The sequence below is a fragment of the Lepidochelys kempii genome, chromosome 5, assembly GCF_965140285.1.
Source record: "Lepidochelys kempii isolate rLepKem1 chromosome 5, rLepKem1.hap1, whole genome shotgun sequence".
Taxonomy (NCBI): Eukaryota; Metazoa; Chordata; order Testudines; family Cheloniidae; genus Lepidochelys; species Lepidochelys kempii.
The window spans coordinates 128,821,818-129,110,175 of NC_136384.1; the positions used below are offsets into that span (position 1 = coordinate 128,821,818).

Here is a 288,358-nt window from a genome sequence, read left to right on the forward strand (position 1 = left end):
CCCAGAAGTCCCCTACTACAGGACAGGCCCAACAAGGAAAATAACAGAACACCACTGGCCATCATGTACAGCCCTGAGCTAAAACCTCTCCAGCACATCATCAACAATCTACAACCTATCCTGGAAAATGATCCCCCACTCTCACAGGCCTTGGGAGGCTGGCCAATCCTTGGTTTCAGACTGCCCCTCAACCTGAAGCAAATACTCACCAGCAACTACACACCACAGAAACACTAACCCAGGAACCAATCCCTGTAACAAACCCCGTTGCCTACTCTGTCCCCATATCTACTCTAGCAACACCATCATAGGATCCAGCCACACCATCAGGGGCTCATTCACCTGTACATCTACTAATGTGATACATGCCATCATGTGCCAGCAATGCCCCTCTGCCATGTACATTGGCCAAACTGGACAGTCCCTACGTAAAAGAATAAATGGACACAAATCAGACATCAGGAATGATAACATACAAAAGCCAGTAGGAAAACACTTCAATCTTGCAGGGCATTCAATAACAGTTTTAAAAGTAGCCATCCTTCTCCAAAAAAACTTGAAAAACAGACTTCAAAGAGAAACTGCAGAGCTACAATTTATTTGCAAACTTAACACCATTAATTTGGGCTTGAATAGGGACTGGGAGTGGCTGGCTCACTACAAAAGCAATTTTCCCTCTCTTGGTATTGACACCTCCTCCCCAATTATTGGGAGTGGACCACATCCACCCTGACTGAATTGGCCTTGTTAACACTGGTTCTCCACTTGTAAGGTAATTCCTTTCTCTTCATGTACCAGTATATTTATGCCTGTACCCAGGGTGGATAAAAATCAATGATTTTTTTAAATCAAATTCTTTTATTTAAATTGGAATTTTTTGATGAAGTTTTTGGAGGAAAAAACCTATCTAAAGATAAAGATATATCTTTGAGCTGTAATGTCTCATCATGGAATAGAGATTATACATTTTAATTCTATAGTATGGACAATATATTCATGTAATGTTTTTAAGAAAAGTTTTGTAAATGAGTTCAAATAGTTCATGGATTAGGGACCCAATCTTATGAGGTTAATCTTTCCATCTACCCAATGGGATGCAGTGCTCACTCTAAAAGACACCATCAGAGATGCTTAGGGTATGTCTACACTATGGAATAAGGTCGAATTTATAGAAGTCGGTTTTTTAGAAATCGGTTTTATATATTCGAGTGTGTGTGTCCCCACAGAAAATGCTCTAAGTGCATTAAGTACATTAACTCGGCGGAGCGCTTCCACAGTACAGAGGCTAGAGTCAACTTCCGGAGCGTTGCACTGTGGATAGCTATCCCACAGTTCCCGCAGTCTCTGCTGCCCATTGTAATTCTGGGTTGAGATCCCAATGCCTGATGAGGCTAAAACATTGTCGCGGGTGGTTCTAGGTACATATCGTCAGGCCCCCGTTCCCTCCCTCCCTCCGTGAAAGCAAGGGCAGACAATCGTTTCGCGCCTTTTTTCCTGAGTTACCTGTGCAGACGCCATACCACGGCAAGCATGGAGCCCGCTCAGGTAACCGTCACCCTATGACTCCTGGGTGCTGGCAGATGCGGTACGGCTTTGCTACACAGTAGCAGCAACCTCTTGTCCTGTGGCAGCAGACGGTACAGTACTACTGGTAGCCGTCATCGTCATGTCCGAGGTGCTCCTGGCCACGTCGGCTGGGAGCGCCTGGACAGACATGGGTACAGGGACTAAATTTGGAGTGACTTGACCAGGTCATTCTCTTTAGTCCTGCAGTCAGTCCTATTGAACCGTCTTATGGTGAGCAGGCAGGCGATACGGATTGCTAGCAGTCGTACTGTACCATCTTCTGCCAGGCAGGCAAGAGATGAGGATTGCTAGCAGTCGTACTGTACCATCTTCTGCCGAGCAGCCATGAGATGTGGATGGCATGCAGTCCTTCTGCACCGTCTGCTGCCAGCCAAAGATGTAAAAGATAGATGGAGTGGATCAAAACAAGAAATAGACCAGATTTGTTTTGTACTCATTTGCTTCCCCCCCTCCCCTGTCTAGGGGACTCATTCCTCTAGGTCACACTGCAGTCACTCACTGAGAAGGTGCAGTGAGGTAAATCTAGCCATGTATCAATCAGAGGCCAGGCTAACCTCCTTGTTCCAATAAGAACAATAACTTCGGTGCACCATTTCTTATTGGAACCCTCCGTGAAGTCCTGCCTGAAATACTCCTTGATGTAAAGACACCCCCTTTGTTAATTTTAGCTCCCTGAAGCCAACCCTGTAAGCCGGGTCGTCAGTCGCCCCTCCCTCCGTCAGAGCAACGGCAGACAATCGTTCCGCACCTTTTTTCTGTGCGGATGCCATACCAAGGCAAGCATGGAGGCCGCTCAGCTCACTTTGGCAATTAGGAGCACATTAAACACCACACGCATTATCCAGCATATATGCAGCACCAGAACCTGGCAAAGCGATACCGGGCGACGAGGCGATGTCAGCGCGGTCACGTGAGTGATCAGGACATGGACACAGATTTCTCTGAAAGCATGGGCCCTGCCAATGCATGCATCATGGTGCTAATGGGGCAGGTTCATGCTGTGGAACGCCGATTCTGGGCTCGGGAAACAAGCACAGACTGGTGGGACCGCAAAGTGTTGCAGGTCTGGGACGATTCCCAGTGGCTGCGAAACTTTCACATGCGTAAGGGCACTTTCATGGAACTTTGTGACTTGCTTTCCCCTGCCCTGAAGCGCATGAATACCAAGATGAGAGCAGCCCTCACAGTTGAGAAGCGAGTGGCGATAGCCCTGTGGAAGCTTGCAATGCCAGACAGCTACCGGTCAGTTGGGAATCAATTTGGAATGGGCAAATCTACTGTGGGGGCTGCTGTGATGTAAGTAGCCCACGCAATCAAAGATCTGCTGATATCAAGGGTAGTGACCCTGGGAAATGTGCAGGTCATAGTGGATGGCTTTGCTGCAATGAGATTCCCTAACTGTGGTGGGGCCATAGACGGAACCCATATCCCTATCTTGGCACCGGAGCACCAAGCCGCCGAGTACATAAACCGTAAGGGGTACTTTTCGATAGTGCTGCAAGCTCTGGTGGATCACAAGGGACATTTCACCAACATCAACATGGGATGGCCGGGAAAGGTACATGACGCTCGCATCTTCAGGAACTCTGGTCTGTTTCAAAAGCTGCAGGAAGGGACTTTATTCCCAGACCAGAAAATAACTGTTGGGGATGTTGAAATGCCTATATGTATCCTTGGGGACCCAGCCTACCCCTTAATGCCATGGCTCATGAAGCCGTACACAGGCAGCCTGGACAGTAGTCAGGAGCTGTTCAACTACAGGCTGAGCAAGCGCAGAATGGTGGTAGAATGTGCATTTGGACGTTTAAAGGCACGCTGGCGCAGTTTACTGACTCGCTTAGACCTCAGCGAAACCAATATTCCCACTATTATTACTGCTTGCTGTGTGCTCCACAATATCTGTGAGAGTAAGGGGGAGACGTTTATGGCGGGGTGGGAGGTTGAGGCAAATCGCCTGGCTGCTGGTTACGCGCAGCCAGACACCAGGGCAGTTAGAAGAGCACAGGAGGGCACGGTACGCATCAGAGAAGCTTTGAAAACCAGTTTCATGACTGGCCAGGCTACGGTGTGAAAGTTCTGTTTGTTTCTCCTTGATGAAACCCCCCGCCCCTTGGTTCACTCTACTTCCCTGTAAGCTAACCACCCGCCCCTCCTCCCGTCAATCACCGCTTGCAGAGGCAATAAAGTCATTATTGCTTCACATTCATGCATTCTTTATTCATTTATCACACAAATAGGGGGATGACTACCAAGGTAGCCCAGGAGGGGTGGTGGAGGAGGGAAGGAAAATGCCACACAGCACTTTAAGCACAGCACTTTAAAAGTTTACAACTTTAAAATTTATTGAATGACAGCCTTCTTTTTTTTGGGCAATCCTCTGTGGTGGGGTGGATGGTTGGCCGGAGGCCCACCCACCGTGTTCTTGGGCATCTGGGTGTGGAGGCTATGGAACTTGGGGAGGAGGGTGGTTGGTTACTCAGGGGCTGCAGTGGCAGTCTGTGCTCCAGCTGCCTTTGCTGCAGCTCAACCATACACTGGAGCATACTGGTTTGGTCCGCCAACAGCCTCAGCATTGAATCCTGCCTCCTCTCATCACGCTGCCGCCACATTTGAGCTTCAGCCCTCTCTTCAGACCGCCACTTACTCTCTTCAGCCCGCCACCTCTCCTCCCGGTCATTTTGTGCTTTCCTGCACTCTGACATTATTTGCCTCCATGCATTCGTCTGTGCTCTGTCAGTGTGGGAGGACAGCATGAGCTTGGAGAACATTTCATCGCGAGTGCGGTTTTTTTTCTTTCTAAGCTTCACTAGCCTCTGGGAAGGAGAAGATCCTGTGATCATTGAAACACATGCAGCTGGTGGAGAAAAAAAAGGGACAGCGGTATTTAAAAAGACACATTTTATAAAACAGTGGCTACACTCTTTCAGGGTAATCCTTGCTGTTAACATTACATACATAGCACATGTGCTTTCGTTACAAGGTCGCATTTTGCCTCCCCCCACCGCGTGGCTACCCCCCAACTCTCCCCCCTCTCTGTGGCTAACAGCGGGGAACATTTCTGTTTAGCCACAGGCAAACAGCCCAGCAGGAATGGTCTCCTCTGAGTGTCCCCTGAAGAAAAGCACTCTATTTCAACCAGGTGACCATGAATTATATCTCACTCTCCTGAGGATAACACAGAGAGATAAAGAACGGATGTTGTTTGAATGCCAGCAAACATACACTGCAATGCTTTGTTCTACAATGATTCCCGAGTACGTGTTACTGGCCTGGAGTGGTAAAGTGTCCTACCATTAAGGACACAATAAGGCTGCCCTCCCCAGAAACCTTTTGCAAAGGCTTTAGGAGTACATCTAGGAGAACCGCGAATGCCAGGGCAAAGTAATCCTTTCACATGCTTGCTTTTAAACCATGTATAGTATTTTAAAAGGTACACTCACCAGAGGTCCCTTCTCCGCCTCCTGGGTCCAGGAGGCAGCCTTGGGTGGGTTCGGGGGGTACTGGCTCCAGGTCCAGGGTGAGAAACTGTTCCTGGCTGTCGGGAAAACCGGTTTCTCCGCTTGCTTGCTGTGAGCTATCTACAACCTCATCATCATGTTCTTTGTCCCCAAAACCTGCTTCCGTATTGCCTCCATCTCCATTGAAGGGGTCAAACAACACGGCTGGGGTAGTGGTGGCTGAACCCCCTAAAATGGCATGCAGCTCATCATAGAAGCGGCATGTTTGGGGCTCTGACCCGGAGCGGCCGTTCGTGTCTCTGGTTTTCTGGTAGGCTTGCCTCAGCTCCTTCAGTTTGACGTGGCACTGCTTCGGGTCCCTGTTATGGCCTCTGTCCTTCATGCCCTGGGAGATTTTCACAAAGGTTTTGGCATTTCGAAAACTGGAACGGAATTCTGATAGCATGGATTCCTCTCCCCAAACAGCAATCAGATCCCGTACCTCCCGTTCGGTCCATGCTGGAGCTCTTTTGCGATTCTGGGACTCCATCATGGTCACCTGTGCTGATGAGCTCTGCATGGTCACCTGCAGCTTGCCACGCTGGCCAAACAGGAAATGAGATTTAAAAGTTTGCGGTTCTTTTCCTGTCTACCTGGCCAGTGCATCTGAGTTGAGAGTGCTGTCCAGAGCGGTCAGAATGGAGCACTCTGGGATAGCTCCCGGAGGCCAATACCATCGAATTGTGTCCACAGTACCCCAAATTCGAGCCGGCAAGGTCGATTTAAGCGCTAATCTACTTGTCAGGGGTGGAGTAAGGAAATCGATTTTAAGAGCCCTTTAAGTCGAAATAAAGGGCTTCATTGTGTGAACGGGTGCAGGTTTACATCGATTTAACGCTGCTAAATTCGACCTAAAGTCCTAGTGTAAGTTTTGCAGTTCTCAAACTGTGGATTTGTGTCTGCAGAGATAACATGCTTGTTAACAGCAAAAATGGGTTTTAAATAAATAAAGAAGAGGTGAGAAATAACAGACCTCAACCCTATTGTGTCTCTGCAAATTTGTGTACACAGAGTCAATCCCTTATCTCTCTCTAAAAGTGCAAAGTTTCAAAAAGTTCAATGAATAGAAGATTGTTGGGGGTGGAATAGATCTGGACTAGAAGTCTGGAGATAAATAAATGTTAGAAAGGAGGGACAGGCAGTAGAAACAAAAGTGAAACTGTTTGAGCAGCATATTCCAGAAGTCTTGAGGTCTTTCTGAGTGTAGCCTTCATTGATTGGAGATCTACCATACCATTCTCTCACTAGAAGGGAAAACCTACAATGGCAACAGGCTGTATAAGGGACCCAGTTTGGGAATATTTTAATGAAGTTCCAATATTTTAATGAAGTTGCCTGTGGGTAAGACAGGCAAGTGTGCAAAATGCAAACAGTGCAACAAAGAAATGCAAGGCCTGGTTGCCCCAATGAAACAACATCATGAGAATTGTCCCTTCTCAGGAGGAAGCTGCGTTAAAGATGATGAAAGAAACATGTCTGAATATGCAGGATCTTCAGGTTAGTAAACTTTTTTATTTCATACTTCTTTCTTAAGGACTGCCTGTCTTCCTTCCTTCTGGACTATTCTGGAATTCTCATATTTGAGCAAAAAATATAGTTGTTACTCTATGGTACTATCATTTAGATGCAGTTGTGATTAAAAAATAAATAGCTGAAATAGGCAGATCTTTCTTTTACAATTTCACCTTTAAAGTAGTACTGAGTGTCAGTGAATGCAATGAGTAATACTAAATTAGCAGTATGGCAGTAATAATTAAATAACTGTATTGACTTATTTTGTTTAGGAGAATCCATCCTCAATCCATACAGGATTCTGAAGACTATCCACCTTCAAGATTACCATCACTTTCTATAGTTTTAGAGTTATCTGCCAATGATAGTGTTTCAGTTACATTACGTATGTCACATAATCACATAATGTCAGTATATCACCTGTAGCCAAAAAAAACCAAACAAACTCCATCATCCAAAAACAACCATAGATAAGATAAGAACCAGCAGATTACAAAAAGAGGTAATTGATGGAAAAAATTGCCCGGTTTGTTTATGCAACAAACTCTCCTGTCTGTATGATTGAGAACCTGTATTTCATTAACAAGGTTCAGTCATTAAGACCAGGATACAGTCCACCCAACAGAGCAGATATTGCAGGCAAACTGCTGGATAAAGTGTATGAAAGAGAAATTGAGCAGTGTGCAAAAGGTCTAGAGGGTGAAATTGTTAACCTGAGTCTTGATGGGTGGAGCAATGTCCACAATGATCCTGTTGTTTGTGCTTGTGTGACAACAGTAGAAGGGAATGTCTTCCTTACAGAAACAACTGATACATCAGGAAATGCACACACAGCATAATACTTACAAGAAGTAGCAATAAAAGCTATAACAAACTGTGGGGAAAAAATTCAAATGTCCAGTAGGCAGCTTGGTCACAGACAATGTTGCAAATATATCCAAGATGAGAAGAAATTATTTAGAAGAGAGTCCCGAGCTAACAACATATGGTTGCAATGCTCATTTGATGCACCTCCTAGCCAAAGACTTCAGTGTTCTAGAAATAAAGGCTAATGTTGTTGAAATTGCAAAATACTTCCATAACAAACACTTTGCAGCAGCTGCTCTGAAAAAAGTGGGAGGAACCAAGCCAACTCTCCCACAAGACGTACGATAGAACTCAGTAGTGGACTGTTTTGAGCACTATATCAAGAACTGGCCTAATCTGATGACAGTTTGTGAAGAATCATGATAAAATAGATGGCACTGTCACAGCCAAAGATCTCAACATTGGGCTTAAGAGAAATGTTGAACACATGCTGAGTACCCTGAAGCCTATTTCTATAGCCTTGAACAAAATGCAGGGAAATAGCTGTTTTATTGCTGATGCTGTTGAAATTTGGAAGTAACTGACTAGTGATTTAAATCAAATCCACCCTGCCTGTATCTGTAATTTTCACTCCATGCATCTGAAGTGGGGTTTTTTACCCACGAAAGCTTATGCCCAAATAAATGTTAGTCTTTAAGGTGCCACTGGACTCCTCATTGTTTTTGAAGTATTCTACTTCAAGAAAAAAATTACACAGCATGAGTAAAATTCAATATTGATCAATTTCCAAATCTGCTTTTAAAGTTTACTAATGCACAATGAAATGTCTCCTCAGACAAATTACTATTTTTAATTTATGAATGCCAGCTGTTCCCTTTTAGTTACAAAACAGCATACAAAACAACGTGTTTTGCAAATGAGATTTTCTTCAGAACCAGGAAGTGGTATCCCATTGAAAACAGACATCTTGACTAGTACAGCTTTTTATTTAAGAGCATAACACATTTTTATTATTTCAATTGCTTTTCAGAATCAGACTATATACATTAAGAAATATTTGAACACATGTTTTTATTCTAGCCACAACATTATCCAGATCGTCTCAAAGCAGTTGAGCACTAATGTGAAGGTACATTTTCAGTCCAAGGCATGATATTAATACAATCAAGTAAAAGAGAAATTAAACAACGTTGCACTGAGCAGTTCAGATGATTAGGGATTGTGATCACTTCACTTCAACTAAAGGTTTTATGTGTGTTTTTTTTTTTTCTAGCTTCATAATTGCCTGCATAGACTTGCTTAAAAAGCACCAAGGTTTGAAAGTTAATTGCTTGACAGGGTACAAAAATTAGAATAATTAAGTACATGAAACCTGCAAGTCTGAACTTCATGAAAGAGTTGAGACAGTTCAAAGGCTTGAATATAAATATTTTTTAAAAAAAGGATTATGTTAGCACTCTAGAAAAAACAAATGCTGATCAGTAAAAAAAAAATGAGCCAGTTCAATAAATGAGCCACACCAATAAAGAAAGACAAGTAAATACTTGAATTGTACACTAAGACTTGCAGAAGTTTGGTTGGAGTATTTTAAAGACTCACTAATTCAACATGTTACTTTTAAGTGCTACTTTCTATTTTTATTTTCTAGCTAGGAAATAGAGTTCAAGGTACAGTTGTGGTTCCACACAAATCTTTTCGACTTGCTGCATTTGCCAGAGTTAGTCAAGGCACTAGCATCAAGGATACAGCATAAGTCGTCTTCTCTCCCAAGTCTATGAAAATAGTTAAAAGCGCTCAAGTGCCACAAAGAAATGAGTTATCCCGGCATTTCAGAGAGTGCAGCAGCAGGATCCTTAATATCTGTTCTCATTTACTGTAGAATTGAAAATCCCACTGGTATTGCTAGTTTTCTTTGAAAGATCTTTCTGAAAATATTTAAGAAATTGTAGGAAGATTAAGTAGTAACAAGACAACATTACTATATAATCACAGCACAGTCAGTGGTACACCCACCCAATTAAAGTGATCTAGGTAGGACAACCCCATCTTCCTGCTTTACCATAATTCTCAGTTGTCTTTTGCAAAAGGAAGTCTATGCTTCTTTCAAACTTAGCCTGGCTCACTTCCCTTCACCAATATTTTACTGAATGTATTTTTGCTATTTAAATGAAGTGGGTCCTGCCTGATTTCTCCCCCCACTCCATTTCCCTTGATTTGTGTTTTTATTTAAGAACTTACTCATTTATGTTTTAATACAGCTGTTAAAAATCATATGTTGCTAGCTTAATCCAGTTAGAGTGCCCTCTTTTGATCCTTTCCTTGTTTTTTTCTGACCTGGACTTTTGTCCAACTCTGCAGTTGAGGATGCAGTAATACCATTTGTGATATGGTGACCAATAACACATATTCCCAAGAAGATTTAACAACTGCCTTAAGCAAGTAATGCTGTTGTGTGGTTTCCATCACACTACTAACACAGCCCAGTCTGTTCACTAGAGCTATCCCTCCACCAAACCCTTTTTCTGATTAGTGAGCTTTTTTTGATTGTTGCTGCCTTGCTCCCAGGACTAAATTTCAGTTCATTTTCTGAATTGAAATGCATTTGTTATCCCCTAAATAAGCAAAAACCTTGGAAGTCATTACATTTCCCGCATGCTGCTCAGATTTTAGTTTTCACCAGAAAGACATCTTAACAAAACCCTTGTTTGAGATATGAAGACAGGTAATAAAATAAATCCATAAATCTCCTGCTCCAGAAGTTTCATGCTGTCAAAAAATTCCTATCTATAGCTACCCTTTCTGTCCAGCATCCTGTTACTCCTTGGTTAGTCCTCCATTAGCTGTGGAATCTTGATCCCCATGCTCTCAGTATGTACTGGGTAACCCTGAACTGCTTTTTGAGAGCTCTCTGGACAATATCTTTAAAACAGAATTTGTTAGATTCCTCAGAGTGGCATAGAACTTGAGGATTTAGTTTCCTGTCCCTTGGGTAAATTTAAAATATCTAAGAATGTAGTTTTCTATATGCCCACCACCTAATCTCATCCACATCTAGTCAATTTTCTACTCACCTCTCTAAAATTAGACTATATTTTAAAGTCAGACAAAAATAAGACATACCGTGAAGTCTAAATAGCTGAATTGATTATTTGATTTGCTGGTTTGCTGGTTTTCTTTGCCCTCTTGTAATCGTGCTTGCTGCAGGGAATCTGGTGGTGTGCTTTTAGATGGTGTCTGCAAAATGAATGTCATTATGTCTAGTGAGCTTTTATACTACAGATTATGTACAACCTTGATTAAAAAGTACCAGATCTCTGACCAAGAAGATGTAGAATCATCAGGTGGAGAATCAGCTCAGTTACTTTTTATCATTAAATACACAATAATAATTGGGAGCAAAAATTAGCCTAATTTAAACTTTTGTAACTGGACTTTATGTCACTAATACCTCTATTTTAGAAAACATCCCCATTTTACAGATGACGATCAAGGCAAAGTGATTAAGTAACTTGCCGTAGGTCACAGAAGAAGTCTGAAACAGATCTAGGAATTGAATCCAGGTTGAGACATTTCAGTGTTTTAACCATAAGGCCATCCTTCCTCTCTCCTTTTATATCCATTCATCGTGAACCTTTTAAAACATGCATCTATGAAGTGGCATGGGTGACTCAGATCTTTGGTGTTACTTTCCCTTCTACTGCAGTAAGGGTTTGACTTCTATCAATTCTTACCTAACGAAGGGGCTTTAACCATGCTGCTCCCATTAATACTACTATAGGCAGTAAGTGCTAGAAAGTTCAGTCAGATTATTCAGTCATTGACAACCAACCACTTCAATCTGACCCAAAGCAGCTGCCTGAAAGCCATTAATGTTTAAGATCAAAGCCTGTATTAACGTTAGAATTAAGAGCTAGTTTCCTTATCTGTAATTTTTCTCATAATGGAGGCATTCATTGATCTTGACAGTTAACTTGTAGCATAAAATATGAATTCATATATTTTCCCAGGGACCTTCACAGCAGCTGCTCCACATACTAGAATTTAAGTCATTTGGGACTGACTGTGCTGGCTAAGGATGAGGAACAAACCGGTCAACTTTTAACTCCAAAAAGGAAAAAATAAAGAAGTTTTTACTTTCCAATTAATCTCAACTCATTCATCACAAATATTAGTCTTTTAAAGTCTATATTTTGCCTGTTAAAAGTTGATAATACAGAAAAATTTTCTTAACGTTTATAACCCTGTAAGGAATGCACTTGTATTCTGGCTTTGTGGCCTGAAAGTTTCCATTAGAAGATTTAAGTCCTGCTGGGAAAGTCAAGAAGTTTGGAAGAAACATCCACTTGTCCTGGTCCAAGAATGGATGTGGTTACTTCTACATCCCCAACTTCAATATTTTTATGACCGCAAGTCCCAGAAGACTGGAGAGGGGAATAGAGAACTCTGCTTCCTCTACATGTGCAGACAGTCACACTGATAGCATGCTAGAGCACTGGATGCCAGTTTGATAAGTTAAGGTATTGAAACTAAAAAACTGAACCATTCTATTTGAAGAAGTATTGTCAAGTTTGACCTATTGCTCCCTCACTTGTTGAAAAAAAATGGATGTCACTTATTGCTCCTCCCTTAGAAATTAACATCTATATAAGATATTAAGTCCAACACTCCTATGCAATACTACAATTAGTGTGCTTGGTTGAGGGAAAAGGTTTTCATTTGTACTTTCCAAAGAACTTACAGGTGGAAGATTGATGGTTACGTGCAACAGAATGTACCCTGAATAGGTCCTTGAAATGTGATATGAAGTCACCCATCCAGCAATTAGACAAATGACAACTGACCAGGTTGTTTCTGACACAACTCATATCATGGGACATTTTCCCCTGGAATTATTTCTCCCACTAGACAGAGACTGCTTTTCTTTGACAGCTTGTGTGCAAGTTACAAGACTAAGGAAAGAAAGGGTATAATAAGACAGTAAATGCTGGAACTTCAACAGAAGTCAACTTAAAGGCGAACTGGAGGTTTTCATAACCATTTACCAAACATTTGTAGTCTTTACTTTGACAGAGTGAAAGTTGAGGTTTAACTGAATAGCAATTTGTTTCTAGTATAGCTTTTTAAACACTGAACACTTTTGCCAGAAAAATTACATGGCTGTTAAAGTGGAAAAATAAGTTCAGTCAAACTTTCATAGTTAATATTCAAGTTTTATGTATGTGTACACATACACAAAATTTCAGGGCTTGAGCCCTGCATAAAAATAGGGATAGTATCACTTCTTCTGGGCCCACAAGAAGGGCTTTTATTATTGAGAATAACTACAGTAAAATCAATCCAAGAGCTTTACTCACCTTACAAACTGGAATAGGTGTTCTGGCAACAGCTGCAGGACATGTACCCGTGCTGGTCAGACTGATGCAGCTGGCTGCCCGCAGCACAGTTAAATTTGTGACTCCATGTAACTAAAGATTAAAAATGAGAAGCTTCAGATTTCTAACATTAAATACACAAAAGTTAGGATAGTAAAGGGCATGCTGACCTTTAATTCCAGCAGCATCTATGAGGTGACAAAACATTTCAGACTAGTTTCTGGAAGGTATGCCAAGTTTTGTTTAAATACAGAACTGCTGTACAGCTTTTCTCCAGAGAAGCTATGCCTGATGCCTCATCCATTACTGGCTTCCTGCCATTTCAAACCTAGACTATATTAAGTTTGTGTCGTTTTGCTTCTTTAAACCACCAATCCTGCCAACAACTTGAAGGTCTCCAGTAAATCTGTCCCTTTTCTAGCTCACTCATCCCCAACAATGAACCTCAGTTTCCCATAGCGCTCCAAAGCTGGCATAGCTATCAGAAGAAAACAGTAATATCTACTGGCTCAAAGTTGCTAAGACTGAACTCCAGTTCTCCCCTAGGTATAGGGTCTCAGTTTTACAGAGACTTTTTCAAACTCATTTTTATCTCCTAATGAAGGAGGAGGAATGAATTCTTATGATTTCCTTCCACGAACAATGCAGTCCTACTCACATTTTCAAATACTTTTGCAACTTTTTTAAAATTAAGAATCGATTACGAAGGTATCTATAATTACAACAGAATATACCAATTTTAATAACTAGAAAAAAGTTTGAGCCAGTGTCTTTTTCCTTCATCTTTCAGAATAAGCAAGGAGACAAGTAACAATTGTCTTGGAGAGCACCAGGTGACATAAGGCGATTTGATTCAGAACTGACCTAGAATTTACTTGCATGAATTATTAATGGCAGAAGCCAGGCAGAGGGAAATCCATAATACCCTTTTCCCTATAGATATCTGTCATTGTCTCTATAATGTAGAACCTCAGATTTGACAAGGCAAGGAAACGGTTTAAATTAAGATGGTTAAAAGCAGCATTTTTTTCTGCATAGTAAAGTTTCAAAGCTGTATTAAGTCACTGTTCAGTTGTAAACTTTTAAAAGAACAAACATAAGATTTTATTCAGAGTTACAAACAACCTCCATTCCAGAGTTACGAGCATCTCAGGAATGGAGGTTGTTTGTAACTCTGAATAAAATCTTATGTTTGTTCTTTTAAAAGTTTACAACTGAACAGTGACTTACTACAGCTTTAAAACTTTACTATGCAGAAAAAAAATGCTACTTTTAACCATCTTAATTTAAATGAAACCAGCACAGAAACAGTTTCCTTGCCTTGTCAAATATTTTTTAAACCCCCCCCCACCCTTTTTTTAAAGTAGTTTATGTTTAACACAGTACTGCACTGTATTTGCTTTTTCTGGTCTCTGCTGCTACCTGATTGCGCACTTCTGGTTCCAAATGAGGTACGTGGTTGACTGCTCAGTTCCTAACTCTGGTGTTTGTAACTCTGAGGTTCTACTGTATGTTTTGAAAGACCATATACTTGCCTTCCTTGTCTTAAGGGGAGTTTGAGTGGTTGAGCCAGCATGCCTTTTCATGGGTGTTTTCAGAACTGCAGAATCTTCCTTCTTCGTTAACTGCAACACAAAAGACTTAAATTTTATTTCACTGGTATGCATATTGAAGGAGTGCACTAACTCGCTAAAATTTTCCAATTATGACATGACTATGTCTACACAGTAATGTCAGCACAAGTCTGTGGGGACTTGATCCCACAGGCTCGATGTTTCTAAGCCTGACCTGGAGTACCCACATGGATTACTCACCCTTGGTTTATAATTTCTGAGAATCTGAACACACACGCAGTCACACCCATAATGCACTATGCAGAGTCAAGTCAAACCAGCCTAACTCAGGCTTCCGAGCACCTTCCCCACCTGTAGCTGCTCTAGCCCTTGGTTCATGGTGCACTATGGAAAAAACTTGACTGTCCATCCCATATGGCACTACTAGAAGTTGTTGCAGCCCACTAACACATCCAGCTGAGCATTTTTTGGCTGTGCACACTCTCAGCAACTGGAGCCAGCAACGTGAAAATGAGGCACTATTTGAAAAACTTGTCTTGCTTGCACTTTCACTCCTGACGGGAAGCAGGCAGAGCATCCATGAAATGCTGATGGACATTTTGGTGGCATTTTCAGACCCACCAAATGCACTTGGTAGAGGACGACAATACGAACATGGCAGAATCCAATTGGCTGGTACTGCTTGTGACTCTCAATATAGCTGTTGATGCCCCCTATGTAGACTGGCACTTCTGCATTACAGCCACAGAAACCAACTGTTGGGATCACAGACCAGGAATGACCAGCTGTGGGTGCAGAACTTTCATGTGAAGAAAGTGACGTTTCTAGAGCTTGGAGCAGCTTTCCCTGTCCCTCCATAGTCAGGACACCCATATGAAGGAGGCCACGCTGGTCCAGAAGCAGGTTGCTATAGCTGTTTGGAAGCTGGCTACCCCAGACTGCTACTAGGCACACTGCTAACCAGTTTCATGTTGGCAAATCAGTTGAGGCAATAAGGCATGTGATTGACTTCAATGAGAGAAGAGCTCTTGAAAATCCTACCCTAATTCTTCGCTTAGCCATTGGATCACATTCGTAAATGACTTGAACCCCCTAACAGCAGTTGATTACAAAGCTGCTGCACAGTTAAACAAGGGGCTTTTCAAATAACCTGTTGGTCTGAAGCCAATAGGGGGCAGCAGAAACTCCCTAGGGTCCACATTTCCCATCAAGAGATCTAAATTAAACATTCAAGGGTGCAAGGGCATGCATAATTTGTATTCTAACAGCACCGACAACATGCCATTCACACAGATATTTGCCTGTCACACTATATTTGGCTAGATGTTACCCCACCAAAGCCCCTCCATCATTTATTACTTCATGAAGGCCTTTGGAGATAGCCAGTATGAAGAATTATGTTAAAATTAACTGAAACTACAGTAGAACCTCAGAGTTATGAACACCTCAGGAATGGAGATTGTAACTCGGAACAAAACGTTATGGTTATTCTTTCAAAAGTTTACAATGGAACATTGACTTAATACAGCTTTGAAATTTTACTATGCGGAAGAAAAATGCTGCTTTTAACTCTATTTAAATGAAACAAGCACAGAAACAGGTTCCTTACCTTGTCAAATCTTAAAAAAAATAAAAATAAATCTTTCCCTACATCTTTTTAGTAATTTACACTTATCACAGTACTGTAGTGTACTGGCACTTTTTTAGTCTCTGCTGCTGCCTGATTGCATACTTCTGGTTCCAAATGAGGTGTGTGGTTGACCTGTCAGTTCATAACTCTGGTGTTCGTAATGCTGAGGTTCTACTGTAGTGTAGTACCAATCCCTTGTCTACTTTTAAGAAAAAACAAACTCACTCTCTCTTGTTCCTTTTTAAGTTTGTGCTGTTCCCACTGATTTGCCATGTAGTCCAGGAACCTTTGACCCTCGCTCAGGAAGTTGCAGCCTTGTTCTTTTTCCCAGCTTTCAATGCTCCTTTTCAGTTCTTCTCCCAACTAAGTTTGCAAATGAAAAAAAGGTAGTTTGCATGTATTTCATTATCCATTTGAGCAGCTTAGGACAGTCAGCTTGAGGCCTGGTTAATTTCAGAGAGGTAGAAACAGGTTCCTTCAGGTACTGCACTTGCTTAAAACTGTCAACTGGTAGTTTTACAATCACTACTATTTTAGAAGTATTTTTCTATTCACCTGCTGTGTGGTATATACCTATATAATTATGTGCAACTGCCACACAGCAGTTGGAAAGAGAAATACTTCTAAAATAGTAGTGATTGTAAAACTACAAATTGTCAGAAATTTAAGCAAGCACAGTACTGTTTAGTTTTGTTCAAATGCTTAACAACTGAACAAAACTGAACAGATTTTTCTCAAATATTTTAATTATATTACTGTTAGGTACCGCTTGCAGAACTAGATGCCTTGCATAATGACAGGTTTCAGAGTAGCAGTCGTGTTAGTCTGTATCTGTAAAAAGAAAAGGAGTACTTGTGGCACCTTAGAGACTAACAAATTTATTAGAGCATAAACTTTCGTGAGCTACAGCTCACTTCATCCGATTTGTTAGTCTCTAAGGTGCCACAAGTACTCCTTTTCTTTTTTCTTGTAGAACTAGTAGGTGTAATACTTGAAAACATGCTGAATATATCCTTTTAAAGTATTTCAAGTCTTGCCTCACTGTGAGGCTTAAAGCACAGTTCCAGGCCTTTTCATTTGCCTTATGTTACGCTAGCTAAAAAAAACACCAAGAAATTTGAGGTGGAGAAAGACCTGGAAGCATTCAAGGTAAATGAAGGACTGGACATTGCCAGAGCATGAATTTAGCTGCTGTATATCAGACCAACTGAGGATGAGCATCAGAAATTTCAGTAGCTCAGGACAGATGTTTTACAAAGTGTTACCCAGCAAAGTGACATTTAATTGACACTCATCTTGACTCCTTGAACAGGCATTTAGTATTGTGCAGGCGATTTAACAGGTTGAAGGCTGACACTCCCTTGTAGGCTGCTGAGTGGGGGTTTTTTTTAGCGTCTAAAAAGAGGGACTAAGCATTGTTTTAAAGTTTGTTCACACTTAAGTATGTTTAAGGGTGATCATCACCACAAAAGTGGATCAACATTATTAGAAGGAATTGTATTTAGTTCAGTTTCTATCCCTTAAGCATTAGAATTTCTGGAGTGTTATGGAAATCAGATCTATCACATGGCAAATGAACTGACTCAACATCCAGCCTATTAAGAGAGAACTATAACAATAGCATATTATGTTCCATCAACTCAGACAAGTTTGCCTAGATAGTATTGAAACGACTGAATTTTAACTCGTAATTTCAAGAGTGCATACATGCCAGCTGTGGTAGGGCTTACCTTTGTTAACAGCTTGTGGATCTTTGAGCGTTCTCTCTCTTCTTTCAATAGAGTGCCACCTCTGTTAACTAATCTGTTTGGATTTGTGGATTTTTTCTGAACAAAATAAATTTACTGAAATGTGAACATATACTTCAAGCCTTTTTTCCCCCCTTCCAGAATGGCAAAGGGCCTTCAGGAGCAACACCAAGTAGTAATAGAATTCATTACAGTTCCCACAGAACAGACTATTCTGTACTTAATGCTAGGGAAGTTTCACTTATTCAACCCATTATTTCAGGAATGATCAGCAAAATAACTCCTTTCTCTGAAGAGACCATCAATGATGACTTGTAAGTCATTTATCTGCTACAAAAGAATGAAAGGTATTTCCTCAACACTAAAACACAGTATTTACATGAACATGAGACAAGGATGCTTGGAAATTGTTCGAGCCCAGATGGCTGTAAGTGGCAACAGGCTGCCTCACCGAGTCATAAGATAAAAATTAAAGGAGAAAAGGTCTTTTAATAGCAATATTAATTTACAGCACTTGCCCTCTTTGGAAAAAAAAATTAAAATATATTCAGCGTAATGAAGAAAGATTCTTAAGTGCACCATGAAACAATTAAGATTTATCAGATTAGTTATTTGACAAGAACATGTGCTGACAACACTCCTAAACAGGTCTTGTAAAACTAAAACCCAAAATGCTTTAGATACCAACTTGCACTTGGAACATATGTTGACATTTGTCAAATACTGACATGTCATCCAGCTTCCCTTAAGTTTAGCATGGATAAATAGGACCTACCACTGACATACCACTGGGGTTATTTTGATATTGTGAAGTCAAAAGGTAAATCTCACTAAGGAGAATGCTATCCCTCAAGATTGCCCATCTTTAATGGGAATTCTACTTAGACTCCCTCTGAAAGTTATTATGAACAGTCACTTCTGTAGCTGTTCAGATTTTGTAAATTTACTTGACCCGATTTCCCAACCCCAATAGCCTTTTCCCCAACCCAACAGCCTTTTTCTGCTGATGTTGTTTATCACTAGCCCACTGCTCTTTAGAAATTGTGCCCCATCGATTTAAGTTGCAGTACACAGTTCTTCCACTTAGTGGCAACACTACCCTTGCTCAAGCAAAGCCTTAGAGTAAACTAAATTTCCAGTAACTGGTACCTCCAACTCCATGAACTGTTTCCAGGTAGCTTCCCATTTAGCAATGCCATCATATAAAGCCTTGTTTTTCTCATAAAGGAGTTTCATTTTCATAACTTCCTCATCATGTTGGTTCAACAAATCTTCTGTAAAGTTATCTGGAGTTGAAAAAATTTAGTTTATTCATTATTTGTGGTATAACATATTTCTGCAAAGTTACTCACATACAAAATAGTTGTGATTTGAGCTTTTCAATACTAGTTGCATAGTGGACACCAAACCTCTAGTAATTTAAGAAATAAGTAATTTAGTAATGCATTTAAGTGAACTCTTTAAGGATTTACCTAGCATAACTCTCCTGGTTTTGTTGCTAATCCAAAACCCTGCCAAGGTCTGTGACTCTAGGCTCAGTTCCAAGTACCTCCTCCCTCCCCAATAAATAGGATGTTTTAATTCCAAAAGTCCACTGTTTCAGGGCTATCCTGCTTTGCTGTTTTCCACCTGGTCAATGAGGATACAATCCCTAGCACCGCATTTGCTTGTTATAGTGAGCTCTGGAGTAATGCGGTTTATAAGACTAGAGTATGAAGACACTTATTCTGGTTGGTTTGGAGAAATACACTATTTAATAAATAGCCATCACTGAACATTTCTTTCATGTATAGAAAAAAAAGACGGAGGGACACCAGCTGATAAAATGGCTAATGGTACACAGCCACTATTCTAGGCAAATCTGGAGTAAATGAAATTTACTAGTGCAAGGTCATACATTTAGGGACTAACAACAAGAATTTTTGCCATAAGCCGGGGACAGATCAGTTGGTAATGACAGAGGATGCAGAGAAAGACTTGGATGTATTGATCTATCTATAGGTGCTGGAACTAGGGGTGTTGCCACACCCCCTGGCTTGAAGTGGTTTCCAATATATCCAGGGTTTACAGTTTGGTTCAAGGGCTCTCAGCACCCCCATTATAAAAATTTATCCAGCACTGCTTGGTCTATCACAAGAGAACTACAAGCTCCCAATGTGATGCAACCATGAAAAAGGCTAATGCAATCATAGGATGCATCATGTAAGGTATTTCCAGTAGAGATAGGGGAGTGTATTACCATTGAACAAGGCACTGGTGAGAACTCATCTGGAATACTGTGTGCAATTCTGGTCTCCCACATTTAAGAAAGATTAATTCAAACTGAAACCGGTGCAGAGAAGGGCTACTAGGATGATCCGAGGAATGGAAAAACTTACCTTACAAGTGGAAACTTAAGGAGCTTGGCTTGTTTAGCCTAATAAAACAAAGTCTGAGGGTAAATATGATTGCTTGCTAAAGATGTATCAGAGGGATAAACACCAGATAGGGAAAAAAGAGTTATTTAAGTTAAGGGCCAATGTTGGCACTAGAACAAATGGACATAAACTGGCCATCAACAAGTTTAGGCTTGAAATTAGATGAAGATTCCTAACCATCAGAGGAGGGAAGTCCTGTAAAAGCCTTTCAAGGGAGGTAGTGGGGCAAATAAACCCTAACTTGTTTCAAGATTGAGTTTGATACTTTTATGGAGAAGACGGTATGGAGGAAGTTGCCTACAATGGCATACGGCCCATCTGTGACAGCTATTGGCAAATATCTCCAACAGGCAGAGATGGGATGGTCTCTGAATTAAGTCCCAGGTGTCTGGCTGGTGGGTCTCATCTACATGCTCAGAATCTAACTAATCATCCAACATATGTGGGGTTGAGAAGGAATTTTTCCTCAGGTCAGATTGGCAGCAACCCGCAGGATTTTTCGCCTTCCTCTGCAACATGGGTCACTTGCTTGTTTGAACTAGAGTAAATGGTGGATTCTCTGTAACTTGAAGTCTTTAAATCATGATTTGAGGACTTAAGTAACTTGCCAGAAGTTATGGGGCTATTACAGAAGTGGGTGGGTAAGGTTCTGTGCCCTGCAATATGCAAGAGGTCAGACTAGATGATCATGATAGTCCATTCTGGCCTTCAAGTCTATAGCAATCAATCCTTGCACATGAAATGGAAGAGTGGCAGGTCAGAGTGAATATTTACCATCATAATATGGATGAAAGGCTGATCTCTGTTCTGTGCTATACAAACATTTTTCCCAGTAAAGGTCAAGCTCCTGTCTGACTTTTCCAATCACTCCCTTCAAGCTTTCTTTCTTCAGTTCTTCCAGACGCAGCAGCTCTTCTTCCCACTAGAAAGTTATTTAAAATAATGTAAAACATTGCATTAAGGCCAACAATGCATCTTCATAACATTCCTAGCTCTCTTACTCATAGGATAGCTTCACGCTGTTTATCTTAACATATCCTCAACACAGCCTTTGAGCCTTTAGTGTTCTGGAAACTATTGTAGTATATGGCGAGTATACTGATTAGCAATACACTTATCAAGTTAAAAGGAAAATAAAATAGCCTTATGAAGTCAGTATTGCAGAAAGAACGTGAATGGCTAAAATAGGACAAACTTGAAATAGTAATCAAGTTCAGCCACGTGTCTACACCCAGTCAGTCAAGTGGGAGGCATGGTTTTGTCACATCAACAGGCAGAGGCCATAAAGCTTTGCTGACGTGAGGCACTGATTACTGGAGTGCTTGAAACATACTAAACAAGAATCTCTTAATAGGTACAAAGAAAAGGAGGACTTGTGGCACCTTAGAGACTAACAAATTTATTTGAGCATAAGCTTTCGTGAGCTACAGCTCACTTCATCGGATGCATTCAGTGGAAAATACAGTGGGGAGATTTGTATACATAGAGAACATGAAACCATGGGTGTTACTGTTGGTAACACTGGGCACTACTCTAGGTAACTCAAGAGGGTAAAAAACCACAAGTGTCAATAAAACCCTCTTGCTCTAGGCCCAGGCAAACTGAAGCCCCTCTGCTGCTTGAACTTTCTGTGACCCTGCACAACTATAAGGAAGCTAGCACACAAACAAACAGCTTTGCACACGGCTCGCTAGCCAAGGCCAGCTTCGGCCTAAAAAACATATAAATAAAGCAAAAATATTTAGCAAAAACTAATAACAAATAAACCCAAATAAGGCAAAGCTCAGGCAATGCTACTAAGAAAAAACACAACTGACTGCTTTAGCTGATTGGCTACAGTATTATATGGGGCAACAGGTAATTAATTATATAAGCTTATGTAATAAAATAAGCAAAGGTATAAATTGTATACTGTAATCTGCATTCGGGGCTGCAAGATTTAAGACAGCTCAGTCTCCCTGCGCCCTATTTAAAGCTTCAAATAAATCTCTCTGCTTCTCCACCACGTTGTGGTCATTGGCGCGACGCACACCAGGCAACGAACCCAACTGTTGCTTGCCTTGGGCACTCTGTGCCGGCAACATGAGAGTGATCGCTTAAGGTGAGCTATTACCAGCAGGAGAGCGGGGTGGGGGGGTATCTTTTGTAATGATAATCAAGGTGGGCCATTTCCAGCAGTTGACAAGAACGTCTGAGGAACAGTGCGGGGGTAGGAATAAATAGGGGGAAATAGTTTTACTTTGAGCACAAATGAGGTAAAAGTTACCCTCTCCAATATCTACCTTAACTAAGACTCCTAGAGCAGTATTTGCATTATTACAGGGGGACATGGACTGCAGAGAGTTACCAGGTAAAGGCATTACCAGGTCTAAAATTATCCTGACCCAAGTAGGCTCTTAAGAGGGGAGCCACTGGTTTAGCTGCAACGCTTCCTGCTCTGGTTATTACATCACTCTAGCAGAGTTAAGTACTCTGAATTTATGGCGGGATTAATATTGGAGCCTTGTTGCCATGTCTTTGACAAGTTAGCATTGCCGATAATCTGGTCTTTGTTGGTTCATAGAGCCAGACTTCCTGCTAAAGACATCTAGTTCTCTTGACACACAACTTGTATTGCTTACAATTAACATTTGGTGCTTTTCTGATGTAACAAGAGATTCGTGCAAAGAGTCAATGACCAAGATTTTTGGCCTCTTGAGGTATTTGCACTTTGAATTTGACATTAGAGCAATTTAATTGTCCAGGACCAAGAACTCCATCAACCTCTGCTGCCTACAGATTGTAACAGGGAGTGGCGCACACACTTCTTATTCAGAGCCTTCAGGTTTCCTCCCAGTGTGATTTAGTTTTCGCTGCATTTGCCCTGATGCAGTCTGAATGCTGTTTTAAATATTTCACTGTCCACTAGAATGTGTTCAAGTTTGTGTCCCTAAAGTTAGACTTAAGTGGCCTGATTTCCTGAAGCACTGACACCACAGCTTCCATTTTAATAAGAAGCTTCTATCCAATCAAATGAGTCAATTTGCACAACAGGGTCTTGACCTGGTTGAGGCCCTGGGCTATAACTGAAGTTTAAGCAACCAAAATGAGTAAGATTACTTTCCAGAGACATTTTTCTCCTACCTCGCTTTCTGCCTCCAGAAGAAAGTGATGCCTTCTTTGAATTCAAGATACCCATTGGCCCTATGGGTAGCTACTTAATTTCTATTCAGAGAACACTTACCACCACCAGAAACATTTGTTTAACATTTATGCAACATCCAGGGTTTTGATTAAGAGATCCCCCCCACCAATCAAGGTCTTAATAGCATTAGCTGTTACAAAAACTGACACAAAATTTCAAGATTCAACTAATGGTCAGTACAGCCCAACATATCCTGAATGAGCTATCACACACTAAACTAAACAGCTTGCGATGCCTGGTGAGCACTGTGACAAGGCAAGGCATCACCCGCATTTAGGTACCCAAGGGTGGGATTTTTAAAACCACTTACGTGAGTGAGATTTGTGCTTTAAGTCACTTCAAAGTGATGAGTATAGCGTATTGAAATATATGTCATCTTTTTTTAACTTGGAGAAGTTCAATATATCAGAAAGTGGTGCAGACTATAAATGTAGCATGGGCTTTTATTCCCCTATTTCGTGTTCAAGTTTGCGTTCACACTATGAGCTTGTCTTTTTCAGCATATAAACATTTTGAGTGTGAAACATCTTGGCAGAAATGATCGATGTACAATCTGAAATTCTATCACCAACTAAGAAACCAATAGTACAAGACATATGTTTAGCAATTTAAGCCCATAAAGTGGTAAAATAGTGAAGGAGTACTAACAGGTAAATTAACCTAATTTAAAAAAAAAATCTTGTTTTAAATAATGATTTTTATCCACCCTGTCTGGAAATTGAACCAATAACTGCAAGGAACTCTAAAACTGAAGGGCACCTAAGTCATGCCCAAGTGTTGCTGACTTCAGAAGACAGAGTTTCAACCTCAGATTGAAAGCAACAGTAGTACAGGTTCAATTGCCAGCAAAAATACCACTTTAAGGGGAATCTGAATATACATAAGGGTTTGCCTTCACTCAGAGTGAGTTCTCAGTGTAAGCCTTGCATTTCTTATGTAGTTGGATTTTGTGACAAAGCTTGTCTATTTAAAGAAAAACCTAAAATAGTTTCTGTAAGAAGAAAGGCAGGGGAAGTAGTCTGATGAAAAATATGCAAGGTTTTGTCTTACCATGGTAACTTCTTGAGTAATGGAGCCTTTAATATTCATTTTACATTGTTCCTGCTTCTCTACTGGCCAGTGCAGTCTATTCCACAGAAGTCGTACCTTCTCCTTGAGAGCCTCCCGAGTTGAGATTACTGATTCTTTCTTCAACTGCAACTACAAGGCACATAGTATGATAGCATGAGGTAAACTTACTTCAGAGAGGATAGCACCTTAATGTAGAAGAACGCTGAGAAATTACAGTATAATAGCAAGGTGAACCAACCCACAATGGAAGAGAAATAATGTACACGCTCTAGTAAAGATGTGGAAAAAGGAAGAAAGCTTGTTCTTACAGCATTGCAGTGAGGACACTAAGTTTGTGGGATCTGTACAGTTAAGTATAAGTCACTATTTTGATGCAAGGTTATACTCTTTAACACAAATATTATTGTAATGTCCAAAGGTCTAGTTCATTCCTGATGTAAGCCGATAGAAAAATATCTTTAAATCATTAATACAACCAGAAATCAAGAGTTGCCAGTAACCCTGCAAATTATCATCACTTGACATTACTAATAGCAACTGCCACTCAGAGTTTATGGTACATTGTGGAAACAGTCATAACCCTTCCCTTCTGGCTGATTCTTATCAGGACATGCCTGAAGACTGAATTTTATTATATTAAATGAATTTATTGCTGGTGAAGCGTTAGACATAGCATTGGAAGCTCAAACAAAATTGTTAAAGAGTAGATAGTGGAAGCTCTCAAGCTGGCCTATTATCATGCAACAACAAATAGGAGAATCCATTTCTAAGACTGCATGTATACCAGGGATTTAAAATATTCCCACCAACTCAGCTGCATTAACATTATCAATCCCACCAGCCCTAACAGACAAGGTTCCAGCAGCTTCAAGTGTTTTATGGACCAGCATGAGTTAGCGAACTGTTGCAGAACAGGTTTATTTGATAGAGTACTTAAATTAAGACCTTCTATTTCCAATCTAAAGGCATTGCGCATATACTGCCAATGGCTTATTTATTATCAATTCTGAGGTTAACAGAAGAGAACAAAGAACAAGGAAGTCAAGACACACTGAAAGACTTTAGCATTTAATTGTCTTGAAACATGTGGCTTGTGTGCTCATCATAAAACAGATGCTACCATATATGGTATTTGGATATTAGTTATTCAATATAGCTATCTTTAAGAACGGGCTTTGAGTTCCTGTGTATTTGGTTCTTGGTCTAGAAAAAATTATAATAAGTTCTTGCAGTTTTGTTCAGAATTGAGAGGAGGCAAACTAAACTGAAAAAAGGAAAGCATGGTGCTACCTTTTTCTCCCCTGAATCCCCAGAGCACTCAAAAGAGTGTGAATAGGAGTGCTAGAAAATGCTAGTCCATCTACTCTGCTTCAGCTTCTCAGAAGCCTAATGGCTAAGAAGAAGGGGGAAAAATAGGCACTCTGTCTGCTCCCCTGGCTTTGCTTGAGCCCTAAGGGAGCACCAAGCACAGGATAGCAATCCTGTCCATATAGCCACAAAGAGGAGGAGGGGAGGCATCTAGATCTGGCCACTGCCAGACAAAATACTAGACGCAATGGATTACTACTGCTCTTGCATAGCAATTCCTATGTTCTTAAGGATGTAGGAAGTATTATAATGGCAATGCTTACGCAGCCTAATTATAGGTGTCAGTGTTACATGTGATCGTTAAGAACAGTTCCTATATCTTCTCTTAGTCACTTAAAAATCTAACCTTATTAACAAGTGTTTGAAGAGCTTCAATGTTCTTACTGGCAAGACAAAAAGGTTCCTCATCATCAGAAAGCGCCTCTTTTTCAAGAGTAGAATCAGGTGTATGCCCAATCTCTTCATTATACTGCCTGATTTCATTTCTTAGTTTGAGAAAAACTTCCAGACATTGTTTCTATTGAAAAATTAAAAACAAGCATTTTATATACAATTGGTTAGAATATTGTCTCATACTGAGGCTCTGTAGATTAAGATACCATGTCAAGGCAATAGCGAAAGTAATATGATTTGGCTAGTTCAGGTCACTCCATTTTCTGAGTATGGATTGATAGCTTTGTAACTATACTGTACAAAAACTATCTAAAACTTAAAAGCACTGCACAGAAGCTGAAGTGTACGCCATTATCCAAGCACTATCTGGTAATCACAAAGGGAGAAAAGGGAACTCAGTTCATGGGAACAGCATTTAAAATTTTATTCTTAGACAGTGTGAAGTTGTACTTTAGACAAACATTTTAAAATTTCATCACTATTATTTTCCATAATAACTTTTAAAGAACTCCTTAAACAGGGTGAGATGTCTCAGCTATATAATGCCTTTAAATATATACGGATAATTAGGCCATAATATGATTTAATTAAACTGGATTAAAAATCAGTATTAAACTAAGTAGTATTAGCTACACTCAGCGATCAGAGGACACTGCAACTAGCATTCTTTTCTGGTTAAAATGCAGAGGTGGAAAACACTTTCCTCTATAGCCCCAAATCACACTCTATTTATTGGATTTTTTTTTTTTTTAAACATCACTTACCTTCTCATCTGAACGCATCCTAACATGTTCCTTTAACTCTTCCAGCTGTGAACGACTCGGAATGCTGCCAGTTGGTATATAGTAAGGGGTAGCAAAAAGCTCAGCACAGAGCTTTTCATCTTGCTGCTGAAGTTGCTTTAATTCCTCCAGCCTCTCATTTTTTTCTTTGAGTGTAGCGTCTAGTGCCAGTCGTAGATCTTTCTCCATCTGAAGGATGGATATACCCTCTTCAGCCTGTGAAGTTTTTGAAGCATGTTTTGTAATCGTAAGGATACATAATGCCTTGCAACATTTGGTTGTGACTTGGCATCAAGAAAAGTAGTCAGGTACAATCAATGTGTGATGGACCAAAACTTCAGTGTGTGCAACTAGAAGGGAAAGAGACCTGTACTTCTGTTCGCTGAAGTTACTTACCTTCTCACGTTCTCATTCTTGGGATCTTAGTTGTTTCACCTAAGACTGATAAAATTCCCGTAGCCCAGAAGTTTAATCCTTCGGGCAGCTATAGAGACAGTCCCCTACCCCATTTTCTCCCCTACTTACAGGCCATCACATAGCTAGGCCCATCCCCACAAGTATAAAAGACACCTTCCAAAATTCCAGTCAATTCCTTTGATTGAGCAGGAGACAAATCTCCAAGGATAAGCCAATTTAATATGATCACTACAATATCGTGTCTCAGAGAAGAATGGACAAGGTGCAAGAGGAAACATCTAGAAAAGTGTTAAAAATCCAAACTGAGGAGAAGTAGCAGGTACATGAGAAACCCACAACATATGATCAGAGGGAAATTACAGGCAAGTTTTCAATTCTTTAAGAGAACACCCTGTGTGCAGAATTTGCACTCTTTAGTGCAATAAATCTCAAGGGATATTGCAGAAGAAAACAGCACAATTACAGTGAGGAGCAACAGGGCCAATAGTATAAGCAGGTTTGTTTGGTTTTTTTAAACTAGAGTTAATATATAATGAGTATATGTATACCTGATCCAAACCTTCAAGATCTCTCAATATTCAAGCACAATGAGCCCACTTCTAAGAGTAAACACTCTGTCAAAAGTCAGTCAACTGAGAAGAAGGACCATCCAATTAAACAGGTTCTGGTTACAAGATTTTGGCCATCTAACCCTGGGAACAAGTTCTGGAGCGCAAGGAGTCCTATACAGATAATCAATCCAAGCAACAGCACAGTGTGAATGTGAAAGGAGGGGAGCCTGTAAACTGCTTGGCAAGTCTGTGATAGAAATATTCCTAAAGCAAGCTATGCACTCTTATCTCCAATCTAGCAAGCCTTGATTGACATGGATTTGTAGTTTCGGGCCAAGGAGGTCAAAGGAGTGTGAAACAGACATACACTTTGCCATGGTCTTTTGGTAACTGAATTAACCAGCAAATTGGTATGAAAACCTTATGCACTGGGTGGACTTTAGGGGCTTTAGTGTGCTCTAAGTAGATGTTCAAGGATTTTAACAGAGCATATGGAGGTAAGTCTTCCGGGATGGAGATGTAAGCTGTGACAAGTTGGGGATATATGTCTGTGTCAAATTTTGAAACCCGTTTTGTTTGGTGAACTTCATTTTGTTTCAGGGGGGCTATTTTATGCTGCAATCGCCTTTATGGATTAGAGCATTTTGTAACAGGGATCTGACACCTAGTGAAAAGACAGACACTGTGTCAGAGCCTTAAAGGGCAGTCAACATTCAAAGACTCTCTCCAACTGCAACAAAGGGTTTTCAACTGGTAGAGCCATTGACTTTGACGCTGCACAGAAGCCAATGGGGCGTGGGAGGTAGGCTGAGACTTGGAACTCCCCTACCAAAGCATATGGGCAAAAGGGGGACAAAGACTATTAGAGAAGCACTCCTCTTAAAACAAAGTGGCCAGACAACCAGCATGTGCAAGACGACCAGATTAAGGTAGACAGGCAGTGCTTCCTAGTCCTAACCTAGGATTCACAGGAGTAGCAAGATCAGACAAGGAAGAAAGGGAGGTGGTGGCGGCTATGTTCAAATTTGCGTTTTTCAAAAAATCTAACACTAGCATGCTTTAAAAAGGTCACACAGGAATTTCTTAACCAGATACCTAAGCCTGTGTTTTTTGGCACATTGTCCCTGAAGCCACAGTTGTGGAGCTTGCAAGACTCCAGCGAAAAAGTGTCTAAGCAATTGGTGGCCCAGGAGAGCTGAGGTACTATTTTGGGGTCTAAGGTGGCCAAACTCTGGTGTCCCATTGCCTCAGAAAAATGTCAAACATGGGGTCTGCACCTGGGAGTTGCCTGAAACCCTCAGAGATAGGAAAAGGGACCAAACGTTTGGGTCCAGCAGTTGGGTCCTTGCAGGGAATTTACTGCAAGGTTACACAAGGATTAAGCTCCATGTGTACCAGACAACATGGAATTCTGGAGACTGGTCTTCCTTGGACAAAGTCATGACAGCTCACAATGGTTGCTGAACATAGCAGATAGAGATCATGTTTAAGTTATACTAAGGCAAGAGAAGGAAGTAGTCTAATTTTTTTGTGCAAGACAAGTAAACGGGTTTGAGGTTATGAAACATGTCCCAGTTTCCTCTCCAGCTTTCCCTGCCCCTCATATTCCTTTATTCCCCACAGGGATCCTCTCTACTCCTGAAACAGTAGGGAGGAGCTGCAATCATTCCTGATATCAACGGAGTATCCTTCTCACCGGGAACAATAGGAGGCAGTGGTCATATTTGCCAAAGGCTTCGTAAGCTTCCACATTTTCCTACTGTAGCAAAATGGCAACCATTTTAACTGATGCGGCCTGAGCCCTCAGTCTTCAGATCACAGTAGCAGTCATTTTTCAATAGGCAATTCATGAATTTCTCTGAAGGGAGAGATTTGATGGCCTCTGCAGCTACATTAACTGTTTGTTAATATAAAAAGCAAATTGACCTTTAGTCTAGTATTTTTCTATAAACTACTTGTTTTAGCAGATGTGCTCAGAATTGATCCCTATAGACCCATACTTTTAAAAGCAAATTATAATAGAGGTAGATGTTCTGCTAGAGACCAGCTTTAGATTTCTTATGAAAATTGTATGGTGGGGGCGGGGGGGAGAAAACACCAAAAAGAAAAAGAAAAAACCCAAAACTTGTATAGAAAATTCAAAGAGCATAAATATTAACATTGAAATTTTACATCAAAAGACCACATACATGGGAACATTTAATCCATATTTGAACAGTTTCAAACAGCAACTTTAACCTTGGAGTCAACTAGCAGATTGTGTGTCAGGCATAATAAACCTAGACCCATCTTACCAGGTAGGGATCCAGTGACAGCTCATTTCTCAGAGACGTCAATTCCTTTTTACGGCGTTCAATGCTGCTTTCGATTCTTTCCTTTAACTGGCATTCCTCTGTAATCATTTCGTTCAACAGATCCTGCCCAGGAAAGGGTACAAAATAATTATTAATAACTTGGATAGATCTAACATACTTCACAGTAATCAAGCCCAACACTGGGCCCAGTGCTAAACTATCAATATAATTTGTAAATTGCTGTACAACTTCTGGTTAATGTTATGAGGTTGCCACTATGAAAACTGCAGTATCATGAAATGCCTCTATTTCTGTTTATCCACCATTGCTGACAGGACCTGTATCAGAAACACACCAGACTAAGGGCTTATCTACATTACAGGGACTACAGCAGCATAGCTTTGGCACTATAGCTATGCAACACTAACCCTGTAGCATAGATAAAAACTGTGTCTAACAATGGAAGTTTTTCCTATTGCTGTAGGTAATACACCTCCCTAAGTGGTGGTAGCTATGTCAACTGCATCATTCATCTATCAGCCTAGCCATGTCTACACCAGGGTTAGGTAGGCATAGCTACATCACGCAGAGTGTGAATTTTTTCACACCCCTAAGCAACGTAGCTAGATCAATCTAAATTTTAAGTGTAAACCATGACAATGGAGGATCCCTAACTTTAATGTTTGTACTGTGACTAGCCAATAGCTATATTGATGTTAGCAGGAGCCTAGGAGTAGCTACACTTCTGCCTACTTGTTGGGCAGGCGGGGGGAGCGGAAAATTTCCAAAGAGGACAGATAAAGCAAGGGTTAAAAAGGATTATGGTACACCTACACTGCAGTCAGGGAGGTGCAATTGCAGCACATGTAGACACACCTAAGCTAGCCATGATAGAGCCAGCTGGCTAAAATTAGTGGTGTAGGTGTGGCAGCACATGTTTGCTGCCCTACTACGTACCCATGGTTCCAGGCTAGACTACTTGGGTGGCTAGCCTGTGACCTTGCAGTTACACTACTACTTGTAGTGACTTGACTCAGAGCTAGCTCAGGTATGCCTACATGTGCTTCAATCACACCTCCTGTTTGCAATGTAGATATACTCTCAGTGGGAAGACTGGGAGAGCCACATGGGAGCTTTTGGGCAGGAGAGAGAAGTGTCCATGTTTCAGAACACAAACCATGCAGCAGAAGGACCCTGGATCTGTCCAGACGACTGACCTCAGCCCAAAGAATGCTCTGGAATGGTGAAGAAACTGCAGCAGATAAAGGTATGTAGGTTTTATTTTTGTATGGAACTGTATTTCCTCATGTGAGTAACAGTACGGGCTTTAGAATCCTGTGCAAAGTGCATTTGTGTTACACTATTCATATTCCCCTTGAGAAGGTAAACTATGAACCCAGAACATCCCATAGCAGGAGCTCTGAAAGAGGTTGTGTTTAAGCTATGGGGAGAGTCTGAGTGGCCAGCACTGGTTCTAGGGACTGGGCAGCAGGCCACAGCGTTGCAGCTCTCAGAAGAGAGCAGACACAGTGTCTGTGGCCCAAGTGTGCCTAGAGGATCCAAGAAAACTGCAGTGCCTGAAGTCCAGTCAGATTTTGGAGGCTTAAGGCAGCTGAGGATTCAGCAGCTGGATTCCTGCACAGTATTCTGGTGAATGGCCAAGAGGTGACTTGACTAACGTTATATCAGTTGTTAAATCATGTTTCTTAAGACACATGAAAATAATTTAGTGAAAGTCATTACATCTGCAAAAATGGGCATGCATATTGAAAATCAATGTGCAAAATCTTGGGACATTAAGGGAACACAGGTCTAGATCAGGGGATCCATTTTAACGGGGTCACAAGGGCTGGCTTTAGACTTGCTTGGGCCTGGGGATGAAGCTGAAACCCAAGTCCCAGTCCCCGGGGACAAAGCCGAAGTCCAGTGGCTTCAGCCCTCAGCAGCAGGGCTCAGGTTACATGCCCTCTGCCCAGGGCTGAAGCCCCTGGGGTTGGGCTTTGGCCCCACCTGCCTGAGGTGTTTGGGCTTGGGCTTTGGGCCCCCCAACCCAGGGCAGCAACCTCAGGCTTCAGTCCCCATTCCTGGGGTCATGTTGTCAGAAGTGGGTCATGGTGCAATGAAGTTTGAGAAATGAAGGCCTAGATATAGTCAGAAGCTTCATATGCTTAGAAAATATTCTCAGAGAAAAAAGAAGGTAGCAATCCTTAGAAAATAGTCCCTGAGGATTGTTACCTTGTCTCTCAGGCCCAATTTTCTATGCACATTAAGGTTTGGACTAAACCTAGAGCTATGTTCCCTTAATATCGCTAGATTTTGCACATCAAGTTTCAGTATGCATGTCCACTTTTGCAGATGCTAAAATTACTTTCATCAAATTCACTTCACCTGTTTTCTTATTTTTAACTCGGTGATAATTCTCACCTCCTCTGTAAAAAGAAAAGGAGTACTTGTGGCACCTTAGAGACTAACCAATTTATTTGAGCATGAGCTTTCGTGAGCTACAGCTCACTTCATCAGATGCATACCGTGGAAACTGCAGCAGACTTTATATACACACAGAGAATATGAAACAATACCTCCTCCCACCCCACTGTCCTGCTGGTAATAGCTTATCTAAAGTGATCATCAGGTTGGGCCATTTCCAGCACAAATCCAGGTTTTCTCACCCTCCACCCCCCCACACAAATTCACTCTCCTGCTGGTGATAGCCCATCCAAAGTGACAACTCTTTACACAATGTGCATGATAATCAAGTTGGGCCATTTCCTGCACAAATCCAGGTTCTCTCACCCCCCTCCCAAAAACCACACACACAAACTCACTATCCTGCTGGTAATAGCTCATCCAAAGTGACCGCTCTCCCTACAGTGTGCATGATAATCAAGGTGGGCCATTTCCAGCACAAATCCAGGTTTTCTCAACCCCACCCCCACCCCCATACACACACAAACTCACTCTCCTGCTGGTAATGGCTCATCCAAACTGACCACTCTCCAAGTTTAAATCCAAGTTAAACCAGAACATCTGGGGTGGGGGGGGGTAGGAAAAAACAAGGGGAAATAGGCTACCTTGCATAATGACTTAGCCACTCCCAGTCTCTATTTAAGCCTAAATTATAGTATCCAATTTGCAAATGAATTCCAATTCAGCAGTTTCTCGCTGGAGTCTGGATTTGAAGTTTTTTTGTTTTAAGATAGCGACCTTCATGTCTGTGATTGCGTGACCAGAGAGATTGAAGTGTTCTCCGACTGGTTTATGAATGTTATAATTCTTGACATCTGATTTGTGTCCATTTATTCTTTTACGTAGAGACTGTCCAGTTTGACCAATGTAAATGGCAGAGGGGCATTGCTGGCACATGATGGCATATATCACATTGGTGGATGTGCTCGTTCACCTGCACATCCACCAATGTGATATATGCCATCATGTGCCAGTAAACCAGTCGGAGAACACTTCAATCTCTCTGGTCACGCAATCACAGACATGAAGGTCGCTATCTTAAAACAAAAAAACTTCAAATCCAGACTCCAGCGAGAAACTGCTGAATTGGAATTCATTTGCAAATTGGATACTATTAATTTAGGTTTAAATAGAGACTGGGAGTGGCTAAGTCATTATGCAAGGTAGCCTATTTCCCCTTGTTTTTTCCTACCCCCCCCACCCCAGATGTTCTGGTTTAACTTGGATTTAAACTTGGAGAGTGGTCAGTTTGGATGAGCCATTACCAGCAGGAGAGTGAGTTTGTGTGTGTATGGGGGTGGGGTGGGGTTGAGAAAACCTGGATTTGTGCTGGAAATGGCCCACCTTGATTATCATGCACACTGTAGGGAGAGTGGTCACTTTGGATGAGCTATTACCAGCAGGATAGTGAGTTTGTGTGTGTGGTTTTTGGGAGGGGGGTGAGAGAACCTGGATTTGTGCAGGAAATGGCCCAACTTGATTATCATGCACATTGTGTAAAGAGTTGTCACTTTGGATGGGCTATCACCAGCAGGAGAGTGAATTTGTGTGGGGGGGTGGAGGGTGAGAAAACCTGGATTTGTGCTGAAAATTGCCCAACCTGATGATCACTTTAGATAAGCTATTACCAGCAGGACAGTGGGGTGGGAGGAGGTATTGTTTCATATTCTCTGTGTGTATATAAAGTCTGCTGCAGTTTCCACGGTATGCATCCGATGAAGTGAGCTGTAGCTCACGAAAGCTCATGCTCAAATAAATTGGTTAGTCTCTAAGGTGCCACAAGTACTCCTTTTCTTTTTGCGAATACAGACTAACACGGCTGTTACTCTCTAACTCCTCTGTAAAGCACTTCAATATCAACTGATAAAAAGCTCTCATAAAAGCAAGGAATTAGATATTTCTTTTATACAAAGTGGGAGGAATTTTATTCATGCAACTTAATGACATTTATAGTGATCAACCAACTGCCATTTATGTAGACTGTCACAGCACATGCACCATTTTAGTTAGTTCCCTTTTAAAAGACCTATCTTCAACACTAAGTCCCCCCACTGATCCCAATCTAACAGGCTGACTTCAATAGTAATAGACTTCATTACTAGGACTGGAAGGGACCTCATTTGGTCACCTAGTCCAGTCCACTGCACTCAAGGCAGGACCAAGTAATAACTAGACCATTCCTGACACGTGTTTGTCTAACCTGTTCTCAAAGACCTCCAATATCGGAGATTTCACAATCTCCCTAGGCAATTTATTCCAGTGCTTAACAACCCTAACAGTTAGGAAATTTTTCCTAATATCCAACTTAAACCTCCATTGCTGCAATTTAAGACCTCGGCTTCTTGTCCTATCCTCAGAGGTAAAGGAAAACTATTTTTCCCTCTCCTCCTTGTAACTACCTTTTATGTTCTTGAAAACTGTTATAGCCTCCCTCAGTCTTCTCTTCTCCAGACTAAACAAACCCAACTTTTTCAGTCTTCCCTCATAGGTCATGTTTTCTAGACCTTTAATCATTTTTGTTGGTCTCCTATGGACAAACTGGAGAAAGTCCAGATCTTTCCAAAATGTGGCACCCAAAACTGACAATACTCCAACTGATGCCCAATCAGCATGGAGTAGAGTAAAAGATTTTACATGTCTTGCTTACGACACTCCTGCCAATACATCCCAATGAATGAATTAATGCTCCAGGAGAGGAGTTACATTGAGAAGGTTCTGGAAATGCACAAGAGAACCTGAGAAAATGTCAGTGCAATGATCTGATTAGGTTAAGTGTTTAGGAAAGTGCTGAAGACATGTCAAGGAGAACTCAATGTTTCCATTTTTAACTTAGTTTTCAGTGACTTGTTTTAAGTTGTTCAAATTCAGATCATTCTGATGACTTCCAACAATTTGGAGACCAGGAAGGAAGTGGAACAGGTCGCTAGGAATCTTTCAAAGCTTGCTACCTCAGACAGCCAAACCACTAAGCTGCAAATAGGCTATGTTTTACCATGTTCAAGGAAACAGAAGAATAAATCAGCTCTAGGAGATTCTTCAGGATTCTATTGTACAGCACTTGCTGCCTATATCCATCACCAGCTGATCCAGAAAGTTGGGAGCTACTTTGCATATGATCTGAGGGGCAATATGGGGCTAGCTACTGGAATACAGCTACAACTTGCTGCTGAAGCACAGCTGGAGACTGCAGATGGCTGGATCAATACATGTTGGGTATTTATATGGATGAAGACACTCACAATTACAAGACAGGATTAAAAAGAAAGTGTTAGAAAGCAATAAACCCTCAGATTTAAGGGAATTAGCCATCCTCTGAGGGGTGTAATCAGTTAAGTTGCTACAGGCCACATATTCTATAATTGTCCATTTTGGGATTTCAAACACCTTACTCTGATGCATCTGGCAATAACTGTTGTTAGGCAAGACACTGGTCCTGTGGACCACTGGCCCAACCCAGTATTTAAATCCTTCTTTTTCATGTCTAACATTTAGTTAGGAAACTAGTCTAAGTAGGGGGCATGTTTTTCCATGTCATGTGTGATCCTAAGAACTACAAAGTACCTTAGCAGTGGCAAGAAGGTATGCCTATCAAGCATCTCTATTTTTATTTCACTAGAATTTGGGCAGCTGGCTTTGCCTACCTGAGAGATTTGTTATCCATTTATGAAATCTGACCTAACGCACATTTTGCTAATTCATGCCTAAGAGACCCTTGAAAAAGTCAAATTGTCTTTTCCTAGTTCCTTTGTAAAGATATAAATAGCTTCTTAGGGGGCTACATATGGCATATTTTCACTTGAGAGGCATTTAAGTGGTTTAAATCCAAGACAACTGACTCTCTGATAGGAAAGTCAGTTAAAATTTGGGACTTATCCTGTATGCAGGAGCCCATAATTAATGAGTTAATGAAGTTTCAGAATTTTAGATGTAAATGTAAATGGTCACAGCCTATTACAAGCAACTCTAAGATTAGTACCTCATTTGAGAGATTATTCAACAACCCTCAAATACTTATTGAAATACAAACAGCCCTACAGTATTTTTTTCTGGGTGCATTTGGTTTTGGCTATTGAAGTATGTCATAAAAAACAGACTAAGCACGTTGGATCAAGGATGGCCTTTGCCACACAGTGCCTAGCACAATGGGTTCCTGGTCCAGGACTGTGGCTCCTGCAGTATAGATAATAAATTCCATACAAGCACCCTGTTGGTAACTATGGTTCTTAAGTAGGGTCTCATCTGGGTGAACAAAGGTGGGCATCAGAATTTAGTTTTGTAGCCTGAACTTAAGTTACCATGAGTCACAAGGGAGATGAGTTCACCAACTCAGCATGAATCTCTATGCCTCCCCATCATGATCATGCAACATCACTGTGGTAGTTAGTTACTTAACATGCAGCTTTGGTATTTCTTGACTCCAGGCAGCCTCTACTCAGCTACACAAATGAAGTGTCAATACTCTCCAGCTTCCCCATCTCATTTTCTGATCATTTGGCACAGAGTGTGCAACTTTGCTCCCCTATTCCAGTCTCTCAGAAAGGCAGTTGTAGCAGTGAACTTCTGTCATAGTAAAGACCAAAACCTTCCCCCTATGTGGATGGAGAGCAGGTGATCGCCATCCATTCAGGAAACCTATATGAATTATTTTTCTTCTGGGAGCATCTATAAAACATCATATTGCCCATATGTTAGTTAGCAAGACACAGCTATTCTTAGTATCTCTGCTTAAACACTGTACAACCCCTGCTCCCTCTTCCTGTTACTCCTGAGGGCATTCTGTGGTGGGGTCCAGATGCTGGGGAAGTGGGGCTCAGTGGGGTGGGGATCCAGGTGCAGCTGGTTGGGGCTCAGTAAGGTGGGGATCCAGGTGCAGGTGGCTCAGGGTGGTCCAGGTGCAAGGGAAGTAGCACTGGGTATGAGGGGGATCTGGATGCACCAGGGGTTGGGTGGATGGGGGAGCAGCTCCTTGTACAGTGATCCCTCCCCCTGCAGCTGAGGACCGATGGGTGCAGGAAGCACAGGGGTGGGGGTGGTGAGAGGGAGTTTGCAGAGCTTCCTACAGCCAGGAGAGAAATCCGGGGTAAGTATGACAGCCCCAGAAGCCGTGCAGGGGAAGTCCCATCCTCCCCAGCCCAGCCAGGACTAGCAGCTGAGCCCGGCCCACGGTAGGAGCCACCAGCCGGGTCTTCTGCAGTCCCTCCCCTTGCTCCACAGTGAGTTACCTCTCTGCCTGCTGCCCTGGGCACCCACAACATACTGCTGGGGAGGGTTACATGACTGCTCGTGGCTTCCTTTTGCTTCCCCATCAGAAAGTCATTATTCTGCAGGGAAGCAAAGAAAGCTGTGGAGGATATAAATTCTTCCCATGTGCAGTGGCGCAGAATTCCCCCAGGACTATTCTATTTAGCCTCTAGGTACCTATCAATAGAACAAGTGAAATCATGAAGAGGCACATGAATGTTTAGTGTACCTGGCACAAATACCTTGCCACGCCAGCTACAATAGTGCCATGCAAACACCTGTTCTCACTTTCAGGTAACACTGTAAATAAGAAGTGGGTAGCATTATCTCCCATAATTGTAAACAAACTTGTTTGTCTTAGCAATTGGCTGAACAAGTAGTAAGACGAAGTGGACTTGTAGGCTCTAAAGTTTTACATTGTTTTGTTTTTGAATGCTATTATGTAAAAAAATAATTCTACATGATTCTAATTCTTCATGATTAAGCGATTGCACTACAGTACATGTATGAGGAGTTGAAGTACTATTTATTTTGTTTTTCTTTTACAGTGCAAATATTTGTAATAAAAATAGTATAAAGTGAACACTATAATGTGTATTCTGTGTTGTAATTGAAATCTTATATTTGAAAATGTAGAAAAACATACAAAATATTTATAATCATTTAATTGGTATTCTATTGTTTAACAGTGCAATTAAAACTGATTAATCATGACTTTTTTGTAATCTAGTTCATTTGTTTTGCATTAATCGCTTGCATTAACTGCAATTGGCAGCCCTAATCAGAATCCATTTATATAATGGGATACTTGAGCACTCTTACCAGTTCCTTGTTCATGGTAGCACATGATACTATTCCAAGCTTCTCAGATTCAGTTTCTGTTTGTGTATTCGTGAAAGGAAACTACTTGAAATATAACTCTGCTCTAAAAAATAACTCCAGGAAAATCAGATAAAACAGCATGGTGAGCATGACAGAAGGTGTTTTTGCTTGGGTATTTTCTAAATAGTAGAATACAGAGCAACATTTTATGCAGTTTGAGAGAAGCAGTAGAGGTCTTTAATTCACATGAAAGTTAGGCACATGGCGTTAGTTTTTGGAGCTTCTTCTTAGTTACTGATCCTTGCAGCACGTTTTCACTCCTGCCTCCATACACCTAGACACTAGTTGCAAAATTCAATATTAACTGTTGCAAGGAAAACAAAAACCTGCATGCCTGATGTTCCAGCATTTGTTATGTGACTCATGTATAACCCTTCCAGTTTTGAGTACCACTTCACAAACTCCACAATCTATTTCAGTGTATATATATATATATATATATATGTTTATTCATGCTTAACATCAGTAAACCCCACTCCCAAAGTTTATCAGAGGCATGGTATTTTTGTCTTCTATGAACTGTAAGATTGTGACCCAACAGGTCTGTCTCCATCATCAATGGAACTGTAAGTCAAATCAATAATGCAGAGACTAAGATCAACTACCAATAGCATGAGCCTTCTCCTCCAATATAGGATCCTAATAAGTTTCACTACTACTTTTCAGAAATTGTTGGGACAATGCTGCAGGATCATCTTGCCTGAAAGAAGAGCAACATGAAAGCAGACACCCAATGGAATGTTTGAACGTAAAAGATTTGGAGCAAGTTTAATGTTCTCCTGCTTAACTAGAAGGCAGTCATTTTAATTCACTTTTAAAAGAAAGAAAGAAAGAAATGAATGGATATATGTGCACCTCTCCTTCTACACTGCCCATATGCTCCAAACTAGTTTGTCCCTTCCCTCCAAACTATGCCAGTTACATAGTTGCTCCATATCTGAAGACTAATTGCAACCCAGACAAGGAGACAGTGGCCTCCAGACATCTCTAGATCTTACAAATAGAGAAAGGGAAAGCTTTAGGCTTAAGCTCATCTCCTCAGCTTGCAGGATTGCAAGAGCTATTTACTTCAGCCTGGTCCAGTAACTAACTTCAGACTGTGAATTAAACTGATATCCAGTGAGCTTCTAAGTGAGATACAACTCTCCATCCTGGTTACCAATAGATTGGATAAAATTTCAGTGTAGTCAGATGAGCTCAGAGAACGTCATGAGGCATTTGCTCTGATTATTCTAATCTATGGGGACACAATATAGCTACAACCTGGCAGAACTTCTGCACTCAATGCACTAGAACACTACAGTATTTTAAAAGGGATACTGTTACAAAATGAGGCACTTAAGTTACAGATGTTGAATTCACACATTGACCTTCAGTATTTTCTGGTCCTCAAGCTTTACCATCTGTTCTGTGGATAATCTGTTCAGCCACACTTAGCTAAGAAAATCAATATTAAATCCCATGTTTAAATCAGAGGTATAGAGGCATCCATTGCTTTTTATGAAGGGCTCTCTTAATCTAATCATTAGTGACCTACCCTTTAATTCTAATACTTCCCAATCTCTAAATCAAGCCAGCAGTATCTGGTTTGTTTGCTTTAACATAAAAACTGGGTGGTTTGTCAAGTATTGTAAAACAAATGAATGTTCACAAGTAGCTCCCATATGGCAATAAGCTGTTTCAGTGTTGATTAAGTTACTTTAGTATGCATGTAATCTTACAAGTCAAAACTGCCTGCTGCCGTGCTTCAGGGTAGCTTTGGCACAAGACAGCCTCAGTAATTGTACATGCTACCAATTCCCTAACAAGATATCTAAATCCAATTTACGAGCCCCAGTTCTCAAATGGCATGATCCTGATCTACTTGGTCCATGGTTGACTCAAAATAGACGATACTGTAACATTTGACCCTGCACCTGTCTTGTTACTTATTTAAACTAGTTTGCAGGCCTGGGTCTGTAAGATTTAATCACTTTTCCTAAGCACCTCTCTAGACCTTGCACAGGCCTAAACCTTTCACTTGAGCTGTATTTTAATATATTTTAAAGGTCAATGTCTCTAAGCTCAGGACATGACTAGTATGAACCAAATCTTGCACCAAGATTATACCTAAATTAAGAAACTGAGTAAAGAAAACTGTACATCTGTGTAGTTCATTAGTTCAAACTAGTTAGCCTGGACAAATCTTTTGTTGACTTAAGTATCATCATGATCAGAAAAACTGTAAAAATGATCACTACTCACTCAGCAAAGCAGCTCCCAATGTGTATTTAGATTCAATGTATTGACCACCGATTACTTTATTGCTCTTTCCATCACTGCAGAGCTAGTATACTTATGTAGATTTAGTGAATTCCATGGTACAGATCTGGCTGAATCCTCCTAGGGGGACAATCTGTTGTAACTGGACCCAACTTTTGGATCCCAAATGTTTCTAAAGCTGGGTCTAAGCGTGTGGAAGCTGCCATTTCTCTCTCTAACCTCTATGGTACTTCCGCATGCAGATCTGTCTGGCCCACTTCCTTGGGCTGTAGGTCTCCACAGTCCAACTCCCCTAGCTCCTAAGATCTCTAGCCCATTTTTGATTTGGCACCTGTTGCACTACTTCATACATTTAGAATGGCCATCCATATAGGGTATGCCAAGCTTACATTCCCTTTCCAACAGCTCCTAAGGTTTCATTTTGGAAAGCTAGGATAATCATACAAACATCAGTCTGTTTTGTAGTAAGCTTGGTGTCTGCTCAAATCTCTGTACTAATGTGAGGAGGCAGAAACTTAGGTGCTTAGCACAATTCAGCTTTAGCACATCACTAACTACAATGTACAAGAGTGTAGGAATGAAGGAAAATTTGTGATTTGTAGTTTTAAGTAAAACAAAAGTCAGTTAGCCATTGTGGGAAGTCTGTAAGGAAAAAAAATGTAGCTGGCAAGATAAGTTGTAAAAATGCTGAACTCAATGTAGGTGATGAGAAGAAATTTCTCATTATCAGAGCGGATTCTAAGAAAAGTTGTGATACGATAAACTTATAGTGATCCCTGACACACCTACGTTATCTTGAAGAAAAGGGCTCAGTTGTAACTTGTCTATGCCAAGCGTAAGTGTTCCCAACCCAAAACTAGTTTTTAGCTAAAGTTAGGAATTGGCAATCACTTGTTTGTTAAAGGGTATAAAAAGATGAACTCTTAGGGGTTCATTACTAATAACTGCCTGCCCAAGTTGGAGTAAACTAACATAGGTCTAAGCACCCCTGGATTTAGTCCATTTGTGTCTTTATTAAATGCTTATGAACATCCGTTACTGGTTGGATGTAGTAATCCCTGGTTATATAGGCTTTTTAGACACATTTAGAGCAATTGCATAAATATAATTTGGTCTTTGGATTTAATAAAGGAATTTATGATTGAATTGGTGTCATGGTGGTACCCTGTACCAATAACTATTCCAACAAAAAAAAGTACAGTTTTAAAGATACCTCGAAGTTACTGTTCTAACCACAGTTGCTCAGCTTTCCAAAGCCTTTATCTTTCAATCTGAAGTTTTTCAGGCATAGTCTGAACAAACTTTTTCAGTCACAACACACAAGAAAAAACTTACCAACTTAACTGTTGAAATGCCCAAGCAGAGTTGAAATTTTGCATAGAGTAGAGAGATTGAGTGTGCTGATGAAGATTTGTTTTATTTGACCAAGTTGCAACCCATTTAAAATTACTCTGTGCATGCACAGCTAAGGCAGCTAAATAGGACATGCAGGTGACAAATCATAGAAGATTAGGGTTGGAAGAGACCTCAGGAGGTCACCTAGTCCAACCCCCTGCTCAAAGCAGGGCCAACCCCAACTAAATCACCCCAGCCAGGGCTGTGTCAAGCCAGGCCTTAAAAACCTCTAAGAATGGAGATTCCACCACCTCCCTAGGTAACCCATTCCAGTGCTTCACCAACCTCCTAGTGAAATAGTTTTTCCTAATATCCAACCTAGACCTCCCCCACTGCAACTTGAGACCACTGCTTCTTGTTCTGTCAAATCTTCCTGTGCTGTGAGAATTTGAGAGAAAATATTCCTAATGGGAGAGTCCTGTCTCATTCATTGTTTATTTTCTAAGGCAAGAGCGGCAGTACTAGTGAGGTTTGAAGAGGGGAGAGGAGAGAAGAGTCTAATATGGTAAGAAATGGCTTGCAAGGTGTGTAAGACAGTGCTCTGCTTCTATTAACAGAATCGAAATAATCTATAACGCAAAACTTTATTTTCAAAAAAGTTCATCTAAAAACTACATTGGAAATATTCCAGTTGCAAAGAGAAGCACTCAAAGGTGTGAAAATGATATTTATATGGCCCTCATTACTGTAGTTTTTATAACCTTTGATGTATTTCTTCTCACAGCACCACAGCGGGTTGAGAGTTGAGGCCACATACATAGCTGCAGCTCTGGCATTCTATGGCTTGTGTGCTGGACATATCAGGATGGACTGGGAGTTCCCAGGAAAGTACATCTAGCAGCAGGTGGACACCAGTGCTTAAAGTGGGCCAGGTTGCAACCCAGGAAATAATATTTTTGAGACAAGAGCTAGGTCACTGACAGGCACATGATTTTAGCGCCAGCTAGGAGAAAACCTCCCTCTGAATGGCTGCTTTCCCCACTTCCTGGAGAAGAGAAGCCAGGTAGGAGGCACATCCCCTGCCCTCGGGATGGGACTGCCATTCTCACAGGAAGCAACAGAAAGAGCCCAGCAGCTCAGCTGCCCTGCTACCCTCCCCATTGTGAGCATCTGTCCCTCTGCACCTCCCCACTGCAACTCCCCGTCTGGGAAGGAGGAAAGGGGACCAGCTGCAGCCCCCACAAGCCATGAAGAACCCCAGGAACTGCAGGAGGAATGCACAGGGATGAGGCTGAGCAGAGCCCACCGAGGAGGAAACGAGGAGTGGGCAGGATTGTTGCTGGGCAGAGAAATGGACAGAGGTGCAGGGTGAGGAGACACCCCTCCCACACCCCACTTCACCTCGATGTGCTGCTTGACCGCCTGCATGCGCTCCAGCTGCATCTCCTCCTTGATGCCGATCTGGTGCCAAATGTCCAGCAGCTTCCCCAGGGCGTGGTTGACGCTGCTCACCAAGGAGGAGGCCAGGACCTCACTGAGGAGAAACACCTTGTCAGGCCCCGGGCCGCTCAGCGTCCGACCCCCCCGGCCTGCCAACGCGGAGAAGGGGTGCCGGGGTACGGAGGGAGACACGGGGGGGAGGGGCGGAGGCTGAGCAGGAGGCCCGGGGAGCGGCTGTCGCCCAGGACAGGCAGCCCCGTCCACCCCTCCGCTCACTCACCTCTTGCGCGGGGTCCTCGGCATCCTCGCGGCGAGGGGGGGAGGCTCAGCCTCTCGGGCTCACACTGCGGGCTCGCGGCTGAAGCGGCGCTCTCCCGGCTAACGAACCTAACGGCAGCTACTAGGATTCAAACCGGCCGTACAACACAGAAACGCGTCTCGATTGGCCAAACAAACAGCGACTCACAGCTCGTGTCTTATAGAAATCCTTCCTCACTCGCACGCACGCACGCCCACCCACCCTCCGGGACGCAGCGTGTGACATACAGAGCGGTGCCCGGATGAAAGTCAGCGTTCTATTTTGGCCACGCCTACCATCTGTCACACTGGGGAGCTGTGATGACGTCAGGCAGGAAGGCGGGGCTCTCGGGGCAGGGACCAATAGTAATCGAGATCCTTTGTTTTCCTTCTCGAAAAGAACCACACGGAGGTGGAGTCGTGGGTAGGTCATGTGATCATGGGGGGGGGGGGAAAAATCCCCGAGGCACTGGGGGATTATGTAGGGTCTCTGGGGAGTATAGTCGGTGTATGTAGGGGGATATGCGGTCTCTGGGGCGTATAGTCGGTGTACGAAGGGGGAAATGGGGGTCCCTGGGGCGTATAGTCCGTGTATGTAGGTGGATATGGGGTCTCTGGGGAGTATAGTGGGTGTATGTAGGGGGATATGGGGTCTCTGAGGAGTATAGTCAGTGTACGTAGGGAGATATGGGGTCTCTGGGGCGTACAGTCGGTGTACGTAGGGAGATATGGGGTCTCGGGCGTACAGTCGGTGTACGTAGGGAGATATGGGGTCTCTGGGGCGTACAGTCGGTGTACGTAGGGAGATATGGGGTCTCGGGCGTACAGTCGGTGTACGTAGGGAGATATGGGGTCTCTGGGGCGTACAGTCGGTGTACGTAGGGAGATATGCGGTCTCTGGGGAGTATAGTCGGTGTACGTAGGGAGATATGCGGTCTCTGGGGAGTATAGTCGGTGTACGTAGGGAGATATGCGGTCTCTGGGGAGTATAGTCGGTGTACGTAAGGGGATATGCGGTCTCTGGGGAGTATAGTCGGTGTACTTAGGGGGATATGAGGTCTCTGGGGAATATAGTCAGTGTACTTAGGGGGATATGCGGTCTCTGGGGAGTATAGTCGGTGTACTTAGGGGGATATGCGGTCTCTGGGGAGTATAGTCGGTGTACTTAGGGGGATATGCGGTCTCTGGGGAGTATAGTCGGTGTACTTAGGGGGATATGCGGTCTCTGGGGAGTATAGTCGGTGTACTTAGGGGGATATGCGGTCTCTGGGGAGTATAGTCGGTGTACGTAAGGGGATATGCGGTCTCTGGGGAGTATAGTCGGTGTACGTAAGGGGATATGCGGTCTCTGGGGAGTATAGTCGGTGTACGTAAGGGGATATGAGGTCTCTGGGGAGTATAGTCGGTGTATGTAGGGGGATATGAGGTCTCTGGGGAGTATAGTCGGTGTATGTAGGGGGATATGGGGTCTCTGGGGAGTATAATCAGTGTATGTAGGGGGATATGCGGTCTCTGGGGAGTATAGTGGGTGTATGCGGTCTCTGGGGAGTATAGTCGGTGTATGTAGGGGGATATGGGGTCTCTGGGGAGTATAGTGGGTATACGTAGGGGTATAGGGTCTGGGGGGCATGTACAGGTTATAGGGTGTCTGGGAGCATAATGAGTGTGTATAGGGTCTCTGGTGGGTTTGTAGGGGTTATAGGGTTTCTGGGGGGGCATAGTGGGTGTATTTAGGGGTATATGGTCTCACTGGGGACACACAGAGACCATATAGGGGAGAACTTTTGTGTAGAGTAGACTGGGGTGTGTAGGGAAGGGAGATGTGTACAATGATGTCAACACACCTGGAGTTCCCCTCAAAGCCATTTAACTGCCCATCTGCCCCTCCAGCAAGTATTCATGTACAGGATCTGTCCCAAAATGCTGTCCTGTTTGTTGGGGTAGGAGAGGGGCAAGGACTGCACCTAGAAGGGCTGAGGGTGGAGCGAATTTGAGGCCTGGTGTATTCTAGAAAATTAGGTTGGCATAGCTAACATCAGGAGTGTGAGAAATCACACCTCCGAGTGGCGTAGTTTAGCCAACCTAAGTCCCCGTCCAGACAGTGCTAGCTCTCTTGAAGAATTCTTTGGTCTAACTAGCTGCTGTCTCTTGGGAAAGTGGATTATCTATGCCAACAGGAGAATCCCTCCCATCAGCATAGGTAGTATATACTGAAGTGCTACAGCTGTAGTGTTTTAGGTGAAGATAACCCCTCAGGAATAGTGGATAAAGGTTTCCTCTTTAATAACTGGGGAAACCTGTGATGTGCGTGCCTGGGCTTTGCAGCTTGGAAACTCCTGTTATTTGCCCAATGCCTGGTTCTCATGTACAAGGTGTTACACCACAAAGCACAACACACTGGCATTACAGTCCTACCAAGGCACTACAGTGTTGCTTGAGTGCCTCCGTTCTTTCCTTTCTGACAAAAGCCAGAGAGTAGTACAATACTAGGCAATTGACTATCTGCCCTGAAAGCTCTTTCATGCAGTCTATACGGCCTTGTCCACACTACAGAATTAAGTCAACTAAGTTAGGCTGACGTACAGCCACCACAGTAATTACTATGTTTTTTCACGTCCACACTATGCCCCCTCTGTCGGCAGTGTGCATCCTCTCCAGAAGTGCTTCTACCAATTTAACTGACAGTATTAGGGCATTGTGCTCCAGCAGTGAGCCCTGCGCAGGGCTGATAGCTCAGGCTCTCAAAGGCCATGTAAGTAATGCAGTGTCCACACCTGTGGTTCTCAACCTGTGTACGCATGCAGCCCAGTTAGCACATAGCTGCTCTGGCCTGGCAGGGGGTGGGGTTAGCTGAGGAAAAGACTGCATCTGGCAGCCTTCAGGAGCTCTCCTGCAGGCTTGGGGCTGGTGAGTGCCATAGGATGGCAGGGTGTGGGAGAGTGGGTCTCTGGGCAGGTTTTGGGGTGGGGGGGCTCTGTGAACTAGGGGTTTGCAGGGGTGCTGCAGCACCCTCAGGTTTGAGGTGGGGGTTCCACTCCTGGCCGGGTGCAGGGGGTCCTGGCTGCCCAGCTTGATGCAGCAGGGTCCGGGTCCTGGCTGTCCGGCGGGTCCAGTTGCGGGGTCCACCTGCCACCTAGCCCTGCACGGCAGGGTCCAGGTCCATCTGCTGCCCAGCCTGGCCCTGTGCAGCCGGATCTGGGACGGGGCTGGCTGCTGCCTGGCCCTGCATGGCAGCGAGGTCCCGGGGTCAAACAGCCAGCTGATGCCCAGCCCCGCATGGTGGATGGGTCCCAGGGTCCGGCTGAAGCACAGCAGGGTCCTGGGTCTGGCTGCTGACTTCCGCATGGCCCCGCTCAGTGGGATCCTGGGGTCCAACTGCTGCCTGGCCCACACCCAGGACTCTGCTCCTGGCCCCGCTCTGTGGTAGGATCTCTGCATGGGGGGCACTGGGCATAGGGGACTGTGGGGGTGTTTGAACAGGGCGCTGTGATTCTCCACCTGCAGGCCACATAACACATTGTGGGCTCCATATGCTGCCCACAATGATAAATAGGTTGAGAACCACTGGTCTACACGGACACTGTGTTGACTTAACTACATCAGCCTAATGCTACACCTCTCGTGGAGGTGGAGTTATGATGTCGGTGACTTACATCAGCGGAAGCAATGGTGTAGTGTGGACATTTACAGAGTTAGGTCAACGGAAGCAGTCTTAGTTGATCTAACTCTGTAGTGTAAACCTAAACTGTTCTAGCTTTCTCTTTCCATGTGCTACAGCCCAAATGTAGAACAAACGCCCCAAATGAGTAGAGAAAAAAGTACTGATGGGGCAAAATTGAAGTGCTGTGAGATTCCTTTTCAGTGTAAAAAACCCTACATTTTCAGTTTCATTATTCTTTATTTCCACTAAAAATAGTTTTCAAACAATAGAAGTACAAATACACCAAGTATGTGTAGAATATAGGTAACTGGGATGTGACCAAAATGGGGACATCTGGCAAGAAAGACTCAGGAGGGTAACTATTTTGTAAGTCTGAGGAGTCCTTATGGCACCTAGAGACTAACAAATTTATTTAGTACCCCTCTTGTTTTTGCTGATACAGACTAACATGGCTACCCCTCTGAAACCTATTTTGTAAGTGTTAGTCCCTCACCTTAGGTGAGTTTATTTTCTAGACATGCCTACTGTAATAGAACAGGAAGGAAGTAGAAAGGGGGAAGGGAAGGGGATGACAAAGACAAAACCAGCTTCTAGTACTAGGTAAGTACTAAAACAGAGTCAAGGAAATAGACGACACTGAGAAAGTAAATGAAAAGAAGCAAAGTTAAAATGAAAAGTAAACCAAGCTGTAACAGACAGATTCAAAGAGAAAGCAAAAATTGGAAAACAAAAATGCACTCCCTCCCTCCAAAATGCAACAAAAGGAAGAAAAGACCCACATTTAAAAATGGGAGGCAGGAAGATATAGAAAGACAGATACACTGAAAAGAAAGCCACTATATAAAATTGCTTCAAAGTATTAAAGGAAAAAGGTGTGGTTACACCATACAGCCACTGCAGATTATGTGGGAGCAGAAAACATCTTTATTTCTGCTTTGCTATGAAACCCTAATTCCTCTAACATATAATTTTACAGTATTGCCCCATTTTTACTTTGGGGATAATATTACGTGTTGTTTCATAACTAAAGTTTATATTTAAGAATGGTTTCAGAGTAACAGCCGTGTTAGTCTGTATTCGCAAAAAGAAAAGGAGGACTTGTGGCACCTTAGAGACTAACCAATTTATTAGAGCATAAGCTTTCGTGAGCTACAGCTCACTTCCTCAGATGCATATCGTGGAAAGCAGGAAGTAAGCAGGGGAAACCATTTGTGTAACACGAAGAGGGGTGTACTGTATTTCAAGAGCTACGCTTTGGCTTTCGATGAGCCGCTAAAGGGAGAACCTCTCCCACGCCTGGCCCAAGAGAGGAGCGGACCCACGAGCAGTCGGAGCTTAGCGTAACAACAGAGTCCCCTGTCCAGGCCCCCGCGGAGCGGGAGTTGACAGGGCCGGCTCCAGGCACCAGCGAACCGAGCAGGTGCGCGGGGCGGCCCGGCGTCGGGCTGTGGGGCCGCAATTCGCCGGCGGCGGCGGCGGGAATTCGGCGGGAACGCGACTAGTCTTCGGCGGCCGCCCCACCGCTCCGCCTCCGTGTTCGGCGGCCAGGTTTTGTTCTTGTTTTTTGCCGCTTGGGGAGCTGAGATGCCTGGGGGGACCCCTGGGATGAAGCCTGTTGGGGTGCCTGCTCCAGTGAGAGCTCCGACCCTGGGGCGGCGTTAGTCTAATCCCGGCCCATGGCCCTGGGCCCCATGGGTTCAGTTCGGAGTTGGGAGACCGTGGTAATAATCCTGCACATGCTGCTCCGTGCGGTCTCTGGATCGTACCTGCTACACGTGGATGTTTCGCAGTTTGAAAGACCCCTGAAGCACTTCTGGAAAAGCACTGGCTTCTGGTAAGCGTCCTTTGCTTTCTGAACACTCACAAATCCAACTCGAAAGAAAGATTCCTACTGAAACAGCGAGGAGTCCGGTGGCATCTTAAAGATTAACAGATTTATTTGGGTATAAGCTTTCGTGGGCTATAACCTACTTCTTGAGGTGCCACCAGACTCCTCATTGTTTTTGTGGATACAAACTAACAGGGCTACCCCTCTGATACTTGATTCCTACTGAAGTTCATACCATCTGTAGGAAAGCAAGGATGCTTTCCTTTACATATTGCATTGGTACCACCCATGGGATAGTCAAGGAGGGAGGAAGGTTTTTTTCTTTATGGCCTAAACAGTCCCCACAGGTAAGCTAAACCGGTCTTGTAAGTTTGAGAAGGCAGGTACCCAATTCAGGTAGTCAGATTTTCAGGTTCTGTTTTCCAGACATCAAAGCATCATATCCTGTGCCTTCCCACACTTAGCTACTGATTGCTAGTTTCTTCTAGTGCAGCGGGGTTGCACAGCTGTAGCAGAGAGCAGAATACGGACCAGTATTATATTACTGTAGTCTCGAGCAGCAAAATGGGTCTTAGGACAGGATAGAAGATTCAGCTGAAAGCTCTTTCCCCAGCCCTTTCAGGGGCCTGTGAACATGCAGGGCCTTCTCCCAATACAGTACACCCTGGGTTAATAGTCAGAACTCATCCATCAGTTTGGTGTTTTAATTGTGCCTAAAGCCCCAACAAACCATAGGTGGAACTCACTCCTGAGCTGACTTTCTCTAGGGGCTTTTCCCAGCAAGTGCACCTCTCATCCCCTCACCTTCTTTTTGCCTTAGGGACTCTACATCTGTCTTCCTGCATTGGATAAATAGTCTCCCAGTTTTCAGAGTAACAGCCGTGTTAGTCTGTATTCGCAAAAAGAAAAGGAGTACTTGTGGCACCTTAGAGACTAACCAATTTATTTGAGCATGAGCTTTGTAGCTCACGAAAGCTCATGCTCAAATAAATTGGTTAGTCTCTAAGGTGCCACAAGTACTCCTTTTCTTTTAGTCTCCCAGTCTGAGGCATCAGAACCTGCTCCATCTCGGTGTGGGTCCAGGAACCCAGCATATTGTAATGTAACAGGCTCACACATTTACTCCCCCCTCCATGGATAGGATTGTACTGCTCTGCCTCCTAGGCAGACCCCAAAATAGACCGGTAAACTAATATGTGGCATCTTACATGAGTATCTATCACATGTGCCCATTGCCTGAGAAATGTGTGATTTCTTTTCCAGTCGAGCAGCCTAGGGAGCCAGAGTTCCCAATCCACGCTATTGCCACGTTACTGGTATCAGAGCAGTGCCTTGGTTACTCTGCAGCTGGAAGTCTGTGATAGGTTAAGCTGGAGACAAGGTGGGGGAGGTAATATCTTTTATTGGACCATCTGCTGTTGGTGAGAGAGACGAGCTACACTGAGCTCTTCCTCCTGTGTGGGAAAGATACTCAGAGTGTCGCAGATAAATACAAGGTAGTTGTGACCATGTAACCTTATTACACTATGCTGGGCTCCAGGACCCACAGGGAGATGGAGCAGGGGATGCCTCATCCTGGCAGACTATTTACAAGGTATTTAGTTGTGACACTGTGAGTGCCTTTCCCAGCCCCAAAGAAGAGCTCTGTGTAAGCTCGAAATGTCATCTCTCTCACCAACAGAAGTTGGTCCAATAAAAGATATTGCCTCACACCTTGTCTCCTAATATTGTGGGACCGACAGGGCTACTACACCACTGCATAGGTTAAGGCAGACAGTCATCAGCACAATGAGACAGGATGTGATCCCACTCAGCCAAATGTGAGGTGGGGGTAGTTCTGCATCCCCCAAATAATTGGAATCAGCAGAGTGTGTGTTGGAAAAAGTGAGTGTACCCTTTTCTAAGGGACATCTACAGTCTCTCTTTTGAGTGTGAGGTTCCCACCTTCTCTTTTACATTAGGAAAAACATGGTAGAATTACCTAAATCTCTAGGCACTGCCAGTGTTAGGAGATTGGAAAAACCTTGGAAGTGAAACCTAATAGAAATGGAAATTGGTTTTTACATAGACTGTTCAAATAACTCCTTTTAATTTACATACAGTATTCAACTCACACCAAGGCAACACTTGTAAGAAAGTGTCTTAAAGATTTTACACACTTTCCTCCTTCCCTTTAAATTAATGGCTAAGATCTCACATTTAAGATCTCCAAGACAACAAGTTGCAGTGGGGGAGGTTTAGATTGGATATTAGGAAAAACTTTTTCACTAAGAGGGTGGTGAAACACTGGAATGCGTTACCTAGGGAGGTGGTAGAATCTCCTTCCTTAGAGGTTTTTAAGGTCAGGCTTGACAAAGCCCTGGCTGGGATGATTTAACTGGGAATTGGTCCTGCTTCGAGCAGGGGGTTGGACTAGATGACCTTCTGGGGTCCCTTCCAACCCTGATATTCTATGATTCTATGATTCTAACAAGATGAGGGAAAGCTGGAGTCAACACTTGTGCTTTTAGAAATGCCAGAACATTAGATGGTAGCGTTGATTGTGACTGTCATGTTTCTGGAGTGGACAGTCCATGTTATAGATTGTTTAGACATCGTCAAAGACACTGAATAGTTAGTGCTAAACCCCAACACATTTTTAGAACAGTTTAAGGTTTAACTTCTGAACCACACCATGCTATAAAAAACTTTTATTTCATATTTCTAAGTGTACAGGAAAGGAAAGTTAAAGCCAGCTTTCTTAAACTTTTTCTTAAATGATTGAGGTTATTATTAATATTAGCTGAAAATATCTTGGTTACAATTTACAAACCTCCATTTACAGTTTCTCCAAAAGGAAAGGAAAACAGATTAAAAGGAAGGCAGAAAAGGTACAAACAACGGTTCTGTTACATCAGGCCACAGTTCACATCTAGTCAGACAGGAACCTCAAAAGGGCTTAACTGGAAATCTGAATCAGAAGTAGGTCTAGTTGTTGAATGTAGTTTCCTCTTTCCATGTCATGGGAATATCAGATGATCTGACAGAGACCAGATTTGGGACTTGCTAGAGAACACTGATGAAATCTTCGAAACACCAAGTTCTGAGATTCTATAGACTTGATATATGTAAACTAGAAAGGAAAAGTAAAGGGAAAGGACAGATACTAGGACAACAAGCCACAGAGGACAAAAGCTGCTGCTGAGATAGGATAACCCATGCTAAATCCATTGTAGGTCTTTGCAAAATAAAGGGGTTTAGTAATGTGAAGCGGTGTTTGAGCTAAAGCAGGGGTTCTCAACCTTTTTCTTTCTGAGGCCCCCCTTAACATGCTACAAAAACTCCAGGGCCCAGAGGGGGAGGCAGGACTCAGGGCTCCAGGCCAGGGGTGAGACCCTTGAGCATAGGCATAGTTTAACTTCTATTTTGAGGGGGAGGGCAAGGGCTGGGAGGGCTTGGGCCAGCTCCGCACAGCAGGGTTTAGGGAGGGAGCACCACCTCCTGACTCATCTCAGCGGGCCACTCACCTGTCGCTGTGTGCCAGTGGCTGCTCCCTGAGGGCTCTGCCAGCCCAGGAGCCAGGTCCCCGTCTGGGCAGCTCTGACCAGCTGTGTGAGCAGTCAAATGGGGCTGGGAGCTGAGGAGAAGCCACAACCCCGGGCACCAGCAGCAGACTGGGGAATGCCAGGACTGCCCACTCCATGGTATCACCAGCCAGAGGAGCAGCTGCCCACACTGCCTGGCTCTGGCTTCCCGCCTAGGATCTGGCCAGAGGGTGGGACCTGAGGGGGGCTGAGAGAGGAGGAAGAGATGTCGGGGGGGGGGGGGTAGAGCTGCCCCTAGGACTGCCCCACTCTGGGTAAGGCACTGCAGTTTGCAGGGGCAAGACCCTCATGCCCCCTCAACTGTGCCCATGGGCTCAGGGCTTCTGCCTGTGTCTGGGCTTCAGCCCTGCTGTTCCCAGCTTCATCGTGGAGGTGGGGGGAGCTCAGGATTTCAGTTCCCTGCCGCTCCGACTTTAGGGTGGGTGGGGGGAGGGGAGCTCGGGGATTCAGCTCTGCGCCGCTCCCGGCTTCAGCCCTGCAGTGGGTGGGGGGCCGGCACTGGAGCTTGGAGTTTCAGTGGTGGGGCTCCGTGGCCCCCCTGAAAGGGTTTGCAGATCCCCACGGGGCCACAGACTCCCGGTTGAGAACCACTGAGTCCATTGGCTCGGAAGCAGTGGCAGATTCAAACTTCTATCTGGTCCAGCCACTAGAAGGCGACAGCTACCCACAATGAGTGAGTGTGCATTACAATAGGTTCTTTATGAGTATAGGTTTCAGAGTAACAGCCGTGTTAGTCTGTATTTGCAAAAAAAAAAAAAAAGGAGTACTTGTGGCACCTTAGAGACTAACCAATTTATTTGAGCATAACCTTTTGTGAGCTACAGCTCACTTCATCGGAGGCATACTGTGGAAAGTGTAGAAGATTGTGTGTATATAAAAAGATCTTCTACACTTTCCACAGTATGCCTCCGATGAAGTGAGCTGTAGCTCACGAAAGCTTATGCTCAAATAAATTGGTTAGTCTCTAAGGTGCCACAAGTACTCCTTTTCTTTTTATGAGTATAATGAAGCTATGCTCCCGTAACAAAGTAAACCAGCACAATGTTCAGTTCTATTAAGTTTCATAAGTATATGAAAAGTATGAAGTGTATCAGGATATATTTTACCCAAGTCTTGCAATGATTTAGCATGTTCTCTCTTTTCTGTAAAAACGAAGCTGAATTATGAGAACTAGGGCATTCACAGGAGACCTGTATTTAGGAACATAGGACTGAAAGGCCCTCCTGGGTCACTGCGTCCAGTCCCCCACTGTTGCTGCAACCCCAACAGTTAGCACTTAACCCAACAAACTCAGAGCATATTCTAACTGTTGGAGAAAACATTTTCCCTCCAAATAGTAGCTATTCTTTGTGGGTTCAAAAGTGGGGCAAAGGGCACACGGAGTCTTCCCCCTGTTGTTAATTTCAATGAAATAAGTGGGCCCCAGAGAGTCAGTGTTAACATGAGTGTGTTACTGTACATCAATGAAGAATTAAATATGGCTCAGGGTTTCTCAGCCTGCTTTGTCCCATGGCAAACACCCGTGTGACATGTGCCCAGGGGCGAGGCACAGTATGGCAGTGGAGTGCATACACTGAGAGACTTGCATGGCAGAACGTCCACAGCAGCATGTGCTTTCTTGAGGCCTGAGCCAACTCTGCTGAAGTCAATGGACAGACCAAACCCCTACATGACTTATGGAAGATTTTGGTTGGCTTCAGTAGATGTGGGAGCCAGGCAGGCTGACACTATGCTTAGAACAGTGTTAATTACTCCCAGGGAATTCTCTTGTTGCCTATTTTCCTTATGCGTGTTTGAGTTTAAGTAATCTGAGGCAAAATCTTCCTGCCCTGCTACCCATGGAATGATTCACGGTCCTGTATTCTGATGCTAACTTGTAACAAGAAGATATAAACCCCAAGTCATGTTTCAATTTCCTCACTCCACTTTGCTGAGCTGCACTTACTACTCCAGCAAAAGCAGTGTATCCCCATGGACAGGACCCTGAATTGGGACTGAAGCGGCCTGGATTTTATTCCTGGCCCTTGCACTGATCTGTTCTGTGACCTATTGTTTTTCCCACCTCCAGTCCTCCTCTACCTCACAGCAGAGCGGATTTATTTGACCTCAGTAAAGACCAAGAGCTGAACCTTGCATATGTGTCTTCGGTACCACATGGCGGCATTGAACAAGTTCGAATTCACTGGTTACTGGAACTAATTACCGTGGGGTGAGTGAACATTTCTGACACTCAACAATTAACAATGGAATGTGTTAGAGAAACAAAATCATGTTTCCTTCTCTAGGAGCTCAGATTTGCTTTGACTCATTCACATTGTCCAAAAAGACATGTTAATATCTCTGACAGTGCTTCACCTCGTTAAATACCTCAGCCTATGTATTTTAGGTAAGTTGTATGTTCCTGTGTGCACTTGGTAGGGTTGCTCTTCCCTAGAAGTAATGGAAATGCATCTGTGATGTGAGAGTCCTGGGAGTGCATGAGAAGATGCAGGGGAATTACTGTATTCAGCTGTGAACCCTTATGGCTAGACTGTGCCTTTAAATCCCAGTCATGACTAAATGGTGATGTAGAGCCAAATAGTTTCTCTTGGTGGGAAAAACTGTCCGTTGTGAGACACCACTAATCAGGGGCTGTTTGAAAACATCCCCAGCTTCCAGCCTGCGGCTGTAACCATTCCCTTTCTTCCCCCACACTGTATGGAAGGGCAGCTTTTTTGCTTCCAGACTGAACTAAGGTAGTTTTCTTTCCCCCTTGAGGTTGGGAACCCCTCCCATCCTACTTATCAGTACCTGAAGTTTGTTAAGTATATAGTCCATGCCAAAGACACCATGCTCGAAAAAAATTTTATGCCAGCTACACAAGAAAAAAGAGAGCCTCATTAGGTATCTTATTCTAGTATTACTAAACCCCAAGTCATTGAGAATAGTATAAAACCACAGAGGAATTAAAAGCCCATCACCAGCTGCACACTGAGTCAGTATACCCTGCCCTGACCCCTGACAGTAAGCGAACAGAAATAAAGCAGTTTTTAATCATAGAAAGTGATTTATAGTCCCAAACACAGTAACTTACATATAAGCCGGTTCCCAGAACAAACATTCAAAATGCAAATGGTTCCTGAAGTCTTTTCTGGTTGTTAAAACAACTTTTATCAGAGAGAAAAAAACAAACCTGTCCTCCCCACAAGTACCTTCATGTAGCTCTCCTTCTTCTACTGGGATGCTGCTCTGATAAATACTAAACAACCTGAAGAGCCTACTTTGTAAAGAGCCACCAGACTGCACCCCTTCCCAGCATGCTTTGTTAAAAAAAGATCGACTAACCAGCTTCCCTTCCCTTCTCCCTTTTTTGGAAGATGTGGGAGCATGAGCTAGAACTCTTAACTTTTTTTTTTTTCAGGTAAGGATAAGTCTTAATTTTGTCGTCCCCCCCCCCCCCCCCCGTCTTCTTTCGGAAACCAGATTAGTCTCATAACATTAGGGGAAAGCTTAGCTATATTTCTTCTCAAGGTTCTATCTCTGGGGCCCAAACCAACAGAATGAATAAGACTAGCTTTGTTAAACAGCTTGCTCTTTTCTTCCCCAGGGATTGCTGTTAACTCCCAATTGCAGCCCGCTGTATCATACAGCGAAGTGTATTGGCCCCAGTCGCTTTGTGCTAGGCCTTGTATAGACATATGACAAAGATGGTCCCTGACCAGCAAAGCATACATAGTAAGTGGCTACAACAAACATTTCAGGAGAACACAAGGTAACAATGAGAAGATGACAAGCTGTGGTCATGGTACACCAGCTCTTTAATGGATGATGTTGTTGCACGTTAAATTGACTTTACTGCAGAAAAACACTAGTTCTAAAAATGGTTGGTCAGTTCTGATCTCTTAATGTCAGTCAGGCCTGGCTTTTCCAGAATTATTTTGTTACTGTGCTGTGGACATCATGTGTTGTGATAATGGCACCAAGACATCACATATCTTTTTGAATAAATGAGGCGAGCAGGGGAATTTCAGTACCTAACCACTAATCCTCATTAAAAATGTGTTTGTAAAGGAGCCCCCACAGGGTTTTCTGCCAGAGGGGGAGAGAACCTGACCACACCCAGTTACTTGCACTGGATGGCTCCTGCACAGGCCCCGATTCCTTACTTCTTACCGGGGTCCTACCCCTGGCAGGCCTTCTTAAGTCTCTCCCTGGGAGTTCACTGCACTCCCCACAGGGTTGGGGTAAAGATCTCCTGGATGGGCATTCCCCAAGAGGCTCCAGTAGTCTTCTGCTTAGGGCAGTCTTGCTCCTCCCCCCTCAGCTGACTGCTGTTTTCTCCCTTTTATACATGATTGAAAAGGTCACAAGGGCAGGGCAAGTCCTGTCCCCAGAGCCTCTCTGACACCTCCCTCCTATACACCCCATCCCAGTGTTGCTCTCACTTCTGATAGTCAGTCACCAGAATATCTCTAGTTGGAAATGAGTTGCCCTTCCTTTCTGAAAGGATTATTTGTTGTGGTGTTACTAAATAGGGAAGGGGACACTGGGAAATCTGGAGACCTTTACTTAGAATATCCTTTCCCGTGTTGATCTAGAGAGTGGAAATAAGTGGCATGGTACTGCTGTGTAGTGCTCTTAAACAAAATGTTATGTATCATGGCAAAGGGCTCGCTTTAAAACTAGAATGAGACCAGCAGTCTCTTTAGAGACTACAGAGCACAGTTATAGCATTGAGTATGTTTAAGTGCGTCTCTGTTGGCTTCCCTAGAGTTAGACTAAATATAGCCCTTGAACGCACTCCTCACACCTGCATTTTCCTCACATTTCACTCATGAATGGAAGGAGCGTCTAACTCCAGGGAAAAGGATGGGAGAGGAATGACAGTGAGAGCTACTGAGAAAGGGGAAGGTTCTGCCATTGAAATGGGGTTGGAGGGTCACACAAAATGGCCAAAACAAGAAAGGAAAAAAGCATCCAGGACCAGAAGCTGAGCTTCCTTATCCTGCCCATCACCTGGCCTGTGGGATGGGGTATGAGAAAGGAGAGAGAAGCAGCTGTTGAATGAGCCGAAACTGCCGTGGCCTAGCTCTTCAGCTTGAGCGTTGGAGAAGCCACGCTGCCAAAGCCAAGTGTCAGAACTTCTGGCTGCAATTCAGCGCCACATGTTAAACAGACTTCTGGTCTAGCCCTATCTTGTGTATATTTTTTTACAGATACTGCACAAATAGGTGTGACATATACAAATGTGTCTGATTGACAGTGTGCTGTATTTTAAATCGCCATTTGATATTATGGGGAATAAAAATTCATAGAAATTAATATAAAAATAACATAGCCCAACTCTGCATAATAGCCTAGACATCTATTTGCTGTCATTAGAAACCACAGAGTTACAAATTAAAGTTATGGCCTGAAATGTATACAAATAGCGGGGGTACTCTGACAACATAATGAAATGCATGGTTTTAAGAAGTTCTCCTTCAGCCATTAGACCACATTCTGATCCCAGATACATCAGTGTAAAACTTGCAGATTCAGACCCAGTTCAGAACCATCCCATTTCTTCCACTCCCATCCATATCTCAGGCTTCCCTTCTTGCATCTTTTTCCCTCCTTTGTCTCTTTCCCTCCCATTTCTCCCCCCTGCCCTGCACCCAGTCTGACAGTTATATTACAAACATGATGTGCTTGGCCTGAATTTTAGGGTTTAAGCTTGAGATAGCTAAGTTCCAGAAAGTCAGATTTGCCTCACAGTTAAACTAGTGTAGCTATAAGATTTCTAATGAAAGCACTTCCCTTTTCTTAAATCACTTCAAGTATTTTCACTAGCTACAGCAAATCTGAGTTTAATGGTCACACTTCTTCCTGCATCTTTAAGGGCAGAAATACTAGACTTTTTTTAATATGGATGATTCCGTGATAGCTTTGAGGGAGGTTTTGCTAAGGAATAATGAAACTGAGGGCAACACGTTTGTTATGGCTCATGGGCATGTGGGAAGGAGGTGTTACATCATCCCAGCTGATGCTCATAACAAGTGTGTAGCAAACAGCAGGGTTGCCTAAAAGCCCATTGAAACAAGAGCATGCCTTTAGTAGTGATATGATAAGGAAAAAGGCCTAACAGGCTAGAGTTTAAAAGATAGCACTGTGATGTGGCCAAGGAACCAGACCACAAGTGGTTTCTTGGAGACTGCTATCCTGTACCCATAAACCAGCACATTCCAGGGAGGCAGCTAGCCTTTTCTGCTCAGACTTGCAAATACGCCAGAACAGTGGTACATAAGTTTGATGCATGTAAGTTACTACAGTACAGTGGAGAAGTAACTCACAACCTATTGTACAGTCCAACATCTGCATTTTGAATGGCAGTTCAGGTGGTAACTGGGTGCACTCCTTATCCTTCTCATCTGGTCCTTGGCCACACCCCTGTTTGCGCTGTTTGCAGACGTGATGCGGCGGTCCAGCACTGCACACCTTCTCATGGGAGCATGTCCTGTAGGCAGATGGCTCCTGCGCAGCAAGTGAGGTGTGTGCCTACTTCTAAGTGACTGCACCCTGCTTCCCTTTGTGCAGAGGGAAATACATGGGCCTTTGAAACTAAACAGCAGAGCCATCTGCCGCAAGCTTTCTGTCTCTGGCAAACTGCACGGCACCATGAATGCTATAGAACAGCAATTCGTGCATCTTTTTGCAATCCTTCCCAAAGTAGTCCCCTCTTTTCAGAGAGTCAATCACTAAGGGGTTGCAGCAAGCCAGAAGAACAGTGATTTTTAGCTCGTTGTAATCTTTCAGTATTTCCTTTAATGTGATTATACCAGCTGTGTCCAGAAAAGTGACTGAGGAGCAGTCTATGATGATGGTCTGGAAATCTACTTGTTTAGGAACCAGGTGTAAGGCTGTATCTGCCTGATCCAATCCCTTAACAGTTGTGCCTCTATTTCCCTCTTTCAAATGCTCTTTTTGCTTCTTCTCATTCTTTTTCCTTTTAGCAGCTTCCAGAGTAGGATCTAACCCAGTCATTCTGTAGAGAGACTTCAGAAAAAAGTCTTTATTTGCATAGTAAAGTGGTGCCTCAAAACGGAATATTTTGGCATTTGGAACAGGACAGAGACTTTCATATTCCCAGTCGTCTTCATAGAAGGCAGTGCTCTGGATCTGACCAAGCAGGGCAGTACGGGGTCGCTGCGTACGAACAACAATGCACAGGATGGAAAAGAGGACCCCAATCAAAAGCCCCATTTCTGTGCTGATCAGGGCAGATGAGAACACAGTAACACACCAAACCAGAGTGTCCACCTTGTTCATGTGATATCGCTGGGGCACGTCTCTAAACTTCCGAAGGGCTCCTCGGAGACTGACGATGATGATGCAAGCCAAAACGCATTTTTGCAAAGAATAAAACAGCGGGGCGAGGAAGAGCAGCACCAGCAACACTACCACTGCGCTGATAACACTAGAGACCTGCGTCTGGCAGCCCGTAGAAGATTTCACAAGCGTTTTTGCAAGAGCTGCACTGGTTGCGAAACAATGGAAAAAGGATGGGATAATGTTACAGAATCCTATGGCAAACATTTCCTGATTGGCTCTGACCGTGTAGGCATATTTCTTTGCAAACATTTCTGAGAGGGAGATTGTAAATGCAAAGCCAACTATGGCAAGAGGAACAGCATCTAGCGCCACACGATGCATCAGGTTAAAATTTGGCATCTGAGGGGGAATAAATCCAGTTGGAATTGCCCCCGAAACACTGGATGCATAAACTTCATTCAGTTTCCCATAGTGGGAAACCAGCGTTGCCACAACAATAACCACCAGCTCTGTGGGCAGTGGGATTTTCAGCTTATGCTTGTACCGATCTCCTAGTTCTTTCGCAGTGACTAGCACAGCAATGCAAACCACGCTCGTGATTACATCGCACAGGTTAGCCTGAGAAATGTTTTGAAAAATATTAATCCAGGTCGTTAAGAAGATCCCATGCCCTTGGCTGCGCGGGATTTTTATTCCAATAAGGTACTTAACTTGGGCTGTTAAAATGGTTAAAGAAGCACCAGTTGCAAATCCATCCAGCACAGACTCTGAAAGATACATAGAGACAAAGCCTAAACGAAAGACTCCCATCAGAACCTGAAAGAAAAGCAAGAGGGTGAGAACTAAAGGGTGCTACAAAAAACGGAGCAAGCATCAGTTGCAGACAAATCCTTGAAAGTTATAATTCTTAAAAGGGCTGGTAACTTGTTATTTCAGGCCTGCTTTTACAATTGATGGATTTGTTTTGCTACACCATGAGCTCTAGAGATAAATGAGAGGGCTTTTGAAGTGGACTAACTGGAACAGGTCCCCCTGCATCAATTCAAATTAACTCCATCCACATTGAAGTGAGCTGCCACCTGACTGCATTGATGCTCGTGTAAGTCAGTGGAGAATTTAGTCCAGAGCGCTTTTATTGTACTCAGAGCTGAATTTTCATTTCACCTCCACTAAAGGGAGTAGAAAAACTCGGGGCCCTCCTTGGCATCCCTTTGTCAGCAGAACTCCCAGTGAGGACAATGGAGATTTCTGCTTCAGTATTAAGGGAAAATACGGCTCCTTTTTTGTTTTTTAACTAACAAGCTCATTTCTTGAGTTCAGGCCTGTTTCAGACTGAAGTGGGATTGCTTTACAACCTGGGCACCGTGCCTTACATATTCAGCGGACAGTAATGACTTTGGGTGCCTCAGGGCTTGGGTGGCCATTTTGAGATGCAGTAAAGAAGCCTGACTTGCAAAAAGGGCTGAGCATCTTCCCTTGGCAAATCAAAGCCCTTTAAGGTGACCTGCACGGGGCACCTGAGATAACTTACTATCCATACCCCATCAGCATAGCAGCTGAGCACCTCACACTCTTCAGTGCATTTATCTTCAGCAGGCCACTGAGGTAATGGTGTTAACCTAATTTTGCAGATGGAGGACTGGGATACAGAGAGACGAAGCGACTTGACCAAGGTCTCACACACAGAGTCTGTGGCAGAGGAGGGATTTGAATCCAGGTCTCTCAAGTTCTAGGCTAGTGCCCTAACCCAGTGTTTCCCAAACCAGTGAGTTGCGGGATGGGTCTAGATGGGTTGCCTGTTATTGCTCCCCCGTGCATGCCCATGGGTGGGGAGAAGTTTGCCTTGGGCCCCCCATTTGAGAGGGTCCCCAAACCAAGTGGCATTGTGACCTGGTGCATGGGGCTACACTCTGTCCCACTCAGGTTTGGCCCAGCTGCCCCTCTGTCATGATGAAGGTGCAGCTGGGCCAAACCTGAGTGGCACTGTGACCCTATGCACCAGGACGCAATGTCTGGAGCAGGTAACCAGCTAAGTCCAGCGCCATGGGACAGAAGCCACTGCTGCAGGATGAGGCTCACTCTCCAACTCCTAGCCATCTGGGGCTGCTGGGAGGGGGAAAGGTTGGGACAGCAAGAGCAAGGGGGTTGTGGGGTGCCAAGCAGGGGGCTGGGAATGGGAGCGGGGAGCAGCTCTCCTCACCTTGATGCAGGGGAAGACTGGGATTGTGTGGCCCCAGCCACATGAAGGATTATGAAGTGAAGTTGTTAGAGCTGTTACACTGTGTCTGTGTTACCTGGAAATTCCCCCATGACCAAATCTGAGTGTCAGGCCTCTTTGTGCCCACAGGGCAGCATAAAAGGGTCACAATGCAATGGAGAATTGCACCCAGTGTAAGTAGTACTTCCACTGCAGCCAAGAGGAATTTTACCTGTGTTGGGTCCTGATTGTGTTCCAAGTAAGCAGCTAATAAAACATATTTATCAAACACTTTTAAAATAAACTTTATAATGTGCTGCCAGGATTCTCCGTGGAAGATAAATTTCAGTTACCATCTGACTGAGCTGATGTGTTAAAATTCCTTACAGTGGAAGTCAAAAGCATGCAAATGCACTGTAAGAACTTCATATCCTCACCCTAGGTGAGGCCAGCAACTTACTTGATAAACTCCAGCCAGAAAAGTCAAGGCCGTAGCAATTCCAATAGCATAGCACTCTTTCCCACACTCAGCGTTCAACCCCCCAAGAGTAAGATTGAAGGCGGTTACATTAGAATTGTTGCTGTTCCATTCATAACTGTTGCTGATGGCATCATCATCATTGTTCAGGTCAAACCCTGCCAAGAGTAGCTCTCTGTCCACAACTTGCCCTACCATTAAACTTAATAGGCTGAAAATGCCAACCGACACATGTCGAGAGGTGCCCATCAGGAAATAAATGATGTTGGCAAAAAATGATGTGTAAAGGCTATAAATAGGCTTCAAACCGGCGAGCAGAGAATACGCTATGGCTTGGGGTACCAAAATGATCCCAATCACCACCCCGGACATAACGTCCCCCCATATGTATTCTCTGCAGTGGTACTTGGGAAGCCATCGTAACACAGGAAAGAAGTCCATGATTATGTTCTTCAGTCTCTTAGTGGTGCAGGAACAGCTCTTTCTCAGTTTGGCTTTGATGATCTGTCTCCTGCTTGACTGGATGTGAACTTTTCTTTCCATTGGAAATGACAGAGAGGGGCCAATATCCATCTTGATAGCCTCTGTTTGGCTTTCCATTTTCTGTGCATTCACTTAATACATCAGTTCCTAAGATGTAAAGAAAGTGCTAGTTAGGTTCCATTTCAGCATGGTGTAGATGATGACAGGATTTGTGCATTACAGTCCAAGAGGCCAAAAGTTGAGTATTTCAGCACAAATATTTCTAACTCTAAATATTGACTATGGAAGTTCATTGCTTACAATTCATTTTGCTTTTAATAAAGTCTAATTCAATCAGCAACTATAAACATTACCATATGAGTTACTGAATGATCAACCACACGAGACTAGTTAAGAAAACTGAAAAACAAAGCTTGTAAAGAACCAACAGCTTAAAGTTATCTGGCAAATATTTAACAATAAATTCACATTAAGCAAAAACAGAGCTGAATTAATAACCCTTTTTGATAACAAACAATTCAATATGCTCGTCTAAATAATGCAGCACAGTACATGCCTCACCCCAGAAAAGCCACTTAGTTGAATGCTATAATTCAGTATAAACTTACAACTTGATATGCTGAATGCTCCCAGCAGTGGGAGGGGCATTCAGTTCTTAAGAAAGCATTTGACCCTTGTTTTGGAAACAACACACCTTGTGGTGATCCATAACTTCCAGATGTTCTCTGTCTACAGGAAGAGGGTTCAGTTAAAGCATTAAACTCAGCAATAGAGCGATAGTGTGCTCACGAGCCTGCAGTGTCAGGGTGTGAGTTCTGAAGTCTAACCTTTTTAAGTTTAGAACCTGGAGTCTCCCCAGCCTTGGCTATGCTGGGAAGTGCAGATATCAAGACAGATGGACAGTCAAAAAATGGATAAGGAGGGTGAAAAATACCAAGCAGTTTATGCCAAGTTCCATTCCAGTCTGAGCCAAGCTATGTTTGCAGAATAATGGCAAATCCTGTCCTCTTCTGCATACATTTGCAAGGGGTAGTAAGGAATACCAAGAGAATCATATGAAAAGCAATATATATCTGTGTATGCAGATGGAGCTCTTTACGTGTACTATCTATTGGCCTCAAGAATAGATTGTTCACAAGTCTGCAGGTTCAGTAGTGTTGCTGCGCAGTGCAAATGATTTCTAGCTCTTCACCAGCATCACAAGACGCAGGCTAAGATCTCTGCAGGACTTCAGGGCTTGCTGATGTTCTAACTAGGGCTGTCAAACGATAAAAAAAATCTCAATTAATCACAAGATTTTAAAAAATAGTTATTCTTAATCACAGTTTTAATTTCACTGTTAAACAATAATAGAAAACCAATTGACATTTATTATAAATATTTTTGGATGTTTTTCTACATTTTCAAATATATTGATTTCAATTACAACACAGAATACAAAGAGTACACTTCTCTCTTTATATTATTTTTATTACAAATATTTGCACTGTAATAAAGATAAACAAAAGAAATAGCATCTTTCAATTCACCTCTGTGATGGGATGCGACTCACCACGCTGGTGCCTCCTGCTGGGTGTCATAGGAATTAGCTCTACTCACCAGTGCGCCTTCTTCTGGTAGTGCCTCGCCACCATCACGTCTGCTCTAGGACCCATGTCACTCCTAGGACTGCGGCGTCTTCTTCGGTGACAGACCTCCAGCTGTGCCAACTCTCTGCTCTCCCCTTCCAGGGGAATGTTGCAGTCCGACAGTCCAGCCACTTCCTCAGTGGTGAGTGGGGGGGACCCGGGCCCGCCCACTACTCCAGGTCCTGGCCCAGGGACCCTGTAGATGGCCGCTGCTTGCAGAGCCCCCTCCAACTCCTCTGTAGATCTCCCTGGGCCACTTCCCTGCAGCCCCAGCACCCTCTTTGCTCATGCCTCAGAGCCTCAGCCTACAAATCCCTGCAGCCAGCCAGGAGCTGCCTTTACTCCCTGGGTCTCTGCTTGCAGCCCTGCTCTGTTCGGGGTGCTTGCTGCCTTCAGCCTGCAAGGCAGCCAGTCCTCTCTCCTCAAGCTCCACGGAGTGACTGAAACTGCTCTATTCCGCAGCCCATCTTATATGGACCAGCCTGGCACTGATTGCTACTCTTTGTAGCCCCTCTCTAATTGCCTGCTTCCTGTGCAGCCTCCCTAGGGCTCTATAAACCCCTTATGGACCAGTGTGGGGCAGATGCCCCCATCACAACCTCATACAAGTACTGTAGTGCAATATCTTTATCCTGTAAGTGCAACTTAAAAATGTAGAATTTTTTTTTAACATAACTGCAATGAAACTTCAGAGCCTACAAGTCAAAGCATGAAGGGGCATACAAATGTTTAGCCTGTGTGGCACATAAATACCTTGTAACATTGGGTACAACAGTGCCATGCGAACACCTGTTCTCACTTTCAGGTGACATTGTAAATAAGAAGTGGGCAGCATTATCTCCTGCAAATGTAAACAAACTTGTTTTTCTTGGCGATTGGCTGAACAAGAAGTAGGACTATTTTATCTTTTTTACAGTGCAAATATTTTGTATTCTGTGTTGTAATTGAAATCAATATATTTGAAAATGTAGAAAAACATCCAAAAATATTTATAATAAATTTAAATTGGTATTCTTATATTTTAACAGTGTGATTAAAACTGCAATTAATCACAACTATTTTTTTAATCTAGTTAATTTGTTTTGCATTAATCGCTTGCGTTAACTGCAATTAATTGATAGCCCTAGTTCTAACATGTGCATTACCTCTTCAAGGCCATTTCTTGATGGGCCAAACAGGTTATGTTGTGCAATTGTCAACTCAGTTCAGTCAGCAAAACACAATTGGAAAAAAAAATCCTCATAACACTTGTTAAAGATGGAAACTAACATGTTTGAAGGCATGATGTCTGACACTGTTGCAGCCTAGGGAGAGCGTATATTGGTTGTATTGAATAATCATTAACTTCTACTAATATAACTCTGTAGATCAGAGGTAGGCAAACTTTTTGGCCCGAGGTCCACATCAGGGCTGCAAAACTGTATGGAGGGCTGGGTAGGGAAGGCTGTGCCTCCGCATACAGCCTGCCCCCCACCCCCTATCTGCCCCCACCCACTTCCCGCCCCCTGACTGCCCCCCTCAGAATCCCTGACCCATCCAACCCCTCCTGCTCCTTGTCCCCTGACCGCCCCCTCCTGGAACCCCCACCCCAACTGCCCTCCCGGGACCCCACCCCCTATCCAACCCCCCCTGCTCCCTGTCCCCTGACTGCCTCGACCCCTATCCACACCCCCGACCACTGACAGGCCCCCTGGGACTCCCACACCTATCCAACCCCCCCTGCTCCCTGTCCCCTGATTGCTCCGCCCCATCCAACCGTCCCCTGACTGCCCCCCGGATCCCCTGCCCCTTATCCAAACCCCCCACTCCCTGCCCCCTTACCATGCCGCTCAGAACACCAGGACTGGCAGCCGTGCCGCCTGGCCAGAGCCAACCCTGCTGCCACGCTGCCCGGGAGCCTGGCCAGAGCCAACCCTGTAGCCCAGCTGCCCAGAGCGTTGTCGGCAGGGCGAGCTGAGGCTGCAGGGCAGGAGGGATGGCCGGGGGCTAGCCTCCCCGGTCGGGAGCTCAAGGACCGGGCAGGACGGTCCTGTGGGGCCGGATGTGGCCCGCGACCTGTAGTTTGCCCACCTCTGCTGTAGATGCTTCGGAGTAATCTTTATTTCAGCTGTGCAAGATGATGTAATTTAGCAAAGCCAATATTTATTTTTGCTTATAGTACTAGCAGTCCTAAATCTGGGCTTCAACATTCTGAGCTGTTTACACTAAGCAAAATGTCCCTGGTCAGAAATTCCTTGGAGTAAACCAGTACAAAGATACATTTGAATGGAAGAATGAGAACAAAATAATACCAGACAGTTTCATATTTAAGATCATATGATCAAAGTTTACCAATAAGGAAAGAATGAAACAAACAAAGTAGTTGACTACTTTTCTTTCATACTAATAGCAAAGTTCAGCAAAGTTTTTAAAACAAGGAGGAAAAGGGGTTTCGTATGCTTTCTGACCCAAACGAATTCTGAAAATGCAAGGATTGTATCCAAAGAATGCAAGTCCCATTAGAATTCCACTGACTTCTCACAGATCAGTGAGCACAGGCAGCCAGGCAACAAGAAGCACCGTGGCTTTAATCGCAAATGAGCAGGCAGTTCCGTTATCAAACTGACACTTTTGATAAGCTTACTTTGAGGGACTGAACTGGGATCCGTAAAGTAGACTGAAATGTCAGTGCACTGTTCTTGCTAGTCTTCATCTAAGCTAACAATCCAGCTGTTTCTTTAAAAAGTTACATTTCCAAAAAAACAAAATGGGCAATGATCACCTAAGTGCAGTATGTACAGTTATCAGACTGAAGGATAATTATACTTTTGGTAATTGGTATGGCAGTTGGAAGTTAGCTTAATAGATTCTCAGATTAATTATCTTGAGTACAGATAGTGACTTGGTATTGTTGTTGGAAAATTGGAGGTGTCGCAATTTGCAAAAAGCAGCAATAACTGAATAAACAATAAACAGAGCCAGTTTAACATAATATCACTAACAATCAGTGGCTTTGTATTTAAATTGGAGGAATGAGGCCATTGTATTGGAAATACACTGTTCAGTATAAAGCTGAGGCGTGTGTTGATTAGATCACTTTGTTCAATTTACTTTATATTGACTATTAGTTACTGTTTATAAAAAATAAAATCTCCCATAATTTTTGCTAGACTGGATACACATTTTGAATAGTTGTGTAACGTAAATATGCTGGTTGTAATTCACTTGCTGTGATATTTGGAGCTAGTGGTTTCAGTTTGTACTAGGCATCACTTACATGTTGCATAATCAAAATATCAGTAATCACTTTAAGGATTGAATTATTGTTTTTAGGATGTAACAAACCCAATCCAAATAACAGAGGTGCTAAATCCCCAGCAAAATATTACTCTGATCATGTAACCTATAATAAATGGACTCCCATCTTTGCTATCTGCTCTATAAGTTGCTACTGAAACATAAAGTACTACTCTGTTGATATTGTGTATTATGGCTCAATCCTGCTCCCATTGAAGTCACTGGATATTTTTTCACAGATTTCCCTGGAAATAAGATCTGCCTTTTTATCCAAGGGAAGCTCCAGGTCTCTTACTTAAAGAGCCATTTTGTAGAGGGGGCACACAGCTGAAGCAACCATTGTTAAAAGCAACATGTAACTCTGATGCCCTTATAAGTTTCTGCTTACATGCTTAGCATCCAAATGCTGGTGTAAATGCACAGTGAAGCAGCTGACTGCACTAGAGTTGCTCCAGACTTAAACCAATACAGAAAAGATCAGACTATGGTATACTGTATTTCCTGGTTGAATATTCTAACCAAGATATTTGGACCCTGCTGCAGCATTAATCCCAAGCATTTAAAAATGGCAAGCCCAAAATTACAATTACCTAAAAAAACATTAGATTTGAATATAAACAATATTTATACAAATATACATTAGCATTAATGGTTATTAATAGATGTGTAATCTATTATACATATAATTAACAATGATAAATAACTTGGGTTCTAATTTTTAAAACTTTTCTCCATAGTCAGGAGGGCAAGAAACTTAGTTTTTAAAATAAAAATTGAGATTCTCATGATTCCAGGAGCAGTGACTTTAAGGAAGGCTCCAAATACCATGAGAATTGGAGATACTGCTGCTGTTTTACCCTTACATTGTTCATTTCTCCTTTTAATTGCAGCAACTAGGCTAGTTTATGTTGTGGGATAAGGAAATGGCTAGGAACTTAGGTAGCAAGACAAGACCATTCAGGCCAACAAACCGGCTCACCTTCTAAGTGGCCTCAATCTGACCTTCCTTCCTGTCTCTTTACCAAGCCACTGAATTGACAAAAACACTTTGGAAAAGGTGAGACATTCACTAGGCCACGTTCAGCTGGGTTTCCACTGACTGAAATCCTGACAGACAATCCTTGTGATGGAAAGTCTACTGGGAAGAGGCTGGGGGGACTGTGGCTGTGCAAAGCAACCACAATCTCCTGTCTGTGTTATGGTTGTGCTGATAGGCAGACAATTTACACCTCTCTGCACCAGCCTCTGCATTCGGTCTACAGCATCCTTATTGTGATTTGGTGATTGTAGTGGACAGGAATAGGGTAGAATCCTTTACCTGTAAATACTTTGAGCCCTCTAGTAGTGGCCACTGTGTTCTGTTTTAGGAGCTGCCAGAAACCAGCCAGAGTGGCAGTGTGTAGCTAGACCTGGCATATTTGGGTATAGTTAGTAAATGCTGTGATTTGGGACATATTTTTGTTCTGTAAAGAGCAAGAGACATAACAGCGATCCTCGCTCCAGTTTGGCAAAGCACGTAAGCAGGTCCTTAATTTTAAGCACGTTTAAGTGCTTTGCTGAATCGTGGTTATTAGTTGTTCTATCACATGAACTATCTGTCAGCTTTGCTATCTCGCTGTTACACCGCTCCTCTGTTCTTGACAAGGTTTTGAAAGCATCTGTCAGAAATAACATCTCTTAAATTAATGACCTTATGTACCTTGTAAACAGTATTATGTGGTCAGCTGCAGGCCCTCAGGATCTAAATGCACTTGGTACTAGAACTGAGTAAAACTTCTGTGACCAAACCCATTTGTCAGAACATTGACAGAGCAAAGTTTTGAATGAGCACAGGCAGAGATTTGAATGAACCTGTGCTGACTTGGTTTTTTTGTTGGAAACCATACGTTCTCTTGTTTTTTCTTCCTATTCAAGCAAAACCTGGTAGCTTCAGTGAATTCTACTTTGAGCTTCAGGATGATTTGAATTTTAAGTCAAAGTGAAACTCATAGGTCATAAGCCTACATGGACCAAGGTTGGTATAAATCCCCTACAAACTAAAACAACACATTATTAATCCAGAATCATTTTCAGAGTAAAGCGAGAAGAGTAAAGCGAGATTGCCATGATCTATGTTTCATTCTAATTAAAATGTTTACAAGTAAAACAGTTTTGCTTTTTACTAGTGCAGACCCTAAAAACGTAGCTGTCATAAATATAAAGGGAAGGGTAAACCCCTTTAAAATCCCTCCTGGCCAGAGGAAAAATCCTCTTACCTGTAAAGGGTTAAGAAGCTAAAGGTAACCTCGCTGGCACCTGACCAAAATGACCAATGAGGAGACAAGATACTTTCAAAAGCTGGGAGGAGGGAGAAAAACAAGGGGTCTGTGTCTGTCTGTATGATGCTTTGGCCGGGGACAGAACAGGAATGGAGTCTTAGAACTTAGTAAGTAATCTAGCTAGGTATGTGTTAGATTATGATTTCTTTAAATGGCTGAGAAAATAACTGTGCTGAATAGAATGAATATTCCTGTCTGTGTGTCTTTTTTGTAACTTAAGATTTTGCCTAGAGGGATTCTCTATGTTTTGAATCTAATTACCCTGTAAGGTATTCACCATCCTGATTTTACAGAGGTGATTCCTTTACTTCTATTAAAAGTCTTCTTGTAAGAAAACTGAATGTTTTTTCATTGTTCTAAGATCCAAGGGTTTGGGTCTGTGGTCACTTATGCAAATTGGTGAGGATTTTTATCAAACCTTCCCCAGGAAGTGGGGTGCAAGGGTTGGGAGGATTTTGGGGGGAAAGATGTGTCCAAACTACGTTTCCCAGTAAACCCAGATAAAGTTTGGTGGTGGCAGTGGAAATCCAAGGGTAAAATAATTTTGTACCTTGGGGAAGTTTTAACCTAAGCTGGTAAAAGTAAGCTTAGGAGGTTTTCATGCAGGTCCCCACATCTGTACCCTAGAGTTCAGAGTGGGGAAGGAACCTTGACAGTAGCCTAGGATGTGGAAGTCAAGTTGAATCTTTCTGGCACACATATCATCACCAGTAGCCATGACTCAGCTGATGTTTTACTAAAAGTGTAGTTAGTCTAGTTGAAGTGTACATTTCAGGGTGTAGATTCTGCATTGGTAGTTCCTTAACAACTACAGGGATGATGGGAGAGCCAGAAAAGAATCCGGTTATCTCTCCCGTTAGCTGTTCTGGTTATTTTCTCATGCCCATCACCATGGTATTCATAGATTTTTAAGGCCAGAAGGAACCTTTGTGATCACCTAGTCTGATCTTCTGTATAACACAGACCAGAGACAGGACTTGCCTGGATTAATTCCTGTTTGATTAGAGCATATATTTTAGAGAAACATCCAATCTTGATTTAAACATTTCCAGTGAGGGAGAATTCTCACTGGAGAAGTTGCACCTTATTTCCAATCTGAATTTCTATTTCTATCTAAGCTCCCTGTGGAAGTGCTGTGACTAACCAGGATGGTTCTGCAATACTAAAAAGAGGCAGACAGTTATTACAGAAAGCTCCCAGGAATCACCTGTAAAAAGTTTGCCATGCAACTGAAGGCAAGGTTGGGATGCCTTCTCTGCTTTGGATAGCCAGTCCTCTCAGGATACTGCTTAAACCAACCCGGCCAAAGAGGTCTCTATTGTGCTCATAAAAACATTCCTAAGAGCAAAAGACCACATTGTCCCAAATATTAGGTATTTTAAAAAAAATCCCAGAGGTTGACACCCTTATAGGGTCTTCATACCCAGTCTCAGAAACTAAACTGTGCTGTGGATAGTTTCCTAGTAAGCACTCGTATTAGGTGTTTGTTTGCATAGTTGTGCTGCCTCCTTAAAGAGTTGTGGAGAAAACAAAGTAGATTTTCCATTATTACCCCTCTTCTCATTGAAAACAGGTACTCCAAAAATGACCATGAGGAATATTTTAAAGGAGATCTTATAAATAGCGAAGGAGTACTTGTGGCACCTTAGAGACTAACAAATTTATTTGAGCATAAGCTTTCATGAGCTACAGCTCACTTCATCGGATGCATAAATAGTGTCAGCACATCACTGAATCAAACACCCAGCTTTAATGTGACACATTTGAGAGTCAGCTGAGTCTATTGCACTGATAGTCAGACCTCAGTGGTCCAGGAGCCAAATCAGTGATCACCATTCCTCAAAAGAGCCACGGTAGTATGAATTCATTGTTTCATTTACTACAGTACTATTCATGTTTAAACAGTATGATGGGAAATATTTAGTTATATATATATCTCTATTCTTACAGCAAATAAATTAATAACTTAATTCGTTAATAACATAGTAAAAGCATCCTGATTGATTAATAATTAAATCACACAGTGTTTTAAATCATGTGCTGCAAAGAGCCTCAGGAGACGCATGAAAGAGCCACTGTGTGAATATCACTGGTCTATTGCTACAGGCTACTTTTAAACAATATCTACCAGCCAATGCCACAATTCAAGGACTGGGTTTTGCGGTGCAGATGGCTTATCTATAGATCCCAGCACGTTGACAATATTTTACCATGACTGTTGCCCAGTTTCCAGCCCTGCTTTATTGACGAGTATAAGGAACATTTATGTAGCATATAAAGTTACCCACATGAATGGCCTCTTTTTCAAAAGTAACAAAACCCCCTGCTTCCATAGAAGTTGATGGGAGCAGAACTGCTGCCTTGAAACATTTCATTCAGAAAAAATTAACTCTTACCTGTATCGTACCATGAGGAGCATTTTCAGTGCGCTGCTTAAAACTTGTACCTTTTTGTTTTTACTGAACAAAAAGTCTTCTGTAAAGCTTTACTCTATGTGCCTAGTGATTAAATGTCGTAACTATGCATTCGTGAATCATAAATCTCTCATCATTCAGGCTATAAAGAGTCCTGTATACCTTAGTGAAAGTTTAGGAATAAGTGCTGTGCACTCAAAGCAGCAGAGTTTAAATAATGGCTAAGATTATTGATTAACTGCTGGTGATCTGAGAATTATGCTGAGCATCAGTCAGAATATCGCTGAACTTTGCTCCCTCTTCCTAGTTCAGATTTTTTTCTACTTTGCGCGTCCTTGGCTGAAGGATGGCTTTTGATTTTGTATATTGGATGACTGGGAACGAAACGCTAGGTTAGTCCAAAAATGGACACATCTTGTTAGCATTTAGAAGGGGAGTAGGGATGACTTGCTGATTAAGGTGCAGGATGGGATTCAAGGAGGTCTGGGTTCCATTAGTGGCTTTGCCGTAGACTGCCTGTGTGTGACGTACATTGCCTCAGTCGCCTCATGTATAAAATGAGGATAGTAAGACTTAGACTGCAAGCTCTTTGGGGCAGGGGCTGCCTTTTTGTTCTGTGTGTACAGAGCCTAGCATAGTGGAGTTCTGGTCCATGACTGGGCTCCTAGGTGCTACCACAGTTCAAATAATAAGTAAGACTCATTTACTAATGGAAGCGTGTGAAGAAGTTTGCCTACCGCTGGTGCCACCTGCTGGTCAGATGGGGGCATGAAAGGCCCTCTCCTTCCTGGGCACCCTCTGATGGCCACTGCTCCAGCCCTGGAGCATTCTGTGTCTGTCATGGTCACTCGATTTGTCTGCCCCTTTCGGGGTACATGAAGAATCCAGCAAAGGGGTAGCCCTCTGGGTTAGGCGAGGGGCTGTGGGTTTCCCCTTGGGTTGAGGTCTCATGGTCTAAACCTTTCTGTCTTCTAGGCCTTCCCTCAACCGGATTCCCCACACCAGTGTAGTGTGCTGTCATTCCCCAAGGGTGGGCAGGGGAACCTGGACCCACCCTCTACACAGGATTCCAATCCAGGGCCTGGGGGTAAGCAGCTATGTCCTGCACCCCTAAGCGCTATAATGCTGCCTCCCTGGATCACTTCCTGCCTGTCCCCTCGTTTCCCAGCGGATAAAGTCATTAAATAACTGCACCCAGAGATAAAGGTTTGTCACAAGTCTCCCCTTCGTTGGCTTGACCAAGCTGCTATCGCAAGGGCTCAGGAGTTCAGAGTGTAGGTCCCTTTACCTCCACTGTCTGCCAGTTCCTCTGCTCCCTTTTTAAGCTCCTCCTCCAGCCCTTGCCTGCTGTGCAGGTGTGGAGGACCAGAGCAGCTCTTTAACCCCTTCCTTACCAGTGTGGGATTTGTACAACCCATCACAGCGAGGTGATATTTGGTTTTTAATGTTTATGCCTTGCAAGAAGGATCTCAGCTGGTAGGTACAAAGCAGTAAGACTAAAAAGCCATCGCATTGCCTAGTCAAAGGTGGTGCCTCCCTCCCTAGGCCTGCAGAATCACTGTGGGATGGAAATAACATTAGTGAGCACTAAATGGGGCCAAGTCCAGCTCTCCTCATACAGCCCAGGTCAAGAAGGGTTTGGGTTTTTTTACGTGAATGAGGATGCGGAGTGGAGATACATGGATTCTGTCTGTACAACCATTCAGCTATTACCAGGCACATGATAATTACTCCTTGTGACATTTCTCATGCTTATTTTCAGTCCAAAAGTTAATGGGCTTTTCGAAGTTGGAATAATACCCTTTCTCCTGCTCTTTTCCTCTAGAATAGGCTTATTAAGGTCAAGCTAGATTTCTCCAACCCCTTGGACTAGCTCACAGTGTAGACCACATGTTAAAAACATTTACTAGGTCATCTTCTCGCCCACTTGCCATCACCGTATTCCTGAGGTAACGACAGCCATTGATTATCTGAATAATAGGAAAGTATTGATACATTAGCTGCTCTTTAATGCTTTTTTGCCAGTTGGAAACTGTAAGCAGGTGGGTTCTCTCACTAGCCCATGCACCAAAGAAGCGTGCTCTCCAGCCACAGGATTTCAGTCCTTTTCTTTAGGCCTTTTGGTTTTATTTCTTCAAAATAAAACTGTTCAACACAAGACCTCCACTCTAGGGTTTTATCTGCTTCCGCGGGATGACACTCAGTCAGTGTGGACTAACCTGAAATCCTGTGGCTGGAGATCATGCTTCTTTGGTGCATGGGCTAATGAGAGAACCCACCTATTATTCCCGGCAGTCTCTTATGAACTGAGTTCTCTCCTTTGCCCTAAGGCTTTCTCAAGGGGCCTGTCTGCTTCCTGCAGCTCTCCACACAACTGAGCTCTTGCTGGCTGTTATGAGGACCAGGTGATCTTCATGTTATCTTGGTCCCTAGCCTCATAGCCTCAGTGGAGGCAGCTGATTAGACACAGTTGGGGTTAGGCTCACGTCCCCTTAAAAAGGGCCAGCCATCATGTGACAAACACAGAGGAGAGCCAGCACTGCAGACAGACAGCTCTCTGCAAACCACCCCCAGCCACTCCATGGACTACCAGCTGGAGAAGCCAGATTTTTCAAGTGTCCAGCACCCAGAAACTCCTGTTGTGACACTAAGGCCGGACTCTCAAAAGTGCTTTGGACACAATGTGCTGAGCCCCATTTTGAAAATCTGGCCATGTAAACATCTAAGTGGAAGCAGATGTCTCTTGAATGTCTGGCCAATAGTACTGTAGTCAGTCAGATCTAGTTTTTCAGCAAGGTGACACAAATTAGAAAAAGCCAGTAAAGGATCCACACAAGTGTTCAGCCTGGAATGTGTGCAATGCAGCAAGATCTAGCAGCCATCTGAGGCCTTGGCTGATATAGGCTCATCAGCCTCATGCTCTGCTGTTAGAAATCAAATTATCTATGGCTGAGAGCTCAGCTAGGCCATCCTTGAAGTTCTGGCTATCTTAGGAAGCTATGTCCTGCATACATCATATTTTATGCCATCTGATCTGTTCTCCTTGCTGGGCACTGTTTGTAGAGGAAAGTCTGTACGGCTCAGAGACTGGGCACCACTACTTGAAACCTGGACAGTTCAAAAGAGTTAATGGCTGTCCTGCTGACTTGGTACAACACTGAGCAAGTCAATTGGCCCTTCTCTATCAGTTTCCCCATATATAAAATGGGAATGCCACCTATATCACTGGGGAGTTTGGAGGCTAGTCTGTAAAGTCCTTTGAGATCCTTGGATGTACTACCAAAGCTCAGAATATTGACTACTAAAATTTTAGTTTAACGCAGACTTGGCGGTGGGGGAAAAGCTCTTCATCTGGTTTGCATAAGTGGCAAGGAGGCGTTTAGAACTCAGAAAATTATTCTAGCTAAATGGAGTCAAACGTGCGCACAGGGAGCCTCTGTAGCCAACAGCCACCACTGTCCAGCAGTGGTCTGGTTTGGCTTATATAGTAAGATCCTCTGCCACCAGGTGAGTAGTGGAGAGGTGGAAAGGTACACTGGATGAGTGCTACAGAACTGAGCCTGTGCTGGGTCTCAAGTGTGCACAAGGCATGATCATATAAATATCTTTGCTTCAGTTGATGATATGCCTTTGGGCACAGTCCTTAGGGCACTTCTGCCATGTAGAAGCCATCCTCAGTACCGGGTCAGCTATCTCAAATCCAGTTAGTGTGTACTAACCTGAAACAGAACATTTTAATTTGCAAGTGGAACTTCTCTGAACTGTTTCTAGTAAAACTGCATGGCTCTCTCAAACGTTAATTGTGAATATTGATTTCAGTCTTAAACTGCATATAACCGTATGCTTACATCATCGCTTGACTTATAGTACTGATTTATTGCTGTACTGTACTGATTTATTGCCCGTATGTTCTGAATTATTATCTTAGTTTTACTCTGATAAGGGCACTTGTGCAGCTCGGGAGTGGGAGTACTTTGATGGATTTACGTTCTTCACTGTATTCAAATTTCTATTTATAGTAGGTAATTGTCAAACATAAAGGGAAGGGTAAACACCTTTAAATCCCTCATGGCCAGAGGAAAAACCCTTTCACCTGTAAAGGGTTAAGAAGCTAAGATAACCTCGCTGGCACCTGACCAAAATGACCAATGAGAAGACAAGATACTTTCAAAGCTGGAGGGGTGGGAAACAAAGGGTTCTTTCTGTCTGTGTGATGCTTTTGCCGGGACCAGAGCAGGAATGCAGGTCAGAACTCCTGTAAAAAGTTAGTAAGCAATCTAGTTAGATATGCATTAGATTCTGTTTTGTTTAAATGGCTGATAAAATAAGTTGTGCTGAATGAAATGTATATTCCTGTTTTTGTGTCTTTTTGTAACTTAAAGTTTTGCCTAGAGGGATTCTCTATGTTTTGAATCTGATTACCCTGTAAGGTATTTACCATCCTGATTTTACAGAGGTGATTCTTTTACTTTTTCTTTAATTAAAATTCTTCTTTTAAGAACCTGATTGCTTTTTCATTGTTCTTAAGATCCAAGGCTTTGGGTCTGTGTTCACCTATGCAAATTGGTGAGGAATTTTATCAAGCCTTCCCCAGGAAAGGGGGTGTAGGGCTTGGGAGGATTTTGTGGGGAAAGACGTTTCCAAGTGGGCTCTTTCCCGGTTATATTTGTTAGACACTTGGTGGTGGCAGCAATAAGGTCCAGGGACAAAAGGTAAAATAATTTGTACCTTGGGGAAGTTTTAACCTAAGCTGGTAAAAATAAGCTTAGGGGGGTTTTCATGCAAGTCCCCACATCTGTACCCTAGAGTTCAGAGTGGGGAAGGAACCTTGACAGGAATAAACTTCTCACCATCATAGCAGCCTAAGTTCTTCCCAACTTTTACTAACGATACACATTTAACTCAGCAATACTTTTTCAAGTCCATCAAGACAGGCCTATTTGACCAATAACTGCTAACCAAATGTACTTATCTGAGGACTGTTTTATTGTGGTATAAATCACGGGTTCTCAACCCTTTTCTTTGAGGTACCCCCAATGTGCTATAAAAGCTCCAGGGCCCTGTGAGGCTGGGGCTTGGGGCTTCAGCCATCGAGTGGGGGGCTGGGGGCTCTGGACTTCAGCCACCAGGCCAACTGGGGGGACAGCTTCGGGGCTTCAGCCACCGGGCTCAGGACTTCTGCCTTCCAGAGTGCCAGGACTCAGGGCTCCTGCCTTTAGTCCCACATGGCAGCTGACTTGTGGCTTCTGCCGCACTGGGGAACTGGGGCTTGTGGCTCTGGGTTTCAGCCCAGTGGCTCCAGGCTTCAGCCTTGTGAGAACACCGCAGCTCCAGGCTCCAGCCTTCAGTCCCGTGGGGGGCACCAGGGCTTGGAGCTCCAGGCTTTCAGCCCTGCAGGGGCACCAGGGTTCAGCCCTACAGGGACGCTGGGGCTCAGAGCTCCAGGCTTTTAGTTCCGTGGCTCCGCTCCCAGCTTCGGGGTGCTCAGGGCTCCAGGCTTCAGCCGCAGGGCCCTGCAGAGCCCTGAAACTGGCTAATGGCCCTCTGGGGGCTGCGGACCTCTGGTTGAGCACCACTGGTATAAATCATATGCTTACAGAGATCAAACCACTAACAGTATTTTCCAAAGGCCTTCATCCAGTTTGCAGAATGGAAGAATACAATGAACATTTAAATATTAAACGAGTACATTGATTGGAAAAAAAGTTTAACTCAGAACACTAACTCTCACCTGAGGGTTGTTTCAAGCTGAATAGAGTGTTCACTGTATTGACTGTGGTTAGTGTATATTGCAATAAATGTCAGTGAAGTTTTACCCTGGTTTTATAGTAATATTTTATAACTAGAAAACTTACAGTTAATTGTAACTGAATATTCAAAGTTCTGTTTTTTTGGCTACAAATAATTGTTTAGCTTCAGAAAACATATGCATGTTACATTAAAAACACCATTAAAAAATAAGGTTGCAAAGCCAAGCACTCACAAATAGGAAATGCCAGAATTAAGGTTACCCATAAATTCTTCATTTGCCCTCCTAAACATATATATTGATAGTCTGGACCAGATCAGTCTGTAGCAGAACCAAAAATGGAGCTCTGCACTCCTGGCGCCCAGTCCAGGGTCTCAAACACAAAAGAACATCCCATTTCTTCCTACAATACTGCACCTCATTCACAGTCCATCTTGTGTACTGAATGGAGCAGGGGTCCTGTACAATAAATAGTATGTCATCACGTAGCTGAGGATTGTATTAAGCATATGCACAAGGAGAGAAAATTAAGATTGCAGGACAACCTTAATTGCAGGAGTTTGTTCCGAAAACATTATGATTTCATAATCATGATTCTAAAACAAACTTGGGTTAATTTTCCTTTTAGTTTGATCCTTTAAGGGGAAGCTACCCCACAGAGGACATGTGCATGATGGAGCCTCATTCTTGGAAACAGCTTGACTGTTTTTGCTGAAATATGCCAAAATTCAGCCTGAGGCAAAGGGCAAGCAGGGAAAAGTTCGTCCCAAATGGTTAAAGTTTGGAAAAGTTAGCCATTGAAAACAGTGTAATGATGGAAAGTATTAGATAATCTTGATCATAGACATTCCTGCCTGCTATACTTCAGTATGATCTTGGTATAAGTAATGGCTAAACAGTAACTGTTGGCAACCCCAAAATTATATTGAGCAAAGTCAGAATATTGCTGAATTTAGAATCACTTTCCCAATTTGAATTTGAGCTGTCAGCTGCTTTGGGCGAGGATGGCTTTGGATTTTGAAACTTAAATGAACATGATCAAAATTCTTATATAGTCATCCATGTGCTGTCTGAGACTAACTCAAGACCTCATTCACTAGGGTAGCAGGGTTTGGAAGTGCTGCGGAGGAATCATATCTGGGGAATGAGAAGGGGTGCCAAGCAGCTCCAGGTCACTACAACATGAAAGTATGGAAGGGGGGAGCTGAAGGGGGCCAAAGAAAAACAAACTCAAACTGGGAAATTCCAGTTCCAAGATGAGTTGAGTTGGGAGGGAGGGATGGCTTTCACCTGAGTACTATTAAGTTGAAACATCAGGGTTTCATTCCAAGACCCCATTCTCAGAAGCTTTTACTGTTCTGAAACTTCTCATTCTTCCAAGCCCAAAACGGTATTTCTTTCTACTGGGGGGTGGAGGGAAGAAGTCAGTTCATCCATATCTGAGCTATCAGAGCATGAATAAAGGGTTTCTTATGCACAGAAAATTACTCCAACTTTTTCTGTACGATCAGGTATTTCAAAACCTGCTTAATTTTTAACAGTTCTAACTTGGTGAGCATGCAGCCTTCAGAGACCTGGCTGAAATGTTCAGTGTTTAAATTGAACAGCAACCAGGGTGCTCAGTAGTCACTTGAGGCAAGAGTCCCCCTTGTGCAGAAGGTTAGCACAGGTCTAGGCCAGGCACTACCGCAGGCTCATCTGTGACAGAGCAAGCAGGGCTTCAGAAGTGCATTAGCCTCTGCACAAAGGGGAGTTACAAGCTTACGGTTCGTGGGCAAAACACTACTTGTCAGTATAGTGTTCACAGTATACCAAGATACAGTGCTCCGATATATGCACCTGTACACTCCATACCTGGAACATTCAAGTCAATCCCTGGAGTGCACTGAATTATTTAAATGTGCAGTGGAGCAGTCAGGCATTCATATAAACACATTAACCTCTATTTAAATCACATTTCACATTCAAGCAAACATAGTACGCGCACTAGTTATTAACTATAATATTTGTGCTGATGATACTCAATTGTACATAACTTTAATGGCTTTCCTTGTTCACTCCATCTCTGCCTCTCATGCACAAGGAAACATATGGTTTCGTATCAGCTTCCTTCAGTTAAATGTCTCAAGGATTCAGCTGTGCCAGCTTTAAGTAGCCTACAAGTACTTATGTAAGTGTATCCCAGCAACCTGAAACATTGACTCCCCTAATTAAAGTTCATATATAAAATATTATCCAATCTGGGGTCTTAGATGGAAAGGCCTGTTCCTTGTTAACGGTCAGAGGCAGCTCTTCTGAAAGTATTTTTCCCTTACCGAGCACAGACTCCAGAAATGCACAACTTTCCGGCTTCAGTGTCAACAGGGTCCATCAAATCAAGAGAAGCTAAAGCTAAAGTGCATTGTGAAAAGTGATTAAACCACCTACTTAGCACTGCCAGAGTCACTGTGGCAAGAGTGGTCTTTCCTGAGCATCTCACGGGTAAAGGCTCTAGACAACAACTGAGCCAAACAGATTCACAGAATCTGAAGTCTTGAGCTCCTGGTAGAACTTCAGTATCTGTTTATGGTGGCACCCATGCTATGCTAGGTGTTTTCCAGATATCCATGAAGGAACAATCCAAGGAGTTGAAAATTGAGGGGCAGCCCGCTAGAAAGCCGTTCGATGAAGGGAAACAAACTACAACACCGATATACAAGCCGGCTAGAAAAACTAAGCACAGCAGCAGTGATCCTTTAAAGAAGGATTTGAAGTGGACAGGGATGGACTCTTAGGTTGTGCAGAGCACAGGAGGGATAAATAGAAGGCACAGAGGTGATTGAGTGAGACCCTGACAGGCAGACAATATTGTTGAGGCCTGGCCACGAAGCAAGGGTCAACAAGGAAAGATAGCTAGAAGATAGAGTTTCAGGGTGATGACAAGAAATTTAAATCCCATGCATAGGGCTCTACCAATTTCACAGCTGTGAAAAACGTGTCACAGACCGTGAAATAAGCCCTTCCCAGTGAAATCCAATCTCCCCCTTGCTGCTGTTAGTTCCAAGTCCCACTGGGCTGGAGAGGGATAGGAGGAAGGAAAGATCAGACCCACTTCCGAGTGCCTCCCCCTGCTACAGGAAGCTCTGGTGCTCGGCAGCAGCCCCGAAGGTTCCTGCAGCAGAAGCGGTGGGGCTCCTAGCTGCAATTCCTGACAGGGAGAGGACTTGTCCTTCCCTTGCATGGCAGGTTGGGGGTGGGGGGCAGATCAGACCCACCTCTGAGTGCAGGAAGCTCCAAAGCAGACTGCCAAACCCACCAAAAAAACGCAGAAATTGGGCTTGGTTTTGGCTTAATTGGCTTGTGAGTTGTTTGTTGGCTAGTTTTTGGCTTGTCGTTTGTCGCTTGTTGTAGCTTGTTGCTTATTTTTATTTATTAGCAAGCAGGGGCAAGGGGAGGAGAGAGTCAGGGGTGCACAGTGGACCCACACCACAGTCCCAGACTGCACGCCGGAGGGATCTAGTCACAGAGTTTTGGGGTTCTTAGGGATTGGTTTGTTTTGGCCTTGTTTTGAAATGGGATTAGCTTGATTTTTGGCATATTGTGAAAGTCGGGCAGCTTATTTACCGTGTGAAAGTTGGCAACTGTTCTCCGAAGGTTCCTGCAGCTAGAGGAGGCTTGTGGATATGCATCAGATCTCCCCCTGCTGCTGGGAGCAACCCAGCCGGGGGGCTCCTAGGTGTGAGTCCCCGCTACCGGAAAAGGGACCCCCATAGTTAGAACACTGTGAAATTTCAGATGTAAACATCTGAAAACGTGAAATTGACCAATTAAAAAACCCTCTGGCCATGAAATTGATCAAAATCGACCATGAATTTGGTAGGGCCCTACCCATTCAACAGATGGGGATCCCATGGAAGACTTCAAAGAGCATGTGATATCTCAAACATTTCAGTGGAAGAATCTTTGTCCGTTGCTAGACAACGTGAGAGGGCAAAGCTACGCAAGGCTCACTGTGAAATATTTTTTTCAAGACCTCCTAGTGAGAACCCCCATGTTATTTCTAAACTGCTAAAAAAAATAGACAAGTATGGAGACTTCCTTCTGATGGGCAGCTTCTTTTGAGGTTTGCCCCACTGCTAGCATGTCATCCTAGTAAATTAAAAACGGAGAGTATTTAACTTTAGATCAACTCATAATGGAAAGCCAGCTGGGACCTTAACCATGGTGTCACTAGCCTACCTCCACAACATGAAGTCGTCAGCTAGGGTCCCAGTCCTGTAATGGGTTTTGAATAGGTAGGTCCCTGTACTTTCATTGCACCACTAACATCAATGAGGCTTGACACACGGGCAAGGGCTGACTCACATGGCTCAGATTGCAGGATTGAGGTCTGAGTAAACTGCTTTCCTGTGTCAGTATTTGAGGATGTCAGAGAAGCAATAGTAATTGGAATAAGTAATAGAAAATTATGTGGTACAATCCAACACTCAGCTTTAAGAATCAAAGTTAGACATGGACTAGTCAGTAAAGAGATGCTAATCTTGACCATTAAGTACTAATCAAATATGCTTATTTAATTATTGCTTTTTGTCATATGATTGACTTATGTTCAGGGACCCAATATTAATATTTTGCAGTTTTTCATCTAGTTTACAAGCCATGTTGAATTGAAAACTGTATGGGGTACTTGTGAGGTAAATGAACTGGCACAGAGATTAAAGTATCTAAACACTTACTTGAATTAGGTTGTTTTAAGATGAGTTTTTGACAGGGATCATAAGGACTGAGAGAGTATATGCTAGTTGGCGACAGCCTCCCTAACAGACGTAGTTTGATGTGAGCCTTCGGCAAGAACTGGTCAATGTGCATGCATAGCATTAGCAATACTGCTGTATTCTTCAATTACTAAGATATTGGTGAATGCACGGGAATCTGAACTTTTTACTTATTTATTTCTAAAAAGTTCAGCCTTTTAAAAATTTAGCGAAGCACCCATTCCTCTCTATGATCCACGTACATAAGTTGGAACAATTGAAACCCATTTTTGAGCTGCATGCAAGTTATCTAAATATTTTGTTCATCAGTGTGACAAAGTTCCTCCTCTACCTTGGTGGGTCTTGCGCTTATTGGCAGATTTGTTCGCCTTGGAGCTTCCCCGCAGCCCTCAGCTTGGCCCTTTTCCTGAACCCACAGGTCGACTTCTCCTGTGTCTGACCAGGAGTTGGGAGGTTTGGGGGGAACCCGGGCCCGCCCTCTACTCCGGGTTCCAGCCCAGGGCCCTGTGGAATGCAGCTATCTAGAGTGCCTCCTGGAACAGCTGTGCAACAGCTACAACTCCCTGGGCTACTTCCCCATGGCCTCCTCCCAACATCTTCTTTATCCTCACCATAGGAGCTTCCTCCTGGTGTCTGATAATGCTTGTATACCTCAATCCTCCAACAGTCCGCATTCTCACTCTCAGCTCCTAGTGCCTCTTGCTCCCAGCTCCTCATACACACACCACAAACTGAAGTGAACTCCTTTTTAAAACCCAGGTGCCCTGATAAGCCTGCCTTAATTGATTCTAGCAGCTTCTTGATTGGCTGCAGGTGTTCTAATCAGCCTGTCTTAATTGTCTCCAGAAGATTCCTGTTTGTTCTGGAACCTTCCGTGTTACCTTACCCAGGGAAAAGGGACCTGATTAACCTGGGGCTAATATATCTGCCTTCCATTACTCTCCTGTAGCCACCTGGCCCGACCCTGTCACAATCAGCCAATCAATTAGTTTTCTCAGGATCTTAGTAATTGAAAAAGGCAAATTATATAGATATAGATATATAAAGTGAAGAATTGGGACCCTTTTCAGCACCAAGGGTAGTTGCTGTGAAATACTACATGGGAACCAAAGGTTGGAGTGAAAGTACTATCTCTACTGTAATGACAGAGTCACTAGCTGAATCTGTAGGACAGAAATGCCAAGAATGGATTCAGAATGAAAATAATGACTCTCTGACAATTGTTGAAGGTTTGGTTTGAAGTGAAGGTTCAATAAGGATAAGTGCAGGGTCCTGCACTTAGGACGGAAGAACCCAATGCACAGCTACAGACTAGGGACCGAATGGCTAGGCAGCAGTTCTGCGGAAAAGGACCTAGGGGTGACAGTGGACGAGAAGCTGGATATGAGTCAGCAGTGTGCCCTTGTTGCCAAGAAGGCCAATGGCATTTTGGGATGTATAAGTAGGGGCATAGCGAGCAGATCAAGGGACGTGATCGTCCCCCTCTATTCGACATTGGTGAGGCCTCATCTGGAGTACTGTGTCCAGTTTTGGGCCCCACACTACAAGAAGGATGTGGAAAAATTGGAGAGAGTCCAGCGGAGGGCAACAAAAATGATTAGGGGTCTGGAACACATGAGTTATGAGGAGAGGCTGAGGGAACTGGGATTGTTTAGTCTGCGGAAGAGAAGAATGAGGGGGGATTTGATAGCTGCTTTCAACTACCTGAGAGGTGGTTCCAAAGAGGATGGTTCTAGACTATTCTCAGTGGTGGAAGAGGACAGGACAAGGAGTAATGGTCTCAAGTTGCAGTGGGGGAGGTTTAGGTTGGATATTAGGAAAAACTTTTTCACTAGGAGGGTGGTGAAACACTGGAATGTGTTGCCTAGGGAGGTGGTGGAATCTCCTTCCTTAGAAGTTTTTAAGGTTAGGCTTGACAAAGCCCTGGCTGGGATGATTTAATTGGGGATGGGTCCTGCTTTTGAGCAGGGGGTTGGACTAGATGACCTCCTGAGGTCCCTTCCAACCTGATATTCTATGATTCTATGAAGTCCTCTCACTTCAGATCTGTGTTTCATGGAATGTGGAACATAATGTAGCAGATTTGTATTATAGCTCTGATTTTTAAGAGACTTTAGCTGTTTTTACATTTATAGTAGAACCTCACTAAACACTTCATAATCTGCACAAAAAGTCCCATCACATCCCAACTAAGAGGCTGTACTGAGCTGCCATATCACTAAGGCATACACTTTACAAATTAGCCTAGAACATTTATTCTTGACCTTTTTGCTACTGCTAAACTTCAGTAAGTAGCAGTGGACCTCAGGCGTTAATGTGAATCAGTGAGGTTCTGTTGTATATTTTTTGTTTTTCAAACAGGGTACAAATTGGCAACTCAAATGTGAGAGGTTACCTGTAGGTAAAGGTTACCTGTAGAGGTCATGGTAAAAGGGAAAAGTTGGAGGTATAAAACAGACTCCAGACAGGTGCACAAATGTCAAGTAGATAGGTATATGTGAAGTAGGCATCATAGAAACAGTAGAGCTGGGAAACTGTCAAGGTTCCTCCCCCACTCTGAACTCTAGGGTACAGATGTGGGGACCTGCATGAAAAACCTCCTAAGCTTATCTTTACCAGCTTAGGTCAAAACTTCTGACGCAGGGAACAAAGGTAAGCAGCAGGATACGGACCCTGGACTTCAGGAAAGCAGACTTCGACTCCCTCAGGGAACGGATGGCCAGGATCCCCTGGGGGACTAACTTGAAGGGGAAAGGAGTCCAGGAGAGCTGGCTGTATTTCAAGGAATCCCTGTTGAGGTTACAGGGACAAACCATCCCGATGAGTCGAAAGAATAGTAAATATGGCAGGCGACCAGCTTGGCTTAATGGTGAAATCCTAGCAGATCTTAAACATAAAAAAGAAGCTTACAAGAAGTGGAAGGTTGGACATATGACCAGGGAAGAGTATAAAAATATTGCTCGGGCATGTAGGAATGTTATCAGGAGGGCCAAATCGCACCTGGAGCTGCAGCTAGCCAGAGACGTCAAGAGTAACACGAAGGGTTTCTTCAGGTATGTTGGCAACAAGAAGAAAGCCAAGGAATGTGTGGGCCCCTTACTGAATGAGGGAGGCAACCTAGTGACAGAGGATGTGGAAAAAGCTAATGTACTCAATGCTTTTTTTGCCTCTGTTTTCACGAACAAGGTCAGCTCCCAGACTGCTGCGCTGGGCATCACAAAATGCGGAAGAGATGGCCAGCCCTCTGTGGAGATAGAGGCGGTTAGGGACTATTTAGAAAAGCTGGACGTGCACAAGTCCATGGGGCCGGACGAGTTGCATCCGAGAGTGCTGAAGGAATTGGCGGCTGTGATTGCAGAGCCACTGGCCATTATCTTTGAAAACTCGTGGCGAGCCGGGGAAGTCCCGGATGACTGGAAAAAGGCTAATGTAGTGCCAATCTTTAAAAAAGGGAAGAAGGAAGATCCTGGGAACTACAGGCCAGTCAGCCTCACCTCAGTCCCTGGAAAAATCATGGAGCAGGTCCTCAAAGAATCAATCCTAAAGCACTTGCATGAGAGGAAAGTGATCAGGAACAGCCAGCATGGATTCACCAAGGGAAGGTCATGCCTGACTAATCTAATCGCCTTTTATGATGAGATTACTGGTTCTGTGGATGAAGGGAAAGCAGTGGATGTATTGTTTCTTGACTTTAGCAAAGCTTTTGACACGGTCTCCCATAGTATTCTTGTCAGCAAGTTAAGGAAGTATGGGCTGGATGAATGCACTATAAGGTGGGTAGAAAGCTGGCTAAATTGTCGGGCTCAACGGGTAGTGATCAATGGCTCCATGTCTAGTTGGCAGCCGGTATCAAGTGGAGTGCCCCAAGGGTCGGTCCTGGGGCCGGTTTTATTCAATATCTTCATAAATGATCTGGAGGATGGTGTGGATTGCACTCTCAGCAAATTTGCGGATGATACTAAACTGGGAGGAGTGGTAGATACGCTGGAGGGGAGGGATAGGATACAGAAGGACCTAGACCAATTGGAAGATTGGGCCAAAAGGAATCTGATGAGGTTCAATAAGGATAAGTGCAGGGTCCTGCACTTAGGACGGAAGAACCCAATGCACAGCTACAGACTAGGGACCGAATGGCTAGGCAGCAGTTCTGCAGAAAAGGACCTAGGGGTGACAGTGGACGAGAAGCTGGATATGAGTCAGCAGTGTGCCCTTGTTGCCAAGAAGGCCAATGGCATTTTGGGATGTATAAGTAGGGGCATAGCGAGCAGATCGAGGGACGTGATCGTTCCCCTCTATTCGACATTGGTGAGGCCTCATCTGGAGTACTGTGTCCAGTTTTGGGCCCCACACTTCAAGAAGGATGTGGATAAATTGGAGAGAGTCCAGCGAAGGGCAACAAAAATGATTAGGGGACTGGAACACATGAGTTATGAGGAGAGGCTGAGGGAGCTGGGATTGTTTAGCCTGCAGAAGAGAAGAATGAGGGGGGATTTGATAGCTGCTTTCAACTACCTGAAAGGGGGTTCCAAAGAGGATGGCTCTAGACTGTTCTCAAGGGTAGCAGATGACAGAACAAGGAGTAATGGTCTCAAGTTGCAGTGGGGGAGGTTTAGTTTGGATATTAGGAAAAACTTTTTCACTAAGAGGGTGGTGAAACACTGGAATGCGTTACCTAGGGAGGTGGTAGAATCTCCTTCCTTAGAGGTTTTTAAGGTCAGGCTTGACAAAGCCCTGGCTGGGATGATTTAACTGGGAATTGGTCCTGCTTCGAGCAGGGGGTTGGACTAGATGACCTTCTGGGGTCCCTTCCAACCCTGATATTCTATGATTCTATGATTCCCCAAGGTACAAAATATTACACCCCTTATCCTTGGACTGGCCGCTACCACCACCAAACTAATACTGGTTACTGGGGAAGAGCTGTTTGGACGCGTCCTTCCCCCCAAAATACTTCCCAAATCCTTGCACCCCACTTCCTGGACAAGGTTTGGTAAAAAGCCTCACCAATTTGCCTAGGTGACTACAGACCCAGACCCTTGGATCTTAAGAACAATGAACAATCCTCCCAACACTTGCACCCCCCCTTTCCTGGGAAATGTTGGATAAAAAGCCTCACCAATTTGCATAGGTGACCACAGACCCAAACCCTTGGATCTGAGAACAATGAAAAAGCATTCAGTGTTTTACAAGAAGACTTTTAATAAAAAATAGAAGTAAATAGAAATAAAGAAATCCCCCCTGTAAAATCAGGATGGTAGATATCTTACAGGGTAATTAGATTCAAAAACATAGAGAACCCCTCTAGGCAAAACCTTAAGTTACAAAAAAGATACACAGACAGAAATAGTTATTCTATTCAGCACAATTCTTTTCTCAGCCATTTAAAGAAATCATAATCTAACACATACCTAGCTAGATTACTTACTAAAAGTTCTAAGGCTCCATTCCTGGTCTATCCCTGGCAGAAACCAGCATACAGACAGACACAGACCCTTTGTTTCTCTCCCTCCTCCCAGCTTTTGAAAGTATCTTGTCTCCTCATTGGTCATTTTGGTCAGGTGCCAGCAAGGTTACCTTTAGCTTCTTAACCCTTTACAGATGAGAGGAGCTTTCCCCTGGCCAGGAGGGATTTCAAAGGGGTTTACCCTTCCCTTTATATTTATGACACGCCCCCCAAATCTCAGCTATGGTGAAACACTGGCTGGGATTTCTTCCTGGAGCTCTAGGAAAACAGAGTTAATAAGACACATGCATCTCTAAAGATACTACCAAGTACATAAAGACTAACAATATTTTCCACATCTCAAGGACGATTTTAACCAGTTGATTCTGGGAAACTTTCACGGGAGAGTGCATCAGCCACTTTTTTAGAAGCTCCTGAGATGTGTTGGATGTCGAAATCAAAATCTTGGAGAGCTAAACTCCACCGAAGAAGTTTTTTGTTAGTTTCTTTGACGGTGTGAAGCCACTTTAATGCAGCATGGTCGGTTTGCAGGTGGAAACGCCGTCCCCAAACATATGGGCGTAGCTTTTCCAGAGCGTAGACAATGGCATAACATTCTTTTTCAGTGACTGACCAGTTGCTTTCCCTCTCAGACAGTTTTTTGCTGAGAAACACTACAGGGTGGAATTCTTGATCAGGTCCTTTCTGCATTAAAACTGCTCCCACACCACGCTCGGATGCATCTGTGGTTACTAGGAACGGTTTGTCAAAGTCTGGGGCCCTTAGTACAGGGTCAGACATGAGTGTCGCTTTAAGCTTGTTAAAGGCCTTCTGACACTTTCCGGTCCACTGAACAGCATTTGGCTGTTTCTTTTTGGTTAGGTCTGTCAGTGGGGCAGCGATTTGGCTGTAGTGCGGTACAAGTCGTCTGTAATAACCGGCCAAGCCTAAGAAGGATTGAACCTGTTTCTTTGACTTTGGGACAGGCCACTTTTGGATAGCATCCACTTTGGCCTGTAGGGGGCTGATAGTTCCTTGACCCACCTGGTGTCCAAGGTAAGTCACTCTGTTTAGGCCTATTTGACACTTCTTAGCCTTAACAGTTAGTCCTGCCTCCCTTATGCGCTCAAGGACTTTTTGTAGATGTTCCAGGTGGTCTGTCCAGGAATCCGAAAATATGGCCACATCGTCAAGGTAGGCGACTGCATATTCTCCTAATCCCGCTAGGAGACCATCTACAAGTCTTTGGAAAGTGGCGGGTGCATTTCGCAGCCCGAAAGGGAGTACATTAAATTCATACTGCCCGAGATGTGTGATGAAGGCTGACCTTTCCTTGGCAGATTCATCTAGCAGTACCTGCCAGTACCCCTTGGTTAAGTCCAAGGTAGAGATGAACTGGGCCCATCCCAGTTTCTCTAATAGTTCATCTGAGCGTGGCATTGGATAGTTGTCTGGGCGAGTTACAGCATTTAGCTTACGGTAGTCCACGCAAAAACGTATTTCCCCATCTGGTTTGGGAACTAGAACCACTGGAGATGCCCATGCACTTCCAGAGGGGCGGATTACACCCATCTGTAACATATCCTGGATCTCCCGTTCTATAGCAGTTTTAGCTTGAGGAGACACCCGGTAAGGGTGGACCCTAATTGGGTGAGCATTACCTGTGTCAATGGAGTGGTATGCCCGTTCAGTCAGTCCTGGGGTGGCTGAGAACGTTGGCGCGTAGCTAGTGCACAGCTCCTGGATCTGCTGTCGCTGCATACGCCCAAGGGTCATGGAGAGGTTCACCTCTTCCACACCACCAGCACATTTCCCTTCGTAGTAGACACCTTCAGGCCACTCAGCGTCGTCTCCTCCCTGGGCTGTAAACTGACAAACCTTTAATTCTCTGGAATAAAAGGGCTTTAGAGAATTAATATGGTACACCTTAGGCTTTCGGTTGGAGGTGGGGAATGCTATGAGATAATTAACAGCTCCCAGGCGCTCCTGGACCATGAATGGCCCTTCCCACGATGCTTCCATTTTATGGGCCTGGAGTGCCTTTAAGACCATGACCTGGTCTCCCACTTTGAAGGAACGGTCTCTGGCATGTTTATCATACCAGGCTTTTTGCTCTTTTTGAGCATCCTGTAAGTTGTCTCTAGCAAGGGCTAAAGAGGTTCGGAGGGTGTTTTGTAGGTTGGTTACAAAGTCCAGAATGTTAGTTCCTGGAGAAGGTGTAAATCCCTCCCATTGCTGCTTCACCAACTGCAATGGCCCCTTAACCTCACGGCCATATACAAGTTCAAATGGGGAAAACCCTAAACTGGGATGTGGTACAGCTCTGTAGGCAAAGAGCAACTGCTGCAATACTAGGTCCCAATCATTGGAATGCTCATTTACGAATTTACATATCACGGCCCCCAAAGTTCCATTAAACTTCTCCACCATGCCATTTGTTTGATGATGGTAAGGAGTGGCAACCAAGTGATTTACCCCATGAGCTTCCCAAAGGTTTTTCATAGTTCCTGCCAGGAAATTAGTCCCTGCATCTGTGAGGATGTCGGAGGGCCAACCTACCCTGGTAAAAATGTCTGCTAGTGCCTGGCACACACTTTTAGCCCTGGTGTTGCTTAGAGCTACTGCTTCCGGCCATCGGGTGGCAAAATCCATGAAAGTCAGTATGTACTGCTTTCCTCTGGGTGTCTTTTTCGGAAAAGGACCCAGACTATCCACAGCTACTCGCTGAAATGGAACTTCAATGATGGGGAGTGGCTGGAGAGGGGCTTTGACCTGGTCTTGGGGTTTTCCCACTCTTTGGCACACCTCACAAGACTGGACATAGGTAGAAACATCCTTGCCCATTCCCTCCCAGTGGAATGACCCCCCCAAACGGTCTTTGGTCCTGTTCACCCCAGCATGGCCACTAGGGTGATCATGGGCTAAGCTCAAGAGCTTGGCCCGGTATTTAGTTGGAACTACCAACTGTCTCTGAGGATGCCAGTCTTCCTGGTGTCCACCAGAAAGAGTTTCCTTGTATAAAAGTCCTCTTTCTACAACAAACCTGGATCGATTAGAAGAGCTGAGAGGCGGTGGGTTGCTCCGTGCCGCCGTCCAAGCTCTCTGGAGGCTTTCATCTGCTTCCTGTTCGGTCTGGAACTGTTCCCTTGATGCTGGGGACATCAGTTCCTCATTGGATTGTGGACCTAGGCTTGGTCCCTCTGGAAGCGATATAGGGGATGGAGCTGTTTCTGTTGACTGTGAACCGCTCTCCGCTGGTGCACTATGTTGGGATTCAGGCTCCGGCTGAGCCTCTTGTGTAGGGTTATCGGCTGCTGCCAGTTCAGGTTCGGTGGGGCCCTCTGGTGTTGAGGTTGCAAGTACTGGATTCAGTGCTGGCACGGGGTCTGGTGTTGGTTGTTTGGCTGGTTCCGGTTCTGGGACTGGTTCCGTCTGGGTCTCTGGGACTGGATCCACTACTGCTGTTGTAGACATTGGCCTGGGGTCCAGGTCCATCACCTCTGACTGGGTCCTGATAGAAGTTTCCGGAACAGAGCTAGGCCTCACGGCTTGTTTAGCCTGGCTGCGGGTGACCATTCCCACCCTCTTGGCCTGCTTCACATGATTGGCCAAGTCTTCCCCCAACAGCATGGGGATGGGATAATCATCATAGACTGCAAAAGTCCACATTCCTGACCAGCCCTTGTACTGGACAGGCAACTTGGCTGTAGGCAAATTGAAAGAGTTGGACTTGAAGGGTTGAATCGTCACTTGGATCTCTGGGTTGATTAAATTGGGGTCCACTAAGGAAGCATGGATAGCTGACACTTGTGCTCCGGTGTCCCTCCACACGGTGACCTTCTTCCCGTCCACACTCAGTTTCCCTCCGCTCCAAGGGTATCTGGGAGGTATCTGGGCCTGTGGACCTCTGGTGTGATTCCGGTGCAATGAACTGTAATCTGTTGGGGTTCTTGGGGCAGTTGGCCTTTACATGCCCCAGCTCGTTACACTTAAAACATCGTCCAGCTGACGGGTCACTGGGGCGAGGAGGGTTGCTGGAGAACGGGGTGGTGGGACGATAAGGGGTCTGGAGGGTTCTTTGGGAGGTAGGTGGGGCTTTGGGCGGCCCCCGGTAATAGGGTGTGGTCTGGGGTGGTCCCTTCTGGTCTCCGCTCCAACTGCGACCAGTTTTCTTCTTCTCTGCCACCTCCACCCATCTGGCTCCAATCTCTCCTGCCTCAATTACAGTTTTGGGTTTCCCATCTAGGATGTATCTTTCTATTTCCTCAGGAACTCACTCTAAGAATTGAGGCCTGTGATGGGTTTTTAGATGGGGTAAGATCCAAGTTACCCGGGAAAGAATTTTCTGTAGTATCTGGCTGATGAATCTTGCCCATATGCTCAGGGTTTAGCTGATCGCCATATTTGGGGTCGGGAAGGAATTTTCCTCCAGGGCAGATTGGAAGGCCCTGGAGGTTTTTCGCCTTCCTCTGTAGCATGGGGCACGGGTCACTTGCTGGAGGATTCTCTGCTCCTTGAGGTCTTCAAACTACAATTTGAGGACTTCAATAGCACAGATATAGGTGTGAGGTCTTTTTTAGGAGTGGTGGGTGAAATTCTGTGGCCTGCATTGTGCAGGAGGTCAGACTAGATGATCATAATGGTCCCTTCTGACCTAAATATCTATGAATCTATGAATTGTTCCATTTGCATTAGGAAGGGCAAATTTACTGGAGATTCAACACTTGCTCCTGATATCCAGGCATCCCAATGTTTCACAATGTGGTAGGCATGTCGGGTAAATGACATGTCTGGTTTCCACCTTAGGGCTCTGAACCTCCGACGAGACTGCTCGGGTGTTATCCCCATTCTGACTCTCGCCTTGGATTTAAACAGTTCATACTTGTTCATGTGTTCTTTAGGCATTTCAGCTGCCACCTCAGCTAAGGGTCCACTGAGCTGCAGCCTCAGCTCTACCATGTATTGGTCAGTAGAGATGTTGTACCCAAGGCAGGCCCTTTCGAAGTTTTCTAGGAAGGCCTCAGTATCATCGCCTGCCTTGTAGGTGGGGAACTTTCTGGGATGGGAAGTGGTACTTGGAGAAGGATTACTAGGGTTTGTTGGGATATTCTGCTGAGCCTTTATCTTCTCCATCTCCTCCACATACTTCCTCTCTTTTTCCTTCTCCTCCAGTTCTTTGTCCCTCGCTTCCATAGCTCTCCTGTGAGCAGCTGCTTGGTGTTGTTCTGCCTCCCTTTCTTGTTCCTTCTTCAGCTGCGTGAGTTCTATCTGTCTTTCATGTTCCCTTTGTCTTTCCTCAGCCTGAAATTTGGCTAATTCGAGCTGTAGTCGAGCCGCGGATTTTGCCATTCTAACCTCTCTGTTTTTACTAACTTTACACCCGAAGTTTAGAAATAAACAAACAAAACTTGGCTGTAAAATTTTGCTGTGCTGCAATAGAATACCTATTCTCTGATAGTGATTGTCAGCCTACAGAAAAAGACAATTCCCTTGTCTCTGCTCTGGGCCCAAATTAAAGCAAAAAACCTCCAACTACTTGGAAACCTGCTTACCCAGCCCAAAGAAAAAGCAAAATGGGTATAACACACACCCCCTATTTACTTTTAGGAAGAAAAGAAAAAAAAACCTCTGGGTTGGAAGACTGTGAATTTCCCTGCAGGAGTTAAATACCCTGCCTCCAGGCAAAGAAAACCTGCAATTCACAAGATAATCCCCTTTTGTCTCTGCTTGGCCACAAAGCAGAGAGAAACCAAGCTGCTTTCAGTTTCAAAGCTGCTTTCTGGACTTCCTAAAAATTCCTTTTTAAAATCTGTATTTCTAGTTCAAAAAATCTCAATGATTTCAGGTTAATCCCACCACTGTGCCACCATGTCAAGGTTCCTCCCCCACTCTGAACTCTAGGGTACAGATGTGGGGACCTGCATGAAAAACCTCCTAAGCTTATCTTTACCAGCTTAGGTCAAAACTTCCCCAAGGTACAAAATATTACACCCCTTATCCTTGGACTGGCCGCTACCACCACCAAACTAATACTGGTTACTGGGGAAGAGCTGTTTGGACGCGTCCTTCCCCCCAAAATACTTCCCAAATCCTTGCACCCCACTTCCTGGACAAGGTTTGGTAAAAAGCCTCACCAATTTGCCTAGGTGACTACAGACCCAGACCCTTGGATCTTAAGAACAATGAACAATCCTCCCAACACTTGCACCCCCCCTTTCCTGGGAAATGTTGGATAAAAAGCCTCACCAATTTGCATAGGTGACCACAGACCCAAACCCTTGGATCTGAGAACAATGAAAAAGCATTCAGTGTTTTACAAGAAGACTTTTAATAAAAAATAGAAGTAAATAGAAATAAAGAAATCCCCCCTGTAAAATCAGGATGGTAGATATCTTACAGGGTAATTAGATTCAAAAACAGAGAACCCCTCTAGGCAAAACCTTAAGTTACAAAAAAGATACACAGACAGAAATAGTTATTCTATTCAGCACAATTCTTTTCTCAGCCATTTAAAGAAATCATAATCTAACACATACCTAGCTAGATTACTTACTAAAAGTTCTAAGGCTCCATTCCTGGTCTATCCCTGGCAGAAACCAGCATACAGACAGACACAGACCCTTTGTTTCTCTCCCTCCTCCCAGCTTTTGAAAGTATCTTGTCTCCTCATTGGTCATTTTGGTCAGGTGCCAGCAAGGTTACCTTTAGCTTCTTAACCCTTTACAGGTGAGAGGAGCTTTCCCCTGGCCAGGAGGGATTTCAAAGGGGTTTACCCTTCCCTTTATATTTATGACAGAAACTTAGCCACATTACCATAAATCTTAACTCATTCACTTGTGAGCTAGGCTGTTATGATTTCATAGTATTGTTAGATTGTCAGTTGTCCCTTGAGAGATTCCTAAGTATGTTTCTCACTGAGAAGTATCAGAGTGGTAGCCGTGTTAGTCTGCATCAGCAAAAACAACGAGGAGTCCTCGTGGCACCGTAGAGACGAACAAATAGATTTAGTTTCTGTAGTGACCCATCCACTCCCAGTCTCTATTCAGGCCTAATTTGATGGTGTCCAGTTTGCAAATTAATTTCAGTTCTGCATTTTCTTGTTGGAGTCTGTTTTTGAAGTTTATTTGTTGAAGAACTGCCACTTTTCAATCTGTTATTGAGTGACCAGGGTGATTAAAGTGTTCTCCTACTGGTTTTTGAATGTTATCATTCCTGATGTCAGATTTGTGTCCATTTATTCTTTTGCATAGAGACTGTCCAGTTTGGCATTGCTGGCACATGATGGCATATATCACATTGGTAGATATATCACCTGCACATCTACCAATATGATATGTGCCAGCAATGCCCCTCTGCATGTACATTGGCCAAACCAGACAGTCTCTACATTAGTCAGTTAGTCTCTAAGGTGCCACAAGTACTCCTCGTTGTTTTTACATAAACTAATTTCCCCTTGCTAAATACTCACATCTTCTAGTCAACTGTTTGAAATGGGCCACCTTGTTTACATTGGCCTCATTAACACTACAAAAGTGATTTCCACTCCTTCTCGTCAACTGTTGAGAATTGCCTACTTCCAACTTAAATTAAATTGGCTCATTAGCACTGACCCCCCACCTGGTAAGGCAACTTCCATCTTTTCCTATGCTGTGTATTTATACCTCCCTACTGTATGTTCCATGCCATGCATCTGATGAAATGGGTTTTAGCCCATGAAAACTTATGCCCAAATAAATTTGTTAGTCTCTAAAGTGCCACAAGGACTCCTCGTTTTTACTGAGAAGTTTGTATGTTTCTCTGTACACATCAAAAAAAATAAGAGGCAAAGTAGTTAATGATCTCAAATTAAAAATGAAATAATCAGTGAATTAATGAAAAATTTAAGATCCAATCTTTCAAAGGGTTCTACAGGAGAAAAACCTTACATCCATCTGAAGTCCTGTTGTATGTGAGGATCTGACTAAGTAGATGTTTTCAGGATTAGGGCGTTACATTGCATATGGCAAAAGCACCTTTTAAAGATCTCTAGGTTTCTAACTACTTGAGGTACAACAGTTAATAAGCTTTTCAACAAAATATATATTTTGGAATTATACATTGATTTCAGCTAAAATTGACAGGTCAAATAACTATAAAACTATCAATTACAAAAGGAAAAAATTATATGAAACATATAGAAGTTATTAAATGCAATACTACATATTCTCATATGTTAATAAAACGAAAAAAAATTAAGTTTATACAATATCATTCAGAGTCATTACTCAGAAAACGAGATTCTAGGAGGTCTCATTTAATGCTGCATACTCAGTTCAGTAGCCACTTTAAAAGGGAATTTCAATAACCAGTTTCATGGGCATGTTTAAAAATACCGAGCTAAACGGAGAAGTTCAATAGCACAAAGGCAGTTAGCCATCCAACTCAGTCTGGCAGCCGTAGCTGGGCATCCTCGCTACCATCTGTGCCTTTGAAAAAAAATCTCCCTCTTAATCTTTTGTCAAGGATGTATTATTTTCCAGGGCGTGTATTCATGCAGAAAGCATATGTTACATCAGAATGTTATTGGCAAGATTAGCATAAAAATCACATTTAGCATTTACTTGTAATCATTGTAGAGATGTAGTTAGGCATCGTATTCCCTAAATCAAATCGGATACGAGAAAAGTGTCCTTGTAGTACATGCAGCAAGAGGACAGTGAATGTGCATAGCTTGAAATGCTGCCCTAGATTTGTAGTGAAAAACTGTCAGAAGCATTTGTTGCCGTGAGATTGCTCCTCCTATCATATGATAATATGTCTTTGTAAAAGAGGGGCGAAATCATGACTCTCTTTGTGACATGCTTGTATTCAAATGATCCGTGCTTAAATGGCCTGATTTGAAATGTGAATGTATCCAGTTATTAAAAGACCTTATACTGTAGACTAAACTGCTTCTTTTCTTAGCCTGTTTCCCCTTCCAAATCTTGAATTTGCTTTGTACACTCTCTGTAAAAAATGACTAACATTTTCCTGGCAAAGAAACTCACCTCAGCACAGGGAGCTACTGATGCTTTGTCTCTGCCTCCCTCCCACTACAGCGCACTATTGCTGAGGGAAGGACGGAGGAGATGGAAGCAAGCTGAGTGAAAAGTGGTGAATCATAGGCCGTATCTTATCTGCTTGAAAGCTTGCATTGTTTGCTCACATTTCTATATCTCTCCTGTATCCTGCTAAATGTACCCATATCATGGTGATTTATGACTTGAGGGGTATAGTAAAGGTCAGTAATGCTGATTTCAAAGGGGAATAAACTGTGTGATATGTTAATGAACATTGGCTTCTGTTTTAGCTCATTAAGAAAGACCTTGGCTCAATGCCCAATTTTCAGATGGTTTATGGAAAAGGCAGGAGTTTTGAAGAAGGAGTAGTAGTTATTGCCTTTTTAAGGGGCACCCTCACTTGTTTCTAAAATGCAGAAGATTTGTTCTGCTCCTTTGTTTCACATGTATCATGCTGGTCATTTGTATGGAGAGATGAAATGTGATAGGCCATCACAACAGGGAGGCTGGACATAGGATCACCGTATAGCATGTCTTGCACCTACCAGCTGCGTGATGCCCCTTGTTCTTTGCAGGATTAGCTCATTCTGTCAGCAACGGGGGCCTAATTATATGCAACCAAGGCCCCATTCTGCCCTCTGATACAGGCACAGCTCCCATTGAAGTGTGTGGCAGGGTGTCTGTATATCTGAGCACCAAAGGTTCTGCTGGGTGTTAAACATCTAACTTTTTCTTCCAAATTCAAGTGAACGAAGATGTTAAGTCTTCAGCTGACAACTGAAATTACTTCCTCGGAGCCTGATCCATATTTAGTGTTAATGGAAAATAATCAGAAGATGATTTACTGGGGTTGGGTTGTTTTCAGTACAAGTACAGTACGACTGAGGCTTGCAATTATATTTAAGACTACAGGTTAAAGGGAGAATCCTATCTGCAGAAGAACCGAGAAACAGCACAACCTGTGCAATTCCTGTAGCAAAGTGGTCGTCATGGGATTAACTGAGTTACCCAGAGTACTAGGGGATGGACCTATGCTCTTACCCTTCCCTCTTTCAGATTTTGTCAGGGGGAATTTACACACACACAGTTTGTGATGCATCTGGATAAAGCAGGAAGCTCCCAGCCTGCAGTCCTGTGAGTTGATAAAGTGGATGCGGTTCAGAGAAGAGCCACAGGAATGATTAAAGGATGAGAAAACATACCTTATAGTGATAGACTCAAATAGCTCAATCTATTTAGCTTAACAAAGAGAAGATTAAGGGGTGACTTGGTCACAGTACATAAGAATCTACCTAGGGAACAAATATGTAACAATAGGCTGTTCAGTCTAGCAGAGACAGGTCTAACATGACCCATATGGCTGGAAGTTGAAGCTAGACAAGTTCAGTCTGGAAATAAGATGTGCATTTTTAACGATGCGAGTAGTTAACCACTGGAACAGTTTACCAAGGGTTGGGGTAAATTCTTCATCACTGACCATTTTTAAATCAAGATTGGGTGTTTTTCTAAAAAATCTGTTCTAGGAATTACTTTGAGGAAGTACAGGAGGCCAGACTAGATGGTCACAGCGGTCCCTTTTGGCTTGGGAATCTGAGTAGTGTGTTATTTTTGTTGCACTGAGTGATCCCTTTACAAAAGTTCCTCTGTGCACTGAGGAAGGGGCAGGACTCAGGAGCCCACACAGGGGCTCTGCGCTGCTCCACAGGCAATCACAGGTGCCACGATTCATGGGGATTTTGGAGGAGGAGCAAGGCCTGTGGATCTGCTACTGCTCAAACAGTGTCAGCTGTTGCCCAGAATAACTGGCTATACTGCATGTAGCAGCAGAGATGACAAGCAACATGTGCAGCCAGCCTGGTGCCAGTGCGTGCAACTCCTTTGAGTTAAGATGAGCTGCACTTGTGGTCAGCAGTTCAGAATGGAATCCTTTACCCATTAAATAAACCCTTTGCCCCTTTCAATGCATACTGTTACTCATTAATACCATCTCTTCCTTAAATCTACTCTGCAGCAGATTTTCATGCCCACTCACAGCTGAAGGAGTTATCGACTTACAAGGCACGTGGAACAAAACCCTCCCAGCAAGGGCTGAAGAAACAGCCCTCCAAAGAGTGGACATTGATAAGATGCTGCACCCATTCCAGGCTCTTGGACCAGTTCCCCAAAGTACAGAGTTCCTTGGGATTTACTGTCAACGGGAGCTTTGAGTGCTCAGCAGAACAGGGCCCTCTTGGAGCCAACAAGTGATTAGTAAATGCCTGAACTTTAAACCTGCCCAAGTTAACTCCTAATAGCAACCAAAAATAGAGTTAGGGTCTTGGAAGGCAATCAGCAGGCCTAATGGAAAAAAATAAACATATTAACTCAGTCTCTGCAGAGCTCTTGACCTTCCTCCTGAAATTCAGCAAGACAGCACCCAGGGTTTTCCTAGCCCACGTGCCTCCTGTAACTCCCTCCAGACTTGGATAATGTGCTTTCTCTATTAAGGTGATTGAAACTGGTAAACTCAGCAGTAGAAGAAGTTGAGCGGGAATGGGATATTATACTCTCACATCCTTTCAGTGAACACTCCAAGAAGTACCCTCTCCAACAAATCTGCAAAGACATGGACTCATAACCTGTTACCTTCTGCTAGTCTCCAGGTTGTTTGGAGATATATTATTAGGTGTCTCACCCCCCAGTGGAATAGACACTGTTTGGGATTCCTACAGTTTCCACAAATGCATCATGACTTGACAAAGAACTGATCAATTCCTTGGGGTGCCAGCTACAATGATGTCCTTCAAGACCATTTACAGCAGCAGGTGTTCACTTCTGTGGCAGCATTTATTAACCTACATATTAATGTTTTATCAAAACTACAGCCATTGCAAAGTGTCCCAGTGTTTGAGGACAGTAATGTTATTTCATTGAGGGTGAGGAAGATACAGCTCAGACCATAGTACCATTATAAATGTCAGTGAGAAGCAGGTGTCGTTTCTGCACAACCACACAAGTGTTGACACTTAAAGGGCCAGATTGGGAAGATGAAGTACTCTCACTGACAAGTAACTGCTTATTAATGGGAGTAGGTTGCCTAATCTGCCTCCAGATGAGTCAAGGTTCTGTTAATGCAGTTGACAAGCAGAAATAAATACAGAAAGGTTTCCATCTATATGCAAAAAGAAGAGGAGTACTTGTGGCACCTTAGAGACTAACCAATTTATTTGAGCATAAGCTTTTGTGAGCTACAGCTCACTTCATTGGATGCATCCTCTGAAACCTGTCATCTGTACGCATGCAGCATCACTGAAATGCAGCCACTTCTCTAGTGGATGGCAGCAGACAACTGCTTAAGAGGGAAGACAAGGGGATGCTTTGGCAACACATTCATATTCCTGGAATCTCTAATGTGCCTGCAAAGGAAACAGGGACTTGGTTTTTTTTACAATGTATACTGTTTGAATTAGACCCCTGAAGTCAGAAGGACACACTTCTGTTTTATTGTTTGAACTGTGTTGTCAGGTTTTTGCATGAAAGTAAAGTTAATCATTGTTATACTTGCTGACTGCGTGTAAGCAAATATTTCAGTAGGACGCAAGGCATAACTGGAAACATCATCAATGGATCTGAGTGAGCAGATCTAATCTTTGCAACAGTCGAGTTCAGGTTTGGACCTTGACTGTCAGACTTAATTTTTGTACCTGAATGCAAGTCAAAGGTGGTCCTGCACTGGTGAGGTCTCAGCTGGAGTACTGTGTCTGTTTTTGGGCACCACACTTTAAGAAAGATGTGGACAAACTGGAGAGAATCCAGAGGGGAGCAACAAAAATGATAAAAGGTTTAGAAAACCTGACCTAGGAGGAAAGGTTTAAAAAAGGGCATGGTTAGTCTTGACAAAGAAGACTGAGAATATAAGAGCTGCCATACTGGGTCATAATGGTCCATCTTGCCCAGTATCCTATCTCCAGCAGTGGCCCATGCCAAAGCTGCAGGGGGAGTGTACAGAACAGGGCAATCATGTAGTGATTCACCCCAGCAGTCAGAGGTTTGGGGTCACCCTGGCATGGGGTTGTGTCCCTGCCCATCTTGGCCAATAGCCATTGATAGACTGATCCTCCAGGAATTTGTCCAGTTCGTTTTTGAACCCAGTTATGCTCCTGGCTGTCACAAGATTCCATGGCAATGAGTTCCACAGGTTAACTTGGGCTTGTGTGAAAAAGTACTTCCTCCTGTTTGTATTAAACCTGCTATTAATTTCATCAGGTGACCCCCAGTTTTTGTATTGCGTGAAAGAGAAAATAAAATTTCTTTATTCACTTTTTTCCACACCATTCATGATTTTATAGACCTCTTTCACGTCCCCTCTTATTCATCTCTTTTCTAAGCTGAACAGCCCTAATCTTTTTAGTCTCTCCTCATACGGAAGCCGTTCCAGACCCTTGATGATTTATGTTGCCCTTCTCTGAAACTTTTCCAGTTCTACTCTGTCCTTTTTGAGATGGGGTTACCAGAACTGGACACAATATTCAAGCTGCAGGCATATCATGGGTTTATAGTGGCATTATGATATTTGCCACTTCACTGTTCACCCCCTTTTCCAGATCATTAATGAATATGTTGAACAGCACAGGTTCCAGTACAGATCCTTGGGTGCGGGGGCACTATTCATTTCTCTCCATTAGGAAAGCTGACCATTTATTCCTATCTTTCAACTAGTTACTGATCTGTGAGAGGACCATCCCTCTTACCCCAAATGTAGACAAGTTGGAGAGAGTCCAGCGGAGGGCAATAAAAATGATTATAGGGGGCTGGGACACATGACTTACAAGGAGAAGCTGAGGGAACTAGGGTTATTTAGTCTGCAGAAGAGAAGAGTGAGGTGGGATTTGATAGCAGCCTTCAACTACCTGAAGAGGGGTTCCAAAGAGGATGGAGCTTGGCTGTTCTCAGTGGTGACAGATGACAGAACAAGGAGCAATGGTCTCAAGTTGCATTGGGGGAGCTCTAAGTTGGATATTAGGAAATACTATTTCACTAGGAGGGTGGTGAAGTACTGGAATGGGTTACCTAGGGAGGTGGTGGAGTCTCCATCCTTAGAGGTTTTTAAGGTCCGGCTTGACAAAGCCCTGGTTGGGATGATTTAGTTGGGGTTGGTCCTGCTTTGAGCAGGGGGCTGGACTAGATGACCTCCTGAGGTCTTCTCCAACCCTAATTTTCTATGATTCTATGATCCCATTGTGACGGGTTGGATCACAGAAACCCCCTTGGGGCTGCCAACTGATGTGCCAAAACTACTTCTGCCCCTGCTTTCCCTGCCAGCTTGGGACTCCAGCACCCTGTGTTGCTGAGCCAGACATGCCAGTCTGCTCCAACACAGACCCAGGGTCTGAACCACGTGCCCCAAAGTTGCAGACTTAACTGAAAGCAACTTAAGAAGTGATCCTGTCTTTGACACTCAGATGCCCAATTCCCAATGGGGTCCAAACCCCAAATAAATCCGCTTTACCCTGTATATAGCTTATACAGGTAAACTCATAAATTGTTTGCCCTCTATAACACTGATAGAGAGATACGCACAGCTGTTTGCCCCCCCGCTCCCCCCCGGTACTAATACATACTCTGGGTTAATTAATAAGTAAAAAGTGATTTTATTAAATACAGAAAGTAGGATTTAAGTGGTTCCAAGTAGTAACAGACCGAACAAAGTGAATTACCAAGCAAAATAAAATAAAACACGAAAGACTAAGTCTAGTACTGTAATAAAACTGAATACAGATAAAAACCTCACCAGTTCCAGTAAGCTTCTTTTTACAGACTAGTCTCCTGCTAGTCTGGGTCCAGAAATCACTCTCACCCCCTGTAGTTACTGTCCTTTGTTCCAGTTTCTTTCAGGTGTCCTTGGGGGTGGAGAGGCTCTCTCTTTAGCCAGCTGAAGACAAAATGGAGGAGTCTCCCAGGGGTTTAAATACACTTTCTCCTGTGGGTGGACACCCCACCTCCCGCTGACTAGAATCCAGCATCAAAATGGAGTTTTGGAGTCACATGGGCAAGTCACATATTCATGTATGAGTTTCTTACCAGCCAAGCCACATTCCTGGGAAAGCTCAGATGTGGACTGGCGTCTTCAAGATCCATTGTCCGTTAAGTGCTTCTTGATTGGGCATTTAACTTGCACATTCCTTTCTCAAGAACAGGTTTCAGAGTAACAGCCGTGTTAGTCTGTATTCGCAAAAAGAAAAGGAGTACTTGTGGCACCTTAGAGACGAACCAATTTATTTGAGCATGAGCTTTCGTGAGCTACAGCTCACTTCATCAGATGCATCCAATGAAGTGAGCTGTAGCTCACGAAAGCTCATGCTCAAATAAATTGGTTCGTCTCTAAGGTGCCACAAGTACTCCTTTTCTTTCTCAAGAAGCTGACCAAATGCTTACAAAGGCTACTTAAAAATCAAGCCAGTACACACCCAATATTCATAACTTGGAACACAAAAATAATACATGCATACAAATAGGATTAGTAGATTCAGTAGATCATAACCTTTACAGAGATATGTTACATGGCATATGTAGCATAAAACATATTCTAGTTATGTCATATATATATATATATATTCATAAGCATATTTCCATAAAGCCTTATGGGGGGAGGCTGTCACACCCATGACTGCTTACTTTGCATAAGAGCCTTTGGTGAGGGACCTTGTCAAAGGCTTTCTGAAAATCCAAGTACACTGAGAGGAAAGTGATCAGGAACAGTCAGCATGGATTCACCAAGGGCAAGTCATGCCTGACTAATCTAATTGCCTTCTGTGACGAGATAACTGGTTCTGTGGATGAAGGGAAAGCAGTGGACGTGTTGTTCCTTGACTTTAGCAAAGCTTTTGACACTGTCTCCCACAGTATTCTTGTCAGCAAGCTAAAGAAGTATGGGCTGGATGAATGCACTATAAGGTGGGTAGAAAGTTGGCTAGTTTGTCGGGCTCAATGGGTAGTGATCAATGGCTCCATGTCTAGTTGGCAGCCGGTATCAAGCGGAGTGCCCTAAGGGTCAGTCCTGGGGCCAGTTTTGTTCAATATCTTCATAAATGATCTGGAGGATGGCGTGGATTGCACCCTCAGCAAGTTTGCAGACGACACTAAACTGGGAGGAGTGGTAGATACGCTGGAGGGTAGGGATAGGATACAGAGGGCCCTAGACAAATTGGAGGATTGGGCCAAAAGAAATGTGATGAGGTTCAACAAGGACAAGTGCAGAGTCCTGCACTTAGGACGGAAGAATCCAATGCAGCGCTACAGACTAGGGACCGAATGGCTCGGCAGCAGTTCTGCAGAAAAGGACCTAGGGGGTTACAGTGGGCGAGAAGCTGGATATGAGTCAACAGTGTGCCCTTGTTGCCAAGAAGGCCAATGGCATTTTGGGATGTATAAGTAGGGGCATTGCCAGCAGATCGAGGGACGTGATCGTCCCCCTCTATTCGACATTGGTGAGGCCTCATCTGGAGTACTGTGTCCAGTTTTGGGCCCCACACTACAAGAAGGATGTGGAAAAATTGGAGAGAGTCCAGCGGAGGGCAACAAAAATGATTAGGGGTCTGGAACACATGACTTATGAGGAGAGGCTGAGGGAACTGGGATTGTTTAGTCTACAGAAGAGAAGAATGAGGGGGGATTTGATAGCTGCTTTCAACTACCTGAAAGGTGGTTCCAAAGAGGATGGATCTAGACTATTCTCAGTGGTAGTGGATGACAGGACAAGGAGTAATGGTCTCAAGTTGTAGTGAGGGAAATTTAGGTTGGATATTAGGAAAAACTTTTTCACTAGGTGGGTGGTGAAACACTGGAATGCGTTACCTAGGGAGGTGATGGAATCTCCTTCCTTAGAAGTTTTTAAGGTCAGGCTTGACAAAGCCCTGGCTGGGATGATTTAATTGGGGATCGGTCCTGCTTTGAGCAGGGGGGTTGGACTAGATGACCTCCTGAGGTCCCTTCTAACCCTGATATTCTATGATTCTATATCCACTGGATCCCCCTTGGCTACATGCTTGTTGTCTCTCTCAAAAAACTCAAATAGATTGGTGAGGCAGGACTTCCCTTTACAAGAGGTGCAATGACTCTTTCCCAAACAGTCATGTTTATGTGTGTCTGATAATTCTGGTCTTTACTATAGTTTCCACCAATCTGAGGTGGGACCTGGCAACTGTCTTCAAATATGTTAACAGCTGTAATAAAGAGGACAATAATCAATTGTTTTCCATGTCCACTGAAGGTAGGATAAGTAGTAAAGGGCTTAATCTGCAGCAAGATTTAGGTTAGATATTAGGAAAAACTTTCTAACGGTAAGGATCGTTAAGTACAGGAATGCGCTTCCAAAGGAGGTTGGGGAATTCCTGTCACTGGGGAAGTTTAAGAACAGCTTAGACAAACACCCGTCAGGGACGGTCTAGCTATACTTGGTCCTGCCTCAGCATGGGGGACTGGACGAGGTCCCATCTAATGCTACATGTCTGTGATTCTATACTGACAGTCCTGGTTCCTCTTCAGGTCACCAACATTCTGGTCTTTCTTCTCTAGGTAGTTTTATAAATCCTCTTAGTTCATGCACTGCTCCAGGATCACTAAACTTACAGGCTCTCCAATCAAATCTGCCCCATAAAGGAGAGCAGTTAAAGAAAAAAGGCAGAAGTTCCATCTCACAATTTCCCCTGCTACATGATTTAAAGTATCCAACACTGGATTCCCTGTCATGTTTACCACTTTTTGCCTTGCATTTCCACCCACTACACTCATTTCTTGCACTGTGATCAATCCCTAAATGGTTAATTAACTAGTTATTCTGAATATGGTATGAATCAATTTGTCCACATGCAGGTCTTATGCCAAGGAAACAATAAATTACATTTTCAGAATATTGTTACATAGGATTATAGTTATTCTTTTTTTGGACAATTGGTATGTGCCAGAACAACCAAGTGGAGATATTGTTATTAAAAACCTCCACGAATTTAAAAATCAAGTTTCAAATTTACCAAAGACAAATGTCAGGACTAAATATTCAGCCTCCAGGCAAAACAAAACAAAAAATAACCAATGCACATATACGCCTGGGCATATTTTGCACATGAACATGAAAAATGTTGTTAGCGAGTGTTAATTTACACCTGCAAAATTAATTGGGACAAATTGATTTTGTGGGGCAAATTATAATCCTTATGTGCAAGTGTTCAGATTGGGGTGCTGGCTCAGGTAAGGAACTGCCAATGCTTGCCGAGTGTTGTGCACATATAAGGAGGTGTAAAGTGGTCACGGCTGTCCCTCCTTCCATCTGGGAGGGAGGCCACGCCCCCTTGCTACAAGTCCTCTGGACAAGCACAATTCACAGGGGAATTAGCATCGGGTTCTCTGCCACTCAGTGGGGTAATCCAGTACTGAGTCTAGGAGCCCCAGTCCTCTGACTGGACAGGGCACCAAACAGGGGGCTCTAGCCTACAGTCAGGGTAGAACAGGAGTGTCCACAAGCCCCGGGCCTCCAGCAGAGCAAGGCAGCAAGCAGTGAATGGCTCTGGCCAGTATTCAGGACAGAGAAGCTAAGGAATCTATTAACCCAGGCCCTCGAACAGGGCGGGCAGCAAAGTCAGGAAGTTCTGGCCTGTACTCAGGACAGTGTAGTAACCAGTCTGTTTGCCCAGGCCCTCAAACAGGGCGGGGTAGCAAATAGTCAAGGGTCCTGGCTCTGGTGGACCACTGACAAACGCAGACTTCTTGGCCTGTGGTGGGGTGGCAGGGGTTGGGGGACTTGGGCCCACCCAACTCCACTGCGTCCAGCCCAGGTCAGCGGGGAAATCCAGCTGCAATTCACTGTCCAGCTGTCAGTAACACAACTGAACTATACTCAGCTCCCCATGGCTACTTCCTACACTCCTGTTTGAGGGCGGGTACCTGGGTCCCAGGGTTGTCATCCGTCTCGCTGGGGTAAACGGCTAATGGCAGCCCCAGCAGTGGGTGAGAGATGTTCTTCTCTGACAGCTCCTCTCTAACTGAGCTGGAGGGCTGGCCTTTTATATTTCTGGTGCCTGTCCCACCCTTCTGGCCGTGCGGGCATGGGTGTCCCGGCTCTGCCCACCAGGGGGGGCTCATGCTGTCCCTCCGTCTGTCTCCAAGGGAGGCCACGCCCCCTCGCTACAGGAGGTTAGAAGGATACTCATCCAAAAATTTGGCCCTAGATGTAAGTTGGGAATGGCTTTTATGGCAGTCTTACACCCATGCTGTATGTGGAAAATATTAAAGGCTGTTAAAATTGGAACACAGTTACTGTAGGTGTGTGCTTCCACAGGTTTAGGAAAGACCTTCTCATTTACCCAGCAAATATATTTATTAATCCTCAGCTGTGCTAAAAGCAATGAAGAATCCAGCTAAACAACCAGAGCAAGAACTAAAATCATGAGAATTAAAGTTAGGCATATAGTCATTTTGGACCAGGGATGTACTAGGCAACTGGTTGGTGGCCGCAAGAAAGCAAATGGAGTGGAGAAAATCTTGGTAAAGCTGCTTTGTACGTGGGTAAGAAATTGGTGATTCAAATAACACAGGGTCCAAATGAAAGCATGGGTAAAAAGCCCATGATCTCTCACCCGATCTGCTGTGTTGCTTATGTTCCTTCCTCTGGGAGATGAAAATGCCATGGGCTGGGCAAGGAAAAGCCTGTGCTTAGATGCTATAGACATCTATCACTTTACAAGAAAAAAATCTCATATGTAAATCCTTTAGAAGTACCATACTGGTCCTGTGTGCCAGAAGGGAATGGGCATCTTACCCACACGTAATACAGCCTTCTTTATACTGGAGCCACATGCTATCTTTGTTAGAATAATCACATTATGGCAAAACTTTTAAAATCAGAATAAAAAATAACGTATGTATTTCTAAACAACTGAAATGTTGCTGTGAATTATATAACTAAAGCAGTTGATCTATTTGAGACAAAGGTTTTGTTTATATTAAGTATAAAAGTGATACAGTTTCATTATTATACAAATGCTGTTAGTTGTTTTCCTGTAGCACCTAGGGATCAACCAAAAACAGGGCCCTGCACCATTGTGTCACATGCTATATGAACAGTAATACAGTTGCTGGCCAGAAGAATTTACAATCAAAATTTATATGCTTTGTCATGTGAATATTTTAGTCTCTCTTGCTTACTTTAGCTATTTTCTTTGTTTTGTATCTTTAAATTGCCTATATTCTTTAGAGTGACAAATGGAAAACTTCACTACAACTTTACCAGTCTGGATAACTTGATGGATCTTCTCTGGAAAAACAAACTCATTCCAGGTAAAGACAGCTTTTTCCTGGTCAGTTAAACATGTTGGATCAAATGTACAATCGTCAGACTAAACAGCTTTTGCTAGAGCAGATTTTGGTCCAAAATTAGTTCTCTTCTACTTACATTTGATTCCCATTTATGTAAATGGAAATTCTGCACACAGAACTGGGAATAATGTAAAGCAGCACATAAGTGCTTTGCTTGTAAGTGCTTTGGCATTAATCTGAGACTTCTGAACTGGAAGCTGTGATCAACTCTCTCCTCACTGAAATACACTCAAGAAAGGACCAAAGAGGACACGTTCCTAAACTCATCTTGCTTTCACTACCCCTATACAACTATACACACCTCCAATACCTCTAAGTCACACTCCAATTCATAACCTGAGGTGGTAACGCCTAAGACTGTTGGCAAGCAATGAGTTTGAACGACCTCAAGTCCAAAGTAACTATTTGTGTGGAATTAGCGTGTGGCATCAGGAAAGGTAGCCCATTTAATGTAACTAATTTCCTGTGTCTTTTGTAGTTTCAGATTCTTAAGTGTCAATAAGACTCAATGACTTCCTTAGCTAATCAAAAGTAAACCAGTTCATGAAAATGGGGAGTTAGACTTCTTGTGTTTATTTAAGGATTTGAATTGATGGGAAGCCTTTCAGGATACTTTACAGATTTTGAAGACAAAAAACAGGTTATAAGATGGAGGAGCCTAATTGCACTTCTGGCCAAGAGATACATAGGTGAGTTATTAAATAATCATTGTTTAATAATCAGTCCTTTATTCTTCCAAAGTTCTATGGTTTATACTTGATTTCAGGATGCATTAGCAGCAATTGGGTGAATGGGAGAGGTTTGAGTGGGTTTATTTAAGCAATACCAATTCTTGAACTCAATTTTGGAAAAAGCTTCATAGAAGGGTGAGTGACTGAAACATCTTGAAACAAGTCATGGAGCTCACTACATTTAAGTTTCTGCCCATTGAGTGAGGAGTTCTAATTGAGGCTGAGAATTATTTGCCCAGTTCCACTTCTTATCCTTTTTTAGTTTCATTTTCACCACTCAACATTAGACAATACAACACTAAAAACAACTAATACAGTGTTTAGCCCAATAAAAAATTAGGCTAAGCCAAACTGTGTAGGCTGAAATCATGAGGATTAGCACTTCTCCAGTGCTGTTCACCCACAGCTCAACGCGCTGTACAAATAATGAACCTCTTAAGTCTCTCACATCCCTGGGAAGTAGATAAAATAATTACCCCCATTTTGCAGATGGATGAACTGAGGTACCAACAAGTTAAGTGACATGCTCAGGGTCACACTGGAAGTCAATGACAATGTCAGGAATGAGAATAGAAGAAGGGATGGATTTTCAAGACTGACCAGAAAGTGACATGATTTAGCAAAGTCCTGGTCAGGAGAGAAGAAGAGGGGCATCTAAGAGAACAAGGCTGCAAGGGTAGTTGTAGTTTATAGCAGATAGCAAGCCTTTGAATAGTAGCCCTCTCAGTCTTTGCTTCGGGAGCCACCAGAACTGTGCCAGGGCAGCCGTGTGTTTAGGCATTGCACGTTGTATATATGTAGTGAACATGATCGTTTGGATCCACTATGGCCGTACGTTGGTTGTGTAAAGGGAAAGATAGACAACAGTGCTTGACAGGAAGAAAGCTTATGTTGATAGCCACAGAGAATGAGCAAAAGATAAGCTACTTTTTAGTCACAAAAAGAAAAGGAGTACTAGTGGCACCTTAGCCCTGGTCTACACTAGGACTTTAGGTCGAATTTAGCAATGTTAAATCGATGTAAACCTGCACCCGTCCACACGATGAAGCCCTTTATTTCGACTTAAAGGGCTCTTAAAATCGATTTCCTTACTCCACCCCTGACAAGTGGATTAGTGCTTAAATCGGCCTTGCTGGGTCGAAATTGGGGTACTGTGGACACAATTCGACGGTATTGGCCTCCAGGAGCTATCCCAGAGTGCTCCATTGTGACCACTCTGGACAGCACTCTCAACTCAGATGCACTGGGCTACCTTGGTAGTCATCCCCCTATTTGTGTGATGAATGAATAAAGAATGCATGAATGTGAAGCAACAATGACTTTATTGCCTCTGCGAGCGGTGATCGAAGGGAGGAGGGGCGGGTGGTTAGCTTACAGGGAAGTAGAGTGAACCAAGGGGCGGGGGGTTTCATCAAGGAGAAACAAACAGAACTTTCACACCGTAGCCTGGCCAGTCATGAAGCTGGTTTTCAAAGCTTCTCTGATGCGTACCGTGCCCTCCTGTGCTCTTCTAACCGCCCTGGTGTCTGGCTGCGCGTAACCAGCAGCCAGGCGATTTGCCTCAACCTCCCACCCCGCCATAAACGTCTCCCCCTTACTCTCACAGATATTGTGGAGCACACAGCAAGCAGTAATAACAGTGGGAATATTGGTTTCGCTGAGGTCTAAGCGAGTCAGTAAACTGCGCCAGCGCACCTTTAAACATCCAAATGCAAATTCTACCACCATTCTGCACTTGCTCAGCGTGTAGCTGAACAGCTCCTGACTACTGTCCAGGCTGCCTGTGTACGGCTTCATGAGCCATGGCATTAAGGGGTAGGCTGGGTCCCCAAGGATAACTATAGGCATTTCAACATCCCCAACAGTTATTTTCTGGTCTGGGAATAAAGTCCCTTCCTGCAGCTTTTGAAACAGACCAGAGTTCCTGAAGATGCGAGCGTCATGTACCTTTCCCAGCCGTCCCACGTTGATGTTGGTGAAACGTCCCTTGTGATCCATCAGAGCTTGCAGCACTATTGAAAAGTACCCCTGGTGGTTTATGTACTCGCCAGCTTGGTGCTCCGGTGCCAAGATAGGGATATGGATTCCGTCTATGGCCCCACCACAGTTAGGGAATCTCATTGCAGCAAAGCCATCCACTATGACCTGCACATTTCCCAGGGTCACTACTCTTGATATTAGCAGATCTTTGATTGCGTGGGTTACTTGCATCACAGCAGCCCCCACAGTAGATTTGCCCATTCCAAATTGATTCCCAACTGACCGGTAGCTGTCTGGCGTTGCAAGCTTCCACAGGGCTATCGCCACTCGCTTCTCAACTGTGAGGGCTGCTCTCATCTTGGTATTCATGCACTTCAGGGCAGGGGAAAGCAAGTCACAAAGTTCCATGAAAGTGCCCTTTCGCATGCGAAAGTTTCACAGCCACTGGGAATCGTCCCAGACCTGCAACACTATGCGGTCCACCAGTCTGTGCTTGTTTCCCGAGCCCAGAATCGGCGTTCCACAGCACGAACCTGCCCCATTAGCACCATGATGCATGCATTGGCAGGGCCCATGCTTTCAGAGAAATCTGTGTCCATGTCCTGATCACTCACGTGACCGCGCTGATGTCGCCTCCTCACCCAGTATTGCTCTGCCAGGTTCTGGTGCTGCATATACTGCTGGATAATGTGTGTGGTGTTTAATGTGCTCCTAATTGCCAAAGTGAGCTGAGCGGGCTCCATGCTTGCCTTGGTATGGCGTCCGCACAGAAAAAAGGCGTGGAACGATTGTCTGCCGTTGCTCTGACGGAGGGAGGGGCAACTGACGACATGGCTTACAGGGTTGGCTTACAGGGAATTAAAATCAACAAAGGGGGTGTCTTTACATCAAGGAGTATTTCAGGCAGGACTTCACGGAGGGTTCCAATAAGAAATGGTGCACCTAAGTAATTGTTCTTATTGGAACAAGCAGGTTGGTCTGGCCTCTGATTGATACATGGCTAGATTTACCTCACTGCACCTTCTCTGTGAGTGACTGCAGTGTGACCTAGAGGAATGAGTCCCCTAGACAGGGGAGGGGGGGGAAGCAAATGAGTACAAAACAAATCTGGTCTATTTCTTGTTTTGATCCACTCCATCTATCTTTTACATCTTTGGCTGGCAGCAGACGGTGCAGAAGGACTGCAAGCCATCCACATCTCATGGCTGCTCGGCAGAAGATGGTACAGTACGACTGCTAGCCATCCTCATCTCTTGCCTGCCTGGCAGAAGATGGTACAATACGACTGCTAGCCATCCTCATCTCTTGCCTGCCTGGCAGAAGATGGTACAGTAGGACTGCTAGCAATCTGTATCGCCTGCCTGCTCACCATAAGATGGTTCAATAGGACTGACTGCAGGACCAAAGAGAATGACCTGGTCAAGTCACTCCAAATTTAGTCCCTGCACACATGTCTGCCCAGGCGCTCCTGGCCGATGTGGCCAGGAGCACCTCGGACATGACGATGACGGCTACCAGTCGTACTGTACCGTCTGCTGCCACAAGGCAATGGGTTGATGCTGCTGTGTAGCAATGCAGTACCACATCTGCCAGTACCCAGGAGACATACGGTGACGGTTACCTGAGCGGGCTCCATGCTTGCCGTGGTATGGCGTCTGCACAGGTAAGTCAGGAAAAAAGGCGCAAAACAATTGTCTGCCCTTGCTTTCATGGAGGGAGGGAGGCACCGGGGGCCTGACGATATGTACCCAGAACCACCCGCGACAATGTTTTAGCCCCATCAGGCATTGGGATCTCAACCCAGAATTCCAATGGGCAGCGGAGACTGCGGGAACTGTGGGATAGCTACCCACAGTGCAACACTCCAGAAGTCGACTCTAGCCTCGGTACTGTGGAAGCACTCCGCCAAGTTAATGCACTTAATGCACTTAGAGCATTTTCTGTGGGGACACACACACTCGAATATATAAAACCGATTTCTAAAAAACCGACTTCTATAAATTCGACCTAATTTCGTAGTGTAGACATACCCTTAGAGACTAACCAATTTATTTGAGCATAAGCTTTTGTGAGCTACAGCTCACTACAGAGCTCAAATTCAGCGACTTGAGCCAGGCCGTTGAGCCAGCCATGGAATACTACAGCCGTTGAAATCCATGGTAGCTGCACAGGCACTTCAAAGGGCAGAATTTAATCCACTATGTTTGGAAGACTACAGGTTGGTCTTGGAGCTCTATCCCTGAATTATTCATTGCCACATGGAAGTGTACTGTGCAGTAATGAAAGGTAGTTTCATCTGCAGATAAATATGGATTGGAACATGTTGCCAAGTGGAATTTTGAAACTTGGAATGAGCCAGATCATCATGACTTTGATAATGTGTCAATGAGTGTCAAAGGTAAGTTTGTTTCTTTTGACCTTGATTTAACTCATGTGGGGTGGAATAGGGTAGGGGCAGGTGGGGTGATAAATAATAGGGTATATACAGGTATATTCTGTTTTATAAGGGATTGGCCCTGGGTGTGATCCACATAACGTCCATTAATAGCATTCCTGCCCTGAATTTCATAAAGTCTCAGGTTAGACTTTAACATGAGAGAAAACAGAAATGAGGGTGGGGAATGGGGAGTAAGGGCGACACCAATACAACCATGTTTTTCATTGTTTGGTTATAAACTAAAGTTGTGCTATGAAGTTTTTTTTTCTGCTTTAAAGCCATGTGTTTTAATAGATATGTGCCTTGATAGCTTGCCCAGGCAAAATCCTTTAAAGGAGCTTCCTGTTGCCAAGACTCTATGAAACCAAGGGAGGGGACTTCGAGACCCCTGTTGTGATCAGTAATGGAGAGAGAAAGTGGAAAAAGGTGACTTCAAACACATCGTATGCTGTTAGTTGTGCGTACTTTCTAATTGCTCACAGCCCGCTGCAGCAATATGAGGACTAACCATACTCTTCGGTAATTTGAATCAAGACACCATTATAATTTTAAGCTGTAACCATCTACTGTATACATAATTGTTCTGACTCTAGGGTTTCTCAATTATTACGATGCATGCTCAGAAGGGTTAAGAGAAGCTAGTTCTTTACTGAAATTTGGAGGCCCGGGAGATTCTTTCCATCCATTCCCAAAGTCGCCCATCTGCTGGAGTCTTCTACATCACTGCTACAATGGAACCAACTTCTTCACTGGAGCAACTGGTGTGAGGTTGGACTACATAGCCCTACATAAGAAGGTCAGTCCAAGGCTTCTAACTGTTTAATAAAGAAAAGTGTACATGAGAGTATTTCTTAATCCAATGACAGGTTTCAGAGTAGCAGCCGTGTTAGTCTGTATCCGCAAAAAGAAAAGGAGTACTTGTGGCACCTTGGAGACTAACAAATTTATTTGAGCATAAGCTTTCTGTAGCTCATGAAAGCTTATGCTCAAATAAATTTGTTAGTCTCCAAGGTGCCACAAGTACTCCTTTTCTTCTTAATCCAATGTATTGCTACGGTTGACTGTGCAGCCCCTCTGGTTTATAAACTTCACTTTCAGAATTCGGCTCTGCCCGTAATGGAGTACGTAACCATAACAATTCCAGAGTGTTCTAATAGACAAACCTCCTTCCAAGCTGAATGCTTCCATGTCTAGTGTCCACTTGAAAACAGCTTTTCCGCCACTTTCACAGGTGGGAGAGTGGGGGAAAATAAACAATTTTCCCCTTTAAAATAATAGTCTTGACCACCTGTCAACAGTCTAGTGCCTGAGCAGATAGACTAGAAATGTTAAAGTTGACAGGCAAGTTGTGGTGATCTCTTTTATTGGACCAGCTTCTGATGGTGAGAGAGACCAGCTTTCGAGCCACGCAGATCTCTTCTTCAGACCCAATAAAAGATATTACCTCACTCACTTTGTCTCTCTAATAGCCTGGGACCGACACAGCTACAACAACACTGCACACAAATCTGACAGGGACATACGTGCTTGTGCTCTGTCTTACAGAGCAGAGGTTCTCAAACTGGGGGGCAGGCCCTCCTGGGGGGGCACAGAATGTATTCGAGGGGAGGGGGAGCGTGAGAAGCTTTAGGGGGAAAAAACCTTACTGCACACATTTAACCCACAGCAATGAATAATTAGCAAAGCTGACTCCCCCAGCCATACCAGGGCCTTAGATGGTGCTGTGCATTTTGATGGATTTCTGTTAAGCTTGCATAGCATTATACAAAATCGTTGCCATCTGTACGTTAATCCGTTTGCTATGATGCGGTGTGCATATTTATTTGTAAACAAATGGACCATAATCGCAATTTTGATTTTGTTCTTATTACAATGAATCGTTGGTTCTGTTTGAATCAGTGCTTCACTGTTTTTAATATTTAGTGAGAGCTGCATGTTGATTTTTTTTAATCAATATATGTACTTGTGGGGGCAATAAACAACTACAGACACAAAGAAGGGGGGCCTAATCAAATAAGTTTGAGAACCACTGTTCAGAATACCATACATGACACTTTGCTTCCTCACTTTGCATGAAATGGGATTCCTGTTGTTACAGGGAGCTGGAAGTTCTCTTCACATCTTAGAGCAAGAAACAGAAGCAATGGAACAAATTCAGAAGCTGTTCCCAAATTTCACCTCGGTTCCTATATACAATGATGAAGCAGACCCACTGGTTGGATGGTCAGTTCCACAAACGTGGAGAGCTGATGTGACCTATGCAGCCATGGTGGTGAAGGTAACTCAATGCTCACTTAGTGTCTTCACCTAATAAGCTAATCTGCAGAGCAAGTGTGTTGCCAAAAGAACGTTTTATTAGGTTTCTGGATGGACTTCAGGAAAAAATTACAAGCCAAATCCTGAAGTTTGAATGCTCTCACACCAGGGTGTCAGGTGCTTTAACTTCACAGCTTTAGTTAATTCATCTTCCCGTTCCCAAGTGTCTCTGAAGAAAACAGCCCTATGAAAACTCCTCCTATGAGAACTGGAGAATGTGCGGGGGACACTGTTACCGTGAATCCTACTGCATGATTGGCTAAACTCACTTTCCCTCATTCCCTGTAATAGGCTCGCCACTATCTTCTTGCGGTGCATTATACACCTGCAACTGTACAAAATCATCCTTTCCCAGAAAGCCCTAAGCACCATTAACATCCTCCTTGACTGCTTAATGCAGTAGTTCTTGGGCTTTGGGTGAGGTCTCTGCACAGAGGGCTGACATGACCTCATTATTACTGCCCGCACCAAGGGTCAGACCATGCAATGGGCATATGGCCCTTAGTTAGGGGGGCAGTGCAGAGCTAGGTAACCATGGAGGCAACTGCAATGCTGGGGAAGAGACCACCTCCTCCTGGGAGCATGCCAGTTATACCAACCTGTGAATGTTCCCTGTGGTAACTGCTGAACCATACCCTCACATTTGGAGAGGAGATATGAGCAACTTGATGGATCTTTCTAAGTCCCTGCAAAGCCCATGGGAGTATTGACCCAAAAAATTGACTGGGTTTGCACACTTGGATGTGCACAAACCTCTAAGTGTGAGCTGGCACATCTCATTTCTCAAATACTTCCTGTCTGTGGTATGCTTGTGATGGACAGAGACAAGCTTTCAGGCTAACACAGAGCCCTTCTTCTGGTCTGGGAAAGGTTATTTAGCGTAAGTAGTTAACACCTTTCAATCTGTTCCACCTTGTATTTAGCAGTGTCACTGAGTACCTTGCCCAGACCTGAAGAAGAGCTCTGTGTAAACTCGAAAGTTCATCTCTGTCACCAACAGAAGCTGGGCCACTAAAAGATATTATCGTGTCTCTCTAATATCCTGGGACCAACACGGCTATGGCTACACTGTATACTTGTGATAGCTTTATCACTGCTTATGTCGTACCAATTTTTGCTGACTCTTTAAAGAAAGTGAATCCCCTCTCAGCCTCTTCACAGGCTCCTTATTATTGCCTTGCAAAAAGTGTAAACATTTGGGAGATTTGACTGCAGAACCCTTCACATTTCTGCTCTGGCCTACACTTTTGATCTGTCTCCTTGTTGCATTGGTCGCCATTTTACAGAGAAATAAAAGGGGCGTGCCCAAGGTCACTCAGCAAGGAATTGGAACCGGGCCAAAGTCTGCACTTTGTTATGCCCATGTAAATCCAAAGCAATTCCACCAAGATCAGTGGAGTTATTTCATACTGTTTGGGTGTAAGCCCAGAGTGCTAGTCCAATACTTGGACCATAAGGCTACCTCTTGTATTGCAATTAATAGTATACGTGGTCCATTAATGAGTGATCCTAATCACTGTCCCAATTATTATAATTGGTGAAACGGTAAGGGCAAAATGCTGCTAACTTCTTATACATGCAGTACAATGAGGTCACTAATGAAACATTATTTTGACAGAAAATGCAGAAATCACATCTCTAGTGACAGCTCTTTACATAAGTACTCTAATAATTCCATCCTCTGGACACTTAAGACAACTTCCTGAGGAAGTGTGTGTCAACCTTCACTATTAATAAAAGAGTTTCTCAGGGATGGTGTGAAGTCTCCAGATTTTCCGAAAGGACTGCTACGGAACTCTCTTCAGAAATCTAGTAGAGCTATCTCCATTGTCTGTAATTCCAGTGTCCAGCTAACATGGCTTGAGCCCCTTCACCTCCTGCTTACACAGCATGTCTAGAACTCTTCCTTTGTGAAACGCTTGGCATTCTCACAGAGAGCCCGCTGCTCCCTGTGCATTCTCACAGGTAGGGTTAATCCTTCACATCTGAGTCAATGCACTGCCACAATCCTACTGATGCCCTAATTTTTTTAGCCAACCTGAGAGCTTATCTGAACTAAAGCCACTCTGAGATGATCTTCATGAATTTTGAAGCCAAAATGTTGTATGCTTTTGCTTTCATTGCATATACAGCTCTTCATCCTGCACACACATGTGGCAGCATAGGGGTGAAACTACACCTCTACCCTGATATAACGCTGTCCTCAGGAGCCAAAAAATCTTACCACGTTATAGGTGAAATCGCGTTATATCGAACTTGCTTTGATCCCCCGGAGCGTGCAGCCCTGCCCCCCCCCCCCGAGCGCTGCTTTACCGCGTTATATCCGAATTTGTGTTATATCGGGTCGCGTTATATCGGGGTAGAGATGTAGTTCTGTAGCTTCACTACAATATCCAAATGAAGCTAGGATGCTCTACTCCACTGTTTTCAGCGGGTAAACGAATGCACGGAAATGAGTTAAAGTGGTCCCCGACAGAACCAGCCCATCATGTAGAACTGCCGCAGGATCATGTATGCTGAATATGCAGTTCAACAGAAACAAGACTGTTGGTTTTAAAATAGGAATCTATTCGTTAGAGTGTTGGCAAGAAGTGGTTTTTCCCCAGCATGATGGCCAGTTTTTCGCTTTACAGGTAATCATCCAACATCAAAATCTGCTCATTTCCAAAACCAACAACACTATCAACTACACTTTACTGAGTAATGACAATGCTTTCATGAACTATCATCCCCATTACTTCACCCAGAGAACACTGACTGCCCGATTTCAGATGAACAACACAAAGCCACCTCATGTCCAGATGGTGAGGAAGCCTGTGCTCACTGTAATGGGATTGCTGGCACTGCTAGGTATGGTAAATATTTGTTTTAAGTCGCTAAATGCCAATCCCCAGTCACGTGCAAGTTACATGCTTAAAATCTATCAACAAGTCATCTACTCCATCTTCCTGCGAAAGCAGGGTTATTCCCTCCTCCACATTTACTAGCAATTTGTCCAGTCCAGTTGTATGTGTCACAAGGAATGGTGCTTCCACCCCTCTCCCTGGGAGATTAACAGTCTTGGTGTCAGGCTGTTTTCCTGACAGTCTGTTATCCCTCTAAATTGATCCTATTGCTTCTGTTTATACCCCATATGCCACCTCGGTCAGTACCTTTCCTTTTACCTTTTGTGGACTGGTATCCCCCTGGGCCAGGTCCATTCAAGCTATATTTCTCTTTAATAAGCTCTCCGGCCTCTCAGTTCTTCTGAGCTCCTGCCAAGGTGTTAATCTAGGCCCTGATTCTCTTAGATACACGCTTAAGTCTTATTGACTTAAAACTATTATTAGGCATGTAGTACCTAAAGGCCAAACAGGTTGGCAGACCACCGAGGTGCTGTACAGACACAGTAAATGAGATTTATGCACATGTTGCAGTGCTTTGCAGAACCAGGGCTGTATTTCCAGAGCTGAACACCATGGGCAGTTTCAGTTATGCCAAGGTAAATCCAGTGACTTCACCAGTGCTACTTCAAATTCATGCTGGTATCACCAAGTAATCTACAGCTCAGCCCGCATATAGACAGTTATGAGTTTCACCTCGTCCCAGGTCTACAGCTGGGCTAGTTACCTTTTGTGACAAAAATATATTTTTACTTTCAGGGGAAAACCAAGTTTTTGCAGATATTATCAGCAAAGACGAAAGTGCCGACACCGACACTGTTGGTGTACTAGCCACCGCGCACACTCCTGCTGAGCTACAGCCGTCAGACAGCTGGCAGGCCACCACGCTGATCTACGCTAGTGATGATAACCAGACATCCTCTAACATCAGTGCTGTAACAGTGAACATTACCCATTTCCCCAGGCATGCAGGTAAACGGGCTGTGTGTGGGGATTTGTGTACTGGAGCCCCAGGAAAACGTTCACGTTAAACATTTCCAAAGTGTTCATTTCATAACTGAGGTCACAGCTAGAATTTGTATATTACCAAGCAAATTCCATTTGTGACTAGAAATCTCTCCTTACCTGGCAGCCCCAGATTTTCTGGGGTCTGGGAGCACTGTATTAGGAAAGATTGTGGATCCTGATCCCAGAGTTGGACCTGCCTCCGGTCTTTAAGGGATACTGTGAATTCTACCCTTTCAGAAACTATTCAGCCCAGCTGCCCCTGAGCCAGGTCTTGCTGAGCAAAGAGTTCCCTCCGGGATTGATCACGATGTAATCTAGATATTGAACATTGCACACTGTATAGGATTTGCTGGTGTTGTCTTCAACAGTTGCTACTAGGGTTCAGCACCTGTGAAAGTCAGGACACTTCTATTTAGGAGCCTAGATAGGAATTTAAAAGCATAACATTAAGGACCAAGGCTTGAAAATATTTAGTCTTAAGCACTTGTGAACATTTTACTCCGAGTCTCATTGACTTTCAGTGAGATTCAGGCTCTGAAGTCACTTTTGAAAATTGGGCTTTGGCTCTTAAGTCATTTAAGCACTTTTGAAAGTCTTACCCTTCGTTTTTGAACCCAGATCAGGAGCTTTACATGTTTCCTTTGTGTTTCCAAAGATCTTGTGTATGTGACATACTACCTGGACAACAACCTAACCAATCCCTATTTGGAGTGGAAGAAAGTAGGAAGCCCTGATTTTCCTTCTGTAAAGCAATTCCAACAAATAAGAGATGCCGAGGTATGATGCATATGTGGTAAAAATTGTCAGTGTCAACACACTGTTCATGAACTGGTGACATTATGGCTAAGGAGCCTGATGACTGGTTTATGTTCTGGAGTAGTATTTCTCAAACTGGGGTCCATGGAACTGGGGGTCCCCAAGGGTACTCCAGGGGGTCCGCGGGCTGCACTGATCAACTCCTCCCTTCCCCTCCCTCCATCAACTCCTCCCCTTCTTTCCCAGCACCTCCTGCACGCTGGAAGATTATAGATGCTAAAAGTCCAGCAGCACAGCGCGGCTCAGGCAGGTTACCTGCCTGCCCTGGCTCCACGCTGCTCCTGGAAGCAGCCAGTATGTCCCTGCACCCCTGGTGGGGGCGGGGGTGGCAGGGGGTCTCCACATGCTTCCCTCGCCCAGAGCGCTGACTCCACAGCTCCCATTGGCCTGCGGGCAGGGGCAGCGCACGGTGATCCCCTGCTCCCCCACACACACACCTAGGAGCCGTTGCTTTCAGAAGCCATCCAAGGTAAGCGCCACCCGGCAGGAACCCACACTCCAACCCCCTGCCCTATCCCAGAACCCACAACCCGCACCCAAACTCCATCCCAGAACCTGCACCCCCTCCTGCACCCTAACCCCGTGCCCCAGCCTGGTGAAAGTGAGTGAGGGTGGGGGAGAGCGAGTGATGGGGGGAGGGGAGGATGGAGTGAGTGGGAGGCGGAAAGAGGTGGGGCAGGGGTGGGGTCTTGGGAAAAGGGGTGGAGTGGGGGGCGGAGCCTGGGGCTGAACAGGGGGTTTGGGGGTCCCAAAAATTTTTTAAATCAAAATGGGGGTCCTCAGGTTGCTAAAGTTTGAGAACCACAGTTCTGGAGGATTATTTAGATACTAAGTTTAGCATGGACTGAGTCATGTGGTTATCACCTCTTTCCTCCTTGATTACCATGATAAGCCTAGACAGGTAGCTGCATTACAGCTTGCTCGAAAGCTTTTCAGACTGCTAAGGGACTGCAGAGATGAGTGGGAACCCTCTTGTTTGTGTCTGCTCTTCGCTGTTTACATTAGATTTTAAATCTAAGTCCATAGTAGTACTGACCAGGGGAAAAATAAAATGTAGGACAAGTCTCAGACAGGTGGCAGTTAGCATGTGCAGCCCTCCAACCACCAGAGATGGGCAATTCAAACACATTTGGCATTGTAGCAGCTTTTACTAAACATTCAGCCTACATATGCCAAAAGGACAGAATGCAGATCACCAAGCTGCCTTACCGATTGTCCCACAGTTTAAGAAGTGACTGCCCTGCCTTGGTCAAGCAGTAACAGATGTTTAAAGCAAGTAATCTCCTCTCTCATTCCTCTGAAAATAAATCCAAACCAGAAAGTGAATGTGACATTTTGGGTGACATCCTGGCACCATTGGAGCCAGTGGCAACTCTCATTGACTTTAATACGGACTGGGTTTCACCTTTGTGGTTTTTTAATGCCCTATTACAGAGTTTCTCAAGTTTCTGGAGCTGGTAATAATTTACAGATTAAAGAATATCTGCAAACCCTCCCTCAAGACTTCTGATCCCTAACCATGACCAGGCCAAAGGCATGTAACTACCATGCTCTAACTAGCAACTAATTATACAAAATTCATGAAAGAGAAGCATTGTACTTAGTACAATGGAGAAACCTGTCTGGCTGCTGGAAGACAGTGCAGACTGGATTGGCTAAAAAGATTTAAGGAATCTTGATTAACAATCTATGGCAATTCTACACTTATCGCCACCATCTGAGAAACTTGACTAGCTGAACTACAAGGAGAAAAGTGGGATGAGACCTTACACCTTAGTCATCCTCCTCCTTCAGAGCTATCCAAAGCTGGCTGAGGCCCTGGCATGAATCTTGCTGCCAAGTTGCTGCCCCTCTTTCTGAGTGGGAGATCAGGGAAGCACACCTAGGTCTGAAATTCCCTCCAAATGCTGAGTTATCAGCTGCTCAGTTTCTTCAGTAGAGTCTGAAACAAGAGGAAACAACTCCATTTGGTTATCAGCTTCCAGGTGTTTTCTACAATGAGTGCTTCTGCCTTGCTATGCATGGACAGAACATGGATATTCCCGGCTGGACAGACGAGTGAAGCTCAATGAAGTGCCCATGTACATCAGTAACTTAAACTAAGTGCCGCACCAAAGATGAATTGGTGAAGGCATCAGCAAAGGGAGAATGCTGATCACACAGGAAAACCTGCACCTCTGTCCTTAAAATCAAGAGGAGAACGGGAACTTTGCCTCATGAAAGCTACCTCGCAGTGTGAGAGGAGCTACTGGTGGTGGGAAACTAGGGCTTAGCAGGGCAATAGAAAAGCTCTACATTTACTGGACAGCTTTCCAGGAAGGTCAGTAGTTCAGAGCTTGATGAAGGACCGGTGCAGGTTTGCAGGCCCACAGCATATGAAAGTGTGAGGCAGTCGGTATGATGTTTAGGATCCATATGATCAGGTTGCTTTTAACTGTCATCAGCTGGGCTCTGTCCCCACAGATTGCAATACGCCACTCCCACTGAAAGCAGAGATCTGCGGCTGCTTCCCGGAAGGTCTCAAATAAGCACTCTATGTGTCCTGGGCCAGCTTTACCAAGGAGCTAGTGGAAGAGAGCTGACTGGCCACAGTAGGAACTAGACAGAAAAGCCCCACGCGGAGAGGTAGAGAGAACCCTTCCATAACAAAACCAACATCTTGTGCTGGATACCAGCTGGGGTCAGATCCAGAGGGACAAAAATCAACATATTTTTCTCCCTCAGGGGGTCTGGAGCTGCCCTCGTTCACTGGGCATTTAAAGAGCTGGTGACTTAAATTCAGAGGAGTGGGGGACTGAGGACAGCTGGCCCCATCTGCCCACTGACTGTGTGAATGAACATTCTGTAGCCCGCACTTTCCTTCCCCTCAGGAAAAGCCTGCTAGCTTCCTTCTGCACTCTCAGGTGTAGGGGCTAAGTTAAGGGTGATGTGGGACAATGCATCTCCCCCTTCTTAGTCCAAAGTAGATAGGAACTTCCCATGGTTTGGGTATCCAGCACTCTCCTGCCTCCTCCCCATCGCTCAGGCATCCATGAGATCCTTGCTCTGCCATCTCTCTGAAACCTGCTTTCTCCCACTTATTTCCTCCAGCTGCAGAGGACACCATCCAGGCTTGAATTACCTGGCAGATGTTGACGGGCAGAGCCAACTACAGGCTCTGTCTGCAGGCCGGACACTTAACTCATTCCTCCCCTGCCCAGTCAACAGCTTGTAAACACCCTCACTGGCACGAAAGGGTCTGACGCTGATTTCAAGCGAGTAGCTGTTCCTATAACTCAGTCATTTCCACTGCGCGGGGAAGGTGCCTCTTTTGCACACTGTGTGCACCTTGCACTGTGGTGAGCTTTGCAAAGATAGCTAATCAGAAAGGCGTTACTGGGTCATTACTCAAACTGGCATGCAAGTGGCCTTGGTTTTTGGGCTCCCTCCTTAAAACCGCAGACTACTTTCAGTGATGGATGTTTGGCTTCAAAGATCACAATGACTCTGCAGGCTTCGTACTCTGATGCAGCCCTTTGGAACAAACTGCACAAGGCACTCACAACACTAATAAACCATACATCATATGTGTCCATCCTAGTTCCACATTGGCATAGGAACAGCCTGACGCTGCCCTTTCCACCAGTCATCCCGCAACCAGAACTGAGCTCCAGCGAAGACCAAACAACGGCCAGTCCATGCAAGGCTCAGCCGTACTCTCAGCTTGGCCAACTGGTCCGCTGCTCCAGTCCTGCAGTGGGGTTCGTGCATGGCTTCTTGCACTTCATGTCAGCCTAAGGGCTCTTTAGGGGACTTGTCCTATATCAGGCACACACACACACGGAAAGAAGTCTAATACTCTTAGCCGTCTGCTGTACCCATTCACATGCTGCACTAATCTACACAGAACGGAGGTCCCAGGAATGTGCTGGCCATGTGGAACACATTACAAGGCTCTTGCCTGTCCTTTTTTTCCTGTTTTCAACATTACCAAATTTGGAAACCTTGGCATATTGTATGACCTTCTTTGACCCCCTCCCCGAGGTCACAACCTACATTTTGGGTATCTGGGTCCTAACTAATTAGTCAGGCAAACAGGCCCTACAATCACTGAACAGTTAGATAAAGTAGAGGAATAGATATTAGTCTCCTGTTTCACTGAGAAATGCTGCAAGTTATGATCTAGCAGGCTGCAAACTTTTAAAATGCCATTAAAAGTGGCCGTGCTAATTTAGAGGTACAGCAACGTTACACTGCAGAATCAGTGGAGCTATAAAATGACTGTAGAAAGAATGGTGAATATTGATTTCTTTACAAACCGCCTCCATTCGGCTTCGGTTTTGCAGGACCCAGTGGTGACCGGACCATTCCCATTTCCTGGGGATGGCCACTTGATCTTGAAACAGGAACTCCCACTTCCATCAGTCTTCCTCATCCATGTCTGTGCAAGACCTCACTCTGTTCCCAATCAAGTATGTACCATGATTCAGTGTCAGCGGGCTGAGTTTGTCACTGTTCCTGTACAGCCTGGTTGAATTCTATGGGCATGTCTACACTGCAAGGATCTGGCCTGTGCCAGCTGATTTGGGCTTATGGGGCTCAGGCAAAGGGGTTGTTTAACTGCAGTGTAGACGTTCGGGCTCAGGCTGGAGCCTGGGCTCTAGGACCCTGCGTGGGGGGAAGTCCCAGATCTTGGGCTGCGGCCTAAGCCCAAACAGCTGCACTGCAATTAAACAGCCCCATAGCCCAAGTCAGCTGGCACGGGCCAGCCACAGGTGTGTAATCGCAGTATAGACATACCCTATTGAGCTATCAGACTTCAGTTAATGAAGGCAGCAATGCCTCAGTCGGCTCATTGTTATAAGGTAGCATAGGAGAATTATTTAAGCAAGGAGCCAAATTTTCCCGTGACAAAGCGATTCCATGCCTCACATTCCAGGATAAACATCCCCACAGCAGGTGGTGTGGGCAACCAGCTGAGCTAAAAATCAAACCTACCCATTGCTGGAAAAAATCATTAATGAAATGATGGGAAGTACAGCATTTCCTAGTCTTGAAAATGGGGCCGAGGCTTTAAAGCTTAAAAGCCAAGCATTAAAAATAACATTTTAGCTAAGCTGTTTAGATGTTTTATAATCACACATAAGACGCAGTCGTAGCTGTGATGACACCCGTTAGGCATGTCCTGTGAGGTGCTGAGTACCCTTAACTGCCAGGGATACATATGGGGAGTTGAGAGCATTGGGCTACAGAACTGTAGGGCCAAGAAGTTGGAGAAAAAGGATCTAAAACTGAGTCTAAATCCAGATTGAGGCATCAAAATAAGTGGAATGATTTTTCCCCAAGGTTCCCACAGAAATCAAAGGGAGCTCCTTGGTGCTCACTACTTGGGAAAACCAGGCTACTTCATTTGAAGTCCATATTGAGGCACCGAAGTTTTAGCTACCCATTTACTTCAAAGTAGTTAAGCCAAGACTACGTATTAAAGGGGTTAAATATGATCCGATGCTGCTGCATCATCAGTGTGTTATCGTAGCAACACACTTCTTCCCTCTATATTAATGTGGGCCTCTCTCTGCTCTCAGGTGGCGGGCGTTCACTTGATCCCTCTGACAAAGGGGCAGGTTGCAGTACTTTGGGACGATGACTGTGTGGCTTCAAGGTAGGTGCGTTTGGAAGACCGAGGTAGAAGTAAGACCAGGACACAGATGTAATCTTATCAGGCCTAGGCATAAAATGGCTAAGCCCTGTTTACTCTCTCCGCAAAATGCTAGGCAGTATCCCTGGCACTTTGTCGATTTTTTTCCAAAGCACAGTAGCTTTAATCACCAAAACGATTGTTAGAACCCGTGTGTGATATCATGGGAGGAACTCTTGAGCAGGTTCTTGGCTACTCTGCCTGTTCAGCGTGAGCCGAGCTTGGAGCCTCACTAACACACAACGGCAATTCAGAGTGTCTTGCACCCCTGGAGGAGATAGGAGGCTCCACAAAAGCCCCTGTACTAAAAGATGCTGCTTTATCCAGTCCTGTGCAAGTTGCCTCTGCCAGATGTGAGTAACGAGGAATGCGGAGATAAAGGGCGAGGATTGTGTCCAGGTCAGAAGACGTAGCAGACATGCTACCCCAGAAACAAACCTATCTAGACTAATGTGCAGATTGGGAACACAGGACAGCCAACTCAGTGCATCCTTTGGAGTTGGTTAGTTCACCTCACTAAATGCTGGCTTTCCTGCATATGGGGCCTACGCCTGTGAGATGCTGAATATCTCCCCTGGGGTGCTTAGCCTTGTCTCTCCCCCTGGCATCTGGGGAAGCTGAAGGGGCTCACCAGTTTGTCAAAGGCTCTCAACACCTCGCAGATCGGTCAGTCCTGGTGCTCTGTTGTGGCCTTTTCAAGCCATGACCTCTGCTCCTTGTGTTTGGAGGGTCTGCTGCAGCACAGGACTTCCCTGGCCAGTTGTGTGCAACCCCAAGCATTTCTCTTCCTCACCCTCCTGCACAGACATGACAGGGAGGTATGGCCATCCCGTGGTCACCAGCAGCCAGTTGAGATGTTTGGTTTCAGAGTAACAGCCGTGTTAGTCCGTATTCGCAAAAAGAAAAGGAGTACTTTAGGCACCTTAGAGACTAACCAATTTATTTGAGCATAAGCTTTCGTGAGCTATAGCTCACTTCATCGGATGCATACTGTGGAAAGTGTAGAAGATCTTTTTATACACACAAAGCATGAAAAAACACCTGCGGAAGTGAAGAAACAGATTGATAGAGCCAGAAGAGTTCCCAGAAGTCACCTACTACAGGACAGGCGTAACAAAGAAAATAACAGAACGCCACTAGCCGTCACCTTCAGCCCTCAACTAAAACCCCTCCAACGCATTATTAAGGATCTACAACCTATCCTGAAGGATGACCCAACACTCTCACAAATCTTGGGAGACAGGCCAGTCCTTGCCTACAGACAGCCCCCCAACCTGAAGCAAATACTCACCAGCAACCACATACCACACAACAGAACCACTAACCCAGGAACCTATCCTTGCAACAAAGCCCGTTGCCAACTGTGCCCACATATCTATTCAGGGGACACCATCACAGGGCCTAACAACATCAGCCACACTATCAGAGGCTCATTCACCTGCACATCCACCAATGTGATATATGCCATCATGTGCCAGCAATGCCCCTCTGTGCCATGTACATTGGTCAAACTGGACAGTCTCTACGTAAAAGAATAAATGGACACAAATCAGATGTCAAGAACTATAACATTCATAAACCAGTCGGAGAACACTTTAATCTCTCTGGTCACGTGATTACAGACATGAAAGTTGCAATATTACAACAAAAAAACTTCAGAACCAGACTCCAGCGAGAGATTGTTGAATTGGAATTCATTTGCAAATTGGATACAATTAACTTAGGCTTGAATAGAGACTGGGAGTGGCTAAGTCATTATGCAAGGTAACCTATTTCCCCTTGTTTTTTCCTACCCCCCCCCCCCCGACGTTCTTGTTAAACCCTGGATTTGTGCTGGAAATGGCCCACCTTGATTATCAGACGCATTGTAAGGAGAGTGATCACTTTAGATAAGCTATTACCAGCAGGAGAGTGGGGTGGGGGGAGGTATTTTTTCATGCTTTGTGTGTATAAAAAGATCTTCTACACTTTCCACAGTATGTATCTGATGAAGTGGGCTGTAGCTCATGAAAGCTTATGCTCAAATAAATTGGTTAGTCTCTAAGGTGCCACAAGTACTCCTTTTCTTTTTGAGTGTTTGGTTTCTTTCCTAGATGTCTGAAAACATATGAAGTTGAGTTTTCACCGGACGGAAAAGCATACCGACGGATTAATGCCAGAGACACGATCTTCACTCTCTGGGTCTACAGTCCAGGTAAAGTCAGCATTCACACTCAGTTTAATTTGTCCCCTCAGCATTCCAACTCGGTTGAAAGTGTACTAAGTTATATTTGTCATTAAGTTTAAGGAATACAGAGCCAGGTGTGTTCAAAGTGCTTCATTGCCAAAAATAAGACCAGGTTCCTCTCCTGGGGATCATACCCTTAGGTCTAGAGGATGCAGCCCTTGTTGTGAGTAAGTCATGGTCACCATGGACAGTGCTTGCACATCTGTCCCTAAGCATACAATCCTGAGGTCCTTGCTCAGTTTTCACTGAAGCAAACTCCCACTGAAGTCAACAGTGGTTTGAACACTAGAAGCACCTCCATCCTTGGCCCCTGTGTTCCATTGCCACAGCACACAGGCAGGACCAACAGGGAAGGAAAGCTCACACCAGATGTTGCTGTACTGAGTTATCCACACAGTTATTCATAGTAATATTCCTGTCACTACGTGCCGTGTGTGGATGTGGTTCTTTACAGCGCCGGAGGATATGGTCCCTGCCCCGGGCGCTTACCCAGAACAGGCCTGATCCTGACTCTGCTATTGGCAATGGGAGTTTTGCCAGTGACTTCATCAGAAGCAGGGCAGAATCCCATTTTGGACAGGCCCCACAGATGACACCAGGGGCCAGATCAGCTGCTGTACTTCAGTTCAAGGTGTAGGTGTGTGATACTCTCTCAGGATGCCCAGGCCTGTGAGTCACCTTGTCCCCCACCTCCCATGTGAGGGAGTTTTGCTTGTGGAAGCTGGATGTCAGCTCCCGGACCCCTCCAACCACTTAAGCACTCTCCTCAGGGCTCTGCCAGCCCCTCCTTTGCTCTGCACCTTAGTAGGCCCCCAAGCCACTCCAAAAGCATCCCCTGTAACTTGCAGCTCGTGTTGCTGGACACACACAGTCATAACCGAGAGAATAATACACACTTGTTTGATTCAGCTGAGTATCAGCTGCAGCATAACAACACAGCACTGTAATCTAGTGATAGAGAAAACAAATCTGTGTTTCTTAACCAAGGGAAATCAGATCATGACCACGGGTAACCACAACAACAGGTTACAAATAACACAGAACTATCACCCTGTAGGGAGCCAGGGTGGCTTCTCTCTGAACCAGAGGGTAAAGAGCCACCCTCTCAGCCTGAATGGGCGGGGCCAGACCAAGCTTACGCCAGTCCCCGGAAGGGGAGGGGTAGGACAGGAAGTACAAGGACGGGGCCCTTTTCCCAGTGAGGAGAGCACCAGGGAGGGAGGGAGACACAGGCTGCTCCCTCGCGATCCTGCTGCCGACCCAGGGGAGGCCCTGGGCCAGGAGGAACCTGACCGGGAGGAAGGCCCGTGGTGACCAGGACTGCCAGCCGCTGAGTACCCGAAGGACCTGTAACCTGTAGCTGTAGCCCGGGCCAGCGTGAGTCCGACACAGAGGGGGAGCCGGATGAGCTGGAGGGACTGGAGAGAGCCGCTTGAGAGACTGGGGAGGAAGTAGCCCGGGGCAGAACTGCACCGTGGGGTGGGTGTGTTTGGTCAGCGGGCGCGGATGGCCCCCTGCTGACTGAGCGGCGGGACCTTCAGCCCCCGCCACTGTCAGGGCCCTGGGCTGGAACGCAGTGGAGTTGGGAGGGCCTGCGTTCCCCGACCCCGGCCAGCCCGCCTTGGGTAGCAGAACTGTGTGCTACAAACCTGTGCCGGCGCTCCCCCCGCCCGAGGGGCGCGCCGCAGGCTCGGGCCGGCCCTCCCCCCGCCCGAGGGGCGCGCCGCAGGCTCGGGCCGGCCCTCCCCCCCCCCGAGGGGCGCGCCGCAGGCTCGGGCCGGCCCTCCCCCGCCCGAGGGGCGCGCCGCAGGCTCGGGCCGGCCCTCCCCCGCCCGAGGGGCGCGCCGCAGGCTCGGGCCGGCACACCCCCGCCCGAGGGGCGCGCCGCAGGCTCGGGCCGGCACACCTTTCCCGCTAATTCCCCAGGGCCCGAAAGATGTGACTAAGGCCTGCCAGTGGGACCATAGCTCTCCATCGCCCCCTAGGGGCTTGGAGGACCGATTGAAACCTGTCACAAGTGGTGGAGAATCTGGGCAGGCGATCCCTATCCCTGCAGAAAGGGGTTAGTGCGAGGGGGCTTCTGAAGCTCCCCTACTGGAAAGATGGAGATGGAAAGGCTTATCAAGTTCCTGGCTGAGAGCCAGCAATAGCAGCAGCACCAACTCATACAGCAGCTGGGGGCCCACCAGCAGCAGTTGCTTCAAACCCTGGGAGTCCAGCACCATGAACAACAAACCCAATGCTTCCAGCAGCTTGCAACTCGGTGGCCGGGCCATGGTGGGGCTCAACTGGAGAGGGCAGCCTCCCCGACCCCTCCCGCCCCACCGATCCGTCTGGCCAAGATGGGGCCTGAGGATGACCCGAAGGCCTATCTGGTGACCTTTGAGCGGGTTGCCTCAGTGGCTGGTTGGGCACCTGACCAATGGGTGACCCTCCTCGCCCCATATCTGATGGGGCTGGCCCAGAAGGCTTACTGTGGGCTCCCAGATGATGAGGCCCGCATTTATGCTCAAGTGAAAACGACTATCTTGGATGCCTTCGACATTACCCCGGAGACTTTTCAGCAACGGTTTTGGGAAAAGGTCTACCCGCCGGGCGCCAGACCCCGGGCCGTGGCCCAGGAACTGAAGGACACAGGTACTCGATGGCTCCAACCCGAGCGTCGAACTGCAGCTGAGGTGACTGAACAGGTCATCCTCGAACAATTCGTGCACATCTTCCAGCCCCAGGGGAGGGCTTAGGTGTTGTGGCACTGGCCACAAAGTCTGAGCATGGCCATCGCACTTACGGAGGACTTTCTCGAGGCAGAGGCCCTGATAGGACCGGCCGCCTGCCCCCCAAACCCTGGACCCAATGCACAGAAACTTGAAAGGAGGGGCCCACTTCCCAAACCAACGCAGCCCACCATACCCAACGACCAGATGGTGGCAGGACCGAGTTTTCCTGACGCCCCAAACCCACACCACTCTCCGGCCCTGGACGCTTAACCTGACCACCGGGCCCCAGCCAACTCTGCAGCCCCACTGGTGCCCCCACGCAGCCGGCGCGCCCAGAGGTAGGACCTTGTTTCCGATGTGGCGAGTACAGTCATCTGCAACGGGACTGTCCTGCGATGGACTGCAACTTTGGCCTGGTGTGCACCGGGGAGCGACGGGCCCGTCCGCTCTCCGTGGCCAAACTGACAGCTCCCATGGAAGTTGCTGGGGTCCCCGTGGTGGGTCTAGTCGATTCGGGCTGTGGGCAGACCCTTGTCCACCAGGCGCTCTTCTCGGACACCAAGCGGACCATTGGGGAAGTACGGATTCAGTGCATCCATGGAGACGTAAAATCGTACCCCATGGTTCGGGTCCCCATCACGGTGAATGGAGCAACTCAGTTAATGAATGTGGCGGTGGCGTCATCCCTCGCCTATCCAGTGATCCTGGGCTGCGACTGGCCAGACTTCGCCGAGGTGCTCCAATCCCTACCCACCAAAGAGGCGTTCGAGGGAGCCCACCCTGAGACGAAGACAGGACCTGACTCGAGCTCCAACCCTGGAGCTGACCCAGGTCCCACCCCCGGGCAGGATGGCCTGGAAATGGCTGGTCCCCCTCCTGACCTGGTGGACTTTAGCTGGGATCAAATGCTCCGGTTTGCCTATGAGCAGCTGGCCCGGGTGGATGGTGAGGTCGTGGACGCGGCGCACCACCCAATGGCCCAGGTTTGAACTCAACCACGAGCGGCTCTACCGCCTTGACCGAGACCCCCAGACCCAAGAGGTCCGGACCCAACTCGCGGTCCCCCGGATGCATCGTCGGGCAGTCCTGAAGCTTGCACATGACATCCCAGCTGCCGGCCATTTAGGGCAGGAAAAAACTGTGGCCAGGGTCCTGGCCAGGTTCTTCTGGCCCGGCGTCCACCGTGAGGTGAAGGATTACTGTGCGTCATGCCCGGACTGCCAACATGCAGCCCCGGCAGGGGTACGGAAGGCCCCCCTGGTCCCGTTACCAGTCATAAGTGTACCATTTGAGCGGGTAGCAATGGACCTGGTCGGGCCTTTTCCAAAAAGTAAGGCAGGCCATCAATACATCCTCGTCCTGATGGACTACGCCACCCGCTTCCCCGAGGCCGTCCCCTTAAGAAGTATCACCACCTGCACTATCGCTGCGGAGCTCGTGAAGATCTTCGCAAGGGTGGGCCTCTCACGGGAGATACTCACTGATCAAGGGACCAACTTCACGTCTAAGCTGTTCTGTCAGGTATGTGCCCTATTGGGGATTAAGAAATTGCAGACCTCGGTCTACCATCCCCAGACTGACGGATTGGTCGAACGGTTTAACCGGACCCTGAAGGGAATATTGCGGCGTTTCCCCACCCAGGACCTCCACCAGTGGGACCAGCTGCTCCCTCCTTTACTACTGGCAATTCGAGAAGTCCCACAGGCGTCCACGAAGTTCTCCCCGTTCGAGCTCCTCTATGGGCGGCGATCCCGTGGGGTGTTGGACCTCTTGAGGGAGACTTGGGAACACAACTGTCCGCAACACAGGGTCTCTTGCAATACGTCTTACAACTGCAGGGGCGGCTGGCGTGGGCGGGCGAGCTCGCGAGAGAGAACTTAAACACAGCCCAAAGAGCCCAGGAGCAGCTGTCTTGCAGGAGCAGGATATGGGTCTCTGATTTTCTGCTGTGATTGAAGTTAGACCATCTTGGGAGCTGCTGTTTACTTGGCAAAGGCTCTCGGAGAGATAGCCAGAGCACACTGCCCCGCCCTGGGCGTGGGAGCCAGCCATGCCCGCTCTAAACCTGCTATAGACCCACTTACGCTGGGGGTGTTCTCCCAGCCAAACGTCCTATTTTTATGCTACACAGGGGCCGTGACCAGAGCAGCGCAGGTGATGGATTCTGACCCTGGACAGTCAAGTGGTGCAATCCCACCGTGATTTTTTTTCACAAAAGTGTCTTACAGCCGTGATTCTGCCCTTCCACCAAACAGCAAGCCAAAGCTTTTCCCTCCCCACGGAGTCTGAACAACCAGCTGGAAAACTGGGTGTGGGTTCAGGTCTACGTGTGCTGCCGGTGACTGGCAGAGGGCTGAACACAACATAGCCTCAGCCTTCCCATGGCTAAATGTGAGACCACATGCAGCCCTAATGACATCAGGGCTGCTCCCTGCAAATCAGGGAACATGGCTGTTGAAGTCAACAAGCATTTGTCCAAAATAAGGGATAAGTGCTACAGCAGGGGTTCTCAAACTGGGGGTCAGGACCCCTCAGGGTGTCACAAGGTTATTACATGGGGAGGTCGCGAGCTGTCAGCCTCCACCCGAAACCCCACTTTGCCTCTAGCATTTATAATGGTGTTAAATATGTAAAGAAGTGTTTTTAATTTAAAAGGGGGTCGCACACAGAGGCTTGCTATGTGAAAGGGGTCATAAGTACAAAAGTCTGAGAACCCCTGTGCTACAGCGACTGACTTAGAGGAAGAAGCTGAAAACAATGCAGGATGAGTGTCTATAATACAGAGAGCTCCAGACCAAGTTTCTTGACTCAACTGCACATTCTTAGTTACGTTAATAAAAACTGATCAGGTTTGTATGGAATAGAGGAGAACTTGGCTTCTGAGTGATGTGCTCCAATGAGATACAGAGCCATCAACTGGAAACAGCACAACGTCATCTAGTACAACCAGTGGCATGCCACCTATGTATTCTATGCATGCATTGCGTGCCACAGGACTAGCTGTGCTTGTGGGATGATTCTCTCTAGCCCCCGGAACACGCATGCAAGTGGTCACACCTTTCATGCCCGTGTAGAATTGCATTCCTTGCTGAAAAAGGTCACAGCTCGCCACTGAGTACGACACACTAAAATCAGGTGCTTTTTCAAATACAAAAGGCTGTGTTAGTGCAGTGTTAAAGTTGCACAGATAAGCACAAAGAAAGGTAGTGTCTTAGTGAAGACCCCAAGGGCAATATGAACTGTTGCAAATAATGTTACCCACAGGATTTGTAGCTTAATCCAGTAAACTCTGTATTTCGACAGAAATAATTCCCCTCTGAACAGCCTAGCTACCTTTATGTTGCTGGAAGGTTGGCTTATGCCTTACCTGGTTTATCACTGCCATCTTTTTGCATTTAACTTTTCTCACGTTTTTTAAAGACAATCCACAGCTATTCACTTCATCCTGTGTAAAATCGGATCCTCCCACAGATCTGCCTTAGGATAGGACTTTGGAGTCGCTGGGGAGAGTACTACACATAACTTCCTCAGGATGATCAGTTACAGCTGGCAGTAGACCTGGCCAAGTACATGGGCTGGGAACAAAGGAGCCACACTTACCAAGTATGTAGAACTCCTGTTAGAAGCCAGCCCCCTGTCACATCCCCCACTCCATCCCACCAATGTGTCTCTCACAGGAATAGTGATGGTCCCAGCCCCTCTGAGCACACAGCAGATGTTGGTCTTGTGCAGTGACTGTACTTTAACTTTTTTGTTGGCAGGAACCAAGGTCTCGGGCTTTTACAGAGTGCGTGCCGTCGACTACTGGAGCAAGCCAGGCCTCTTCTCCATTCCTGTGCAGTACATTGAAGCTCTTGCATGAGTGCAAAACTGCCCAACAATCAGAGAGAAATCTGCATCTGTCTTCAGCACATAGCAGAGTGGGGTTATGGTGCTGCAAACAACAACCCTATGATGAAATCCCAGCCTCACCAGTAAGGGAATTAGTGGGTTAGCCTACAACATTGCACTCCTGTTCTTGCTGCTAACCCTTTGGAGCCTGAAGACAAGTATCGTCCCAAACAGTGTTTAAAAGTGAAGAAGAAATAACTGGGCCTTGGCCTGGCCTCTTATATGCTGGTGGAACTCAAGTGGTTGCAATAGAGCTAGTCCGCCCGAATGCTGGGGGTAACAGGAGCCTGGTGTCAATGTATGGAGTCAGAGCCAATAGTTCATGCCCCTGGACCTGGAGGACAGTGTTCTCCTGTGAGGGGAGGTGCGGCTGGGTCTGAATTTCCTCACCGACTGTGCAGTACTGGTTGGATGTGGGATACTGGCCGGCTGTGCTCCTGCTGGGCTGAACACTGCCCAATGAGTGAACGCAACAGCCTCTTCTGCCCTCCTGGGGCTGGAGTTCTTCTCCCTGGCTCCCAGGGATTAGTACAGTCCCTTTCCCTGGAGGATTCTGGGACTTCAGTGCAGTCTGTTGTCCCTCTATAGCAGGGAGTACAATGTTGCTCACCCCTTTGTGCAGCAGCTTCCAGGCAGCCATTTGCTCACTCTTGGGCCCTTGCCTGCATGAGCAAAGTCCTTCTGCCTCAGAGGGCCGCGGATACCTTGCCCCTGCCCAGCAGGGCATCACCAGCACAGACCCTGGCCTCTTTCATTTTCCCTTTTGCTCAGAAGCCACCTTCAAGCCATCTTCCCTCACTGGATGTCCCCCCCACTGGTCTTCTCAGGCCCTGTCTCGGCCCCTTGCAGCAGGGAGCCCCATAGCGCCAGCTCAGACCTGGGTCCCTGGAGAGTATCCCCAGACAGCTGCTGTTCTCACTTCACCTTCCTTTGCACTGCACTTTTAAATCCTACTTCCCTCTTCCCAGCAGGCCTTGCTTCCTTCCAGTCACATGCTCATGCTGCTGACTACAACCCCCAGTGTTCCTTGCCTTAAACAAACCAAGGCCTTGTGACAGAAATCATGGGCCATGGCTATCCTCATGGCCAGCAAAATGTTTGTTAGAGAGGATCCAGTTAGAGGGTTTTATAAATTTATCAGATTTGGGCATTACATGCTTTTGAATGTGACAGATGGCTGGTAATGGACATGTTTTAACTAGAAAATGTACACTTGGAATGGTGTATTTTACAGCAGATTATAGCCTCACACAAAACAAAGGAGTTATGAATATTGAGTTCAGTAGAGCTGGGCAATAGTTGTCAGATTAAATTTTTTCACCAAAATACCAAAAATGGGTATCTGGGTCAAACAAAACATAGCATGAATTCTTGTCAAATTTGCCAGATTGTTTTGGTCAGAAAAGAAAACAAAAAACCGAACATATTTCAAAACAAAACATTTTGACTTGGATTCAAAACAACTTTGTTCTGAATTTTGCTTCAGTTTTATTTAAAAAGGTAAAAACTCCAACAAAACAAAGTGTAGTTTGACCTTGATCTGAAAGATTAACTTGGTGTGGCCCCCAAACTGAAAAATCTGCTACTTTGCACAGTTCTAGGTGAGACTTCAGTGCACATGCTAATGACTATTTTATAACTCAAAGTGCTTTGTGGGTTTAATCTGGCCCCTCATAATTGGAGCACTTTGTATTGTGTTTTCAAAGTACTTAGAGAGGGAAAGATCACTGCAGTGAAAAGAGCTAGACTATTTTACAATGGAGGAACAAGCCTCTGTTATGAACATATTCTCTGTGATGATATAAAATACCTCACCAGCATAACAAAGCATGCATACTTGAATTGCAATATGAAATCAGCTGTACAGTAAGTTGGAGGAAGCATTTGGCATTGTGGATTCAAGGGTGATTGGTCCACCTCCACATTTGAGTGTCAGGATTGTGTCACTATCATCAGCAATCCCCCCACCAGCACCCCCGGATATGTGTTTTGTATCGCTACTTCATTGATTATAGGCCTAGGTAACAACCACTAAGATGGAGTTAAGATGGTTGAGAGCAGAGGTCATGTACTCCTTGTATACGGTAGGTTGCAGGACCTCTACTAGCAGGGCAGACTCTTGTACAAGATATGGACTGGCTACAGCACTTCCACCATGGAGAGAGATACCAGAGATGTGTTCTCTTAAGTATACAATGCACTGCCAGGTCTGACTGTTCCCAGCTCAGGAAAGGTATGTTATACATGAGACCACCTAGTAGCTGAACATTATAATACCGTGTAAGCATTCCATCGCTGTAGGTCTCAGTAATTCAGAGGAAAATACGCTATAGGGATGTTATACTTGTTCCCATACAGATCATCAAAACCAGAAAAGACAGTTACCATTAAACTTAAAAGAAATCCAACAATGTTAATAGAAATGCATAGTTAAGGCACCTTAATTCTGCATCCTGAAGTGAGACCATGAGAGTGAGACCATGCCAAGGGGGCAACTCTTAGCCTTCAAAATAAATTATCTTATCAGGGGCTGCAAGCACTACACTACCTTAATCAAGGTAGGCATTTGCCATGGTTTCAGCTGAAGGAGAATTTAAGTTAAGAATAGGGAGGAGCTGACACTGAAAAAAACTAAAGTGTTGCTCAAGAGTTGCACAAGAGTTCAGTGAGTTAACTCCATGGGAAGCTAGAGGAGTCTGACAGGGCAAAATTAAAGTTGAGTGGTTGCCCTAACTATGCACTTCCATACCTTAAAATACTCCTGCCTCTTCCTTCTTGCCATACACCTCTGTGTGCATACAACCCAAATCCCTCCCCCTCCTGCACCTCTAGCTATACATACTTACCGCCGAATACCTCCCTCCTGCCTGTATGACCACTTGAGTAGCTCTGGAAGCTTTTGAAAAGGTACTTAATGATAAGTTGCCATTGTTTTCCATAACTGAAAGTTTGTCATGAAGAATGGCCCACATTCCAAATGGCCATTCATTGTTCTCAGCATGAGCAAAGCAGCATCTGCCTGGAGGGAGGTGGGGGGCCTCCTGTGCTGTGGCAAGTTGGCAAGTCCGTGACGATGAAATGGTAGCCACTTGGAAAGAGGGCAGCTCACTCCCATATCTCTCAGCCTCTGCTGACCAAGGAATAGAATTCTAGGAGCTTGACTGTAATCCACAGATGGAGTAGCTAGTACTTCTCAGACTACTCTACTTCAACGGGCAAGTGTCTTTCAAATCCTTAGCTAAATGCCACAGCAGGTGTATAATGCCATAGGCTGGTTCAGTGTTTATAGGAAGGCTGGCTTAGCCAGTGAATTCCATAGGGTGTTTTTTCTTTATAAGTTCTGTAATAATGAAACTATTATGACGTTCCCGTAAGGATCCATCACAGGCTCCCGCTCTTTGAAATTCTATCCTGAACTGTTACTCTAGTATTTCCTCCATCCTATACACTGCTAAGAGCTATAGTGAATTTCCCCTCCCCCAGTGCTTCCTGGCTTATAGACCTGGGGGATTCCAGGAATGGTGAGCCCTGAATGGGAGTTGCAGGTGCTTAGCAGCTCTGAAAGCTCAGGCTTGGGGTTACCATACTTCAAACATACTACTGTAGCTTTTGCTGCATGGAAAATTTCAGTCCAGGTGGGTAAAATGTAAAAGCACTGAAAACAGGCTACTAAAATGGGAAGTGTCCAGCAACCTTCACCATAGGCATTGCTACCCACTCTTCCTATAATGCTTTTTATAATGTAGGCTCCTGGGGAATTCCTCGGAATTCCATTCCAGGATGGTGGCACCCATATTCCTCCCTCCCCAGGGCCTCAGTGACTCACCATAAGAGCAGTGGGTGTGAGGTTCTTTGTGCACAGACAACTGCTGTGATTTCTAGGACATCCTGGTTTATTGTGAGGGGGGTATCAAAGACAGTAGAGAAGGATAAACAATGTTTGATTCTTGTAAAGGATGGGGATAAATTAAAAGACTAGAAAGGGATTTGGCTCCAGGATGTCAAATAACTGACCCATCCCATTGCACTCTGAAACGTGCCCACTAACAATAATGCATAGGCTCCCAGTCTCCCCCTTCCACAGGCTTAGATGGCTGGTGGAGCTGGATGTGAAGGGTGGGTGTCCCTTGTTGGGACACTGACAGCCCTTGCTTCTGGCTGCAATGGCCCCCTGGTGCCTCAAGTCCTGGCCCCTGGCATAGGGGGTCTGCAGGGCACAGCAGGCACTCAGTGCTCACCGGGTGCAGTCGAGTGTTGGGGCTCAGTTGTGGCCTGGGAGATGTAAGTAATGCCAATCACGGGACTAAACACTTTGTTCTCGCTCCCGGTCTGCTGAGGTAGTTCAGTGTTGGTGGGATTATTTATCTGCTTAGCAGATTTATTAATAAAGGGACTTGTGATAAATTGCAGTTGTTCCTCCAGTGCCCCTTGGGTCTCTTATTCTAATACCACTGGTGATAATTTTCCAGGTGCTGTAACTGTGTAGGAGACTGAACTCTTACCAACCACTGGGAGTCTAAGAAATTAATCCATACTCAATACAGCAATTGGGCCATACCCAGGTCCTAATTATGTATGAGCATTAAAGATCCCCGTTTTCCAGAAGGTGGTATATTGGTCCAAGGGTCTTCGCCAAAGGCTAAACTTCCTTTAGTTAAGACTTTAGCTTGTCTAATCAATTGAGATGGAGTCCTAAGTTGACACAACTCATCCCTGATACTATCTAAAAGGACAGAGAGGTGATTAGCAAGGTGTTAAATCATTCCACTGACTACTGAATTAGTCCAGCATGACCAGATGGACTGCGTACATTTATTCAGAACACGCGACAGTAGTTTACATACAGGTTACTAGTGTGTATCTAAATTGTTTTCCGGTCAGTGGTATCTATGCATTTCATACTCCAGTTTTCATACTGCCCATAGCTATAAACATGACCTTTACCAATCTTTCTCCCCTTCCTGACAATTGAAGACTCCCTTTGGAGGGCAGTGAGCAGACTGCTATCCTCAACTAGCATACGTCTATTACAGCTAAATATCAGAGGCAGTGCAGACTAGGGGTTTGGGGAGAACAAACCGCTTACCCTTTAAGGAGAGCTCACCACATTCCTGGTGCACTATCCACACTCAAGCTAGAAGAGCCTTTAACAGGAATTGGTATGCTATTTGCAACCAAACTTTTCCCCAATTGTTCCCAATTGCCAGCAAACTGAAAAGTCAGTCATTTGCCAAGCGCTAGGCAGTGCCAGTATTTTACCATGCACTTTGATTTAGCTGCAGTCTTATCCCAACTAATTACTAGATGCCCTTGCTAAAGGATTGCACAAGTCAGCATAATGTGGTGGTATATCAAGTCAGTGGGTTTAGCTTTCTTCACAGAAAACCACTAACATCTGAGGATCAGTCATGTCCCATGGAAAGGGAATTGTGTGACTGAGAAATGCCTTTTCAGGCCCCCCTTCACCCCCACCCCCATCTTCCTAAGAGGAACGGTCTACTTCCCATTACTTCTCTGACTCTCTGCACAGACAAAAGCAACTCCTTGGCACAAAACCTATTGTTCCCCAGATGATGAGACAGGAGGGTGGAGGAAGGTGGTAGGAAGAATTTTGATACCTACTGTTAGGACTAGTAGCCAGGAGCTTGGATCAAGCAGCTGCACAGGGCTTTGATGAGGCTGAGCTTGTTCAACCCTTAAGAGGAACCAGGGATTCATTATTCTGAGCTTTTAGGAAGCCAGCCTCTCGTGTGATCCTATATTGTGTTCTTAGTTTGAATTTGTTTGATGCCAGTTGTCTGACTAGAAATACCCAGCACAATGGGACCCCAACCCCGGTTGGGGCATTCAGCACTAATATTTACTAGCAGTAAATGTTCTACCATATTAACTTGGAATGAGAGGATCACACTATATCAATCTCACATCAGACTTCTTGGCCCATCAGGCTTTGTTACTTAAAAGTTAAAATAGGAGGGTAGGTTAAATGAGACAGGCAGTAGATAGCAAAATTCATGTTTAGAGGTTTCTTTAAAAACATCACATTAATGTTATTCCTTTGAAAATTGCAGTTGGGTTACAAAAAAAACAACATTTTAACATGTTTTTCAGGAAAAAAACATTGGTCCAAACTATTTGATTTTTAAGAGAATGACAACTTCAAGACCCAGAGATCTAGTTTCAGGTCTTAAAAATAGGATCACAGGTGTAATTCCTTAGCAGGCACCTGCAAAAGGAAGGAAAGGAAGAAAGAAAACTTTAGTTCATTTTTTTCCATTCCATGCAAATAAATGTGTGGAATCATCACAGTGTTCTGCTACATTTCTAATCCTCAGTTCAGCTACAGCTGCAGAAATTTGGGGGTACTCATAAAATAGAGTTCAGGGTTAGTGTCCAAAACTCTCACTTGCACTGTCTGGATCCTGCTCTGTGCATGTCTTTACCACATAATATGTTAGAGCAGTCCTTAGCCACAAAGGGCCATAACCTCAGCCTAGTATATCAATTTAGCACCAGACATCCTGCCCGGTAACCAGTGCCCCTTTCTCAGCCACAGCCAGCAATGAGCGTACGTAGCCAGAAGCCTCTGGGTCAGCTCTTTGTGTGAACCCGACTAACACTTCCCTGCTTTCTTGCTGTGTACCCACAGTTTGTTTCTGTTTGTTACTCGACTCACACCTGGGCAGCTTAACACTGTTACAAAGTTTGAACCTGCAGACTTTACCCAGGCAAAATTCCCGTTGACGTCAATAGTGTTTTGCCTGAGTAAGGACTGTAAGTCAAGACCAAGCCCAAAGATAGCTCCTTACTTTGTGACTGAATCAGTCCTGTCACTGTCAGTTAATGAAGCAATGCATGTTGGGACCTGTACTCTCAATGAAGCACCTATTTTTAAGAGGGAGCTGGTTGGTCCCCCTATATTTAGGTTATCTAACACTTTCCATTTTAAGAGATTCTTGCATCCTTCTGACTGGAAAGCTCTCACCCACTTCATTGTGTGCAGCAGACCTTTGAAAAGCAGGACAGGAATAACACTCTGGCTACTGAAGTACCTTGTCTTCAACCTATTCAGCTTTCTGGGGAGACAAACTGCTTGCCACCTTTCCCTCTCCTTTCCATTTTCAAGAAGAGTTTCAGACAGCAAGCCAGAATAACCCAACCCAATATTCTGGAGAGCCAGGTCTGCAGCACACACTGCGCTGGGAAGGGCCAAGACCTGCCAGAGCAGGACTTTGTGGGGCTGGGAGGATGGAAGTGCACAGAGCTGGGCTTCCTCCCCACTCAGCACTTTGCCTCAGTAGCCATGCACCACACATAGGTTAGTAAGTTCCACACCTCTGGTGGAGGGGGGTAACCAAGCCAGACTTCCCGACCAAGAAATCCCCCTGCCTCCAGCACATGGCATCGAAGGGCCAGTTCCCCCACCCCATGGGCACTGTGTGGGGCTAGAACTTCCCCAGCTCAAAGGACAGAGAACTAGGTGAGATTGCTCCCCAAGCACCCTCTAGATCCAGCACATGACTCATTAACACACCCAGAGAAACAGCCAGCTAATGCAGTTAGAAGCACAGCTCTAATTATAGCAGTCTGTGCTGAAGGTCCAGGCTTCAAACCCTGCTGGCGCCTCACGATGGGGAGAGGCTGTTAAGTACTGGAATCTGTTTCTACCTTTTTGCTTTGTACAGGCAGAGAGTCGCAGCTAACTTAGAAGGACTTTATTTAGGTGGCCAAGTCAAACACTTGAACGTTAGGAAATGCCAGACTTCCCGTTGCTCAGGCAACCTTAAATCTGTCCTTTTGTATGTGTCCACTAGGATGCTCTAATGACATGACATCCTGTTTTTCCACAGGATATCAGCTTCATTACTGCATAGGATGGGAATGAGGGGCAGATTTAAGTTTGCACAACCATAAATCTGGCATTTTTAACTTCTAAGTCTTTCACTTTGCAGCGACACTCTTACTTAATATTGCACACAAAAGTGCTGTCAAAAGAGTTGTTAATTAGGTTGCAATGACTTCGTTGTATTAGGAAATATGCGTCTGACTCTTACAGTAAGAGACTTTTAGTATTTTAGCGTACCTGTCTGCAGCACTGGCTGGAACTGGCCAGACATGCAAATCTCTTCCTGCTTCTGACGCACAATGCGCTGAATGGCTGGTGGGAGCCCACGAGGGTTGCGTGAGAAGATAAGGGAGTATCCATCATCACAAGTGCCATCCTCTTTCAGGCTGCGGCAGGCATAAGTAATGGCGTAGTTGTCATAATCGGTGTCAATCACCCAGTAGTTGTCCCCTGAAATGTTAGAACACCTCGTTAGTCATGGGCTGTAGTTAGCTACCTAGGTGAAGATGTCTGAGCACTGCAGGCCAGCGAACTCAAGCTTTACAAGAATCAGTGGTGGGAAGGCAAGTCAGTAAATTTCACAGTGTGTGCGCACATGTATGAGTGGAGTGAAAGGACTGGAACAGATTCCCAAGGGATGAAGGGTTCTACCACTCAGAGTCCTGACATCTGGATGGAATGTCTTTCTGTGAGAAACGCTCCCGTTCAGCCAGGAATCGAGCTGGATGCAGTCCACCCCCTTATTAGCTGTGGTACACAGGAGGTCAGACTAGATGATAATGATCCTTTCTGACCTTCAACTATAAAATCCCTTTTCAACTTCTACCTGGAATGGGAAGAATTTCAATGGTTTTCACCACCAAACTTTTTTCCTTGGCCCCTTTATGGACCTGCTCCACTGAAGTCTGTCCAAAACACCATTGGGAATAAAACTGGGGCTTAGGATATAGAAGATTCACGGAAGCCTCATTAAACTATCTTTTTGCACAGGACTATTCTTGGATCATGGGGTAATTGAAAGATAGCTTTGTTTGATGAAACACAGTTGAGCCTTTCTAATCTGCACACCAAATCATGCCAAACAAGTTTATTACAATAGTATATGTTGTAAGTTTTTTCCCTAGGTTTTCATTAACTTGGCTAGAGATCAAGTATTAAAAACAAAACTAATTGCCTAAGCAATGGGCTTTTTTGCAATTAGTATTTTTTTTTAATTATTTTGGTCCTGATTCTCCATGTTTAGAATCATAGAATCATAGAATATCAGGGTTGGAAGGGACCTCAGGAGATCATCTAGTCCAACCCCCTGCTCAAAAGCAGGACCCATCCCCAATTAAATCATCCCAGCCAGGGCTTTGTCAAGCCTGACCTTAAAAACGTCTAAGGAAGGAGATTCCACCACCTCCCTAGGCAACGCATTCCAGTGTTTCACCACCCTCCTAGTGAAAAAGTTTTTCCTAATATCCAACCTAAATCTCCCCCACTGCAACTTGAGACCATTACTCCTTGTCCTGTCCTCTTCCACCACTGAGAATAGTCTAGAACCATCCTCTCTGGAACTACCTCTCAGGTAGCTGAAAGCAGCTATCAAATCCCCCCTCATTCTTCTCTTCTGCAGACTAAACAATCCCAGTTCCCTCAGCCTCTCCTCATAACTCATGTGTTCCAGACCCCTAATCATTCTTGTTGCCCTTCGCTGGACTCTCTCCAATTTATCCACATCCTTCTTGTAGTGTGGGGCCCAAAACTGGACACAGTACTCTGGATGAGGCCTCACCAATGTCGAATAGAGGGGGACGATCACATCCCTCGATCTGCTCGCTATGCCCCTACTTATACATCCCAAAATGCCATTAGCCTTCTTGGCAACAAGGGCACACTGCTGGCTCATATCCAGCTTCTCGTCCACTGTCACCCCTAGGTCCTTTTCCGCAGAACTGCTGCCTAGCCATTCAGTCCCTAGTCTGTAGCTGTGCTTTGGGTTCTTCCGTCTTAAGTGCAGGACCCTGCACTTATCCTTATTGAACCTCATCAGATTTCTTTTGGCCCAATACTCCAATTTGTCTAGGTCCCTCTGTATCCTATCCCTGCCCTCCAGCGTATCTACCACTCCTCCCAGTTTAGTATCATCCTCAAATTTGCTGAGAGTGCAATCCACACCATCCTCCAGATCATTTATGAAGATATTGAACAAAACCGGCCCCAGGACCGACCCTTGGGGCACTCCACTTGACACCGGCTTCCAACTAGACATGAAGCCATTGATCACTACCCGTTGAGCCCGACAATCTAGCCAACTTTCTACCCACCTTATAGTGCATTCATCCAGGCCATACTTCCTTAACTTGCTGACAAGGATACTGTTTAGCATGCACAGAACTGATTTCAGTAGGAATTTTGTGCGAATAAGGAATGCAGAATTGAGCCCTTAATTGAAAACTCCTGAATCCAGTGGGCTATGCAACTGAAATTAGTGAGGTTCTTCCATATGTTATGGAGTCATTGGTTGATACTCTATAGTTAAGAGGTTGAATCCCCGCTATAATTGCAAAACTTACTTATGTATGGAAAGTATAGTGGAATTGATCTAGTATCTTCTCACATTACAGCATTCACTAATGACCCAGAAAAATTATGTATTTACTAGAACATCTGTTAGTTTAGCAATTCAAATTAAAAACAGCCCCTTTATGAAATTTAGCACACATTGTCAGACTTTGCCTCTAATCTGATTAACAGACCAAACCAGCCTCTTTCATTAATCCTACAAGAGGAGTTTAAATGGAGGCCAGGCACAAGATTTCAATGGGTTTGGATGAAATGGAGAGGTTGGTCAAGTTTTCCCATTAGTCGTATCTCAGCAGAAGCCGAATGATACAATGATCAATTCCAGAATTCCATGAAGAACTGCCCTCTCTCCAAATGACTGCCATCACCCATTGTTCTCCAGGGGATTGAAGGCACAACTGCCCTCAGTTTGTGGCCATTTTGAGAAGGGTGCTATTGTAATACCCTCAGTTCTACCAGCTGACAGTATAGAAAAGTCAAAGTGTTTTGTTTAAGTTAGGAACAGTAGCAAGATGCAGATACAGCCTGTGACACAAGTCTGCCTTTATCATAGAGCCTGAACAGCAAGAATTCTAGTCCAAGAATTTGCCCAAAAGTAATAAAAATTTATAAGACTGCTCCATTAAAACAAATTAGTCCCAGAAAGGATTTGGTTTCTCCTTCTATGGATTAGGCCAGCTCCTGGAATTTTCTGTGCAATTCCACTGCAGGTCCACTAACTACTGAAGTGGCAGCAGTGATTCTGTAATTAGGATGAGTTGAGTTTTGCACTTGAAGTGGAGTTTCAGCATAGAAGAAGAAGTTATATCTTCCCCTAAATTATAGCACTTGGCTGAGCACAGAATTTTCTGGAAATTTCCCCATTAAAATGGGCCCTTTAAGAAATTTAGAATCCAGTGTCAGACTTTTTTGCCACTAATAATCGTAGACTAGCCCATTTTAAAAAAAATTTCAGTTAAAACATACTGGAATCTTGAGTATATAGAGTTATATTTATTGTTTTTAGGTTCCATAGTAATTTTTTTCTGTTCTCAGTTAAAGTTTCTCCTAAAGCAGAGACTGAAGGGAACAATGGTAGGCACAGAGAATTCAGTGAAGAACGTGCCCTCTGTCAAAATGGCTGCCATCTCCTCAGATATGGTTTGCAGTTTTCCATTGAAAGGAATTTGCTGGAAAAATTTGGTTCCTGCCAAATTGAAGTTTCCTATGGAAAAAGTTAGATTTTGCCAGAGTTTTGCAGTTTTCTAGTGGAAAATCAAAACATTTTGTTCTTGGTTGATTTGAGCTGAGTACAAACTTTTCCGTTTGTTGAACCAAACAGTAATATTGGTGTCGAATCATCTTGACGCTATGGCGTATCTGCGTAAAGTGCGGTGGTGCCTCATGGGAGTTGTTCTTAGAGTGATTCATGCCCCCCATTCCCTGTGGGCTGGGGCTCACTGACTAATTGCGTCTCCCATGATGTACCAAGATCTCTCCTATGACCATGTCACGTGATGCTCCATTGGGGTCAAGGCATCAAGGAAGATGTAGTTCAGTCAGGGAGCAATGAGAGTATGAGTCATCCAAAGGACAACTTCCAGGAGGCAATGTGACAACTTAGCTTAATGTTGAACTTGTTCAGAACCAAATGTAACATTTTAATATTTCCATATTGCAATTTCAGAACTTCACATTCTGCAAGACATTCTAACACTTTGGTTTTTCACTCTACTAGGCACAAAAACCAAATGCAAAATATCAATTTCCTGTGCGGTCGAAATTCTAAATTGTGCTCAGCTCTGCTTGTTAATGAGACAGCATCTCTTACAGAACAGGGGACACCATCAGGCAGCTATTGCTTCACTCATGTGGAGAACAATGGGAAAGGGTGACCATTCTGAAATGGGCAATTTGACAGATTTTGCAGTGATGACAAGTGGCAAATATTGTGATTAATCCTAAAAAAAAAAAATTTTCTACAAAAGGTACCTGTTGCACCAGAGCAACTCCACGGGTGCATCAGGGGCAGGGAAGGGAAATTAGAGTGTGTGTATAGGATAACAGAGAGTGGCGTGCAAGAGGTAACATTTTCAATTTAAAAAGCAAGGAGATTCCCAGATGAGCAACATAAAAATGTAGTTAAGGTTTAGTACTTATTATCAGTCTAGGGAAACTGCATTGCTGGGCTGTTATAATCTCCAAACCAAGTGTTATCAGCCCACAAAGTTAACACTCAAGAAAAAAATCTGAACACTTTTGGGTATGGAAGTGCAAATTTAGGGCGCCCAAGCAACCTTATCCCTGCCCGGTCATGACACCGTGAGGAGGAAATAATGAAGAGGTGTAAATTATCTAGAAAAAATAATCAGTTTAATCTGGGCCCACAACGACAGTTAAGGCAAAATAAGTTTGGTATGGTGTCACTACAGCACAGGAGCATTTTTGCTGAAGGAAAAACTTTCAGTTATGGAGCGTAACAGGGAAAAAGGGACAATTAATCCTAGCAGAAAAGAAAAGAAAAAAGAAAAGAAACGTAACGTAACCTAAGTAAGAAATTAAGGGAGCTTTAACTCTATGGGAAGTTTGAAGGGTCTGTTGGTAGAGTGCAGGGCGTCTGGCTGCCCGTGCAGTACAGTTATGGAAATACACGTCTGGATTTCTTAACAACTCAACCTTATCTGAATTTCCTAAGTCGATAACACTTGGTCTTGGGATAATTACAATATCCCTGCAATTTAGTTTAACCTAAGTTAGTGATATGTCCTCTCGCCTTAACTCCATTTCATCCTGGGGTGTGTGTCTGGGAATATATCACAGGTAGACCAGCTGTAATGACTATATTAATGTTGCCTAACACTGTCTAGGTTTTGAGTTTTTCTAAAATGTTGCCCCTGTTTTTACAGCTTTGTTCTTCCATCCAGGATGTTTTGATGTAATTTATTTACCGGTGCACTAGACAGATATTCCTTCAGCACTCACTAATGGGGAATCCTGTCCAGCCACCACAGCTGCAGAGAGTCCTCTGGCAGGGGAAGGGACATGGGAGGTGCATGCAGGAATTAGGCAGGTGTATACACCTGGCTGGCACACAAAGTTCCTGGGGAGTGGGGCTCAATCCCGAGGGCAGCTAAGGGACAACCATACAATTTTCCTCCTGTCACCACCCACCCAGCCACTTTGGCCTCCTGCCAGTATGAGAATATGGGGGTAAGTGTCAAATCCCTCCCCCAGTGCACAGCCCAAGTTATCAGGCTGTGCGTGGGGAAGGCCTGCAGAGGGTAACAGGAGCAAGCACACCTCCAATTCCTGAAAAACATCATTTCCCAAGTCCAGACAGCCCAGAACTGTATTGCTACAGCTTTGTGCTGTGAACCACCTTTCTGAAATAGATTAGTAATAGTTTGGTCCTTAAGGGAGTTTCTGGCACGTCTCTTTTTGGGAGGTAGAGAGCTCTCTTTTTCTTGGAGTAGGCTTTCTCATCATGTTTTGGGGACGAGGGGTTGGTTATGGTAGAGAAGCACTGTGAAGCAAGGATTTGCAGTATTCTCCAAAGATCAGCCTCTGGAGTTGTCTCCCAAAGCAGATTCCACAGCCAGATTCCCCCCGGTCAACAATGCTTTGTCCCCAGCTCTCACGCACTTCACTCTAACCTGTGTGACCTGCAATGTCCCACATGAGTGCAACGGTCTTGGCAGCTCATCCACTGAAACACGTAGGCCTCGACACCAACGAGCTACAAACCAACACAGCTAACCAAAGGTGATGAAATTCACTCACCTCCACTGGATAAGTAGCTTGCCAGACCTTGGTAACTCATGTACATCTTTGCTGGAGTGGTGGGGTCTGGGACTGTGTACTGAGCAGCCATATCAGCACAGATCACCCAGAATCTGAAACAGGAGCAGAGATACTGAGGATGGGAATCTACAGTGTGTATGTTTCAATGCACAAAATAACAGCCCTGTTCAGGACTCGTACAGGTACCTGACTTAATTCTGACAGACTTAGTAGGGCCATGGGCACTGTTCCCATTTCAGAATAGTTCATCATTAAGTAAAAGCCACTCCACGTCCTAGCACAGTGATCCTTTCCCAATCGCGATGCAGGAACGAGTCGTGGGCTGCACAGATGCAAGTGCAGAGAGATGATGCATCTGCTACCCACCTCCACACCACATAGTAAATCGTGTGCATCCAGAAATGGCAGGAAATGCATTCGGTGTATTGGTGTATGGCTCAGACAAAATTAGACTCCTACTGTGCTACATGCCGCTGAGAAAATAGCAGTAAGAGTCGCTGCTCAAAGAGCATAACTTCTTCCTATAGAGGATTCAAGCAGGCAGAGAACAAGGGTGAATGGCAATATAAATACAGGGCATGGTATAGGCTGCAGGCAGCTCTTACAGGCCCTCGATCATTCAAAGGTATATCACTAGATGGTTGGTTTCAGCTGAGCATCATAAGTAGTGTCTCTCAAGGAGGAATTTGAGGGTGGGGAGGGTAGCAGCCTTGTGGACTAGTTTAAGACAGGAATTCCCTATATAAGGAGAGCCATGAAAACAATTCCAGTGGGCTATAGGAGGAATGGATTACTGGAGAGTGAAGAATGGTGTGGCTGGCAGAGTGGGCACCAGAGATGTGATCTCATAGAGAGGAGCATTGAAAATGACCAGAAGCTGCATTTCTTCTCTGGCTCCCCATTTTCCACACTGGGGGGAGATTTGGCCAGCGGGAGTGCTCTTGTCCACTACACCTCGCAGAGCCTGGCGGGAGCAGGCTGTTGCGATAGTCATAGAATCTCAGGGTTGGATGGAACCTCAGGAGGTCATCTAATCCAACCCCCTGCTCAAAGTCGGGGGAGGCAACTGGACACTCAGATTCTGCAAGTGAGAGGGAACAGCAGCAGGATGTGGCGTACGGGAGGAGGAGCTCGGAGGCCTGAGCAGTGCAGGAGGAGCAAGTCATGGGTAGCACATTCGTCTGGGGCTAACTCAGCATGCAGAGACCAGCTGCAAGTCACAGCAGCCTCTAGGGAGGTCTGGCCTTCCTGGGGAAAAGGTAGTCTAGCGTAGTCCTTTGATGCCAGGCAGGGCCATACGACAGGGTTCACAATGAGTGGAGATGTGTCACTTGTACCCACCCCCTGCAACCTTTGCAGAGGCCCTTCCCCCAGGTGTCACCTCAGCCCTGACAATCAACAAGGTGAGACGGAACAGATATGTCCCTGCCAGGACAGACCCCTGGGCAGATGCCAAAGCTTTCATCCCACCATATCACTCCTCTCGGTTGTCCTTCACATGGTCTGTGTGGTTACCACAGGATGTCCAAGTGGGCAGTGGAGGCTGACCAGGGCCAAGAACGGGGACAGTAGTGGTCAGATGGGGAAAGCAGGGTAAGGAACTTGCAAGAGCCAAGGGACTGGACAGCCAGGGCCACAGAGCGGGTTCCAAGTCACATTCCCTGCAGTTCAGACCCAGGGCAGATACCTTCACTTCACACTCGCCTCCCCCCGCCCCATACACATTCTGAGCAGACAAGGTGTTGGGGAGGGTAACCGTCCTCTGCCAGCTACAACAGTTTGCATCCTCCCTACTAAATGCTCTCCCCGGTTTTCCTTTCTGCTGTGCACCCATCCTTTTGTTAGTGGAGGTGCCACCTCAGAAGGGAGTAGGTTTTACTGCTCATTTGGGCAGGAATTAATGGCCACCATGCAAATGGCTGACTTGCACTAGCTTTTCCCCTGGTTTGCGACCATGAACCCCCTGACTAAACTGTCCAGTGTCTGAGCATAGGCGGGGAGAATTTGCTGCACCCTCCCTCTGGGATAGGAGTTCTCTGATCCTAGTCCCTCGTCCCAAAGCTGGATTTACACTGGGATGAAGTTGCATGCTCCAAGCCTACTGAATACAAGGAGTATAACTTCAGCCATGAAGCAGATACCTTCATGGCAACAGATGATTTCCTGGTTTTCTTGGGAGGCTACCCAAAATCGACAACCCTGAATAGCTGAATGTCTTCCTTCCCACATGCATTACCTACTACTTGTCTACTGAACTTCACCTGGCCTTTTTCTCAAACTGCCTGGAGTGCTGCCCATTTGTCTCTCTTGACAAACCTAAGGTTTGTATCAGTGAGTTTTACCACCTCAGTGCACCCATCTTCCATATTGTTAGCTAATGTTGAACAGAACTGGAGCTAGTATATAGAAGGTCTTGCGGGGGTTTCTTTCTACACTGAGAAAGCTGTTTATTTCTCCTCAGTTTAGTCTCTCAACCAAGCTGTAATCCCTTACAGTAGCCATGGGTGACGGGTAAAAATCTTAGATTTGTTTCCATCTGTCTATCCAGTGCCCGCCCATATTATCTGAGGGCTTTTTGAGTCTTCCACAGAAGACGAACCAATGTCAGGTGGAAAAATCCACTAACATAAAACCCACTTGGTTCCTTCAACCACCAAATCTTTCAGGTAAATCTAACCAATTAGAAGCAGTTTGCCTTTCCAAAAGCTACATTGATTTATTTGACTTTACCCTCAGTGGAATGCTTTGCCACTCTACATTTAATGATTTTCTTAGCCATGGTTCTTTGTAAAGAAGCTATGCCTGAGGTATAATTCCTAGGACCTCCATTTGAATAAACAACTGAACGTTGTCAAACCTTGAATATAGTACTTGTTTTTAGGGTTGTTTTTTTTTGTTGTTGTTGTTAATAGCGCAGCTCTTTTTTTCTTTAGTTTCCTTAAAACTCAGAAACTCCATCTGGGCCTATTGACTTGTTACCATTATTGAACACATAGCTTTTCAAGTCCTGGGCCTCTGAACACAGACTGTCAGATACATGGTGATTGTGTGATGGCACAAAAGAGACCAGGCTGGCTTTGAACTCATCATCACTGGTGGCCTAAATAGAAAATAAAGCCAGGACCCTAGAAGCAGAAGGTTTGATGTTTTAACATACTGAGCTTTATTAGATTTTCCTCCTTGAACAGGGTAACCAGTTCATGTCATGTACCTCAGATACGTTCCCAGTCACAAGGCAGACTAGTGCATTCGATCAGGCACACGAGTGGAGTGTTCGCCAAGCACTTACCCAAAGAGCTTCACTCTGCCTTTGGAAGATGCAATCATTGTGCCATCTTCCTCAATGGTGTATTCAGCAGAGATGTTATCCTGAAGGAAGAGGCCTTCTGGGTCCTTCTTTGCTAGGGCATACCATTTCCCTGCATACTGAAATTAAAGGAAAATATCCCAATTAATGAAGATCAGGCATCTGTAACCACCCGTACTGCAGCAGGCTGGTGGCCAGAAAGCTAGAAAGGTGCTATAAAAACCAGGGAAAAGCCTGTGTGTGCATTTCTTAGGTGCTTGGAAGAACGGTTCTGCTGTTCATTTTCACCTTTGACCTTGTGACAGGCGCTGGTAACCGTGGATGCTGAAGGCCCAGTCATCTACAGTGCAGGTAGCAGCAGCGTAAGCTTCCCTACATTGCCCTGCTTACATGTCTCAGCCGTGTCCCAAACAAAGCATGGCTGTAAATCAAACAGTAGCACATCCTCTGTTCCCTTTCAGTCCTTGGCCTCTTTGCAACAAGTGACCCAGTTAGAGCAAATTGCATGAAGGTTTTAGGGACCACTTTGCTATTCATAAATTGATGGGAAATTCCATCTCTTTTCACAGTTTCACTAAATAACCAAAAGATTGTGACATGTGTCACTACTGAAAGAGACTGAATTTGATAGTTTGCTGGAAGCCCTCACGCTTGTTAAAGTTCCTATGCAGAGAGACAAAAAACATTAAGCTTACTCATTAGAAACTGAGGAAAGGAGGCCAGTTTGGTGGTGGTGGTGGTGTGTATATATTTGATTGAGCAAGAAGAAAATGCCCAGGAAAAGCATCACTGAAGACCAAGTATGGTATGTGTTGAAAACGAAAGGGGATCAATGGAAGCTACTCCAGCAGGGTCAGATCCACAAAGAGTTAGCCACAGAGGACTAACAGGAGTAATGCACAAAGATGAACACAAACAGAAGGGAAACATCTGCCTACACTGTAAAGTCTTGCACCCCTGCTCTGGCACTCATGAAAATTGGGACATTTAGGGGGCATTTGTGTCTGTAAAAGGAATGTATGGAGTTAAGAGGCCAGGTGATCTAGAACGTCACATGCTGTTAGAGACTGAAATGGAGCCTGTAACTCAGGAACAGATACATCAGGGGGAGTCTCAGCCTTTAGTCAGAGCACGAGTTCTCCCCAAGCCCCCCAGAGCTGATGCATATGGACACATATGAGTATTTCCATTGCTTCTCACAGCCCAACCCAAGGTGGGGGGGGTCTAGCAGTGAAGTGGGGAGGGAACAAGTCAGCCGTACTTGACCCTTCTGTGGGCCACTAAAGGCCCCTTCTGGAAGAGGTTCTTCCTTAGGAGAGCTGCAAAGTGGTTTTAGCATGGGGGGAGGGTGGATTAGCGGGGTTGTTTGATCCTGCCTTAATCCTTCGCTGTCCTAGGGATCCAAAATGTCATCAATTCAGATTAGTGACGGAAATGGAGCCCCATACAAACTGGAGCAGAGCAGGAACGTTATGATCAAATGTAATAGTCTACAGCCTGGGGTACTTCTGTGACCCCCGGTGATTGTAGTATCTCAGCATTTGCAATTGTATTCATTCTCTCACCACTCCTAGGAGGTAGATTTGTCGGGGGATCAGGAGAGCCAGAACCAGGCTGGGAAGGAAGGTCCCAGCAGTTCCAGCCCCGGTCCTGCGCTCACCTCTGCCCTCGCTCCAGTTCTGTGACCCCCCCCCAGCTATTATCCCCATTTTACAGATAGGGAAATGAGGCACAGAGGCCCAAGGTCACATAGGAAGTCTGTGGCAGAGCAGGGAAATTGCATCCTCCACCTCCAAAGTCCCAGGCTGGTGCCCTGGCCACATCCAAACACAGATTCTGTTTGTTTCTGTCCCAATGGATGTTATCTAGAGGCGGTCCTATTTGCTACCGGAAAAGGAGTACTTGTGGCACCTTAGAGACTAACCAATCGGATGCATCCGATGAAGTGAGCTGTAGCTCACGAAAGCTTATGCTCAAATAAATTGGTTAGTCTCTAAGGTGCCTAAAGTACTCCTTTTCTTTTTGCGAATACGGACTAACACGGCTGTTACTCTGAAACCTATTTGCTACCATAATTCAACCAGAGTCTCAGAATCTCTCATGAGTATCAGATTGATGTCTGATGTCAATGGGGCTGCTCTAAAGACCAATTTATCTCCCTTTGATTCGCTGTGCGGCAGCTCCAGCTCCCAAGGTCCATTCCTCAGTGAGGATTTGCAGCTCACTAGTGTAGTCTAGATTCAAAGGAAGCAAATCTGCCATACCGCTAACGTGGGGGAAATGACTGTCCTGTGTATTTAGAGTCAGGATGCGCCATTAATGGCAGCACATTGGGAGTGGGAGCTTTTGGACCTCCAGCAATTGAACAGCTGTTACTAGGTCAAACAAGTTTCAGAGTAGCAGCCGTGTTAGTCTGTATTCGCAAAAAGAAAAGGAGGACTTGTGGCACCTTAGAGACTAACCAATTTATTTGAGCATAAGCTTTCGTGAAGTGAGCTGTACCTCAAGAAAGCTTATGCTCAAATAAATTGGTTAGTCTCTAAGGTGCCACAAGTCCTCCTTTTCTTTTTAGGTCAAACAAATTTCCTTATGTGAGAAAATTAACCAAGGCAATGGGGGTGAATCTGGTGAATTAACAGCAAACTATGGAAACAGTGTTGGAAAGAATATATTTTACCTTTAAAGCGAAGAGGTTAATTTCCCAGCTCATGTTGCATTGAATTAGTACATTATGCACATTAAAAACGTGATGTAAATTGTGCAGCTTCTACTGCCACACTGTGAACAGTAGATGAAGCTGTGATAATTACCCTCTTTGGATCGAAGTTGTCTTTCACAGAGAAAGAATCCACTGTACAGCTTTGAGCCAGGCAGTGTTCAATACTAGAGAGGAGTGTTGCCAGGAAGACATACTGTGCATAGGTCATTCTGGAAGACAAAAGCAAACATGAAAAGTTTCATACAGATGCAGATTCACAAATCTGAAGAAGGTTTTTGATCGAAGGCCAAAAAATAATCTAGATAGCATCTGAAATATACCAACTTCTGCGGGAGCATAGTCAATGGTCCTCTTTTAATGTAAACGATTGTGTGGTTTGTACCTTTGTGTAATTAATGGTGCGACCCACCACATTCTTGTCAATGGCATTTGGGCTGGGGAAGAGGGCATCAATCTCATTTTTATCAGCAAATCGTGAGTTTTCTACCTGCATTAAGATATTCACTAAGATGGAAACAATGGTAGTTATTAAACGTAAGGTCAAGTTTAAAGTAAAATGCCTGTTTCTGCATGCAACAATTGGGATACCTAGTGCTATAAATACCGATTACACGCTTCACATTTTTAAACTTGTTTCCTGTCATGTTACTCTAAGTACAATATTGAATAAATCCTTCTTTAAGAAACCTGGCCAAGTTAAAATGCCTAATACAAGTCTGATTAGCACATCACTACACCTACAATAATTTTTGGTTTGCTAAATTAGTATTTTGCTTGTCACAAATCCTGGCATTTGTGCCAGCTCTATTTTATTGCTATGAATCTAGCTGGAAAATGGAGCGAGTAACTCACATTTTCTATTTTTCCATTAATATTTTGTTCTGATTAACGTGTTCCAGTGAGCTCTTAGTGAAACCTCATTTTTCAGAATTAAATTGTTTTTACATATTTAGGACCATCGATCCCTGGGACACCTCTATGTCCAACAGGGTTATTACCTTTCACATGAGAGTTCTCACAACCTAACCAGATGTTCTCTAATGGCTTATTAAAACATGAAATGAATTTAACTTTTATACTAATCCCTTTTATAGTCTCACCACCTCACATCTGAGAGACAATATTCAGATGCTGGATGACTGACCTGCCTGTAGAATGTTACCACAATTTTGCCGAGTAATCCCCAGCTGTATTATCTGCTTAGCGTATCAGAATTCATCCACATTAAACTTAAATGCTTACAGGGGGATAAAAGTCTTTCGTGATTATCCTTTTATTATGATTAATTATTACTATTACGACAACTTTTTCCACGATATCCAACAGTGAGTCATTTAGATCTTTGAAACTTCATAATCTTATCCCTGCAGAGCCTGAGCTACCATCCAGATTGTCCCAAAGACATGCTCAGTTAACTATTTTCCAACTCAAGTTACACCTAGACTAACATATCAGCAAATGCAACTTGCAGTTTTCTGAGGAATATTTCACGTAAGATGCCAAGTACAGTAGGCTGAAAGACGTGGCAGGAGAAGCTGTTTCCTGAGATGCTAACTTGCTTCTTTTCTTTTGCTCACGAAAGCTTGTGCTCAAAATAAATTGGTTAGTTTCTAAGGTGCCACTAGTACTCCTTTTTTTTTTTTTTTTTTTTTTTTTTTGCTTCTTTATTGAGAGACACCTACCTGCTGGGGTATTATAGCTGCAGCCCTCCAAGTCAGTCCGTTTCTCAGTGGTCAGCTGAAGAGTGTTGTGTGAACTGCCCTCTGGCTGCCCTTAAATAATGAATTTGCAAAGTCACTAATTGGTTATTTTCGCTGGTGTGCCTGAATAAGACCCTTAATCTTGGCTAAGCCATTATGTAAAAACCAAGTGTAATCCTCATAGTGGTGTGTCTGCCTGCTTCACTAATACAAACACAGCTTTTGCATAATGGAAAAAGAAGGCCAGAGGGCTAATAGGTCTGGTGAAGCAAGAGTAAGGACACCTCTGTCACATTCCACTCTGCTTGCCTCTTTAACATGTGTTGGGGGAAAACAGGGACAGTTAATCAAAAACTCATGAATCAGCAGACATGCACATGGACCCTCTTCAAGTCACTCACTCACCTGTGGTGAATATAATATCATTAATTTTCCAATAGATGTGATGTGTCAGCGGCTAAGACACAAAACAATTAGTATAAAAATGAGGACTTTATCTCAGGAGGGTCATCCCAAACACACTATTCCCAGGTTGTCATACCAAGACCCCAGTGCATTTGCAATGGAGCCAATTTCAAGTCTCTTTTCGCCTCACTCGGGGTACCTATTAAAACCTTTCACCTGTTGGTGCTTCACAGCTACTCAAAGTAGGATGAAGTCAGAAGATGCTTGAAAAAAAGGTTGTATCCGCCTTAGCCTTAGTCTCTCTTTTAGCTTCTTGCAATTCCCACCTGAGCATCATGGGGGGACCTGCTGCTTCCCCTAGGCGGCTGCTGATTTCAGGTGGAGGATGTTACACCCTTCTATGGATCAGTGCTGATGTGGGCCTCTCCGCAGTTTCATGGGCTGCTGCAGAGATGAGCTTTTCAGGGTTTCGGAACTGTGGGGGAGGGAGCTTTGGCTTTACTAATTTCTTAGGGGAGCCTAGAGCAATGGACAGGCGCCCCTTTATGTACTGAAGTAAAGAGAACAAGACTGTGGCTCCTCCCTATCTGTACATTGCAACTATGGATGTCTGGCCTCAAGGTACTGCACAATTACACGGGGGGTACAACTGCAGCCCTTGCTTCTTTGAGCACAAAGGTTGCTCTCTTCTCGCACCCTCGCTGCTGCAGCCACCGCAGAGGCGCCAGGGAAGACACGGGTGCAGCCTTCCCAGCCAGCGGAGCGACGACTATAGAGACGAGGGCACAGAATACATCCTAAGCCATGATTCAGTCAGCTGCATGTGGAGGCATTCTGCTGTGCCTTACTGCAGGCTAACCCATCCCTGAGCGCTCCTTGGAGAAAAGGAAAATGCCTCTGCAGTCTTTGCCCTCTGTTTCCACAGAGCTCTGCGTGCACTGGTAACAAGCAGCTTGCGAGAGATGCTGGCACTTAAACACGGTTAGAGAGTTTGGGACAGTACAAAGGCTCCCAGAGCTCCACAAAGGCCAGCAGGAGGAATGCTTTCTTCAACCTCTTAGAGTCCCTTAGTGCTACAGTCCTGCCTCCCCTCTGTAGCCTTTAGGGGGGCTTTTGCCCATGGGGCACCACAAATGAGTAGCCCGTGGAGCCGGGGTGCATAGATACAAATTGTGCCCAGCTGCTCTGTAAAATTCCTGTTCCTGTAACACCATCTCCATTGGGATTGAACCAGAGACCAGGCATATGCTGCTCCTTCACTGGGGCATGTTTTTCAGGGGGCAAGGTGCTCTAACGGAAAATGCATTAGACGAGAAGTCAGGAGTTCTGGCTCCGACACAGATGTTCTAGGTAACCTTGGGCAAGCTCCTTCAGTTCCATGCCTCTATTTCCCTTCTTGCCCTTTGTAATCGCTGTTGGGCAGGGCTTACCTTACTGTTTGTTCAGTGCGTCCCACAGCGAGCACCCCCGCTCCCACCTTATTCGGGACCTTAAAAGCTTCACTTTAATTCGAGCACTGTTCTAAATATTTGCCTGTTTTCTAGAAAGAGAACAAATGGTTGTTCTCGGAGCTAATTCTTCAGCCATTACATTTAGGTTCACTGTGAGTACCGGTCTTGGCGCTCAGCAGTGACCCTGGAGAGACCACACACAGCTACTTCTTCCACGCCAGACAGTGTCAAGATAACAAGTTCCGTTAATTCAAGCACAAGGCATTATCTAAGACACCATGAACAAATCCCTGCTCCCAGGAATTTGGTCAACTTCCTGGGGATGTGAAACATTTATATGTTGTGGAAAGGAAATGTTTAGTTAATAAGTGCCCATATATATATATATATGGCAGTTAACTGTTCTTTGCAACACAAAGGTATTATGTAACCAGAATGTTACTTGGCCGTAAAAGGATGGGTACCTGAAACAAATGCACAACCCAATAATTATGTTTTCTTCTAATAGAAATAAAGAAGCTATTTAAGGACAAGTAAGTCTGAGATTATTTTCTGCAAATTATAAGCATTTGTAAAAAATGTACCACTTAGGCTGTGGTTTCCAATCGAACCGATTAATGTAGGGCCCTGCCAGACACTGGTGACACGTGCCGCTATACTTATGTGCCATGTAATCCCATTGGGTTTATAGATATGCTACTAATAGCTAATCACAACACAAGCTTTTGGTCTGTTGCAGTAACATCTGTCACTACACTGGGTACAGGTTGCAGCCAGGACATGTGTTCTGTTGGTATAGTGTCTTCCAACCGCATCAAGGTGGTCCAGAAAAAGAAAGGAATCCAGAAAAGTGTCGATCGTTAAACGTTTCTAATTCACCAATGCGCCGACCAGTGCTGTCCAGTTAAATCTTGAACAGGATCAGTACAAAAGAGACCTGGCAAAAGCGTTATCTGCAAAAGAAGCTGAATGAAGGACGTGACTCCAGATCCCAGAGCCTGTGGGGCCGGGGGAGACGGGGCAAATGTAGACCCCCCCGTCCCACATATGTCTTTATCAGAACAAGTGATAGATAAACTGCTCTAGGATTTACTGGGATTGTTCTGCTTGCTCAGATTTAGCAACATGTCCCTCAGCAGTGGAGGGCACAGTACGGAGTCCCTAAATTGTCTCCTCTGCCAGGAAGTGAACCCCCACCTCCAACCTCCACCCCCCCTCCCCCACCACCCCCGGCGAGCCATCAGGTTTGTTCGCACGGCTATGTGAGAAGCATTGTGAATATATATTTATTCTAAATATAGAAGCATTGTGACTTGCCCTTGACAAATATGGTGGCGGTTATTGTACATTAGGATGAGAGGATTTCTTGCCTCAGCTTTAGCTTAGCTAGTTTTTCACGTTTGGTTTCTTAGGTCTTCAGATGAAGCGCATCTAGTTCACTGCCCTGGCACTTTGAAGGAGACGTTTAAAACATTACAATTTTAATTATGTGACCTGAAATGCTTCTCCGTCCCCAATAAATGAATGTAGTTCTTGGTAGTGACCTGAGTGACAGTGCTGAAAGCTAAATCATGGTGGTTGCCGGAAGACCAGATATGGCTTCATTAGAGGAAGTATTTTCTTAGTTTCTTAGTTGTAACCTACCAAGGTGTCCTTCTACAGAGACAGTGTCTCTATCTAACCCATTCAACAAAAAGGGTAACAAAAATGATTGGGGGGGGGGGGTGGCTAAGCTAGGATGACCGGATTAAACGGACAGAATATCGGGATAGATGGGGGAAGCAAAAAAAGAATAAGGAAAAAAAAGCTGCCGGAGCGAGGTGCCGAAGCAACAAACAACAACAACAAAATCCCACCTGACAACTGGGCAAATGGCGCCCTGAGAGTTCATCGGGAGGGACCTGGACAAAGTACTAAGAATCAAGAATCCAGCGGAGGGTAACAAAAAGGATTAGGGTACTGGAACACATGGCTTATGAGGAGACCACGAGGGAACTGGGATTGTTTAGTCTGCAGAAGAGAAGAATGAGGGGGGATTTGATAGCTGCTTTCAACTACCTGAAAAGGGGTTCCAAAGAGGATGGATCTAGACAGTTCTCACTGGTAGCAGATGACAGAACAAGGAGTAATGGTCTCAAGTTGCAGCCGGGGAGGCTTAGGTTGGATATTAGGAAACACTATTTCACTTGGAGGGTGGTGAAGCACTGCAATGAGTTACCCAGAGAGGTGGTTGAATCTCCTTCCTTTGAGGTTTTTAAAGGTTAGTCTTGACAAAGCCCTGTGTGGGATGATTTAATTGGGGATCGGTCCTGCTTTGAGCAGGGGGGGTTGGACTAGATGACCTCCTGAGGTCCCTTCCAACCCTGATATTCTATGATTCTATATCCACTGGATCCCCCTTGGCTACATGCTTGTTGTCTCGCTCAAAAAACTCAAATAGATTGGTAAGGCAGGATGTCCCTTTACAAGAGGTGCAATGACTCTTTCTTTTCATCATTTAATTGGCGTTTGGTCCTGCTTTGAGCAGGGGATTGGACTAGATGACCTCCAGAGGTCCTTTCCAACCCTGATATTCTCTGATTCAGCTATGGCTTTTCTGCCGTGACTACTAATTAGCATGATGCAGTGGATGTCTGGTGACCAGGCCCTGGACCTCAACCACCACTTCACTTTCCTCTCTGCTATATAACAGTAAGGAAACGCTTCCAAGCATATCTGCCCTGCTCTGGACTTAAAGCAGTGAAGTAAATGGTTCCACAGCCCATAACCTTTCATCTGTACTACTGCGTTCCCTCGCAGTTACATTTTAATTAAATTACGTTTTAATGAGCTAAATTTAATATATTGATTTGCAACAAAATATAGCCTTCACGGTAAATTTTGTTAATCTGGCAGATATAGCATATCTACAGACATTAAAGCAATTATATACCTTTATTTACATATATTCATAGTTTTAATTTTTACATTATTATGTTAGAACTGGTGAATGATACATTACATATTTGCGAGAAGATTAAATATTTATTTGTTTCAAGCTCTATTTGTTTGGAAACTTGGAAATGAACACAAATACTCAAAACAGGGGTTCTGTTTCTTAAATAAAACTAATTTAAAAGTTCTGGGTACATAAGAAAAGGTTATCAAAATATACTTCGCATTTTGTTCTTTAAAAACAGTATCTGTAGTTAGTGACTGAAAGTCATGATTGTGGGACTGTTGGATCTCATCCTCTCATAGCTCATACCTATTCATAGATCGGAACAGTACAACAATATTTCCTGATTTTTTTTTAGCTGTCAAGCGGTTTCTTAACTTTGAGTGAGCTGCTCATTGACCTGATCGAGTTGAATGAACTAAAATGAAGAAAATATTCCTTCTGAACCTGCAGAAGAGGCTACTGTTGTCAAATACCTAGTTTAGTGCTTCAACTATAGTATATGTTTCTAGTATATGCTGTTTTACCAATGATATGCAGCAGTTCAGTGGTTTGATTTCCTTTAACAATCCAGAAGCAAACATGTACTGCTTAAAATGATTTAAACGAAAAGGAAGCAAAAAAAAAAAAAAGATTATAGTAAGTTTACGTCTTAACGACTTATCAATTTTAAACAGATTTATTAAAAAGACAAAATATATTTAATTTAAAGTTAAAAAAGCAACTTTTTTTGTTATTGACTCTGTTCTGGGAAATAAAAGTCTCCCGTCATTTTTGCAGATGGTTTCCATCCCGGTCCCTCCATTCCCTTTATTTGGGGAAATAAAAAATAATCAAAAGAAACATAAAATTCCTTCATATATATGATACTATATATAGGAATAATATATATATATATTTACATAAGAAAATGACGAACACCAATCAGTGTATCACTTTAATCAAGATCTTCCAGCCTCCACCACAGATTCCACCCTCAGGTTCATATAAGGTCTGTCTACACTGCAACTAAAAAGTCATGGTTGGCCCATGGTGGGTGACTCGGGCTCATGAGCTTGAGATTAGGATCTGTTTAATAATGTGTAGATATTTCGTCTCAGGACCCTGTGAGGTTGGAGGGTCCCAGTGCTTGGGCTGCCGCCCAAGGCCAAATATCTACACCAAAATTAAACCGTCCTTTAGCCTGAGCTCTGCGAGCTTGAGTCAGCTGCTGTGGAACAGCCAGACGTGTCTTACAGCAGTGCAGACATATCATCAGGAGCTATGCTAGTCAAGGGATGTCGCTCCTCTGCTGGTCTGCTCTAATCCAGAGAGATCTCCCCAAATCAGGGCTTACTGCAGAGTCAGGAGGTGGTCTAACTGCATGCAGAAAGTTCTTTCGTTCAGGTATTTTTTTAAAATGGCCTCCAGAAATGGAGGCAATGATTACGTTAGGAAAAACCTCATTTTAAGTCTTGGGATGAACAGTGCTGCGTACTGGGGTATAACAGATCAGAGTATTAAATTCCCTGTATTTGCCAAATGGAGCCTTCAAAATGTATTATGCATGGGCCATGTAGCAACGAGAGCCTGAGACATAAACTCTTGTATTAGAGACCCGGTTTGAGGCCTGAGGTGTGAACTAAAGTTGTGTTACTATAGCCCCTGTTAGTATAAAACAAAGTTTGCAAGAGACAGATTGTGTGCAGGCTCAGAGAACCTGGCAAGAACAGGGCTGGTATTGTAAAAACACACATTCCTGAGAAGTGCTGGCCCTAGGACACTCGCATAACTCATTCCAGAAAGGTGATACCAGAACACATTGATATCAAGATGGTATCAAGATGTCAACATTCCTCAGAGATAACAGAGAAACAGTGGCTTCTCTTCAGGATAAGGTCAGGAGGACAGAGAGATAGATAGAGATGTTTTGATCGAACCAGCATGTATCGATATATAAAATGGAGTCTCAGAGGGACTAGCTCTGACCTGGGGGAGGGGGGGGAACTGGACTGACTGAGCTGCATCCTTTGTCACGGGCGTACATGTGCTACTTTAATTTTGACATTGATCCAGGGCGCTAGGACCGTGCTGCCTCAGCAATAAACCTGGCTGGGCAGTTTTGCTACTGACGGCTGTTGTGGTCTCATTGGGTCGTTCAATCGAGGTCTGTTGTGCTAATTATCTGTGCAGAGGTGGGACCAGCTGACAGAGAACACTCACAGACAACATCTGAAGGCAAACCATATATGTTCTACGTTCTTGAGGCCTTATTTATGTATTTTTGTGGTTAGTTGCTTTTCTGTTCATAGAACTTTAGGAATTAGTCATCTTACAAGAATCAATCCAGAGGCATTTGAATTACTATGAACATGTTCTCAAAGTTAGGAATGTCTGGACTATATTATGGTATTAGTACATGGTCTATTTCAATTGCTTCCTCTGAGCTATTCCAGCATGACGTATATAGCTCCTTGTCCTCAACGTGCTTTAGAAAATCGTATTTTTAGCAGCGCGTGCAGTTATGGATAAGCAACAGTGCACACACAGGTGCTGACGTTGGATTCAAAGAACTAAAACTATGTCGGAGACACAGAGCGCCAGAGGCAAAGGAATTCCACACGCACCTGCATCAGCTAAATGCCCTGGACCAGACATCTTATCTTGATACGTGTTAATGAACTCCACATCAAGCTGCCACAGAAGGCAGAAGCGGATAAGTTCGGGACTGGCTCAGTCTCAGTGCCTTTCAAGCAGAGAACAGTTTTGAACAAGAGGTTTGACTGTTTAATGAGTCACACAAGCAGAGAGCATGTTGAAATACCAGTTCTATTAATGCATTTCAGGGGCTCACTAAATAGCTTAGCTTTTGAAGCGTAGCTGTAAAGGAAGATTAGATGTGCGTCCTTGATACCCTATAAAGACCTTTTTTCTTGCGCTGCGTTTTTTTTTTTTTTTTTGCCTTGACCTCAGCCATGTAGTTGTCCCTCTTTCCGTATCTGAGATGTGGGTAGCAATCTTCATAAACTTCAATGAAGAGGTGGAAAGTTTTGGTGTCTCTTAAAGTCATCTTTTTCACTGATGCTCAGAACCCTCAAACTTTTACTGGAGTCCCACTGCGCTAAGTATCATGACCTAAAGGTGCTTGTGATTCCCCCCCACACACACGCAAGCAGCTACAAATATACAATTGTGGTGGCCAGAAAGTTGGGTCACAGCCCCCCATGGAATATCTGCAAAGATGCTTATTTTACCTGGACCCAGTACTGATTTGTCATGGATTGGGAATGTTGGACAAACTGCTTTGCTACAGACCACAAGCCCAATGTGGACTGGACTGTTTGTGAACGTTTGAGACTGTAAGTTGTTTGTGGCCAGGACTAGATATGTAAGTGCCTGAGCACAGCAAGAAAGGCTCTTCATGGAATCATTTCTATTTCAGCCAGCAGTAGGACAATCTGTTTCCTACAAAGAGAATTGGCTCTATTTGCCACTCACTTTCAGTGAAAAATGGCTGATGTAGTTGGGATCCAATTTGCCAGGGCATTTAGGCTCTTATCTGATAAGAATCAAACCGCCATTTGTTTTTAGGATCACTAATCTATAGCCTTAGTAGAGTGGCAGTAAACATGTGGGGCTGTTATAAACATCTTATGCCAAGCCTTTTCTATTCAACCTAAACAGATTCACTGACAGATTTAACGTTCACTGAAGTCTATTTCTCTGAGATCTTCTACAAGCATAAGAATAATAAGATGAGCATCTTGTTAGCTAGGGATTAGACCTGAGCAGTGTATATTTAATTAGACTCTAAAGCGCTTATTTCATTGTTAGCGAGGTCTACCGGAAAGAGAAAAACCAATATAACCATTTCAGTAAAATTAATACATCTGTATCATCTAAGAAAAAGTGAGGGTGTTCTTAAATATTCTAAAAAAACCCAGCTTGCATGTAAGGTAAAGGGGAAATTTTTTCTTGTGGCTTTAGTATGGGTCATTTAATCTGTTTGCTTAAGACCTGTCCTCCCACGGATTCATCTTCAACACTATTCTAATGACATTCACTCTTAAAAAGTATTGTCAACCCCTGACCATTCCAGGGGCAGCGTCGTAGAGCATTAGAGCGTCTTGTTTGGGAAGCACACCGGAAGGAGGAACACTTCTCAGAAAGATCGTATTCCTGGGATAACATATCCCAAGATCTGGGAATCTAAGAGGTTCACCATGAGTCTGAAGGAAGATGATGTGGAGAAGTTTCTCGATGGTAACCCTACTTTTGCCAAGCAATATTTCGATAAGAAACTGAGACCAGAGCCACTGAGTAGCATTCAGACATCAGAGGAGAGCGAGATACTTTTTGAGTTGATTCAAGACATGCAGGAAAGCATTAACATGGAGAAGGTTGTTTTCAAGACTCTAAGAAGAATCAGCTCTCTCATCCACGCAGACCGCTGCAGCCTTTTTATGTTCAGGCAAAGGAACGGCACACCAGAGCTGGCTACCAGGCTTTTCAATATTGAGAAAGACAGCATGCTGGAGGAATGCTTGGTGTCTCCAGATTGTGAAATTGTTTATCCTTTGGACATGGGCATCGTGGGGCATGTTGCTCAAACGAAGAGAACTATAAACATAAAGGATGTCAATGAGGTTGGTTTTCCATTGGTTTGTTTCTTTAATGGAAGATTCATAAAAACTATCAGGGTTTGTAGAGTTAAGGAAATGATGAACAGGGGTAAGAGAAATCAAAGGTGTAGAAGTCTCATTTACTATACCAACCATATGGCTGAAAACGGAAGTTATGGTTGTTATGATTACTTTAAAAAAACCCACAACTTTCCAGTTTATTCTGTGAAATAGATCTCTGTTATGAATTAATAATTGAATGGTCAGACCGCGCGGTCTGAGAACAATGCCTTGTATCACGTAATATACTGGCTCAAAATGGAAAATTCATCTAGTTTAAAAAAAAGTCATTTTAGCGGAGAGACTGAAACACTTGCTACAATCTAACACTGCGCTGAGTGCACCCTGAGGCACTGAACAGAAAGTTCAAGCCCTTAGAATGAGTCCAGGAATATTTTACCACCAAGGAATTGTTTTCTATCTCAGGTTTCTAGCATCCAGTGCAGGCCAACTGCTTTTCAGAGGTAGTTTTGTGAGCCAATGATTAGCGCAATCTTTAGCAGTGATAAGTGAATTCTCATCAGAATCCGTGAGATATAAACTTTGCCCACACATCTCACTATTCTTATTTTTATAGTCTTATTTATAAGTGAGCATTATATACCCTGGTTGAAGAAAGTGAATCTAAACTGAATCCTGTGTATAATCTGTGTTATAATCTAAAATCCATGTGACCCAAATATGATAGCTAGGATTAGTTCATATATACTTCTTTCATAACTATTCAGCCATCTGTCTGTTCATTCAGCCAAAAGCTCATCACTTGGTATCCAAATGCCTAAGCAAACTTACTTACAGAGTAAGACCTGTCTTACAGAGTAGCATGTTAAGTGCTGGCTTGGTTTTATAATCATTCATTGCGCTAAGAGCAAATGAGAGGAAAGTAATATTTTAACAGTTATATTTGCCATTACTCTCTATTCTGCATTTCAGAGCAGGGTGCTCTCTGGGAAAGCTCCATATCTGGTAAGTTTAACCTGAAATAATAAAAACAACGAGGAGTCCTTGTGGCACCTAAGGGACTAACAAATTTATTTTGGCATAACCTTTCTTAGCTAAAAGCCACTTAATCATATTTTAGTTTCTAATATGCCACAAGGACTCCTCATTGTTTTTGCCGTTACAGACTAACATGGCTACCACTCTGAAACCTGTCACTTTGACTATTTTCACTCTTCGTACCCAGTGTCTGCCCTCATGGTAGATCCTGCTTATGGAGGGTGAAGAGCAATGTTTGTGTAGATCACTGCTGCTTACAATGCAGACTGCAACTTATTGAAACAATCTGGGCTTCAAGGCTCCTGCTTTCTGTCCAGCTATAGTGCATGGCATCTATCAGGGTGGGAGAGAGACACCGGTAAGCCAAAGGAAGTAGAAGCACAGGTACATATACCATAGCTACTTGGTAGCATAAGAAAGGAAGTGAGGACTCAAAAAGATTGTTTAGATAAGTATTTTACACGCTTTTTGATACTAGAGATCGGCTTGATGCCCTCCTGAACTTAGATCAGGCAGATCTCAGGGACTGGAGCTCTGGCTAAAAGACTACTTACATTTTGGATTGTATTTTGTTTTTCTTTTTCCCTCTTTTAAACAGTGCACTCAGTTCAGCAGATTTGTTGATGAACTCACCGAATACACTACAAGGAACATACTTGCAACTCCCATTACGAATGGCAAAGATCTCGTTGCTGTGATCATGGCCATTAATAAGATACATGGCACGTTCTTCACCAGCTCTGATGAAAGTGTAAGTGTCCAAAAGAGCCAGAGAACGTCTATTTCTATGATATATAGGATCAGCTAGACTGTTTGTTCGCAAGAGCATACCTACACTCCTGCCAATTCCCTTACTGTAGACCAGTGGTTCTTTTCAACAGTTTATGTTTAGGAGGGGCTATGAAATATGACAGTGAAAATAAAATTTCAGATCTCAGAAAAGGCATTCTGTGTTTCTGATTTAAAAAGCTATATAAATACCTCACCTACAGGTCTAAAGCTAAAAGTGTTATCGACCCGTCAGAAGCCCCAGTTTAGCGCGCTTCTCACACTTTGGTAAGTGCTGTGCCAAGCATATGCAACATTTACAATTGACTTCTCTTCAGTCACTACTCCGCCTAACAGAGACCATGAAACAATGGGAGTTACCATACAGGCCTCAACAAGAGTGAGCAGGAAAGGTGAGCTATTACCAGCAGGAGAGCTGGGGGCGGGGGCGGGAAACTTTTGTAGTGATAATCAAGGTGGGTCAGCACTTTACAAGTACACTAGGAGGCGAAATAAACAAGGGGAAATAGTTTTACTTTGTGTAATGAAACATCCACGCTCAGTCTTTATTCAAGCCTAAGTTAATTGTATCCAGTTTACAAATTAATTCCAATTCAGCAGTCTCTCGTTGGAGTCTGTTTTTGAAGTTTTTTTTTGTTGAAGAATTGCCACCTTTGGATCTGTAATCGAGTGACCAAAGAGATTGAAGTCTTCTCCGACTTTTTTTGATGTCTGATTTGTTCTTTTACCTAGAGACGGTCCAGTTTCGCCAATGTACATGGCAGAGGGGCATTGCTGGCACATATCACATTGGTGGATGTGCAGGTGAATGAGCCTCTGATAGTGTGGCTGATGTGAATAGGCCCTGTGATGGTGTCCCCTGAATAGATATGTGGACACAGTTGGCAACGGGCTTTGTTGCAATTAAAACTATTTCCCCTTGTTTATTTCCCCTCCTACTGTTCTTGTCAAGTGCGAGAAAAAGGTTTCCCCCCACCCCACTCCGCTCTCCTGCTGGTAATAGCTCACCTTTCTTGATCACTCTTGTTTCAGTCTGTATGGTAAACCCATTGTTTCATGGTCTCTCTGTATATAAAATCTCCCCACTATATTTTCCACTGAACTCATCCTATGAAGTCATCTGTAGGTCACGAAAGTTTACGCTCTAACATATTTGTTAGTCTCTAAGGTGCCACAAGTACTCCTTTTCTTTTCGCGGATACAGACTAACACGGCTGCTACGATAAAACTTTTAAGTCTAAAGCTTATATAGTAGGGATCCGCAGATAACCAGTAGAATGTGTAAACGGGTACAAATCTATTCAAAAGTTGTTTGGAGTCTGCAAATGAAACAAGTTTGACAACCTCTGCTGTAGACCACAGTGTCTGTGTGGTAAAATAGGCTTACATTGGTGCAGCTTACATCAATAAAGTACCAGGAGCAATCACACTTGTAACAAGGCTCTCCTTACAAAAGCACAAAGCAAAGCATAGACACGGGTTGGTTGGTGTGCGTTTGAGTGACAGACTAACCTCGTTGTAGAGGTACTGGTGAGGGTTAAACTCAACCAGTGATTTAACAGGGTCACTTATTAAACACAACAATGATTGTTTTCCATTTCAGCTTTTCCTGAAGTATCTGAATTTTGCCTCCTTAAATCTGAAAATTTATCATTTGAGTTATCTTCACAATTGTGAGACTCGACGAGGCCAGGTAAGATTAAAAAGGCCAATCCCAGTAAATCTTGTCTAGGTTCACAGGTATTTCTCTTCTGCCATCAACAAGTTTCACTAGGATCGGCATGGGCACTCACATAGGTCAGCTGAGGGCAGGATTAGGGATTCGTTTTTCTGAGTGGTAAAACTGTTTGGGTACTCTATTAGTAATTTTTATTTATAAGATTATTTAGCATTCACATTACTTGCTCTTTAATTCCGTTAAACAAAAATGTTAATTATACATAATTACTAAGAAACTGATTTTTTTTGCTTTTATACAGTGAACGATTAACTAATACGTATTAATATTGGAGTTTTAACTATAGCAGTTCGGGTTGATAGGAGCAGGGGAGCAAGACTACAGAGGGGCGGAAGGAATATATCCTGGTAATAGTATATTTCAAAACGTGCAACTGAAGTCAGGAGTCATTAGTCTCTACTGTCAGCAAATAGCTGCGCTACTTTTGACAAAGTCATCCCCGTCTCAGGAGTGGGTGAGTCATTCCCCTTCCCCTCCACCCTTTTTGGCGGTTAACAGAGGAAAGAAAGACAGGTTACTACTGTTACTAGTTATCTTAGTAATGTCGTAGAAGGTTGTGTTATGACTCAGTATGCGTATCCAAGTGTGGGATCAGTATGGTTCCACCTGATGGAACTTGGGCTTTGGTTTTTGAGGAAGAATTATTTTTGGGATTCAGTTTCCTACTGTAAATAACTTTAAGATTGCGAAGGCTTCAACTCAAACGTTTGAAAATTCTAGAATTAACATTGCCTGGACAAACCTAATTTTGTCTTCTAGTGCACAAGCCAAATTAAGGATGTGCAGGCAACATTAATTCTAGCATTCCTAATTTAATTGGGACCTTTCCAACATTAATACTAGTTTAATATATAATTTTTGCGATGCAATATTTTACTTCAAGTTACTAACAGAACAGACAATTGCCACTGCTAATGAATTTTAAAAGAGTAGATAATTTACTTAATTTCGGACTATTCAGTTTTGCATTACAGAGCTCGAAAGTGGATTTTACAAAATGCTGAATGTTCTTTGAACTCTGCTCCCAATAAGGTCAATGAAAATGTCTCACCCCGCTATTCAAGCTGAAACACGTAGTTAGAAAACTTTAAAATACTGTACTGTTGCATTTCTAGAATGCTAAGTATTATTCACGTATTGTCTCAAGTATAGTTAGCTTTCCGGGAGGAACGATCTACAGAATTGATTCTATTCTTCAGGTGCTGTTGTGGTCAGCGAATAAGGTATTTGAGGAGCTGACGGATATCGAGAGGCAGTTCCACAAAGCTTTTTATACAGTGAGAGCATATTTGAACTGTGATAGATATTCAGTGGGCCTTCTGGATAGGACCAAACAGAAGGTGAGGATTGGGGGGAGGGATAGCTCAGTGGTTTGAGCATTGGTCTGCTAAACGCAGGGTTGTGAGTTCAATCCTTGAGGGGGCCATTTGGGATCTGGGGCAAAAATTGGGGATTGGTCCTGCTTTGAGCAGGGGGTTGGACTAGATGACCTCCTGAGGTCCCTTCCAACCCTTATATTCTATGATTCTGTGATTCATATGTAGGGCCAGATAACACAAGAAGGGGCTTTAGATTTCTCCTAAAGGTGAATTTGGCAATTTCTGGCATTATTTTTCGGCTTCGCAGCCTATGAAATTTCAGAGTGCAATCCAGACCAGTGCGGGGCAGTATTACTCCTGCCCTGCAACCTGGGGCGCCTCACAATGGGTTACTGTTTTAGTTTCCAACTTGGGTTGCCGCTCATCATGATGGTCACATCCTGAGTGTCTGTGTGTAGCAAGAGCCCTGGTACTGACGCTCTGACCCCAGGAGACTGTCAGGAAACGCCAGCCAGCTTTGGCCTCCACCACCCTTTGTTCTCACTTGTAGGGTGACCCAACTCACTCCCTGTCCTGGATTTTCTCCAAAAAAACTCTCTTTAGCACTGTCCAGCTAAGGTCCTGTCTGCAGATCTGTTTTTTTTCTTGCCAAGAGGCCACTTTATAGCTGATGGCCCATCAGAGGTGCTGAGAGCTAGAGCCATCAGCCTTTGTCTAAGATCTGCTAGACCAGTTCTGCTTAATTGGCACTACTTAGATTTGAACATGCGCCACCAATGTAATTTGGGTGGAAATTCATAACTTTACATGTAATGTACCACGATATTATTGACCAGCACATTGATAATTTTCAAAGACCTTACTAGGCATATTTTGGAAAAGATTATTATGAGTGGGCGCGGTGTGAATACGGGGGTGCATTTGGTGACACAGTGACAATACAAATCGGTTCTGGATCATGATTATCTAAATGGAAAGTATAATGCAAATGCGATAGGGATTTGTTCGGTGGATGTATAAGTCTAGGCTTGGCTCCGAAGTGATTCCAAATTAATGTAATGCCACCTTATGAAGTTTGTTTTTTTCATTCTGCCTTTTAAAAACCCAGGCAATTATACGAAGTAGATTGAAATGCCAGCAAGTTTACCAAGTCAAGCATTCCAAAGAAAGTGCCAGAATGAAGGTTGCTCGTGCACCTTCAGTTCAGTTCCCTGGTCTGAATGCCTGAGGATACCTTTGCCTCATTAAATATACAGGATTGTGTGGGGAAGGAAGCTGCTCTCTGCCTGTCTGGTTGCAGAGTTTGGAAGGTGCGCACTGAAAAGGCAGGGGATTGCAGGAAGACAAAAGATGGCTATTCATCTGAACACGTATCTAGGAAATAGAATTCTTTTCCTGCCTGAGCTGCAGAATTCCTGTGCGATGTTGGACAACTCACTTGCATTAGCCTTTTCACAGGTGGTCACTCATTCCGTGTTTCGCATTTTATGGGTGTTTGACTTGAGGCCCTTGTGTCAGATTTGATGAAGTGTTGATCACAGTCTGCAACTGCAGCCAACGGGAGCTCAGCCGTGAACTCATTAAGTGCTCCATGGTGCTAAGTACTTTGAAAAAAATCAGACTTTAGGTATCTTCAGTTGGGCACCCAAATTACTTTAATCTCTGTGCCTCAGTTCCTCATCTCTACGGTGTGGATTATACAGTGTGAAAATAAGGCATTGCTCTATGTGAAGCTTCAGCTACTATCTTGAGGAAAAGCACAGAAAACCTTGGCAGGAAATTAATAATTCTGCCTTCAGAACAGGGTTTGACTAGTGTTCAGCACATGAGGCCTGGCAACATACACTGAACAACAAGAAGAAAACAATATGTTTGAGTAATTGTTCATCCTGTGCACTGATTGAAACGAGGTCCTGTGGAAATGAGCCCGTTTAATCAAATGCTGTCTTATGCACATGTACAAAGGGGCCAGATTTAAAGACTCGCAAATTACCCTATCTCTGGCATTTTCCTAAAGTTTGAGTGCTTGAATTGGCAACATAAATGTTTTTAAAGTAAATTATGGTTTAATTTAGAGAGCATCGCAGAGGCAAATTATAATAGCGGTAGTAGAACCCCACCTTTTCCTATATCCTAACACAGATACACTTATTTATATTTATTAAAACTAAAACTTTCGGGGTGTTTTTTAAAACAGGAATTTTTTGACTTGTGGCCAGTTCTAATGGGTGAAGTTCCACCTTATTCCGGACCTCGGACTCCAGATGGCAGAGTAAGTGAATGACCTACTAATCTCCTTCCCCTGTTTACTCTCACCACGAGCTTGAACCAGGATTTTTTTCTTTGTAGGAAATAGTCTTTTACAAAGTCGTTGATTATATCCTACATGGAAAAGAAGATATTAAAGTTATCCCGTGAGTAAGCAACTCTAGTACCATGTCTAGTGCTATTTCCGTTGACTATCCGTAACACAGCCTGATAAGATCTGAATATCACAGGGTCACAGCTGAAGTAACAATGGAACATGGACTTGTAGGGTTAAACACATATCAGGGTTAAAAAGGTTGGTTGCCTCTATTTATCCGGAATTCATAATATAATTTAACAAGCAGGCCCCATTATCACCGTGAAGGCACCCACTCAGAAGTAAAGTCACCACTTCTGTAGATACAAGTGCATTTCTATCCGCTTCTGCTCTACATCACCAGTTTTCTCATCCTCCCATTCAAAAGTCCTTTCTCCTGCCCTTTTCACTCTCTGGTAGGATCTCTGTCCCCCATCTCTTAGGCTTCGCGTAAAAGCCAACTCTTCCTCCTGTGCACTACGTCCAGGCCCAGTAATTCCTGTTTACGATGCCTGTCCATGTACCATACTGCCTCCCTTATCAGCCCTTGGGTGCCTCCTTCCACTTTGGTCTCTGCTTTCCTCCATGCAGTCCCCCATAGATGACATGGCCAGGCGCTCTCAGTTCGTCAATATAGCTGCCTTTCCTTGTGAAAAATTTCACCTTAGTCAGAGCACACCAGTACTAGTAGCACCAGTGTGCAACAGCGAGTACGATACCTAGCCTATTTTTTAAAAACCTAGGGCTGGAAATCTTGACTAAATCTGGGTCATCTATTGCTTTGTATCTGTTTACTTTTGATGGTGAGCTCCTCCACAAAGTCTGCAAGACTAAAGGACTGTTACATTTCCCTTCTTTCCACACTGCCCCATCTTTCTTTCTTTCTTTCTTTCTTTCTTTCTTTCTTTCTTTCTTTCTTTCTTTCTTTCTTTCTTTCTTTCTTTCTTTCTTTCTTTCTTTCTTTCTTTCTTTCTGTCTTGTTGAATATTGAAGTATTAAACCACTAAATACACAACCAGTATCATTACCTAGTAACACTTTGTTACAGACAAGATGAAAAACTGGGAACTGACTGGAATACTCATGCAATATTGAAACCTCTGAATCTTCAAACTCATCACTTGCTTCATCTGTCCATAAGACTCTGAGCCTATGAATTTTAACTCACACAAGTAGATCCTTTGAAATCAACAGGACTACCTGTCTGACTAAGTATTAGATGTCTAAGTGCGTGTTGCATGATTAATCAGATATGTTCCAGCTCCACAAAAATCTCCAGGAAATATATATATTCTCCATCTTTTGTTTTATTCAGAAATCCAACAGCAGATCACTGGGCACTTGCTACTGGACTCCCAACGTATGTCGCTGAAAGTGGCTTTGTAAGTATTTTACAAGGGCTTCACTGTGGATTTCCGAAAGTCAAATTAATTTATCCCCTTTAACTACCTTTAAAATTGACTGTTTTTGAAAGGCGGTAATTGAACTTTATGCAACCTTTTTGTAAAATGAAATATTTTTATGATCTTCTAGATCTGCAACATTATGAATGCCGCTGCAGATGAGATGTTTAAATTTCAGGTACTGTGAAACTTGGCACAGCTGTTTTTGTACGTAGAAACTTTTGGCATTACTGAGTTCACTTAAGAAAAGCACTGGAGCATTTAGAAAATACATTTTATATAGTTAACGTCTTTCTTCTTGCTCTTGCTTCAAGGAAGGTCCTGTAGATGACTCAGGCTGGATCATCAAAAATGTATTATCTATGCCAATAGTAAACAAAAAAGAAGAAATTGTTGGTGTTGCCACATTTTACAACAGAAAAGACGGGAAGCCTTTTGATGAACAGGATGAGACTCTCATGGAGGTACAAGTGGTTACCAGCTCCGAAAGTAGCTTAGATGTTAAATGGGAACCCTGCTTAAGACTCAGTAATTCTTAGTAGTACATGTGGTCTCCAATATGTGCACCGCCCCCCATATATTTTCTTTGTTTGTGGAGTGTAACTCAGTAGCTCTAGGTCTCAGAAATTGCTTCATATAGAGATTTTAGGCAATTGAAGAGTTTGTGGTAACGTGCCCAAATTCTGAAGGGAATTGTACAACACGTGACTAGCATTTTGAATAGCTAGATCTTGTGCACGCATGCAGAACTAGCAAAATCATTTGTAATATCACCATCAATTTATTGCCATAATATTGCCAAAGCCTGACTCCTTGGCCCTCTACAGTGAGACACATTGTGCAGCCTGGACATACAGCTCAGCTGTGTATGCTGACAGTAAATGGCTCTTTGGGCAGCTGCAGGGCACCTATGCAGCTGCCTCAGTTTTTTGGAGCACAGCACATTTTCAAAGAGTTTTAAGCCAAAAGAAACCGCTTTCCTTTGAGGGCTGTTGATGTATTTCCAGCCAACCAGCGGGACAATTGTTCCCTTAAAGGATGAGGTCTTTGACTCTTTAGATAATCACAACAAAAAGGAACTCAAGACAGATACTTCCAGTAAAGTCCAGTAAAGTTACTTCCAGTAAAGTCGAGACATAACTTTGTTTAACAACCTGTTATGTCGTCAGTCTGTGTCCCAGTATCTCTGCTGAATGATTCGTCTTGCAGTTCTTATGTCTCCCTAGAGAAAAAATGATTGTTATCGTTAAAGTTTTAAGCTTGATCCTGAAACCTTTACTCACAAGTAATTATTACTCGCAGGAGTAGTCACAAAGGCTACCAAGGCATTACTCACTCAAGCAAGCATTCTCACTCAAAATTTGCAAGAACAGGAAACTTTGTTACTACTCAGCAAGTGGAAAGGTTCCTCTTCCTCAAAGAGCAACTTGGAATGCCAATGAATTTAATGGTAGTATGGCAGTTTCCGGTCGCAAATTAAAACCACCTTACTAGCTATTTATAGATTTTGGGCCATATACACTAAGCGAGTGTACTGTCTTTTTCAGTAAACTCTGGGAGGAAGCTTTTTGTAATAAATCTTTTGGTAATAAGATGTGTTAAAGTATGATGATATTTTCCCTAGAAAGGGCAATCAATGACATACTTTAAAGTGCTTAAGGATTGTTCCATTGTTTCTTATCTTTTTTAAGTCTTTGACCCAGTTCCTGGGCTGGTCTGTCCTCAACACGGATACTTACGATAAGATGAACAAGCTGGACAATCGCAAGGACATTGCTCAGGACATGGTGTTGTACCACGTGAAGTGTGATAAGGATGAAATTCAGGAAATCTTGGTACTGCTTTTCAGTTTATAATTAGAGAAAAAATATTACATGCTTAAATAGGAACTCCGCCTTCAAGAACTTGAATTTATTTAGCATGTTTTGTTCCAAAGCGTGTTTTACTACGTGTACTTCTAAGGCATACCTCACCACAGAGTCAGCTTCCATACATAATGCCCCCCCCCCCGCTCAATTGTCTCCAGCCCTAACATTGGCAGAGCTGTGATACAACCTTTAATAGGTACAGATCCATGTAGCTATTTCCAGGGAGCCTCCAGAGCTTCATTACCTAAGGCCTGCACAGAGAGATGGTTCTTGATATGTGTCTTGAAGCGGATCTGAAAGAATGGCATTGCTGAAGAACTTGTGCAATTAATTTTAAAGAAGCTTCAGACATAGAGGTACATTTTATCATTGCGATGCCGTCACCTCTGGGGTTTGAGGGCAGCAGCCCTGTGGCCAATCAGTCGCTCAGCATGCTACACTATTGTCTGGCAGCGTTGTAAGCCGTTAGCTAAGGAAAAGCAAATGGTCAATACTTAGCATTAAGAATATATTTCAATGCTAGCCTTACAAACTCACAATAGGGTCAGAGAGTTAAAATGGGTTCTTTCCTTCTTGGGCCTTATCAGGGATAAGCAGTTTTGAGGGACAAATCAATTCTTCACTACACAACTCCATTAGCCATAGGGCCGTTTCCACAGATTTCAACGAAACCAAAGTCTGAGAGTTTAGCTGAGCCTACAGGACCTCTACTCCTTGTGATGAGGCTTGAGACAGAGAATCCATCTTGAGCATCAGTCCCCAGAGTGAGTTTGGAGGACATAGGTTTTCCACTTGACAATGGAGCCAGTTCTCTATTGAGATGAGAGTGATGCCCTGCACTTGGGAACCCACCCCGGCACTCAGAGTCACTTTATAAGTAAAACTGCCCCTTAAGAAAAGAAATCTAAGTAATGTTCAGAGGATAATGTGTGTTTGAAAGTTGGACTAACTACCGCCCAAAACGCATGCAGCTTTAGAGATGACTGTGGTGTGGCTAGTAAAATTAACATGTGCGTGATCTCTGTAGCCAACAAGAGAGAGGCTGGGGAAAGAACCAATGGAATGTGAAGAAGATGAATTAACGGTATTACTGGTGAGTTCCCATGCACCGTTGATTTCACAGTAAAGGCAAATAAGAATGCGTTTGGCAGATGTAGGAGAAAGCTAACCAAATTATTATATTGAGACCCCCCCCTCAGCATAGTATCTGCTTGTCTTCCAACAGAAAGCAAACAACTCCCTCCTTCCCAGACGTACACACAGTCATATCGCTTAGCCTAGGATAGGTTACAGAGTAACAGCCGTGTTAGTCTGTATTCCCAAAAAGAAAAGGAGTACTTGTGGCACCTGAGAGACTAACCAATTTATTTGAGCATGAACTTTCCTGAGCTACACAGCTCACTTCATCGGATGCATACTGTGGAAACTGCAGCAGACTTTATATATACACAGAGAATATGAAACAATACCTCCTCCCACCCCACTGTCCTGCTGGTAATAGCTTATCTAAAGTGATCATCACGTTGGGCCATTTCCAGCACAAATCCAGGCTTTCTCACCCCCCACCCCCTTCCAAAAAACCACATACTATTGCCAGTACAAGAGTGAGTTTGTGTGGGGCGGGGGTGAGAAAACCTGGATTTGCGCTGGAAATGGCCCACCTTGATTTTCATACATATTTTACAGCGAGTGGTCACTTTGGATGGGCTATTACCAGCAGCAGAGTTAATTTGTGGGGGGCGGGGGGCAGAGGGTGAGAAAACCTGGATTTGTGCTGGAAATAACCCAGCTTGTTGAAAGCGCATGCTCAAATAAATTGGTTAGTCTCTAAGGTGCCACAAGTACTCCTTTTCTTTTTACTTTTGACTCTGCCATATGAAATCCACTTGGAGAGGAAGATCTCTTCTGCTAAATCCCTGCAGAGAAAACCAAATGGACTGTTATTGAAAGAAACAGTTTTGCCTTTATTGTTACCTAAAAGGTACACTGCAATACTGATAGTTGAGTAATCTGAGAGAATGCAGAAGCAATAATTTGGTGCCCTTTTGGAGAAGACCTAGGTGGTTTTTAATTTATTTATTTATTTATTTTTGCGGAATGGCACACCCAGCACGGAAACAAGTCAATCTGTTTCTTTTTCAGAAAGAAGAACTGCCAGACCCCCTTCAGTCTGAGATCTATGAGTTCCACTTCTCCGATTTCAATTGTACAGAACTAGAGCTTGTGAAGTGTGGAATTCAAATGTACTACGAGCTTGGGGTGGTGAAAAAGTTCCAGATTCCACAAGAGGTAGGTGTCGACTTCTGGTGAGATGTTACTGAATGATGCCTGGGGACTCCCAAACTAGTTAAGTTCCATTGGGATGGTAAGGTGCCTATTGGAAGGGTAAATTGGCTATAAGGAAGAAGTTGAAAGCCAAGAGCATCTTTTGCATTACCTTCCTCTGCGTCAATACTGGAAGCAGTAGTGTCATCAAAATGCTATTACAGCCTGGCAAGTGACGTTTATTGCTCTCTAGTTGTAACTGGCTTTGGTAGGTCTGCAAACTCAGAGTAACGCCGCAGATTCTCCACTGTCCTTTTTCGGTAGTTATTTACTTCGGTAGTCATTTACACCTGGACAAACAGCAACCACTATTTTAAGAGAATGGAGGATTCTGATTTGGTACAATTTTACTCAGGTTAAGTGAATATAAGACGAAACATACTGGATCAGATCTAATGTCCATCGAGCCCAGGATCCCGTCGTGTGACAGTGGCCAGTGCCAGGTGCCCCAGAGAGGAGTGATTACACAATGTGTCAGGCAATGGAGACTCTGAGTGCCAAATGAGTTTTGTTGTCATCACTAATAGTTTTCGTTCTACCTTAATAAAACAAACAGCTAAATCCCAGAGATTTTTCGAAAACCAGAATGGTAGGCTCAACGGTTTACAGAGTCTCTGCACACAAGTCTGAGAACACGTCAACTCTCCCCACTCATTCACTTCAGTCAGAACTGTGGAGGCTTGATAGAACAGAGGTGGTACTGATAACCTTGCCGAGATTAGTGCTTAATGAGGCTCAGACAAACTTGCAGGTTTGCTTTGTTAACATCCATTAGCACCGCTGGAGTTTAGAAGCAATGTACATGTTTATTCTGGGTATTCGCCAAGCTCTAAATAAGGTTGGGAAGAAACTTCTTCTTGGAAGCATCTGCTACCAGTCACTGTCAGACAGGATATCAGACAAGAAGGGATCACTAATCTGCTCTTTATTATTAACATTACAACTTGATAGTAAAAAGTAGGCTTCCTACTTGGGCCAAGAACGACAGCTCTATTTGCTAAGTTTTCAGGACTAACTTGCTCTGAGCTAGAAAAAAAATCACTCCCTTTTTCTTACTCACATGCACCATTCACCTCGCATACCTTTGTGACAGAGCCGGGAAAAGAGCGAGAGGGGAAAAGACTGATTCTAAACAGGGCTCATGTCTGTAATTAACATATTACTTTGCTACTCTACTACCAGAGCCTTCTGAAGCATCTAGTCCTTTGTCTGAAAAAGCTAATTCTTAACATTACTGTAAGGTGGGAATTCCACAGGAAAGAGCGTTACTAACGATCATAAATGGATTCTTTCATTTTTTTAACCAAGGTGCTATAAAATATTGGGTCTATAGAGAGAAAATAAAATTTTAAAAATTTATTGCTAAGTGTATCACAGTACAATCACTATGTCACGCAATTGCTTTTGTCAGCCGTAACTCCAAGCTTGCTATGTAACCATACACATCTTTCAAAAGAAGGTTCTAGGTTATTAATCACAATATTGAAATGGTAGGACAAAATATAACAGAAAATGGATCTCAGGGGTGGCATTAAGAAACAGTGAACAAACATATTGACAGAGTCAGACGGTACCCATAAGACATCCCCAACAGAAAAAGTAACAGAATGCCACTAGCCATCAGCTACAGGCCCAGACTAGAACCTTTCCAGGGCATCATCAAGGATCTACAAAGAAGGGTACCGATCATGAAGGACGATTTCCCCCTAGTTTACTCAAAGCTTCTTGTCAATTGTTTGAAATGGGACACTGGGACACTCTCATTATACCTGCTCCTGTATCTTCCACTCCATGGATCTGATAAAGTGCGTTTTAGCCCACGAAAGGTTACACTCAAATAAATATTAGTCTCTAAGGTGCCATAGGGATTCCTCTCTGTTTTTGCTGATACAGACTATGACGGCTACTACTCTGAATTCTGTTCACTGTTCTTCTATTTGTACAGGTGCTTGTAAGATTCATGTATTCTGTCAGCAAGGGTTACAGAAAGATTACGTACCACAACTGGCGGCATGGCTTCAATGTAGCACAGACTATGTTCACGCTTTTAATGGTATATCTTATGTACAACTACTATGTTTTCCCTTTTAACTCCGCAGCATAGTTCTATTTACAGCGATTCATAAGTTGTCAGTAGGAATCTAATGAGTTTTCTTACAAGTATCTGCGAATATCCTTTCGGGAAAAAGTCTTGTTCATAAACTATACAAAAATTAATCCGGGGAACTATTCACACAAGGCAAGTGGATTTCGGACCTCGTCTAGTGTCTGGTCCACATGAATTTATGACCCTGATATTATTTTTAGGTGATGAACATAGTCCTTTAGATCTAACAGCAGAGCCTCATACACCCAAGAACAGCTGTTCTCGCAGAACCTTTCCCTTCAAGGAAGTTTATTAACAACAACAGTCCAACTTGAGTGGTCTTAAATGGAGGAGAAAACAAGACTAGCCACACTGAATGCTTTTATTATGTAGCAGGACCGGCTCACTTTCTGAAGTGCTAGGGAGCTGCAAAAGGAATTCGACATGGTGCCTCCGTGAATTCCCCTGGGGCTACGGGACTCCACGCCAGGTTCAACAAAGAGCTGTGCTTAGACAGTTTCAGCCCACCCAAGGGAGGTGCTTCTCCTCTGAGTCCATCTCGAGAGGGGATGGGTGTGGATATATTAGCTTAGCTCAACATGTCATTCAGATTCTACGGTGATAAGTAACACCGACACATAAAGATAACTCCTATATGTAACTAAGATAAAACATATGCTGATCTTGAAATGTTTTCCCCCTTTCCTTTCTGCAATTCTTGTGCTTATTCTAGTGTAAGTTTAACGCCCTCGTGGCCAAGATGGAGTCTGCCCTGCAGGCAACTCTGTCCAAGAGACGGCGCGAGCAGGAATGCAGCGGGAAATAGTCCCTCCACCCCAGGAGCACCTGGTCCTAATCCGCAAAGTGAACACACACACCAAACAGGAAAAGTACAATGCAGATAATTAAGGGAGATATTAGCTTACAGAGGGATGAGAGGAGAAAAACAACAAGGGGGAGCAGTAGAACGGGGTTACATCCAAACTAATGGTAGCACAGTCTGAAAGGGGAGACACCAGCAATATGTCTCCACGCAGCGATCAGACCTCCTGAGCAAAGAAAAGTCTTGGGTGCTTCTGGTCCTCTTAAGCGCCAGTATACTTTCCCCAACAACCCCCTCCGGGGCCTTCTTCTGCCGCTCCCTGCAAAGCTACACCGAGCAACAAGCTCCCCACTTAACTAACTAGCCGCCTCCATCCTTATTCCCAAGCAGAGTTACAAGCCCCAGGACTCACAGACCCATGCGTCTCTGAGGAGAAGTGACAGAGAAGGCCTGTCCTTCTCGGGCGATTCCTCCCCGCATAGTGTTCCTCCTGGTTCCTGTCCTGGGGTGTCCACTTTTGGCCGCCCTCTCCTTCCCAGGATTCAGGCAGGCTCTTTTTCCTTCACTTTTTGTCCAGGGCCCCCCCAAGACTAAAAATATTTAAATGGGCCATGTTCTCTCAACCCCCAAGGGCTTACACTGGAGTGTGTCTTGTATCTAGCTTCACAAATTCCACGCTTAGTTCCTTATTTGTGTTTAGCGTAATAGACTCCTACTCACCTAGCAGACTCACTCTGACTTAGTGTCTATCAGAAAGACTAATGAAAGCTTGTGATTCTCTCCCCGTAGACTGGCAAACTGAAGCGTTACTACACAGACCTTGAAGCCCTTGCTATGGTAACTGCAGCTTTGTGTCATGATATTGATCACAGGGGCACCAACAACCTTTATCAAATGAAGTAGGCACTTTTCTATTGCTTTTCTAAAGTTTCCATTCATTGTGTGCATATAGTCGTGGAGTGGGATCGAACTGAATTCACACCACATCTAGCCTCTTCCTACTGTCTAACCCTTGGAACAACTCCCTCGCTTCGGCAGGCCACTCCTGCTCTTTGTTTTCCTATTAGGACGGTAGACTCACTCTATCTCAGTGCTACGGAAGCAGAATTTCTATAGCGCGGGCAACTGGTGTTTGGCCAAAACAGCAGTTCGTTTTTTAAGATGGGACATTCCGTTAGAGGTGGAGGCCAAATGCTACGCATGACCCCCGAAAGCTTGTGCTTCAAAGTGGGAGCCAGGAGTGACCTGGTCAGAACGAACCCGCTGGGTTTCTAAGCAGCAAGTTGGATCAGTGTACCATGGATAGTTACTCTTTGCTATTACATCAGACATTCTGCTCATGGGTATAGTCTAAGGGAAAGCACACAGCCAAGAGCATCACACAACCTCACTATTGCAGTGGCTGGACGAGTAATGCACCCGCATGGTGCTTGCTGGGTTTATCACCCTAGTGCGCTCATGAAGTGGTGGGCCTCGCTCACACCCACTTCCTGTACAGGATTTAGCTTTGTGCAAAGATTTGACCGTCAGGGATTCGACCCCAGGCTTTGCACTGGGATAAAATCTAGGAAAGTGTGCAAGGACTACTGCTTTTGCTGTTGTTTTAAATCAATAAAATATCTTGAATTTGTAAAGTAGAATAAACTTGTTCACGTTTATAAATGAGGGCCAATTATACATGAGTACGTGTTTAGATGGCTCACAAGTATTGCAGTGACGAGTGTTACAGCTCATTAAAAAGCCATAAGAATCTTTTGATCAATTGATAAGCCAGTTAGTTAAAATGTTCTCAGTTAACCCTTTATCCACTAGTTAAACCTAGATCTAAACCGTAAAAACCAAAATATTAAAATAAGACACATTGTAAAACTCATTAGCCTTGCATTAACTTTTGAATTTTTTATTTACACAATTAGATCTCAACATCCGTTAGCAAAACTTCATGGTTCATCAATTTTAGAGCGACATCACTTGGAATTTGGAAAGTTCTTGCTTTCAGAAGAGGTTTGTAATGCACATTTTTATAGAGGCGTTTTATTTGCTTTCAGTTGAATTTTAATTATTCAACCCTGTGCAGTTTCACTTTGCAGGGGATTGTCCCAACATTTTTCTTGGGTTCAGACCTCTGAGGACTTGAATTTATTCCACCAGGTCAGTTAGAGTTTTACATATGACCCAACTTCAAAGTCAAAGTGAGATTCGGTTAAAATGGCAGAATTTCTCTTGGCTTCGTGGTGAAACCATGCAGAACTAAAAAGTTCAGCTGCTTTCCTGTCAAAGCTGTTTCACTGTCCCTACCGTAATGGGGCTTCAGGTGCTACGGCAATATAAAAGCGAAACAAATCAGCTTTGCCGATTGCTCTAGATACTTGTGAGCCTTTTCCCTTAATACTGTCCATGCATGTGATGGAACTGAAACCAGACGACATGGGATTCATGAAGCTCTAATCCTGTAAAGGAGACTCTTCAATTCCCATGGTTTATCAGACACTTCCAAATAGCTGAAGCCTCTGAATACTTCCCTATACTGCAGACAGTCCCTCTAACGTGAACTTTCAATCCTCTAGCTAGAAACAGTGAAAGACATACCTGCAATTTCTGCAATTTAATATGTTCAGTCTGTACATAAAAATACTTTGCACTTACACACAACACACGCCATCTCAGGCTCTCACGGCACTTTACTAGTTTGCCTCACCATTTTTTAATGAGATAGGCTTGTGTTGTTTCAATTCTACAGAAAGGGGGAAATGGAGGTGCAGAAGTTGAGTGAGTTGCCCAAGTTTTAACAGGGCCTCTGTAACAGAATCGGGGGAGACTTTGACCCAAAGCTCACAACTTTCTTAAGTGAGAGGACTCGGAACCCACAACACCGATTGACTGGCTTTCCTTCCCCCTCTATGGGCCAAATCGTAACAAACTCAGTTTAACTTTTACCTCGAGCAAACTCCTATTGAAACAATGGGGATCCAGTAATATCCTGAGTCAGTACTTCAGAGTACTGGGCCCCATCCCATGCCCATTTAAATCATTAGGTGTCTTTCCATGGACCATGGGTATTGCATTGATCCCAGTATTGGGTATTACTTTAGCTGGACATGTTGAACAACGAATTAACGCCCATATTCTGGATAAGAAATGCACGGGATGTCCAGAATCACATACTAAACATTGTTTTCCTTTAGTCGCTAAATATCTACCAGAATCTCAACAGGAGACAGTTTGAGCACGTGAATCATTTGATGGAAATTGCGATCATAGCTACGGACTTGGCACTTTACTTCAAGTAAGTGAGTCATAAATTAGTGCGGTGTAAATTTTACCTGACATTGCAACAGCACAACTTTTCAAATTGTAGTTACAAAGCGTCAACCTCACGAAAACCTATTTTTGCAACATTTAAGTGATTTAAAATTATTTACAATAAATACTCTATCCTAATTAAAAATTCAAATAAGAATACATCGTTGTGGTGGGCACTTGGCTGGGGAAACGTAGCCAAAAAGACATTGGTGTTTGAAGGTATTAACTCGAGAGAGTTGTGCCAATCAGTTTATACACACAATCCTGAGACATGTTTGATGTTGTCTCGCTGACATTGCAACAGTGGGTGATATCCCTTAATGGGCATTACAAGGGACTTGGCCTGGGCCTAGCTGGCAGTTAGTGATGGAAAAGTGGGAGGTGAAATCCAGAAACCTACTCCCCTAGCTCCTATTCCGTTCCTCCTCCGCCTCCCCACAGTTGGGTAGTCGTTTGTCAACCCCTACTCGTCATGCTCTTGCGACTAAGATCCTCCCCCTCTACTCCTGCTTCTGCACAATGAGCAATGTAGAAAACAGGGCTTATCCAGTGCTCAATGGAATTAATGGAAAGACTCACTGGCCTCTGACCATTGGAGGGTAGCAGCATTTAGGAGATCATTCCTCGTGGATAAGAAATTGTTGAAAAGAGGGATTGCTCAATGGTTCAATGGGAAAACAAAATGAGGTCTGATAACTCCATATTTAATGCTTTCATTTTCCTACCTCTGGGTGTTTTGAAGAAAGAGAACTATGTTTCAGAAGATTGTTGATGAGTCCAAGACGTATGACAATGAAAATGCCTGGACTGAATATTTGTCTCTGGAAACGACAAGAAAAGAGATTGTCATGTGAGTAAATAAAAATCTCTTGATAAGCAAATGGTAAAGTGACAACTATGCCTCTATTAAATAAGTTTCTATTAAGAATAGATTGCATAGCATGCGGTATTTCCTATAAGGAATATTACGCTAACAGTTTAGTATTAAAGGCCTCTCGGAGCCAAAGATGCTTTGCATTCTGGGTTATTCTTGAAAAGAAGCCAGAAAAAGATATTAATCTCTTTTTATCTTCCTCTGTACTAAAGAATTATATGGACACATAGCAGAATTTTGTTTAAGTGTATGAGTAGGATGAAGTCACATCTAGATATGTGTCAAGTAATCTTTATATTCAAATTCTAATTGCAAGTCTCCACTTTTCTCTTTTAAATTGCTTATTAAGTTTGCATGTTTTTATGGCAACTTTCAAGATTAAGAGAATCCGATGAGTTTTAGGGTGCAGCCATTCCATAACAAAAGCTAATGTTATTGCAAGCCCCAAGCAGAACCAGAGAGTCTACTGATGAAAAGTTGCAAGAAGTCTGCTTTGGCGTTAACTCTAAGGGAGGCCAAAGCCTCCCTATTGATGAAATCAAGGATAAGATTTGGAAAACAGAGTGCCATCCAATATTAATCTGAAGCCTGGTATACACCTTAACTTACAAATAATAGCTGCTCTGCCCTTTCATTGCTATAGCTAGTGTCTACACCACAGGAACATAGAGCAACCCTCATGACTGGCGAGAAAAAGTTGAAAACAAGAAGCAAGTACACCCTGAAGATTCACACTAGAAGGCAAATAGAAAGAACACAACTTTTACTTTTTTAAAAAAAATCAGGATTTTTAAGCTAAAATGATTTCTGAATCCTTGGGGTTAACAGTACCAGAGAGCTAGAATAGCACAGAGGCCTGAATGCTGACCACCTGTATAGAAGTGACCCCCCCCCGCAACACAGGGTGGGGAAGAGTCATACTGTGGGAAGCTCTGATGATGCCAAAGACCACGCCCAATAACGGTCAACTGAGTCAGGAGGTTTGTGGTGTGGGAGTCATAGGGAAGAGAATTAAAACAGATTCCATATGAGAAGGGCCTTATCAAATTCACGGTCCATTTTCGTCAATTTCCGTGTCACAGGATTTTTAAAATAAATTTCATGATTTCTGCTGTGTTATAATTGTAGGTTATTCTGTGTGGGAGGGGTTTGCGGTACTGCTACCCTTATTTCTGCGCTGCCACTGGCTCTGTCTTCAGAGCTGGACCCCCAACCCATAGCTGCTTCTTCAGCCGCCCAGCTCTGAAGTCAGCGCAGAAATAAGGGTGACCACCTAAAATAACCTTGTGACGCACCTGCGACCCCTTTTGGGTCAGGACTCCCAATTGGAGAAATGTTGGTTTCCCCATGAAATTTCTCTAGTATCGGGTAAAAGCACACAAAGAGACCAGATTTCACTGTCCTTGACGCGTTTTTCAGAGCCAGACACTACATATCAGATGAATCCGATGAAGTGAGCTGTACTTCACGAAAGCTTATGCTCAAACAAATTTTTTAGTCTGTAAGGTGCCAGAAGTCCTCCATGTCTTTTTAAAAAGACTGAGACTATTCAGTCTTGAAAACAGATGAGTAAGGGGAGACCGGACAGAGGTCTAGGAAATCGTGAGTGAAGAGGAGAAAGGAAGTGTTATTTACCGTTTCACATAACACAAGAACTAGGGGTCACCAATTAAATTAACAGGCAGCAGGTTTAAAAACAAAAAAAAAGGAAGTACTACTTTACACCACACACAGTCATCTTGTGGAACTCATTGCCAGGGAAATGCTCTGGAGGCTAAAATTATATAGCGTGGATTCAAAAAAGAATTAGATAAGGTCATGGAGGATAGTTTCATCAATGGCTATTAGCCAAGATGGTCAGGGACGCAACCCCATCTCCTGGGTGTCCCTGAGCTTCTGACAGTCAGAAGTTGAGAGTGGACCACTCAGTAATGCCCTGTTCTGTTGATTCCCTCTGAAGCATAGACCACTGTTAGCAGACAGGATACTGGATTAGTTGGACCACTGCTCTGACCCAGTATGGCCATTCTTGTGTTCATTAAATTTTGATAAGTGTCTAGTAATAATTAATAGTGGTCAAGCATATGTTCTGTAGTACTTGGAATAATTAAACACAGACATTAAACCTCAAAGCAGTCTGCTACAAAATCTTTGTTAGGAAGTTTACATGAGATTTGTGAGAATTAGCAAATTAGTAATCACAAAACTGTTTTGGTGGCAGGCAAGAAACACAGTTACAGTAGGTTTAACTCAAGATAATACTGCATACTGTCTGGCCCTATTTTACAAAATGTCTTATGCTGGTTCTCCTCCATCTTTAATGCCTGGCGGACAGCGGAGAGAAGTGGCAAGTGTAGTACTCTTAAATTGCAGAATAGACCCTGGATCCAATGGAAACAGGACTGAGTGCTTAGAATACAAACTAACTCCGGTTCTCATTCTGGTCTCCAGGGCTATGATGATGACTGCCTGTGACTTATCTGCGATCGCTAAACCCTGGGAAGTGCAGAGTAAGGTCAGACGCCTGATACACAATGTACTCCACTATATTGAAACGGTCTGTTGTCTGAAGCCTGCATGAAGGAGGCTTCTCTTTACTTTTTCTGGCCAAGTTTTAAACAATGCTGGTAGAAATGATATTTTTAGCTTGACGAGCGAGAGCTTTTAGTTTGATCTTATTGTATGAGCAACGATGAAAGAGATGAGGCGTCAGGGCTTACAACCACCACATCTTTCCTCCCAGTATTTCAATCATAGAATATCAGGGTTGGAAGGGATATCAGGAGGTCATCTAGTCCAACCCCCTGCTCAAAGCAGGACCAATCCCCAATTTTTGCCCCAGATCCCTAAATGGCCCCCTCAAGGATTGAACTCACAACCCTGGGTTTAGCAGGCCAATGCTCAAACCACTGAGCTATCCCTCCCCCTCAAGCTTTCCATAGAAGCTTTTTATGGTGTTGTATAACATTGAATAATGTAAAGTAAAAGTAAAAATAAAGAAATCTAAAGACCGCACTCAGTGGTAGGACTAGTATCACAGAGCGACATTAGAGAAAACAGTACCGGCAACTCTGACTTTATTGTTAGTCTCATAACATTCAGGGTTTTTCTTAAAGCCCGCGTTCCTGGAATCACGTGGCTCAGAATCTCAAGTAACTTTCACTTTAAAAAGCATTTAGTCCTCATTGTTACAGAAAGTTTAAATCCCAACTGCACAAAACCATAAGATATGGTTTATGTGTCTGTGTCTGTGATTGCGTGACCAGAGAGATTGAAGTGTTCTCCGACTGGTTTATGAATGTTATAATTCTTGACATCTGATTTGTGTCCATTTATTCTTTTACGTAGAGACTGTCCAGTTTGACCAATGTAAATGGCAGAGGGGCATTGCTGGCACATGATGGCATATATCACATTGGTGGATGTGCAGGTGAACGAGCCTCTGATAGTGTGGCTGATGTTGTTAGGCCCTGTGATGGTGTCCCCTGAATAGATATGTGGGCACAGTTGGCAACGGGCTTTGTTGCAAGGATAGGTTCCTGGGTTAGTGGTTCTGTGGTGTGGTATGTGGTTGTTGGTGAGTATTTGCTTCAGTTGGGGGGGGGGCTGTCTGTAGGCCAGGACTGGCCTGTCTCCCAAGATTTGTGAGAGTGTTGGGTCATCCTTCAGGATAGGTTGTAGATCCTTAATAATGCGTCGGAGGGGTTTTAGTTGGGGGCTGAAGGTGACGGCTAGTGGCGTTCTGTTATTTTCTTTGTTAGGCCTGTCCTGTAGTAGGTAACTTCTGGGAACTCTTCTGTCTCTATCAATCTGTTTCTTTACTTCTGCAGGTGGGTATTGTAGTTGTAAGAAAGCTTGACAGAGATCTTGTAGGTGTTTGTCTCTGTCTGAGGGGTTGGAGCAAATGCGGTTGTATCGCAGAGCTTGGCTGTAGACGATGGATCGTGTGGTGTGGTCAGGGTGAAAGCTGGAGGCATGCAGGTAGGAATAGCGGTCAGTAGGTTTCCGGTATAGGGTGGTGTTTATGTGACCATTGTTTATTAGCACTGTAGTGTCCAGGAAGTGGATCTCTTGTGTGGACTGGACCAGGCTGAGGTTGGTGGTGGGATGGAAATTGTTGAAATCATGGTGGAATTCCTCAAGGGCTTCTTTTCCATGGGTCCAGATGATGAAGATGTCATCAATATAGCGCAAGTAGAGTAGGGGCTTTAGGGGACGAGAGCTGAGGAAGCGTTGTTCTAAATCAGCCATAAAAATGTTGGCATACTGTGGGGCCATGCGGGTACCCATAGCAGTGCCGCTGATCTGAAGGTATACATTGTCCCCAAATGTGAAGTAGTTATGGGTAAGGACAAAGTCACAAAGTTCAGCCACCAGGTTAGCCGTGACATTATCGGGGATAGTGTTCTTGACGGCTTGTAGTCCATCTTTGTGTGGAATGTTGGTGTAGAGGGCTTCTACATCCATAGTGGCCAGGATGGTGTTATCAGGAAGATCACCGATGGATTGAAGTTTCCTCAGGAAGTCAGTGGTGTCTCGAAGGTAGCTGGGAGTGCTGGTAGCGTAGGGCCTGAGGAGGGAGTCTACATAGCCAGACAATCCTGCTGTCAGGGTGCCAATGCCTGAGATGATGGGGCGCCCAGGATTTCCAGGTTTATGGATCTTGGGTAGTAGATAGAATATCCCAGGTCGGGGTTCCAGGGGTGTGTCTGTGCGGATTTGATCTTGTGCTTTTTCAGGAAGTTTCTTGAGCAAATGCTGTAGTTTCTTTTGGTAACTCTCAGTGGTAACTCTTTCTTACAACTACAATACCCACCTGCGGAAGTGAAGAAACAGATTGATAGAGCCAGAAGAGTTCCCAGAAGTCACCTAACATTACATTCATAAACCAGTCGGAGAACACTTCAATCTCTCTGGTCACGCAATCACAGACATGAAGATCGCTGTCTTAAAACAAAAAAACTTCAAATCCAGACTCCAGCGAGAAACTGCTGAATTGGAATTCATTTGCAAATTGGATACTATTAATTTAGGCTTAAATAGAGACTGGGAGTGGCTAAGTCATTATGCAAGGTAGCCTATTTCCCCTTGTTTTTTCCTACCCCCCCCCAGACGTTCTGGTTAAACTTGGATTTAAACTTGGAGAGTGGTCAGTTTGGATGAGCTATTGCCAGGAGGAGAGTGAGTTTGTGGGGGGGGGGTGGAGGGTGAGAAAACCTGGATTTGTGCTTGAAATGGCCCACCTTGATTGTCATGCAGATTGTAGGGAGAATGGTCACTTTGGATGAGCTATTACCAGCAGGATAGTGTGTTTGTGTGTGTGGTTTTTGGAGGGGGGTGAGGGGGTGAGAGAAACTGGATTTGTGCAGGAAATGGCCCACCTCGATTATCATGCACATTGTGTAGAGAGTTGTCACTTTGGATGGGCTATTGCTAGCAGAAGAGTGAGTTTGTGTCTGGGAGGGTGAGAAAACCTGGATTTGTGCTGGAAATGGCCCAACTTGATGATCACTTTAGATAAGCTATTACCAGCAGGACAGTGGGGTGGGAGGAGGTGTTGTTTCATGATCTCTGTGTGTATATAAAGTCTGCTGCAGTTTCCACGGTATGCGTCCGAGGAAGTGAGCTGTAGCTCACGAAAGCTCATGCTCAAATAAATTGGTTAGTCTCTAAGGTGCCACAAGTCGTCCTTTTCTTTTTTCACATGGGACGTTACTGTGTGACAAATTGGCATGTTGTCGGTTGACACCCTGATTTGCCATGCAGTTACTCTTAGTGAAGACAAATTGAGTAGAGAATCAGATGCATCCTGCTAGGAGAATCACTTGGCTGTAGTCTGGTGTTTGACAGATATGATTGCAAAGGAGCAGGGACTGGAACGCTCCTGTTAATGGAGACGAAGTGTTTCAGATTAAAATCCCCAAACTGACTGTAGCTCTTATTCCAACATAGGTAGCGTTCCTAGTAGCTGGTGAATTCTGGGAACAGGGTGACTTGGAAATAAGTGTACTTCAGCAGCAGCCAATCGTAAGTAGTACATGAGCTGCTGAAAGCTCAAATCAGTTCATTTCCTTCTAACAAACTTCTTCATTGACAGCAAGTCATGAACAGGGCTGGACGCTTTGACAACATGGGAGGTCCTGGGGGCGGGGAAAAAGCCCCCTGTAATAGACATGAAAGCTGAGCTCAGTAACTTATAGGTCACAGGTTCCAAAATCTAGCTAAAATCTAGCTCTGCTAATGAATGCGCTTGAAAAAAGAAAAAAAAGCGAAAAAACTGAAATGTTTGTTTCGTTCATTTAAGTAACTTTAGGAGCCCCTTCGCATTTATTGAGAATACAAAGATCATTTAATCCGGTACTATGGTGAGGGGCACAATAGAAAACAATATCCAGGAACAGAAGCGGAGAAGAGCGACTGTATGTTGTTAAAGAAAAATTATGACAATAGCTAGCCCCATCAGTTCATTGTTTGTGTGGGAGAAGGACGAGGTCCGAAAAAGAAAGCTTTTGAGAATGATACAGAAGTGTTAGGCTGATTTGCAACGCCCTTCAAGGCGAAATAGTTCTAAAAGAATAAAAGAAGGAACTCCAAAGAAATCCTGTTCTCTTTCAGCCTATGATGGACAGGAGAAAAGCTGCTGAGCTTCCAAAGCTTCAAGTCGGTTTCATTGACTTTGTGTGCACGTTTGTCTATAAGGTAAGTGAGTTGCGCAGCAGGGAATGAATGCTTGCTCGTGCAGCAGCAATGAATTTTTTTTAAAAGTACTTTAGCAAAAATTACATAAGTAAGTGTCTCTCCCAGCAGGGAGACTTGACCAACAGCGAAAATGTTAAGCCACGAGAGACATGCTTATCTTCCCCTCACCAAAGACACTGTCCAGGATTGTTACTTTCATTATTTAATTCACGTTATGTTTTGCTATATGGGATCACATCCTCTGCCTAGCAAAGCAGCTTTACACGACACATCAGTGCAGGGCAGCCTTGATCCCAGCTCAGAGGGCATCCAGTGCTATAGGTGTCCTTTATTCTGTGATCCTTGGGCAGCTCAGCCTCACAGTGCCTGACAACCCCAGGCCTGGTCAATTGTATAGAGCCATCTTTGAACCTCTGGTCATGAACTGCACTGGACCTAGGAAATAAAAGCCAATATTCTACATCAAAGTGCATATAGGGCAGTGGAGTATCAGACGGGCTGGTACAACAATTCCACTCCTATTGAAATATGACATAGCATGGGCTCAGGGTGTTTCTTGAGCGGCCCACAGGATCGGGTCCAAGAGGTAACAAAAGCTGAACCGCTTGGTAATGGTGACCCAAATATAATTAAATGTAGCATCGTCATAGAGCCTGTAATACTAAAAAAACCCCACTGCAGTAACACTGAACAATAAAAATGGGAACTATCCAAAAGTGACTGTGCTTGTTAGATAGAAATTAAAAGGAGTTGCCCAAAGGGTTAAATGCAGCATGGTGACTATTGGAAAACACCATAATAGAGGCTCAGACTAAACATATACCTCAAATCATCAAAGAAACAAAGAGGAATGCTATGTTAGCCGACGGCCAAGGATGTTTGGTGAGGTGCCAGCTATGCCCGTTTATACCATCCGTGACTTTAACCGCTAGGACGCACTGTCCCTTCGTGGCGGGCAGCCCGGGCTAGGCTGACGGATGCTCCAAGGTCCTAACCACCCGTGACTTTAACTGCTAGAGTTCAGAGCTCCTTCGCAGCGGGCAGTCAATACTGACTGACAGGTGCCCCAAGATTTTGCCCCGCGGAGGCGGCACAACTCAACGTTAGCCTCTTAGTACTCTCACCTAATGGCCAGGCTTTAGAGCCAAAACGGCTGAGGTTCTTTAATTATGTTGGCTGCTTTACAGTAAACCAGAGAAAACAAGTCAGGCTTATGCACAAATGGTTACCAAAATTTATTAAGCTAGAGTCTAATCATGTGGTTACAAAATTGCTAGTGCCTACTTATTTAAATGTAGAGATGTTACACACACAAACAAGTTACAAAACTGAAGCCACAATCCCAAAGAAAGAAAACAAAGTATAGAGCTCTATTTCAAAATATGTGTACACTAAAGATAGGAGATCAGGTGTGGGTGCTTCTTACCCTCCTTGCATCTCTCGATTCCAGCGGTCCAAGCCAGGATCGGTCACTCAATTCCGCGGAAAGACGAATAAGGGACAAGGCTTAGGGACCCTCTTAGCTGCAGAAGCCTTGGGAGGCTGTCACTTATCTGACCAGCAGATAGATAGTGAAAAGCACTCAAAAATCATGGTGCTGTAGGTCCCCTACTTATACCTCCGTACTCCTTTAGTCTCTTTCTCCTTTCTTATGCCAAATTGAGGCTGGTCTGTCTGGGTGACGCCAGCTTTCGCAAGAGTAGTTTACACTTGCAAGGGAGAGAAACAGTAAGTTTTGACTACTGGACATTTCTTTTATCAGGGTAAATATTTTCCCACCTAGGATGTTGGTGTGTGTGCATCACGCTATTTAGTAGGGACTAAGAGCCATGTCTGTCACAGGGCCTCTGCCTGCTGTGAGCTTAATCGTTATATCTGTTCCCAGAGGCACATTGTAGCAGCACACCTGTGCTTTTCACAGCTTCAAAGGCTGTGCTGGAATATATGTTCAGTGCCCTGTTCCGGCTTCCTCCTGTGTTTCCAGCAATGCTGGTCTGAGAAGGGGGGGGGGGGGGCTGGCTGTCTGGCTACATGCTACCATGGCTAAACAGTAGTGTAACAGAGGCCATTAGAGGCAAAAGGGCATCCTTTAAGATTTTTGAGTGGATTCCTAGTGATGGTTACAGGAAGGTGCACAAATTCTTGCAGATTAAGGGTAATAAGGCAGGCCAAGAAAGAACTTGCTAAAGATGCAAGAACTAAGAGTAAGAATTCTTTCAAGTACATCAGGGGCAAGAAGCTTGCCCAATAGCGAATGGAGACCCTAGATAAAAAGGGAGCACTCACGGAAGACAAGGCCATTGCAGAGAAGCTAAATTGGTCCTCACTGCAAAAGGATGTGAGGGAGATACACACAGCACAGACATGCTTCCTGGAGGACAAAATTGAAGTAGTGTCCCACATTGATATGTCCACAGAAGAGGTTTTAAAACAAATTAGACAGTAATAAGACACTAGGACCAGATGGAATTCACCCAAGCATTCTGAAGGAACTCAGATATGAAATTGCAGACCTACTAACTATAGTATGTAACCTACTACTGATCAAAGCTCTGTAGCAGATGACTGGAGACCAGCTAACATAATGCTGATTTTTATAAAGGGCTCCAGATGTGATCCTGGCAATTACAGGCCAGTGAACGTAATCTCATATAAAGTGTAGGGGAAGTTCGGTGAAGAATCAACACAGCTTTTGTAAAAGGGGCACCAATCTATCAGAATTCTCTGAGGGTGTCAATAAGTAGTGGACAAAGGAAAAAGATAGGAAACAAAGGGTAGGAAAAATGGTCAGTTTTCAAAAAGGAGAGGGGTAAATAGCAGGGTCCCCCAAGGATCTGTAGTGTTCAGCATATTCATGAGTTATCTGGAATAGAGGGTAAACAGTGAAGTGACAAAGTTTCCTGACAATGCAAAATTATGCAAGGTAGTTAAGTCCTAAGATGACTGCAAGGAGTTGGAAGGGGATGTTGGGTGACTGGGCAACAAAATGCCAGATAAAATCAAGACTGGTAAGTGAAAGCAATGCACATTGGAAAAAAATAATCTCACTTACACCTACCAAATTAGCTGTTACCACTCAAGAAAGAGACCTTGGCATCATCGTAACTAGTTCTTTGAAAAGTTCGACTGAATGCACAGCTGTGGTAAAAAAAAGGCTAACAGTATGCGAGGAACTATTAGGAAAGGGACAGAAAATATTATAATGTCACTATATAACTCTATGGTGCAACCACACCTTGAATACCCTGTCCCGTTCTGGTCACCCCATCTCTAAAAAGATATAATGGAATGAGAAATCCTTCAGAGAAGAGCAAAAATATGCTCAAGGGTATAGGAAGGATTCCATATGAAGAAAGACTAAAAAGAATAAGGCTGTTCAGCTTAGAAAAGACAACGAAGGGGGCTATGACAGAAGTCTGTATAATTATGAATGGAAAAAGTGAAGCATTATTTACTCTTTCCCACAATACAAAAACCAGGAATCACACAGTGAAATTGATAGGCAGTAGATTTAATACAAAGAAGATGAAGTACTTTTCACCTAATGTACAGTCAACCTGTGGAATTCATTATCATGTGACTGCTACAAGTATAACTGGGTTCAAAAAAAGAACTGGCTAAATTAATGGAGGATACGTCCATTAATGTCTATTTGCCAAGATGGTTGGGGCTGTAACCCCATGCTCCGGGTGTCCCTAGTCTCTGACTGCCAGAAGTCAGGAGTGTAAAATCGCCCTGTTCTGTACACTCCTCCTGTAGCTCTGGGACTAGCCACTGTCGGCAGAGAGGATACTGGGCTAAATGGACCATTGGTCTGACCTAGTATGGCCGTTCTTATAAAAAAAATCTTCTAAAGCTCTGGGATGAAAACCAGGGTGGACAACTCTGCTTCTCTGGCACAATGGAACTTTCCATCCTAAGGGTAAAGATTGTCTGGACAGAAGACAGAGCTTTCCTTAGAGGCCAGCCCAAGAGCTCTTCTTCTCTCCGAGGTCCAGGGGGTAAGGCTGCCAGTGCGTACAGTCCTGTATTAGAAGGGATGTCACATCCTTTATTTAAATAAAAATTTCTTGCCCAGTACTCTCAGTACAGGATGTTTTTATCCCATGTTTCAACCACGGCGGTCCAGCATGCCACTGACACTTGAAAGCTAGGCTGGCGTGGTGCTCTGGTACTTTACTTTGCAACGTGCCAGGCTTTGGCAACTTGACCAGACACATGCCACTCAACTTTAGCTCAGCCACCACTGGGCCGCCCCTGGAAGTTGCCCCTCACCGCCATTGAAATTGGAAGCGACACACCTGCTGGCTGTGGCAAAGTCTCCTCCATCTACTGCATTTCTCCAGTCCACACCCCATCTGCCAACCGCCCCACCCCGGCAGAGCACAGCTCTATCGTAGGTGGAGATGAGTAACTGCAGCCTCCCACTTCACTCCAGGAGGCACAGTGACCATCTGGGCTCTCTGCAGCACCAGAGCTGGAAGCAGCCTGAGCAGACCCCTGGGAAGGGATGGAGCAGCGAAGTCAAGCCCAGGGACATTAGAGGGCTGTCCCATATTTCTGAAATACAGTATTGGCAGCCCTTCCCAGAAGGGTGGGGGAAGCCTCAGGACCTACTTTGCGCCCTGGCAGGCATAGGAGAGGGGGAGAGGCCTCAGCAGCAGGCACTGCAGAGCTCGAAGTGAGGCAGCTCCTCAGCAGGCTCTGAGCTCCAGCCCCGGGGCAATGAGACAGAGGAAGAGGTAACTACTGCAGTGGTGAGGGAGGAGGCTACCGCTCAGCCCCGACTGCCTGTACCTCCTAGCAGGCCTGTCAGTACTAATCTGTCCCCAGTGATTCCTCAGCTAGGTTTGATGTGGGAGTAACTAGATCTAGCAGGATCTCTTGAAACAGTTTCCATTAGGAGCCTCAAGCTGCTTCCCTCTCCCTGCTGATGGGTTCTGAACTCAGAGGGAGTAAACACTCCCTCTAATTAGCTTTAAGCTTTCTTGAACTACAGCTCACTGAATGCATCCGATGAAGCTCACCAAAAGCTTATGCTCAAATAAATTTGTTCATCTCTAAGGTGCCACAAGTCCTCCTTTTCTTTTTGCAGATACAGACTAACACGGCTGCTACTCTGAAACCTCTAATTATCTGGTACTCCAGTCCAGGGCCAGACCTGTAGCTGGCACCCTTTGTCAGGAAATTAACCCCTTCCCAGCCTGAACTAGCAATAGGGGCAGGCACCTGGTGGCACAGGTGTTTTGAATGAGCCGCACTGGCTAAGTCACTGTTGTACTGTTTATTTGGTGTGCTTGGTTCAGGAATTTTCACGTTTCCATGAGGAAATTCATCCGATGTATGAGAGATTGCTGAACAACAGAAAGGAATGGAAGGCTCTTGGTGATGAGTATGATGCAAAAATGAAAGCGTTGGAAGAAGAGAAGAAAAAAGAGGAGGAAAAAATGGCTGCACAGCAAGGTCAGAAATACTTACAATTTTAATACTTCAGAATCTACTCCTATGGCTAACTCCCCTATCCCACCAGTCCCTTGTGTAAATTAATGTCTCCAGACTCCCAGCTCTTTCCACACTTGTGCATTTCGTCCACTAGCTGAAGCAAAGGGTTGGATACAGGGGAAATTCCCAATCTGAACTGGGCCCATGACTCACTCTGTCAAGGGCCCAGGTCAGAATAGAGAATGGCTTCAAAACATACAATTGACATCTCAGATGGTTACACGACTCCAGAAAGGCCATCTGCATAAACTCCTCTGTGGAGGAGAGCTCATGTTGTAATTGGCTAGTTAACACCTGTAAGTGTGGCAAATAGTGCTGAACACTACTGATCCTTGCTGGCACTTGCAGCTCAGCTACAACTGTTGGCTGCACTGAGTCAGCTTTGTAGTGTAGTCTACGGGGGAGAAAGGACACATGCTTGAGACTACAGAGGCTGTGGCTACCATGCTGCGTAACAGGCCAAGGGAAAAACAAGGAACTCACTAGAAATAAGACAAAGCACTGCAGTTACTCCCAAGTGTACCTTTCTAGCCAAACTTTTGCTGATAATAAGACTAGTTATTACAGCTTCCAATGAAGGTTGTGGAATCCCCATCATTGGAAGCTTTCACAAACAAGTTGAACAAAGTACACCTGCCAGAGATGGTCTAGGTTTACTTGATCTTGCCACAGCATGGAGTGGCTGGACTTGATATGGCTTTGCGAGGTCCTTTCCAGCCCTCCATTGCTAGGATTCTATGCATGCAAATTATTTAGGTTTAATGCTTTTTCCCTGGGCCCAGCACAATTCCCAGTTAAGTCTCTGGGAACTGGACTGAGCCCTTCATTCTTAATTCGTTTTTGTGGTTGATAAGACCATTCAAGGCTGAGACAGTCCCCACCAGTCAGGGAGCTCATTATCCTGAAGCATTTTGAAGCACACACAGTTTTGTGTAGAAAATGGCTCTGAGCACATTGGTAGCACTTCACAATAGCTAGGAATTTATACCAGCTTCATCACTGAGAGCCTTCCAAGGGTTAAGAAGTAAAATGACTCAGTTAAAGACTAAAGGATTTCAAATTACAGTACGGTTATAGCAGCTGCAAATGTATCTCTAATTTCTTGTTTCCTCCCTTACAGCAGCTATGACAAGTTGCAATGGAAGAACTCCCCCCTCTAGAACCTGTTGTATCATTTAAACCTATTTCTGCTGGTGTATGAACTACGCACCCTGGGAAAGGTCTTGTAAGAGAAAAAAGTTGCAGTGTACGAATATAAATTCTTGATTTAACCCTTTAATTACCTAAACTGGGCTCATCACCTAGCCATGGAAAGGGCCTAGTGTTGTTTACCTGACCTGTGTGAGCACCCTTACTGCGGTCAGTGAGCCAAATTCTGCCCTCTTTCTCACTCCATACAATGCCACTGAAGTCACCGGGATGTACCATTTAAGACAGGGCAAAATTTGGTTCCATGAATTTACTTGCATATGAGTAATGGCTGTAGCAGTTGTCCTGAAGTCTGAATGCCCCATTCCCCCTACCCCAGACCCCCATGCATATATTTACAGGGCCAGATGGTGAACTTTGTGCCCAATTCAACTGTTATTTACCTAGTGTGCAGCTAGAGGTTGGGGTGGGTAAATTGAGGCAGAATTAACTCCTTCAATGTATCTCACAGGACCACATGGACAAGCCAGCAATATGTAAAAGGGAAGCATAAAGACAGTCAGATCCGTTCATCTCATAGGGAGAAAGATACCCTTTACTCAAATATTTGTGCTGAGATTCTGATCTCAGTTATGGCGGTACAGCTATGTAGTTATTCCACAGAAGTCAGACTGCTGCCCCTAGAGCGGAGTTCAGGAAGTGGGCTTTCATCGAGACCAGTGTTGGTGAATCAGAGCCCAAGAGAGTGTTAACAATAGAACAGTTAAATCATCTGTCCTTCTCACACATCAGTAAACTTTATCTTTTGAAGGAACTGAGCCAAATTCAGATCTGGTCTAAACAACTGCAACTCCACTGAAGCCAAAGAAACACCCATGAGGACAAGAATAATTCTGTAGGGGGGTTTCAATAGTGTGTAGTCAGTGCTACATGGGGCCACACATTGCAGGATGAGGATAAAACAAAATATTGAAAAGCTGCTCATTCCCTGAGCATGATCAGTTTTGTGCACTGAATGAGGCAGGGATCCTGGGAAAAACATAGCATGTGATCGTGTAATTAGAGTGCGTATCAATGCATAGGCACAAGGGTGCTAAATTAAAGTTGCCAAAGCAACCTTATATCTGGCATTCCTTGAGTGTTTGACTTTGCAACATTATTTTAATATAGTTTGTTCATAATGCAACTTGCCTGGCCAAAAAGTAGGCGTATTTTCATCAAAATAATGGAAAAAAGAATATGGTTAAGCTTGGGGCATGTGCTACATTAGACCTCTTTCTGGTTTTGGCATAACCCCCATTGTTGTTTGCAGTGTTGATCCCAGGATATTAGAGACACAAGGTAGGTGAGATATCTGGAAGTTGGTCCAAAGAAATGTATTACCTTACGCACCTTGTTTCTTTGGAACACCCCTGTATTCCCCAACACCTCTGAAGTGCTGACAGCTGAATTAGAGAAACAAAATCTAACATGTGGCTTCAGATTGGTCTGTGCAATCACACTTACAAGAACATGGTAAAGGAAAGGATGGGGAAAGGATGTAAGGAGGTATCTTGCTCTCCTCTTATTCAAGGTCATTCCCCCCCCCCCCAAAGTCACTGGCTTATGAGAGATTTACTATAGTTAAGTCATATTCTGTTTGCTTTTGTAAAAAAAATAAATACAGCACCTTGATACTCGTCCCATCCTGTGCTTTTACACTTGTGGCTCACTTACATCTATAGCTACTTCTAACTGAAGAGAAAGGAGAATGGGGTTGACAATGACATCCAATTGTCACTGAATGTCAGTAATGCCTGATTTACACCAGTGAAGGAATAGACTGGTTGGTCTCAATTTTTTTTTTAAACTTACATGCTCTGTATATTTACTCCTTTATTTTCACCTTCCCATTTTTGTTTTGGTAACCCTTTTCCCCCCTGGAATTCATGTTTCCAAATTCTCTCATCACCCTCATTTCCCCCATAAATCCTCCCTCTCTTTTCTGACCTTCCTCCACTATCACTACCTTTCTGCTCCATCCCAATGCATACTCAGAGGTATTGCCCTCTGCTACTGCAAAGAATGGGGTACAGAAATCCCTCTTCCCCTAGCTCAGTGGTCCCCCAACTTTTCACATCACACACCCGCAGGAACCATGGTCAGGAACCAGGGCCAGAGGCACGGCTGTAGCTCCTGGGGTGTGTGGGGGTGTGTGGACAGGGGTAAGAGTGCAGAGGCTGGGGCCAAAGCTGCTGAGGGTGGGGCCATGGCCAGAGCAGAGCTGGGGGCAGAGCAGGGCTGGGTGGTGCTCCATGGGGGCTGGCCCAGGCCCTGCCAGCCCCCCTGAATATTCCTCTGCACCCCGGGGGGGCACACCCAACAGTTTGGTGTACCACTGCCCTAGCCTCATGTAAGAGAGGAAACACATCCTGCCCCACCAAGGGAAAGGCACAGAGCGGTCTTAAGACAAGGTGGGGGTCTGAGCACAGCTCTAACATACAAGTGTTGGGTTTACAGGAGCTCATACTATTATTTCTGCTTTAGTTTGCTATTAAATTGTGTTCACCAAGCATAGGATTATTCAGGCAGCACTGTGGCCTAAATATGTTCAATGGATGTTTATGGAAAGCAAGGGAATTCATCTACATTTACAGTGGTTATCTAAACAATATAATGCCTCTCTGCAGAAAAGGCAGGGAGTTAACTTTTGCTCAGTTGCCTTATTCTCAGTATATTAGCCACACCTTGCAATGAAGAAAGCAGGAATCTGCAAGAATAAGAGGGTGATCAGCAGACTCATTAATGCATATGCTAAAGTGCTGAAGACCATATTTCGTCTGACATTTCCCAGTTATGTTCAAATGTCCTTATGTGGCTGTTCTTATAGATATATTATAGTGCTGGCTATCCAAAATGGATACTTTAAACTGACCCACTCCAGAGTTCATAGCAGCACTGGAAGTACAGCTTTTTCAGAAAGTAAATTAGCATTAAATTTCAATTGATTTGAGGTGTAAATGGTAAGTATTTTCACCTGTTTCCCCAGCCCCCTCCATCTTTATATGGGTGAACTTTTGACATGAGACGTGTTTAACATCAGATGTTCACTTTAAGAGACACGTAATTACACTGATAGCCATAAGTTAGTTCAAATCCTGATATGGTTGTATGAAAAGAAGGTAGTGATCTTGAAAATATTAAACACTTTATACACTAGGCTAACCATTTAACCCATTGGGCGTTTACAGGTGTGAAGTTAGGTCCACCATTACGAAAAAATTAAAAGTAAAAAGAAACTGAATACAAGACCTCACGTTGACACTGTTCAGTCCATAACAGTTACAGATGCAAAGTTTCCTGATTTAGACTGTAAGGTATGCCCATTACAACGTTGTACCTTTTGATTTACTCATTAGAAAAAATTCATTTTCAAGACAGTTTTAGAAACACCCATCACTCAGTAACATAATGAGACCTGAGTACAGGCAGTCCAATCTGACGTTTGACACTGGAAAGGCAGTTCTGAATTTGAATACATGGTTAAAAATACAGGAGTTGTAGGCTTATGCTGTAGCAATGATTTTAACCATGGTTAAACTTGCTTTCACCCATCAAGACAGAGCCTCAATTAGTGACTTTGCATTTTTAGACATGTTGGGGTCACTTTAGCACAAGGGATGTTATTGCTTCGTTACCAGATACATAAAGGAATATTTGCTTATTCCTACATTACATCAATACCTCTTACTTGTACTTTCTATAGTGTATGCAAAAATCAATGAATTAATACTGTTCACAAGTATTTATTGATGGAAACAGTAAATATAGTGCTTAAATGAACTTAACATAGCTAATTCAAGGCTTCAGATTTTGCTGAAGATGAAAATGAGGTCCAATGCAATTTGTTCATTTCAGTATAGACTCTTCACTGGCTGAAAGGGAAGAGAGAGAGTCAGGTTAGCTCACTGCTCTACAATGCAAACACATCACAGATATATCAAAGCCTCTGTGAAGAAAAAGATGACCGCTTTAAAAAAAAAAATCTTTGAAAATTGCCAGTTCTCCCTAACCAGCTTTTAGCAAATGATTTTGCATTTTCCTTGTGTTCACTCTGAAGCTGTTTGGTTTAAAGTTTCAATGTTTCAAAAATTCAGCGTTTCAAATACAGACACTCCCAAAGTGTAGTCTGTGCATAGGGCCACATGCTGCTGACTCTCTTCACTTCTAGTAGCTAACCTGCATTCAGTGAGCCAATAATATATGGGAAAGTAACATTTAAATATTTAATGCAAGTAACTGCTCTCCTTACCACAGGGATGTTAGGCAATTGTTAATGGGAAGCAAGCAGTTTACCTATCTTCCCACTCTCCATTATGTAATCCATGATACACTTTATGAAAATGAAGGACTCTACCTTAAGAAAAAAGTCTGGTAACCTCTGTACTAATACAATGTGTGAGCTTTGAAGATTCATGCTCAGTCTCTCTGAAGGTGTTGCTACTCCCAGGAACACACTTCAACCAAATTTAAGTTTCGCGTACCTAAAATTCCATACAAGTCCCATTAGTTTTTTAAGTAGGCTGTTCCACAGCCAAGGCCAACCAACAGAGTCTGCAAGTGTTAAAAATAATTTTATGTACCCATTCCATTACTGCCTCTACATCCAGAATGTGAGCAGTAACTGGTGTTATTACACCAGTAAGTCAGAACTGACTTAGCACCTTCCTTCCTACTATTTAGCGCCCATTCTCACCTGGCATAATAGAGATGTGAGAAGACAGTTAAAGTCTTGTGGGCAAAATTTCAGCTTATTCTTAATATCTGGTGCTTACTAGTACAAACTTAATATGAAGTGAAAACTGAGACACAGAACGAGAAGGATCTTGCCATCATCATCTAGTTCAGCCTGTCGTCTAATAAAAAACTTCCCAAAGAGATTCTTCTTCAAATGAAAAAACTCAAAGTTTGATTATTTTATTCTCCTTACTTTAAATAAATTAAATAGGATTTATTAAACTATTTGCCTGTAATATAAAGACTTACTATTGAGTACTTGAAAATAACTAGTTTGTCACCCTTTCTGCTGTTTAGGACTGTAAATGTACAGTGTTTGTACTGTGTTTCAGCTTGGACAACTACAACTACTGTGGGTTTGTACTAATGGGTACAAAAATGTACAGTGTTTGTACTAATGGGTAAGTTATGGTACTGCCATTTACTCCTGTAACAAGTACCTGCTTTCGGCCAGTAGGTGGCGAGCCCGGAAAACTTTCTCACTTAATCATGGACATTTGAGCCCCTGTGTCCATTAAGAAAGGAATAATGTGTTTGTCATTTACAGTTACATGTATCCGGGGATCTCTTGCTGTTGTATTCTCCTCTTTGGATTTAAGCTGGTTTATTAGGAGAGGAGATTGACCCCTGCGAGCTAGTTTCCCTGCTCTGGTAACTCTTGCAGTTGCTGCCGCAATGGCGTATACCGGGTGTCTGCAGGTGGGGAAAGAGGTGAGAGCTGCAGAGGTGCACTGGGAGTAGCATTAGTTGTCTCCCAGTCAGCTCTTTTAAAGGTGGTGAATAATTTTAGCCGCTCTGTGGGCAGTCCATTTATCACCTCTCTGGGATAACCTAAAGCCAGACATTGTCTCCACAATTTGGCTCTAAGCTCCTTTCCCTCCTGGGTTGGCTCTCGCTTGTTTTTATGTCCTTTAGATGGTGCCCCCTTGTTTCTCTGAAGGGAACGCATCTTAGCTTTGCCTGTCAGTGCTCTGATGTCTCCGAATTCTCTTAAGTATGACACCAGAAGGTTTAGCAGTGCCCGAAAGGTACTGTTATGTGCTGCAGCTTCTGATCTAAGGGACAGTGCCATAGCCTTATGGTTACTCGGAGCTCCCTTAAGCAAGGGTCTGAGATCATCTACATTTACCTGACCCTCCCATGGGCTTTCATAGGCTAACTCTTGAGGGTTTTGGCCAAGCATGCTAATGACAGCCACAGTTAATAGAGCTGTTTTTACCTCATCTATGTTGGTCCAGTGCATTACTGTGGGTTCATCTCGGTCTGCTGGGTAAATTCCTCTTGCCCATCGACAAGCCAGAGACCAAAGTGTTTTAGGGGTGTGCCCCTCTGAGTGTTCCAGGAATATTCCTGCACCTAAGTTAAGGCGCTCAGTTTCTTGGGCTGTCAGGCGTATATATCCACCCCCAGTGACCCAGAGGCGGACCAGCCACTCTATTATACCTTCCTCAGGCTTTTTAGCAAAATCTCCCTGGATTGTTTTTAACTCCATGGGAGTATATTGGCGGGTGGTAATTTTGGTAAAGTGTGTTGGAGCTTTACTCCCTTTTCCCTTTTTACCTCCCTTCTTTGTTTTTGAAGAGGTGGATGGATAATTGTCATCCCCTTCTTCATCCAGCTCTGCCCCATTCAAATTTTCCTCCTGTTCTTCTGATTTGTGATGTGTGATAGCTGGTCTTAATTTTACAGAGGGACCTTGCTCCTCAGAGGAGGGGGACTCATCTGCTGAATCCCAAATATCTCCATCCCATTCCTCAGGGTCTAGCCAGAGAGCAGTCTCAACTTTAGCCCGGTTGATACTGCGTGTTTTAGTCTCCAGCTTTTCCCTTCGTTCTATCCCTTCTTTCTCAATTAAGGGAAGTAATCTTTTCTGAAGATGTTCCATATCCCTATTCAGTGTTCTTACTCTGGTATCTAAATTCTGGCATTCCTTGCGCAGTGTGTCCCTTTCCTGTTGTAGCCTATTAAATGCTATTGCCAGACTATGATAATCCTTACAGGCAGCTTGCCAAATGTTAGTAAGCAGCCATATACAAGCACCTTTTCCTTTCCCTTTCTTCATCTTGCAGGCAGTTCTCCAGTTACAGAAATGCTGGCAGATCTCTGCTGGTTTTCCCCAATATTTCTCCAGCAGTTCTTTGCTCCACAGAGGATTTCCCCATCCCTCTTGGGTCAAACTTTTCTCTAGCTCAGGGAATTCTGTGGTGTTTATCATGACTGGTTTCATTGTGTTACTGTAGTACAGCCTATATCACAATCCTGTTCGTGACGCCAAATTCTGTCAGCCGATGGCCAAGGATGTTTGGTGAGGTGCCAGCTATGCCCGTTTATACCATCCGTGACTTTAACCGCTAGGACGCACTGTCCCTTCGCGGCGGGCAGCCCGGGCTAGGCTGACGGATGCCCCAAGGGCCTAACCACCCGTGACTTTAACTGCTAGAGCTCAGCGCTCCTTCGCTCTGGAAAAATCCCTGGAAAAATCATGGAGCAGGTCCTCAAAGAATCAATCCTGAAGCACTTGCATGAGAGGAAAGTGATCAGGAACAGCCAGCATGGATTCACCAAGGGAAGGTCATGCCTGACTAATCTAATCGCCTTCTATGATGAGATTACTGGTTCTGTGAATGAAGGGAAAGCAGTGGATGTATTGTTTCTTGACTTTAGCAAAGCTTTTGACACGGTCTCCCACCGTATTCTTGTCAGCAAGTTAAGGAAGTATGGGCTGGTAGAAAGCTGGCTAGATTGTCGGGCTCAACAGGTAGTGATCAATGGCTCCATGTCTAGTTGGCAGCCGGTATCAAGTGGAGTGCCCCAAGGGTCGGTCCTGGGGCCGGTTTTGTTCAATATCTTCATAAATGATCTGGAGGATGGTGTGGATTGCACTCTCAGCAAATTTGTAGATGATACTAAACTGGGAGGAGTGGTAGATACGCTGGAGGGGAGGGATGGGATACAGAAGGACCTAGACAAATTGGAGGATTGGGCCAAAAGAAATCTGATGAGGTTCAATAAGGAGAAGTGCAGGGTCCTGCACTTAGGACGGAAGAACCCAATGCACAGCTACAGACTAGGGACCGAATGGCTAGGCAGCAGTTCTGCAGAAAAGGACCTAGGGGTGACAGTGGACGAGAAGCTGGATATGAGTCAGCAGTGTGCCCTTGTTGCCAAGAAGGCCAATGGCATTTTGGGATGTATAAGTAGGGACATAGCGAGCAGATCGAGGGACGTGATCGTTCCCCTCTATTCGACATTGGTGAGGCCTCATCTGGAGTACTGTGTCCAGTTTTGGGCCCCACACTACAAGAAGGATGTGGATAAATTGGCGAGAGTCCAGCGAAGGGCAACAAAAATGATTAGGGGACTGGAACACATGAGATATGAGGAGAGGCTGAGGGAGCTGGGATTGTTTAGCCTGCAGAAGAGAAGAATGAGGGGGGATTTGATAGCTGCTTTCAACTACCTGAAAGGGGGTTCCAAAGAGGATGGCTCTAGACTGTTCTCAATGGTAGCAGATGACAGAACGAGGAGTAATGGTCTCAAGTTGCAGTGGGGGAGGTTTAGATTGGATATTAGGAAAAACTTTTTCACTAAGAGGGTGGTGAAACACTGGAATGCGTTACCTAGGGAGGTGGTAGAATCTCCTTCCTTAGAGGTTTTTAAGGTCAGGCTTGACAAAGCCCTGGCTGGGATGATTTAACTGGGAATTGGTCCTGCTTTGAGCAGGGGGTTGGACTAGATGACCTTCTGGGGTCCCTTCCAACCCTGATATTCTATGATTCTATGATTCTATGATTCGCAGCGGGCAGTCAATACTGACTGACAGGTGTCCCAATGGCAGCACTAAGAGCCTCTCCATACGCGTGACTTTAACTGCTAGAGCTCAGAGCTCCTTCGCAGCGGGCAGCCAGGATTGACTGACAGGTGCCCCAAGAGTTTGCCCCGTGGAGGCGGCACAACTCAACGCTAGGCTCTTAGTACTCTCACCTAATGGCCAGGCTTTAGAGCCAAAACGGCTGAGGTTCTTTAATTATGTTGGCTGCTTTACAGTAAACCAGAGAAAACAAGTCAGGCTTATGCACAAATGGTTACCAAAATTTATTAAGCTAGAGTCTAATCATGTGGTTACAAAATTGCTAGTGCCTACTTATTTAAATGTAGAGATGTTACACACACAAACAAGTTACAAAACTGAAGCCACAATCCCAAAGAAAGAAAACAAAGTATAGAGCTCTATTTCAAAATATGTGTACACTAAAGATAGGAGATCAGGTGTGGGTGCTTCTTACCCTCCTTGCATCTCTCGATTCCAGCGGTCCAAGCCAGGATCGGTCACTCAATTCCGCGGAAAGACGAATAAGGGACAAGGCTTAGGGACCCTCTTAGCTGCAGAAGCCTTGGGAGGCTGTCACTTATCTGACCAGCAGATAGATAGTGAAAAGCACTCAAAAATCATGGTGCTGTAGGTCCCCTACTTATACCTCCGTACTCCTTTAGTCTCTTTCTCCTTTCTTATGCCAAATTGAGGCTGGTCTGTCTGGGTGACGCCAGCTTTCGCAAGAGTAGTTTACACTTGCAAGGGAGAGAAACAGTAAGTTTTGACTACTGGACATTTCTTTTATCAGGGTAAATATTTTCCCACCTAGGATGTTGGTGTGTGTGCATCACGCTATTTAGTAGGGACTAAGAGCCATGTCTGTCACAGGGCCTCTGCCTGCTGTGAGCTTAATCGTTATATCTGTTCCCAGAGGCACATTGTAGCAGCACACCTGTGCTTTTCACAGCTTCAAAGGCTGTGCTGGAATATATGTTCAGTGCCCTGTTCCGGCTTCCTCCTGTGTTTCCAGCAATGCTGGTCTGAGAAGGGGGGGGGGGGGGGCTGGCTGTCTGGCTACATGCTACCATGGCTAAACAGTAGTGTAACAGAGGCCATTAGAGGCAAAAGGGCATCCTTTAAGATTTTTGAGTGGATTCCTAGTGATGGTTACAGGAAGGTGCACAAATTCTTGCAGATTAAGGGTAATAAGGCAGGCCAAGAAAGAACTTGCTAAAGATGCAAGAACTAAGAGTAAGAATTCTTTCAAGTACATCAGGGGCAAGAAGCTTGCCCAATAGCGAATGGAGACCCTAGATAAAAAGGGAGCACTCACGGAAGACAAGGCCATTGCAGAGAAGCTAAATTGGTCCTCACTGCAAAAGGATGTGAGGGAGATACACACAGCACAGACATGCTTCCTGGAGGACAAAATTGAAGTAGTGTCCCACATTGATATGTCCACAGAAGAGGTTTTAAAACAAATTAGACAGTAATAAGACACTAGGACCAGATGGAATTCACCCAAGCATTCTGAAGGAACTCAGATATGAAATTGCAGACCTACTAACTATAGTATGTAACCTACTACTGATCAAAGCTCTGTAGCAGATGACTGGAGACCAGCTAACATAATGCTGATTTTTATAAAGGGCTCCAGATGTGATCCTGGCAATTACAGGCCAGTGAACGTAATCTCATATAAAGTGTAGGGGAAGTTCGGTGAAGAATCAACACAGCTTTTGTAAAAGGGGCACCAATCTATCAGAATTCTCTGAGGGTGTCAATAAGTAGTGGACAAAGGAAAAAGATAGGAAACAAAGGGTAGGAAAAATGGTCAGTTTTCAAAAAGGAGAGGGGTAAATAGCAGGGTCCCCCAAGGATCTGTAGTGTTCAGCATATTCATGAGTTATCTGGAATAGAGGGTAAACAGTGAAGTGACAAAGTTTCCTGACAATGCAAAATTATGCAAGGTAGTTAAGTCCTAAGATGACTGCAAGGAGTTGGAAGGGGATGTTGGGTGACTGGGCAACAAAATGCCAGATAAAATCAAGACTGGTAAGTGAAAGCAATGCACATTGGAAAAAAATAATCTCACTTACACCTACCAAATTAGCTGTTACCACTCAAGAAAGAGACCTTGGCATCATCGTAACTAGTTCTTTGAAAAGTTCGACTGAATGCACAGCTGTGGTAAAAAAAAGGCTAACAGTATGCGAGGAACTATTAGGAAAGGGACAGAAAATATTATAATGTCACTATATAACTCTATGGTGCAACCACACCTTGAATACCCTGTCCCGTTCTGGTCACCCCATCTCTAAAAAGATATAATGGAATGAGAAATCCTTCAGAGAAGAGCAAAAATATGCTCAAGGGTATAGGAAGGATTCCATATGAAGAAAGACTAAAAAGAATAAGGCTGTTCAGCTTAGAAAAGACAACGAAGGGGGCTATGACAGAAGTCTGTATAATTATGAATGGAAAAAGTGAAGCATTATTTACTCTTTCCCACAATACAAAAACCAGGAATCACACAGTGAAATTGATAGGCAGTAGATTTAATACAAAGAAGATGAAGTACTTTTCACCTAATGTACAGTCAACCTGTGGAATTCATTATCATGTGACTGCTACAAGTATAACTGGGTTCAAAAAAAGAACTGGCTAAATTAATGGAGGATACGTCCATTAATGTCTATTTGCCAAGATGGTTGGGGCTGTAACCCCATGCTCCGGGTGTCCCTAGTCTCTGACTGCCAGAAGTCAGGAGTGTAAAATCGCCCTGTTCTGTACACTCCTCCTGTAGCTCTGGGACTAGCCACTGTCGGCAGAGAGGATACTGGGCTAAATGGACCATTGGTCTGACCTAGTATGGCCGTTCTTATAAAAAAAATCTTCTAAAGCTCTGGGATGAAAACCAGGGTGGACAACTCTGCTTCTCTGGCACAATGGAACTTTCCATCCTAAGGGTAAAGATTGTCTGGACAGAAGACAGAGCTTTCCTTAGAGGCCAGCCCAAGAGCTCTTCTTCTCTCCGAGGTCCAGGGGGTAAGGCTGCCAGTGCGTACAGTCCTGTATTAGAAGGGATGTCACATCCTTTATTTAAATAAAAATTTCTTGCCCAGTACTCTCAGTACAGGATGTTTTTATCCCATGTTTCAACCACGGCGGTCCAGCATGCCACTGACACTTGAAAGCTAGGCTGGCGTGGTGCTCTGGTACTTTACTTTGCAACGTGCCAGGCTTTGGCAACTTGACCAGACACATGCCACTCAACTTTAGCTCAGCCACCACTGGGCCGCCCCTGGAAGTTGCCCCTCACCGCCATTGAAATTGGAAGCGACACACCTGCTGGCTGCGGCAAAGTCTCCTCCATCTACTGCATTTCTCCAGTCCACACCCCATCTGCCAACCGCCCCACCCCGGCAGAGCACAGCTCTATCGTAGGTGGAGATGAGTAACTGCAGCCTCCCACTTCACTCCAGGAGGCACAGTGACCATCTGGGCTCTCTGCAGCACCAGAGCTGGAAGCAGCCTGAGCAGACCCCTGGGAAGGGATGGAGCAGCGAAGTCAAGCCCAGGGACATTAGAGGGCTGTCCCATATTTCTGAAATACAGTATTGGCAGCCCTTCCCAGAAGGGTGGGGGAAGCCTCAGGACCTACTTTGCGCCCTGGCAGGCATAGGAGAGGGGGAGAGGCCTCAGCAGCAGGCACTGCAGAGCTCGAAGTGAGGCAGCTCCTCAGCAGGCTCTGAGCTCCAGCCCCGGGGCAATGAGACAGAGGAAGAGGTAACTACTGCAGTGGTGAGGGAGGAGGCTACCGCTCAGCCCCGACTGCCTGTACCTCCTAGCAGGCCTGTCAGTACTAATCTGTCCCCAGTGATTCCTCAGCTAGGTTTGATGTGGGAGTAACTAGATCTAGCAGGATCTCTTGAAACAGTTTCCATTAGGAGCCTCAAGCTGCTTCCCTCTCCCTGCTGATGGGTTCTGAACTCAGAGGGAGTAAACACTCCCTCTAATTAGCTTTAAGCTTTCTTGAACTACAGCTCACTGAATGCATCCGATGAAGCTCACCAAAAGCTTATGCTCAAATAAATTTGTTCATCTCTAAGGTGCCACAAGTCCTCCTTTTCTTTTTGCAGATACAGACTAACACGGCTGCTACTCTGAAACCTCTAATTATCTGGTACTCCAGTCCAGGGCCAGACCTGTAGCTGGCACCCTTTGTCAGGAAATTAACCCCTTCCCAGCCTGAACTAGCAATAGGGGCAGGCACCTGGTGGCACAGGTGTTTTGAATGAGCCGCACTGGCTAAGTCACTGTTGTACTGTTTATTTGGTGTGCTTGGTTCAGGAATTTTCACGTTTCCATGAGGAAATTCATCCGATGTATGAGAGATTGCTGAACAACAGAAAGGAATGGAAGGCTCTTGGTGATGAGTATGATGCAAAAATGAAAGCGTTGGAAGAAGAGAAGAAAAAAGAGGAGGAAAAAATGGCTGCACAGCAAGGTCAGAAATACTTACAATTTTAATACTTCAGAATCTACTCCTATGGCTAACTCCCCTATCCCACCAGTCCCTTGTGTAAATTAATGTCTCCAGACTCCCAGCTCTTTCCACACTTGTGCATTTCGTCCACTAGCTGAAGCAAAGGGTTGGATACAGGGGAAATTCCCAATCTGAACTGGGCCCATGACTCACTCTGTCAAGGGCCCAGGTCAGAATAGAGAATGGCTTCAAAACATACAATTGACATCTCAGATGGTTACACGACTCCAGAAAGGCCATCTGCATAAACTCCTCTGTGGAGGAGAGCTCATGTTGTAATTGGCTAGTTAACACCTGTAAGTGTGGCAAATAGTGCTGAACACTACTGATCCTTGCTGGCACTTGCAGCTCAGCTACAACTGTTGGCTGCACTGAGTCAGCTTTGTAGTGTAGTCTACGGGGGAGAAAGGACACATGCTTGAGACTACAGAGGCTGTGGCTACCATGCTGCGTAACAGGCCAAGGGAAAAACAAGGAACTCACTAGAAATAAGACAAAGCACTGCAGTTACTCCCAAGTGTACCTTTCTAGCCAAACTTTTGCTGATAATAAGACTAGTTATTACAGCTTCCAATGAAGGTTGTGGAATCCCCATCATTGGAAGCTTTCACAAACAAGTTGAACAAAGTACACCTGCCAGAGATGGTCTAGGTTTACTTGATCTTGCCACAGCATGGAGTGGCTGGACTTGATATGGCTTTGCGAGGTCCTTTCCAGCCCTCCATTGCTAGGATTCTATGCATGCAAATTATTTAGGTTTAATGCTTTTTCCCTGGGCCCAGCACAATTCCCAGTTAAGTCTCTGGGAACTGGACTGAGCCCTTCATTCTTAATTCGTTTTTGTGGTTGATAAGACCATTCAAGGCTGAGACAGTCCCCACCAGTCAGGGAGCTCATTATCCTGAAGCATTTTGAAGCACACACAGTTTTGTGTAGAAAATGGCTCTGAGCACATTGGTAGCACTTCACAATAGCTAGGAATTTATACCAGCTTCATCACTGAGAGCCTTCCAAGGGTTAAGAAGTAAAATGACTCAGTTAAAGACTAAAGGATTTCAAATTACAGTACGGTTATAGCAGCTGCAAATGTATCTCTAATTTCTTGTTTCCTCCCTTACAGCAGCTATGACAAGTTGCAATGGAAGAACTCCCCCCTCTAGAACCTGTTGTATCATTTAAACCTATTTCTGCTGGTGTATGAACTACGCACCCTGGGAAAGGTCTTGTAAGAGAAAAAAGTTGCAGTGTACGAATATAAATTCTTGATTTAACCCTTTAATTACCTAAACTGGGCTCATCACCTAGCCATGGAAAGGGCCTAGTGTTGTTTACCTGACCTGTGTGAGCACCCTTACTGCGGTCAGTGAGCCAAATTCTGCCCTCTTTCTCACTCCATACAATGCCACTGAAGTCACCGGGATGTACCATTTAAGACAGGGCAAAATTTGGTTCCATGAATTTACTTGCATATGAGTAATGGCTGTAGCAGTTGTCCTGAAGTCTGAATGCCCCATTCCCCCTACCCCAGACCCCCATGCATATATTTACAGGGCCAGATGGTGAACTTTGTGCCCAATTCAACTGTTATTTACCTAGTGTGCAGCTAGAGGTTGGGGTGGGTAAATTGAGGCAGAATTAACTCCTTCAATGTATCTCACAGGACCACATGGACAAGCCAGCAATATGTAAAAGGGAAGCATAAAGACAGTCAGATCCGTTCATCTCATAGGGAGAAAGATACCCTTTACTCAAATATTTGTGCTGAGATTCTGATCTCAGTTATGGCGGTACAGCTATGTAGTTATTCCACAGAAGTCAGACTGCTGCCCCTAGAGCGGAGTTCAGGAAGTGGGCTTTCATCGAGACCAGTGTTGGTGAATCAGAGCCCAAGAGAGTGTTAACAATAGAACAGTTAAATCATCTGTCCTTCTCACACATCAGTAAACTTTATCTTTTGAAGGAACTGAGCCAAATTCAGATCTGGTCTAAACAACTGCAACTCCACTGAAGCCAAAGAAACACCCATGAGGACAAGAATAATTCTGTAGGGGGGTTTCAATAGTGTGTAGTCAGTGCTACATGGGGCCACACATTGCAGGATGAGGATAAAACAAAATATTGAAAAGCTGCTCATTCCCTGAGCATGATCAGTTTTGTGCACTGAATGAGGCAGGGATCCTGGGAAAAACATAGCATGTGATCGTGTAATTAGAGTGCGTATCAATGCATAGGCACAAGGGTGCTAAATTAAAGTTGCCAAAGCAACCTTATATCTGGCATTCCTTGAGTGTTTGACTTTGCAACATTATTTTAATATAGTTTGTTCATAATGCAACTTGCCTGGCCAAAAAGTAGGCGTATTTTCATCAAAATAATGGAAAAAAGAATATGGTTAAGCTTGGGGCATGTGCTACATTAGACCTCTTTCTGGTTTTGGCATAACCCCCATTGTTGTTTGCAGTGTTGATCCCAGGATATTAGAGACACAAGGTAGGTGAGATATCTGGAAGTTGGTCCAAAGAAATGTATTACCTTACGCACCTTGTCTCTTTGGAACACCCCTGTATTCCCCAACACCTCTGAAGTGCTGACAGCTGAATTAGAGAAACAAAATCTAACATGTGGCTTCAGATTGGTCTGTGCAATCACACTTACAAGAACATGGTAAAGGAAAGGATGGGGAAAGGATGTAAGGAGGTATCTTGCTCTCCTCTTATTCAAGGTCATTCCCCCCCCCCCCCAAAGTCACTGGCTTATGAGAGATTTACTATAGTTAAGTCATATTCTGTTTGCTTTTGTAAAAAAAATAAATACAGCACCTTGATACTCGTCCCATCCTGTGCTTTTACACTTGTGGCTCACTTACATCTATAGCTACTTCTAACTGAAGAGAAAGGAGAATGGGGTTGACAATGACATCCAATTGTCACTGAATGTCAGTAATGCCTGATTTACACCAGTGAAGGAATAGACTGGTTGGTCTCAATTTTTTTTTTAAACTTACATGCTCTGTATATTTACTCCTTTATTTTCACCTTCCCATTTTTGTTTTGGTAACCCTTTTCCCCCCTGGAATTCATGTTTCCAAATTCTCTCATCACCCTCATTTCCCCCATAAATCCTCCCTCTCTTTTCTGACCTTCCTCCACTATCACTACCTTTCTGCTCCATCCCAATGCATACTCAGAGGTATTGCCCTCTGCTACTGCAAAGAATGGGGTACAGAAATCCCTCTTCCCCTAGCTCAGTGGTCCCCCAACTTTTCACATCACACACCCGCAGGAACCATGGTCAGGAACCAGGGCCAGAGGCACGGCTGTAGCTCCTGGGGTGTGTGGGGGTGTGTGGACAGGGGTAAGAGTGCAGAGGCTGGGGCCAAAGCTGCTGAGGGTGGGGCCATGGCCAGAGCAGAGCTGGGGGCAGAGCAGGGCTGGGTGGTGCTCCATGGGGGCTGGCCCAGGCCCTGCCAGCCCCCCTGAATATTCCTCTGCACCCCGGGGGGGCACACCCAACAGTTTGGTGTACCACTGCCCTAGCCTCATGTAAGAGAGGAAACACATCCTGCCCCACCAAGGGAAAGGCACAGAGCGGTCTTAAGACAAGGTGGGGGTCTGAGCACAGCTCTAACATACAAGTGTTGGGTTTACAGGAGCTCATACTATTATTTCTGCTTTAGTTTGCTATTAAATTGTGTTCACCAAGCATAGGATTATTCAGGCAGCACTGTGGCCTAAATATGTTCAATGGATGTTTATGGAAAGCAAGGGAATTCATCTACATTTACAGTGGTTATCTAAACAATATAATGCCTCTCTGCAGAAAAGGCAGGGAGTTAACTTTTGCTCAGTTGCCTTATTCTCAGTATATTAGCCACACCTTGCAATGAAGAAAGCAGGAATCTGCAAGAATAAGAGGGTGATCAGCAGACTCATTAATGCATATGCTAAAGTGCTGAAGACCATATTTCGTCTGACATTTCCCAGTTATGTTCAAATGTCCTTATGTGGCTGTTCTTATAGATATATTATAGTGCTGGCTATCCAAAATGGATACTTTAAACTGACCCACTCCAGAGTTCATAGCAGCACTGGAAGTACAGCTTTTTCAGAAAGTAAATTAGCATTAAATTTCAATTGATTTGAGGTGTAAATGGTAAGTATTTTCACCTGTTTCCCCAGCCCCCTCCATCTTTATATGGGTGAACTTTTGACATGAGACGTGTTTAACATCAGATGTTCACTTTAAGAGACACGTAATTACACTGATAGCCATAAGTTAGTTCAAATCCTGATATGGTTGTATGAAAAGAAGGTAGTGATCTTGAAAATATTAAACACTTTATACACTAGGCTAACCATTTAACCCATTGGGCGTTTACAGGTGTGAAGTTAGGTCCACCATTACGAAAAAATTAAAAGTAAAAAGAAACTGAATACAAGACCTCACGTTGACACTGTTCAGTCCATAACAGTTACAGATGCAAAGTTTCCTGATTTAGACTGTAAGGTATGCCCATTACAACGTTGTACCTTTTGATTTACTCATTAGAAAAAATTCATTTTCAAGACAGTTTTAGAAACACCCATCACTCAGTAACATAATGAGACCTGAGTACAGGCAGTCCAATCTGACGTTTGACACTGGAAAGGCAGTTCTGAATTTGAATACATGGTTAAAAATACAGGAGTTGTAGGCTTATGCTGTAGCAATGATTTTAACCATGGTTAAACTTGCTTTCACCCATCAAGACAGAGCCTCAATTAGTGACTTTGCATTTTTAGACATGTTGGGGTCACTTTAGCACAAGGGATGTTATTGCTTCGTTACCAGATACATAAAGGAATATTTGCTTATTCCTACATTACATCAATACCTCTTACTTGTACTTTCTATAGTGTATGCAAAAATCAATGAATTAATACTGTTCACAAGTATTTATTGATGGAAACAGTAAATATAGTGCTTAAATGAACTTAACATAGCTAATTCAAGGCTTCAGATTTTGCTGAAGATGAAAATGAGGTCCAATGCAATTTGTTCATTTCAGTATAGACTCTTCACTGGCTGAAAGGGAAGAGAGAGAGTCAGGTTAGCTCACTGCTCTACAATGCAAACACATCACAGATATATCAAAGCCTCTGTGAAGAAAAAGATGACCGCTTTAAAAAAAAAAATCTTTGAAAATTGCCAGTTCTCCCTAACCAGCTTTTAGCAAATGATTTTGCATTTTCCTTGTGTTCACTCTGAAGCTGTTTGGTTTAAAGTTTCAATGTTTCAAAAATTCAGCGTTTCAAATACAGACACTCCCAAAGTGTAGTCTGTGCATAGGGCCACATGCTGCTGACTCTCTTCACTTCTAGTAGCTAACCTGCATTCAGTGAGCCAATAATATATGGGAAAGTAACATTTAAATATTTAATGCAAGTAACTGCTCTCCTTACCACAGGGATGTTAGGCAATTGTTAATGGGAAGCAAGCAGTTTACCTATCTTCCCACTCTCCATTATGTAATCCATGATACACTTTATGAAAATGAAGGACTCTACCTTAAGAAAAAAGTCTGGTAACCTCTGTACTAATACAATGTGTGAGCTTTGAAGATTCATGCTCAGTCTCTCTGAAGGTGTTGCTACTCCCAGGAACACACTTCAACCAAATTTAAGTTTCGCGTACCTAAAATTCCATACAAGTCCCATTAGTTTTTTAAGTAGGCTGTTCCACAGCCAAGGCCAACCAACAGAGTCTGCAAGTGTTAAAAATAATTTTATGTACCCATTCCATTACTGCCTCTACATCCAGAATGTGAGCAGTAACTGGTGTTATTACACCAGTAAGTCAGAACTGACTTAGCACCTTCCTTCCTACTATTTAGCGCCCATTCTCACCTGGCATAATAGAGATGTGAGAAGACAGTTAAAGTCTTGTGGGCAAAATTTCAGCTTATTCTTAATATCTGGTGCTTACTAGTACAAACTTAATATGAAGTGAAAACTGAGACACAGAACGAGAAGGATCTTGCCATCATCATCTAGTTCAGCCTGTCGTCTAATAAAAAACTTCCCAAAGAGATTCTTCTTCAAATGAAAAAACTCAAAGTTTGATTATTTTATTCTCCTTACTTTAAATAAATTAAATAGGATTTATTAAACTATTTGCCTGTAATATAAAGACTTACTATTGAGTACTTGAAAATAACTAGTTTGTCACCCTTTCTGCTGTTTAGGACTGTAAATGTACAGTGTTTGTACTGTGTTTCAGCTTGGACAACTACAACTACTGTGGGTTTGTACTAATGGGTACAAAAATGTACAGTGTTTGTACTAATGGGTAAGTTATGGTACTGCCATTTACTCCTGTAACAAGTACCTGCTTTCGGCCAGTAGGTGGCGAGCCCGGAAAACTTTCTCACTTAATCATGGACATTTGAGCCCCTGTGTCCATTAAGAAAGGAATAATGTGTTTGTCATTTACAGTTACATGTATCCGGGGATCTCTTGCTGTTGTATTCTCCTCTTTGGATTTAAGCTGGTTTATTAGGAGAGGAGATTGACCCCTGCGAGCTAGTTTCCCTGCTCTGGTAACTCTTGCAGTTGCTGCCGCAATGGCGTATACCGGGTGTCTGCAGGTGGGGAAAGAGGTGAGAGCTGCAGAGGTGCACTGGGAGTAGCATTAGTTGTCTCCCAGTCAGCTCTTTTAAAGGTGGTGAATAATTTTAGCCGCTCTGTGGGCAGTCCATTTATCACCTCTCTGGGATAACCTAAAGCCAGACATTGTCTCCACAATTTGGCTCTAAGCTCCTTTCCCTCCTGGGTTGGCTCTCGCTTGTTTTTATGTCCTTTAGATGGTGCCCCCTTGTTTCTCTGAAGGGAACGCATCTTAGCTTTGCCTGTCAGTGCTCTGATGTCTCCGAATTCTCTTAAGTATGACACCAGAAGGTTTAGCAGTGCCCGAAAGGTACTGTTATGTGCTGCAGCTTCTGATCTAAGGGACAGTGCCATAGCCTTATGGTTACTCGGAGCTCCCTTAAGCAAGGGTCTGAGATCATCTACATTTACCTGACCCTCCCATGGGCTTTCATAGGCTAACTCTTGAGGGTTTTGGCCAAGCATGCTAATGACAGCCACAGTTAATAGAGCTGTTTTTACCTCATCTATGTTGGTCCAGTGCATTACTGTGGGTTCATCTCGGTCTGCTGGGTAAATTCCTCTTGCCCATCGACAAGCCAGAGACCAAAGTGTTTTAGGGGTGTGCCCCTCTGAGTGTTCCAGGAATATTCCTGCACCTAAGTTAAGGCGCTCAGTTTCTTGGGCTGTCAGGCGTATATATCCACCCCCAGTGACCCAGAGGCGGACCAGCCACTCTATTATACCTTCCTCAGGCTTTTTAGCAAAATCTCCCTGGATTGTTTTTAACTCCATGGGAGTATATTGGCGGGTGGTAATTTTGGTAAAGTGTGTTGGAGCTTTACTCCCTTTTCCCTTTTTACCTCCCTTCTTTGTTTTTGAAGAGGTGGATGGATAATTGTCATCCCCTTCTTCATCCAGCTCTGCCCCATTCAAATTTTCCTCCTGTTCTTCTGATTTGTGATGTGTGATAGCTGGTCTTAATTTTACAGAGGGACCTTGCTCCTCAGAGGAGGGGGACTCATCTGCTGAATCCCAAATATCTCCATCCCATTCCTCAGGGTCTAGCCAGAGAGCAGTCTCAACTTTAGCCCGGTTGATACTGCGTGTTTTAGTCTCCAGCTTTTCCCTTCGTTCTATCCCTTCTTTCTCAATTAAGGGAAGTAATCTTTTCTGAAGATGTTCCATATCCCTATTCAGTGTTCTTACTCTGGTATCTAAATTCTGGCATTCCTTGCGCAGTGTGTCCCTTTCCTGTTGTAGCCTATTAAATGCTATTGCCAGACTATGATAATCCTTACAGGCAGCTTGCCAAATGTTAGTAAGCAGCCATATACAAGCACCTTTTCCTTTCCCTTTCTTCATCTTGCAGGCAGTTCTCCAGTTACAGAAATGCTGGCAGATCTCTGCTGGTTTTCCCCAATATTTCTCCAGCAGTTCTTTGCTCCACAGAGGATTTCCCCATCCCTCTTGGGTCAAACTTTTCTCTAGCTCAGGGAATTCTGTGGTGTTTATCATGACTGGTTTCATTGTGTTACTGTAGTACAGCCTATATCACAATCCTGTTCGTGACGCCAAATTCTGTCAGCCGATGGCCAAGGATGTTTGGTGAGGTGCCAGCTATGCCCGTTTATACCATCCGTGACTTTAACCGCTAGGACGCACTGTCCCTTCGCGGCGGGCAGCCCGGGCTAGGCTGACGGATGCCCCAAGGGCCTAACCACCCGTGACTTTAACTGCTAGAGCTCAGCGCTCCTTCGCTCTGGAAAAATCCCTGGAAAAATCATGGAGCAGGTCCTCAAAGAATCAATCCTGAAGCACTTGCATGAGAGGAAAGTGATCAGGAACAGCCAGCATGGATTCACCAAGGGAAGGTCATGCCTGACTAATCTAATCGCCTTCTATGATGAGATTACTGGTTCTGTGAATGAAGGGAAAGCAGTGGATGTATTGTTTCTTGACTTTAGCAAAGCTTTTGACACGGTCTCCCACCGTATTCTTGTCAGCAAGTTAAGGAAGTATGGGCTGGTAGAAAGCTGGCTAGATTGTCGGGCTCAACAGGTAGTGATCAATGGCTCCATGTCTAGTTGGCAGCCGGTATCAAGTGGAGTGCCCCAAGGGTCGGTCCTGGGGCCGGTTTTGTTCAATATCTTCATAAATGATCTGGAGGATGGTGTGGATTGCACTCTCAGCAAATTTGTAGATGATACTAAACTGGGAGGAGTGGTAGATACGCTGGAGGGGAGGGATGGGATACAGAAGGACCTAGACAAATTGGAGGATTGGGCCAAAAGAAATCTGATGAGGTTCAATAAGGAGAAGTGCAGGGTCCTGCACTTAGGACGGAAGAACCCAATGCACAGCTACAGACTAGGGACCGAATGGCTAGGCAGCAGTTCTGCAGAAAAGGACCTAGGGGTGACAGTGGACGAGAAGCTGGATATGAGTCAGCAGTGTGCCCTTGTTGCCAAGAAGGCCAATGGCATTTTGGGATGTATAAGTAGGGACATAGCGAGCAGATCGAGGGACGTGATCGTTCCCCTCTATTCGACATTGGTGAGGCCTCATCTGGAGTACTGTGTCCAGTTTTGGGCCCCACACTACAAGAAGGATGTGGATAAATTGGCGAGAGTCCAGCGAAGGGCAACAAAAATGATTAGGGGACTGGAACACATGAGATATGAGGAGAGGCTGAGGGAGCTGGGATTGTTTAGCCTGCAGAAGAGAAGAATGAGGGGGGATTTGATAGCTGCTTTCAACTACCTGAAAGGGGGTTCCAAAGAGGATGGCTCTAGACTGTTCTCAATGGTAGCAGATGACAGAACGAGGAGTAATGGTCTCAAGTTGCAGTGGGGGAGGTTTAGATTGGATATTAGGAAAAACTTTTTCACTAAGAGGGTGGTGAAACACTGGAATGCGTTACCTAGGGAGGTGGTAGAATCTCCTTCCTTAGAGGTTTTTAAGGTCAGGCTTGACAAAGCCCTGGCTGGGATGATTTAACTGGGAATTGGTCCTGCTTTGAGCAGGGGGTTGGACTAGATGACCTTCTGGGGTCCCTTCCAACCCTGATATTCTATGATTCTATGATTCTATGATTCGCAGCGGGCAGTCAATACTGACTGACAGGTGTCCCAATGGCAGCACTAAGAGCCTCTCCATACGCGTGACTTTAACTGCTAGAGCTCAGAGCTCCTTCGCAGCGGGCAGCCAGGATTGACTGACAGGTGCCCCAAGAGTTTGCCCCGTGGAGGCGGCACAACTCAACGCTAGGCTCTTAGTACTCTCACCTAATGGCCAGGCTTTAGAGCCAAAACGGCTGAGGTTCTTTAATTATGTTGGCTGCTTTACAGTAAACCAGAGAAAACAAGTCAGGCTTATGCACAAATGGTTACCAAAATTTATTAAGCTAGAGTCTAATCATGTGGTTACAAAATTGCTAGTGCCTACTTATTTAAATGTAGAGATGTTACACACACAAACAAGTTACAAAACTGAAGCCACAATCCCAAAGAAAGAAAACAAAGTATAGAGCTCTATTTCAAAATATGTGTACACTAAAGATAGGAGATCAGGTGTGGGTGCTTCTTACCCTCCTTGCATCTCTCGATTCCAGCGGTCCAAGCCAGGATCGGTCACTCAATTCCGCGGAAAGACGAATAAGGGACAAGGCTTAGGGACCCTCTTAGCTGCAGAAGCCTTGGGAGGCTGTCACTTATCTGACCAGCAGATAGATAGTGAAAAGCACTCAAAAATCATGGTGCTGTAGGTCCCCTACTTATACCTCCGTACTCCTTTAGTCTCTTTCTCCTTTCTTATGCCAAATTGAGGCTGGTCTGTCTGGGTGACGCCAGCTTTCGCAAGAGTAGTTTACACTTGCAAGGGAGAGAAACAGTAAGTTTTGACTACTGGACATTTCTTTTATCAGGGTAAATATTTTCCCACCTAGGATGTTGGTGTGTGTGCATCACGCTATTTAGTAGGGACTAAGAGCCATGTCTGTCACAGGGCCTCTGCCTGCTGTGAGCTTAATCGTTATATCTGTTCCCAGAGGCACATTGTAGCAGCACACCTGTGCTTTTCACAGCTTCAAAGGCTGTGCTGGAATATATGTTCAGTGCCCTGTTCCGGCTTCCTCCTGTGTTTCCAGCAATGCTGGTCTGAGAAGGGGGGGGGGGGGCTGGCTGTCTGGCTACATGCTACCATGGCTAAACAGTAGTGTAACAGAGGCCATTAGAGGCAAAAGGGCATCCTTTAAGATTTTTGAGTGGATTCCTAGTGATGGTTACAGGAAGGTGCACAAATTCTTGCAGATTAAGGGTAATAAGGCAGGCCAAGAAAGAACTTGCTAAAGATGCAAGAACTAAGAGTAAGAATTCTTTCAAGTACATCAGGGGCAAGAAGCTTGCCCAATAGCGAATGGAGACCCTAGATAAAAAGGGAGCACTCACGGAAGACAAGGCCATTGCAGAGAAGCTAAATTGGTCCTCACTGCAAAAGGATGTGAGGGAGATACACACAGCACAGACATGCTTCCTGGAGGACAAAATTGAAGTAGTGTCCCACATTGATATGTCCACAGAAGAGGTTTTAAAACAAATTAGACAGTAATAAGACACTAGGACCAGATGGAATTCACCCAAGCATTCTGAAGGAACTCAGATATGAAATTGCAGACCTACTAACTATAGTATGTAACCTACTACTGATCAAAGCTCTGTAGCAGATGACTGGAGACCAGCTAACATAATGCTGATTTTTATAAAGGGCTCCAGATGTGATCCTGGCAATTACAGGCCAGTGAACGTAATCTCATATAAAGTGTAGGGGAAGTTCGGTGAAGAATCAACACAGCTTTTGTAAAAGGGGCACCAATCTATCAGAATTCTCTGAGGGTGTCAATAAGTAGTGGACAAAGGAAAAAGATAGGAAACAAAGGGTAGGAAAAATGGTCAGTTTTCAAAAAGGAGAGGGGTAAATAGCAGGGTCCCCCAAGGATCTGTAGTGTTCAGCATATTCATGAGTTATCTGGAATAGAGGGTAAACAGTGAAGTGACAAAGTTTCCTGACAATGCAAAATTATGCAAGGTAGTTAAGTCCTAAGATGACTGCAAGGAGTTGGAAGGGGATGTTGGGTGACTGGGCAACAAAATGCCAGATAAAATCAAGACTGGTAAGTGAAAGCAATGCACATTGGAAAAAAATAATCTCACTTACACCTACCAAATTAGCTGTTACCACTCAAGAAAGAGACCTTGGCATCATCGTAACTAGTTCTTTGAAAAGTTCGACTGAATGCACAGCTGTGGTAAAAAAAAGGCTAACAGTATGCGAGGAACTATTAGGAAAGGGACAGAAAATATTATAATGTCACTATATAACTCTATGGTGCAACCACACCTTGAATACCCTGTCCCGTTCTGGTCACCCCATCTCTAAAAAGATATAATGGAATGAGAAATCCTTCAGAGAAGAGCAAAAATATGCTCAAGGGTATAGGAAGGATTCCATATGAAGAAAGACTAAAAAGAATAAGGCTGTTCAGCTTAGAAAAGACAACGAAGGGGGCTATGACAGAAGTCTGTATAATTATGAATGGAAAAAGTGAAGCATTATTTACTCTTTCCCACAATACAAAAACCAGGAATCACACAGTGAAATTGATAGGCAGTAGATTTAATACAAAGAAGATGAAGTACTTTTCACCTAATGTACAGTCAACCTGTGGAATTCATTATCATGTGACTGCTACAAGTATAACTGGGTTCAAAAAAAGAACTGGCTAAATTAATGGAGGATACGTCCATTAATGTCTATTTGCCAAGATGGTTGGGGCTGTAACCCCATGCTCCGGGTGTCCCTAGTCTCTGACTGCCAGAAGTCAGGAGTGTAAAATCGCCCTGTTCTGTACACTCCTCCTGTAGCTCTGGGACTAGCCACTGTCGGCAGAGAGGATACTGGGCTAAATGGACCATTGGTCTGACCTAGTATGGCCGTTCTTATAAAAAAAATCTTCTAAAGCTCTGGGATGAAAACCAGGGTGGACAACTCTGCTTCTCTGGCACAATGGAACTTTCCATCCTAAGGGTAAAGATTGTCTGGACAGAAGACAGAGCTTTCCTTAGAGGCCAGCCCAAGAGCTCTTCTTCTCTCCGAGGTCCAGGGGGTAAGGCTGCCAGTGCGTACAGTCCTGTATTAGAAGGGATGTCACATCCTTTATTTAAATAAAAATTTCTTGCCCAGTACTCTCAGTACAGGATGTTTTTATCCCATGTTTCAACCACGGCGGTCCAGCATGCCACTGACACTTGAAAGCTAGGCTGGCGTGGTGCTCTGGTACTTTACTTTGCAACGTGCCAGGCTTTGGCAACTTGACCAGACACATGCCACTCAACTTTAGCTCAGCCACCACTGGGCCGCCCCTGGAAGTTGCCCCTCACCGCCATTGAAATTGGAAGCGACACACCTGCTGGCTGCGGCAAAGTCTCCTCCATCTACTGCATTTCTCCAGTCCACACCCCATCTGCCAACCGCCCCACCCCGGCAGAGCACAGCTCTATCGTAGGTGGAGATGAGTAACTGCAGCCTCCCACTTCACTCCAGGAGGCACAGTGACCATCTGGGCTCTCTGCAGCACCAGAGCTGGAAGCAGCCTGAGCAGACCCCTGGGAAGGGATGGAGCAGCGAAGTCAAGCCCAGGGACATTAGAGGGCTGTCCCATATTTCTGAAATACAGTATTGGCAGCCCTTCCCAGAAGGGTGGGGGAAGCCTCAGGACCTACTTTGCGCCCTGGCAGGCATAGGAGAGGGGGAGAGGCCTCAGCAGCAGGCACTGCAGAGCTCGAAGTGAGGCAGCTCCTCAGCAGGCTCTGAGCTCCAGCCCCGGGGCAATGAGACAGAGGAAGAGGTAACTACTGCAGTGGTGAGGGAGGAGGCTACCGCTCAGCCCCGACTGCCTGTACCTCCTAGCAGGCCTGTCAGTACTAATCTGTCCCCAGTGATTCCTCAGCTAGGTTTGATGTGGGAGTAACTAGATCTAGCAGGATCTCTTGAAACAGTTTCCATTAGGAGCCTCAAGCTGCTTCCCTCTCCCTGCTGATGGGTTCTGAACTCAGAGGGAGTAAACACTCCCTCTAATTAGCTTTAAGCTTTCTTGAACTACAGCTCACTGAATGCATCCGATGAAGCTCACCAAAAGCTTATGCTCAAATAAATTTGTTCATCTCTAAGGTGCCACAAGTCCTCCTTTTCTTTTTGCAGATACAGACTAACACGGCTGCTACTCTGAAACCTCTAATTATCTGGTACTCCAGTCCAGGGCCAGACCTGTAGCTGGCACCCTTTGTCAGGAAATTAACCCCTTCCCAGCCTGAACTAGCAATAGGGGCAGGCACCTGGTGGCACAGGTGTTTTGAATGAGCCGCACTGGCTAAGTCACTGTTGTACTGTTTATTTGGTGTGCTTGGTTCAGGAATTTTCACGTTTCCATGAGGAAATTCATCCGATGTATGAGAGATTGCTGAACAACAGAAAGGAATGGAAGGCTCTTGGTGATGAGTATGATGCAAAAATGAAAGCGTTGGAAGAAGAGAAGAAAAAAGAGGAGGAAAAAATGGCTGCACAGCAAGGTCAGAAATACTTACAATTTTAATACTTCAGAATCTACTCCTATGGCTAACTCCCCTATCCCACCAGTCCCTTGTGTAAATTAATGTCTCCAGACTCCCAGCTCTTTCCACACTTGTGCATTTCGTCCACTAGCTGAAGCAAAGGGTTGGATACAGGGGAAATTCCCAATCTGAACTGGGCCCATGACTCACTCTGTCAAGGGCCCAGGTCAGAATAGAGAATGGCTTCAAAACATACAATTGACATCTCAGATGGTTACACGACTCCAGAAAGGCCATCTGCATAAACTCCTCTGTGGAGGAGAGCTCATGTTGTAATTGGCTAGTTAACACCTGTAAGTGTGGCAAATAGTGCTGAACACTACTGATCCTTGCTGGCACTTGCAGCTCAGCTACAACTGTTGGCTGCACTGAGTCAGCTTTGTAGTGTAGTCTACGGGGGAGAAAGGACACATGCTTGAGACTACAGAGGCTGTGGCTACCATGCTGCGTAACAGGCCAAGGGAAAAACAAGGAACTCACTAGAAATAAGACAAAGCACTGCAGTTACTCCCAAGTGTACCTTTCTAGCCAAACTTTTGCTGATAATAAGACTAGTTATTACAGCTTCCAATGAAGGTTGTGGAATCCCCATTATTGGAAGCTTTCACAAACAAGTTGAACAAAGTACACCTGCCAGAGATGGTCTAGGTTTACTTGATCTTGCCACAGCATGGAGTGGCTGGACTTGATATGGCTTTGCGAGGTCCTTTCCAGCCCTCCATTGCTAGGATTCTATGCATGCAAATTATTTAGGTTTAATGCTTTTTCCCTGGGCCCAGCACAATTCCCAGTTAAGTCTCTGGGAACTGGACTGAGCCCTTCATTCTTAATTCGTTTTTGTGGTTGATAAGACCATTCAAGGCTGAGACAGTCCCCACCAGTCAGGGAGCTCATTATCCTGAAGCATTTTGAAGCACACACAGTTTTGTGTAGAAAATGGCTCTGAGCACATTGGTAGCACTTCACAATAGCTAGGAATTTATACCAGCTTCATCACTGAGAGCCTTCCAAGGGTTAAGAAGTAAAATGACTCAGTTAAAGACTAAAGGATTTCAAATTACAGTACGGTTATAGCAGCTGCAAATGTATCTCTAATTTCTTGTTTCCTCCCTTACAGCAGCTATGACAAGTTGCAATGGAAGAACTCCCCCCTCTAGAACCTGTTGTATCATTTAAACCTATTTCTGCTGGTGTATGAACTACGCACCCTGGGAAAGGTCTTGTAAGAGAAAAAAGTTGCAGTGTACGAATATAAATTCTTGATTTAACCCTTTAATTACCTAAACTGGGCTCATCACCTAGCCATGGAAAGGGCCTAGTGTTGTTTACCTGACCTGTGTGAGCACCCTTACTGCGGTCAGTGAGCCAAATTCTGCCCTCTTTCTCACTCCATACAATGCCACTGAAGTCACCGGGATGTACCATTTAAGACAGGGCAAAATTTGGTTCCATGAATTTACTTGCATATGAGTAATGGCTGTAGCAGTTGTCCTGAAGTCTGAATGCCCCATTCCCCCTACCCCAGACCCCCATGCATATATTTACAGGGCCAGATGGTGAACTTTGTGCCCAATTCAACTGTTATTTACCTAGTGTGCAGCTAGAGGTTGGGGTGGGTAAATTGAGGCAGAATTAACTCCTTCAATGTATCTCACAGGACCACATGGACAAGCCAGCAATATGTAAAAGGGAAGCATAAAGACAGTCAGATCCGTTCATCTCATAGGGAGAAAGATACCCTTTACTCAAATATTTGTGCTGAGATTCTGATCTCAGTTATGGCGGTACAGCTATGTAGTTATTCCACAGAAGTCAGACTGCTGCCCCTAGAGCGGAGTTCAGGAAGTGGGCTTTCATCGAGACCAGTGTTGGTGAATCAGAGCCCAAGAGAGTGTTAACAATAGAACAGTTAAATCATCTGTCCTTCTCACACATCAGTAAACTTTATCTTTTGAAGGAACTGAGCCAAATTCAGATCTGGTCTAAACAACTGCAACTCCACTGAAGCCAAAGAAACACCCATGAGGACAAGAATAATTCTGTAGGGGGGTTTCAATAGTGTGTAGTCAGTGCTACATGGGGCCACACATTGCAGGATGAGGATAAAACAAAATATTGAAAAGCTGCTCATTCCCTGAGCATGATCAGTTTTGTGCACTGAATGAGGCAGGGATCCTGGGAAAAACATAGCATGTGATCGTGTAATTAGAGTGCGTATCAATGCATAGGCACAAGGGTGCTAAATTAAAGTTGCCAAAGCAACCTTATATCTGGCATTCCTTGAGTGTTTGACTTTGCAACATTATTTTAATATAGTTTGTTCATAATGCAACTTGCCTGGCCAAAAAGTAGGCGTATTTTCATCAAAATAATGGAAAAAAGAATATGGTTAAGCTTGGGGCATGTGCTACATTAGACCTCTTTCTGGTTTTGGCATAACCCCCATTGTTGTTTGCAGTGTTGATCCCAGGATATTAGAGACACAAGGTAGGTGAGATATCTGGAAGTTGGTCCAAAGAAATGTATTACCTTACGCACCTTGTCTCTTTGGAACACCCCTGTATTCCCCAACACCTCTGAAGTGCTGACAGCTGAATTAGAGAAACAAAATCTAACATGTGGCTTCAGATTGGTCTGTGCAATCACACTTACAAGAACATGGTAAAGGAAAGGATGGGGAAAGGATGTAAGGAGGTATCTTGCTCTCCTCTTATTCAAGGTCATTCCCCCCCCCCCCAAAGTCACTGGCTTATGAGAGATTTACTATAGTTAAGTCATATTCTGTTTGCTTTTGTAAAAAAAATAAATACAGCACCTTGATACTCGTCCCATCCTGTGCTTTTACACTTGTGGCTCACTTACATCTATAGCTACTTCTAACTGAAGAGAAAGGAGAATGGGGTTGACAATGACATCCAATTGTCACTGAATGTCAGTAATGCCTGATTTACACCAGTGAAGGAATAGACTGGTTGGTCTCAATTTTTTTTTTAAACTTACATGCTCTGTATATTTACTCCTTTATTTTCACCTTCCCATTTTTGTTTTGGTAACCCTTTTCCCCCCTGGAATTCATGTTTCCAAATTCTCTCATCACCCTCATTTCCCCCATAAATCCTCCCTCTCTTTTCTGACCTTCCTCCACTATCACTACCTTTCTGCTCCATCCCAATGCATACTCAGAGGTATTGCCCTCTGCTACTGCAAAGAATGGGGTACAGAAATCCCTCTTCCCCTAGCTCAGTGGTCCCCCAACTTTTCACATCACACACCCGCAGGAACCATGGTCAGGAACCAGGGCCAGAGGCACGGCTGTAGCTCCTGGGGTGTGTGGGGGTGTGTGGACAGGGGTAAGAGTGCAGAGGCTGGGGCCAAAGCTGCTGAGGGTGGGGCCATGGCCAGAGCAGAGCTGGGGGCAGAGCAGGGCTGGGTGGTGCTCCATGGGGGCTGGCCCAGGCCCTGCCAGCCCCCCTGAATATTCCTCTGCACCCCGGGGGGGCACACCCAACAGTTTGGTGTACCACTGCCCTAGCCTCATGTAAGAGAGGAAACACATCCTGCCCCACCAAGGGAAAGGCACAGAGCGGTCTTAAGACAAGGTGGGGGTCTGAGCACAGCTCTAACATACAAGTGTTGGGTTTACAGGAGCTCATACTATTATTTCTGCTTTAGTTTGCTATTAAATTGTGTTCACCAAGCATAGGATTATTCAGGCAGCACTGTGGCCTAAATATGTTCAATGGATGTTTATGGAAAGCAAGGGAATTCATCTACATTTACAGTGGTTATCTAAACAATATAATGCCTCTCTGCAGAAAAGGCAGGGAGTTAACTTTTGCTCAGTTGCCTTATTCTCAGTATATTAGCCACACCTTGCAATGAAGAAAGCAGGAATCTGCAAGAATAAGAGGGTGATCAGCAGACTCATTAATGCATATGCTAAAGTGCTGAAGACCATATTTCGTCTGACATTTCCCAGTTATGTTCAAATGTCCTTATGTGGCTGTTCTTATAGATATATTATAGTGCTGGCTATCCAAAATGGATACTTTAAACTGACCCACTCCAGAGTTCATAGCAGCACTGGAAGTACAGCTTTTTCAGAAAGTAAATTAGCATTAAATTTCAATTGATTTGAGGTGTAAATGGTAAGTATTTTCACCTGTTTCCCCAGCCCCCTCCATCTTTATATGGGTGAACTTTTGACATGAGACGTGTTTAACATCAGATGTTCACTTTAAGAGACACGTAATTACACTGATAGCCATAAGTTAGTTCAAATCCTGATATGGTTGTATGATCTTGAAAATATTAAACACTTTATACACTAGGCTAACCATTTAACCCATTGGGCGTTTACAGGTGTGAAGTTAGGTCCACCATTACGAAAAAATTAAAAGTAAAAAGAAACTGAATACAAGACCTCACGTTGACACTGTTCAGTCCATAACAGTTACAGATGCAAAGTTTCCTGATTTAGACTGTAAGGTATGCCCATTACAACGTTGTACCTTTTGATTTACTCATTAGAAAAAATTCATTTTCAAGACAGTTTTAGAAACACCCATCACTCAGTAACATAATGAGACCTGAGTACAGGCAGTCCAATCTGACGTTTGACACTGGAAAGGCAGTTCTGAATTTGAATACATGGTTAAAAATACAGGAGTTGTAGGCTTATGCTGTAGCAATGATTTTAACCATGGTTAAACTTGCTTTCACCCATCAAGACAGAGCCTCAATTAGTGACTTTGCATTTTTAGACATGTTGGGGTCACTTTAGCACAAGGGATGTTATTGCTTCGTTACCAGATACATAAAGGAATATTTGCTTATTCCTACATTACATCAATACCTCTTACTTGTACTTTCTATAGTGTATGCAAAAATCAATGAATTAATACTGTTCACAAGTATTTATTGATGGAAACAGTAAATATAGTGCTTAAATGAACTTAACATAGCTAATTCAAGGCTTCAGATTTTGCTGAAGATGAAAATGAGGTCCAATGCAATTTGTTCATTTCAGTATAGACTCTTCACTGGCTGAAAGGGAAGAGAGAGAGTCAGGTTAGCTCACTGCTCTACAATGCAAACACATCACAGATATATCAAAGCCTCTGTGAAGAAAAAGATGACCGCTTTAAAAAAAAAAATCTTTGAAAATTGCCAGTTCTCCCTAACCAGCTTTTAGCAAATGATTTTGCATTTTCCTTGTGTTCACTCTGAAGCTGTTTGGTTTAAAGTTTCAATGTTTCAAAAATTCAGCGTTTCAAATACAGACACTCCCAAAGTGTAGTCTGTGCATAGGGCCACATGCTGCTGACTCTCTTCACTTCTAGTAGCTAACCTGCATTCAGTGAGCCAATAATATATGGGAAAGTAACATTTAAATATTTAATGCAAGTAACTGCTCTCCTTACCACAGGGATGTTAGGCAATTGTTAATGGGAAGCAAGCAGTTTACCTATCTTCCCACTCTCCATTATGTAATCCATGATACACTTTATGAAAATGAAGGACTCTACCTTAAGAAAAAAGTCTGGTAACCTCTGTACTAATACAATGTGTGAGCTTTGAAGATTCATGCTCAGTCTCTCTGAAGGTGTTGCTACTCCCAGGAACACACTTCAACCAAATTTAAGTTTCGCGTACCTAAAATTCCATACAAGTCCCATTAGTTTTTTAAGTAGGCTGTTCCACAGCCAAGGCCAACCAACAGAGTCTGCAAGTGTTAAAAATAATTTTATGTACCCATTCCATTACTGCCTCTACATCCAGAATGTGAGCAGTAACTGGTGTTATTACACCAGTAAGTCAGAACTGACTTAGCACCTTCCTTCCTACTATTTAGCGCCCATTCTCACCTGGCATAATAGAGATGTGAGAAGACAGTTAAAGTCTTGTGGGCAAAATTTCAGCTTATTCTTAATATCTGGTGCTTACTAGTACAAACTTAATATGAAGTGAAAACTGAGACACAGAACGAGAAGGATCTTGCCATCATCATCTAGTTCAGCCTGTCGTCTAATAAAAAACTTCCCAAAGAGATTCTTCTTCAAATGAAAAAACTCAAAGTTTGATTATTTTATTCTCCTTACTTTAAATAAATTAAATAGGATTTATTAAACTATTTGCCTGTAATATAAAGACTTACTATTGAGTACTTGAAAATAACTAGTTTGTCACCCTTTCTGCTGTTTAGGACTGTAAATGTACAGTGTTTGTACTGTGTTTCAGCTTGGACAACTACAACTACTGTGGGTTTGTACTAATGGGTACAAAAATGTACAGTGTTTGTACTAATGGGTAAGTTATGGTACTGCCATTTACTCCTGTAACAAGTACCTGCTTTCGGCCAGTAGGTGGCGAGCCCGGAAAACTTTCTCACTTAATCATGGACATTTGAGCCCCTGTGTCCATTAAGAAAGGAATAATGTGTTTGTCATTTACAGTTACATGTATCCGGGGATCTCTTGCTGTTGTATTCTCCTCTTTGGATTTAAGCTGGTTTATTAGGAGAGGAGATTGACCCCTGCGAGCTAGTTTCCCTGCTCTGGTAACTCTTGCAGTTGCTGCCGCAATGGCGTATACCGGGTGTCTGCAGGTGGGGAAAGAGGTGAGAGCTGCAGAGGTGCACTGGGAGTAGCATTAGTTGTCTCCCAGTCAGCTCTTTTAAAGGTGGTGAATAATTTTAGCCGCTCTGTGGGCAGTCCATTTATCACCTCTCTGGGATAACCTAAAGCCAGACATTGTCTCCACAATTTGGCTCTAAGCTCCTTTCCCTCCTGGGTTGGCTCTCGCTTGTTTTTATGTCCTTTAGATGGTGCCCCCTTGTTTCTCTGAAGGGAACGCATCTTAGCTTTGCCTGTCAGTGCTCTGATGTCTCCGAATTCTCTTAAGTATGACACCAGAAGGTTTAGCAGTGCCCGAAAGGTACTGTTATGTGCTGCAGCTTCTGATCTAAGGGACAGTGCCATAGCCTTATGGTTACTCGGAGCTCCCTTAAGCAAGGGTCTGAGATCATCTACATTTACCTGACCCTCCCATGGGCTTTCATAGGCTAACTCTTGAGGGTTTTGGCCAAGCATGCTAATGACAGCCACAGTTAATAGAGCTGTTTTTACCTCATCTATGTTGGTCCAGTGCATTACTGTGGGTTCATCTCGGTCTGCTGGGTAAATTCCTCTTGCCCATCGACAAGCCAGAGACCAAAGTGTTTTAGGGGTGTGCCCCTCTGAGTGTTCCAGGAATATTCCTGCACCTAAGTTAAGGCGCTCAGTTTCTTGGGCTGTCAGGCGTATATATCCACCCCCAGTGACCCAGAGGCGGACCAGCCACTCTATTATACCTTCCTCAGGCTTTTTAGCAAAATCTCCCTGGATTGTTTTTAACTCCATGGGAGTATATTGGCGGGTGGTAATTTTGGTAAAGTGTGTTGGAGCTTTACTCCCTTTTCCCTTTTTACCTCCCTTCTTTGTTTTTGAAGAGGTGGATGGATAATTGTCATCCCCTTCTTCATCCAGCTCTGCCCCATTCAAATTTTCCTCCTGTTCTTCTGATTTGTGATGTGTGATAGCTGGTCTTAATTTTACAGAGGGACCTTGCTCCTCAGAGGAGGGGGACTCATCTGCTGAATCCCAAATATCTCCATCCCATTCCTCAGGGTCTAGCCAGAGAGCAGTCTCAACTTTAGCCCGGTTGATACTGCGTGTTTTAGTCTCCAGCTTTTCCCTTCGTTCTATCCCTTCTTTCTCAATTAAGGGAAGTAATCTTTTCTGAAGATGTTCCATATCCCTATTCAGTGTTCTTACTCTGGTATCTAAATTCTGGCATTCCTTGCGCAGTGTGTCCCTTTCCTGTTGTAGCCTATTAAATGCTATTGCCAGACTATGATAATCCTTACAGGCAGCTTGCCAAATGTTAGTAAGCAGCCATATACAAGCACCTTTTCCTTTCCCTTTCTTCATCTTGCAGGCAGTTCTCCAGTTACAGAAATGCTGGCAGATCTCTGCTGGTTTTCCCCAATATTTCTCCAGCAGTTCTTTGCTCCACAGAGGATTTCCCCATCCCTCTTGGGTCAAACTTTTCTCTAGCTCAGGGAATTCTGTGGTGTTTATCATGACTGGTTTCATTGTGTTACTGTAGTACAGCCTATATCACAATCCTGTTCGTGACGCCAAATTCTGTCAGCCGATGGCCAAGGATGTTTGGTGAGGTGCCAGCTATGCCCGTTTATACCATCCGTGACTTTAACCGCTAGGACGCACTGTCCCTTCGCGGCGGGCAGCCCGGGCTAGGCTGACGGATGCCCCAAGGGCCTAACCACCCGTGACTTTAACTGCTAGAGCTCAGCGCTCCTTCGCTCTGGAAAAATCCCTGGAAAAATCATGGAGCAGGTCCTCAAAGAATCAATCCTGAAGCACTTGCATGAGAGGAAAGTGATCAGGAACAGCCAGCATGGATTCACCAAGGGAAGGTCATGCCTGACTAATCTAATCGCCTTCTATGATGAGATTACTGGTTCTGTGAATGAAGGGAAAGCAGTGGATGTATTGTTTCTTGACTTTAGCAAAGCTTTTGACACGGTCTCCCACCGTATTCTTGTCAGCAAGTTAAGGAAGTATGGGCTGGTAGAAAGCTGGCTAGATTGTCGGGCTCAACAGGTAGTGATCAATGGCTCCATGTCTAGTTGGCAGCCGGTATCAAGTGGAGTGCCCCAAGGGTCGGTCCTGGGGCCGGTTTTGTTCAATATCTTCATAAATGATCTGGAGGATGGTGTGGATTGCACTCTCAGCAAATTTGTAGATGATACTAAACTGGGAGGAGTGGTAGATACGCTGGAGGGGAGGGATGGGATACAGAAGGACCTAGACAAATTGGAGGATTGGGCCAAAAGAAATCTGATGAGGTTCAATAAGGAGAAGTGCAGGGTCCTGCACTTAGGACGGAAGAACCCAATGCACAGCTACAGACTAGGGACCGAATGGCTAGGCAGCAGTTCTGCAGAAAAGGACCTAGGGGTGACAGTGGACGAGAAGCTGGATATGAGTCAGCAGTGTGCCCTTGTTGCCAAGAAGGCCAATGGCATTTTGGGATGTATAAGTAGGGACATAGCGAGCAGATCGAGGGACGTGATCGTTCCCCTCTATTCGACATTGGTGAGGCCTCATCTGGAGTACTGTGTCCAGTTTTGGGCCCCACACTACAAGAAGGATGTGGATAAATTGGCGAGAGTCCAGCGAAGGGCAACAAAAATGATTAGGGGACTGGAACACATGAGATATGAGGAGAGGCTGAGGGAGCTGGGATTGTTTAGCCTGCAGAAGAGAAGAATGAGGGGGGATTTGATAGCTGCTTTCAACTACCTGAAAGGGGGTTCCAAAGAGGATGGCTCTAGACTGTTCTCAATGGTAGCAGATGACAGAACGAGGAGTAATGGTCTCAAGTTGCAGTGGGGGAGGTTTAGATTGGATATTAGGAAAAACTTTTTCACTAAGAGGGTGGTGAAACACTGGAATGCGTTACCTAGGGAGGTGGTAGAATCTCCTTCCTTAGAGGTTTTTAAGGTCAGGCTTGACAAAGCCCTGGCTGGGATGATTTAACTGGGAATTGGTCCTGCTTTGAGCAGGGGGTTGGACTAGATGACCTTCTGGGGTCCCTTCCAACCCTGATATTCTATGATTCTATGATTCTATGATTCGCAGCGGGCAGTCAATACTGACTGACAGGTGTCCCAATGGCAGCACTAAGAGCCTCTCCATACGCGTGACTTTAACTGCTAGAGCTCAGAGCTCCTTCGCAGCGGGCAGCCAGGATTGACTGACAGGTGCCCCAAGAGTTTGCCCCGTGGAGGCGGCACAACTCAACGCTAGGCTCTTAGTACTCTCACCTAATGGCCAGGCTTTAGAGCCAAAACGGCTGAGGTTCTTTAATTATGTTGGCTGCTTTACAGTAAACCAGAGAAAACAAGTCAGGCTTATGCACAAATGGTTACCAAAATTTATTAAGCTAGAGTCTAATCATGTGGTTACAAAATTGCTAGTGCCTACTTATTTAAATGTAGAGATGTTACACACACAAACAAGTTACAAAACTGAAGCCACAATCCCAAAGAAAGAAAACAAAGTATAGAGCTCTATTTCAAAATATGTGTACACTAAAGATAGGAGATCAGGTGTGGGTGCTTCTTACCCTCCTTGCATCTCTCGATTCCAGCGGTCCAAGCCAGGATCGGTCACTCAATTCCGCGGAAAGACGAATAAGGGACAAGGCTTAGGGACCCTCTTAGCTGCAGAAGCCTTGGGAGGCTGTCACTTATCTGACCAGCAGATAGATAGTGAAAAGCACTCAAAAATCATGGTGCTGTAGGTCCCCTACTTATACCTCCGTACTCCTTTAGTCTCTTTCTCCTTTCTTATGCCAAATTGAGGCTGGTCTGTCTGGGTGACGCCAGCTTTCGCAAGAGTAGTTTACACTTGCAAGGGAGAGAAACAGTAAGTTTTGACTACTGGACATTTCTTTTATCAGGGTAAATATTTTCCCACCTAGGATGTTGGTGTGTGTGCATCACGCTATTTAGTAGGGACTAAGAGCCATGTCTGTCACAGGGCCTCTGCCTGCTGTGAGCTTAATCGTTATATCTGTTCCCAGAGGCACATTGTAGCAGCACACCTGTGCTTTTCACAGCTTCAAAGGCTGTGCTGGAATATATGTTCAGTGCCCTGTTCCGGCTTCCTCCTGTGTTTCCAGCAATGCTGGTCTGAGAAGGGGGGGGGGGGGCTGGCTGTCTGGCTACATGCTACCATGGCTAAACAGTAGTGTAACAGAGGCCATTAGAGGCAAAAGGGCATCCTTTAAGATTTTTGAGTGGATTCCTAGTGATGGTTACAGGAAGGTGCACAAATTCTTGCAGATTAAGGGTAATAAGGCAGGCCAAGAAAGAACTTGCTAAAGATGCAAGAACTAAGAGTAAGAATTCTTTCAAGTACATCAGGGGCAAGAAGCTTGCCCAATAGCGAATGGAGACCCTAGATAAAAAGGGAGCACTCACGGAAGACAAGGCCATTGCAGAGAAGCTAAATTGGTCCTCACTGCAAAAGGATGTGAGGGAGATACACACAGCACAGACATGCTTCCTGGAGGACAAAATTGAAGTAGTGTCCCACATTGATATGTCCACAGAAGAGGTTTTAAAACAAATTAGACAGTAATAAGACACTAGGACCAGATGGAATTCACCCAAGCATTCTGAAGGAACTCAGATATGAAATTGCAGACCTACTAACTATAGTATGTAACCTACTACTGATCAAAGCTCTGTAGCAGATGACTGGAGACCAGCTAACATAATGCTGATTTTTATAAAGGGCTCCAGATGTGATCCTGGCAATTACAGGCCAGTGAACGTAATCTCATATAAAGTGTAGGGGAAGTTCGGTGAAGAATCAACACAGCTTTTGTAAAAGGGGCACCAATCTATCAGAATTCTCTGAGGGTGTCAATAAGTAGTGGACAAAGGAAAAAGATAGGAAACAAAGGGTAGGAAAAATGGTCAGTTTTCAAAAAGGAGAGGGGTAAATAGCAGGGTCCCCCAAGGATCTGTAGTGTTCAGCATATTCATGAGTTATCTGGAATAGAGGGTAAACAGTGAAGTGACAAAGTTTCCTGACAATGCAAAATTATGCAAGGTAGTTAAGTCCTAAGATGACTGCAAGGAGTTGGAAGGGGATGTTGGGTGACTGGGCAACAAAATGCCAGATAAAATCAAGACTGGTAAGTGAAAGCAATGCACATTGGAAAAAAATAATCTCACTTACACCTACCAAATTAGCTGTTACCACTCAAGAAAGAGACCTTGGCATCATCGTAACTAGTTCTTTGAAAAGTTCGACTGAATGCACAGCTGTGGTAAAAAAAAGGCTAACAGTATGCGAGGAACTATTAGGAAAGGGACAGAAAATATTATAATGTCACTATATAACTCTATGGTGCAACCACACCTTGAATACCCTGTCCCGTTCTGGTCACCCCATCTCTAAAAAGATATAATGGAATGAGAAATCCTTCAGAGAAGAGCAAAAATATGCTCAAGGGTATAGGAAGGATTCCATATGAAGAAAGACTAAAAAGAATAAGGCTGTTCAGCTTAGAAAAGACAACGAAGGGGGCTATGACAGAAGTCTGTATAATTATGAATGGAAAAAGTGAAGCATTATTTACTCTTTCCCACAATACAAAAACCAGGAATCACACAGTGAAATTGATAGGCAGTAGATTTAATACAAAGAAGATGAAGTACTTTTCACCTAATGTACAGTCAACCTGTGGAATTCATTATCATGTGACTGCTACAAGTATAACTGGGTTCAAAAAAAGAACTGGCTAAATTAATGGAGGATACGTCCATTAATGTCTATTTGCCAAGATGGTTGGGGCTGTAACCCCATGCTCCGGGTGTCCCTAGTCTCTGACTGCCAGAAGTCAGGAGTGTAAAATCGCCCTGTTCTGTACACTCCTCCTGTAGCTCTGGGACTAGCCACTGTCGGCAGAGAGGATACTGGGCTAAATGGACCATTGGTCTGACCTAGTATGGCCGTTCTTATAAAAAAAATCTTCTAAAGCTCTGGGATGAAAACCAGGGTGGACAACTCTGCTTCTCTGGCACAATGGAACTTTCCATCCTAAGGGTAAAGATTGTCTGGACAGAAGACAGAGCTTTCCTTAGAGGCCAGCCCAAGAGCTCTTCTTCTCTCCGAGGTCCAGGGGGTAAGGCTGCCAGTGCGTACAGTCCTGTATTAGAAGGGATGTCACATCCTTTATTTAAATAAAAATTTCTTGCCCAGTACTCTCAGTACAGGATGTTTTTATCCCATGTTTCAACCACGGCGGTCCAGCATGCCACTGACACTTGAAAGCTAGGCTGGCGTGGTGCTCTGGTACTTTACTTTGCAACGTGCCAGGCTTTGGCAACTTGACCAGACACATGCCACTCAACTTTAGCTCAGCCACCACTGGGCCGCCCCTGGAAGTTGCCCCTCACCGCCATTGAAATTGGAAGCGACACACCTGCTGGCTGCGGCAAAGTCTCCTCCATCTACTGCATTTCTCCAGTCCACACCCCATCTGCCAACCGCCCCACCCCGGCAGAGCACAGCTCTATCGTAGGTGGAGATGAGTAACTGCAGCCTCCCACTTCACTCCAGGAGGCACAGTGACCATCTGGGCTCTCTGCAGCACCAGAGCTGGAAGCAGCCTGAGCAGACCCCTGGGAAGGGATGGAGCAGCGAAGTCAAGCCCAGGGACATTAGAGGGCTGTCCCATATTTCTGAAATACAGTATTGGCAGCCCTTCCCAGAAGGGTGGGGGAAGCCTCAGGACCTACTTTGCGCCCTGGCAGGCATAGGAGAGGGGGAGAGGCCTCAGCAGCAGGCACTGCAGAGCTCGAAGTGAGGCAGCTCCTCAGCAGGCTCTGAGCTCCAGCCCCGGGGCAATGAGACAGAGGAAGAGGTAACTACTGCAGTGGTGAGGGAGGAGGCTACCGCTCAGCCCCGACTGCCTGTACCTCCTAGCAGGCCTGTCAGTACTAATCTGTCCCCAGTGATTCCTCAGCTAGGTTTGATGTGGGAGTAACTAGATCTAGCAGGATCTCTTGAAACAGTTTCCATTAGGAGCCTCAAGCTGCTTCCCTCTCCCTGCTGATGGGTTCTGAACTCAGAGGGAGTAAACACTCCCTCTAATTAGCTTTAAGCTTTCTTGAACTACAGCTCACTGAATGCATCCGATGAAGCTCACCAAAAGCTTATGCTCAAATAAATTTGTTCATCTCTAAGGTGCCACAAGTCCTCCTTTTCTTTTTGCAGATACAGACTAACACGGCTGCTACTCTGAAACCTCTAATTATCTGGTACTCCAGTCCAGGGCCAGACCTGTAGCTGGCACCCTTTGTCAGGAAATTAACCCCTTCCCAGCCTGAACTAGCAATAGGGGCAGGCACCTGGTGGCACAGGTGTTTTGAATGAGCCGCACTGGCTAAGTCACTGTTGTACTGTTTATTTGGTGTGCTTGGTTCAGGAATTTTCACGTTTCCATGAGGAAATTCATCCGATGTATGAGAGATTGCTGAACAACAGAAAGGAATGGAAGGCTCTTGGTGATGAGTATGATGCAAAAATGAAAGCGTTGGAAGAAGAGAAGAAAAAAGAGGAGGAAAAAATGGCTGCACAGCAAGGTCAGAAATACTTACAATTTTAATACTTCAGAATCTACTCCTATGGCTAACTCCCCTATCCCACCAGTCCCTTGTGTAAATTAATGTCTCCAGACTCCCAGCTCTTTCCACACTTGTGCATTTCGTCCACTAGCTGAAGCAAAGGGTTGGATACAGGGGAAATTCCCAATCTGAACTGGGCCCATGACTCACTCTGTCAAGGGCCCAGGTCAGAATAGAGAATGGCTTCAAAACATACAATTGACATCTCAGATGGTTACACGACTCCAGAAAGGCCATCTGCATAAACTCCTCTGTGGAGGAGAGCTCATGTTGTAATTGGCTAGTTAACACCTGTAAGTGTGGCAAATAGTGCTGAACACTACTGATCCTTGCTGGCACTTGCAGCTCAGCTACAACTGTTGGCTGCACTGAGTCAGCTTTGTAGTGTAGTCTACGGGGGAGAAAGGACACATGCTTGAGACTACAGAGGCTGTGGCTACCATGCTGCGTAACAGGCCAAGGGAAAAACAAGGAACTCACTAGAAATAAGACAAAGCACTGCAGTTACTCCCAAGTGTACCTTTCTAGCCAAACTTTTGCTGATAATAAGACTAGTTATTACAGCTTCCAATGAAGGTTGTGGAATCCCCATCATTGGAAGCTTTCACAAACAAGTTGAACAAAGTACACCTGCCAGAGATGGTCTAGGTTTACTTGATCTTGCCACAGCATGGAGTGGCTGGACTTGATATGGCTTTGCGAGGTCCTTTCCAGCCCTCCATTGCTAGGATTCTATGCATGCAAATTATTTAGGTTTAATGCTTTTTCCCTGGGCCCAGCACAATTCCCAGTTAAGTCTCTGGGAACTGGACTGAGCCCTTCATTCTTAATTCGTTTTTGTGGTTGATAAGACCATTCAAGGCTGAGACAGTCCCCACCAGTCAGGGAGCTCATTATCCTGAAGCATTTTGAAGCACACACAGTTTTGTGTAGAAAATGGCTCTGAGCACATTGGTAGCACTTCACAATAGCTAGGAATTTATACCAGCTTCATCACTGAGAGCCTTCCAAGGGTTAAGAAGTAAAATGACTCAGTTAAAGACTAAAGGATTTCAAATTACAGTACGGTTATAGCAGCTGCAAATGTATCTCTAATTTCTTGTTTCCTCCCTTACAGCAGCTATGACAAGTTGCAATGGAAGAACTCCCCCCTCTAGAACCTGTTGTATCATTTAAACCTATTTCTGCTGGTGTATGAACTACGCACCCTGGGAAAGGTCTTGTAAGAGAAAAAAGTTGCAGTGTACGAATATAAATTCTTGATTTAACCCTTTAATTACCTAAACTGGGCTCATCACCTAGCCATGGAAAGGGCCTAGTGTTGTTTACCTGACCTGTGTGAGCACCCTTACTGCGGTCAGTGAGCCAAATTCTGCCCTCTTTCTCACTCCATACAATGCCACTGAAGTCACCGGGATGTACCATTTAAGACAGGGCAAAATTTGGTTCCATGAATTTACTTGCATATGAGTAATGGCTGTAGCAGTTGTCCTGAAGTCTGAATGCCCCATTCCCCCTACCCCAGACCCCCATGCATATATTTACAGGGCCAGATGGTGAACTTTGTGCCCAATTCAACTGTTATTTACCTAGTGTGCAGCTAGAGGTTGGGGTGGGTAAATTGAGGCAGAATTAACTCCTTCAATGTATCTCACAGGACCACATGGACAAGCCAGCAATATGTAAAAGGGAAGCATAAAGACAGTCAGATCCGTTCATCTCATAGGGAGAAAGATACCCTTTACTCAAATATTTGTGCTGAGATTCTGATCTCAGTTATGGCGGTACAGCTATGTAGTTATTCCACAGAAGTCAGACTGCTGCCCCTAGAGCGGAGTTCAGGAAGTGGGCTTTCATCGAGACCAGTGTTGGTGAATCAGAGCCCAAGAGAGTGTTAACAATAGAACAGTTAAATCATCTGTCCTTCTCACACATCAGTAAACTTTATCTTTTGAAGGAACTGAGCCAAATTCAGATCTGGTCTAAACAACTGCAACTCCACTGAAGCCAAAGAAACACCCATGAGGACAAGAATAATTCTGTAGGGGGGTTTCAATAGTGTGTAGTCAGTGCTACATGGGGCCACACATTGCAGGATGAGGATAAAACAAAATATTGAAAAGCTGCTCATTCCCTGAGCATGATCAGTTTTGTGCACTGAATGAGGCAGGGATCCTGGGAAAAACATAGCATGTGATCGTGTAATTAGAGTGCGTATCAATGCATAGGCACAAGGGTGCTAAATTAAAGTTGCCAAAGCAACCTTATATCTGGCATTCCTTGAGTGTTTGACTTTGCAACATTATTTTAATATAGTTTGTTCATAATGCAACTTGCCTGGCCAAAAAGTAGGCGTATTTTCATCAAAATAATGGAAAAAAGAATATGGTTAAGCTTGGGGCATGTGCTACATTAGACCTCTTTCTGGTTTTGGCATAACCCCCATTGTTGTTTGCAGTGTTGATCCCAGGATATTAGAGACACAAGGTAGGTGAGATATCTGGAAGTTGGTCCAAAGAAATGTATTACCTTACGCACCTTGTCTCTTTGGAACACCCCTGTATTCCCCAACACCTCTGAAGTGCTGACAGCTGAATTAGAGAAACAAAATCTAACATGTGGCTTCAGATTGGTCTGTGCAATCACACTTACAAGAACATGGTAAAGGAAAGGATGGGGAAAGGATGTAAGGAGGTATCTTGCTCTCCTCTTATTCAAGGTCATTCCCCCCCCCCCCAAAGTCACTGGCTTATGAGAGATTTACTATAGTTAAGTCATATTCTGTTTGCTTTTGTAAAAAAAATAAATACAGCACCTTGATACTCGTCCCATCCTGTGCTTTTACACTTGTGGCTCGCTTACATCTATAGCTACTTCTAACTGAAGAGAAAGGAGAATGGGGTTGACAATGACATCCAATTGTCACTGAATGTCAGTAATGCCTGATTTACACCAGTGAAGGAATAGACTGGTTGGTCTCAATTTTTTTTTTAAACTTACATGCTCTGTATATTTACTCCTTTATTTTCACCTTCCCATTTTTGTTTTGGTAACCCTTTTCCCCCCTGGAATTCATGTTTCCAAATTCTCTCATCACCCTCATTTCCCCCATAAATCCTCCCTCTCTTTTCTGACCTTCCTCCACTATCACTACCTTTCTGCTCCATCCCAATGCATACTCAGAGGTATTGCCCTCTGCTACTGCAAAGAATGGGGTACAGAAATCCCTCTTCCCCTAGCTCAGTGGTCCCCCAACTTTTCACATCACACACCCGCAGGAACCATGGTCAGGAACCAGGGCCAGAGGCACGGCTGTAGCTCCTGGGGTGTGTGGGGGTGTGTGGACAGGGGTAAGAGTGCAGAGGCTGGGGCCAAAGCTGCTGAGGGTGGGGCCATGGCCAGAGCAGAGCTGGGGGCAGAGCAGGGCTGGGTGGTGCTCCATGGGGGCTGGCCCAGGCCCTGCCAGCCCCCCTGAATATTCCTCTGCACCCCGGGGGGGCACACCCAACAGTTTGGTGTACCACTGCCCTAGCCTCATGTAAGAGAGGAAACACATCCTGCCCCACCAAGGGAAAGGCACAGAGCGGTCTTAAGACAAGGTGGGGGTCTGAGCACAGCTCTAACATACAAGTGTTGGGTTTACAGGAGCTCATACTATTATTTCTGCTTTAGTTTGCTATTAAATTGTGTTCACCAAGCATAGGATTATTCAGGCAGCACTGTGGCCTAAATATGTTCAATGGATGTTTATGGAAAGCAAGGGAATTCATCTACATTTACAGTGGTTATCTAAACAATATAATGCCTCTCTGCAGAAAAGGCAGGGAGTTAACTTTTGCTCAGTTGCCTTATTCTCAGTATATTAGCCACACCTTGCAATGAAGAAAGCAGGAATCTGCAAGAATAAGAGGGTGATCAGCAGACTCATTAATGCATATGCTAAAGTGCTGAAGACCATATTTCGTCTGACATTTCCCAGTTATGTTCAAATGTCCTTATGTGGCTGTTCTTATAGATATATTATAGTGCTGGCTATCCAAAATGGATACTTTAAACTGACCCACTCCAGAGTTCATAGCAGCACTGGAAGTACAGCTTTTTCAGAAAGTAAATTAGCATTAAATTTCAATTGATTTGAGGTGTAAATGGTAAGTATTTTCACCTGTTTCCCCAGCCCCCTCCATCTTTATATGGGTGAACTTTTGACATGAGACGTGTTTAACATCAGATGTTCACTTTAAGAGACACGTAATTACACTGATAGCCATAAGTTAGTTCAAATCCTGATATGGTTGTATGAAAAGAAGGTAGTGATCTTGAAAATATTAAACACTTTATACACTAGGCTAACCATTTAACCCATTGGGCGTTTACAGGTGTGAAGTTAGGTCCACCATTACGAAAAAATTAAAAGTAAAAAGAAACTGAATACAAGACCTCACGTTGACACTGTTCAGTCCATAACAGTTACAGATGCAAAGTTTCCTGATTTAGACTGTAAGGTATGCCCATTACAACGTTGTACCTTTTGATTTACTCATTAGAAAAAATTCATTTTCAAGACAGTTTTAGAAACACCCATCACTCAGTAACATAATGAGACCTGAGTACAGGCAGTCCAATCTGACGTTTGACACTGGAAAGGCAGTTCTGAATTTGAATACATGGTTAAAAATACAGGAGTTGTAGGCTTATGCTGTAGCAATGATTTTAACCATGGTTAAACTTGCTTTCACCCATCAAGACAGAGCCTCAATTAGTGACTTTGCATTTTTAGACATGTTGGGGTCACTTTAGCACAAGGGATGTTATTGCTTCGTTACCAGATACATAAAGGAATATTTGCTTATTCCTACATTACATCAATACCTCTTACTTGTACTTTCTATAGTGTATGCAAAAATCAATGAATTAATACTGTTCACAAGTATTTATTGATGGAAACAGTAAATATAGTGCTTAAATGAACTTAACATAGCTAATTCAAGGCTTCAGATTTTGCTGAAGATGAAAATGAGGTCCAATGCAATTTGTTCATTTCAGTATAGACTCTTCACTGGCTGAAAGGGAAGAGAGAGAGTCAGGTTAGCTCACTGCTCTACAATGCAAACACATCACAGATATATCAAAGCCTCTGTGAAGAAAAAGATGACCGCTTTAAAAAAAAAATCTTTGAAAATTGCCAGTTCTCCCTAACCAGCTTTTAGCAAATGATTTTGCATTTTCCTTGTGTTCACTCTGAAGCTGTTTGGTTTAAAGTTTCAATGTTTCAAAAATTCAGCGTTTCAAATACAGACACTCCCAAAGTGTAGTCTGTGCATAGGGCCACATGCTGCTGACTCTCTTCACTTCTAGTAGCTAACCTGCATTCAGTGAGCCAATAATATATGGGAAAGTAACATTTAAATATTTAATGCAAGTAACTGCTCTCCTTACCACAGGGATGTTAGGCAATTGTTAATGGGAAGCAAGCAGTTTACCTATCTTCCCACTCTCCATTATGTAATCCATGATACACTTTATGAAAATGAAGGACTCTACCTTAAGAAAAAAGTCTGGTAACCTCTGTACTAATACAATGTGTGAGCTTTGAAGATTCATGCTCAGTCTCTCTGAAGGTGTTGCTACTCCCAGGAACACACTTCAACCAAATTTAAGTTTCGCGTACCTAAAATTCCATACAAGTCCCATTAGTTTTTTAAGTAGGCTGTTCCACAGCCAAGGCCAACCAACAGAGTCTGCAAGTGTTAAAAATAATTTTATGTACCCATTCCATTACTGCCTCTACATCCAGAATGTGAGCAGTAACTGGTGTTATTACACCAGTAAGTCAGAACTGACTTAGCACCTTCCTTCCTACTATTTAGCGCCCATTCTCACCTGGCATAATAGAGATGTGAGAAGACAGTTAAAGTCTTGTGGGCAAAATTTCAGCTTATTCTTAATATCTGGTGCTTACTAGTACAAACTTAATATGAAGTGAAAACTGAGACACAGAACGAGAAGGATCTTGCCATCATCATCTAGTTCAGCCTGTCGTCTAATAAAAAACTTCCCAAAGAGATTCTTCTTCAAATGAAAAAACTCAAAGTTTGATTATTTTATTCTCCTTACTTTAAATAAATTAAATAGGATTTATTAAACTATTTGCCTGTAATATAAAGACTTACTATTGAGTACTTGAAAATAACTAGTTTGTCACCCTTTCTGCTGTTTAGGACTGTAAATGTACAGTGTTTGTACTGTGTTTCAGCTTGGACAACTACAACTACTGTGGGTTTGTACTAATGGGTACAAAAATGTACAGTGTTTGTACTAATGGGTAAGTTATGGTACTGCCATTTACTCCTGTAACAAGTACCTGCTTTCGGCCAGTAGGTGGCGAGCCCGGAAAACTTTCTCACTTAATCATGGACATTTGAGCCCCTGTGTCCATTAAGAAAGGAATAATGTGTTTGTCATTTACAGTTACATGTATCCGGGGATCTCTTGCTGTTGTATTCTCCTCTTTGGATTTAAGCTGGTTTATTAGGAGAGGAGATTGACCCCTGCGAGCTAGTTTCCCTGCTCTGGTAACTCTTGCAGTTGCTGCCGCAATGGCGTATACCGGGTGTCTGCAGGTGGGGAAAGAGGTGAGAGCTGCAGAGGTGCACTGGGAGTAGCATTAGTTGTCTCCCAGTCAGCTCTTTTAAAGGTGGTGAATAATTTTAGCCGCTCTGTGGGCAGTCCATTTATCACCTCTCTGGGATAACCTAAAGCCAGACATTGTCTCCACAATTTGGCTCTAAGCTCCTTTCCCTCCTGGGTTGGCTCTCGCTTGTTTTTATGTCCTTTAGATGGTGCCCCCTTGTTTCTCTGAAGGGAACGCATCTTAGCTTTGCCTGTCAGTGCTCTGATGTCTCCGAATTCTCTTAAGTATGACACCAGAAGGTTTAGCAGTGCCCGAAAGGTACTGTTATGTGCTGCAGCTTCTGATCTAAGGGACAGTGCCATAGCCTTATGGTTACTCGGAGCTCCCTTAAGCAAGGGTCTGAGATCATCTACATTTACCTGACCCTCCCATGGGCTTTCATAGGCTAACTCTTGAGGGTTTTGGCCAAGCATGCTAATGACAGCCACAGTTAATAGAGCTGTTTTTACCTCATCTATGTTGGTCCAGTGCATTACTGTGGGTTCATCTCGGTCTGCTGGGTAAATTCCTCTTGCCCATCGACAAGCCAGAGACCAAAGTGTTTTAGGGGTGTGCCCCTCTGAGTGTTCCAGGAATATTCCTGCACCTAAGTTAAGGCGCTCAGTTTCTTGGGCTGTCAGGCGTATATATCCACCCCCAGTGACCCAGAGGCGGACCAGCCACTCTATTATACCTTCCTCAGGCTTTTTAGCAAAATCTCCCTGGATTGTTTTTAACTCCATGGGAGTATATTGGCGGGTGGTAATTTTGGTAAAGTGTGTTGGAGCTTTACTCCCTTTTCCCTTTTTACCTCCCTTCTTTGTTTTTGAAGAGGTGGATGGATAATTGTCATCCCCTTCTTCATCCAGCTCTGCCCCATTCAAATTTTCCTCCTGTTCTTCTGATTTGTGATGTGTGATAGCTGGTCTTAATTTTACAGAGGGACCTTGCTCCTCAGAGGAGGGGGACTCATCTGCTGAATCCCAAATATCTCCATCCCATTCCTCAGGGTCTAGCCAGAGAGCAGTCTCAACTTTAGCCCGGTTGATACTGCGTGTTTTAGTCTCCAGCTTTTCCCTTCGTTCTATCCCTTCTTTCTCAATTAAGGGAAGTAATCTTTTCTGAAGATGTTCCATATCCCTATTCAGTGTTCTTACTCTGGTATCTAAATTCTGGCATTCCTTGCGCAGTGTGTCCCTTTCCTGTTGTAGCCTATTAAATGCTATTGCCAGACTATGATAATCCTTACAGGCAGCTTGCCAAATGTTAGTAAGCAGCCATATACAAGCACCTTTTCCTTTCCCTTTCTTCATCTTGCAGGCAGTTCTCCAGTTACAGAAATGCTGGCAGATCTCTGCTGGTTTTCCCCAATATTTCTCCAGCAGTTCTTTGCTCCACAGAGGATTTCCCCATCCCTCTTGGGTCAAACTTTTCTCTAGCTCAGGGAATTCTGTGGTGTTTATCATGACTGGTTTCATTGTGTTACTGTAGTACAGCCTATATCACAATCCTGTTCGTGACGCCAAATTCTGTCAGCCGATGGCCAAGGATGTTTGGTGAGGTGCCAGCTATGCCCGTTTATACCATCCGTGACTTTAACCGCTAGGACGCACTGTCCCTTCGCGGCGGGCAGCCCGGGCTAGGCTGACGGATGCCCCAAGGGCCTAACCACCCGTGACTTTAACTGCTAGAGCTCAGCGCTCCTTCGCTCTGGAAAAATCCCTGGAAAAATCATGGAGCAGGTCCTCAAAGAATCAATCCTGAAGCACTTGCATGAGAGGAAAGTGATCAGGAACAGCCAGCATGGATTCACCAAGGGAAGGTCATGCCTGACTAATCTAATCGCCTTCTATGATGAGATTACTGGTTCTGTGAATGAAGGGAAAGCAGTGGATGTATTGTTTCTTGACTTTAGCAAAGCTTTTGACACGGTCTCCCACCGTATTCTTGTCAGCAAGTTAAGGAAGTATGGGCTGGTAGAAAGCTGGCTAGATTGTCGGGCTCAACAGGTAGTGATCAATGGCTCCATGTCTAGTTGGCAGCCGGTATCAAGTGGAGTGCCCCAAGGGTCGGTCCTGGGGCCGGTTTTGTTCAATATCTTCATAAATGATCTGGAGGATGGTGTGGATTGCACTCTCAGCAAATTTGTAGATGATACTAAACTGGGAGGAGTGGTAGATACGCTGGAGGGGAGGGATGGGATACAGAAGGACCTAGACAAATTGGAGGATTGGGCCAAAAGAAATCTGATGAGGTTCAATAAGGAGAAGTGCAGGGTCCTGCACTTAGGACGGAAGAACCCAATGCACAGCTACAGACTAGGGACCGAATGGCTAGGCAGCAGTTCTGCAGAAAAGGACCTAGGGGTGACAGTGGACGAGAAGCTGGATATGAGTCAGCAGTGTGCCCTTGTTGCCAAGAAGGCCAATGGCATTTTGGGATGTATAAGTAGGGACATAGCGAGCAGATCGAGGGACGTGATCGTTCCCCTCTATTCGACATTGGTGAGGCCTCATCTGGAGTACTGTGTCCAGTTTTGGGCCCCACACTACAAGAAGGATGTGGATAAATTGGCGAGAGTCCAGCGAAGGGCAACAAAAATGATTAGGGGACTGGAACACATGAGATATGAGGAGAGGCTGAGGGAGCTGGGATTGTTTAGCCTGCAGAAGAGAAGAATGAGGGGGGATTTGATAGCTGCTTTCAACTACCTGAAAGGGGGTTCCAAAGAGGATGGCTCTAGACTGTTCTCAATGGTAGCAGATGACAGAACGAGGAGTAATGGTCTCAAGTTGCAGTGGGGGAGGTTTAGATTGGATATTAGGAAAAACTTTTTCACTAAGAGGGTGGTGAAACACTGGAATGCGTTACCTAGGGAGGTGGTAGAATCTCCTTCCTTAGAGGTTTTTAAGGTCAGGCTTGACAAAGCCCTGGCTGGGATGATTTAACTGGGAATTGGTCCTGCTTTGAGCAGGGGGTTGGACTAGATGACCTTCTGGGGTCCCTTCCAACCCTGATATTCTATGATTCTATGATTCTATGATTCGCAGCGGGCAGTCAATACTGACTGACAGGTGTCCCAATGGCAGCACTAAGAGCCTCTCCATACGCGTGACTTTAACTGCTAGAGCTCAGAGCTCCTTCGCAGCGGGCAGCCAGGATTGACTGACAGGTGCCCCAAGAGTTTGCCCCGTGGAGGCGGCACAACTCAACGCTAGGCTCTTAGTACTCTCACCTAATGGCCAGGCTTTAGAGCCAAAACGGCTGAGGTTCTTTAATTATGTTGGCTGCTTTACAGTAAACCAGAGAAAACAAGTCAGGCTTATGCACAAATGGTTACCAAAATTTATTAAGCTAGAGTCTAATCATGTGGTTACAAAATTGCTAGTGCCTACTTATTTAAATGTAGAGATGTTACACACACAAACAAGTTACAAAACTGAAGCCACAATCCCAAAGAAAGAAAACAAAGTATAGAGCTCTATTTCAAAATATGTGTACACTAAAGATAGGAGATCAGGTGTGGGTGCTTCTTACCCTCCTTGCATCTCTCGATTCCAGCGGTCCAAGCCAGGATCGGTCACTCAATTCCGCGGAAAGACGAATAAGGGACAAGGCTTAGGGACCCTCTTAGCTGCAGAAGCCTTGGGAGGCTGTCACTTATCTGACCAGCAGATAGATAGTGAAAAGCACTCAAAAATCATGGTGCTGTAGGTCCCCTACTTATACCTCCGTACTCCTTTAGTCTCTTTCTCCTTTCTTATGCCAAATTGAGGCTGGTCTGTCTGGGTGACGCCAGCTTTCGCAAGAGTAGTTTACACTTGCAAGGGAGAGAAACAGTAAGTTTTGACTACTGGACATTTCTTTTATCAGGGTAAATATTTTCCCACCTAGGATGTTGGTGTGTGTGCATCACGCTATTTAGTAGGGACTAAGAGCCATGTCTGTCACAGGGCCTCTGCCTGCTGTGAGCTTAATCGTTATATCTGTTCCCAGAGGCACATTGTAGCAGCACACCTGTGCTTTTCACAGCTTCAAAGGCTGTGCTGGAATATATGTTCAGTGCCCTGTTCCGGCTTCCTCCTGTGTTTCCAGCAATGCTGGTCTGAGAAGGGGGGGGGGGGGGGCTGGCTGTCTGGCTACATGCTACCATGGCTAAACAGTAGTGTAACAGAGGCCATTAGAGGCAAAAGGGCATCCTTTAAGATTTTTGAGTGGATTCCTAGTGATGGTTACAGGAAGGTGCACAAATTCTTGCAGATTAAGGGTAATAAGGCAGGCCAAGAAAGAACTTGCTAAAGATGCAAGAACTAAGAGTAAGAATTCTTTCAAGTACATCAGGGGCAAGAAGCTTGCCCAATAGCGAATGGAGACCCTAGATAAAAAGGGAGCACTCACGGAAGACAAGGCCATTGCAGAGAAGCTAAATTGGTCCTCACTGCAAAAGGATGTGAGGGAGATACACACAGCACAGACATGCTTCCTGGAGGACAAAATTGAAGTAGTGTCCCACATTGATATGTCCACAGAAGAGGTTTTAAAACAAATTAGACAGTAATAAGACACTAGGACCAGATGGAATTCACCCAAGCATTCTGAAGGAACTCAGATATGAAATTGCAGACCTACTAACTATAGTATGTAACCTACTACTGATCAAAGACGCGCTATCTCAGAGTCAGATGACTGGAGACCAGCTAACATAATGCATGATTTTTATAAAGGGCTCCAGATGTGATCCTTGGCAATTACAGGCCAGTGAACGTAATCTCATATAAAGTGTAGGGGAAGTTCGGTGAAGAATCAAACACAGCTTTTGTAAAAGGGGCACAATCTATCAGATCTCTTGAGGGTGTTCAATCAGTAGTGGACAAAGGAAAAGATAGAAACAAGGGTAGAAAAATGGTTCAGTTTTCAAAAAGGAGAGGGTAAATAGCAGGGTCCCCAAGGATCTGTAGTGTTCAGCATATTCATGAGTTATCTGGAATAGAGGGTAAACAGTGAAGTGACAAAGTTTCCTGACAATGCAAAAATTATGCAAGGTAGTTAAGTCCTAAGATGACTGCAAGGAGTTGGAAGGGGATGTTGGGTGACTGGCAACAAAATGCCAGATAAAATCAAGATGGTAAGTGAAAGCAATGCACATTGGAAAAAAATAATCTCACTTACACTACAAATTAGCTGTTACCACTCAAGAAAGAGGACCTTGGCATCATCGTAACTAGTTCTTTGAAAAGTTCGACTGAATGCACAGCTGTGGTAAAAAAAAGGCTAACAGTATGCGAGGAACTATTAGAAAGGGACAGAAAATATTATAATGTCACTATATAACTCTATGGTGCAACCACACCTTGAATACTGTCCCGTTCTGGTCACCCCATCTCTAAAAAGATATAATGGAATGAGAAATCCTTCAGAGAAGAGCAAAAAACTATGCTCAAGGGTATAGAAGGATTCCATATGAAGAAAGACTAAAAAGAATAAGGCTGTTCAGCTTAGAAAAGACAACGAAGGGGGCTATGACAGAAGTCTGTATAATTATGAATGGAAAAAGTGAAGCATTATTTACTCTTTCCCACAAATACAAAAACCAGATCACACAAGTGAAATTGATAGGCAGTAGATTTAATACAAAGAAATGAAGTACTTTTCACCTAATGTACAGTCAACCTGTGGAATTCATTATCATGTGACTGCTACAAGTATAACTGGTTCAAAAAAAAGAACTGGCTAATTAATGGAGGATACGTCCATTAATGTCTATTTGCCAAGATGGTTGGGGCTGTAACCCCATGCTCCGGGTGTCCCTAGTCTCTGACTGCCAGAAGTCAGGAGTGTAAAAATCGCCCTGTTCTGTACACTCCTCCTGTAGCTCTGGGACTAGCCACTGTCGGCAGAGAGGATACTGGGCTAAATGGACCATTGGTCTGACCTAGTATGGCCGTTCTTATAAAAAAAATCTTCTAAAGCTCTGGGATGAAAACCAGGGTGGACAACTCTGCTTCTCTGGCACAATGGAACTTTCCATCCTAAGGGTAAAGATTGTCTGGACAGAAGACAGAGCTTTCCTTAGAGGCCAGCCCAAGAGCTCTTCTTCTCTCCGAGGTCCAGGGGGTAAGGCTGCCAGTGCGTACAGTCCTGTATTAGAAGGGATGTCACATCCTTTATTTAAATAAAAATTTCTTGCCCAGTACTCTCAGTACAGGATGTTTTTATCCCATGTTTCAACCACGGCGGTCCAGCATGCCACTGACACTTGAAAGCTAGGCTGGCGTGGTGCTCTGGTACTTTACTTTGCAACGTGCCAGGCTTTGGCAACTTGACCAGACACATGCCACTCAACTTTAGCTCAGCCACCACTGGGCCGCCCCTGGAAGTTGCCCCTCACCGCCATTGAAATTGGAAGCGACACACCTGCTGGCTGCGGCAAAGTCTCCTCCATCTACTGCATTTCTCCAGTCCACACCCCATCTGCCAACCGCCCCACCCCGGCAGAGCACAGCTCTATCGTAGGTGGAGATGAGTAACTGCAGCCTCCCACTTCACTCCAGGAGGCACAGTGACCATCTGGGCTCTCTGCAGCACCAGAGCTGGAAGCAGCCTGAGCAGACCCCTGGGAAGGGATGGAGCAGCGAAGTCAAGCCCAGGGACATTAGAGGGCTGTCCCATATTTCTGAAATACAGTATTGGCAGCCCTTCCCAGAAGGGTGGGGGAAGCCTCAGGACCTACTTTGCGCCCTGGCAGGCATAGGAGAGGGGGAGAGGCCTCAGCAGCAGGCACTGCAGAGCTCGAAGTGAGGCAGCTCCTCAGCAGGCTCTGAGCTCCAGCCCCGGGGCAATGAGACAGAGGAAGAGGTAACTACTGCAGTGGTGAGGGAGGAGGCTACCGCTCAGCCCCGACTGCCTGTACCTCCTAGCAGGCCTGTCAGTACTAATCTGTCCCCAGTGATTCCTCAGCTAGGTTTGATGTGGGAGTAACTAGATCTAGCAGGATCTCTTGAAACAGTTTCCATTAGGAGCCTCAAGCTGCTTCCCTCTCCCTGCTGATGGGTTCTGAACTCAGAGGGAGTAAACACTCCCTCTAATTAGCTTTAAGCTTTCTTGAACTACAGCTCACTGAATGCATCCGATGAAGCTCACCAAAAGCTTATGCTCAAATAAATTTGTTCATCTCTAAGGTGCCACAAGTCCTCCTTTTCTTTTTGCAGATACAGACTAACACGGCTGCTACTCTGAAACCTCTAATTATCTGGTACTCCAGTCCAGGGCCAGACCTGTAGCTGGCACCCTTTGTCAGGAAATTAACCCCTTCCCAGCCTGAACTAGCAATAGGGGCAGGCACCTGGTGGCACAGGTGTTTTGAATGAGCCGCACTGGCTAAGTCACTGTTGTACTGTTTATTTGGTGTGCTTGGTTCAGGAATTTTCACGTTTCCATGAGGAAATTCATCCGATGTATGAGAGATTGCTGAACAACAGAAAGGAATGGAAGGCTCTTGGTGATGAGTATGATGCAAAAATGAAAGCGTTGGAAGAAGAGAAGAAAAAAGAGGAGGAAAAAATGGCTGCACAGCAAGGTCAGAAATACTTACAATTTTAATACTTCAGAATCTACTCCTATGGCTAACTCCCCTATCCCACCAGTCCCTTGTGTAAATTAATGTCTCCAGACTCCCAGCTCTTTCCACACTTGTGCATTTCGTCCACTAGCTGAAGCAAAGGGTTGGATACAGGGGAAATTCCCAATCTGAACTGGGCCCATGACTCACTCTGTCAAGGGCCCAGGTCAGAATAGAGAATGGCTTCAAAACATACAATTGACATCTCAGATGGTTACACGACTCCAGAAAGGCCATCTGCATAAACTCCTCTGTGGAGGAGAGCTCATGTTGTAATTGGCTAGTTAACACCTGTAAGTGTGGCAAATAGTGCTGAACACTACTGATCCTTGCTGGCACTTGCAGCTCAGCTACAACTGTTGGCTGCACTGAGTCAGCTTTGTAGTGTAGTCTACGGGGGAGAAAGGACACATGCTTGAGACTACAGAGGCTGTGGCTACCATGCTGCGTAACAGGCCAAGGGAAAAACAAGGAACTCACTAGAAATAAGACAAAGCACTGCAGTTACTCCCAAGTGTACCTTTCTAGCCAAACTTTTGCTGATAATAAGACTAGTTATTACAGCTTCCAATGAAGGTTGTGGAATCCCCATCATTGGAAGCTTTCACAAACAAGTTGAACAAAGTACACCTGCCAGAGATGGTCTAGGTTTACTTGATCTTGCCACAGCATGGAGTGGCTGGACTTGATATGGCTTTGCGAGGTCCTTTCCAGCCCTCCATTGCTAGGATTCTATGCATGCAAATTATTTAGGTTTAATGCTTTTTCCCTGGGCCCAGCACAATTCCCAGTTAAGTCTCTGGGAACTGGACTGAGCCCTTCATTCTTAATTCGTTTTTGTGGTTGATAAGACCATTCAAGGCTGAGACAGTCCCCACCAGTCAGGGAGCTCATTATCCTGAAGCATTTTGAAGCACACACAGTTTTGTGTAGAAAATGGCTCTGAGCACATTGGTAGCACTTCACAATAGCTAGGAATTTATACCAGCTTCATCACTGAGAGCCTTCCAAGGGTTAAGAAGTAAAATGACTCAGTTAAAGACTAAAGGATTTCAAATTACAGTACGGTTATAGCAGCTGCAAATGTATCTCTAATTTCTTGTTTCCTCCCTTACAGCAGCTATGACAAGTTGCAATGGAAGAACTCCCCCCTCTAGAACCTGTTGTATCATTTAAACCTATTTCTGCTGGTGTATGAACTACGCACCCTGGGAAAGGTCTTGTAAGAGAAAAAAGTTGCAGTGTACGAATATAAATTCTTGATTTAACCCTTTAATTACCTAAACTGGGCTCATCACCTAGCCATGGAAAGGGCCTAGTGTTGTTTACCTGACCTGTGTGAGCACCCTTACTGCGGTCAGTGAGCCAAATTCTGCCCTCTTTCTCACTCCATACAATGCCACTGAAGTCACCGGGATGTACCATTTAAGACAGGGCAAAATTTGGTTCCATGAATTTACTTGCATATGAGTAATGGCTGTAGCAGTTGTCCTGAAGTCTGAATGCCCCATTCCCCCTACCCCAGACCCCCATGCATATATTTACAGGGCCAGATGGTGAACTTTGTGCCCAATTCAACTGTTATTTACCTAGTGTGCAGCTAGAGGTTGGGGTGGGTAAATTGAGGCAGAATTAACTCCTTCAATGTATCTCACAGGACCACATGGACAAGCCAGCAATATGTAAAAGGGAAGCATAAAGACAGTCAGATCCGTTCATCTCATAGGGAGAAAGATACCCTTTACTCAAATATTTGTGCTGAGATTCTGATCTCAGTTATGGCGGTACAGCTATGTAGTTATTCCACAGAAGTCAGACTGCTGCCCCTAGAGCGGAGTTCAGGAAGTGGGCTTTCATCGAGACCAGTGTTGGTGAATCAGAGCCCAAGAGAGTGTTAACAATAGAACAGTTAAATCATCTGTCCTTCTCACACATCAGTAAACTTTATCTTTTGAAGGAACTGAGCCAAATTCAGATCTGGTCTAAACAACTGCAACTCCACTGAAGCCAAAGAAACACCCATGAGGACAAGAATAATTCTGTAGGGGGGTTTCAATAGTGTGTAGTCAGTGCTACATGGGGCCACACATTGCAGGATGAGGATAAAACAAAATATTGAAAAGCTGCTCATTCCCTGAGCATGATCAGTTTTGTGCACTGAATGAGGCAGGGATCCTGGGAAAAACATAGCATGTGATCGTGTAATTAGAGTGCGTATCAATGCATAGGCACAAGGGTGCTAAATTAAAGTTGCCAAAGCAACCTTATATCTGGCATTCCTTGAGTGTTTGACTTTGCAACATTATTTTAATATAGTTTGTTCATAATGCAACTTGCCTGGCCAAAAAGTAGGCGTATTTTCATCAAAATAATGGAAAAAAGAATATGGTTAAGCTTGGGGCATGTGCTACATTAGACCTCTTTCTGGTTTTGGCATAACCCCCATTGTTGTTTGCAGTGTTGATCCCAGGATATTAGAGACACAAGGTAGGTGAGATATCTGGAAGTTGGTCCAAAGAAATGTATTACCTTACGCACCTTGTCTCTTTGGAACACCCCTGTATTCCCCAACACCTCTGAAGTGCTGACAGCTGAATTAGAGAAACAAAATCTAACATGTGGCTTCAGATTGGTCTGTGCAATCACACTTACAAGAACATGGTAAAGGAAAGGATGGGGAAAGGATGTAAGGAGGTATCTTGCTCTCCTCTTATTCAAGGTCATTCCCCCCCCCCCCCCAAAGTCACTGGCTTATGAGAGATTTACTATAGTTAAGTCATATTCTGTTTGCTTTTGTAAAAAAAATAAATACAGCACCTTGATACTCGTCCCATCCTGTGCTTTTACACTTGTGGCTCACTTACATCTATAGCTACTTCTAACTGAAGAGAAAGGAGAATGGGGTTGACAATGACATCCAATTGTCACTGAATGTCAGTAATGCCTGATTTACACCAGTGAAGGAATAGACTGGTTGGTCTCAATTTTTTTTTTAAACTTACATGCTCTGTATATTTACTCCTTTATTTTCACCTTCCCATTTTTGTTTTGGTAACCCTTTTCCCCCCTGGAATTCATGTTTCCAAATTCTCTCATCACCCTCATTTCCCCCATAAATCCTCCCTCTCTTTTCTGACCTTCCTCCACTATCACTACCTTTCTGCTCCATCCCAATGCATACTCAGAGGTATTGCCCTCTGCTACTGCAAAGAATGGGGTACAGAAATCCCTCTTCCCCTAGCTCAGTGGTCCCCCAACTTTTCACATCACACACCCGCAGGAACCATGGTCAGGAACCAGGGCCAGAGGCACGGCTGTAGCTCCTGGGGTGTGTGGGGGTGTGTGGACAGGGGTAAGAGTGCAGAGGCTGGGGCCAAAGCTGCTGAGGGTGGGGCCATGGCCAGAGCAGAGCTGGGGGCAGAGCAGGGCTGGGTGGTGCTCCATGGGGGCTGGCCCAGGCCCTGCCAGCCCCCCTGAATATTCCTCTGCACCCCGGGGGGGCACACCCAACAGTTTGGTGTACCACTGCCCTAGCCTCATGTAAGAGAGGAAACACATCCTGCCCCACCAAGGGAAAGGCACAGAGCGGTCTTAAGACAAGGTGGGGGTCTGAGCACAGCTCTAACATACAAGTGTTGGGTTTACAGGAGCTCATACTATTATTTCTGCTTTAGTTTGCTATTAAATTGTGTTCACCAAGCATAGGATTATTCAGGCAGCACTGTGGCCTAAATATGTTCAATGGATGTTTATGGAAAGCAAGGGAATTCATCTACATTTACAGTGGTTATCTAAACAATATAATGCCTCTCTGCAGAAAAGGCAGGGAGTTAACTTTTGCTCAGTTGCCTTATTCTCAGTATATTAGCCACACCTTGCAATGAAGAAAGCAGGAATCTGCAAGAATAAGAGGGTGATCAGCAGACTCATTAATGCATATGCTAAAGTGCTGAAGACCATATTTCGTCTGACATTTCCCAGTTATGTTCAAATGTCCTTATGTGGCTGTTCTTATAGATATATTATAGTGCTGGCTATCCAAAATGGATACTTTAAACTGACCCACTCCAGAGTTCATAGCAGCACTGGAAGTACAGCTTTTTCAGAAAGTAAATTAGCATTAAATTTCAATTGATTTGAGGTGTAAATGGTAAGTATTTTCACCTGTTTCCCCAGCCCCCTCCATCTTTATATGGGTGAACTTTTGACATGAGACGTGTTTAACATCAGATGTTCACTTTAAGAGACACGTAATTACACTGATAGCCATAAGTTAGTTCAAATCCTGATATGGTTGTATGATCTTGAAAATATTAAACACTTTATACACTAGGCTAACCATTTAACCCATTGGGCGTTTACAGGTGTGAAGTTAGGTCCACCATTACGAAAAAATTAAAAGTAAAAAGAAACTGAATACAAGACCTCACGTTGACACTGTTCAGTCCATAACAGTTACAGATGCAAAGTTTCCTGATTTAGACTGTAAGGTATGCCCATTACAACGTTGTACCTTTTGATTTACTCATTAGAAAAAATTCATTTTCAAGACAGTTTTAGAAACACCCATCACTCAGTAACATAATGAGACCTGAGTACAGGCAGTCCAATCTGACGTTTGACACTGGAAAGGCAGTTCTGAATTTGAATACATGGTTAAAAATACAGGAGTTGTAGGCTTATGCTGTAGCAATGATTTTAACCATGGTTAAACTTGCTTTCACCCATCAAGACAGAGCCTCAATTAGTGACTTTGCATTTTTAGACATGTTGGGGTCACTTTAGCACAAGGGATGTTATTGCTTCGTTACCAGATACATAAAGGAATATTTGCTTATTCCTACATTACATCAATACCTCTTACTTGTACTTTCTATAGTGTATGCAAAAATCAATGAATTAATACTGTTCACAAGTATTTATTGATGGAAACAGTAAATATAGTGCTTAAATGAACTTAACATAGCTAATTCAAGGCTTCAGATTTTGCTGAAGATGAAAATGAGGTCCAATGCAATTTGTTCATTTCAGTATAGACTCTTCACTGGCTGAAAGGGAAGAGAGAGAGTCAGGTTAGCTCACTGCTCTACAATGCAAACACATCACAGATATATCAAAGCCTCTGTGAAGAAAAAGATGACCGCTTTAAAAAAAAAAATCTTTGAAAATTGCCAGTTCTCCCTAACCAGCTTTTAGCAAATGATTTTGCATTTTCCTTGTGTTCACTCTGAAGCTGTTTGGTTTAAAGTTTCAATGTTTCAAAAATTCAGCGTTTCAAATACAGACACTCCCAAAGTGTAGTCTGTGCATAGGGCCACATGCTGCTGACTCTCTTCACTTCTAGTAGCTAACCTGCATTCAGTGAGCCAATAATATATGGGAAAGTAACATTTAAATATTTAATGCAAGTAACTGCTCTCCTTACCACAGGGATGTTAGGCAATTGTTAATGGGAAGCAAGCAGTTTACCTATCTTCCCACTCTCCATTATGTAATCCATGATACACTTTATGAAAATGAAGGACTCTACCTTAAGAAAAAAGTCTGGTAACCTCTGTACTAATACAATGTGTGAGCTTTGAAGATTCATGCTCAGTCTCTCTGAAGGTGTTGCTACTCCCAGGAACACACTTCAACCAAATTTAAGTTTCGCGTACCTAAAATTCCATACAAGTCCCATTAGTTTTTTAAGTAGGCTGTTCCACAGCCAAGGCCAACCAACAGAGTCTGCAAGTGTTAAAAATAATTTTATGTACCCATTCCATTACTGCCTCTACATCCAGAATGTGAGCAGTAACTGGTGTTATTACACCAGTAAGTCAGAACTGACTTAGCACCTTCCTTCCTACTATTTAGCGCCCATTCTCACCTGGCATAATAGAGATGTGAGAAGACAGTTAAAGTCTTGTGGGCAAAATTTCAGCTTATTCTTAATATCTGGTGCTTACTAGTACAAACTTAATATGAAGTGAAAACTGAGACACAGAACGAGAAGGATCTTGCCATCATCATCTAGTTCAGCCTGTCGTCTAATAAAAAACTTCCCAAAGAGATTCTTCTTCAAATGAAAAAACTCAAAGTTTGATTATTTTATTCTCCTTACTTTAAATAAATTAAATAGGATTTATTAAACTATTTGCCTGTAATATAAAGACTTACTATTGAGTACTTGAAAATAACTAGTTTGTCACCCTTTCTGCTGTTTAGGACTGTAAATGTACAGTGTTTGTACTGTGTTTCAGCTTGGACAACTACAACTACTGTGGGTTTGTACTAATGGGTACAAAAATGTACAGTGTTTGTACTAATGGGTAAGTTATGGTACTGCCATTTACTCCTGTAACAAGTACCTGCTTTCGGCCAGTAGGTGGCGAGCCCGGAAAACTTTCTCACTTAATCATGGACATTTGAGCCCCTGTGTCCATTAAGAAAGGAATAATGTGTTTGTCATTTACAGTTACATGTATCCGGGGATCTCTTGCTGTTGTATTCTCCTCTTTGGATTTAAGCTGGTTTATTAGGAGAGGAGATTGACCCCTGCGAGCTAGTTTCCCTGCTCTGGTAACTCTTGCAGTTGCTGCCGCAATGGCGTATACCGGGTGTCTGCAGGTGGGGAAAGAGGTGAGAGCTGCAGAGGTGCACTGGGAGTAGCATTAGTTGTCTCCCAGTCAGCTCTTTTAAAGGTGGTGAATAATTTTAGCCGCTCTGTGGGCAGTCCATTTATCACCTCTCTGGGATAACCTAAAGCCAGACATTGTCTCCACAATTTGGCTCTAAGCTCCTTTCCCTCCTGGGTTGGCTCTCGCTTGTTTTTATGTCCTTTAGATGGTGCCCCCTTGTTTCTCTGAAGGGAACGCATCTTAGCTTTGCCTGTCAGTGCTCTGATGTCTCCGAATTCTCTTAAGTATGACACCAGAAGGTTTAGCAGTGCCCGAAAGGTACTGTTATGTGCTGCAGCTTCTGATCTAAGGGACAGTGCCATAGCCTTATGGTTACTCGGAGCTCCCTTAAGCAAGGGTCTGAGATCATCTACATTTACCTGACCCTCCCATGGGCTTTCATAGGCTAACTCTTGAGGGTTTTGGCCAAGCATGCTAATGACAGCCACAGTTAATAGAGCTGTTTTTACCTCATCTATGTTGGTCCAGTGCATTACTGTGGGTTCATCTCGGTCTGCTGGGTAAATTCCTCTTGCCCATCGACAAGCCAGAGACCAAAGTGTTTTAGGGGTGTGCCCCTCTGAGTGTTCCAGGAATATTCCTGCACCTAAGTTAAGGCGCTCAGTTTCTTGGGCTGTCAGGCGTATATATCCACCCCCAGTGACCCAGAGGCGGACCAGCCACTCTATTATACCTTCCTCAGGCTTTTTAGCAAAATCTCCCTGGATTGTTTTTAACTCCATGGGAGTATATTGGCGGGTGGTAATTTTGGTAAAGTGTGTTGGAGCTTTACTCCCTTTTCCCTTTTTACCTCCCTTCTTTGTTTTTGAAGAGGTGGATGGATAATTGTCATCCCCTTCTTCATCCAGCTCTGCCCCATTCAAATTTTCCTCCTGTTCTTCTGATTTGTGATGTGTGATAGCTGGTCTTAATTTTACAGAGGGACCTTGCTCCTCAGAGGAGGGGGACTCATCTGCTGAATCCCAAATATCTCCATCCCATTCCTCAGGGTCTAGCCAGAGAGCAGTCTCAACTTTAGCCCGGTTGATACTGCGTGTTTTAGTCTCCAGCTTTTCCCTTCGTTCTATCCCTTCTTTCTCAATTAAGGGAAGTAATCTTTTCTGAAGATGTTCCATATCCCTATTCAGTGTTCTTACTCTGGTATCTAAATTCTGGCATTCCTTGCGCAGTGTGTCCCTTTCCTGTTGTAGCCTATTAAATGCTATTGCCAGACTATGATAATCCTTACAGGCAGCTTGCCAAATGTTAGTAAGCAGCCATATACAAGCACCTTTTCCTTTCCCTTTCTTCATCTTGCAGGCAGTTCTCCAGTTACAGAAATGCTGGCAGATCTCTGCTGGTTTTCCCCAATATTTCTCCAGCAGTTCTTTGCTCCACAGAGGATTTCCCCATCCCTCTTGGGTCAAACTTTTCTCTAGCTCAGGGAATTCTGTGGTGTTTATCATGACTGGTTTCATTGTGTTACTGTAGTACAGCCTATATCACAATCCTGTTCGTGACGCCAAATTCTGTCAGCCGATGGCCAAGGATGTTTGGTGAGGTGCCAGCTATGCCCGTTTATACCATCCGTGACTTTAACCGCTAGGACGCACTGTCCCTTCGCGGCGGGCAGCCCGGGCTAGGCTGACGGATGCCCCAAGGGCCTAACCACCCGTGACTTTAACTGCTAGAGCTCAGCGCTCCTTCGCTCTGGAAAAATCCCTGGAAAAATCATGGAGCAGGTCCTCAAAGAATCAATCCTGAAGCACTTGCATGAGAGGAAAGTGATCAGGAACAGCCAGCATGGATTCACCAAGGGAAGGTCATGCCTGACTAATCTAATCGCCTTCTATGATGAGATTACTGGTTCTGTGAATGAAGGGAAAGCAGTGGATGTATTGTTTCTTGACTTTAGCAAAGCTTTTGACACGGTCTCCCACCGTATTCTTGTCAGCAAGTTAAGGAAGTATGGGCTGGTAGAAAGCTGGCTAGATTGTCGGGCTCAACAGGTAGTGATCAATGGCTCCATGTCTAGTTGGCAGCCGGTATCAAGTGGAGTGCCCCAAGGGTCGGTCCTGGGGCCGGTTTTGTTCAATATCTTCATAAATGATCTGGAGGATGGTGTGGATTGCACTCTCAGCAAATTTGTAGATGATACTAAACTGGGAGGAGTGGTAGATACGCTGGAGGGGAGGGATGGGATACAGAAGGACCTAGACAAATTGGAGGATTGGGCCAAAAGAAATCTGATGAGGTTCAATAAGGAGAAGTGCAGGGTCCTGCACTTAGGACGGAAGAACCCAATGCACAGCTACAGACTAGGGACCGAATGGCTAGGCAGCAGTTCTGCAGAAAAGGACCTAGGGGTGACAGTGGACGAGAAGCTGGATATGAGTCAGCAGTGTGCCCTTGTTGCCAAGAAGGCCAATGGCATTTTGGGATGTATAAGTAGGGACATAGCGAGCAGATCGAGGGACGTGATCGTTCCCCTCTATTCGACATTGGTGAGGCCTCATCTGGAGTACTGTGTCCAGTTTTGGGCCCCACACTACAAGAAGGATGTGGATAAATTGGCGAGAGTCCAGCGAAGGGCAACAAAAATGATTAGGGGACTGGAACACATGAGATATGAGGAGAGGCTGAGGGAGCTGGGATTGTTTAGCCTGCAGAAGAGAAGAATGAGGGGGGATTTGATAGCTGCTTTCAACTACCTGAAAGGGGGTTCCAAAGAGGATGGCTCTAGACTGTTCTCAATGGTAGCAGATGACAGAACGAGGAGTAATGGTCTCAAGTTGCAGTGGGGGAGGTTTAGATTGGATATTAGGAAAAACTTTTTCACTAAGAGGGTGGTGAAACACTGGAATGCGTTACCTAGGGAGGTGGTAGAATCTCCTTCCTTAGAGGTTTTTAAGGTCAGGCTTGACAAAGCCCTGGCTGGGATGATTTAACTGGGAATTGGTCCTGCTTTGAGCAGGGGGTTGGACTAGATGACCTTCTGGGGTCCCTTCCAACCCTGATATTCTATGATTCTATGATTCTATGATTCGCAGCGGGCAGTCAATACTGACTGACAGGTGTCCCAATGGCAGCACTAAGAGCCTCTCCATACGCGTGACTTTAACTGCTAGAGCTCAGAGCTCCTTCGCAGCGGGCAGCCAGGATTGACTGACAGGTGCCCCAAGAGTTTGCCCCGTGGAGGCGGCACAACTCAACGCTAGGCTCTTAGTACTCTCACCTAATGGCCAGGCTTTAGAGCCAAAACGGCTGAGGTTCTTTAATTATGTTGGCTGCTTTACAGTAAACCAGAGAAAACAAGTCAGGCTTATGCACAAATGGTTACCAAAATTTATTAAGCTAGAGTCTAATCATGTGGTTACAAAATTGCTAGTGCCTACTTATTTAAATGTAGAGATGTTACACACACAAACAAGTTACAAAACTGAAGCCACAATCCCAAAGAAAGAAAACAAAGTATAGAGCTCTATTTCAAAATATGTGTACACTAAAGATAGGAGATCAGGTGTGGGTGCTTCTTACCCTCCTTGCATCTCTCGATTCCAGCGGTCCAAGCCAGGATCGGTCACTCAATTCCGCGGAAAGACGAATAAGGGACAAGGCTTAGGGACCCTCTTAGCTGCAGAAGCCTTGGGAGGCTGTCACTTATCTGACCAGCAGATAGATAGTGAAAAGCACTCAAAAATCATGGTGCTGTAGGTCCCCTACTTATACCTCCGTACTCCTTTAGTCTCTTTCTCCTTTCTTATGCCAAATTGAGGCTGGTCTGTCTGGGTGACGCCAGCTTTCGCAAGAGTAGTTTACACTTGCAAGGGAGAGAAACAGTAAGTTTTGACTACTGGACATTTCTTTTATCAGGGTAAATATTTTCCCACCTAGGATGTTGGTGTGTGTGCATCACGCTATTTAGTAGGGACTAAGAGCCATGTCTGTCACAGGGCCTCTGCCTGCTGTGAGCTTAATCGTTATATCTGTTCCCAGAGGCACATTGTAGCAGCACACCTGTGCTTTTCACAGCTTCAAAGGCTGTGCTGGAATATATGTTCAGTGCCCTGTTCCGGCTTCCTCCTGTGTTTCCAGCAATGCTGGTCTGAGAAGGGGGGGGGGGGGCTGGCTGTCTGGCTACATGCTACCATGGCTAAACAGTAGTGTAACAGAGGCCATTAGAGGCAAAAGGGCATCCTTTAAGATTTTTGAGTGGATTCCTAGTGATGGTTACAGGAAGGTGCACAAATTCTTGCAGATTAAGGGTAATAAGGCAGGCCAAGAAAGAACTTGCTAAAGATGCAAGAACTAAGAGTAAGAATTCTTTCAAGTACATCAGGGGCAAGAAGCTTGCCCAATAGCGAATGGAGACCCTAGATAAAAAGGGAGCACTCACGGAAGACAAGGCCATTGCAGAGAAGCTAAATTGGTCCTCACTGCAAAAGGATGTGAGGGAGATACACACAGCACAGACATGCTTCCTGGAGGACAAAATTGAAGTAGTGTCCCACATTGATATGTCCACAGAAGAGGTTTTAAAACAAATTAGACAGTAATAAGACACTAGGACCAGATGGAATTCACCCAAGCATTCTGAAGGAACTCAGATATGAAATTGCAGACCTACTAACTATAGTATGTAACCTACTACTGATCAAAGCTCTGTAGCAGATGACTGGAGACCAGCTAACATAATGCTGATTTTTATAAAGGGCTCCAGATGTGATCCTGGCAATTACAGGCCAGTGAACGTAATCTCATATAAAGTGTAGGGGAAGTTCGGTGAAGAATCAACACAGCTTTTGTAAAAGGGGCACCAATCTATCAGAATTCTCTGAGGGTGTCAATAAGTAGTGGACAAAGGAAAAAGATAGGAAACAAAGGGTAGGAAAAATGGTCAGTTTTCAAAAAGGAGAGGGGTAAATAGCAGGGTCCCCCAAGGATCTGTAGTGTTCAGCATATTCATGAGTTATCTGGAATAGAGGGTAAACAGTGAAGTGACAAAGTTTCCTGACAATGCAAAATTATGCAAGGTAGTTAAGTCCTAAGATGACTGCAAGGAGTTGGAAGGGGATGTTGGGTGACTGGGCAACAAAATGCCAGATAAAATCAAGACTGGTAAGTGAAAGCAATGCACATTGGAAAAAAATAATCTCACTTACACCTACCAAATTAGCTGTTACCACTCAAGAAAGAGACCTTGGCATCATCGTAACTAGTTCTTTGAAAAGTTCGACTGAATGCACAGCTGTGGTAAAAAAAAGGCTAACAGTATGCGAGGAACTATTAGGAAAGGGACAGAAAATATTATAATGTCACTATATAACTCTATGGTGCAACCACACCTTGAATACCCTGTCCCGTTCTGGTCACCCCATCTCTAAAAAGATATAATGGAATGAGAAATCCTTCAGAGAAGAGCAAAAATATGCTCAAGGGTATAGGAAGGATTCCATATGAAGAAAGACTAAAAAGAATAAGGCTGTTCAGCTTAGAAAAGACAACGAAGGGGGCTATGACAGAAGTCTGTATAATTATGAATGGAAAAAGTGAAGCATTATTTACTCTTTCCCACAATACAAAAACCAGGAATCACACAGTGAAATTGATAGGCAGTAGATTTAATACAAAGAAGATGAAGTACTTTTCACCTAATGTACAGTCAACCTGTGGAATTCATTATCATGTGACTGCTACAAGTATAACTGGGTTCAAAAAAAGAACTGGCTAAATTAATGGAGGATACGTCCATTAATGTCTATTTGCCAAGATGGTTGGGGCTGTAACCCCATGCTCCGGGTGTCCCTAGTCTCTGACTGCCAGAAGTCAGGAGTGTAAAATCGCCCTGTTCTGTACACTCCTCCTGTAGCTCTGGGACTAGCCACTGTCGGCAGAGAGGATACTGGGCTAAATGGACCATTGGTCTGACCTAGTATGGCCGTTCTTATAAAAAAAATCTTCTAAAGCTCTGGGATGAAAACCAGGGTGGACAACTCTGCTTCTCTGGCACAATGGAACTTTCCATCCTAAGGGTAAAGATTGTCTGGACAGAAGACAGAGCTTTCCTTAGAGGCCAGCCCAAGAGCTCTTCTTCTCTCCGAGGTCCAGGGGGTAAGGCTGCCAGTGCGTACAGTCCTGTATTAGAAGGGATGTCACATCCTTTATTTAAATAAAAATTTCTTGCCCAGTACTCTCAGTACAGGATGTTTTTATCCCATGTTTCAACCACGGCGGTCCAGCATGCCACTGACACTTGAAAGCTAGGCTGGCGTGGTGCTCTGGTACTTTACTTTGCAACGTGCCAGGCTTTGGCAACTTGACCAGACACATGCCACTCAACTTTAGCTCAGCCACCACTGGGCCGCCCCTGGAAGTTGCCCCTCACCGCCATTGAAATTGGAAGCGACACACCTGCTGGCTGCGGCAAAGTCTCCTCCATCTACTGCATTTCTCCAGTCCACACCCCATCTGCCAACCGCCCCACCCCGGCAGAGCACAGCTCTATCGTAGGTGGAGATGAGTAACTGCAGCCTCCCACTTCACTCCAGGAGGCACAGTGACCATCTGGGCTCTCTGCAGCACCAGAGCTGGAAGCAGCCTGAGCAGACCCCTGGGAAGGGATGGAGCAGCGAAGTCAAGCCCAGGGACATTAGAGGGCTGTCCCATATTTCTGAAATACAGTATTGGCAGCCCTTCCCAGAAGGGTGGGGGAAGCCTCAGGACCTACTTTGCGCCCTGGCAGGCATAGGAGAGGGGGAGAGGCCTCAGCAGCAGGCACTGCAGAGCTCGAAGTGAGGCAGCTCCTCAGCAGGCTCTGAGCTCCAGCCCCGGGGCAATGAGACAGAGGAAGAGGTAACTACTGCAGTGGTGAGGGAGGAGGCTACCGCTCAGCCCCGACTGCCTGTACCTCCTAGCAGGCCTGTCAGTACTAATCTGTCCCCAGTGATTCCTCAGCTAGGTTTGATGTGGGAGTAACTAGATCTAGCAGGATCTCTTGAAACAGTTTCCATTAGGAGCCTCAAGCTGCTTCCCTCTCCCTGCTGATGGGTTCTGAACTCAGAGGGAGTAAACACTCCCTCTAATTAGCTTTAAGCTTTCTTGAACTACAGCTCACTGAATGCATCCGATGAAGCTCACCAAAAGCTTATGCTCAAATAAATTTGTTCATCTCTAAGGTGCCACAAGTCCTCCTTTTCTTTTTGCAGATACAGACTAACACGGCTGCTACTCTGAAACCTCTAATTATCTGGTACTCCAGTCCAGGGCCAGACCTGTAGCTGGCACCCTTTGTCAGGAAATTAACCCCTTCCCAGCCTGAACTAGCAATAGGGGCAGGCACCTGGTGGCACAGGTGTTTTGAATGAGCCGCACTGGCTAAGTCACTGTTGTACTGTTTATTTGGTGTGCTTGGTTCAGGAATTTTCACGTTTCCATGAGGAAATTCATCCGATGTATGAGAGATTGCTGAACAACAGAAAGGAATGGAAGGCTCTTGGTGATGAGTATGATGCAAAAATGAAAGCGTTGGAAGAAGAGAAGAAAAAAGAGGAGGAAAAAATGGCTGCACAGCAAGGTCAGAAATACTTACAATTTTAATACTTCAGAATCTACTCCTATGGCTAACTCCCCTATCCCACCAGTCCCTTGTGTAAATTAATGTCTCCAGACTCCCAGCTCTTTCCACACTTGTGCATTTCGTCCACTAGCTGAAGCAAAGGGTTGGATACAGGGGAAATTCCCAATCTGAACTGGGCCCATGACTCACTCTGTCAAGGGCCCAGGTCAGAATAGAGAATGGCTTCAAAACATACAATTGACATCTCAGATGGTTACACGACTCCAGAAAGGCCATCTGCATAAACTCCTCTGTGGAGGAGAGCTCATGTTGTAATTGGCTAGTTAACACCTGTAAGTGTGGCAAATAGTGCTGAACACTACTGATCCTTGCTGGCACTTGCAGCTCAGCTACAACTGTTGGCTGCACTGAGTCAGCTTTGTAGTGTAGTCTACGGGGGAGAAAGGACACATGCTTGAGACTACAGAGGCTGTGGCTACCATGCTGCGTAACAGGCCAAGGGAAAAACAAGGAACTCACTAGAAATAAGACAAAGCACTGCAGTTACTCCCAAGTGTACCTTTCTAGCCAAACTTTTGCTGATAATAAGACTAGTTATTACAGCTTCCAATGAAGGTTGTGGAATCCCCATCATTGGAAGCTTTCACAAACAAGTTGAACAAAGTACACCTGCCAGAGATGGTCTAGGTTTACTTGATCTTGCCACAGCATGGAGTGGCTGGACTTGATATGGCTTTGCGAGGTCCTTTCCAGCCCTCCATTGCTAGGATTCTATGCATGCAAATTATTTAGGTTTAATGCTTTTTCCCTGGGCCCAGCACAATTCCCAGTTAAGTCTCTGGGAACTGGACTGAGCCCTTCATTCTTAATTCGTTTTTGTGGTTGATAAGACCATTCAAGGCTGAGACAGTTCCCACCAGTCAGGGAGCTCATTATCCTGAAGCATTTTGAAGCACACACAGTTTTGTGTAGAAAATGGCTCTGAGCACATTGGTAGCACTTCACAATAGCTAGGAATTTATACCAGCTTCATCACTGAGAGCCTTCCAAGGGTTAAGAAGTAAAATGACTCAGTTAAAGACTAAAGGATTTCAAATTACAGTACGGTTATAGCAGCTGCAAATGTATCTCTAATTTCTTGTTTCCTCCCTTACAGCAGCTATGACAAGTTGCAATGGAAGAACTCCCCCCTCTAGAACCTGTTGTATCATTTAAACCTATTTCTGCTGGTGTATGAACTACGCACCCTGGGAAAGGTCTTGTAAGAGAAAAAAGTTGCAGTGTACGAATATAAATTCTTGATTTAACCCTTTAATTACCTAAACTGGGCTCATCACCTAGCCATGGAAAGGGCCTAGTGTTGTTTACCTGACCTGTGTGAGCACCCTTACTGCGGTCAGTGAGCCAAATTCTGCCCTCTTTCTCACTCCATACAATGCCACTGAAGTCACCGGGATGTACCATTTAAGACAGGGCAAAATTTGGTTCCATGAATTTACTTGCATATGAGTAATGGCTGTAGCAGTTGTCCTGAAGTCTGAATGCCCCATTCCCCCTACCCCAGACCCCCATGCATATATTTACAGGGCCAGATGGTGAACTTTGTGCCCAATTCAACTGTTATTTACCTAGTGTGCAGCTAGAGGTTGGGGTGGGTAAATTGAGGCAGAATTAACTCCTTCAATGTATCTCACAGGACCACATGGACAAGCCAGCAATATGTAAAAGGGAAGCATAAAGACAGTCAGATCCGTTCATCTCATAGGGAGAAAGATACCCTTTACTCAAATATTTGTGCTGAGATTCTGATCTCAGTTATGGCGGTACAGCTATGTAGTTATTCCACAGAAGTCAGACTGCTGCCCCTAGAGCGGAGTTCAGGAAGTGGGCTTTCATCGAGACCAGTGTTGGTGAATCAGAGCCCAAGAGAGTGTTAACAATAGAACAGTTAAATCATCTGTCCTTCTCACACATCAGTAAACTTTATCTTTTGAAGGAACTGAGCCAAATTCAGATCTGGTCTAAACAACTGCAACTCCACTGAAGCCAAAGAAACACCCATGAGGACAAGAATAATTCTGTAGGGGGGTTTCAATAGTGTGTAGTCAGTGCTACATGGGGCCACACATTGCAGGATGAGGATAAAACAAAATATTGAAAAGCTGCTCATTCCCTGAGCATGATCAGTTTTGTGCACTGAATGAGGCAGGGATCCTGGGAAAAACATAGCATGTGATCGTGTAATTAGAGTGCGTATCAATGCATAGGCACAAGGGTGCTAAATTAAAGTTGCCAAAGCAACCTTATATCTGGCATTCCTTGAGTGTTTGACTTTGCAACATTATTTTAATATAGTTTGTTCATAATGCAACTTGCCTGGCCAAAAAGTAGGCGTATTTTCATCAAAATAATGGAAAAAAGAATATGGTTAAGCTTGGGGCATGTGCTACATTAGACCTCTTTCTGGTTTTGGCATAACCCCCATTGTTGTTTGCAGTGTTGATCCCAGGATATTAGAGACACAAGGTAGGTGAGATATCTGGAAGTTGGTCCAAAGAAATGTATTACCTTACGCACCTTGTCTCTTTGGAACACCCCTGTATTCCCCAACACCTCTGAAGTGCTGACAGCTGAATTAGAGAAACAAAATCTAACATGTGGCTTCAGATTGGTCTGTGCAATCACACTTACAAGAACATGGTAAAGGAAAGGATGGGGAAAGGATGTAAGGAGGTATCTTGCTCTCCTCTTATTCAAGGTCATTCCCCCCCCCCCCCCCAAAGTCACTGGCTTATGAGAGATTTACTATAGTTAAGTCATATTCTGTTTGCTTTTGTAAAAAAAATAAATACAGCACCTTGATACTCGTCCCATCCTGTGCTTTTACACTTGTGGCTCACTTACATCTATAGCTACTTCTAACTGAAGAGAAAGGAGAATGGGGTTGACAATGACATCCAATTGTCACTGAATGTCAGTAATGCCTGATTTACACCAGTGAAGGAATAGACTGGTTGGTCTCAATTTTTTTTTTAAACTTACATGCTCTGTATATTTACTCCTTTATTTTCACCTTCCCATTTTTGTTTTGGTAACCCTTTTCCCCCCTGGAATTCATGTTTCCAAATTCTCTCATCACCCTCATTTCCCCCATAAATCCTCCCTCTCTTTTCTGACCTTCCTCCACTATCACTACCTTTCTGCTCCATCCCAATGCATACTCAGAGGTATTGCCCTCTGCTACTGCAAAGAATGGGGTACAGAAATCCCTCTTCCCCTAGCTCAGTGGTCCCCCAACTTTTCACATCACACACCCGCAGGAACCATGGTCAGGAACCAGGGCCAGAGGCACGGCTGTAGCTCCTGGGGTGTGTGGGGGTGTGTGGACAGGGGTAAGAGTGCAGAGGCTGGGGCCAAAGCTGCTGAGGGTGGGGCCATGGCCAGAGCAGAGCTGGGGGCAGAGCAGGGCTGGGTGGTGCTCCATGGGGGCTGGCCCAGGCCCTGCCAGCCCCCCTGAATATTCCTCTGCACCCCGGGGGGGCACACCCAACAGTTTGGTGTACCACTGCCCTAGCCTCATGTAAGAGAGGAAACACATCCTGCCCCACCAAGGGAAAGGCACAGAGCGGTCTTAAGACAAGGTGGGGGTCTGAGCACAGCTCTAACATACAAGTGTTGGGTTTACAGGAGCTCATACTATTATTTCTGCTTTAGTTTGCTATTAAATTGTGTTCACCAAGCATAGGATTATTCAGGCAGCACTGTGGCCTAAATATGTTCAATGGATGTTTATGGAAAGCAAGGGAATTCATCTACATTTACAGTGGTTATCTAAACAATATAATGCCTCTCTGCAGAAAAGGCAGGGAGTTAACTTTTGCTCAGTTGCCTTATTCTCAGTATATTAGCCACACCTTGCAATGAAGAAAGCAGGAATCTGCAAGAATAAGAGGGTGATCAGCAGACTCATTAATGCATATGCTAAAGTGCTGAAGACCATATTTCGTCTGACATTTCCCAGTTATGTTCAAATGTCCTTATGTGGCTGTTCTTATAGATATATTATAGTGCTGGCTATCCAAAATGGATACTTTAAACTGACCCACTCCAGAGTTCATAGCAGCACTGGAAGTACAGCTTTTTCAGAAAGTAAATTAGCATTAAATTTCAATTGATTTGAGGTGTAAATGGTAAGTATTTTCACCTGTTTCCCCAGCCCCCTCCATCTTTATATGGGTGAACTTTTGACATGAGACGTGTTTAACATCAGATGTTCACTTTAAGAGACACGTAATTACACTGATAGCCATAAGTTAGTTCAAATCCTGATATGGTTGTATGATCTTGAAAATATTAAACACTTTATACACTAGGCTAACCATTTAACCCATTGGGCGTTTACAGGTGTGAAGTTAGGTCCACCATTACGAAAAAATTAAAAGTAAAAAGAAACTGAATACAAGACCTCACGTTGACACTGTTCAGTCCATAACAGTTACAGATGCAAAGTTTCCTGATTTAGACTGTAAGGTATGCCCATTACAACGTTGTACCTTTTGATTTACTCATTAGAAAAAATTCATTTTCAAGACAGTTTTAGAAACACCCATCACTCAGTAACATAATGAGACCTGAGTACAGGCAGTCCAATCTGACGTTTGACACTGGAAAGGCAGTTCTGAATTTGAATACATGGTTAAAAATACAGGAGTTGTAGGCTTATGCTGTAGCAATGATTTTAACCATGGTTAAACTTGCTTTCACCCATCAAGACAGAGCCTCAATTAGTGACTTTGCATTTTTAGACATGTTGGGGTCACTTTAGCACAAGGGATGTTATTGCTTCGTTACCAGATACATAAAGGAATATTTGCTTATTCCTACATTACATCAATACCTCTTACTTGTACTTTCTATAGTGTATGCAAAAATCAATGAATTAATACTGTTCACAAGTATTTATTGATGGAAACAGTAAATATAGTGCTTAAATGAACTTAACATAGCTAATTCAAGGCTTCAGATTTTGCTGAAGATGAAAATGAGGTCCAATGCAATTTGTTCATTTCAGTATAGACTCTTCACTGGCTGAAAGGGAAGAGAGAGAGTCAGGTTAGCTCACTGCTCTACAATGCAAACACATCACAGATATATCAAAGCCTCTGTGAAGAAAAAGATGACCGCTTTAAAAAAAAAAATCTTTGAAAATTGCCAGTTCTCCCTAACCAGCTTTTAGCAAATGATTTTGCATTTTCCTTGTGTTCACTCTGAAGCTGTTTGGTTTAAAGTTTCAATGTTTCAAAAATTCAGCGTTTCAAATACAGACACTCCCAAAGTGTAGTCTGTGCATAGGGCCACATGCTGCTGACTCTCTTCACTTCTAGTAGCTAACCTGCATTCAGTGAGCCAATAATATATGGGAAAGTAACATTTAAATATTTAATGCAAGTAACTGCTCTCCTTACCACAGGGATGTTAGGCAATTGTTAATGGGAAGCAAGCAGTTTACCTATCTTCCCACTCTCCATTATGTAATCCATGATACACTTTATGAAAATGAAGGACTCTACCTTAAGAAAAAAGTCTGGTAACCTCTGTACTAATACAATGTGTGAGCTTTGAAGATTCATGCTCAGTCTCTCTGAAGGTGTTGCTACTCCCAGGAACACACTTCAACCAAATTTAAGTTTCGCGTACCTAAAATTCCATACAAGTCCCATTAGTTTTTTAAGTAGGCTGTTCCACAGCCAAGGCCAACCAACAGAGTCTGCAAGTGTTAAAAATAATTTTATGTACCCATTCCATTACTGCCTCTACATCCAGAATGTGAGCAGTAACTGGTGTTATTACACCAGTAAGTCAGAACTGACTTAGCACCTTCCTTCCTACTATTTAGCGCCCATTCTCACCTGGCATAATAGAGATGTGAGAAGACAGTTAAAGTCTTGTGGGCAAAATTTCAGCTTATTCTTAATATCTGGTGCTTACTAGTACAAACTTAATATGAAGTGAAAACTGAGACACAGAACGAGAAGGATCTTGCCATCATCATCTAGTTCAGCCTGTCGTCTAATAAAAAACTTCCCAAAGAGATTCTTCTTCAAATGAAAAAACTCAAAGTTTGATTATTTTATTCTCCTTACTTTAAATAAATTAAATAGGATTTATTAAACTATTTGCCTGTAATATAAAGACTTACTATTGAGTACTTGAAAATAACTAGTTTGTCACCCTTTCTGCTGTTTAGGACTGTAAATGTACAGTGTTTGTACTGTGTTTCAGCTTGGACAACTACAACTACTGTGGGTTTGTACTAATGGGTACAAAAATGTACAGTGTTTGTACTAATGGGTAAGTTATGGTACTGCCATTTACTCCTGTAACAAGTACCTGCTTTCGGCCAGTAGGTGGCGAGCCCGGAAAACTTTCTCACTTAATCATGGACATTTGAGCCCCTGTGTCCATTAAGAAAGGAATAATGTGTTTGTCATTTACAGTTACATGTATCCGGGGATCTCTTGCTGTTGTATTCTCCTCTTTGGATTTAAGCTGGTTTATTAGGAGAGGAGATTGACCCCTGCGAGCTAGTTTCCCTGCTCTGGTAACTCTTGCAGTTGCTGCCGCAATGGCGTATACCGGGTGTCTGCAGGTGGGGAAAGAGGTGAGAGCTGCAGAGGTGCACTGGGAGTAGCATTAGTTGTCTCCCAGTCAGCTCTTTTAAAGGTGGTGAATAATTTTAGCCGCTCTGTGGGCAGTCCATTTATCACCTCTCTGGGATAACCTAAAGCCAGACATTGTCTCCACAATTTGGCTCTAAGCTCCTTTCCCTCCTGGGTTGGCTCTCGCTTGTTTTTATGTCCTTTAGATGGTGCCCCCTTGTTTCTCTGAAGGGAACGCATCTTAGCTTTGCCTGTCAGTGCTCTGATGTCTCCGAATTCTCTTAAGTATGACACCAGAAGGTTTAGCAGTGCCCGAAAGGTACTGTTATGTGCTGCAGCTTCTGATCTAAGGGACAGTGCCATAGCCTTATGGTTACTCGGAGCTCCCTTAAGCAAGGGTCTGAGATCATCTACATTTACCTGACCCTCCCATGGGCTTTCATAGGCTAACTCTTGAGGGTTTTGGCCAAGCATGCTAATGACAGCCACAGTTAATAGAGCTGTTTTTACCTCATCTATGTTGGTCCAGTGCATTACTGTGGGTTCATCTCGGTCTGCTGGGTAAATTCCTCTTGCCCATCGACAAGCCAGAGACCAAAGTGTTTTAGGGGTGTGCCCCTCTGAGTGTTCCAGGAATATTCCTGCACCTAAGTTAAGGCGCTCAGTTTCTTGGGCTGTCAGGCGTATATATCCACCCCCAGTGACCCAGAGGCGGACCAGCCACTCTATTATACCTTCCTCAGGCTTTTTAGCAAAATCTCCCTGGATTGTTTTTAACTCCATGGGAGTATATTGGCGGGTGGTAATTTTGGTAAAGTGTGTTGGAGCTTTACTCCCTTTTCCCTTTTTACCTCCCTTCTTTGTTTTTGAAGAGGTGGATGGATAATTGTCATCCCCTTCTTCATCCAGCTCTGCCCCATTCAAATTTTCCTCCTGTTCTTCTGATTTGTGATGTGTGATAGCTGGTCTTAATTTTACAGAGGGACCTTGCTCCTCAGAGGAGGGGGACTCATCTGCTGAATCCCAAATATCTCCATCCCATTCCTCAGGGTCTAGCCAGAGAGCAGTCTCAACTTTAGCCCGGTTGATACTGCGTGTTTTAGTCTCCAGCTTTTCCCTTCGTTCTATCCCTTCTTTCTCAATTAAGGGAAGTAATCTTTTCTGAAGATGTTCCATATCCCTATTCAGTGTTCTTACTCTGGTATCTAAATTCTGGCATTCCTTGCGCAGTGTGTCCCTTTCCTGTTGTAGCCTATTAAATGCTATTGCCAGACTATGATAATCCTTACAGGCAGCTTGCCAAATGTTAGTAAGCAGCCATATACAAGCACCTTTTCCTTTCCCTTTCTTCATCTTGCAGGCAGTTCTCCAGTTACAGAAATGCTGGCAGATCTCTGCTGGTTTTCCCCAATATTTCTCCAGCAGTTCTTTGCTCCACAGAGGATTTCCCCATCCCTCTTGGGTCAAACTTTTCTCTAGCTCAGGGAATTCTGTGGTGTTTATCATGACTGGTTTCATTGTGTTACTGTAGTACAGCCTATATCACAATCCTGTTCGTGACGCCAAATTCTGTCAGCCGATGGCCAAGGATGTTTGGTGAGGTGCCAGCTATGCCCGTTTATACCATCCGTGACTTTAACCGCTAGGACGCACTGTCCCTTCGCGGCGGGCAGCCCGGGCTAGGCTGACGGATGCCCCAAGGGCCTAACCACCCGTGACTTTAACTGCTAGAGCTCAGCGCTCCTTCGCTCTGGAAAAATCCCTGGAAAAATCATGGAGCAGGTCCTCAAAGAATCAATCCTGAAGCACTTGCATGAGAGGAAAGTGATCAGGAACAGCCAGCATGGATTCACCAAGGGAAGGTCATGCCTGACTAATCTAATCGCCTTCTATGATGAGATTACTGGTTCTGTGAATGAAGGGAAAGCAGTGGATGTATTGTTTCTTGACTTTAGCAAAGCTTTTGACACGGTCTCCCACCGTATTCTTGTCAGCAAGTTAAGGAAGTATGGGCTGGTAGAAAGCTGGCTAGATTGTCGGGCTCAACAGGTAGTGATCAATGGCTCCATGTCTAGTTGGCAGCCGGTATCAAGTGGAGTGCCCCAAGGGTCGGTCCTGGGGCCGGTTTTGTTCAATATCTTCATAAATGATCTGGAGGATGGTGTGGATTGCACTCTCAGCAAATTTGTAGATGATACTAAACTGGGAGGAGTGGTAGATACGCTGGAGGGGAGGGATGGGATACAGAAGGACCTAGACAAATTGGAGGATTGGGCCAAAAGAAATCTGATGAGGTTCAATAAGGAGAAGTGCAGGGTCCTGCACTTAGGACGGAAGAACCCAATGCACAGCTACAGACTAGGGACCGAATGGCTAGGCAGCAGTTCTGCAGAAAAGGACCTAGGGGTGACAGTGGACGAGAAGCTGGATATGAGTCAGCAGTGTGCCCTTGTTGCCAAGAAGGCCAATGGCATTTTGGGATGTATAAGTAGGGACATAGCGAGCAGATCGAGGGACGTGATCGTTCCCCTCTATTCGACATTGGTGAGGCCTCATCTGGAGTACTGTGTCCAGTTTTGGGCCCCACACTACAAGAAGGATGTGGATAAATTGGCGAGAGTCCAGCGAAGGGCAACAAAAATGATTAGGGGACTGGAACACATGAGATATGAGGAGAGGCTGAGGGAGCTGGGATTGTTTAGCCTGCAGAAGAGAAGAATGAGGGGGGATTTGATAGCTGCTTTCAACTACCTGAAAGGGGGTTCCAAAGAGGATGGCTCTAGACTGTTCTCAATGGTAGCAGATGACAGAACGAGGAGTAATGGTCTCAAGTTGCAGTGGGGGAGGTTTAGATTGGATATTAGGAAAAACTTTTTCACTAAGAGGGTGGTGAAACACTGGAATGCGTTACCTAGGGAGGTGGTAGAATCTCCTTCCTTAGAGGTTTTTAAGGTCAGGCTTGACAAAGCCCTGGCTGGGATGATTTAACTGGGAATTGGTCCTGCTTTGAGCAGGGGGTTGGACTAGATGACCTTCTGGGGTCCCTTCCAACCCTGATATTCTATGATTCTATGATTCTATGATTCGCAGCGGGCAGTCAATACTGACTGACAGGTGTCCCAATGGCAGCACTAAGAGCCTCTCCATACGCGTGACTTTAACTGCTAGAGCTCAGAGCTCCTTCGCAGCGGGCAGCCAGGATTGACTGACAGGTGCCCCAAGAGTTTGCCCCGTGGAGGCGGCACAACTCAACGCTAGGCTCTTAGTACTCTCACCTAATGGCCAGGCTTTAGAGCCAAAACGGCTGAGGTTCTTTAATTATGTTGGCTGCTTTACAGTAAACCAGAGAAAACAAGTCAGGCTTATGCACAAATGGTTACCAAAATTTATTAAGCTAGAGTCTAATCATGTGGTTACAAAATTGCTAGTGCCTACTTATTTAAATGTAGAGATGTTACACACACAAACAAGTTACAAAACTGAAGCCACAATCCCAAAGAAAGAAAACAAAGTATAGAGCTCTATTTCAAAATATGTGTACACTAAAGATAGGAGATCAGGTGTGGGTGCTTCTTACCCTCCTTGCATCTCTCGATTCCAGCGGTCCAAGCCAGGATCGGTCACTCAATTCCGCGGAAAGACGAATAAGGGACAAGGCTTAGGGACCCTCTTAGCTGCAGAAGCCTTGGGAGGCTGTCACTTATCTGACCAGCAGCTAGATAGTGAAAAGCACTCAAAAATCATGGTGCTGTAGGTCCCCTACTTATACCTCCGTACTCCTTTAGTCTCTTTCTCCTTTCTTATGCCAAATTGAGGCTGGTCTGTCTGGGTGACGCCAGCTTTCGCAAGAGTAGTTTACACTTGCAAGGGAGAGAAACAGTAAGTTTTGACTACTGGACATTTCTTTTATCAGGGTAAATATTTTCCCACCTAGGATGTTGGTGTGTGTGCATCACGCTATTTAGTAGGGACTAAGAGCCATGTCTGTCACAGGGCCTCTGCCTGCTGTGAGCTTAATCGTTATATCTGTTCCCAGAGGCACATTGTAGCAGCACACCTGTGCTTTTCACAGCTTCAAAGGCTGTGCTGGAATATATGTTCAGTGCCCTGTTCCGGCTTCCTCCTGTGTTTCCAGCAATGCTGGTCTGAGAAGGGGGGGGGGGGGGGCTGGCTGTCTGGCTACATGCTACCATGGCTAAACAGTAGTGTAACAGAGGCCATTAGAGGCAAAAGGGCATCCTTTAAGATTTTTGAGTGGATTCCTAGTGATGGTTACAGGAAGGTGCACAAATTCTTGCAGATTAAGGGTAATAAGGCAGGCCAAGAAAGAACTTGCTAAAGATGCAAGAACTAAGAGTAAGAATTCTTTCAAGTACATCAGGGGCAAGAAGCTTGCCCAATAGCGAATGGAGACCCTAGATAAAAAGGGAGCACTCACGGAAGACAAGGCCATTGCAGAGAAGCTAAATTGGTCCTCACTGCAAAAGGATGTGAGGGAGATACACACAGCACAGACATGCTTCCTGGAGGACAAAATTGAAGTAGTGTCCCACATTGATATGTCCACAGAAGAGGTTTTAAAACAAATTAGACAGTAATAAGACACTAGGACCAGATGGAATTCACCCAAGCATTCTGAAGGAACTCAGATATGAAATTGCAGACCTACTAACTATAGTATGTAACCTACTACTGATCAAAGCTCTGTAGCAGATGACTGGAGACCAGCTAACATAATGCTGATTTTTATAAAGGGCTCCAGATGTGATCCTGGCAATTACAGGCCAGTGAACGTAATCTCATATAAAGTGTAGGGGAAGTTCGGTGAAGAATCAACACAGCTTTTGTAAAAGGGGCACCAATCTATCAGAATTCTCTGAGGGTGTCAATAAGTAGTGGACAAAGGAAAAAGATAGGAAACAAAGGGTAGGAAAAATGGTCAGTTTTCAAAAAGGAGAGGGGTAAATAGCAGGGTCCCCCAAGGATCTGTAGTGTTCAGCATATTCATGAGTTATCTGGAATAGAGGGTAAACAGTGAAGTGACAAAGTTTCCTGACAATGCAAAATTATGCAAGGTAGTTAAGTCCTAAGATGACTGCAAGGAGTTGGAAGGGGATGTTGGGTGACTGGGCAACAAAATGCCAGATAAAATCAAGACTGGTAAGTGAAAGCAATGCACATTGGAAAAAAATAATCTCACTTACACCTACCAAATTAGCTGTTACCACTCAAGAAAGAGACCTTGGCATCATCGTAACTAGTTCTTTGAAAAGTTCGACTGAATGCACAGCTGTGGTAAAAAAAAGGCTAACAGTATGCGAGGAACTATTAGGAAAGGGACAGAAAATATTATAATGTCACTATATAACTCTATGGTGCAACCACACCTTGAATACCCTGTCCCGTTCTGGTCACCCCATCTCTAAAAAGATATAATGGAATGAGAAATCCTTCAGAGAAGAGCAAAAATATGCTCAAGGGTATAGGAAGGATTCCATATGAAGAAAGACTAAAAAGAATAAGGCTGTTCAGCTTAGAAAAGACAACGAAGGGGGCTATGACAGAAGTCTGTATAATTATGAATGGAAAAAGTGAAGCATTATTTACTCTTTCCCACAATACAAAAACCAGGAATCACACAGTGAAATTGATAGGCAGTAGATTTAATACAAAGAAGATGAAGTACTTTTCACCTAATGTACAGTCAACCTGTGGAATTCATTATCATGTGACTGCTACAAGTATAACTGGGTTCAAAAAAAGAACTGGCTAAATTAATGGAGGATACGTCCATTAATGTCTATTTGCCAAGATGGTTGGGGCTGTAACCCCATGCTCCGGGTGTCCCTAGTCTCTGACTGCCAGAAGTCAGGAGTGTAAAATCGCCCTGTTCTGTACACTCCTCCTGTAGCTCTGGGACTAGCCACTGTCGGCAGAGAGGATACTGGGCTAAATGGACCATTGGTCTGACCTAGTATGGCCGTTCTTATAAAAAAAATCTTCTAAAGCTCTGGGATGAAAACCAGGGTGGACAACTCTGCTTCTCTGGCACAATGGAACTTTCCATCCTAAGGGTAAAGATTGTCTGGACAGAAGACAGAGCTTTCCTTAGAGGCCAGCCCAAGAGCTCTTCTTCTCTCCGAGGTCCAGGGGGTAAGGCTGCCAGTGCGTACAGTCCTGTATTAGAAGGGATGTCACATCCTTTATTTAAATAAAAATTTCTTGCCCAGTACTCTCAGTACAGGATGTTTTTATCCCATGTTTCAACCACGGCGGTCCAGCATGCCACTGACACTTGAAAGCTAGGCTGGCGTGGTGCTCTGGTACTTTACTTTGCAACGTGCCAGGCTTTGGCAACTTGACCAGACACATGCCACTCAACTTTAGCTCAGCCACCACTGGGCCGCCCCTGGAAGTTGCCCCTCACCGCCATTGAAATTGGAAGCGACACACCTGCTGGCTGCGGCAAAGTCTCCTCCATCTACTGCATTTCTCCAGTCCACACCCCATCTGCCAACCGCCCCACCCCGGCAGAGCACAGCTCTATCGTAGGTGGAGATGAGTAACTGCAGCCTCCCACTTCACTCCAGGAGGCACAGTGACCATCTGGGCTCTCTGCAGCACCAGAGCTGGAAGCAGCCTGAGCAGACCCCTGGGAAGGGATGGAGCAGCGAAGTCAAGCCCAGGGACATTAGAGGGCTGTCCCATATTTCTGAAATACAGTATTGGCAGCCCTTCCCAGAAGGGTGGGGGAAGCCTCAGGACCTACTTTGCGCCCTGGCAGGCATAGGAGAGGGGGAGAGGCCTCAGCAGCAGGCACTGCAGAGCTCGAAGTGAGGCAGCTCCTCAGCAGGCTCTGAGCTCCAGCCCCGGGGCAATGAGACAGAGGAAGAGGTAACTACTGCAGTGGTGAGGGAGGAGGCTACCGCTCAGCCCCGACTGCCTGTACCTCCTAGCAGGCCTGTCAGTACTAATCTGTCCCCAGTGATTCCTCAGCTAGGTTTGATGTGGGAGTAACTAGATCTAGCAGGATCTCTTGAAACAGTTTCCATTAGGAGCCTCAAGCTGCTTCCCTCTCCCTGCTGATGGGTTCTGAACTCAGAGGGAGTAAACACTCCCTCTAATTAGCTTTAAGCTTTCTTGAACTACAGCTCACTGAATGCATCCGATGAAGCTCACCAAAAGCTTATGCTCAAATAAATTTGTTCATCTCTAAGGTGCCACAAGTCCTCCTTTTCTTTTTGCAGATACAGACTAACACGGCTGCTACTCTGAAACCTCTAATTATCTGGTACTCCAGTCCAGGGCCAGACCTGTAGCTGGCACCCTTTGTCAGGAAATTAACCCCTTCCCAGCCTGAACTAGCAATAGGGGCAGGCACCTGGTGGCACAGGTGTTTTGAATGAGCCGCACTGGCTAAGTCACTGTTGTACTGTTTATTTGGTGTGCTTGGTTCAGGAATTTTCACGTTTCCATGAGGAAATTCATCCGATGTATGAGAGATTGCTGAACAACAGAAAGGAATGGAAGGCTCTTGGTGATGAGTATGATGCAAAAATGAAAGCGTTGGAAGAAGAGAAGAAAAAAGAGGAGGAAAAAATGGCTGCACAGCAAGGTCAGAAATACTTACAATTTTAATACTTCAGAATCTACTCCTATGGCTAACTCCCCTATCCCACCAGTCCCTTGTGTAAATTAATGTCTCCAGACTCCCAGCTCTTTCCACACTTGTGCATTTCGTCCACTAGCTGAAGCAAAGGGTTGGATACAGGGGAAATTCCCAATCTGAACTGGGCCCATGACTCACTCTGTCAAGGGCCCAGGTCAGAATAGAGAATGGCTTCAAAACATACAATTGACATCTCAGATGGTTACACGACTCCAGAAAGGCCATCTGCATAAACTCCTCTGTGGAGGAGAGCTCATGTTGTAATTGGCTAGTTAACACCTGTAAGTGTGGCAAATAGTGCTGAACACTACTGATCCTTGCTGGCACTTGCAGCTCAGCTACAACTGTTGGCTGCACTGAGTCAGCTTTGTAGTGTAGTCTACGGGGGAGAAAGGACACATGCTTGAGACTACAGAGGCTGTGGCTACCATGCTGCGTAACAGGCCAAGGGAAAAACAAGGAACTCACTAGAAATAAGACAAAGCACTGCAGTTACTCCCAAGTGTACCTTTCTAGCCAAACTTTTGCTGATAATAAGACTAGTTATTACAGCTTCCAATGAAGGTTGTGGAATCCCCATCATTGGAAGCTTTCACAAACAAGTTGAACAAAGTACACCTGCCAGAGATGGTCTAGGTTTACTTGATCTTGCCACAGCATGGAGTGGCTGGACTTGATATGGCTTTGCGAGGTCCTTTCCAGCCCTCCATTGCTAGGATTCTATGCATGCAAATTATTTAGGTTTAATGCTTTTTCCCTGGGCCCAGCACAATTCCCAGTTAAGTCTCTGGGAACTGGACTGAGCCCTTCATTCTTAATTCGTTTTTGTGGTTGATAAGACCATTCAAGGCTGAGACAGTTCCCACCAGTCAGGGAGCTCATTATCCTGAAGCATTTTGAAGCACACACAGTTTTGTGTAGAAAATGGCTCTGAGCACATTGGTAGCACTTCACAATAGCTAGGAATTTATACCAGCTTCATCACTGAGAGCCTTCCAAGGGTTAAGAAGTAAAATGACTCAGTTAAAGACTAAAGGATTTCAAATTACAGTACGGTTATAGCAGCTGCAAATGTATCTCTAATTTCTTGTTTCCTCCCTTACAGCAGCTATGACAAGTTGCAATGGAAGAACTCCCCCCTCTAGAACCTGTTGTATCATTTAAACCTATTTCTGCTGGTGTATGAACTACGCACCCTGGGAAAGGTCTTGTAAGAGAAAAAAGTTGCAGTGTACGAATATAAATTCTTGATTTAACCCTTTAATTACCTAAACTGGGCTCATCACCTAGCCATGGAAAGGGCCTAGTGTTGTTTACCTGACCTGTGTGAGCACCCTTACTGCGGTCAGTGAGCCAAATTCTGCCCTCTTTCTCACTCCATACAATGCCACTGAAGTCACCGGGATGTACCATTTAAGACAGGGCAAAATTTGGTTCCATGAATTTACTTGCATATGAGTAATGGCTGTAGCAGTTGTCCTGAAGTCTGAATGCCCCATTCCCCCTACCCCAGACCCCCATGCATATATTTACAGGGCCAGATGGTGAACTTTGTGCCCAATTCAACTGTTATTTACCTAGTGTGCAGCTAGAGGTTGGGGTGGGTAAATTGAGGCAGAATTAACTCCTTCAATGTATCTCACAGGACCACATGGACAAGCCAGCAATATGTAAAAGGGAAGCATAAAGACAGTCAGATCCGTTCATCTCATAGGGAGAAAGATACCCTTTACTCAAATATTTGTGCTGAGATTCTGATCTCAGTTATGGCGGTACAGCTATGTAGTTATTCCACAGAAGTCAGACTGCTGCCCCTAGAGCGGAGTTCAGGAAGTGGGCTTTCATCGAGACCAGTGTTGGTGAATCAGAGCCCAAGAGAGTGTTAACAATAGAACAGTTAAATCATCTGTCCTTCTCACACATCAGTAAACTTTATCTTTTGAAGGAACTGAGCCAAATTCAGATCTGGTCTAAACAACTGCAACTCCACTGAAGCCAAAGAAACACCCATGAGGACAAGAATAATTCTGTAGGGGGGTTTCAATAGTGTGTAGTCAGTGCTACATGGGGCCACACATTGCAGGATGAGGATAAAACAAAATATTGAAAAGCTGCTCATTCCCTGAGCATGATCAGTTTTGTGCACTGAATGAGGCAGGGATCCTGGGAAAAACATAGCATGTGATCGTGTAATTAGAGTGCGTATCAATGCATAGGCACAAGGGTGCTAAATTAAAGTTGCCAAAGCAACCTTATATCTGGCATTCCTTGAGTGTTTGACTTTGCAACATTATTTTAATATAGTTTGTTCATAATGCAACTTGCCTGGCCAAAAAGTAGGCGTATTTTCATCAAAATAATGGAAAAAAGAATATGGTTAAGCTTGGGGCATGTGCTACATTAGACCTCTTTCTGGTTTTGGCATAACCCCCATTGTTGTTTGCAGTGTTGATCCCAGGATATTAGAGACACAAGGTAGGTGAGATATCTGGAAGTTGGTCCAAAGAAATGTATTACCTTACGCACCTTGTTTCTTTGGAACACCCCTGTATTCCCCAACACCTCTGAAGTGCTGACAGCTGAATTAGAGAAACAAAATCTAACATGTGGCTTCAGATTGGTCTGTGCAATCACACTTACAAGAACATGGTAAAGGAAAGGATGGGGAAAGGATGTAAGGAGGTATCTTGCTCTCCTCTTATTCAAGGTCATTCCCCCCCCCCCCAAAGTCACTGGCTTATGAGAGATTTACTATAGTTAAGTCATATTCTGTTTGCTTTTGTAAAAAAAATAAATACAGCACCTTGATACTCGTCCCATCCTGTGCTTTTACACTTGTGGCTCACTTACATCTATAGCTACTTCTAACTGAAGAGAAAGGAGAATGGGGTTGACAATGACATCCAATTGT

The 288,358-nt window shown here is 44.2% G+C and overlaps 5 protein-coding genes across 15 annotated transcripts; 2 read left to right on the forward strand and 3 right to left on the reverse strand.

Moving 5' to 3' along the window:
* Positions 1–8,755: 8,755 nt before the first annotated feature.
* LOC140911848 (protein regulator of cytokinesis 1) lies at positions 8,756–44,350 on the reverse strand. Of its 2 annotated transcripts, XM_073345807.1 has the most exons (14): positions 44,111–44,350; positions 43,792–43,924; positions 30,205–30,327; positions 26,925–27,158; positions 26,114–26,284; positions 24,379–24,528; positions 20,919–21,066; positions 18,877–19,013; positions 17,710–17,805; positions 16,205–16,342; positions 14,311–14,400; positions 12,758–12,868; positions 10,524–10,637; positions 8,756–9,328 (listed from the first exon to the last, which is right to left on the reverse strand). In XM_073345807.1, exons 1-14 carry the CDS (start codon positions 44,131–44,133, stop codon positions 9,257–9,259), a joined length of 1,740 nt encoding a protein of 579 aa, XP_073201908.1. In that variant the 5' UTR covers positions 44,134–44,350; the 3' UTR covers positions 8,756–9,256. The 2 variants fall into 2 exon arrangements, with proteins under 2 accessions (XP_073201908.1, XP_073201909.1); XM_073345808.1 differs by lacking the exon at positions 43,792–43,924 and having other exon boundaries at positions 44,111–44,349.
* Positions 44,351–48,021: 3,671 nt separating this feature from the next.
* On the forward strand, positions 48,022–153,356 carry IDUA (alpha-L-iduronidase). Of its 7 annotated transcripts, XR_012159156.2 has the most exons (15): positions 48,027–49,622; positions 55,269–55,409; positions 109,496–109,578; positions 110,199–110,306; positions 114,631–114,726; positions 115,359–115,561; positions 116,864–117,043; positions 119,715–119,931; positions 120,723–120,935; positions 121,627–121,748; positions 126,113–126,238; positions 127,352–127,428; positions 129,558–129,658; positions 130,146–130,328; positions 136,170–136,191. XR_012159156.2 is itself a non-coding variant. In XM_073345816.1 (14 exons), the coding sequence occupies exons 1-14, from the start codon at positions 49,465–49,467 to the stop codon at positions 135,888–135,890; spliced, it is 1,887 nt and encodes a 628-aa protein (XP_073201917.1). In that variant the 5' UTR covers positions 48,022–49,464; the 3' UTR covers positions 135,891–136,081. The 7 variants fall into 7 exon arrangements, 6 of the variants coding, with proteins under 6 accessions (XP_073201917.1, XP_073201919.1, XP_073201918.1 ...); XM_073345816.1 differs by lacking the exons at positions 130,146–130,328; positions 136,170–136,191 and adding an exon at positions 135,829–136,081 and having other exon boundaries at positions 48,022–49,622; XM_073345817.2 differs by lacking the exon at positions 136,170–136,191 and having other exon boundaries at positions 130,146–135,489.
* On the reverse strand, positions 56,980–73,451 carry SLC26A1 (solute carrier family 26 member 1). Of its 4 annotated transcripts, none has more exons than XM_073345812.2 (4): positions 73,267–73,451; positions 64,343–64,906; positions 63,148–63,795; positions 56,980–61,306 (listed from the first exon to the last, which is right to left on the reverse strand). In XM_073345812.2, the coding sequence occupies exons 3-4, from the start codon at positions 63,763–63,765 to the stop codon at positions 59,780–59,782; spliced, it is 2,145 nt and encodes a 714-aa protein (XP_073201913.2). In that variant the 5' UTR covers positions 63,766–63,795; positions 64,343–64,906; positions 73,267–73,451; the 3' UTR covers positions 56,980–59,779. The 4 variants fall into 4 exon arrangements, with proteins under 4 accessions (XP_073201913.2, XP_073201912.2, XP_073201914.2 ...); XM_073345811.2 differs by having other exon boundaries at positions 64,257–64,906; XM_073345813.2 differs by lacking the exon at positions 64,343–64,906.
* On the reverse strand, positions 144,366–156,727 carry LOC140911978 (purpurin). The gene is made up of 4 exons (XM_073346136.1): positions 156,611–156,727; positions 153,783–153,919; positions 150,473–150,585; positions 144,366–144,595 (listed from the first exon to the last, which is right to left on the reverse strand). The coding sequence occupies exons 1-4, from the start codon at positions 156,725–156,727 to the stop codon at positions 144,366–144,368; spliced, it is 597 nt and encodes a 198-aa protein (XP_073202237.1).
* Positions 156,728–166,626: 9,899 nt separating this feature from the next.
* PDE6B (phosphodiesterase 6B) lies at positions 166,627–202,468 on the forward strand. The gene is made up of 22 exons (XM_078852970.1): positions 166,627–167,638; positions 169,272–169,424; positions 171,066–171,155; positions 172,400–172,540; positions 174,717–174,791; positions 174,869–174,933; positions 176,179–176,245; positions 176,397–176,444; positions 176,581–176,730; positions 177,958–178,101; positions 179,162–179,227; positions 180,277–180,423; positions 182,405–182,512; positions 184,158–184,267; positions 185,285–185,372; positions 186,554–186,654; positions 187,414–187,521; positions 189,997–190,060; positions 193,498–193,572; positions 194,161–194,244; positions 199,551–199,707; positions 200,870–202,468. The coding sequence occupies exons 1-22, from the start codon at positions 167,216–167,218 to the stop codon at positions 200,923–200,925; spliced, it is 2,520 nt and encodes an 839-aa protein (XP_078709096.1). The 5' UTR covers positions 166,627–167,215; the 3' UTR covers positions 200,926–202,468.
* The last annotated feature ends 85,890 nt before the right edge of the window (positions 202,469–288,358 follow it).

Bases quoted from the DNA above. Each gene is read 5' to 3' on its own strand.
- LOC140911848 (XM_073345807.1), bottom strand. From the start codon at position 44,133: ATGCCGAGGACCCCGCGCAAGAG. The intron at 16,343-17,709 runs GTAAGCCCTACC...TTGCAAACTTAG, and splicing joins TCCACAAGCTGTTAACAAAG to TTGGGAGAAGAACTGAAAAG. The intron at 14,401-16,204 runs GTGAGTTTGTTT...TTTGTGTTGCAG, and splicing joins TTAAAAAGGAACAAGAGAGA to TTAACGAAGAAGGAAGATTC.
- IDUA (XM_073345814.2), top strand. From the start codon at position 49,465: ATGGCCCTGGGCCCCATGGGTTCAGTTCGGAGTTGGGAGACCGTGGTA. The intron at 49,623-55,268 runs GTAAGCGTCCTT...TCCCACCTCCAG, and splicing joins TGGAAAAGCACTGGCTTCTG to TCCTCCTCTACCTCACAGCA. The intron at 126,239-127,351 runs GTATGTACCATG...CTCTGCTCTCAG, and splicing joins CTCACTCTGTTCCCAATCAA to GTGGCGGGCGTTCACTTGAT.
- SLC26A1 (XM_073345813.2), bottom strand. From the start codon at position 63,765: ATGGAAAGCCAAACAGAGGCTATCAAGATGGATATTGGCCCCTCTCTG. The intron at 61,307-63,147 runs GTAAGTTGCTGG...CTTTTCTTTCAG, and splicing joins TTCTGGCTGGAGTTTATCAA to GTTCTGATGGGAGTCTTTCG.
- LOC140911978 (XM_073346136.1), bottom strand. From the start codon at position 156,727: ATGACCTATGCACAGTATGTCTTCCTGGCAACACTCCTCTCTAGTATT. The intron at 153,920-156,610 runs GTAATTATCACA...CTTTAATTTCAG, and splicing joins ACAACTTCGATCCAAAGAGG to TATGCAGGGAAATGGTATGC. The intron at 144,596-150,472 runs GTGAGTGAATTT...CTAACATTTCAG, and splicing joins AAGCTACTTATCCAGTGGAG to GGGACAACTACTGGGTGATT.
- PDE6B (XM_078852970.1), top strand. From the start codon at position 167,216: ATGAGTCTGAAGGAAGATGATGTGGAGAAGTTTCTCGATGGTAACCCT. The intron at 172,541-174,716 runs GTGAGGATTGGG...TTTTTAAAACAG, and splicing joins TGGATAGGACCAAACAGAAG to GAATTTTTTGACTTGTGGCC. The intron at 193,573-194,160 runs GTAAGTAGTACA...GTTCTCTTTCAG, and splicing joins TACTTCAGCAGCAGCCAATC to CCTATGATGGACAGGAGAAA.